Source organism: Chaetodon trifascialis, chromosome 17 (assembly GCF_039877785.1).
Source record: "Chaetodon trifascialis isolate fChaTrf1 chromosome 17, fChaTrf1.hap1, whole genome shotgun sequence".
NCBI classification, from domain to species: domain Eukaryota; kingdom Metazoa; phylum Chordata; class Actinopteri; order Chaetodontiformes; family Chaetodontidae; genus Chaetodon; species Chaetodon trifascialis.
In genome coordinates this window covers 6962641-7223727 of record NC_092072.1, presented here as the reverse complement: position 1 = coordinate 7223727, position 261087 = coordinate 6962641, and the positions used below count along the sequence as shown (strand labels likewise).

At 43.0% G+C, this 261087-nt stretch overlaps 19 protein-coding genes across 27 annotated transcripts in view; 8 read left to right on the top strand and 11 right to left on the bottom strand.

Annotated features, from left to right (window-relative positions):
• Positions 1–27786: 27786 nt before the first annotated feature.
• Positions 27787–40716, bottom strand: LOC139345504 (sperm acrosome membrane-associated protein 4-like). Its single transcript, XM_070984125.1, has 3 exons — positions 40407–40716; positions 30667–30777; positions 27787–29584 (listed from the first exon to the last, which is right to left on the bottom strand). Exons 1-3 carry the CDS (start codon positions 40456–40458, stop codon positions 29355–29357), a joined length of 393 nt encoding a protein of 130 aa, XP_070840226.1. The 5' UTR covers positions 40459–40716; the 3' UTR covers positions 27787–29354.
• Positions 40717–48310: 7594 nt separating this feature from the next.
• csnk2b (casein kinase 2, beta polypeptide) lies at positions 48311–53302 on the bottom strand. Its single transcript, XM_070985163.1, has 7 exons — positions 53186–53302; positions 52504–52585; positions 51710–51812; positions 50863–50978; positions 49971–50046; positions 49132–49321; positions 48311–48678 (listed from the first exon to the last, which is right to left on the bottom strand). Exons 2-7 carry the CDS (start codon positions 52573–52575, stop codon positions 48588–48590), a joined length of 648 nt encoding a protein of 215 aa, XP_070841264.1. The 5' UTR covers positions 52576–52585; positions 53186–53302; the 3' UTR covers positions 48311–48587.
• A 2536-nt stretch (positions 53303–55838) lies between these two features.
• On the bottom strand, positions 55839–74854 carry prrc2a (proline-rich coiled-coil 2A). Of its 4 annotated transcripts, none has more exons than XM_070984122.1 (18): positions 74727–74854; positions 70976–71127; positions 69308–69485; positions 69041–69137; positions 68855–68936; positions 68599–68742; positions 67948–68189; positions 67476–67564; positions 66635–66777; positions 65252–65354; positions 64944–65133; positions 64638–64730; positions 63854–64400; positions 63443–63699; positions 62956–63268; positions 62239–62461; positions 56430–61852; positions 55839–56357 (listed from the first exon to the last, which is right to left on the bottom strand). In XM_070984122.1, the coding sequence occupies exons 2-17, from the start codon at positions 71088–71090 to the stop codon at positions 58783–58785; spliced, it is 5886 nt and encodes a 1961-aa protein (XP_070840223.1). In that variant the 5' UTR covers positions 71091–71127; positions 74727–74854; the 3' UTR covers positions 55839–56357; positions 56430–58782. The 4 variants fall into 4 exon arrangements, with proteins under 4 accessions (XP_070840223.1, XP_070840221.1, XP_070840222.1 ...); XM_070984120.1 differs by having other exon boundaries at positions 56434–61852; XM_070984121.1 differs by lacking the exon at positions 74727–74854 and adding an exon at positions 74529–74697 and having other exon boundaries at positions 56434–61852.
• A 1142-nt stretch (positions 74855–75996) lies between these two features.
• Positions 75997–81237, bottom strand: neu1 (neuraminidase 1). The gene is made up of 7 exons (XM_070985424.1): positions 80961–81237; positions 80502–80691; positions 79467–79729; positions 77859–78041; positions 77433–77652; positions 76736–76972; positions 75997–76627 (listed from the first exon to the last, which is right to left on the bottom strand). Exons 1-6 carry the CDS (start codon positions 81045–81047, stop codon positions 76752–76754), a joined length of 1164 nt encoding a protein of 387 aa, XP_070841525.1. The 5' UTR covers positions 81048–81237; the 3' UTR covers positions 75997–76627; positions 76736–76751.
• Positions 81238–83103: 1866 nt separating this feature from the next.
• tmem268 (transmembrane protein 268) lies at positions 83104–91030 on the top strand. 2 transcript variants are annotated; one of them, XM_070984760.1, is made up of 9 exons: positions 83104–83274; positions 85458–85575; positions 86357–86451; positions 86536–86643; positions 87798–87950; positions 88037–88147; positions 89182–89271; positions 89504–89722; positions 90409–91030. In XM_070984760.1, exons 1-9 carry the CDS (start codon positions 83269–83271, stop codon positions 90571–90573), a joined length of 1065 nt encoding a protein of 354 aa, XP_070840861.1. In that variant the 5' UTR covers positions 83104–83268; the 3' UTR covers positions 90574–91030. The 2 variants fall into 2 exon arrangements, with proteins under 2 accessions (XP_070840861.1, XP_070840862.1); XM_070984761.1 differs by lacking the exon at positions 89182–89271.
• Positions 91031–93169: 2139 nt separating this feature from the next.
• Positions 93170–103478, bottom strand: prrt1 (proline-rich transmembrane protein 1). Its single transcript, XM_070984643.1, has 4 exons — positions 102998–103478; positions 99346–99683; positions 97898–98089; positions 93170–96512 (listed from the first exon to the last, which is right to left on the bottom strand). Exons 1-4 carry the CDS (start codon positions 103014–103016, stop codon positions 96336–96338), a joined length of 726 nt encoding a protein of 241 aa, XP_070840744.1. The 5' UTR covers positions 103017–103478; the 3' UTR covers positions 93170–96335.
• A 160-nt stretch (positions 103479–103638) lies between these two features.
• On the bottom strand, positions 103639–118293 carry skic2 (SKI2 subunit of superkiller complex). The gene is made up of 29 exons (XM_070984017.1): positions 118199–118293; positions 117687–117805; positions 116765–116886; positions 116408–116525; positions 116050–116164; positions 115870–115944; positions 115717–115770; positions 115466–115629; positions 114596–114751; positions 114244–114389; positions 112917–113063; positions 112743–112827; positions 112536–112642; positions 112263–112409; positions 112058–112151; positions 111761–111973; positions 111315–111425; positions 111117–111228; positions 110856–110974; positions 110128–110259; positions 109850–109987; positions 109651–109755; positions 109054–109189; positions 108793–108919; positions 107875–108085; positions 106801–106911; positions 105758–105976; positions 105040–105180; positions 103639–104079 (listed from the first exon to the last, which is right to left on the bottom strand). Exons 1-29 carry the CDS (start codon positions 118209–118211, stop codon positions 103879–103881), a joined length of 3738 nt encoding a protein of 1245 aa, XP_070840118.1. The 5' UTR covers positions 118212–118293; the 3' UTR covers positions 103639–103878.
• A 196-nt stretch (positions 118294–118489) lies between these two features.
• On the top strand, positions 118490–121486 carry nelfe (negative elongation factor complex member E). The gene is made up of 11 exons (XM_070985166.1): positions 118490–118546; positions 118822–118907; positions 119126–119195; positions 119295–119440; positions 119540–119614; positions 119933–119970; positions 120072–120379; positions 120519–120663; positions 120773–120827; positions 120988–121090; positions 121186–121486. Exons 2-11 carry the CDS (start codon positions 118833–118835, stop codon positions 121257–121259), a joined length of 1089 nt encoding a protein of 362 aa, XP_070841267.1. The 5' UTR covers positions 118490–118546; positions 118822–118832; the 3' UTR covers positions 121260–121486.
• LOC139346206 (zinc finger and BTB domain-containing protein 12-like) lies at positions 121487–127718 on the bottom strand. 2 transcript variants are annotated; one of them, XM_070985164.1, is made up of 5 exons: positions 127380–127718; positions 126124–126342; positions 125835–126029; positions 125514–125717; positions 121487–123438 (listed from the first exon to the last, which is right to left on the bottom strand). In XM_070985164.1, the coding sequence occupies exons 2-5, from the start codon at positions 126325–126327 to the stop codon at positions 122341–122343; spliced, it is 1701 nt and encodes a 566-aa protein (XP_070841265.1). In that variant the 5' UTR covers positions 126328–126342; positions 127380–127718; the 3' UTR covers positions 121487–122340. The 2 variants fall into 2 exon arrangements, with proteins under 2 accessions (XP_070841265.1, XP_070841266.1); XM_070985165.1 differs by having other exon boundaries at positions 121920–123438; positions 126124–126332; positions 127380–127494.
• Positions 127719–127755: 37 nt separating this feature from the next.
• Positions 127756–139002, top strand: ehmt2 (euchromatic histone-lysine N-methyltransferase 2). 4 transcript variants are annotated; one of them, XM_070985129.1, is made up of 28 exons: positions 127756–127802; positions 128738–128807; positions 128923–129084; positions 129306–129565; positions 129699–129768; positions 129910–129992; positions 130099–130230; positions 130375–130446; positions 131242–131362; positions 131701–131787; positions 132145–132281; positions 132535–132678; positions 132851–133173; positions 133266–133502; positions 133951–134033; positions 134280–134386; positions 134764–134886; positions 134985–135086; positions 135260–135364; positions 135499–135653; positions 135764–135931; positions 136035–136179; positions 136270–136347; positions 136651–136766; positions 136951–137037; positions 137130–137208; positions 137813–137988; positions 138256–139002. In XM_070985129.1, the coding sequence occupies exons 1-28, from the start codon at positions 127776–127778 to the stop codon at positions 138434–138436; spliced, it is 3630 nt and encodes a 1209-aa protein (XP_070841230.1). In that variant the 5' UTR covers positions 127756–127775; the 3' UTR covers positions 138437–139002. The 4 variants fall into 4 exon arrangements, with proteins under 4 accessions (XP_070841230.1, XP_070841231.1, XP_070841232.1 ...); XM_070985130.1 differs by having other exon boundaries at positions 127774–127802; positions 131704–131787; XM_070985131.1 differs by having other exon boundaries at positions 127774–127802; positions 132148–132281.
• Positions 139003–140110: 1108 nt separating this feature from the next.
• slc44a4 (solute carrier family 44 member 4) lies at positions 140111–155309 on the top strand. Its single transcript, XM_070984659.1, has 22 exons — positions 140111–140304; positions 144897–144945; positions 145168–145241; positions 147087–147165; positions 147273–147372; positions 147485–147613; positions 147725–147785; positions 147899–148019; positions 148525–148608; positions 148973–149085; positions 149731–149853; positions 150552–150651; positions 150890–150982; positions 151150–151252; positions 151610–151869; positions 152288–152382; positions 152779–152882; positions 153201–153274; positions 153403–153473; positions 154335–154429; positions 154515–154599; positions 154835–155309. The coding sequence occupies exons 1-22, from the start codon at positions 140265–140267 to the stop codon at positions 154951–154953; spliced, it is 2172 nt and encodes a 723-aa protein (XP_070840760.1). The 5' UTR covers positions 140111–140264; the 3' UTR covers positions 154954–155309.
• Positions 155310–156497: 1188 nt separating this feature from the next.
• rnf5 (ring finger protein 5) lies at positions 156498–165784 on the bottom strand. The gene is made up of 6 exons (XM_070985405.1): positions 165423–165784; positions 159582–159600; positions 158700–158812; positions 158562–158619; positions 158365–158476; positions 156498–158028 (listed from the first exon to the last, which is right to left on the bottom strand). The coding sequence occupies exons 1-6, from the start codon at positions 165641–165643 to the stop codon at positions 157910–157912; spliced, it is 642 nt and encodes a 213-aa protein (XP_070841506.1). The 5' UTR covers positions 165644–165784; the 3' UTR covers positions 156498–157909.
• Positions 165785–166436: 652 nt separating this feature from the next.
• utp23 (UTP23 small subunit processome component) lies at positions 166437–168318 on the top strand. Its single transcript, XM_070984424.1, has 3 exons — positions 166437–166881; positions 166973–167147; positions 167317–168318. The coding sequence occupies exons 1-3, from the start codon at positions 166694–166696 to the stop codon at positions 167704–167706; spliced, it is 753 nt and encodes a 250-aa protein (XP_070840525.1). The 5' UTR covers positions 166437–166693; the 3' UTR covers positions 167707–168318.
• Positions 167836–175042, bottom strand: rad21b (RAD21 cohesin complex component b). The gene is made up of 14 exons (XM_070984422.1): positions 174828–175042; positions 173554–173750; positions 173193–173322; positions 172884–172983; positions 172417–172523; positions 172102–172311; positions 171891–172013; positions 171658–171786; positions 171124–171347; positions 170853–171009; positions 170554–170699; positions 170219–170422; positions 169973–170056; positions 167836–169657 (listed from the first exon to the last, which is right to left on the bottom strand). The coding sequence occupies exons 2-14, from the start codon at positions 173695–173697 to the stop codon at positions 169466–169468; spliced, it is 1950 nt and encodes a 649-aa protein (XP_070840523.1). The 5' UTR covers positions 173698–173750; positions 174828–175042; the 3' UTR covers positions 167836–169465.
• Positions 175043–179573: 4531 nt separating this feature from the next.
• Positions 179574–180786, top strand: aard (alanine and arginine rich domain containing protein). Its single transcript, XM_070984421.1, has 2 exons — positions 179574–180032; positions 180216–180786. Exons 1-2 carry the CDS (start codon positions 179808–179810, stop codon positions 180336–180338), a joined length of 348 nt encoding a protein of 115 aa, XP_070840522.1. The 5' UTR covers positions 179574–179807; the 3' UTR covers positions 180339–180786.
• Positions 180787–180792: 6 nt separating this feature from the next.
• Positions 180793–185782, bottom strand: LOC139345657 (uncharacterized protein C20orf202). The gene is made up of 2 exons (XM_070984420.1): positions 185446–185782; positions 180793–182490 (listed from the first exon to the last, which is right to left on the bottom strand). Exons 1-2 carry the CDS (start codon positions 185641–185643, stop codon positions 182203–182205), a joined length of 486 nt encoding a protein of 161 aa, XP_070840521.1. The 5' UTR covers positions 185644–185782; the 3' UTR covers positions 180793–182202.
• A 2743-nt stretch (positions 185783–188525) lies between these two features.
• slc30a8 (solute carrier family 30 member 8) lies at positions 188526–194860 on the top strand. The gene is made up of 9 exons (XM_070984882.1): positions 188526–188617; positions 189774–189940; positions 190746–190892; positions 191575–191728; positions 191918–192084; positions 192942–193054; positions 193576–193681; positions 193848–193982; positions 194508–194860. The coding sequence occupies exons 1-9, from the start codon at positions 188544–188546 to the stop codon at positions 194651–194653; spliced, it is 1209 nt and encodes a 402-aa protein (XP_070840983.1). The 5' UTR covers positions 188526–188543; the 3' UTR covers positions 194654–194860.
• Positions 194861–202909: 8049 nt separating this feature from the next.
• Positions 202910–237392, top strand: med30 (mediator complex subunit 30). Its single transcript, XM_070984915.1, has 5 exons — positions 202910–202988; positions 203640–203935; positions 206147–206305; positions 211619–211726; positions 236459–237392. Exons 2-5 carry the CDS (start codon positions 203732–203734, stop codon positions 236552–236554), a joined length of 567 nt encoding a protein of 188 aa, XP_070841016.1. The 5' UTR covers positions 202910–202988; positions 203640–203731; the 3' UTR covers positions 236555–237392.
• Positions 237393–241014: 3622 nt separating this feature from the next.
• Positions 241015–261087, bottom strand: part of ext1b (exostosin glycosyltransferase 1b) — a 111968-nt gene continuing 91895 nt past the window's right edge. Inside the window, exons 6-11 of the mRNA XM_070984914.1 lie at positions 260742–260860; positions 256271–256366; positions 248849–248938; positions 246416–246576; positions 245376–245547; positions 241015–243803 (exon numbers count right to left, since the gene is read on the bottom strand). Coding sequence (XP_070841015.1) covers positions 243618–243803; positions 245376–245547; positions 246416–246576; positions 248849–248938; positions 256271–256366; positions 260742–260860 — 824 coding nt within the window. The 3' untranslated portion in view covers positions 241015–243617. The remainder of the gene's footprint in view (positions 243804–245375; positions 245548–246415; positions 246577–248848; positions 248939–256270; positions 256367–260741; positions 260861–261087) is intronic.

Genomic DNA, 261087 nt, shown 5'->3' with positions numbered 1-261087 from the left:
ATATCAGGTGTCAACGGCTGCTACTCAATGTGTGCTTTTCTGGAATGAGGACTTAGAAAAGGTTTTTTACTCATCTGGAGGTTTGAAAAAGGGTCATTTTAGTTAAAAAGGGTCACACAAAGAAAACATTTTGTCTCACTTTCCTTTGGTGGCAATAGTTACTGAAAGTTGTGTTTTCATCTGCTTCTTTGACTTTTGCTGGCACTCTAATTCAATAGAGGTGAATGGAATTTCAATTGTGGTGCTGAAAGCACCGATTAATGATGAAGTCAACAGCAGTCTGTCTTTCTAGAAATAATCTGGATATTCTGGATCAGGCCTTCACAAAGTGTGGACTCCAGTCTGCATTCAGACAGAATGGCAAATCATCCTGGACCCAGCCCATATCGTCAACTCCCACATCCAGCCTGCTGCATTTCCATCCAGCCAGCGAAATATTCATGAACTGAGAAGATGCACGCAACTAATGTTAGTCACCAGTAAGGAGCGCCAGCTGGGGTCAGGTTGCCAACCCCAGGCAACAAGCCATATTTGACCCTTGGACAAATGTCATGTTGGGATGGCAGCAGACATTTCAATGTCCAATATCGCAAAATCTGAACACACAAAACTAAAACTATTGTGCTGGCTAGATACCTTCAAGGTAAGTAAGAACGTAGTATTTCTATGATTTCAGTAAAGTGACACCTTTAAAAGTCTTTTAAAATTGTAACTTCAGAAGTCTTAACAAATACAGGTGAAGTGGTCGACCTCTGTTAGAGAAGAACATGTGTGGATGAAATTGATCATCTTGCCTAAATATTTGACTTTAATGTCATGTTCTGTCAGTGCAAATGAAATGATTCTGACTTGTGCAGAAAAAGCTGAATTCACCTGTGATATTTGTCGCCTTAGTGTATATATCCATGACATATTCAAGCTTATAACAAAACAGAAGAGCTGAGCAGAGTTTTTCCGCCTTTTTAGTGTGACAATATTGTACTTTATCATTATGTTTCTTCCCAGCAATAAATTCATGATCACAGATTGATAACCCTAATTTTTGTTTCATCTTACCCAGCCCGACAGATGCTGCAGCTACAATGATTCCAAACAGGATCTTTCCCATCTTGGAGTGTCGGCTTGGTTCTTGGTTTTCGGCTCACAGACAAAAAAAATCCTTCCGCTCAGGTAATCGGATGCTTTGTGTCTGATGAGCCCGTTTAGTGATGCCAGAGCTTTATACAGAGAGAGGGATGATGGGAGAGGATCAAATGTGGTTTTTCCAAGCCACCTGTCTTCATTTTTGGTGTTTCCAAGCCCCCTGTCTTCATTTTTGGCTTGGGGAAAGCGTCGCTGGGAGTGATGGAATGTCGAGTATGACTGACATTGAGGAAGACCTAATTGAACATCATGATCTATTGGCCAACTGTTTCAGCTCTAAAATATGTTGTTGTTGTTCTTGCAAGGTGGAAAGTCAGGTAGTGAAGCAGAAAAAAGGCACTTCATGAGCACAAGAGTCTACTGTATTTCATCCCTCTACTGAAAATATAAAGAAAAACACTGATATTGGGAGTCAGGAAATCACCAAAAACATGTGTGTCATTCAGACAAAGACAATGTTTTCTCATGTTGATCTCCTAACCCTTACATCATCAAGCTTCCAGATCACAAAGGCAAGACGACACTTGACACAGGAAATGCTTCATTGGAGAGGCCATTCATAAAAACATCCTATCTGGGTTTTTTAGCAAAAAAGAAACTGAATACCTGAAACCGATTATTTTCTGATTAACCCGCAATTAATTTCCAGTGTCAGAAATACAAAATACTGCAACATATTTATCTCTGATCATAGCTCCTTGACCATGTCCCTTAATCTCTCTTCCCAAACAAGCCTTTTCCTGTTATTTCAACCTTTGCCTACTGACCAACTATAGCTTTACTGAAAAAATAATTACAAAATTGACAGATTTCCACATCTTCCCCTATGAGTCCAGTGCTAAAACAGCGAGAGAGGGTCGTCTGCTGGAGATTAAGAATCTTCATCCCACCCTTGAAGCAGCATATCAAGCCTGGAAGAGCAATTAATACCATTAAATCAAAAGCAGGCACCATGTTGAATAACCCTCAGGAAATATATGATAGGTTTAAAGATTTTATATGGAACTCTGCACTTCTAAATGTAACGCCACTTTTCAACGCTCTTGAAATACCCAAACTAAGTGACGCAGCTCAGGATTATTTAGACTCCAACCTCCGTGTAAAATTGCACAAGACCAGACAGGCCAACACATTTCTTTTTTGGAGAACAATGCTAAACGTGTTGGTTTCAAGAATGTCTGACTCATCTTTAATGATTTGCATTAAATAGAGGTTTGAGATCGTTTGAGATCACGCTTTTAGCTGTGTGTATGCGAATGTGTCCCGGGCCACATCAGTGGACCCCCTCCTCAGCTGACGTCCTCTGCAGAAGTGGGTGTGCTGATTCATTTTTGTATCAACAGTGTCATATTAAAGTGCAAAACAACAAGAAGCCACAACATCAGGCAAAATGGATTCCTGTGGATGGACCACACGCAAAGTACGCTGTCTGATTTCCATTTGGGACAACTGATTGCTCATGTGAAGGTCTTTGCTTTCTTCTTCTACTTGTTCTTTGAATTTCCAGCAGAATAGGCACAGATGCCTTGCTGCCTCCCGTCGGTTTAAAACAACAACGCTTTGGTCTTTGCGAATGGAAATGACGTTCGTGTTTATTTGCATGTAGAGCGTGAAGTGTGGTCCGATCACACGTGGTCACTGGAGACCTACGTCAAGCGTCCACTTGTGTTTGGATCACCCAAGATTGATGCTAATGCCACTTGGTGTCAGGTGATAGAGGTGCAGACCGATGGTTTTGACTGACAATACAAGTTGTTGGTTATGAGTGAAGTTTTGCCTGTTTACACTGTAGTCGTCAGGTTAATATGAGTTTTAGCACTTTATTTCAGTAATTCCATTCAAAAAATGAAACTTGTATATTATATTCATTCATTACACACAGACTGATATATTTCAAATGTTTAGTTCTTTAATTTTGATGATTTTAAACTAACAACTAATGAAAATCCAAATTTCAGTATCTCAGAAAATTAGAATATCACTTAAGACTGATACAAAAAAAGGATTTCTAAAAATGTTGTCCAACTGAAAAGTATAAAGAGGAAAAGTATGAGCATGTACAGCATTCAATACTTAGTTGGGGCTCCTTTTGCCTGAATTACTGCAGCAATGCGGCGTGGCATGGAGTCGATCAGGCTGTGGCACTGCTCAGGTGTTATGAGAGCCCAGGTTGCTTTGATGGTGGCCTTCAGCTCTTCTGCGTTGTTGAGTCAGGCATCTCGCATCTTCCTCTTCACAATACCCCATAGATTTTCTATGGGGTTAAGGTCAGGGGAGTTTGCTGGCCAATCAAGAACAGGGATACCATGGTCCTTAAACCAGGTACTGGTAGTTTTGGCACTGTGAGCAGGTGCCAAGTCCTGTTGAAAAATGAAATCTGCATCTCCATAAAGTTGGTCAGCAACAGGAAGCATGAAGTTCTCCAAAACTTCCTGATTTCCATTCCAGACAGCTGCATTGACCTTGGACCTAAGGAAACACAGTGGACCAACACCAGCAGGTGACATGGCACCCCAAACCATCACTGACTGTGGAAACTTGACACTCGACCTCAGGCAACGTGGATTCTGTGCCTCTCCTCTCTTCCTCCAGACTCTGGGACCTTGATTACCAAAGGACATGCAAAATTTACTTTCATCCGAGAACATGACTTTGGACCACTCAGCAGCAGTCCAGTCCTTTTTGTCTTTAGCCCGGGTGAGACGCTTCTGACGCTGTCTCTTGTTCAAGAGTGGCTTGACACAAGGAATGCGACAGCTGAAACCCATGTCTTGCATACTGTACGTCTGTGAGTGGTGGTTCTTGAAGCACTGACTCCAGCTGCAGTCCACTCTTTGTGAATCTCCCCCGCAGTTTTGAATGGGTTTTGTCTCACTATCCTCTCCAGGGTGCGGTTATCCCTATTGCTTGTACACTTTTTTCTACCACATCTTTTCCTTCCCTTTGCCTTTCTACTAATGTGCTTGGACACAGAGCTCTGTGAACATCCAGCCTCTTTAGCAATGACCTTTTGGGACTTGCCCTCCTTGTGCAAGGTGTCAATGATCGTCTTTTGGACAACTGTCAGGTCAGCAGTCTTCCCCATGATTGTGTAGCTTACAGAACTAGACTGAGAGACCATTTAAAGGCCTTTGCAGGTGTTTTGAGTTAATTAGCTGATTAGAGTGTGGCACCAGATATCTTCAATATTGACCTTTTCCACAATATTCTAATTTTCTGGGATACTCAATTGGGGGTTTTCATTAGTTGTCAGGTATAATCATCAATATTAAAAGAAGTAAATACTTGAAATATGTTGGTCTGTTTCACTTTTTCAATGGAATTACTGAAAAAAAATCAACTTTTCCTTGATATTCTAATTTTATGACCAGCACCTGTATGTCTAAATGAGCACTCATTGATATGTTTAAGCACATGAAATTTGGCTACTCTGCAGGGGGCTATTTCTGATCATTTGGCACTTTAACTTCACATTTCCAACATAATAATACCATGTTTTGTCGCATTTATGACACTAGAAATAGAACTACATTAAAGAAAATAAAGTTTGCGTTTTTGTTATTTTATTGGGGGATGCTATCGCCACCAAAACACAAACCTGAACATTTGTGGAGAAAAAGGTCTACTTTTAAGTAGAGTAGGCTAGTTGTAAAGCACTAGCTTACTTAGAATGAAAAAAAGAGTCAAATAAAAAGTAGCCTACTTTCATAAATTAAACACAAAAACTATAAATGCAGGCTCACTTTGAGTCCCCCTCTTTGTGCAAAAGAATAAAATAAAACAGCCTACTTTGAAAAGAAATTAAACATAAAAACATTAACTGTAGTCCTTCCCGTGTTTGTGCAGAAAATATTAAATAAAATGGCCAAGCAAATGCAGTGTGCTTGTTCTGAAAATGTCTTTCAACATTACTTTTTTGCTTGTTTGCTAAATTCTCACCGCAGATCAAGCATACCGGTAAACCAGCAGTGTTGGTGGTGAACGCAAACGAATCTGTCCACACACTGTTGAACCCTCTGTTTTCCTCTGAGCTTTTTCTTTTTTTGATTTGCCATCCATCCTGGCTAGCTTAACCAGCAAGACTGGAAAAAGGCGCCATAACTCGCCATAAGATGCAGGCTGTGATGCACATTTAAGTTGATGAAATGGTTATTAGAAATGATTTCTTTTACTCGGGTTATTGGCTGAATATTTTTACAGCCGGAGAATGTGAGAAACACTTAAAGACTACAACAATGATGGATAAAAATTCAAATATGGGAAAATAATCATTATTCGTTCCTCTTTTTTTGTAAAAACCACAGGGAGCCACATGAGAAGTGCAAAGGAGCCACATGCAACTCCAGAGCCGCGGGTTGCTGACCCCCGCGTTAGGGGGAGGGGAGCCTCTGCTGCTAGTTGATATTTTGGGAGAAGTCCAGTTCCTGAATTTCAACTTCCTGAAAAACTGCCTTCATGACACTGTGGCAACATGTTTTCTAACCCCCTCTCTGCACCCTCTTCCTGGATTGTTTGGAAATGGGAAACCTGTCGATCCTCCTGGCAAACTGTTTCAACTGTTCATCCATACTGTTAGCTGATTTGATTGTTTTTGCGAACTACTTCATATTCAGCTCATAATTATTTAACTATGTCAGCCTTCCCCCATGTTGGGAGTAGAATATTGCAATAGTTATTAAATAATACTGTGTGCTGTATGATGTTAAAGTAGGTGTGAATATGAGTGTGAACGGCTGTCTGTCTCTATGTGTCAGCCCTGTGACTGACTGATGGACATCAAAGAATAAGCAGGTACAGCTAATGGATGGGTGGCAGCATGATGTCAAAATAAAAGCAAGAAGCAGAGGCAATAGATGCTTTAAATGATTTTATTTGTTTTCACATCAATGTGTTTCACAAAGTAGTTAAAAGGATAAATGAGATTAAATGAAAGAAACTAAAACAAAGTCAGACAACAGCCTGGAAGATTTACGATCTCAATGTTTCCCTGAAACATTCCATTGATCAACTTCCATGATGTGGACACCTGCGTTTTAGGTTTTCTGCAGTTTGGCGTTATAAAACCAAACCCTGACAAGACAAGACCTGAGTTATGGAAAATAAAGAGTGCCACAGCATATGAGTATAAGAATAATCAGAATTCTAAACTCATAAGGTCCCAACTCATAAGTTTACTGAAAATTGCTTTAGACTTTTGATCGTAGTACAAACAGGTTTCAGGAGCAGCTGGCAGCAGCTGGCTGCTGCTGTTGTTTCTGTGCATGAGACATATTACAGCAAGCTTCCACACATGGAGGCCAGAATGGCTGCAGTGATGGTGGCGGTGAGGGTCATCTTGGTGGACGGGGCGCCACTGAGCTGGACAGTGTTGCACTTGTCTCCTGTGCAGCAATCGACTGCTGTTTCAATCTTAATACCCAGCACGGTGGATGAGCCTGTTTTATCACAGCCTGGTTCTCCGGTTGGTGCTGTTTCGGGATAGCACCCCAAAGAGTGGAATCCCAAAGTGCTGGAGATGGATGGAATAGCTGCAGAGAGACTGTTGTGTTAGCAAGTGGAAAGTAACTTGGTACATTTAAACAAATACAGTTTTACAGTACTGGTGTTAATTTGTGTGTTTCTGTATTATTACTGCATTACTTTGTACTCCACTGCATGGAAATACTGCACTTTTTGCTGCAACACATTTACCTAAGCTGCTATACTTGCTTATTTATTTCTATACTTTGTAAATACATTTTCCTTTTCTCACATTTTACATAAAATAAAATCATAAAATCATGAATAACAGTAAAAGTTAAATAACATTTTTGTCTCACAGTGAAACCTAAAAGGAGTACTTTTTGCTGCTTTACTACTTACAGCTACTTTTAAACTAGCATGGGAGCCTCGTAAAGGTATAATGTTCCACTGTGGTATAGCTACTATTAGTTCAAGTGAAGGAAAATGAGGAAAAACTACACTGAACCAGTATATATGTGTTTGCACCGTATGTGGTTTAGCGACTGGGAACACTGGGATTTGTGATCTGTGTGTGTGTGTGTGTGTGTGTGTGTGTGTGTGTGTGTGTGTGTGTGTGTGTGTGTGTGTGTGTGTACACAGCACATTGTGGGGACTGACCTCCCTTATGGGGACAAAATGCAGGTCCCCTTAATGTAAATCATGAAATTTTAGGGTGAAGACTGGGGATAGGGTTGCAGGTTAGGCAAGGTTAGGTTAGGTACAGAGTTAGGAATAGGCAAATAGTGGTTATGGTTAGGGTTAGAAAAGGACGCAGTGCTCTTGGGGGAGCACTCCGAGGGGCACGGGCTCTCGGGGGCTCAAAGGGTCTTTGATCCTTGGGAATACTTAAAAGACTGGCCCAGTGTGATGTTAAATAAAATGTGCTTGGTGGATTGGGCCACGGTGCAGGCCGGCCACGGGAACTTGTATGTTTATCAAATTCCCACGTCTCTTTCCAGGGTCTCTGCTGTAACATTCAAGGCTGTCATTACTTAAAAAAGAGCAAGCTTTGTACAATATGAATATAATAAAAGAATAAATAATAATAAGTGCTAAGATGTAAATGCAAGGAGTCAGACATAAAACAAGAGGGATTAAGAAAACGTTAAGTGCTAAAAAAACATAAAATAAGTGCGTTCAAAGAAGTGCTGTTAAAAATCACAAAATATATACAAGTGCTAAAAAACAACCGTTAAATAAGAGAAAAGCACACACATATATATACAAGGTTAAAAATAAAATCATGCATAATACTATTGTTCTTTGTCTAAAACCTTACATTTGAAAAAAACAAATTCTAAAAGAAGCTTGCTCTTCGCTAAAAGGTGTTTGTAATGATAACAATAATAATGACACCAAATTTCCCAAGGTTTTGTAAAACACATTTTATTAATAGCAGAGATTAATTAGGGCTCAGGCTGCGGCGAGAGGCCTCTTTGTGAGGAAGTGATCCTTTTGTAAATTTTAATAAGAACTAATAAGAATAATATATATATATATAAAAGAGGAAAATTAAAACTATGCTTAAGAATGAGTACCTATGTAAATGAACACGCACACCCACCCACATATACATACATATACACCCAGGGTAAGGCTCCAGGAAATAAATGTAAGTCTATGTAATGTCCCCACAAGTGATATAAACACCACGTGTGTGTGTGCGTGCGTGCGTGCGTGCGTGCGTGTGTGCGTGCGTGCGTGCGTGTGTGCGTGCGTGTGTGCGTGTGTGCGTGTGTGTGTGTGTGTGACTTGGTGTCACAGTATTTAGGAGTCATTCTAAATACTATTATCATATTCTGAATTATACCTGTGCTGTTATGTACTGTTTTAAGGTAAAGAGTGTGAGGTAATTAGGAGGCAACGTACTTGCTTTTTTGGAGAAACACTGTGTTTCCTTATTGCCACAGGTCTTCTCTGTATTCTTGAGGCAGTAGCCCGCCAGGCCATAGTTGCATTCGTTGCAGACCAGCGGCTCCACTGAAACACAAATAAAAGCATAAAAGCTCAAATAAAAAAATATCTTACATTGAGTGTGTAGAATTTACACAGTATTCAGCAAATGTTTGTGTGGCTGAAGCAACAGAAAACAAGCAAAAAATAAAGTTTCATCTCATGTTTTCTTTCCAGATCAGCAAACATTGTTTTGGGGAATTTGTGGACCACCACACCCATGCTCTGTTGTGCAAGTAGATGTCATCAAACCTCACCGAGTTTAAAAAAAAACAATTAAATTCACAGATGGCATATCAGATGACCATCACACTGATTTCAGCCAGACTGTGTGATTTGAATCTTCATTCAAGGAAAATATCAGGTGTCAACGGCTGCTACTCAATGTGTGCTTTTCTGGAATGAGGACTTAGAAAAGGTTTTTTACTCATCTGGAGGGTTGAAAAAGGGTCATTTTAGTTAAAAAGGGTCAGTTCACCCAAATCACACAAAGAAAACATTTTGTCTCACTTTCCTTTACTGAAAGTTGTGGTTTCAATTGTGGTGCTCAAAGCACCGGTTAATGATGAAGTCAACAGCGGTGTGTCTTTCAAGAAAGAATCAGGATATGCTGGACCAGCTGGGGTCAGGTTGCCAACCCCAGGCAACAAGCCATATTTGACCCTTGGACAAATGTCATGTTGGGATGGCAGCAGACATTTCAATGTCCAATATCGCAAAATCTGAACACACAAAACTAAAACTATCGTGCTGGCTAGATACCTTCAAGGTAAGTAAGAACGTAGTATTTCTATGATTTCATTAAAGTGACACCTTTAAAAGTCTTTTAAAATTGTAACTTCAGAAGTCTTAACAAATACAGGTGAAGTGGTCGACCTCTGTTAGAGAAGAACATGTGTGGATGAAATTGATCATCTTGCCTAAATATTTGACTTTAATGTCATGTTCTGTCAGTGCAAATGAAATGATTCTGATTTGTGCAGAAAAAGCTGAATTCACCTGTGATATTTGTCGCCTTAGTGTATATATCCATGACATATTCAAGCTTATAACAAAACAGAAGAGCTGAGCAGAGTTTTTCCGCCTTTTTAGTGTGACAATATTGTACTTTATCATTATGTTTCTTTCCAGTAATAAATTCTTGATCACAGATTGATAACCCTAATTTTTGTTTCATCTTACCCAGCATGACAGATGCTGCAGCTACAATGATTCCAAACAGGATCTTTCCCATCTTGGAGTGTCGGCTTGGTTCTTGGTTTTCAGCTCACAGACAAAAAAATCCTTCCGCTCAGGTAATCGGATGCTTTGTGTCTGATGAGCCCGTTTAGTGATGCCAGAGCTTTATACAGAGAGAGGGATGATGGGAGAGGATCAAATGTGGTTTTTCCAAGCCACCTGTCTTCATTTTTGGTTTTTCCAAGCCCCCTGTCTTCATTTTTGGTTTTTCCAAGCCCCCTGTCTTCATTTTTGGCTTGGGGAAAGCGTCGCTGGGAGTGATGGAATGTCGAGTATGACTGACATTGAGGAAGACCTAATTGAACATCATGATCTATTGGCCAACTGTTTCAGCTCTAAAATATGTTGTTGTTGTTCTTGCAAGGTGGAAAGTCAGGTAGTGAAGCAGAAAAAAAGGCACTTCATGAGCACAAGAGTCTACTGTATTTCATCCCTCTACTGAAAATATAAAGAAAAACACTGATATTGGGAGTCAGGAAATCATCAAAAACATGTGTGTCATTCAGACAAAGACAATGTTTTCTCATGTTTGTCTCCTAACCCTTACATCATCAAGCCTCCAGATCACAAAGGCAAGACGACACTTGACACAGGAAATGCTTCATTGGAGAGGCCATTCATAAAAACATCCTGTGTTTGTTTGTTTTGTTTTGGGGTTTTTTTAGCAAAAAAGAAACTGAATACCTGCAACCGATTATGTTCTGATTAACCCGCAATTAATTTCCAGTGTCAGAAATACAAAATACTGCAACATATTTATCTCTGATCATAGCTCCTTGACCATGTCCCTTAATCTCTCTTCCCAAACAAGCCTTTTCCTGTTATTTCAACCTTTGCCTACTGACCAACTATAGCTTTACTGAAAAAATAATTACAAAATTGACAGATTTCCACATCTTCCCCTATGAGTCCAGTGCTAAAACAGCGAGAGAGGGTCGTCTGCTGGAGATTAAGAATCTTCATCCCACCCTTGAAGCAGCATATCAAGCCTGGAAGAACAATTAATACCATTAAATCAAAAGCAGGCACCATGTTGAATAACCCTCAGGAAATATATGATAGGTTTAAAGATTTCATATGGAACTCTGCACTTCTAAATGTAACGCCACTTTTCAATGCTCTTGAAATACCCAAACTAAGTGACGCAGCTCAGGATTATTTAGACTCCAACCTCCGTGTAAAAGAAATAGCCTCTGCCATTAAGTAACTTCCAACTGATAACTCTACTGGGCCTGATGGATTTGATTGTGAGTTTTAAAAAGCATTTTGTGACATCCTCGCCCCTCTCTTCCTCAGAATGAGCTCTTTCTCTAAGAGCCGTAAAGCTTTGCTGAAAACATTGTGTGAGACCAAAATCTGTCTCGTATCAAAGAAAGCTAAAGAAGAAACAGAGCTCTTTCTCTAAGAGCTATAAAAAAAACCCACTCACAAAAGCCCAAGGCTGACGGAGGACTGTATTTAAATATTATTATTGGGGCTAAAACATGGGCGGCACGGTGGGGCAGCAGGTAGTGCGCGTGCCTCACAGCAAGAAGGTTACCAGTTCGATCCCCGCATCGTGCGCCGTGTATGCGTGGGTTCTCTCTGGGCACTCCAGCTTCCTCCCACAGCTGCTCATTAGCTTAATTGACTCTAAAATTGCCCGTGGTGTGAGAGTGAGCGTGAATGATTGTCTATATATGTTGCCCTGCGATCAACTGGCGACCGGTTCAGGGTGTACCCCGCCTCTCACCCGTTGACAGCTGGGATAGGCTCCAGCCCCCCCACAACCCCGAGAAGGGATAGTCGGGTATAGACAATGGAAGGATGGGCTAAAAAATCAGGATTCTAATATATTGACAGCAGAGTAGGCGAGTGTGGCCTCTGGGGCCCTCCTGTGGATGCGTCTGGAGACTGCCTGTGCTACCAATTTCTCCTTACCAGCCATGCTTTTCCTTGAAGCTGCAAAAGCCTGGGGCTATAAAAAAAATCAAAAACAGAATTTTAAACCAAGTCAGAAGTGTTCGTCATCTATACCAGAGACCCCTGCATATGTGCCAGTTTGTTTCAAACACTCTTTACACCACTGTGGTCAGGTACTTTTCCTGCCTGAAGGGGAAGGGTCTCATATCTCATATTTTTTCTGTTATTTACAAATGAGGCATTATGTCCAATCAAAGTTTTGTAACTTTCACACCTTTCGTGAGCAGCATAAATTTAACTGACAGCAGTCATCATGCCTCCATACTGGTATCTTTGTGTGGACGTTGTCCTGTCGCGTCAATTGTAAAAATCAAAGAAGCGTGGAAGAGGAAGAGTTTGTCTATTGTCCAATCCTGTACACTTAATAGCAGACACCAGCTGATTTAGGTACTCCACCGCCTTCATCACTTTAAATCTCGGCTACATAAGATTTTCACCTCCATTTCATCATTGTGTGATAGATGTCAGGTAACAGAGACCACGGTGTCTCATGCTTTCTGGGGTATGCCCATCACTCACTGAATTCTGGTTAAAAATATTAGATGGTTATTCAGAGGTTTACAAAAGGTTTTTTTAACCAGATAGTGGATTTACCATCTTTGGCTGCTCACGACCAGCTTTATGCTTTCCTGCAGCCATGCAAAAGTCTGACATTTGGTATGATTATTGCCAAAAGGCTCATTTTGAGGTATTGGAAACCACCCAGCCTCCCTTCTTTTCAAAGATGGACGGTTGACATGGTCTCACTCATTCCGATGGAAAGACTTGGGTTCCTGAGAACTGATTCTCTAAAATAAATCTCTGCCATCTGAAAAATTTTTTGCTTATCTAGTTGTGTCCTGGAGAGAGTAGGTGGCTGGTCCACCCGGTCGCTCATCAGCACTTCTAAGAACTCGATACTATCTGGCAGCCTTTGTTGTTGTTATTGTTGTTATGTTTTTATGGTAACTTATTTTCATTGATTTTAATTTCTCGGTGCGTACAGTCAAGCTCATGCTGAATTTGTCTTATTGTTAAAGAAAAGCCTGAAAATAAAATAGTAAAAAAAAAAAAAAAGAAAAGAAAAGAAAAAAAAAGTCTGTTCTGTGCCAAAATTTGAAATGAGGAGAACGCCTTCATACCAGTGGTGGCAATACAGTGTCTCTGTTGTTTGGCACTGAAACCAGAGGAACCAGTTGGTTCTACTGGATGGCAAAGAGCTGTGCAAAAGTTTGAACGATGACGCCAAAACCAACTTGGATATTTATTGCATTCTTCAAATTCTTCATAAAGTGTTGATTTCAAGAATGTCTCACTCATCTTTAATGATTTGTGTTGAACAGAGGTTTAAGATCTGCCCTGACAAATTAAGAACTGCTAAAAACTCAATTATATGTCAATATCGGCAACCAGCACAGTGAATTTGATCATGTTCCCACCATATATACATTCAAAACTAGCAAGATAAACAAAAACGAACATGAGCTGTGGGTGATCCAGTCACAAGTGGACAGCTCTAAGTACAGGTGTGAATGTACCCACAATGCACTGAGGATACCTAAACTCGACTATAACTCATTTGAAAGCCTTGTTCTCACTCTTTGTCATAAGAAATGGAAAACAGTGCAGCCACTTTTATTTGTTGTAGTATACCGCTCTCCTGGTCCTTACTCCGAATTTATAGCTGAGTTCTCGGAGTTTCTATTAAGTTTAGTTCTTGAAGCAGATAAAGTAATTATTGTAGGTGACTTTAATGTACATGTCGACGTTGATAATGACAGCCTTAGCACTGCGTTTATCTCAGTATTAGACTCAGTTGGCTTCCGCCAGAATGTACATGAACCGACTCACTGTTTTAACCACACCCTCGACCTTGTTCTGACATATGGCATTGAAATCGAAGACTTGATAGTCTCCTCACAGAATCCTCTTTTATCAGACCATCATTTAATAACTTTCGAATTCATATTACCAGACTACCAGCCAGTAGGCAAAAATTCTTATACCAGACTCCTGTCTGATAGTGCTGTAGCTAAATTTAAGGATATGATCCCATCAGTATTTAATTCAATGCCATGTCTCAATACAACAGAGGAGTCTTATGCTAACGTTAGTCCCTCCCAGATTGACTTCCTGGTTGATAGTGCTACAGGATCGTTGCGTATGACACTTGACTCTGTTGCTCCCCTAAAAAAGAAGAAAATTAAACATAGGAGGTTAGCTCCATGGTATACTCCTCAAACCCGCAAATTAAAGCTAACTTCACGGAAAATAGAAAGGAAATGGCGTTCTACCAATTTGGAAGAATTTCGGTCCGCCTGGCAAGACAGTCTTAAAATATACAAGAAAGCCCTCCGCAGTGCCAGGGCAGCCTATTACTCTGCACTAATAGAGGAAAATAAGAACAATCCCAGGTTTCTCTTCAGCTTTGTTTTGTCTTCAAACGCAGAAATCGTAGAAACTGTTACTCAGTCTGTCGCAGTTTTAGACTGTTTTACTCCTGTTGACCTTCACCAACTAATTTCAATAATTTCATCATCAAAATCATCTACCTGTATTTTAGATCCTATCCCGACTAAGCTGTTTAAAGAAGTATTACCTCTAATTGACTCTTCAGTTTTAGACATGATCAATCTCTCTTTATCAACAGGCTACGTACCACAGTCCTTTAAAGTAGCTGTGATAAAACCGCTACTGAAAAAGCCTACTCTTGATCCAGGGGTTTTAGCCAACTATAGACCGATATCCAACCTTCCCTTTCTCTCAAAAACTCTTGAGAAAGCAGTTGCCAATCAGCTGTGCGACTTTCTAAACAATAATAGTTTATTCGAGGATTTCCAGTCAGGATTTAGAGTGCATCATAGCACAGAGACAGCACTGGTTAAAGTTACAAATGACCTTCTAATTGCATCTGATAAAGGATTTATCTCTGTACTAGTCTTACTGGATCTTAGTGCTGCATTTGACACCATTGACCATGGCATCCTATTGCAGACACTGGAACATTTCATTGGCATTAAGGGAACTGCGCTAAGCTGGTTTAAATCCTACTTGTCAGATCGCTCTCAGTTTGTACGCGTTAATGACGACTCCTCTGTGCTCACTAAAGTCAGCTATGGAGTTCCGCAGGGTTCTGTGCTTGGACCAATTCTATTCACCTTATATATGCTTCCTTTAGGTAAGATTATCAGGAAGCACTCAATAAATTTTCATTGCTATGCAGATGATACCCAGCTATATTTATCAATGAAACCGGAAGAAACCAGTCAGTTAACTAGACTACAAGCATGTCTTCATGACATAAAGACCTGGATGACCTGCAATTTTCTGATGCTAAACTCGGACAAAACTGAAGTTATAGTAGTAGGCCCTAAACATCTTAGAAAGTCACTTTCTGATGACATAGCAGTTATGGATGGCATTGCGCTGGCCTCCAGCACCACTGTAAAGAATCTGGGAGTTATCTTTGACCAAGACATGTCCTTTCACTCCCATGTAAAACAAATTTCAAGGACTGCCTTTTTTCACCTACGTAATATCGTAAAAATCAGGCATATTTTGTCTCAAAATGATGCAGAAAAACTAGTCCATGCATTCGTAACTTCCAGGCTGGATTATTGCAATTCTTTACTATCAGGCTGCCCAAATTCGTTGCTGAATATTCTCCAGTTGCTCCAGAACGCTGCAGCACGTGTTCTGACAAAAACCAGGAAGCGAGATCATATTTCTCCAATACTCGCCACTTTGCACTGGCTCCCTGTAAAGTTTAGAATAGAGTTTAAAATTCTCCTCCTTACTTACAAAGCCATAAATGGCCAGGCACCTTCTTATCTTAAAGAGCTCATAGTACCTTATTGCCCTACTCGAACACTGCGTTCCCAGAATGCAGGTCTACTTATGGTTCCTAAAGTCTCAAAAAGCAGGAGTCAGAGCATTTAGCTATCAAGCTCCTCTCCTGTGGAACCATCTTCCAGTCTTTGTCCGGGAGGCAGACACTGTCTCTACATTTAAGAGTAGGCTTAAAACTTTCCTTTTTGATAAAGCTTATAGTTAGGGCTGGCTCAGGCTTGCCCTGGACCAGCCCCTAGTTATGCTGCTATAGGATTAGACTGTCGGGGGACATCCAAAGATACACCGAGCTCCTCTGTCCTTCTGTCCCTCTCCATCCGCACGCTCTCATGTCCTACCACGGCGTGTTACTAACTTAGCTCCTTCCCCGGAGTCTCTGTGCTTTGTCGTCTTGCAGGTTCCCATGGACAGTGGCTGAATCTGGATTGTGGATTTCAGCTGCATCTCCTGCCTTGGCCCTGCCTGACATCCACTGCAACTGCTACTGCTGTTATTACATCCACTGTCACTGTTACTGTGACTGCATGTCTGTCTCTCTGTCTCTGTCTCTCTCTCTCTCTGACTGCTTGTCTGTCTGTCTGTCTGTCTGTCTGTCTGTCTGTCTGTCTGTCTGTCTGTCTGTCTGTCTGTCTGTCTGTCTGTCTGTCTGTCTGTCTCACTCTCCCTCTCTTGCTCTTCCTCTCTCACCCAACCGGTCGAGGCAGATGGCCGCCCACCCAGAGTCTGGTTCTGCTCGAGGTTTCTGCCTGTTAAAAGGAAGTTTTTCCTCGCCACTGTCGCCAAGTGCTTGCTCATGGGGGAATTGTTGGTTTCTTTGTAGATAAAAGAGCTTGGTCTGTACCAGCTCTATATGGAAAGTGTCCTGAGACAACTTCTGTTGTGATTTGGCGCTATACAAATAAAATTGAATTGAATTGAATTGAATACCATGAGATCGGATCACTCAGACCACATTCAGAAGTGGTCACGCTCTTTTAGCTGTGTGCATGCAAATGTGTCCTGGGCAACATCGGTGGACATTTCTCATATTTGGTATTTAATACATGCTGTTACTTTTTTATGTTACTTTAAGGGGACGAGAGCTTCTGTGCATTTAACCCTTGCTGCTGCTTGATATTAATATTAATAATTAATAATTAATTAATAATTAGTAATTCATTATTTTTAGCTCGCAGTTGTAACTATTATTCATTATTTTCAAATAGCTGTTTCAGCCATTTATCCAATATTTTTTGCTTGTTGCTTTGCTTTTACTTCGTGCATACTCTGGTTTTATCATTGCTACTAGCTGCTATTTCTCAGTGGACTTCCATTAGCTAGCAAGAGCTGACAGGCTACTACAGACATGGCAAAAAGTTCTGACAAGTGCAGCATAGAAATTCACTTTCAATCAGTATTTTGACTGACTGCCATTAAGTTGCTGAATTTAAATATCCTGAAAAACTGCCTTCATGACACTGTGGCAACATGTTTTCTAACCCCCTCTCTGCACCCTCTTCCTGGATTGTTTGGAAATGGGAAACCTGTCGATCCTCCTGGCAAACTGTTTCAACTGTTCATCCATTCAGTTAGCTGATTCAGTTGTTTTTGCGAACTACTTCATATTCAGATCATAATTATTTAACTATGTCAGCCTTCCCCCATGTTGGGAGTAGAATATTGCAATAGTTATTAAATAATACTGTGTGCTGTATGATGTTAAAGTAGGTGTGAATATGAGTGTGAACGGCTGTCTGTCTCTATGTGTCAGCCCTGTGACTGACTGATGGACATCAAAGAATAAGCAGGTACAGCTAATGGATGGGTGGCAGCATGATGTCAAAATAAAAGCAAGAAGCAGAGGCAATAGATGCTTTAAATGATTTTATTTGTTTTCACATCAATGTGTTTCACAAAGTAGTTAAAAGGATAAATGAGATGAAATGAAAAAACCAAAACAAAGTCAGACAACAGCCTGGAAGATTTACGATCTCAATGTTTCCCTGAAACATTCCATTGATCAACTTCCATGATGTGGACACCTGCGTTTTAGGTTTTCTGCAGTTTGGCGTTATAAAACCAAACCCTGACAAGACAAGACCTGAGTTATGGAAAATAAAGAGTGCCACAGCATATGAGTATAAGAATAATCAGAATTCTAAACTCATAAGGTCCCAACAGCGTTTACTGAAAATTGCTTCAGACTTTTGATCATAGTACAAACAGGTTTCAGGAGCAGCTGGCAGCAGCTGGCTGCTGCTGTTGTTTCTGTGCATTAGACATATTACAGCAAGCTTCCACACATGGAGGCCAGAATGGCTGCAGCGATGGTGGCGGTGAGGGTCATCTTGGTGGACGGGGCACCACTGAGCTGGACAGTGTTGCACTTGTCTCCTGTGCAGCAATCGACTGCTGTTTCAATCTTAATACCCAGCACGGTGGATGAGCCTGTTTTATCACAGGCTGGTTCACCGGCTGGTGCTGTTTTGGGATAGCACCCCAAAGAGTGGAATCCCAAAGTGCTGGAGATGGATGGAATAGCTGCATAGAAACTGTTGTGTTAGCAAGTGGAAAGTAACTTGGTACATTTAAACAAATACAGTTTTACAGTACTGGTGTTAATTTGTGTGTTTCTGTATTATTACTGCATTACTTTGTACTCCACTGCATGGAAATACTGCACTTTTTACTGCAACACATTTACCTAAGCTGTTATACTTGCTTATTTATTTCTATACTTTGTAAATACATTTTCCTTTTCTCACATTTTACATAAAATAAAATCATCAAGGTGTCACAGTATTTAGGAGTCATTCTAAATACTATTATCATATTCTGAATTATACCTGTGCTGTTATGTACTGTTTTAAGGTAAAGAGTGTGAGCTTTTAGGTAATTAGGAGGCAACGTACTTGCTTTCTTGGAGAAACACTGTGTTTCATCGGTGGCACAGGTCTTCTCTGTATTCTTGAGGCAGTAGCCCGCCAGGCCATAGTTGCATTCGTTGCAGACCAGCGGCTCCACTGAAACACAAATAAAAGCATACAAGTTAAAATAAAAAAACATCTTATATTGAGTGTGTAGAATTTACACAGTATTCAGCAAATGTTTGTGTGGTTGAAGCAACAGAAAACAAGCAAAAAATAAAGTTTCATCTCATGTTTTCTTTCCAGATCAGCAAACATTGTTATAGGGAATTTGTGGACCACCACACCCATGCTCTGTTGTGCAAGTAGATGTCATCAAACCTCACCTAGTTTAAAAAAAAAACAATTAAATTCTCTACGGTATATCAGACGACCGTCAAGCTGATTTCAGCCAGACTGTGTGATTTGAATCTTCATTCAAGAAAATATCAGGTGTCAACGGCTGCTACTCAATGTGTGCTTTTCTGGAATGAGGACTTAGAAAAGGTTTTTTACTCATCTGGAGGTTTGAAAAAGGGTCATTTTAGTTAAAAAGGGTCAGTTCACCCAAATCACACAAAGAAAACATTTTGTCTCACTTTCCTTTGGTGGCAATAGTTACCGAAAGTTGTGGCTTCATCTGCTTCTTTGACTTTGAATAGAGGTGAATGGAATTTCAATTGTGGTGCTGAAAGCACCGATTAATGATGAAGTCAACAGCAGTCTGTCTTTCTAGAAATAATCTGGATATTCTGGATCAGGCCTTCACAAAGTGTGGACTCCAGTCTGCATTCAGACAGAATGGCAAATCATCCTGGACCCAGCCCATATCGTCAACTCCCACATCCAGCCTGCTGCATTTCCATCCAGCCAGCGAAATATTCATGAACTGAGAAGATGCACGCAACTAATGTTAGTCACCAGTAAGGAGCGCCAGCTGGGGTCAGGTTGCCAACCCCAGGCAACAAGCCATATTTGACCCTTGGACAAATGTCATGTTGGGATGGCAGCAGACATTTCAATGTCCAATATCGCAAAATCTGAACACACAAAACTAAAACTATTGTGCTGGCTAGATACCTTCAAGGTAAGTAAGAACGTAGTATTTCTATGATTTCAGTAAAGTGACACCTTTAAAAGTCTTTTAAAATTGTAACTTCAGAAGTCTTAACAAATACAGGTGAAGTGGTCGACCTCTGTTAGAGAAGAACATGTGTGGATGAAATTGATCATCTTGCCTAAATATTTGACTTTAATGTCATGTTCTCCAAAAAACAGTGCACTGTCAGTGCAAACTAAATGATTCTGACGTGCAGAAAAAGCTGAATTCAACTGTGATATTCGTCGCTTTAGCGTATATATCCATTACATATTCAAGCTTATAACAAAACAGAAGAGCTGAACAGAGAGTTTTTTTCTAGTGTGAGATTTCTTATTGAAAGAGGAGACTTCATTGGACCATGTGTGAACATTTTTGTCAAAAAAGTCTCTATAAAAGTAAAATTAATATACAATTTCAAAATATCAGGTCAACCACTGCCAGAACCTTTTGCCAAGTCCATAATTTATCATATGTTTCTTCCCAGCAATAAATTCATGATCACAGATTGATAACCCTAATTTTTGTTTCATCTTACCCAGCATGACAGATGCTGCAGCTACAATGATTCCAAACAGGATCTTTCCCATCTTGGAGTGTCGGCTTGGTTCGTGGTTTGGCTCACAGACCAAAAAATCTTCCGCTCAGGTAATCGGATGCTGTGTGTCTGATGAGCCCGTTTGGTGATGCCAGAGCTTTATACAGAGAGAGTAGGATGATGGGAGGGGATCAAATGTGGTTTTTCCAAGCCACCTGTCTTCATTTTTGGCTTGGGGAAAGCGTCGCTGGGAGTGATGGAATGTCGAGTATGACTGACATTGAGGAAGACCTAATTGAACATCATGATCTATTGGCCAGTTGTTTCAGCTCTAAAATATGTTGTTGTTGCAAAGTGGCAAGTCAGGTCGTGAAGCAGAAAAAAGGTGCTTCGTGAGCACAAGAGTCTACTCAGAATATAAAAAAAAAAACCCCACTAATATTGGGAGTCAGGAAATCATCAAAAACATTTGTGTCATTCAGACAAAGACAATGTTTTCTCATGTTTATCTCCCAACCCTTACGTCATCAAGCCTCCAGATCACAAAGGCAAGACAACATGTGACACAGGAAATGCTTCATTGGAGAGGCCATTCATAAAAACATCCTATCTGGGTTTTTTAGCAAAAAAGAAACTGAATACCTGAAACCGATTATTTTCTGATTGACCCGCAATTAATTTCCAGTGTCAGAAATACAAAATACCACAACATATTTATCTCTGATCATAGCTCCTTGACCATGTCCCTTAATCTCTCTCTTCCCAAACAAGCCTTTTCCTGTTATTTCAACCTTTGCCTACTGACCAACAAGAGCTTTATTGAAATAATAATTACAAATTTGACAGATTTCCACATCTTCCCCTATGAGTCCAGTGCTAAAACCTGAGCTACCTTGGCCTACCTTGGCCTGAAAATACCCAATGTGTGGAAACTACTGTTCAAAGTATAGAGAGTTGCAAGTCCTACCCCTATCCATGATTGGCCCTATTAATTCAATTAAAATGGTCTCCCTCCCTTGGTTTCTTTACCTTTCTCAATCTTCCATTTTTCAAATCAGCCTCCTTCAGAGAGTTAAACTCCATTACTTTGTTGTATATCTGGAACTAAAAAACTATCTGGAACTATAAAAACCACAGGATTTCAAAAACCTACTTATAAAAACCCAAGGCTATTGAAGGATTGGGCTTTCCTGTATTTAACTATCACTATTGGGGCTAAAACATCAGGGTTCTGATATACTGACAGCAGAGTGGGGGAGTGTGGCCTCTGGGGCCCTCTTGTAGTTGTGTATGGAGACTGCCTCTGCTACCAATTTCTCCTTACCAGCCATGCCTTTCCTTGAAGCTGGAAAAGCCTGGGGCTATAAAAAAAATCAAAAACAGAATTTTAAACCAAGTCAGAAGTGTTCGTCATCTATACCAGAGACCCCTGCATATGTGCCAGTTTGTTTCAAACACTCTTTACACCACTGTGGTCAGGTACTTTTCCTGCCTGAAGGGGAAGGGTCTCATATCTATTAAGGACTTACACAGAGATGGATGGTTTTCTTCATTCAGTCAATCAAGAGATAAGTTTGAGCTGCCTTACTCACATTTTTTCTGTTATTTACAAATGAGGCATTATGTCCAATCAAAGTTTTGTAACTTTGACACCTTTCGTGAGCAGCATAAATTTAACTGACAGCAGTCATCATGCCTCCATACTGGTATCTTTGTGTGGACATTGTCCTGTCAATTGTAAAAATCAAAGAAGCGTGGAAGAGGAAGAGTTTGTCTATTGTCCAATCCTGTACACTTAATAGCAGACACCAGCTGATTTAGGTACTCCACCGCCTTCATCACTTTAAATCTCGGCTACATAAGATTTTCACCTCCATTTCATCATTGTGTGATAGATGTCTGGTAACAGAGACCACGGTGTCTCATGCTTTCTGGGGTATGCCCATCACTCACTGAATTCTGGTTAAAAATATTAGATGGTTATTCAGAGGTTTACAAAAGGTTTTTTTAACCAGATAGTGGATTTACCATCTTTGGCTGCTCACGACCAGCTTTATGCTTTCCTGCAGCCATGCAAAAGTCTGACATTTGGTATGATTATTGCCAAAAGGCTCATTTTGAGGTATTGGAAACCACCCAGCCTCCCTTCTTTTCAAAGATGGACAGTTGACATGGTCTCACTCATTCCGATGGAAAGACTTGGGTTCCTGAGAACTGATTCTCTAAAATAAATCTCTGCCATCTGAAAAATTTTTTGCTTATCTAGTTGTGTCCTGGAGAGAGTAGGTGGCTGGTCCACCCGGTCGCTCATCAGCACTTCTAAGAACTCGATGCTACCTGGTAGCCTTTGTTGTTATTATTGTTGTTATGTTTTTATGGTAACTTTTATTTTCATTGATTTTAATTTCTCGGTGCGTACGGTCAAGCTCATGCTGAATTTGTCTTATTGTTAAAGAAAAGCCTGAAAATAAAATAGTAAAAAAAAAAAAAAGAAAAGAAAAGAAAAAAAAAGTCTGTTCTGTGCCAAAATTTGAAATGAGGAGAACGCCTTCATACCAGTGGTGGCAATACAGTGTCTCTGTTGTTTGGCACTGAAACCAGAGGAACCAGTTGGTTCTACTGGATGGCAAAGAGCTGTGCAAAAGTTTGAACGATGACGCCAAAACCAACTTGGATATTTATTGCATTCTTCAAATTCTTCATAAAGTGTTGATTTCAAGAATGTCTCACTCATCTTTAATGATTTGTGTTGAACAGAGGTTTAAGATCAGCCCTGACAAATTAAGAACTGCTAAAAACTCAATTATATGTCAATATCGGCAACCAGCACAGTGAATTTGATCACGTTCCCACCATATATACATTCAAAACTAGCAAGATAAACAAAAACGAACATGAGCTGTGGGTGATCCAGTCACAAGTGGACAGCTCTAAGTACAGGTGTGAATGTACCCACAATGCACTGAGGACACCATGAGATTGGATCACTCAGACCACATTCAGAAGTGGTCACGCTCTTTTAGCTGTGTGCATGCAAATGTGTCCTGGGCAACATCAGTGGACATTTCTCATATTTGGTATTTAATACATGCTGTTACTTTTTTATGTTACTTTAAGGGGACGAGAGCTTCTGTGCATTTAACCCTTGCTGCTGCTTTGTTGATTTTGTCAGAAATCAAGTTGCTGGATTTCAGAATCCTGAAAAATAGCCTTCATGACAAACTGTTTCAACTGTTATTCATTACCTTTAGCAAACTCTTTCAACTGTTATTCATTACTTTTAGCTAATTGTAACAACTGTTATTCATTACTTTTAGCTAATTGTAACAACTGTTATTCATTACTTTTAGCTAATTGTAACAAATGTTATTCATTACTTTTAGCTAATTGTAACAAATGTTATTCATTACTTTTAGCAAGCTTTCAATGGTAATTCATTATTTTTAGCTCGTAGTTTTAACTATTATTTATTACTTTCACAGAGCTGTTTCAGCCATTTATCCAGTATTTTTTGCTTGTTGCTTTGCTTTTACTTCGTGCATACTCTTGGTTTTATCATTGCTACTAGCTGCTATTTCTCAGTGGACTTCCATTAGCTAGCAAGAGCTGACAGGCTACTACAGACATGGCAAAAAGTTCTGACAAGTGCAGCATAGAAATTCACTTTCAATCAGTATTTTGACTGACTGCCATTAAGTTGCTGAATTTAAATATCCTGAAAAACTGCCTTCATGACACTGTGGCAACATGTTTTCTAACCCCCTCTCTGCACCCTCTTCCTGGATTGTTTGGAAATGGGAAACCTGTCGATCCTCCTGGCAAACTGTTTCAACTGTTCATCCATTCAGTTAGTTGATTCAGTTGTTTTTGCGAACTACTTCATATTCAGCTCATAATTATTTAACTATGACAGCCTTCCCCCATGTTGGGAGTAGAATATTGCAATAGTTATTAAATAATACTGTGTGCTGTATGATGTTAAAGTAGGTGTGAATATGAGTGTGAACGGTTGTCTGTCTCTATGTGTCAGCCCTGTGACTGACTGATGGACATCAAAGAATAAGCAGGTACAGCTAATGGATGGGTGGCAGCATGATGTCAAAATAAAAGGCAATAGATGCTTTTTAATGATTTTATTTGTTTTCACATCAACGTTTTGTCCAGTAATACACAAAGTAGTTAAAAGGATAAATAAAATTTGATTTAAAAAAAACAACAAATAAACAAAGTCAGACAACAGCCTGGAAGATTTACGATCTCAATGTTTCCCTGAAACATTCCATTGATCAACTTCCATGATGTGGACACCTTCGTTTTAGGTTTTCTGCAGCTTGGCATTGTAAAACTGAACCCTGATATGACAAGACCTGAGTTATGGAAAATAAAGAGTGCTACAGCATATGAGCATAAGAATAATCAGAATTCTAAACTCATAAGGTCCCAACAGTGTTTGATCGTAGTACAAACAGGTTTCAGGAGCAGCTGGCAGCAGCTGGCTGCTGCTGTTGTTTCTGTGCATGAGACATATTACAGCAAGCTTCCACACATGGAGGCCAGAATGGCTGCAGCGATGGTGGCGGTGAGGGTCATCTTGGTGGACGGGGCGCCACTGAGCTGGACAGTGTTGCATTTGTCTGTTTCACAGCAGTCGAGTTTGGTCTCATATGTGATGCCCAACAGGGTGCCGCTGCCAGTAACATTGCATCCGCTGGTCTCACGGCACCCCAAAGTGTTGAAGCCATTAGTGGAGGAGATAGCTGGAAACGCTGCAGAGAAACTGTTGTGTTAGGAAGTGGAAAGTAATTTGGTACATTTAAACAAATACAGTTTTACAGTATTGGCATTAATTTATGTGTTTCTGTATTATTACTACATTACTTTGTACTCCACTGCATGGAAATACTTTCCTTCTTCACTGACCTGAAAACACTAAAATGTCCCAAACTGGCAATAAAACGTTTTTGTCTCACAGTGAAACCTAAAAGGAGTACTTTTTGCCGCTTTACTACTTATAGCTACTTTTAAACCAGCACGGGAGCCTTGTAAAGGTATAATGTTCCACTGTGGTATAGCTGCTATTAGTTCAAGTGAAGGAAAATGAGGAATAACTAACTGTGTGTGTGACTTGGTGTCACAGTATTTAGGAGTCATTCTAACTGAATTATACCTGTGCTGTTATGTACTGTTTTAAGGCAAAGAGTGTGAACTTTTAGGTAATTAGAAGCCAACGTACTTGCTTTTGCAGAGAAACAGACATGACTGGAGTTTGAACAGGTCTCCTCTGTATTGCTGAGGCAGTAGCCCGCCAGGCCATAGTTGCACTGGTTGCAGACCAGCGACTCCACTGAAACACAAATAAAAGCATAAAAGTTCAAATAAAAAAACATCTGACAGTGAGTATGTGGAATTTACACAGTATTCAGCAAATGTTTGTGTGGTTGAAACAACAGAAAATAAGCAAAAAATAAAACATTCAGTCAAGGTAGTTAAGCTTTATCTCGAGCTGACATCGTCTTACTTGGTTTAACTGAGTTTGGTCATATTGTTGATATTAACATGAATATTTTGTAGACCTCTCTAAAACCTAAAAGTACCTACCCATCATGCACTTTACTTTCATGGCGGTGGTTGTATCAAAGTTTTTTTTGGAAACGATTTTGAAATTAAACACTTTTGGGCTGCTGATACTGACATAAATGTACCTTTATTTTGATAGTTCAATGATTTCCCTCATGATAGATAAAGTTTTATCTTATGTTTTCTTTCCAGATCAGCAAACATTGTTTTAGGGGAATTTGTGGACCACCACACCCGTGCTCTGTTGTTCAAGCAAATGTCATCAAACAGTGCCCAGCTTAAATAAACAGTTAAATTCTGATATGGCATATCAGATGACCGGCATGCTGATTTCAATGAGACTGTGTGATTTGAATCTTCATTCAAGGAAAATACCAGGTGTCAACAGCTGCTACTCAACGTGTGCTTTTCTGGAATGAGGACTTAGAAAAGGACTTTGTTCTAACAGGGTCAATTCACCCAAATCACACAAAGAAAACATTTTCTTCTGGTGGTAATAGTTGCTGAAAGTTCTGGTTTCACTCTCTGCTTTCTATGACTTTTGCCAGCACAGACAGGTGAAGTGGTCTATCTTTGTTAGAGAAGAACATGCGATCATCTTACCTAAATATTTGACTTTAATGCCATGTTCTCCAAAAACATTTACTGTCAGTGCAAATGAAATGATTGCGATTTGTGCAGAAAAAGCTGAATTCATCTGCGATATTCGTCGCCTTAGTGTATATATCCATGACATATTCAAGCTTATAACAAAACAGAAGAGCTGAACAGAGAGTTTTTTTCTAGTGTGAGATTTCTTATTGAAAGAGGAGACTTCATTGGACTATGTATGAACATTTTGTCAATAAAGTCTCTATAAAAGTACCATTAATATACAATTTCAAAATATCAGGCCACTGCCAGAAATTTTGCCAAGTCCATAATTTATCATATGTTTCTTCCCAGTAATAAATCTGTGATTACAGATTGATAATCCTAATTATTGTCATCTTACCCAGCAAGACAGATGCTGCAGCTGCAATGATTCCAAACAGGATCTTTCCCATCTTGTGGTGTCGGCTTGGTTTGTGGTTTGGCTCACAGACAAAAAATCCTTCCACCCAGGTAATCGGATGCTGTGTGTCGTAGAAACTGATGAGCCTGTTTGGTTAGGGTACAGATTATATACACAAAGCAGCAGGTGATGGGAGGGGACAACAGGAGTTCTTGTTCAGCCACCTGTCTTAATTTCTGGCTTGGGGGAAAAAATCAGTGGGAGTGAAGGAATTTCAAGAATGACTGATATTGAAGAAGAGCCTGTCATTCATTCAAGTTAAAGAAAAAGTCATTGGTCATATTCTTATCTTAGATTTATACAGTGAAATGTGTTTTGTAATTTCTCTATTATGACCTTCATGTTTTATTTGTTCAATACAGGAAAACTCAGAAATATTATTTGCTTCTTGTTACCTGTTGCTTACCCATGAATGTCTACTTTTTTTATTTGAAAAGGTTGCAGAAATTATTTCTGACACTCAGTCAATTAATCTATTGAGTAGTTGTTTCAGCTCTATAACACGTTGTTGTTGTGTAAAGCGGAAAAAAAGGCACTTCATGAACCCAAGAGTCTACTCTATTTCATCCCTCCACCGATAATCACTAAGATTGGAGTCAGGAAATCATCAAAAACATTTGTGCCATTAAACCACAGACAATGTTATCTCATGTTTGTCTCCTAACCCTTACATCATTAAGCCTCCAGATCACATAGGCCAGACAACACGTGACACAGGAAATGCTTCGTTTGAGAGGCCATTCATAAAAACATCCTATCTGGGTTTTTTACTGGTGATTTTTGTTCATTTGCAAGCAGTTTTTCTCAGAAACTGTATACCTGTACTTTCCTGATATACCAAAAATTTCTGTTTTGCGCCAAAACTTGAAACAAGAACACCAGCAGTATCACTGCAGTATCTCTTCTGTGGGGCACTGAAACCAGAAGAACCAGTTGGTCCTGCCAGATGGCAACGAGCTGAGCAGCACTTAGAGAGACGACACCACATCACACCAAAACCACCACATAAGGGGTTACTTTAGATATTTATTGCATTCTTCAAATTCTACATAACCAATTTCACAAAAACAGGCAGGCCAACACATTTCTTTTTTGGAAAATAATGCCAAAAGTGTTGGTTTAAGGAATGTCTGACCCATTTCTAATGATTTGCATTGAATAGAGGTTTAAGATCGGCCCTGACAAATTTAAAATTCCTGCAAACTCAATTATATTTCAGCATCTGCAAATAACATGGTCAATTTGACCAAGTTCTTGCTATATATACATTCAAAAGTAGCAAGATAAACAAAAGCTTTACCTCATCCACACTGCACATTTGAGCAATGTGCAGTGTGGATTTGACATATATCAAAAATAAACACAATTCAACACAGAATTGACGGAGCCATTTTTTGCCAAAAAAGGAAAAACCCACAAAACAAAAGGAAATATTATTGCAGACAGCACCAGACATAAGCCAAGAGACAATTTACATTATGTTGGGTACACATTAATAAAGCAAACCAAGTATCAAGCAAATGGCAATAAATGAAATGTTCATAGAAGCTTTCTCTATATATTGGCATTATGACTCAGAAATGATAATACAATGGAGCAAAAGCAATAAATTAAAGGAACTGTTCAACACTTTGAGAATAATGATTAGCCTCCTTCTTGCAAGGAGTTAGATATGAAAAATATTGTTTTTTTTTGTGGAGTAAGCTGCATCCAGGAGTGTTAGCTTAGCATAAAGACTGGAGACAGAGAGAAACTGCTAGCCTGGCTCTGTTCAAAGGTAAAAAAAAAAAAAATGTGCTAGTACCTTTAAAGCTCACCACTTATGTGTGAGCAACAACAACATAACTTGTTGTTTTTCAACTTGTATGGATAAATAAACAAGATAAAACATGTTAATTAGTGGGCTTTAGAGGTGCTGGGAGGCAACTTCCTTTTACCTTCAGACAGAGCCAGGCTAGCCGTTTCCCCCGTTTCCAGCCTTCATGCTAAGCTAAGGTAACCATCTGCTGGTTGTAGCTTCATATTTATCATACAGAAATGAGTAATATTGATCTTCTAATCTAACTCTTTGCAAAAAAAACAAAAACAAAAAACATATAAGCCTTATTTCCAAAATGTTGGACGACTCCTTTAAGTTGGAGAGCCACTAATTCACCCATAGAAGCCAATTTAAATAAACAGTAAAATGCCTAATATGATATTCAGCTATCAACACCCATGGCCCTGTACCTAAATTTTGTACTGCTCATTCAAGTGGAGAAAGTTAATTGCAGGGCACTTTTAAACATGTGGTGGAATCATCTTTGATGTCAGTGTTGCACACTTGTTTTAGACTTTAAATTGTCTGTCAATCAACATTTGATATCTCTTACACTATAGTGAAATGAGGACTGGACACATTACTGATGAACAAAAAAATACAAAAAGAAAAGAAGGAATTAAAGTTTAATTGATATAAACACTTGAGTGAAATCAAAAAGTGTAATACACCTCAAGGATAGAAAACACAAGACCCCTGTGTGTGTTTTACATGTGTATGCACTTTATGTCATCTGTCATCCACTGTATTTCCTGTCAAACCAGGGTATTGGCGATAAACAGAGCAGTGATGGTGGCCAGGGCCAGGCTGAGCCCGGAGGTCCCGGGCAGACCAGGGGCAGCATTGCACAGGTCTGTATCGCAGCACATCTTCGTCATGGAGTAGACGGTGGAGGAGTTTGAGGTGGTGGGGAAGTCCACGTTTTTGGTCTGGTTGCACTCAGCCACTGCTAGACAGCCCTTCATCTTGAGATCCAGGAAGCCAACTGCAGAGTGACAGCAAACACATACGATCGCTGTCAGTGTCTATTGGTCATTGTGTTTGACTGAAATGGTTGGTTGAAGTTGCAGAGTGCACTTAAACACTGCATGTTGTTGTTGGGTGAAGACCTTGTTGCTCAAGTTTTGGCAATTTCCAGATTTAACAACAATCAAAAAGACTAAACATTTTTTAATCAATTACAGTTACTGTTCATTCATTACTTTTAGCCATTTTAAATCTTAATTCATTATTTTAAGATGACTTTCTTCGCTGTCTTGAAGCTATCCATTTCAAGTGTTTCATTACATAAAGATGACTTTTTCAACCGTTTTAGCTATGTCAACTGTTAATTCATCATATTAAACTGACTTTCTCGTCTGTGTCTAAGCTAACAATTTAAACCGTTAATTTGTTACTTTAAACTGACCTTCTCGACTGTTTTAGCTATTTCAACTGTTATTTCATTACATTAAGGTGACTTTTTCAACTGTTTCTAAGCTAACTAGTTCAACCATTACTTAATTAGTTTAAGCTAACTTTCTCAACCATTTTTAAGCTATTTCAACCGTTAATTCACTAGTTTAAGATGAACTGTTTTTAGCTAACTATTTCAACTGTTAACTCATTTCAACTGTTAATTCACTAGTTTAAGCTGAACTGTTTTTAGCTAACTATTTCAACTGTTAACTCATTACTTTAAGCTAACTGGCTCAACTGTTTTTTAGGCTAACTATTTCAACTGTAAATTCGTTATATTAAGTTGACTTTCTCAACTGTTTTTAAGCTAACTATTTCAACCGTTAAGCACCCACGTGCACTTGTAAAGGCACCTCAGGGTTGGGAATCATTGGATTTAAATGAGCAAAATATTTTGAATAAACAAGTAATCGTTCCAGTATAATAAAAATCCTCATCTCAACCTTTTGATAAAAATGCATTTCACAAGCAGCAATTGTCTTCCTTTATTGTTGTTTCAGAGCTATGCATTTTGAGAATGCAACAGGTGGGGTGTTATATGAGTGCTGATGACAACCATCCTTCAGGAGAATGTCGTCCAGTGACATTTTCAGCTTCTGAGCTTCTTACCTGCTTTTCCTTCACCACTGAAGCATAGTTCTCCACTATCACACGTGGTTTTAGTGGTTAGGCACAACTCCCCAATGCCAATTGCGCATTTGTAGCACTGCAGAGCTTGACCTAGTAACAGCAGAGAGTTGGTGAGGAAAGAGAGGAGGGACAGAGAGGAATCGGGGGGAAAGAGGAAGTTGAGTAGTAGAATTTCACGTAAACAGGTTAGCAGCAGGCTATAATTATGAGGTTAAAATGTTGGCTGATAAATACATCTGGAATCAAGTAAACATCTTTTTAAGTTTGTCCTTTGCTGAGAACTGAAACCATTTCAGTGTTTATAGTCAACTCAATTGATGTAGTTTCTTATCTAAAAAGGTCTCACATGGTTGACAAGTCACTTATTATGGACGAAGCAAATGGGTGACATTTGACCCGTAGCACAGTGGAAGTTTAGTGGTTGAGATCATACCTTGTTATGGAATGTTGTCTTTTCCCTTCAGTCTTAACACAAACACTTATGCGTTGCTTTAAACTGCTTAACTTACTACCCCTAATATTTACTTATAATTATGATGTGCACTTTTCTTACTTGATATTCTAATTCTACTACTGCCACATCTACTCTTTATATACATGACACATGTATTCAATGTCTACCCATCTGGGAAGAAAGATCCCTCCAAAGTTCCCCTTCCTAAGATTTCTTCCATTTTTTCCCATCCATTACTTTTTTTCTGTTAAATTAATTGATAATTAATTAATTAATTAATTAATCATTCCAGCACGATACAAAAACCTCCTAGGCCTAATCTTGTTCTGAAAATAAATGCTTTCAAATTACACTGATCATTATTTTCCCACCAATTCAAGTTTTTTGTGGTGTTTTGATTTTATCTAAACTGAGGAGGTAGGAAAAGAAAGGACATAAAATAACCAAGTTTCATGTACAGAAAGACGTGAAATCCCTCAGACAAATTCTGGATTTTTAGCAATATAAATAAAACCTGAGCCATTTAACAGCTTGCACATTGGCAACTCTGAGGTCGGTTTATAGTTGAGGTATGTTGACAAAAGCTTGCCTTACATATAACAGTTCTAAAAAGGTGGTCAGCTCAGGCTTTTCCAATCCAGCTCTGAGAGCAAGTTCGCAATGCATGTTGCACTGCATGCCACATGAACAAGTTCAGAGCAGCACGGTTTGGCGTACCAGGAAATAATAAGAAAAAAAGGTGAGCAGGAAATAAATAAAATCAGACCGGTTATCAAACATCCCAATAAAAAAGCCACAATTTAAAATACAATTACATCTTCAAAATGGGGAACTCCATTGATTTTACACCTGAAAGGTCCATTTACCCATAATGGAGACCACCAGAGCCTGTGAAGACAGGTGCATAATGTCTTTTATGGCTCTGGAGGTGCTTCATCAATTCTGAAAAAATAAAAATAAAAATAAAAAATCAGGGTCATCTCTGTTGGGCTACAAATGTTGACCAGAAAGCAAGTCTACATTAAACACTGAGGGGAAAAAGTTAAAGTGTTTGACTGTGTCACAATTCCACATTACATTCTAACTTTATGTAGGTACAATTTTATGTCATTGTTATTTAAGATACAGGTGATGGTAACAGGTGAGATCAGACATGCAGATATGCAGAAAGGTGTCAGCGAAACAGCGATTTTGGAATGACGCCTTCTGTTACGTTAAAGAAAAAGCAAAGATTTTACTCAGATCTTCCTGGAACGTCTTCCACACGTGGTTTTATGCTCTTTGAAGCTGTGTGTAGTGCCTCCATTTCCTTTGTACACTGGATTGTGAAGATCTGGTGTCCATTAACAGAACACTCACAACAATCTGTCTGTACCTCAGACTCAAAACCTGGTAAATTTACTAGTCTGGAATTGGGCCAGCTCTTTGGGTTTTTACCAGGAATGGAGGGTCTAACAAAGACGCATCATTTAGCTGTATAATGGGAAACGTACGATCTGGTGTTTTTGACCTGTACTGATGACAAAACTTCTTGATTTGGCTGCTTCGATTTTGTTTCTTTTATAAACTATGCCATTCACAGTTCCTCAGATGTTAGAGATACAATACAAAATCACGTTTAAAACAAATCACATTAGACAGGCTGATACCAATTAAGGCATTTAAAAATGTAGCAAAGGGTTTGGTGCCAAATATGATTGGAACTTGTTATTGGCGCCTTAGCTCGATCTTCCTCATTCTGTGGGTCTTCTTTGGCATGATGCGGTGATTTAATGTGGTTTAATTTGTTTGTATGCTTTTAATGTTTGCTTGCATGTGGTTTGAAACACTGTAAGTACCTGTTAATGCTTTCTGTTTTATTTTGTCTGTTTTTAATGTTTGCATGCATGTTGCTTGAAGCACTGCAATCTTGGCCAGGGCTCCCTTTAAAAAGAGATTTCTTAACAGGACTTTACTGGTTACATAAAGATTTAATAATAATAATAATAAACATTTTATCATTCATATTTACACAAACAAAGTTTCTACAGTATAAAGGATTGTAAAACTGCATGGCCAACAACACGATTGGAAGAAAACACCACATACATGTGTGTGCTGTGTGCACTGAGAGGGTTACTTAATAGGAAAAAGCTGATACTGGAAGTGCTAATTTAAACAGTCCTCTAGTCACCTGGTGAGGCCTAGGCTCAGAAAACATTTGTGAAATCACACTGAAGTGAGTCAGCTGAGATTATGACACAGCAGCATATACTAAATGAATTTCTCTCTGGAACACCGAAAGAACATAACCACACCTAGCACGCCACATAAACTTTGTTAGTTGAACTAAAAGTGGTCAAGCTACCTGCAACTTATTTACAAGCCATGCATTATTACAAAGTGGACAGAACATTGGCTTGAACCCGCTCCACACAAAAGAAATGTTAATAAGTGATACCACTCTGCTAGTCGCAGCTGCCGGTTTTACAGACGTCACGGCCGCTCGAGTCATTGAAAGGAGAAAACCTTAAAATACAGAAGGAAAAACTGATGTTCGATTATAGATTTAAGACTGATTCACTGCTGTCTGTTGTCATGATTGACGATTGTGAGACTGAAGTAGCAGCGAGCGTGACTCAGAGCTGGCAAGAGAGATTCTCAGCAACTGCACTGAACTCTGGTGAAACCATTGTTAGGAACCTGTTGCTCCAGTTTCAAAGCAGTGCCCCATGACACGAGCTGTTCCGGAAAGTACACATGTCATCATACAAAGAACATTGTGTCTGGAAAGTTCCCTTTTTGTCCTGTTCGAAGATTCATTTGTTTATTTTAGAAAGAGTTTGTAAAGGGATTTTGTGACATCACAGCGGGTTAGGTAAAGTGCGTACATGTCCATAGGGTCCGTCCTTTGTCATGTTTCTAAAGTTAATCCACACTCCAAAATGAAAGTCATACATGCTACTTCTGAGGCAGCATACAGCTCAATTTTATGAATGTGAACAGCTCCTCAGGCTGAACAACAACATAACTGAAAGAGTGACACTAAGACTGTAATGTAGTAATTATAACAACGATGAAGCCCAAATGAAACTAAAACAAAATAAAAGGCAAACAATATTGAACCCCTTAAGCGTATAAATCTTCACAATGAATGCTTTAATCCAGAGTATTTTCTTTTCTTATCCTAAGAAGGTTTCAGGGGAAATAAAGGAGCGATTACCGGGGCAGGAGGTCAAATAATATGAGAGGCCATCTTGGAACATCACACTCTGATTCAATGTTCGTATTCAGCCAAGCGCTTTCCTTTCCTCTCACTCAGCTTCCTCTCTTCTTCCTTTTTAAACTTTTGAATACTTATTTTCTATGAAGACGGCAAGCTGAGACTCTTCAAATCTTCAATCTTCAGTCACTACTACCAAAGGCCATTAAAGCGAAGGCAACTTTTGCTGAGCAGCAGCCACTATGGACACAAATGGAAATTGCACCATAATAGTAAATTCTTAAACGATGTACAAATAGAAGATAGAAAAACTGATTTGTATCTTGTGTAAACATCCCAACAGCAACTTCCATACACTACTGCTCATACCAGAACAAGTATATGAGGGTATATGAGGGTAAGCTCCTGGAGAGTAATGAGCAGAGTAATGGTGGAGTAATTCAGCTTTTTTTTCATCTGGAAGGAGAACAATGTGCCAGTTCTTCTTCATAATGTCACAGCTCAACAGCATTTCCTAAAACTAACATGTAAAGCAATTACTCAAGCACAAAAATGGCAAACTCAATATTTAACTCCAGTATCTGACATGGGAAAAGGAGTGCTGCTTTACTGTTCATACGTTTGCTGAGCTGACTCATCAACCATTCATTCTTTCCAGCTGAGTAGCTCCTCCATTTAGGTGCGCTTTGCATCATGGGACAAAACCGTCCTTTGTGTCGCGTTCAAACGTCACACGCACTGATAATCTTTGGCTATATCATGTCACTTTTTCAGCATGAACGCATCAGCAAATGGTCAAGAATGGGGAAACGCGACCAAAAGTCGCTTAAACTCCAGCACAAAAGATGGACGTGACTTGTAAAATGTTTAAAATGAACAAAATACAGCAGAGATGTGAACTTGTGACAAAATAAAGGTTGTGAGTTGTGAGACCATGATGTCAGTCACAATCAGGTGAGATGATCTGAACACACTCACACATTTGAAGACAAACAGCTCCACACCCTTTCACACTGGTTTCACTTACACCCGAGTTCAAGTAGAGCTGACAATTTAGAAGATTTCTGTCAGTTCTCACGTCCTCTCCTACTGCTCCTAATGTATCACCTCATACATACAATCAGAATATACTAGAGATAAAAAGTTTCCTTCATCTGGGAAACAAAATGTCTGCTTGTGTGACAATAAACCGCCAGAAATACAATACTGTATGTTGTATACAATACAATACAAAAGAGGCTCCTACAAATAACTGACTTGTTTGCTTTCTAACACTGTGTACTAAAGAGCAATATTGTAAAATGGCAGCACACAATTCTAGCAGGTAAATAGTAAGTAAGGTTACGTGTTGAAAATCAAGTTGTCATGTGACTTCTGGGCTGACACACCTAAGAACACTTCATTGCTCTGCAATGCTGACTGACATGTTACGCACGTCACCTCCTCCCTGCTGCGGTCTGGGAAGCATCTCAAATCCAGTCTGACCTGATCCTCGGAGTCATTTGGTTCGTGAAAACAATCATTGCACACATTTAAGGTAACAAACCAGTGTCTCCTTTGACTTTCTGTCTGTGTTACAGCACAAAAGTCCATTGTTGTGTTGAGGAAAATGTGAAACCAGCTGGAGGAAAGAAGTCACAAGGGAACAAAAAAGTTAATGATGAGCAATTACAGCAGATTGTTTCTTCCCTTCAGTGTCTTAATTTATAACTGGCTGGTCAATTATGTAACAGCACATGTCCTTATAAGAAGCTCTGGATACAATCTATCAGTATATCTATTCAGAAGCAGGTGCAGTAAATTCACTTCTGACAACAGGCAGATGAGAGGGGCATGTGAGGTGTAGTTCCCACATCACAGGGTTGCACTGGCTGAGGAGCGCTGAGGTAATTATTGCTGTCGGTGCACTTCAAAATCCTTCCTTTCCCGGACGCTTGTTGCCTGAGTTCAAGTATCAGTTCAGGTGAGTTCTGCCATGACTGGAAATTCATGCACGTCCCTCAAACTGCAGTCAACGCCCAAGTCACAGGTGCATGAGAAAGGCACACGTGTGAGAAAAAGCTGCAGCAGCCTTTCAATGAGGACAACTCGCCAGAAGTCCTGAAAAATGTCTTACACCAACCGTCACAGTAACCAGCAAGATAAGAGATACTCAGGTCCTTCACCTGAGTCAAAACAGCAACTATCTATGTATCTGTCTGTCTATCTGACAGTGTTTTAATTTTTAAGATTATCATTCATTTTGTCTTTAAAATCCTAATCTGCAAAGTACTTACAGCTGTCAGATAAAGTACAAGTAAATACTACAATATTTGTCCTGAGTGAGGTTACCTGTCATGCACAGACAGACGGCAACTGCAGAAAATGAGGCTGAAAAGAAGAGTTTTCATGACATTTTCTGTCCTTTTAGGCCAAATATTTTACTTCAAAAGACAATAAAGAATATCTGAAAATGCAGACGCTTCACTCGGTCCCTGGAGAATCTTTAGGGAAGGTGAGAAATGTACTATCTCTAGTTAGATTGTGTATCTTTTGTTTCTTTTCTTCAAATACATCTTAGAGATTAAAAGCACCTGTTGTGCAACCACATTTTCAGGCTTTGTAGGCCTGTTAGGTGTATCTAAACCGATTCAAAAGGAGTTAGAGGCTTAAATGTGTGTTTGTGTGTAACTGAGAATTTCTAGAAATGTTACAAGAGCACCATTTCTTTAGTAATGTGAGTTTTCAGGAGGATATTTGAATACTACAGTGAGTTATTCTGCTTAAAACCGAGCACAAAAACAAGGCATTTTGACTGTAGTATTTCCAGACTCTGCCTTCCAGCCTGTTTGACAGGGAGGAGCCTGTTAAAGCTCCGAGGTGTGGCACATTACTGATCACCCTCAGTGTGCAGACTCAGCCTTAAACTGCCATCTACTGCTCTGTCACTGCAACTACAGACTGTGGTGCATCAGGCCCACAGATTCTAATACAAGAACACACTGGGGAACCCAAAACACAGAAACAATCACTGGCTGTGTTTAAAAGACCAAACCTCTGGTGAATATCAAATAACAGGTGGAAAACATGCAAGTGAATAGAGAGGAATCACAGCGCTGGTATGCTTGATAGTGTTGCCTTGGGTGTGGTTTCTTCCCTGTAATCACTGCTTTGGGGGGAGACACTACCCAAGATGTCCACCTGGGGGCACCCTTGCCACCAAAGGCCATGAAAATTGTTTATTTCCAATTAAATCAAATGTTTCTGGTGCCAACATTTCAGCTCAACAAGAGCGTATCCATGCACGAGGAACAGCTGAAGATAAAATCACCAACAAAAGCTCAGTTTTTGAGAGCTTTGCATTATTATGGCTGTCTCAGCTCACTGTGGGGAACAACTGGGAAGAAAAACAACAAATTAGGAGCCAAAATTAAACTCACAACGTGAGTCATGCACACTGAACCCAGCGTGCATGGAAAGCTGAAATGAGGCACCATGTCGTGAGGTGAATACACAAACAAGTTTATGTAAAGCATTATGAGAATAAATATGCAAAGATTGCCATCAAAGATTCATCTGATAGAGATAATTATTATTCTCACACAACAGCCTCACAACAGGTGAAGATAAATACACCCGGGCAGGTCTGCTGTGTTGTGTGAAAATCCTCGCTTTGCATTTGGATTTGAAGTGGATTACGGTGCAAAAAGCCCAGATCCTTGACGGATGGGAGGAGCAGCCAGATAAGATGTTTGGCAGACAGATCATTTTTGTCCCCTTCTGAACTCAGTTTTTACAGATTCATAAACACAATTTAAACCTTGTGCTGGAGAAAGAAGAACCTGTCTTCAGAAAAAATTACTTCTGGAGTCAGTTTTAAAGTGCTTCTTCTTCTTCTTCTTCTTCTTCTTCTTCTTCAGTTTCGTACAGTATTTTCATTCTATTGATTCTTTTCTATTAATCTCCTTGTTCTTGCACACTCTTTGTATTATTGGCTTCCTTTGGAACGAACATGGACGCCCAAGGCTTCTACTTCTAAGATCAATACGCTGCTTGCACACATTCACATCACCTCCTTGTCATTATCTGGTTCAGTCAGCAGCCTCTTAGACTTTCTCCTCCCAAATGAAGAAATTTACCGACATCTGGATTACAGAGGTAAGTATTTTGGTCCATTTTTCTGGCAGCTGGTGCTTCAGGAAACCTCTCAGTGGCCTGTAACATGTTGACTTCAGAAACCAACCAGACCGCTATCTGAAATCATCCACTATTCCCCAGAGTACACACACACCCACACACACACACATTCATCCCTCCTGGTCACTGCTACAGGGAGATGTGAAACCTCAGTATGTAATTATCTGTGTTTGTGAACGACTTGTGTGTCACAAACAACTATTTCAAGACTTTGTAGGCTTTAGGTCAAAGGTATCACCTGAAAGTATAAAGAGCAGCCAGGATGGGGATATGGTTCCCGCTAGAAAGGGTGTGGTTTGAAAAAGGAGAACTGAAACAACGGAGCTGAGGTGATCCTGAGTACAATGGCCTAAAGACACAATAGAAGAGGGACAAATAGTCCTTAGTGCACTCAGTCCACAGACCCTCTGTAGAAGTGGAATTTGAGACTTGGGCAAAGCCTCAGCTATTACAGGGTGAGGAATTTCTCATGCAAAGGCTGGCAGGTTGGGACATGATTCAGTCTTTTAATAACATCTGGAAGAAAAAAAAAAAAAGAAGACAGAGAGAACATCTTCGTACCACAGCCAGGCTGCCTCACCCAATCCCATCATAACAGCATTACAGTAAAGCATGCGATGTGCATAGAGGGAGCTTCATCTGTGGGATCAGTGGCTCATTCTTTAACTGGAATCTAAACTGGAGTCCTACATGATGATTTTCATCAGCAATTAATCTATTATTGTCTCAATTAGCTGATTAATCACTTCTTCCATGAGATGGAAACTACTGAAAAATGCCCTTATGCTGACATACGATGAATAAAACCAGCAGATCCTCACAACTGATAAGCTGAGATGAGGCATTTCTGTTCATCTTCGGTCAGTCGACTGGTACATTAATCGACTAGTCATCATGGCTCAGACTAATTTCAGTTTTAGCTATTCCAGCTGTTTTCTCTTTCGTCTGAGCCGTTTTAACTTTTTCTCCATGACTTCTAGTCCAACTGTTTTTCTTTTGGGACCCCTTTGGGTTCTTTATGATAGCAAAAAGTGCTGTGGATGTTACAACCAGGCAGGTAACGCTGTTGCAAGGGCGTCACAGATTTGTTACTTCATCTCAAACAGTCAAGTGAGTCGTCTGAGCTCTATCAATTACCGTTAAACTAAAACAAACAAACAAACAAACAAAAAAAACCCCTGATGAAATCAGGAAAAGACGGTACATCATGATATGACAGTACCCAAAACACATAACTATTGCATCTTAAACAACCAGATTTCATTTTTATTTACTGGTGCATCATGGGTAAGTTGTTGGATCTTGGGCCCCCTGCCCCTAAAAAGATGTGAACACACCACTGGTATTAAGAGTGAACACACCCAGTCAGACAGTCCCAAGCTCTGCACACTGAGCACACCCAGTGAACCTGAAACAACATGTCTCATATCCACACAGAGAAAGCCAAATATTTACATTTTTATTCCGACAAAACGTGTCTGACAGGATCTGATCTGCGCTGCCAGAAAAAAACAAAGAAAACATCTTTTTCTCGTCTAAAAATAAATATCAGATTATGGACTTTAAAAGGCTCCGTGAAGACTGGAAATGTAGAAATGTAGCATAATCTATTCATCTAAAACTTAAAAAACAAATGTCACGGTGAGCACAGCTGTACTGCAGTGTCTCTATCTGCTGACGGGAAAACCGACCTCAAGAAACACAAACACACCAAAGTCCATGTAAAAAAAAAGGCAGATTTAGTCGGGGAAAGTATTTAAAGCTTCTCTCTGATAAATGAAGCTTGAAAAGCTTTCAGATGTTAGTTGACAAGTGAAATTCTTTAAAATGATCTTTCCAAAAAACAAACAAAAAAAGTCTAAGTCGTCATGACTTGGATTTTCTTACCGATTGCAAAGCAGAATCCGATCGCAAAAAGCTGGAGGATAATTCTGTTCATCTTGGGAGGAATAAGGTGGCAAACTCGACTTTCAGGAGAAGCTGCGTGTGAGCACTCAGACCGTTATAATTTTCATCAAACAACGAGCTGCTTTTTCCGCCATGGTCGCATTTATAATCTTCCACTCCCATCCGAACGTCACCGTTATCCAATCAGAGGAGGTCTTGTGGGACAGCGACCCAATTTGAAGCTCTCCCACCTGTGTGATTCACAGGTACGCCCGGCGGGGAGCTCCAGTGTGGGAAAGCTGGGCGACACAGAGCTGAGGCTTAGAGGTGATTTTATGTTCTCATCCCAGTTTGCCTGTATGGGTTTATAATGTTTTGACGATGCTCAAAAAAAAAAAAGAGAAAAAAAAGACTTAAATGTTGTTTTATGGCTTTTAAAGCCACTTTAATCAGCTTTGGAAAGTCTCTACTTTTACTTCTGTTGACTATTTCTGCTTTGTGTTTATGCTTCTACCATGTTTAAGGTTTTGCATATAATAAATGTCTTAAATGCGTCAATTTGTTAAAGATGAAATCAGTGACTTTTGGCCCCTTATGAAAAAAAAAAGGAAATAAAGCAGCATCTAGTTTCTTTGCAAAATGAGTATTTTAACTTTTGATATGTACTTCAAGTATTTTGCTTATAATACTTCTGTACTTTTACTTAAGGGAAGAGTTGAATGCAGAACTTTTACTCCGTAGTAGGGCCTGTACTGCTAAAATAATACACACTTTTGGGGATTTCCTGCCTGCCTGTTTCTGTTTCTGTGGGACTTAAATGCCACTTTTTAAGATCTTACAGTGCTTTACTGCATCTCACATGTGGTAGTAAAGCATATTGTCTTCTGGGACACTTGTGTATTAATCCCATTGCTGTCCAGTGGAGACCACACATTAGGTTACTTTAGATAAACTGGTTCCTAAACTTTCCTGTTTAGATTAAATCATCTAAAAAGACAGATTATTAAACTGAATACAAAGGGGTTTTCTTACGTCATGAGAAGTCTGATTTGGTTTATTCACGACTTGACAAAATACACCAAGCCAAGTACTCAAGAGTACTCAACGAGGCCCCAAGATATTAAATGACAAGACACAAAGTCAAATAAGACTCTTAAACCCAACATCAAACTAAGAACTAACCTTCTGCATGACCTTAACTGGCATTAGAAAAAACTCATTTATCAATCAAATACATATGAATGTCTGACTGAGAAATAAATGTAGATCAGACGTGTCAGCTGACATAACTGACCAAATTAAGATAATAACTATTTGCCCTCCTGATGCAGTTACCCACACTCAGAGTGATTCAGTCAGCTGACCACACGCAGTATCCCGGTCTATCATGGCCTGAAGTTAGAGGATTTAGTGTTTGTCGCTAAACTCTCCAGATAAATCAACACTTTAAGTTATATTTCTCTTGCTGCATGAGCAGACATTCAATTCTTGAGTCAAATATTGAGCCGTTTTCCATTTCTTCTCTCTTTTTTGTGGCCTCTGCACCAGTTTTTTAAAGGGAAGTCTGAAAACTGCAGCAACAACTTGATGTCCAGAGAAAAGAGGTGGAATATATTTGGGAGTTTAATTACGCCTGGCCACTATCTTGGTGGATCTCTTATCTCTCATATTTCCTGTTTGTGCGCACAGTGGACACCAGTTACTGTTTTGAAATAACTGCGACAGAAAACATTAAGAGATCAGAGCTTTAAAAATTGCACAAAGTCGACTCTTGTGCAAATTCTTAACAGTCAGAGTAAGATTTCACTCCACGTGGCAAATGTGTGACTTCTCTGGAAGCAATAACGAGAAGCAATTTTTGATTTTCTCTGGCTTCGTTTCAGCTCTGCCATTATTCAGATCATCTGCAGGCTTTTCTTGAGGCAACCGACAGGCCACAACACATCTACGAAAAAACAACACGCAGCAACACCTCAGCAGTATCGCGCAGCCGGTATTATGTGTCAAGCTAATAACGCGCGATGTTTTGTTGACATTGTGTCAAAGCGTTATTCAGCTTTAAGCCAGTTTCCAGAAGTAATGTCATGATGAAGTGTGTCCCTGAGCTGCTGCTCCCTCTATGTGTGAGTGGAAACGGGTGTGCTGCAGACACCAGCTGCACCTCCTCTCCACAATCAAGACCCAAATCCTCAGCCCTGCCACCTCGGCTCTGCCACATTTCTCTCCATGCGTTAATTTGTCTCGTGTTGCCTGCGTCCTGGTCCCTTTCCTGCCCTGGACCCCCGCTCTTCACCAGCTACCAGCCCAACCCCCCCGGCCTTTACAATAAAGTGCTCTGCGTCATTGTGTGTCTGCCGCTTGTGTTCACCCCCTCCGTCCCACTTAACAAGCAATTTGCCCCAGACTTGTGTCCCACCTGGGCGAGGGGACCTCGACCTGCTTTTAAAAAGACCAGAAGTGTTTTAAAAATATAAACTCCAAACATCAGAGCCAAAGAGTCTGAATGAGGGCTTGGCTTTCAGTGTAACCTGAATAACTTACCTCAGGCTATTAATTATTTACTGTTGCATTGATTTTTTTCTTCTTTTTTCTCATGCTATGTACATTTAAAGTGTTTTTTCCATTTTTAAGACTAAACATTCTGTAACATGAGACTGATATGAAACCTTATATAGTGTCTCTAGATGTGAACGCACTTTTTGTAATGCTGATACATTTACTGTATTTTCACGGCTGAAAAAGCTCTGCGTCACGCTCATTGATGACATTCATTTGTGTGCATGTAGGAAAGTGACGCTGGCATCCTCTGATTGGTGAAAGCTTATAGCCTGCATATGTAAGGAACTCTTCCTGGTGAAGGTCTGAGGACTGAAACGTCGTCAATAAAGTGAGTACAAGTGATGGCCAGTGTGCAGGATTCTTTGATTTCTACCCACATTGTAAGACAATAAAAAACTCCCGCCTTGTATCACACATCTCATACCGCTCACAGCAGAGGAAAAGAACAATCTGGGCTCTGAAGAGGCCTGGTTGGATTTTGAGCTTGTGAAATGATGTTCAGAAATCATGTCAAAGCCTGCGGTTGCGCAGTAGATCACCCTCTGTGGACATGTCAGTGGAAACTCTGCATGACAAATCCAAGTCTGTGAATGTGAAGAAGAGATTTGTTGTTGCAAAACAACAACAACAAAAAAAAAAGCAGAATGTCAAAATAAAAGCTGTGCATCAGAATCAAGTCACATAAAGACAAAAATCACTGCTTCTGCAGAGCTTCCACGCTGTGTGCAGTATTGACGTTGCACACACACCCACATTTAAGTGACATGTATGAATTATTGTTCTGCAAAAGGGGCCAAAACTCTCATACGTGCATGTGTGTGCATGCTTGACTGTTTTGTGTCCATTTCTTTGATTCTTTTTCAGTCAAACCAGGTCTCCTAGTTTCCTTTAGAGCGAGAGGTGAGGCACTGAGAGATCTGAAAGGTAAACGATTAAAAACAAGAACATACCAGTGTGGTTTCGCTTGCAAAGTTCCAAAAAGGGTAAACAGTGACCGTGTTTACCGTTTACTTATCACCACACAGATTTGACCTCTAATGCAAATACTGCATGTCTTCAACAATCACAATGTGTTTGAAAGGCTTGAAGCATGAAACAAATGTTACTGTTTGCTGCCAGATGAATCAGTTGTTTGAAACAGAGGCTCTCGTGTGTAATCAAAACCAAAGTGAGGAAGGGAGGTGTCTGTGGGTCCTTCCTCCCATTCTGAGGCACAGTGATGAAACGCCCGTTCTTGACTTCATTTCAAGGAGAGACTTCAGATGACTGAAATTATTCACACGAGCCAGTCTGGTCTCGCCCGGAGTTCGTCCCCGAGCATTTTCTGTGTCTGATTGTCTCCGAGTGTTTGCAAACACCTCTGGAGAGAGACGACAAAAGCATTGAGTCAATGGCTAACCGGTGGAGTGTCAAGGTTTGTTTGTCCACATCAGTCACGACATGTCAGACGCTCTGTGGTGGCGAGCGTGTTTGTTGTGTCAGCCTGAGCCGTTTAATGATGCATGTGACTTTAAAAAGGGCCATGGTTTGGTTCACTGCTGGAGGGGGGAATGCTTATCAAATGGCATCTTCAGAGGCATCGTTTTGAAATACTTTGCTGAGAGGGAGGCTGTTTGGGCCCGGTGAAATGCCTCTATTGTTTTGCCCACAGATCCTCTGAGTTTCTCAACTCTTGTCTCTTGGAAAGAGGGAGTGTGGGAGAAACCAGCCAAGCTAATCCTTATTCCATCAGTCAGAGCAGTAACTGCAAAGCAATAGGACAATCTAAACTGTGGGGACAGAAGACAAGGAGGAACGAAAGCAGGGGAGATTAAATATTAATATGCAGCACCTTTGATGAACAGAAAACTCAGTTTCTACATATATGCAATGTCATAACCGTTCAACGCTTTGACTTCTACTTTCATGTAGAACTCATACAAGTGGTTATAAGGAGATCAACTGCATGCACTCAAAGGATTTCAGTGCACTGCAGTATGAGTACACCTAAATCTGGAAGATCCAGCGTTTGGTGAGTCAGTGTTGTGGTGAAATCACAGGTGGCGCTAGAGGAGAGCTCGGGGTACTGCGACATCAGTGTCTTCACCAAACTCAGTAGCTGCTGAGGTATTTCAGGCTGGATCAAAGTGTTGGACCCACGGACTGATATTCATACCCCGAGAGATGCTAGCATGGCTAAAAACAAACATGACCTCTGACCTGCAGTTTGGAAGAAGGCAAAAGACTCTAAAGTCAGCTGGAAGACTTTTTTTTTGGCCTGATGAGACCCATATTGAGCTTTTTTTGACCAGACATCGTCATAATATAGCTCCCCCTGCATGAAGCGTGGTGACGCCAGCATCACACTGCGCGTCTGTGCGGGAGGCTTGTGAGGGGAGGGAAACCTGATGTAGATGCAAGAAACTAGCGAGATGGAGGAAGACGCAGGAGCAGCTAAAAAAAACCATCAGGTTAATGTCCTCGAGTGACCCAGGCTGCAGACTGCAGCTCTCAACCCCGTCCAGAATCTGTGGCAACACAACAGACCACGAGCAGAGAAGATGTGCAAAGCTGACTGAGACCTGGACAGACTCCAGCTGCTGCAAAAGATGCATCCACTTGTGCAAAACAACTGTTTTATTTTCATTTAGGACATTTTTTTCTGTTGATCTGTGCCAAAAAAGCCACATTAAGTATGCTTTGCTTCAACGCTGAAAGACAAGAAAACCTCCAAGGGCAAAGTTCTCCGAACGATCTGCTCCGACATGTCAAGTCAGAGCTTTAATGAATCTCCACCAGAATTTGTAAAATTCTTACATACAGCTGCACAGACTGAAGCATCACATGTGGAGGGTAAAGCCTCTTAAAAAAAAAAAGAGGCACATTTTCTATCAACAATACATATTTTTGCGTGTGGTCTCAGCCTCTGTGGCTCGCATAGTTCCTCAACAGTTGTATCCGTTGTGGAAATGCATCCCAAAGGAAATCTCCGAGAGGGAAATGGTGCAATATGGCTTCTGGGTGTGGCAAAACAGAGGCATGAACACTTCACATGACTGCATTATGAGCAGCAGAACTGAGATGATTATGACTCTGCAAACAGTCTCAGAGAGGAGTTTTGTTTCCAGCACACAAACACACAGACACCTTTCATTACTCAGATTGAATCAGCTGCTTTTAAAAAACAGGGGATTCCTCGTCACCAAGTTCAGAGGAGCTGCTGAAAAGAGGGGACGAGGTGGAGGAGAAGAAGGGTAGGTCCCGAGCTGCGGTTTGAGGCTATCCTGAGTCATGAAGGAACCTCCTCCTCTTCTCCCTCTGGAAAAACTGACAGGGTGCAGCCACATGAAGACAACTCAGCCCTGCCGCTCATATTGCCAAAAACAGCTGCCGTGCAGAGGGAAAAACACTTTTTATGAGTCATTTGTAAAGAAGCTATACCATCGTGTTCCCTGCTGTCTGTGTCTCAAGGTGTTTTCTGTGGCTCAGTCTGGACAAAGAGGCGGCATGCGCTCACATTAAAGATGTACTGTTGACTTTTTGCAAAAGGCTGAACGAAAAGCCAATTTAAAAATAATTACAGTCGCCTGACTGAGATGATCTTTCCAGTGCGTTTAAGATCTTGTTTCGTTGTTTTGTGTTTGTGAATGTTTCCCCACTGATGCTGTTACTCAAAGTCATGTGAAATGCCAATGCAACCACACCCAGAAGCCAGACTGCCATCATTCCCTCTGTCACCGCAGGAAGCTTTCCTCTGAGGCTGAAAAACACAAATGAATGCTGGTGCAGCGATGAGCTTCATGGTCCTTCTGCGTTACATTATATTTTCTTATCTAAGCTTTCAACACAGCTGGTGCAAGAAGGGCTGTGCAATTACATAAATGTGGAAAAATAAGGATCGTCAAATGTACTAAGCTCTCTGCTGACACCGTGTGGCAGGAGGGTAGAACTGCAGCCCTAAAGAAAAGTAAGGACAAAAAAAGGTATGAAAAGAAAATAGAAGTTTATTGAGAATTCTGAATCCTGCTCACCCTTCCACAGTCGCAGAAAGACAACAACAACACAGACAAACATCAGTTAAAATCTGGACATAAATACCTCTTCTCTCGTATCATGAAATCCAAACACAATCCGTTCCAGTCACACAGAAGTGGAGAGTGAAGGGGGGGGGGAAGCAGCTGGTGGTCTGACTGTCTCTAAACCTGAACATAAATAATGAGACTGTGCTGTGGAGAGACACCAGTCGGATCAGTGCAGTGGTGGAGTGAGCTGAAGGATTCAGATTGTCTAAATTCCTCTTTCTCTGACTCTCCGTGATCTTTACAGGAAGAGTTTGACATTTTGGGAAATGCCTGCTTTCAGGCCGAGTTAGAGGAAAAGACTGATAACAGTTGTTTTTTTTGTTTTTTTTTAAAACCACAGAGCTGTATTGATCGCCTGCTCTGCTCTCCACCATAAAGCAAGTATTTCCAAAAAATGTCAAACATTTTCTTTAAGGGAGATGAAGCTACGAGGGAAGGGCGGTGACAATACGAACGCAGCTAAGCCCGCTGCAGCGGTGGTGGGCGGGCGCACGGCTCACAAAAATGTAGCACGGGTTATGTTTTCACCAACACAGACGGTTGTTTGACACACGCACAGACAGCCGGAGAAATGACGCAGGCTGATTACAATTGTCTGAACGATTCGGAAATTCACGTTAGTCTCATCTATTTCTACTTCGCCTCCTCTAACAGCAGAATGGAAACAAAAAAAAAAAAACAGAACTAATTTCGCTTGTGCCTCTTGAAAAACAAGCTGGGTGTTTTCTCTGAATCTTAAGGCAAATTCAACAGAACGCGTTTGTGCAACACCACGAAAAAAAAAAAAAAGAAAAAATGGCAGACAAACCAGCGAGCAAGTGTAAGAAACCGAACGAGTGACACAGAAAAACACCCGCCGCCACCATCCCAACTGTCTCTGCGAATGCCAGCCTGAGTGTACATGCACTGGGGGGGGTGGGCTAAAGGGGAGGGGAGGCTTCCAATGACAGAGGGGTTTACCACCACCCGTTACCAAACTGTGCCAAATACAGAACAAACACAGAGCCGAAAACTGACCCAGCCGCTGCACGTTGTTCAGCTTTCCGTGTGACTTAAAACGCTTTGGGTCCCCTGCTGCGGCGCCCACCATGATGCCGCTCTCTCACGCTTGTGCTCGGAATGTGAGCGAGCAGCAGAAGCAGCGTGGAGCCCCCCGTGTTATCCAGCTTCCTCTTACTTCACCTCCTGTTATTGGCACTGATGAGTTTGGTAAGGTACGTGCATGGAATCCCAAGTGTGTGGATGCAGTTATCTTCTTTTTTTTAATGACAGTGTGTGTGTGTGTGTGTGTGTGTGTGTGTGTGTGTGTGTGTGTGTGTGTGTGTGTGTGTGTGATTAAGATCATGGCTGTGCGTTTTTATGTCTCGCTCACGCTCAAAAATCTTTACACTTTTTCATTCGCCCTAATCTAAGTCAAAATAATACAGTCTTCAGGGTGGGGAGGGGGCATCTGAAAAGCCTTGTAAAATGCAGGTGACCCCTCCCCTTCTGGTGATAATTCTTCCTGTCTTCTCTTTCTCTCTTCGAATCCTGCTCCTCCTCCTCCTCCGTCCTGGACGCTCTAGCGGATGGCCTTGACGGGGCTCTTGAAGCTGGAGGCTGCTTGCAGCTGCAGCTGGTAGGCCATGGGGTGGATCTTGAACCCGTACAGCCTGCAGGAGGAACAAAGACACAAACGCATGCTAGCATGTTAGCAGGTCACACATGCTTTCATCTCAACCCAACTTGACTACTGTAATGCACGTTAGGTCGCCGTTAGCCAGGCCTCCCTCTCGTGCTTGCAGCTGGTCCAGAATGTTGTCTTTTAACAGGAAAGTGTCCTCCAGTCACTGTCATTCATCTCTTTCCTACAAATCATTAAATGGGTTAGCTCTGCACCTTTCACAACCACAAGGCCCATCCCGATCACTCTGACCACAGCTGACCAGTTGCTTCTGGTTGCCCCAAGATAAAGATCGAAGCATAGGAGATTCTACCTTACGTCCCCACTCTTTTGGACTTGGGGTTCTCTACACTCTTATTGCAGCCTGCAGTGCACTTAAACGACTGCTGCATTGCAACACAGCACTCGTCTATAGGAGAACACCTCCTTCGGACGTACTAACCTTGGGACAAACTGGTTGGCGGGCCTCTTGGGCCTGTACTCAGGGTGAACCATGAAGAGCATGTGGGGGAAGCCAGTGCCAAAATAGGCTCCATCTGTGTGGTGGTGCCTGGAGGATTTGGGCGTGTAGACATCCATACATTTAGGACAGTACAGTTTCACCATGGCCTCTCCTGGGATGTCTGACAGACCTGAGGAGGAACAAACCGGCTTAGATTTGTACATAATTACATCTCCTATACCCAAGATGGAGACAGCACTGATTTACACTGAACACTGCTGGCACAGTGGAAAAAAAAAAAAAAACCTTGCTAGTTCCTTCCTGGTATTTTCACCATGCATTGATTTTCATCATATGTCTAAATTTAGATTTGTATAGAAAGATTTGGAGTGAACTGTAAGATTTATCAGAGAACAAAAACCTGCTGTGGCCATCACTCTTCATCACATCACAAATCTCGCACAATATCTCAAACTAATTACTGACCAAGTGAATAAATTGCTAAAAAAGGGCCATATATTGGGGGTAAAGAGAGATCCCCAAAACAAAACATGAGTCCACTCTGGGAGAGCGCAGACTGTCGGTGCTGAGCTGCTGCAAAGCAATGACTGAACAGACTGCAGCTAAATTAATAAACAACTCTCCCCTGCAACAACCGATTTTATAAAAAAAAATTACAGACAAAGGGACGCCTGTGGTGACAACAGGTTTGTTACAATCACAAACTAAACCACATTACCTTAATAGTCATTAACCATATTGTGCTGTTTTAACCCATCTTTAACCTGTTTAAAACATGGATGCGTTATTAAGAACGAACATTTTAAATTTTCACTCACCGATAGGAAGCATAGGCTGATTCTCACAATAGACCCGGGGACAATAGCCAAAATCTCCCTGCTGATACTTCTCCAACTGCAAGTTATGAGTCAGGATATGAAGAGTCAATAAAAGTAATTACAGGTGGCAAACAATTCTCATTTAACAGCTGCAAATCAGGGCCTTTTCCATCCCTTTGTCTATTCAGCAACAAGGAAATTCTACCATTACAGAGAGTGACTGGTGCTAAGACAAGACGTAAATACAATATTGGACATAATCATTAGTTGAAGCCCTAAACGCCACAGCTAGCCGCATGTAATGTGCATTTCATCTCCGCTGAAGGGTTACAGCAGCCACAGAGAAACATGTGGGACCGCGAGAACTGTGACTGGTCAGCCTGGGCCGCTTGTGTTTTCTCTTTTTTGATGCCGGTGGAGACTCTCGATGGTGATGACAGCACTGAGCAAGTTAGAGACTCAGTAATCTGCTGCTCTTCAGCAACACATCCACAAAAATCATCTCCCCTCTCTATCACAGGGAATGAAAGAATGGAAATGCTGTGATTACACGTTTGCACTGCAGTGGACGCCTTGTCAGTGATGAGACAAGACAAACTTTGCTTTCATCAGGTGAAACCTTGTCTGCATCAAGTATAAACCAAATGTTACAAGGACTGAACTGTGACTAAAAGTCAACATATATAATTAAATATAATAATATAATAGTCATTTTCCTATTCATGCCACAGAAATCCAGCATCATCAGCCCTTTTACTGAATATGTAAAGTCAGCAGCAGTGTCTAAACTGACAAGGTGTAAACAATTTTCCAGCCCCTCAAGAAAAATGGATCAGGAGCTTCCCTAATGCAGACATGGGTAGTGGATTTTGCTGATGCAGCTGGCGCCTACCATCTGTGCGATGCCTCGGTTAGTGAGGATGTAGCGTGCGTGGATGAGGCCGTACAGCATCTCAGCCGCCTGCTCGATCAGGTCACTCTGGTTGGGATTGTCCTCCAGCTCCTCGTCTGCAGGCAACAGAGGGAACAGCGAACATTGATGGTGTCCACATTTCACAGAGATGCACAGCAGTGCAGAGAACGATTTTTTCATGAGAAGCAGAACAGGGACTCAGTAGTTTTCTAAACGTTTTCTAATCCTTGAAAGAGAACAAAACAAAGACAGCAGAAGATCTGAAGCACTGCTGAAATAATTGACATGGTTTCAAAGATCCTGTGACACCTGTACAATGACTGGGTGGTGGTGGTGGCGGGGGGCTGTACAGTGTGTGCAAACCTCTGAAAAGGTGAGGAGAAGCCTGCAGTTGAGGCTAAACAGCCTTAAAACAAAAGCACGCTGAGATCAAATGTTCACTCTCATCTTTATTATTGGACGACGTGCAACAGTGCTCAACATGACAGACTGGAAGAGCAGCACGTTAGTCAGGATCGCTGATGAAAATCTCCTGAATGAAACGCCGCAGCGCCTTTAATCTTACCTCTTGATCTCTGTTACACATGTTAGCTGGTAAATGACGATGCAGATCAACATTTAGTCTCTCTAGGCTTCTCCTGCTGATGTCTATTCTCTTTCTCCTCTAGACATTTACACACAGCTTCAAACCACACACTCAGTGTAAACGAATGTATTCTGGACGTTACTGACACGCGTACCAGTAGAATTTGTACTCAACATTGACGATGGTAACCAGTGCTTGATTAAATTTGAAAATGTGGAGGTACAAACATAATATACAGACCTGGTTCAAGGTCCAGGATCATGTCTAGGGCCTGGCGATAGTGCGGAACCTGCTCATTGAGTCCTGTCAGGTTGAACTTGTCCTGAATGTAGTCCTCATCCACCTTTAGTTAGAGAAATCAGATGAGAAAACTGTTTAATAATTTAAAACTAAGCATATAACTGAAATGACAACATAAAGTCCATGCTTTAAAAGTACACTGAACGAGCTGTAATTGTTCCTTCTGTATATCCTGGTGGTGGCGACATCCTATCCAAACGTGATACACATGTGAGAGATGGGGTTCAAAATCCACACTCTTAAACTGGAGTAATCTCCTCAGGGCCAGAATGAACAGGACTAATGATTGCAGCAATCAGTAACTCTTCCAATGTACATATAGGTGTGAACTTTAAATGTAGTAAACCTATTTTTTATTGAGTTAAAGCACAGTCTGGCTGAGCCCTGATCTACGATCCTGTTACTGAAAGTATGTTGACAATTCAAACTCTCACTTGTTGGTAAGTTAATTCACATTTTCCCTGTCACAGGTTTTATGAGGGACTGAAATGTGTAAACTGATTCATAGTATACAGTCTGAGATCAGGGCTAGATCTGGCCTGTGTCCCCTGTGTGTAGTGAATCTAACACCGAGTAAAGACACATCAATATGGAGTCTAATATGACCGCCTTCACTAAATACTGTGAACTTGTGCACTTTTGAAGTTTAAAGTCCAGTTATTTTAACTGTGTTCTGATATGTCACTACATGGACAGCAACAACTAATATACACAGAGGAAATAAGGCAACTCACCTCACAGAAAAACTCATTTCCCCTCAGCCCACAGAACCAGGAAATCCATGACACTTCCTCTGAACTACTCATCTTTAAAGACCTGTAGAAAAGGTGAAAATACTTATGATCCACAAAGTAACCAGTTAACCCACATCAACACTGAATTCACTCTCATCAACATGATACTATTAGTTATTTCTAGTGTCAAATTCAGTACCTTCAACTAGTTGAGATTCTTTCTCTGTATCTCCCCAATGTTAGTTTTTGTCCAAAAACAAAACTGTGACATTATAAGACTTTGACATGATGAGAGTAACTTTACGACAGCTGTATGAAGGGATAGCTATAGCCAAACCTGATAAAGGCTAGGCTAACTAGCGTTATCTTCTTAACACTGATAGTGTCATTGACTTGCCGTCGCAACGTTATTTTTAGTCTTGAATCCGTCGAAAACATATGCTTTTGGTGTTAAGCCCAACCTACAATGTATGGTGTAGTCATACGCGACGACAAACGGTTAATGCAGCCAACGTTAGCTCGCTAAGCTAAACCCCGCTAGCAGGTAGGATCCAAAATGAAAATCAATATGGCGCATCGTTACAAACAGGCCTCATGATAAAGATTCGGTCTTTTTGGAGCTCCCCCTGCCTCCGACTTTACACGTCTCAATGCAGTAACGACACTTATTCAATCAACTTACCCGGCTTTCAACTTTTCACTCCAGAAAAAAAAATCCACAGATCAAAAATTTAGCAAGCTCACCGGTGTAAATAAGATGGACACCACCTCCCAGTTTACGCTCTAGGTTACGTTCTTCCTCTTCCTCCCGACACGAACACAGCACACAGCGCCGATGGTACACTGCTGCCCCCTGCCGTTCACGTCTTTCAAGTACTACATATTCTTGAAAGATGTACTTTAAATGTTTAATACTTGCAACTGGGTTTTTTCTGTAGTTCTATCCTTGACCCCTCCTTTTTTAATAGGACATCTGGTAAGAGAGCCTATATTATTCTATTTTATTTCATGTACTATATATTCTACATTGTCTATTGTACTTCCAGATATTAAAACACACATTTCTTTGTTGTTGTTTTTTTTACTAATTTAAAGATGAGAAATGTTCTTATCTTTCTCTAATATGGATAGTAATATGTGGATTTTATATACAAAACTTCAGTTGAAAGTTGGTGGGAGAAAAACATGTTTTAGTCTATCTACATCATACATTACCGCCAGTCATTTTCAAAAACATGCTACAACATTATGATTTTAGACTGATGACTCACCCACTTATTTTAGTTTCTGTCAGTCATAGTCAGTCATTTTATTACACAGTGGATGTAATAATGACAGTGGATGTCATTATTACATCCACTGTCACTGTTACTGTGTGTGACTGCATGTCTGTCTCTCTCTCTCTCTCTCTCTCTCTGTCTGTCTGTCTGTCTGTGTCTGTCTGTGTCTGTCTGTCTGTCTGTCTGTCTGTCTGTCTGTCTGTCTGTCTGTCTGTCTGTCTGTCTGTCTGTCTGTCTGTCTGTCTCACTCTCCCTCTCTTGCTCTTCCTCTCTCACCCAACCGGTCGAGGCAGATGGCCGCCCACCCAGAGTCTGGTTCTGCTCGAGGTTTCTGCCTGTTAAAAGGAAGTTTTTCCTCGCCAAGTGCTTGCTCATGGGGGAATTGTTGGTTTCTTTGTAGATAAAAGAGCTTGGTCTGTACCAGCTCTATATGGAAAGTGTCCTGAGACAACTTCTGTTGTGATTTGGCGCTATACAAATAAAATTGAATTGAATTGAATTGAATTGAATTTGTGTGTCACAGTAAAAACTTGACAGGTATTACTTTTAAAGATAACCCCACCCCACCCCACCACTCTGTCTATGTGGCCACAGGAAGCTCTGACATCAGGGAGTCAGCTGTTGTACAAAAACTTTTGCAAGCGACTGAATTCACATGATTGTTTTCACAATGTCCAGGTTTGCTTATTGGTCGTCTCACAGGTCTGATTTTCTGACAACATAACATGTGAATACATATTCTGCTTAAAAGCCAACTCTGAACTTCCAGATATACCTTCCATGTAAACAGACTGACATTACTATGGAGCAAAAAAATATCCTTGGAAACAAAAAGATGACTACAGATTCACTGTGAACAAATATCCACTTCATGAAAATTCAATGAGAGATGAGGCCCTCTAGAAAACACACTTTCCAGCTCAAAAATGAACAGAATACTCTGGAAAACTGTTGTCAGCAATATAGAATATAAAACTATAGCAAAGAGAAAAGACGCAAACAAAAACATGCCGCCAGTCTTCACATTTCAGCTCAAATACCCTTGAAGGGGGAATTGATCTGATTTCATTGTAAATCACACCAAAGACAAAATAACAGCAGTTCTGCTTCGTCAACATACTATAATGTATATTTTGCTACATGCTACCTTGATTCCACCACTTCTTAAATAAGAAGATAGACTTTTCATTACCACTGCCTGACAGCAGATTGGAAAGCTTTGGTTTGGTAATATTTCTGATGTGCAGTAACATTACATAAAAGTGACTAAAAACAGTGTTCACAGACTTCTTTTTACCTGAAAACCAAATGTTGGAACAAAGTTCAAAACATTCCTTCACAGAGAACATTTTGTCATGCACAGGTTTAACTAGCAGCACTAATTAGGGCTGCATTAGTACCATTCATGTGTGACACGCATAGACCTGAACCATTGCTGGTAAGTCACACCTCTGCTTTTCCTGCTATGACACGTGAAAACATTTGCAGTAAAACAAGTTTTTTTTTCTTTCTACAACTCTGATTGGAGAAAAGGTGGAACGCTGCGTGACACAAAGCTGAATGTGATCATTTTGACAGTCTCAACTGAAAACAGTACAAAGACATCAGATTTAATGCTTTAACTCAACCTGATTTTTGTAAATATCTGCTTATTCTGAATTTGATGCAGCAACACGTTTCAAACACGTTGGGTCAGGAGCAGCTAAAGACTGGGAAAGATGTGGAACGCTCCAAAAACACCTGTTTGGATCATTCCACAGGTAAACAGGTTCATTGGTAACAGGTGATAGTGTCATGATTGGGTATGAAAGGGGCCTCATGGAAAGGCTCAGTCGCTCACAAGCGAGGATGGAGTGAGGTTCACCACATGATTGTATAAAGGATATTACTGCATGGGCTCAGGAACACATAGCAAACCTGTTGTTGGTAAACACAGTTTGCCAATCACTGCATTTTGTTTAATGCTTTACACAAAGTCCCAACTATTTTGGGGCTGTTGCTCAAACTTTTCAGTCTTCCACCCATCTACCAAGAAGAATGAGACATGCAATTACATTTTCCATTAAATCAAAAGTAGTTTATTTGACTTTGCCTTCTCTGTATAACTTTATTATAGTAAGACACTTCTCTGCTTGTACATTGCTCCCTTGAACTAAAAATGGCAACATTTGTCTGTGGGAATGTAAGTTGGGGTAGACAAAACTTAGATACATACCAATATACATACATGTGTGTATATTACGGTTCCATTAATAAAACCATAAATGCTAAAAACAGTTTGAACCACTCCAGGTACCTTGGTAATGCTGGAAACAGTACAATCTTTGAGTATTTTTTTTTCTGGAATACACTACTTTTGTTTTCTTTTAACATGGGTACATAAAATAATGCGCACATCAACATTAAGATTTAAGGAGGGATGAAGGACTCTTTGAGCCAGTGTTAAGTGTACAGCTATCAATGTATAAACCAGTAACAGGCAAGGCAAGCTGCACCCATGGGTGTGTATTCATGCTTAGAAGTCAGTGAAAAAGAAAGTATGTCCAACTTCACTTGCCTGCTGAAGAATGTATGCTTAAATTACACACACACACACACACACACACACACACACACACACACACACACACACACACACACACACACACACACACACACACACACACACACACACACACACACACACACACACACACACACAACTGGTGAAGTTCTCCACTGCATGTTCTTCATTTGGATGACGAACATATACACACAGCTGAATGTATATATGTGGATGTATTTAAGAAACAGCAGAATTGTCTTAATAATATTGGTTAAACCAAGTGTGGGCAAACAAGGCAGAAAGTGCTTGCCATTCACGTTAACCCTCTGGTCCCCACCCCTTCCCGAGTTATTACAGACACCAGAAAACGCACACATGCCACACACATACACACAAGCACGCACGCACATGCACAAATCATCAAATGCCCTACTCACAACATCCCAGAGACGATCTTCAAACTGTTGTCAGTAAACAAACAAACCCCAACTTACAGCAGTGACAGAATAGATGCAGATGTATAAATCGATGTAGTTCACACTGGATGTCGCCTCCGGCCATTTTTCAAGCTGCGTGCCATTTTATGTCTTTTGTGTATGATACAAACTATGTTTACGAGCGTGATCCTACATCAATCCGATATTTCCTCGACGCTCCAGGTCGGCATTATTTGTTGCGAGGGAAATCTCTGAAACCGTGTGAACCGCAGAAGGTGACTCGCGTGACACTTTCAGCATTGTCCTGAATTCAATCAGACTGGGCTACTGGTTGCCACCGTGTACTGAAAACGGCCAATCCGGAGAACACACTCTCTGAAAAATACTTCCTCAGACAAGGAGCTCTTGGTAGTAGTCCTTCTTGGTGTGAGAGTCTCCACGGGAGCATGGGGGTGGGGGTGGGGGGGGGTGTAAGAACAACACACAGCCTAGCTTTGTACTCTGGGCCCAGACAGAGTACCTGTCCTGTTGCATCACATGAAACTCGCCAAAAAACAAACAAAAAAGAAAAGGAAAAGAAAGAAGAAAGAGGGGGAGGGAGGGCGAGAGCGAGAGCGAGAGCGAGAGAGAGAGAGCACTGGATTCTATAACAGGGAGTGCTTATTTGAACATAATCGATTATCTATTGAAGCATAAACAATTTTCTGAAGGTCAAACATTTTTTGCCTTTATTCCATCATGACCTACATTTTCATTGCAAAAAAATGGAAGTCACTGAGGAAATAATGGTTGTTAAATAAAGCCATCAAGCTATCAATACAGTCGTCAAAGGGTAAACAAAACTCGTGGATGAGAGAGAAAACTATTGTCCTTAGGATAACTTTGATTTTATGTGCAGAACGTCTGCAGGTACGGAGGTTACTACGATGAGGCTGGAATAGCCTTTAATTCCTAAAAAGGACCAACCAAAAGCTAACGAAATGTCAGAGCAGGTCAACAACTTGGGGGTTTAAAAAAAGAAAAAAAGAAAAGAAAAATCACACCGTCTATCTGAACAAGCAGCAGAAACATTGATATTAAAGACAAATCAATGCAAGTGTAGGAGAGCACTGAGCAGTAGTACTTCAATGGGTCTTATCACAGTAATCAGACACGATTTGCAAGAGACCAAAAAGTCAGCGGAAAGAGGAATTGGAGAATTTAGTAAAAAGGTATTTTAATGACCTGCTTTTTTGAAGAAAAAAAAAAAAAAAAACACACGGCCCTAACATTTCCCAGAGGCCGAAACCTAACTAACACAAGGCCCAAAAAAAAAAAGAAAGACAAAGAGGAAAAAAAACATGTTACATTGTTCTTGTTAAAAGATGAAGCTGCACTCTTTCCCTTTGTGAGGGACGTAATGCAGAACTGCACTACTGAATACCACCCAAGGCCTAAGTGTGGTAGAAATATACACAGGTACATAAATATAAAAATTAGCCCAATCCAAGCATTTTTGCCAATTTAATCCCACATTTTCACTTTGCACTCACACGACTGCATGTGTTCCATGTGTTTGTAAAGATGTCATATTTGTGCTTGTATATGCGAGTGTGTATGGAGCTCTGTGTGAATGTCTTCTGTCAAAACCACGTGCACCTCCACTGCAGAACCACATGCTTGTCAAATCCAACTGGGGTGAGATTCTTGAGGGAAGGTAAGGGGCGGGGGTGGGGGCGGGGGAGGGGGAGGGGCATAACTGAACGGAGAGCAAGACAGAACAAACGGAGAAATTTACAATAACGGACGGTAGATAGTAGATTGATGCAAAGGGAAAGAGGTGACCGTGGTGGGGGGGTTGGTGGGGGGGTGGGCTTAAAGTGAATGTGAATATCATCTCCATATACTGTACAATACACAAATATGTTTAGGGATGCCAACAGATAAGCCATGAAATAATTAGCAAAAAAAGGATTAAGATGTAAGAGGGTGGTTTTAATGTGGGTGGGTTTCATCTGACATGTTTTGAAATATTCCATCACTTCCTATTTTTTGGGGAGGGCCAGTTGCCACGCTTCTCCCCGCGGTTGCCACCTCCATTACTGGGCCCACTAGAGCCACCACCAGGCGGGCCTCGTGGGCCCCTTCCTCCCCCTCCGCCTCCAGCTCCTCCGGCGTTGACCCTGCGGTTCTGTCGCTCCATGCCAGGACGCTGGCTTGAGAAGCTTCTTTTATTAGCTGAGGGTTCTTTTCCCGTCATCTCACGCTCGACCGCAACTCCGCCTCCGCCGCCCCCTCCTCCCCTTCCCAGGTGGTGGGGATGGTGAGAAGAATATGACTTCACTCCTCCTCCTCCTCCTCCTCCTTCCCTGTCTCTGAACTCTGTGAAGTCGCTGCTCTCAGAGGCGGTCTCCCACTCCTCGTTGGCCTGGTCTGAGTTCTGATTGGTGAAATCAGGGGACTTTGCTCCATGGCTGTGGTGGTGCTGGCCGTGGGTCGGCCCAGCATTGCCCTGGTTGTAGTGGTGATGGTGGTGGCTGTTTGAATTGCTCAGGTGACCGCCACCACTGTTATTGTTGGTTGTTACTGTGGCGTTGTGGTTAGCATTTTGGGCATTGCTTGGCATGGGAGTGGAGATGGGGGCTCCATTACTGTCCTGAACTAAATTTAGGGAAGGAGAGGAGGGCCTTCCTCCCCCAATGACGCCCACTCCTCCATTTATACGTGCGGCATTCTCTCGCTCCTTCAATCTGCGAAAGCGAGGCGGCTTGTCCTGCTGATGCTGGGAACGCCCATGGCGGCGACGTCTAGGTGGTCGCTCAAACCCACTGGGAGGGAACCCGCGGCTAGTGGGGAGAGGAAGTGCATTTGGCCCTCCAGAATTTGATGTAGGATTGGTTGAAGCTTGCTGGGTCACAACACCTCCATTTTCAGTGGAACCTAGAGCGGCAGGAGTTGCAGTGGACAAAGACGGCTGAGGGGGATTGGACCCTTGACTTTGAGCTTGGCTTACATCAGCTATCTTGTCTTTCTTCTCTCCTCCATTGCCTCCTCTGCCCATGTCTTTGGGTCCAGAGGTTTGTGGTGGGCCTTGTTGCTTTCTGCCTGTGGCTGATGACTTTGAGGGTCCATGAGAAGCTGAGCTGGGTCCAACTCTGTGTCCTCCAGGTGTTCCTCCAACATTGCCGCTACCCCTGTAGATGTTTCCTCCTCCACTTCCTCCACCCCTTCCCCTCCTAGAGGGCACACCTCTGGGAGTGAAGACCCGGGCCTGGGAACCTCTGGGTGGAGCAGATGACATGCTTCCACTGCCAGTGGCGTTAGCATGATCAGAGCCATTCTTGGTATTGGGTTTCTGATTTTCATCCTTGTCTGAATGACCAAGGTCACTTGCACCACTCTCACTGCCAGTCTCTGAACCCCTCTCCCTCCTTCTCTTGGGGATTTCCTCATACTCTGAACCCTCACTGCGGGTTTCACTTCGGTTCCTGGCCCTGGCTGGGTTATGCTGGGACCGATCTTGACCATGCCTGCCACCGGCCCCCTCAGCCTTGGACTCATGGTGATGGCCACCGGCAACAGATGAGCGGTAGTCTTTGCTGCTCCTACCACCCATTCTGCCCCGACTGCCACCACTGGGCCCAGCAGTGGCCGTGTAGGTGCCACGGTAACCTCGGCCACGCCCAAAGAACTCTCCCCCTCGTCCACGACTGGCTCTGCTGCCTTTGGCAGGCACTCCATGGTGGTGGGGGGTACTGCCTCCTCTCTCAAAGGAGCGGTCCCTGTCCCGCCTAGAGGAGGATCCTGAAAATCCTGAAGAGGTGGTGTCTACATCTTTGGGCCCTCTACCTGACCCTCCCCCACCTCCTCCTGAGGATCTTTCTTTTCCTCCATTCCTGGGTTTGGCTGCCTGGGCTGACTCATCTTTAGACAGAGCTGATGTGTTCTGGGAGATGGAGGAGGATTCCTGTTTCATGGAGGTGGTTTGGCCACTATCTTGCTCTTTATCTTTCCCAAAGCCTACACTTATTTTTTCTCCTCCATCAACTTCACCCCCCTCTCTCTTCATCTCCTTCAGCACTGGCTTCTTAATGGGGCCAGCCCTCTTGTTGGCATTGCTGCCTCCTGTCTGGTTGGAGGGTTTGTGGTCCAGTGCAGTGTTGGAGGATTCCTCCCCTCCACGGGAGTTGTTCCCACCTCCTGCATTGTTGGCCCTTCTACCATGAGAGGACCCTCCACCCGTGTTGCTGCTGCCAGGCCGTGGGCCCCACTGGGTCTCTGTCTTGTGCTCCCGTCCCCCTCTTTGGTTTGATTTAGGATGGGGATGCTGCTGCTGCTGCTGCTGAGTATGACTGCTATGTTGAGTGGGCGGTGGGCTGGAGGTCACGGAGGCATGGGGAGCATATGCTGGGCCTGTTTTCTCCTGCTTCACATGGCCGCTACTGCCAGTGCTGCCACTGTTGGCTCTTTCACCAAGATTGTGCCCGATACCAACTTCACTCTCTCTCTGGGGTGGGTGATGATGCAGGGCAACTTTGATGTTCCCATCTTCTCTGGTAGAAGAGGAAGAGGAGGAAGAGCACGAAGATGAGAGGGAAGGTTGGTTGATTGGGGGAGAGGAGTCTGTCTTCTTAGCAGGAGCATCAACAACTCTGTCACGACTGTTCTCTGGCTTATGGGAGTGGAGAGGGAAGTGGGGCTGCTGTGGGTGGTGGCTGTGATGGTGGTGGAGATGAGAGTTGCTCTCAACAGGGGGGAGATCAGCTCTACCGTTGCGATCGTAGTGAGGGTGTGGGGCTCCCCATATCTGCCCCTGCTGAGATCCTCGGGGAGGCCCTTCATCCTGGTGGGCGAAGCTATGCGGCTGGTTTCCCCTCTCACCCGCCCTCTGTTGCTGTTGGTGGGGTAGTATCCTCGCACCCTGGTCAGGGAAGTTGCTGTAGTTGCCCCGTCCACTCATGTAGTGATGAGGGTGGTGGCTGCCACCCTGAGCCCCAACTTGAGTGCCAACTGGAGGTGGAGTCTGATTGGATGTCCCAGCATTGGAGCTGGGCTGCTGGATGGGTCCCAATCCACCCTCTCGCATGCGGTGTGGAGGAGTGTCGCTCCTAAGATAAAGAAGATGGAAAGAAAAAAAAATGAAATAGAATCCATTCAGTTAAAGTGTAATTTCACCTGTATCACAAAGAAAAAAACCTTTTTCCCTCACACTTGGAGTATTCTGAGCGTATAAAGTATATGCAGGTTGAACACAATATCAAAAACACCTGTACAATTGAAAGCAATCAAACTGAACAAATACTACTTTAAAAAAAAAAGTATAATGCTGTTCTCAGTACATACAATAGATGATTTAGCATCAAATCAAGAGAAAGTAAATCTTTGACTTTGCAATACAATGACACAGTTAAGAGTCATGCATCCAAAAATGTTTTTTATTCACCTTGAATATATTAAACTTAAATCTCCCCCAGACTGACTTTTGTATCCATACCTGGGTCCTTTGGCTCCATCATCATCCTCCAATGCCTGCTTCTGCCTGAGGGGGGACGCTAGCCCACGGCCCTCCCCTCCACCAGGGAATACCTCTGGCCCCCAGGCCAGCTTGGGATCCATAGGGGGGGTCCCACGGTGAGGATGCCCTGGATGCTGCTGCTGCCTGTCAAAGGGGTCTGAACCAGATCCTCCCGAATCAGACCGCTCACGCCCAATAAGCCCTGTGGGAGTGAAGAATTTTTAAAAAAAAGAAAACATCCAAACAGATGTTGTCAACAAAACAAGACATATTGTTGACATAAGTCATTAATGTGACTACACAGTAAACACTTCAGTCTGCATGCCACTGCACTGGCACACCATATACACGTACTATGCCCCGTAATACAGTAGTACTGTTTTTTTTGTTTGTTTTTTTAAATTTGACGATTCGTAACAGTGACTAGGACTCCCTAAAAACTTGGTATTTCACCCAGATAAAAGTTGTTCTGCAGGAGAGAGTAGTGTACACTGCAAGCTGCCTGCACATTGTTTTCCTGTAATCTGCCTATTTGGTCTCACACCTATTTACATTAAAATTGATAGTCTGCCTTTTAAACCCATTTCAACACTTATGGAAGAAGTTTGCCTTCAGGGCTCGAAGGTGAAGTGAAATACCAAGTTTTAGGGAGTCTCGATATTGAATGATCTCGCTGTATATGCCACATCCACTCACCTGATGGGTGCATGCCAGCTGCATAGTAGTCCATTGGTGGAGGGCGGCCCTGGATCATGCGAGGGTCCATGTAGGGCATCATCATCCAGCGAGGGTCGAAATTCATTGGCAGGGGTGGGGGTCGAACCATATTGCTGGGCTGATATAGGGGTCCGCCCTGCTTGGGTCCAGGACCCGACTGGGGTGTGGACCCTGGTGAAGGACCCTGTGGACCCTGAGGCTGAGGAGACAGCTGGCTTTGTGATGCCTGGCTGTGCTGCTGCTGCTGTTGTTGCTGCTGCTGCCATTGCTGCTGCTGCTTCAGGAGCTGCTCCTGAAGATAAATAAACGTGAAAAAGAAAACACAGAACCCAGCAAGTTTAATTTCTAATTTCTAAAAAGGCATGCCACCATTGGTAGCCAAATATGTTGGAAAATGTGGCAAATATTTGTGTCTGCAACAACCATTCAAGTAATACTTCTAGTGAAACAAATGTCAAGTCCTAACCTGCTGCTGCCTCTGAAATCTTGGTGGAAGAGATTTCTGGTACTTTGAGTAGCCCTGGCCAGGAGGACCACCAGCTTGACGACCTGCTCCCCCTCCAATATTCTCAATCTTCACTGGGTCGACTCCTCTTTCACTTCCACTTCCTCCACGTACGTGAGGACTGCCCATGGTCTCTTCCTTAATTTCTCCTGCTGAAGGTACATCCAGTGTGGGCTGCTGTGGCTGTGACACAGCTGGCTGGGGACACTGTTGGGCATCTGAACCAAGAAAGTAGGTTGTACGGCCATAACCATGAGGTGGAAGCTTTATTTGAATTGCCATATTAAAAACATATAGAAAACCGAATCACATGTCAGTGATCCAAATGATTCAGACCAGTCATCACTGATCATGTGTACCCGAGAAACTCACCTGCACTGGAGTCATAGCTGCTGTTGCTGCTGGCTCGCTGTCGGTCACTGACTCCGGGACTGGGCCCCGGCTGGACAGCCAGCATGGGAAGTTCCTCAGGGTCCACACAGGGGGATGGTGGCTGGCTGATGTTGGGGGAAGAGGCTGAAATAGATGGACTAGGACTGCCTGCTGTGGCAGCCGTAGAGTTTCCATCAAGGCTGGGAGTTTTACTGCTGCTACCACCACCCCCTACGCTGCTGCCCTGCTGCTGTTGCTGCTTCTCATCCAGCCTCTTAAGCTTTTCTGCACAGGCTGCACGCCTCTCTTCCTCCATCCTACGTTCTTCCTCCTCACGGCGGCGACGGGCTCGCTCCACTGCAGCAGAGATCTCAGTGGAGGACTGCTTCCTGCGTTGACGCCACGTCTCATCTTCATCTTCCCCCTGGGCCCCATGGACTAGCAGGCCCGGTTGGGGAGGAGGAGTAGGGCCTCCTGGTGCTGGCTGAAGCTGGGTGGGGCCAGGTTTCCCTGGGACAAGAGATGCACCCTGGTTGTGGGGCCGGTCCTGAACAGTTAGAAAATATATTATGCTTTATTGTTATTATACTGTTTTGAACTGCAGATGACATTACCGCAATCTTGTCAAGAGAAATGTTTTACAAATGATTAAACCAACTGTAGAAGAACTCAAGAGGCAAAAAGCAAACTTAAAACTAAAGATGACTTAACCATAAAACCTGTGGGCGGTGGATGAGACAATGACAGAAATGGTTTGTCTATGAGGCCCTATACGGATGTCTACCTGTCGGTAAAAGGAGTAAGGCCCTTGTCCGAGGAGCGGCCCAGGTGGGGGGGAGGGCTGCTCCCGGGGACCACCCAAGCCAGGCCTGCGCCCCTGTATACAGGCAGACACAGTTAGCCATGCTGCACCACAATAATCTACACTGACAAAAATGCACACACGCCAACACATCTCTGCCCACAAATCAGTCTTTGATTAACAGTATGGACAAATTGTCCTGTGTGTAAATCTGGACTTGTCGTCTTCTCACAGCCTGAGCATGGCCTGTCTGAGCAACACCTTGTTGCTGCCGTTCATCACTTCTACCTGGTAGTTGGATGGTGCTCCCTGGCCTCCCCAGCTACCGCCTCCCTCCTCGGCCCATCCTGGCTTGCTGGAGGGGGGTTGAGAGCCATTGTCAGTATGAGAGGGAGGGGTGTGGCGGGAGTCTCCGCCACTGTCCGAGGCTCGTGAGCGAGAGGTTGCAGGGGGGGCCTCTTGGGACCTCTGCTGCTCACTGGGTACAAGAAAAAAACAAGTTCCTTCAAACAAATTATTAGTATACCTTTTTTAAGACAAAAGCTATGCTGTCATAATTTGAGGTTATCACACACTGAATGCACTTGGTAAAATACCGCGAGTCACTGCTGCTTTCGGTTCTTTCCTCGTCCCCCTCTTCATCTCCTTCATCATCACTGAACTTCAACTTGGCAGAGTAATCAATTTCCTCATGAGCCCCTGTTAAAGAAGAAGAAAAGAAAAAAAGACAAGAAAACATCAGAGCCATGTTTGCACTCAGACTACATTACAGGGGCGGGCGACAGGGCCAGACAATCTTTTATTGCAGTATATGTAATTCTTTTATGATGATATACAAGTCATTGTTAAGTAAATTCAATTAAGAAATGGCTTTAAAGAGCAACATCGTACCACACATCATGATTATTTTCATGTTCTATTTGGAACTTCCACACAAACAAATCAACTGCCTCACAAGCAAAATGTAAGCTTTCAGGTTCCAAATGAGAACAACACAAAACTATTGTTTGGTTTAAATGAGGTTTGCCGCCAGGGCAGAAGACAGGACTCATCCACAATGATGACTGTTTTTGAGTTGATATCAATACTAAGTGTATTTGGATGTATCCGCAATGTCAGTGTCAACAAAAGAGTGGAAAGCAATATACAGGCAAACGGAAAAGAGTATGAAGCAGCTACACTCCGTGCAATGTCATCAACACTCCCACTCGTTTGCTGTGTAGCAGGGTAGCAGTGCCTACACTGTGAATGACAGTGTGTAAATACGGCTTAAGGGATAGCTCCCACAGTGGAAACAGTATTGCTAAATCTCGGTATATACTGTCATACCACCCAACCCTACCATATTATACATTATTCATCATCTTTCACTTTGATAAACCTGATCCTCCACCCACCCCCCTCCCCCTCTGAGCTGATTGTAGTGACTGGAACACCCCTGCTTGGATCAGCAGGAAATATGATATGCAGAAACATCTGCAACATTAGAAAGCATCAATCTCACCCAGTACCACAATGTCATCACCTCCTTAAACATTTAGCAGCGTAAGCACTAAATCAACATGCCTTACACAACAATACTTTAATGTCAAAACTAAATGGGACTCGACACTCCCGTGTACAACAACAACAACAAAAAATGACATTCTCTGCAGCTGTGCTCTAAATTAATTGAAAACATTTCAGTCCTAAACACAAGTTCTGTATTTGTTTTATCTAAATGCCATGCATATAAAAACATAACCCGTCCTAAAACAAAGATTTCTGTATGTGACTGGTGTTGTTTGAATTAAATGTGATTGAAGATTTATTACATGTACATAACCTAGCACTCAAAAAAGAGGGTGTTACGATTTTGATCATTTCTGTATGCTTCTAAAAGACACTCAAATTGTTTTTGAGTGCTTTTATCAAGACATATTTGTCATTTTTCCGTCTTAGTTTTTCTAAATTAGTTGAAGATTTTTTTTTTTTTTTACCTGCCCAGCCCTCGTCTCCATCATGGTCCAGCTCGTCTAGCTCCTTCAGGTCATCCTGCTTTAGGATAGAGGGTCGCTTCACCACCTCTCCGCCTGCATCACGTGGGCCACCCTGAGGTCTACTGTCAGGCCCACGAGAGAACCTGAAAAAGGGGAGGAGGTCCTCTGTAAGCAGTATGTTGAAGTGTGGTCCCCAAAGGTAGGAACACTGATTCAATTTAAAATTTAGACCTAGTCCACACATACACGTCTTTTTCTTTGTTTCTTTGAGACAGAGCCTTTTCTATGCGTTTTGGCCTTCTGTTCACACACAAATGCAGTTTTAGGTCACTGAAAATAAACCTTTTGGAAAACTCATTCCAGGGTGAAGATATTCAGAAACTCTGTTCACAGTGTTGATGTGTTTTTAGATTTTGACAGCAGAGTATGTGATATTATCTCCTTTGCTAACATGAAGCAATCTAGTGCAATGGCGTAAGTGGACAAAACAGTGCTGATGCTAACCTTCCCACAGAACTACTTATATGCTTATATATTAATGTGGTTTAATGTGGTAAAGTGGTTTAAGTTATACCACTGCCCATTGGTTTGACATGCTCTTGGCAGCACTTCAATAGTGTTTTCTTTTCCATATGGACAGAAATTTTTAAAACTGTGCTTGTTTGAACAGGATGAAGGAGGAAAGTCCCCATTTTAAAAAATACCTGTGTACGTGTGAATCAAGTCTAAATTGTGAGCCATCAAGAGAGAGTTTTTTACCCACTGAAAAAAAGACCAGGTGAATAAACTGCCAAAAAGTAAGACAATACTGCTTTATAACTGATTTTGGCAAGGAACATACCTTGGAGCAGCCCCTTCCCCAGGTGCAGGGTACCTGTATGGCCCCTGTGGGCCATAGGGGGCCGGGAAGGGCAGGTAGGGAGGATACATCTTAAAAATAAAATAAAATAAAATAAAATAAATAGAAATAATAATAATAACAGAGAGATCAGCTTCAGATACAAATTCTTTATAATCAGGACAGCGGTCTTAAGAATAGCTGTTGCAGTCTATAGCCTCTAATTTATACAGAAAGCACAGAAAAATAAAAAAAATGTAATGAAAAGAAAGAGTAGCACTGGACAATTCTGCACAAAAATATGGAAATATTAAAATTATAACATGTTGCAATCATTAGACCCTGGAAATACTGAAAGCAGCTGTGTAGCTATAAAAAACACATTTAAAAATCATTAATCGAAAACATAGTAATTGAAAACAAATACTACAATCTTTGCCTGAAGTAAAAGAGGAAAAGTAAAAGGAAAACTTACGAAGGGAGGCATGATCCCTCGGTATTGTGAGAACCCAGGCCCCACAGGGGGCTGGGGCAGGGGCAAGGCAGGGCTGCCTGCGGGAGGGTTCCTAGGTGGCCCGTGGGACTGGGAGTTTGGAGGGGGGACCCCAGCTGCCCCATCCATCACCAGCGCCCCACCAGTGCCACCCTCCACTGCCCCCTCCCCAGACAGGGTGGGCGCCAGGGCTCGGCCCCCACCGTCCCGCCAACTTGTAACGTCTGGAGACAGTGAACACAAGAGAGGACGGAGTGGTTAGCATGGTTTATGAGCGCTAATGGAACAAGACCAGAGATGCAAATCCATTACTCTGAAAAGATGACACATCCTTTCAACTGAGACTCGTGTCCGGACTTAATATGAATGGATTAAAGCTTTGTCATAATTTCAAGTTAATAAATGGGAAACTTTTCTATTTTGCCAAATTAAATTCCCTAACTGAATTTGTCTTTGGCAAGCACATATCAACACCAACCAAGGCAAAAAGAAAAAAGAATACACACACATTATGTGCAGTCTCTAACTAAAAGCTATTGAAGTACTCGCTCAGCTGCCCAACGTTATTAACTGAACCAGTAGCCAAGATCTGAAGTCTGTAACGTAATTTGAGATTAAGTGGTCAACACTCACTCTGGGGGCGGAGGCTTGGTCCGGGCCCATACCACTGATCTGCAGTGCCCTGTTCTTTGCCAGCTTTGTCCTGGTCGCCAGCCGCCTGCAGGGTGGGAAATTCCTCGCGAGAGAATGGCGACGGTTGGTTTGATCCCTTTCCACCTGTACGACGGGAAGACAAGGGGAGAACAATTTTTTAGAGAGCAACTACAACTAACTAAAAGCTTATTCCAGAGAAACGATGAGAGATGAAAAAAAAAAAAGGAAGACTCACCATCCCCTTGTGCTCCATGTGTAACACTGGCCTGTGCCCAGGACCTTGCCCCTACGGCCTGGGTTGAAGCTGGGGCCAGAGCCTGGAAAAGAGACAAGTATGATATGTCAACTATAGCTGCTACAATTCTCCACGGACATGACTAAGAGCGTGACTGTGCATTCATTTAACTGTGGCTGCCCGTACCTCTGAAGCTGGCGGGGTTCTCGGGCGGGTCGGTGCAGGTGTCGTTGAACCCACAGGCTGCTGCGATTCCAGCTGCGGTGCTGACAATGCATCGGTACTGAGAGAAAGAAACAAAATCACAACCGGGGCAGACATTAGACAAGATCAGACAGCCTCACCAAAGGAAACCCTTTAAAGTGTGTTTTTTCTACCCAACTGTAGTAACTTTAAAGAAGTGAAAGTCTTAAATGGGTGTGATGAATTGGTTGCTGAAGGGGGGTTACTTACCTCTTTTGGTCTGCTTGTTCCTGTTTGCTTGCCCATCCTGTGCCGTCTTTGGGAACGAGCGAGACGTTGGGATCGTTGCCTTTGTTCTCCGCCTTCAGACTGGGCAGGTTGGCAGGGGGTGGCATACGCCGTGCGGAGGCAACTTTACCAAGAGACTGGAGGCCATGGCGGGGGGGAACTGATATGTCGGAAGAGAAAGGATGTCATTAGTACAGATGGACCACTGAAACCTAACACCAATTAAATCTACTGGGTACAAGGAGGAGCCTGATGACAGGGATGGCGCTTACGGCTTACTTTGCTGGACACACAATTAGAATGCTGAACAACAGACAAAGCTAGAAGGTTGGCAGTTTCAGTTTGATTATTCAGATGGATATGGATTAGAAAGAAAAGAACATCTAAATGTTATTAAAAACCTTCAATTCGCCCACTTCAACTACAGTTCATGGAAAAGTATTATGATATAGATGTTCACAGAAGCATACAAAAGCCTTCCGATTCTGAAAAGTGAAGCTATGCTCAATATCAATCCCTCATTTGTTTCGTTAAGGCTCAGAGAAACCACAGCAGTGCCTGGATTCTGGGGGGGGGGGGGGGGGGGGGGAGAGTCTGTAGTTTGGAAACAGGGACAGCTGCTTAGATCTAGTGGGGAGCTTCTGAATAAAACATAGACTGGGGACTCAGCACAGAAGTCAAACAGCGTCCACAAGTAAGCCTCTGTCTCAGGTCAGGCTCAGTGGCTCCGAGGCTCAGCTGACAAGCCAAGGCTCGAGAGCTATTCACCCTCCAGATCATGCATAATGTCTTCCTATATGGCTACAGTTATGACACACCCTATAAGAAAATGTTTTTTTTCTCTGCGAGACAGGTGCAAGAGCCCATAAATAAGGCAAGTAAATAGTCTTGATCCCTGAACAATATTAACAGCATCAGCAAAACCCAGTTGGCAGGCAGTTAAGAGATGCAGCATATCATCCATTTCCTGTATTGGAAATCAGCACCACAGCAATTAGGGAGACAGTAGAGTAATGCATCAAAGTTGCAGTAGTTGGTGTCGGGAGGAAACGCAGCACAGCCAGGCACTTTTAATCACAACGCCAATGAGCAAATCCAATCGCGATAGCAGATCTGTTACTTTAGGCTCCATCTGATCAATTACAAAACAACATAACATAACCTTAGTGACAAAACAAAACCATCTGGCAGAATCTAAAAAGGAATACCCTCGGTAGAAAGTCGAGAAAGACAAATCTATGATCCCAATTTCCATCAGGCGCTTAATGTTCATATTCTGCCCACAACACATATGACAGAGTTAATCGGTGTCATTCTAGTCAATAGGTGCATTTCTACCAGGTACATAGCAGCCCCGTATCAGAAGCGCATCCATGCTCTGCTCTGCGGAGAGTCCGCCCAGCCTATTTTCACTTTTGTGAATCTGCACAGAGCAGATCAAGCCAGACAGGAAGTCAGACCCAGGACCGGTGAAGAGAATGGTGGGGACTGGAGAGGCACGGAGGACAGAGCAAATATGCGTTGCATACGTGATATCGTGCATATGTGACATCACGAACATGCACTGTATAGCAAAGTGGAAATCCTTTGTTACACTGGATGTGTGATCTGAAAATGACTGCACGGACATGCCAGACCCATGATACTCACCAACAGGCTTTTGTGTTTCAAGGCTCTTTCCTTTGTATGTATCAAACAGGTTGAGAGACGCATACTTGGTTTTGCCTTCCTTCCCCTTTGCAGTTTGCCCAGAGCGCTCTGACATTGCGCTGTCCGCTCATTGAGTATGGTGAGCCCTGAGACTGGGGGAGAGTGAGAGAGCGAGAGAGAGAGAGAGAGAGAGAGAGAGAGAGAGAGAGAGATTTGACACCAGATATACACACAAAGTGAGAGTTAAAGTGTTGATCTAACAAGCATGCATTCAAAACAACTAGCAAAACAGAAACTGACTCGCAAATCAAAACATCCTGAACATATGTGCTGTGGAACAACAGAGTAATTTACAGAAGAACAGGGTAGAAAATATGTTACCCATAGAAACAACAGTATCACAACACACACAGCTCTGTGAAACATGATATATTAAAAGACAGTCATGACACATCACAGTGTCATGTGTTGGGGGCACATTCTCATAAAGGGAAAAAACATTTTTAAAAGCAAGGGCTAAGCAGGTTTTCTGCTTCTGCTCAGGTGTGGTAGTCTCTCTTTTCATGGACGCACAGCCATGTGCAGTAAGACTAACTGGTGGTCCAAACAACAACATTTTCTGAATCCTTATAGAAAATTGTTGTCCTCTGTCTCACAAAGTAAAAATTCCTCCATTTCAACAAATTTGCTATCCTTAACCCAACGGGAGACAATGTGGGTACACACAACACTGTTTTTAACCCAGTAAATCACACAGGTAGTCATTAAACCCACACAAATGTCCTGTTTCTACACACTGTGCACTTCAATAATGTACATTTAAGACACAAAATCTATCTTTTAATGACAGCATTAGTTAAACTTTTACCTCCAATACACTTCCTTAAAAAAACTAATTTTAAGACAGACTAGCTTTAGCATTCAATATTTCTGGCATATTTTGGAGCCCACTGACTTTAACAAACAATATGTGAGTTTCCGTTGGGCTATCTGCCCAATCTTTACAAAATCTCAGCAGTTTATGGTTATATGAGGAACTGCATGTGTTAAAGAGTGTAATTGAGACAGTCCTTTGGCTTTGTCACATGGGGCAGCATCACAGAGATGAGAGTGTCAACACAATAATGATGGTGCATTTTGAACTGAAATAACATTAACAATTATGTATATGAAAGAGAATAGTTCTGTTAAGCCCTGTCAATGACTACTTAAAGTTACCATTTTGATATGTGGGGTGACCTGTTGTTGACACACAAACACACACACCCTGTTGCTTGCACTGTTTACTTAATGCTGTACCATCCTCATAGCAGAATTCTGACTGACACACGACAAACACTGAGCATAGTGTGTAAGGGTTATCGTGGCAGCGTCAACATTTGTGCAGCATTTCACTCAATGAATTCTTGTTCTGGCCCAGCTTCTTGGCGGATGAACAGCTGGTTTACTACTGGGATAATTTAGGCATCCTTTCAAAAGGGTGTGTTATCTTCACACAGATTTCATCGAGGGCAGATTGAGCATAAACACAGCTTGACGTGTGAGCAGACTTAGTACAGTGAATGACTAAACACCTCATCACGGGAAACACTGTACAAAAGAAAGGGAAAGAAAAGCTCAACCATGGTTTCTATGGCAACACATCATAAATGATGTTCTTCGATGCCTTGCCTTGAGACAGGGCTGGCTCCATGGCAACTGCCAGGCCTTTAGCTTGAACTCATTTTTACTGCACATCAATAAAACACACTGCGCTGACATCTGTCCAATTCAGAACAACTTGGCTGCATCCAGCAGGTTTAACTGCTGCCCGCGGCCCAGACTCTGCCCAGCTCCCATTAGGCACAAACACTGAGAGCAAACGATTCACCTGGATTATTATGATGGAATCACATTAGTCATTCCATTCAGTGTCCTTAAATGAAGTTGTGAAATGGTGTAAGCCAATCCAAATGGTCCATGAAGAAAAGAAAAAAATGTATGAACTAAACAAATACCTCAAGCAACAGCTCAGTGTATTGTTATGTTGTTATAATACTGACCAGTGTGTATTTCAATAACTGAAAAGTGGAAAAAAAACCGACTGGAATTCCAAGTCACAAGAGCTCCATCAGTCTTCAGTAACCTTACACCTGAATAACTAGTCTACCTGAAGACAACAAGGCTCATACCAGCAATGTGTAAACAGCAGTGGTGTGCAGTAACTACGTTAGCCAAACATAAATATTCAAACAGGGATGAATATAAAACCACAACCAAAACAACGACAAAAGACTAAAAAACAAAGCCAACTGCCTCTACTGTGCACTGATGAAAAAGCAGATTGACTACAGAGCAGCAGCACGGCACCGTGCCTCAGCAGCCAGATGAGATTAGAAAATTAGGTCGTGGGATGGCTGGTCAACTACATGTTGTATGGGGATTAACGGGGGCCAGCGGCTACACTACCAAACCATAACTGCAGCAACGTATACTACAAAGGGGCCTTGTGCTGCTAAAGCTAACCATCAGCACTGACCACATACAGCGAGCTGATTCTCTTTGGGCAAAATCAACTGGTAGCTACGACAGTAGCAATCATAATCGGAATCAAATATATAAACAACAAACTGCTGAAGCTGCCGACGCATGAGACATCTTTATTGTAGTGCTAACTAACGTTAGCTGGCTAACACGGGGCCTCAGTGTTCGCGTTGGGAGGGGGACTGCGTTGACGTTTCATAATACATTTTCAACACCTTGCGGTAACATTAGCTTAACGCTCTTCAACTCTGTGGGGGGCTACGTTTCGGATCACACACTGACATCGCGACTGGGTGTTTTCAGCCGACGATGTTACTTAACTATCATTTGTAGTATGCACAGGGCAACGCAGAAAAAAAGATTTTATTAGGAGAACAAAACAAAATGGCGGTGAAGACAGGCCCGGTGCATATTAACATTAACATAGACCGGTTATGTAGCATAACAGTTAGCTCTAACACAGCCAACCTGCCACTATATGGTGATCATATAAACTCACTGGCAATATAGGCAACGTAGTGTGAACTGTTTTGTATATCAATCGAAACAAATACCCGTTTTGACTAACGTCAGTGTATCTTTAACTGACACTGTAATAGCTAAAGCTAATCGACAAGCTCCACAGTGTAACGTTATTCCAAGCGAACAACCTGCTCTAACGTTTACCTTATAACATTAGCTTAGTCTTAAATCGTTAGCAACCAAACGTTATCTCATATTTCAACAAGCAACCACCACAACCAGAAGTTTTCACAAAAGACTATAAAACGTAATCATTTGATATGACAGAGGTTGGCTAACACTTGGCCAAACTAAGCTAACGAGCTAGACAACCACCTAACATTAGCTAGCTAGCAACAACAACCAAGCACCACTGTGCCTTTCCAAAAAAAATCAATACTGCCCCTACACAAAACATCCTCACTGGTAGCCAATTCTGTGCCCAGTAGTAATGGTGACAATTTCTACTACAATATAAAGTTACTAATCGGTGTTTGCATAAAACATGCAAAATTTTCCGGCCACTGACCTGGTCTTGTCCCGACTTGTCTCGAGGTTGTAACGCAGAATGAGGTTAGCTAAGCTATCGCGTAGCTTTCTAGCAAGTGACCCAGCTAGCTAAGCAACGTTATCCTCCTGCATACTCAAACACACAAGGTCTTTGCAGTAGATCGCGCTATCTTAGAAATGATTTGTATTATAAAGGTAGAGAAGGTATTCGGCTTACTTGCACTCCTTTTCTTTTTTCCCAAAAATAAATGAAAAAGGGAAAAGAAAATTGTAATACTGAGCTCGATCCGTCACCTAAAGAGCCGTCAACGGCTACTGGGGAAGCTTGTGTGATGGAAGCCGTTTGGGACCTCAACGGTAAGGCAAAAAAATAAAAAATATAAAATGCGACTCTTTATTTTTGAAAAACACTGATCAGGAAACATTCCAAGTAAACGTTGATAACATAATTTCCATTCCATGATGGATTGAGAAGTTTAAATTTAGACTGTTTTCACTTATAATGTAATTTATCCACCGTCTTTGACATGCGAGTCAGAGGTGTCATAAATCGGGATTAGTGCGATGAGGAATGAAGATGGAAGATGTTTTGTTGACATCAACTTTCTAGCTGGACAAGCAAATGAAAAAATACCCAAAAGCTGGTGAGAAATGCATCTAGAAAAGATAGAGCAGAGAGGGTATCTCAGGTCACACATATGGTACAATTCTTTATTACTGTCATAAAAAGCTGTAAGGTTAATTGTAAAATCCAAAACCTTTCCTTACTTTTATCCAGATTTCACATGAGCACAACCAAAATTCTAATAACAGTTTCCTTAGGAATAATCAGCACATATATACTTTTTTAAATTTTGTAATTAGTCCAAAAAAACATCTCTCGACTGAAACTGTGAGCACATTTCTTCACAGGAGAAGCTTCAGTACGCATTTATAAAGTTATCCCCGAGAGAGATGGAGGGAAAAGATAACCGTAGAGTGAAATGAACATCATGAGTTGCTGCTCAGGAACAAAAAGAAAAAGATTTCTTCACCTAATCATGAATAACAAATCAGCTCCATTGTGCCCACATCAAATAAAAGGGTCTATAATTGTTAGAAATCATGTATTTATTCTTTAGATAGTACAGATCAGATAACGTCCTTCAGGAAAACAATGCAATCTTTTGTACAATGCTAGTAATACGGATCATTAATGTGCACTTGATTTCAAAGTAAATATCCAAATCTGAGTTGCGTGGAGTTCAGACTTATTTCAAAATATCAACACTTTTGCCACAATGCACTCACCTCCTCACTCCCAAACACACACACACACACACACACACACACACACACACACACACACACACACACACACACACACACACACCTCACCTTTTAATTAGAACTGTCCTAAAACAAGTAAATTGGAAACAGCATTCAAGTTCATAAGAAAAGACTAACAACATTACATTTACATTTTACATAATTTCTGATTTTTACAAACAATTTCCGTCACCACGGATTTATGGAACCCTTGCAACTTAAAGGCAACATGAACAAAAGTGCAGATGAGATTTGAAAGTAGGCAATTTCAGTGTGAAATTCGGAAAAGTATGTGAGCAAACAGGCATCATTTCACACCATCGCTAAGTATACAGTGAATCTGCTGGTGTGAGAGGCGAATCATTGATAGATGCTCTATGACTGAGGTGCTAAAATCTATATTGCGCTGACATAATATTCATTTGATAAAGCCTTCAGTGTGGTATCATCATCACCATTTCCTTTAAAATTTAGCCATCAACTTCAAAACTGAAGATATTTACATGACAGTACTACTGAAGCTGCTTAGAAACGAGTGTATTTGGTAATAATCGGCAACATTTATCATCTCCAAACCTGTCCCTTGCTTGATCTTATTGTGGCTGTGCAAACTTTTAGCAAAACTTGAGAAGTGGTGGGAATTTTAGAGAGGAGGAAGATACAGTAAGAGGAAAACTGTATTTTTTAGATGTATGTATGTATACATTTAACACCATAAAGTGAGTTTGAAGAGTCTCTTATTTTTGTCCTGAAGACGTCTTGGGAGTAATCAGCATCTTCCTGTTTCCCTTTTCCCGCCACCACTTGAACCTGGGAGACAAACAAAAAATGAAATTAAAACAATCTGATCAGTGTTTTTCACACGAACAGCATGCAAAGCAACCATCATACCTGAAGCTGAACACTTCTTCTGCTCACCTGCCTCTCACGTGCTCTACTTGCCACCGTACAGGTGGATCTTGACGAACGAGATGGTCTCGACATAGTCCTTCTTGCCCTTCTCAAAGATGACAAAGATGTACTTCCGATCCTCTGGAGAACTGCCGTTCAGCGACGTCATGCAGGAGTAGCCGCTCGGCCCTGCCCATATCTGCATGGCTTTATCCTCCCAAGATTTACCGTCTGTCATCGACCATCGCAGGGTCAGGTTAACTCCTGAGGGGGGCGACGCAGGAAGTCAGCATTCTCACTCTCTGGTCTTTTTTTAATGTGGACGTGTGAAGTAAACTGATTGTTTTGGCATGAAGGAAAGAAAGTAACTCGTAACATTTTGAGGTACTTGTACTTTACTTACATATTCCATTTTAAGCTACTGTGTACTTCTACTCCACTATATTTTAGAGGCCAAGTTTGTACTTTTAAATCCACTACATTTATTTTACATATATAGTTACTAGTTACTTTGTATATTCAGATTTCACACAAAAATGGTGCATTGTTACATAAAATAACAAAACTCACCCCAATATAGTAATATATTAATATTAAATTAAGCACATCTAACATCTAATATTTAGTTCTTCTACTTGAGTAAAGTTTTGAATGCATTTGTAAGAGTGTTATTACAGTCAGGAAGGAAGAGGAGACTGTGACTCTTGGCATTAGCGGCTCTTACTGTGTATCTCATGGGCTGGGTTGGTGAAGAAGAGCACTCCGTCCTTCTGCAGAGCTCCAGCAGCGACGACAGGATCCACCAGCGTGTAGTCGAAGTACAGATCATCTATGGGCAGGGACTCTCCCCCGTCACGGCTGCGTACCACTATACGACACCGACAGTGGTAGCTGTTCTGGTTCCGCACGTTGATGATGATGCTGCCGTCTGGCATCTCAACCGGCTGCGGAGTGGCAAAGAGGCGGGAAAAGGTTTGGCTTGACATAACACAACACCTACCTGGGCATCAGCAAAGAGAAGAATCTGTGGTGTTTTTCTCACAGCTGATGAACAGATGACTGGATAACGGAGACTCTAAGTGTGAAGAACTTTCTAATTTTAAAGACAGTTTGATCGTCTGATCGACAGTTTGAACAGCAGTAAACCTACCTGGCACTCGTCAGGGTTGAAGTCCTGCGGCCTCTTCTGCTGGTTGAAAGGGATGCTTTTCAGCGCGGCGCCGTTGGTCCAGTTACGCCCGTGGGTATCGCTCAGGATGCAGAAAACTCCGTCTCCCTCCAGCGTGCCATGACCACACACCACCAACCTCCCCTTAGCTGGTTCGTAGCGCTTCTGCAGTGCAAAGTGGGGGAAAAAGACGTGGACTCAAGTGTGGTAAACAGAAACTACATCTAATTCTGAAAATGTCTGTATGAGAGAGGATCTAAAGACAAAAACAAAAGAACAGATTTGCTCAGAAAAAAGATGCAGTTCTTAAAATGAGTTAGAAGTAATGTGTCAGCTACAAGGGCACCGGTATCTCATGAAACAAACCCTCATAATTATCCAGAGTGCCTGATCTGCTGCAATCCCACAGATGGTTTAGTGTCCTAAAACCTGGCACAGAGTCCACAATCATAAAAGCTCATAATAACTGTACAGATGCTCAACTCCGACTGTGGATGAGGGATAATCAACTAATTTGCACAATTATAAGCACCCCCCCTCCAATTATAGAATTATTGTGTTGCTGCAAACATTTCAAATGCTCTTCTGTCAGTTTCCAATGCATTCGACGTGCTTGTTTAAAAGGCCAGAAATGAAGCTCCACGTTCAATTCATCCCATTAATATGACGCAGTTTAACAAGGTGCATATCAGGGAGCTGGATATGCACTGGACGGGCATTTACATTTTGCAGGCTTGACAAGTTTAATACAAGCAAAGGAGAGCTCATTATTATCCAAACACGGCCCCTGTGCTTATTCTGTTGCAACTCTACAGAATTGATTTTTATGGATAAACACTAACTGGGAAACGGGTGTGTGATGTTAGTGTTACATAACAGTGTACATTAATAACAAAGTATGTGTGATGAGTCAATATCAGACAACAGTACAGACTCTACAAGATCAGCAGCTGCTCAAATAAAGCCTATTACAAGAGCAGAGGTAACGATGTTATTAAGGCCATCTGGGGACCACATTCTGCAGCTTATCTTCTGATGCACTGATCAATAGTGGGAACTCCTTGATCGGACATTTTCACTCAGTTGCTACAGCTGTCAGGACGCCGTCTGTGCGTGCTGGCATGGCACTAAATAAAAAATGAAAGGCCCTTTTGCCTTCCAGCGATAACGGGTTGATGATGTTGTTGAAATGAAATGATTCACTTGCGGTATCCAGATATTTGCATTAAAGGAAAGAATTGCGAGTGCGGTCGTTCTCGGTTTCCAGGAGGATCAAATTCAAACAAAGCTAAGCTTCCTGATCGGTTGTGACAAAGAAGTACGAGTCAAAGAGACATCAAAGAGTTAGGATCTTCATGACCCCGTAACAAAAGATAACATCAACATCACCGCTGAGAGTAGATGTGTGTTTTTAAGGCCACAGAGATTTCTGCCTCTAATCTCACTGTAATACCTGTAATCACCACCAAGACGTGATGCAAACGACTAACCTGTCAGTGTCTCGTAACACAGCAATACCAATGTGACCTGAACGCAGCATAAAATCTTTACAACAGCTCAGCCACAGTTTCTCACACCGCATTCTCTCACCTGGATGCCGAAGCCCGGCCCAGGAGCGAAGTTTTGGACTCCGAGCTGGATCGAGAGGTTTCTGGGCGGGCTCCAGCTGAGGCCGTCGTCCTTGCTCTCCACCATCATGGTGCTGGACGGGCTGCAGCCCTCGAGGTGGAAGCACACGGAGTAGATCAAAATCACTAAGCCCTCTTCCTCGTCCACCACCACCGAGCCCAAGTTCAGGCCATCCGGCATGTCTCCGTCATCCACAATAAAGCTGGGGGCGGACCAGGTGGATCCTGGAGGGACGGAGGGGGAACAGGAGAGGATTCAGACACAAATCCTGATAATACGTATACAGAAATTTGGACAACAGCGTTAAATAAAATGTAAATATTTGATGTCTTTGTCTCGATGCTTTCATGTTTCTGTCTAGGGTTTTAAACTCTGGTCATATTCTTCTTTACTTACTCTTTGATCTGACTTCAGGCGACTGTGTTTAAGTACATTTAACATTTAAGAACTTGTTACATGAGGAAAAACTGTTTTGCAGATTTGTATGTTTCTACTCCTCAAAGTAAGGTTTTGAATAAAATACCTGCTTTGCACTCAGTGCTGAAAGTAAGGTATCAAATGATAACAAGCCCTCATGCTAATAATGCTGAAAGTTTGCAGTCGGTGCAGCTGATCTGTATTTTTAGGGAAGCTCGACGTCCCACATTTTAGCTCGTTTAATTTGGTACACAACTCAACAAAATATATAACATCGGTCCAGTCAATTCTAGACATTTCAATGCAGAAATGTTGTCTTATGCCTTTAGGTTGAGTGAGTGAAAGTTTGTGAATGACTGATGCTGACATTCCTGTCCTGTTGTCACAAAGGAAACCAGCAAACTGTAGTGAAGTTAAGCGATTTTTGAATAATTATTATTATTATTATTTACTATCATTATATATTGTGTTGATTTTCCCCACGTTTGTGAATATTTCCCTGTAAATTCATCACCCACTCTGTCAGTGTGTGACAGCGTGCAGGCGGTGGGATTTGTGCGTGTCTGGTGGTAGTCCTGCCTTTGTCTGTGGACCTCCGCATTGCGATGAACTTTGACCCCGAGTCTCTGGCCAACAACTTCCTGCCCTCTGCGAAGGCCAGCAGGCTTCCTTTGTGGGTGTAGGTGATCAGCGGGATCCTATAGGTGTTCACGTACCCCTCGACTCCGCTCACCCACAGCAGCTGCTCCTCATACAGCAGAGGGTCAATCTGGGACAGCAAGGACAGACGTGACAGAGAAATGAAGAAGGAAGTGGAGGAGAGGACACATGCTGACTGGTGGAAAAGGGGAACTCTGCAAGCACGAACCAGTTTTCACAAGAATAATATCGGTCAGGCAAAGCGTCAAAGAGGTCAAGCTGAAATAAAGCTGAATCATCATTTCCACTTTTCAACATTATCAGCTTCAACATGTAGCTCCGGATCTCTGCCGTAATGTGTTTGACGTCAATGTTTGCAGCGACAGCCGCTAACTGTACCTGCTTAGGGTCGATGGCGTAAACACAGGGAGACAACACAGCAGAGAGAAGTAACGACAGCACAGCGAGCCGGCTTCCTGTTTCCATGTTGGATCCACGTCCTGAAGCCTTCGTCTTTATTCCGACAGAAAGTTCAGCATCGAGTCCGGAGATCCGCTTCTAAATAAACCGAAACAAACACACAGACAGGCGGAGAAATGAAGGCGCAAACGCAGCGTTCCAAACTTCACGGACTGAGCCAGAAGGTCACATGACCAAAAAGAGCGGTCACATGACTAACGTCACCCACCAAAATAAAAGACACGTTTGTTAAAGGTACATGATCTTGTATATTTCTTTAAAAGAGTTTACCCACAATCCTATTTTATTTCATTTTATTTATTTTATCTTATTGTAGTTTTACTGTGTTCGTGTTTGTTTTTGTGTATTATGTTATTGTGTTGATTTTTCCTCTTTGCAGTTCTTGTTCTGAGTATTATTTCCTTTTATAAGATTGACTTTAACTATATGCAGTTATTATACAGATTTGTTCCGACAAATTGAATTGAATTATTTGATTTTTAAAGTTTTGACAAAACAATTCTCCGTCTTTGTAATTTATTTTTTATTTACTTTTTACTCATTTTTATTCGCTATTTTATATCATGTGGAATTATATTTAGTTGTAACATTTATAGTTTGTTTTTACTGTTTGATAAGAAAAAAAACTATCAATGTACATAAATTCACATGGACTGAACGACATACCTTGTGGTAAATATTTGACATCTAATATTGTTGCTCATATTTAATGTCTATGAGCCGATGAATCACCTGTGGAAAAATATGTTTCCACTGGGTTTACTTTTGATTGTAGGCATGGATGAATGCAGACTAATGAAATGAGTATGTGTTATTAATTTCAGCCAATTAATGTATTTAATTTTCTGGTTGTGTGCCTTCATTTATGAGTATTGTGCTGAGTACACTTACTACTTGTGTCCACACGGGGGCAAACGTTCCCTAAAACAACTTTCAGTATGTTAAGTTTTTTGTTTTTGTTTTTGTTTTTTTTGGTGCAGTTTTCAGGACTGACTGAGTTTGACCATGCTGTGAGTCACTTCACTAGGAGAATAACACCACTGTTAAAATCATATTTAATATTATTTTTTTTCTGACTTTAAATTTCAAATCAATTCAAATGTGTCTTTATTGAGAATTTAATCCAGGTGGTCTAAAATACATTCCACTGAACAGCAATTCAGTTCCACCCAAGGACCTTTGTTGCTTTCTGTTTCCCTCAGTGTCTCCTGTCTACATCTCGACTGTCACTGAAATAAATAAAAATGCCAACAAATCATCTAAAACAAAACAATTTAAACAAAAATGTCTTGACCTTATTCTTAAATGAAGACAGTGACGCTGCAAATCTCAAATTAAGTTACAGAATCACTGAAAGCACTATCACCTCATTTTGAATGAACTGCATATTTTTAGTTTTAAGGGACTTGTTGTCAAGTTTGAGATTAAATTATGAACATTACCCACTGATCTGCACGACTACTGCACAGTATATTGTGAGGCACATTTTAACTGTATATGCAGCACATACACAGGTTAAATTTTATTGTCCAGCTCTTACCTTTATTCTACTTGGTATTTGTTATTTGGTTTTTACTGTAGTTAGTTCTTACCTTTCTCATTGTTTTATGTGGTTTAGCTTTTGGATTACAACAGTATCATCTATATTTATCTGTGTTCAATATGAATTGGCTGGAGATTTAATGTTCAATCCAGTGGCTAAGAGAAATGCATGCATGAGTTCATATCTGTATGACCTCCACTGATCCACAATTACTCCTGGGCTTGTTAATGTTAATGTGTGACAGCTCCAGTAAAGCTGCAGCACAGTGCCAATGAAAACAAACCGACTCCTTCTCCATCATGACATCAAAACTTCCACCTCAAAATAAGGTTTTAACAGACTTTCTTCATAATAAAATGGGTGAACAAGCATTATGTACACTCTCTAACGCTGTCAGAGCTGAGAACCACAAACCACATTCCTGCAGTCATGAGGCCAAGCTGATCTGAGTCACACGCTAACAGAGAGAGAGAGAGAGAGAGAGAGAAACTGAGAGAGAAGTAGGAAAGAAACTCTGCTGAGACACAGTTGAGTGTGAAAGCAACAATCGCCACAGTCTGCACGCACAGTGAGACATATCTTGTTGCTTTCAAGGGATCTACTATGCATGTTCTCTGGAGACAAATGGAAGAGAAGGGAACACGATCGTCACAGCTTTGTTGACATGATGGACTTTCTTCTAACATGAAGGTAAGGTGTGTGTGTGATCATGTGAAATATGGACTTGCTCCGTCATTTATGAGTTTTATTTTCAAGGCTTCAATGGCTAAAACACGTAGGGTAAGTACACAAAAAAACATTTTTACACATGAGGACATTTGACATGACTTCTTTTCTCTATACTTGTGTCCAAAGACAGTTTTCAATGGCAAAAAAATTCTTAATTCTAATTAATCAGGACAGACACGATGCCGTTTTCAAGATTATGATCTGAGTCTTGAGCTCAGGACGACTGTGCTGTTCCCACTCTGAAACCCGGCGACGCTGTCTGTACATGAACGCGGCCTTCTGCTTGCGCATGAGCGAACAATATTGTGTTACCTCTTGAGCAGGTGCAGCGTGAGCAGGAAATGATAAATTGGCCCGGAGTCTGTTTGTCTTTATTTACAGTCAAGGAAGTGAAAATGGGAGCGTAGATAAAGGCTGAGAGGAGGCCTGTGTGTAAAGAGAGGGCTGGAAAAGATGTTTAACAGGCACCACGACTGCGTTTTCACACCTCAGTGCTAAAATGTGCCAGTGACGGAGGTGAGAGTGAGGTGCAAAGTGACTAATTTTGTCTACAAGTAGCTTCTTTTATTTCATCTTTTCTTTCTTTTTGCGCCGCAGAGGGTCCCTGTTGGGATGCAGTGTCATGACTAAAAATACTTCTTATCCGCTATTAGCAGACTGAGCTACACTGCCATAATAAAACATGGCACTGAACATCTTACTGTAAAGGCAGTGCAGATACTGGGCAACTCTTAAGGCTCCTAAAAATGGAAATTCAATTAAATCTACTCTTAAACTGAATCTATCTAATAAAAAACACATTGCCCTTAAAGCCAGTGGTGGAAAGTAATTACTGCAAGTGCATTTACTCAAGTACTGTATAATTTTGTACTTGACTATTTTCGTTTAATGATGCTTTATACTTCTACTCCACAACATTTCAGAGAGAATTGTTAGACTTTTTATTCTTTTATTTGACAAGTGTCTTCATGCAAAACACGAAGCAGTGCTCTACTATTAGACTAACTTGTCGTGTAAAGCACCTAATATTTAGATTGTTCACAGTAAAAATGTGAAAAGAATGAGTGTTTCTGCATAATGAATGATTTGAAAAGGCCTACATTCAGCTGATAATACTCTTCTTTGACCGCTCCTGAAAGCAGAAGTGATGTGTTTCCTGCAGGTTTTCAGACTTTTTGCCTTAAAATTAACTGCGAACATGTTCCTCAGAGATAAAGACTGTGGCTTATCTCAAGGCATTTCTGTGAAGAGATTACACTCGTCCGGTTTGAATGTTCTTCTTCTTTAAGTGTGACGTGTTTAACTGCTGTTTATCTGCTTCTGTCTGATGTTCCCCTACATCAGTTCAGCTCAAGTACTCCCCATCTGCACCATTTGTCATGGTCATATGAACAGATTCTAAACTTGTTTAACACTTTCATTCATAGAAAAACGCGCACAATTACAAAAATATAATTCTGTAATTTACTCATCAGTGTTTCGGCTGCTCTGTGTTCGGTCTTTGCTTCAACCTCTCTGCTCACTTCCTAATAACCAGTTTCATGCGCTTTAAATTGCAGCACGTGATTTCCGCCTGCTATTCCTGCTTGCTTTTGTAAATTTACTGATTAATTAGTTGAGTTTTCAACCGCCTGGTAGCTGCAGAAGTACCCTTGAGGGTTAAGGCCTGCAATCATTGTGTTAGGAAACACCTTCACATAAATAAACATATACTTCTACTTCGTTTTAAGTGTCAGCTTCCTGTATCAGTCAAAGTCACAAGAATGCTGATTTTTAGATTTATTGCACCCGTAGGCTTTAGGTCTTGGCATGCTTCGCAGTCCTTTTTTTTTTTTTTTTTTTATTACTTGCGCAACTGCTGAAGTGATGCATGAGTGCTGTCACATGAAACCACTGGATCCTCTTTTGTTCTGACTTGAAATGAGAGTTACAGGATTATTTAAGCGGCATGTTTCGGGACCTTAGGGCTCAGAGGAACCTTTGAAATTTCCGTTTTTCATGAATTTTTAATTAGAAATGGTAAATTGTGCCACTTAGGCCCACTTTAAAATGTCCTGTTCTTATAAGACAGCAGCTGTCTGCCTCTTGTCAGCGTTTTAAGTCACTCCCAGATGCTGTTATCTCATGCTCCGTTTCTTCTTTAGGACACGGTTACCTCTGAGATGATGGAGGACGAGAGCGGCCACGTGATGGAGGAGAGTGGGGTGGATGTTCAAATAAAAGCTCAGCCACAGACCAACAACAGACCTAACTGGTTAAATGGTAAGCGCTGAATCTCTGTGTGTTTTTCTTTAGTGATTTGTATGACAAGAAACTCTTCATTTACTCCCAGCGTCGTGTTTATGAGTAGATCAGGAGGACTCACCAAGGCTAGTTTGCTTGAGCACCAGTGTTCATACTGCACATCACATGATCTCCTTTTGTCCATAAAGCTCTGCCCTGCAATGCTTGTCTCTGAAATCTTATCAAGTTTGTGTCACTAAAGTGCAACAGATCAGTGCTCTTACTTCAGATTTCCACAACTGTGCTGTATACAGAACGAGTACTTCTACAGCATTAGAGTAGTACTGTTGGTATGAGCGGTATTTATCTGCACAGGATGTGTTTGAGTCAGATTTGATTCTGTGCTCTTTCCATTCAAGTTTGATTTGATACTCTCCGCTGCTGCCACACACTGCAGTGTTGCTCTCATTGTATGCCTCAGCTTCTTACTCATTTCCTTAAATTCTTGAGCTGTGCCATGGTTGGATGGATTTTAGATCAGCTGGTGGACAGACCGCAGTGTGTCAGGGTAAATAACACCGTCTGATGTGTTGTGCTCTTCCTCTGGATCGCCACAGGCCTGACCGGGACTAACCGGGTGAATAATTATGTTATCTCGGAGGCAAGCGAACTGTTAAATACTCACGATGATTCAGCTGATGATTAGTTTCATGTGTAGCCACTGGGGACTGATGATGTTTGATGTTTTTGCGTGTGTTTTTGTTAATGGATTATATCAGCACGGCTGAACGTGGCTTCTTGTTGTCTCTCTCCATCTCAGGTCAGTGTGTTGTGTCAGTGCCGAGCTGTTCAGCACTAAACCCCAGTTTTGATCTGTCTCTGTGTCGAGCTAAACTGGAAAGCGATGGCTTCCAGGTCCGCGCACACACACGCACACACACATTCAAATGACTGTGGCACTGCAAACTTCTAATATCTTGACCCTTCTTACCCTGTTAGATTCCAGTCAGAGACATGGAGGCTCCACTGAAGGCAGCTCTGGATGTTCCCTCGGTCAGGAGATACATGGTTTTCAACTCAGCTCTCTTCCATTTCATACTGGCACCGGTATGATCTCGGCCATTTATCCTCTCTCTCCAGTCCTCTGCAGTTTTAGCTCTCTCACCACTTCTCCTCTATTTCTCCGCATGCTTTTATACTCTTTTTCTCCTTTTGGTTTGCCTCAAATGAACACTGTAGTACTATAATTTGGAGAGACAGATGGTCAAACTCACAGGAGGCCTGAGAGATCCAGTCTTTTATTCCCAAGTCTGAGTCATTCCCCTCATAAGCACTCGTGTGTTTCAAACCATATTCCCCCTGTTTGTAAAACAAACTTTCTGTTTAGTCTTACCTAACAAAAGATAGTCCTAAAGAAATCATCTGGGGTTATTTTCTCAGCCCTTAGTGAATATTATTTGTTTTCATGGGCTGGTTGTTATCCACACAATCAGTAAAGTGATCTTGATCTGTATCTCATGCGCCTCTTTAAGACGGCTCGTATGATCTGCTGCAGGCACAGTGCTCACATAAACGCTCAGATTCCAGGATTCAAAGATGACGTAAATAATCATGTTACATCACAGACAGAACAATGCTGTTACTGTGCACTGCTGCTAACTGCTAGCTGCTTCTACCTGTAATATCTAGAAGCTACATGTATTTTTAAAAAATTCTTGCACCATTTTCACCAGCTTTGAGATAACAGCTGCAGCTGGGAGGCAATTAGCTTATCTTAGAATTAACACTGGAAGCAGGGGGAAACAACTAGTGTGGCTCTGTTCAAAGGTTTAAAAAAATCTGCCTACCTGCACATCCGAAGCTCATTAAATCTTGTTAAATTACAAGTTGTATGGAGAGTTGGGTGCTTAAACTATTTCCTGATGAGCACAGACTCGTTGCAGTGATGACACCGAGTCTCTGCAGGTTGTTTGTAATCTTACAGATTCAACAAAGGGGATATAACATGTTAATTAGTGCACTTTAGAGATGCCGGTATGCATATTTGTGAGCCTAGACAGAGCCAGGCGAGCTGTTTCCTTCAGTCTTTACCCTAAGATGAGCTAGCTGGATGCTGGAGGTAGTGTCATACTCACCACACAAACATGGGAGTGATATCTAACCTCTCAACTTACTCTGAGAAGAGAGAGAAAATGTAGAACTATTTCTTTAATGCTACATGACAGCTGAGTATTTTACAATCTCTCCTCTCCCTCCACCAGGTGCTGTATGTGGTGTTGTGGTGCGCCGTGTTCTCCACCCTCCACCTCTACATCACTGTCAGCGACTACTGGGTCCTCTGCCTCTCTGTCAGCCTGGTCTCCATCTTCCTCACCACTGCCATCATCTTCATCCTCCACCACAGTAACAAGGAGGTAAAAGGTGCTGCTGATAGAAGAAGCGCAATTAGAACAAACCTGAAATGTGAAATAATTCTCAAAGTTGTCTGTTTCTGTTTCAGCTCAACATGAACTTAGACGTTCGGCTAATCCAGGTGAATGAGAGGATGGTGAAGCACAAGCTGCTGGTGGCCGTGGCCGACTGGGTGCAGAACTGCGCAGGACACATGCAGGTAGTTCTCATAAAATCAACTGAAACTGGGAGAATATGAAGTTTAATATGTGCCAGGAGTGTACTGACATCTGCGCACAGTACATTTGTCCCCGTGCGCTGTTGTTGGATATTGGACTTCGATGGATACACAGCTGCTAGTGTGCGATTTTACTGCAGGTGTCCCGTTTCTTAGCTTCACGTAAAGATAAAACTACAAGATAATGGGAGAAGCACATGACACTGAGAGTAATAAAACAAGAAGAATGATACAACAAAACCATGTGGTTAATGACGCAGCAAGATGACAATTAAAACCACATCAGCAGGCTTAACAGCACAACAATGACAAAGCAACAACAGCAATAAAAAAAACAGCAGAAAGTAATAAAATATTCACATCCAATATGCCTTTATGGCTGCACCAAACATCAGAATCCACTTTGTAGACATTTCTCCAAAATGTGTCCTAACATGTTTGGTATCCTCTGAAAGTTTGTGATCTCCAGATGAATGTAAAATTAAGTTGTGTGTGTTTGGTAAATGCCCACCTGCACAACATGACTTGTGAAGATGAACAGATCAGTGGATTTTTTTATTTATGATCACTGACAGTGATCTGGTTTGCTCGCAAAGGCCACAACAAACACAAAGCAGTTCAACAATTCAGGGAATGGCTATATTTTACCTTCACTACAACGTAAAAGCCATACAGCTACAGAACATGAGATAAAAACAGACGTTTAGGAAAAAGGAAGATTTGATTCATAAGAGAAGTTGGAGGGCAAGAAAACAGAGTAAAGAGAGTCATTTGAACTTTGCAAAGAAATGCTCCCCTGTGTTGAAAATACCATATTTGTCTGATACTGGAGTGCATCTCCACTGATCATGTGGAGTAAAGAGCTTTAAGTGATCAATACAAATGCTCTTATAATAAAACTGGTGATTTGGTTGTCTGGGACAAAACTAGTATACCAGTAATGAATAACAAATTGGATAATTTAGCTTTGGCAGCGACTGACGCTCCTGTGTTTGTCTCTCTGTGTGTGTTTGCAGCTGTACTTTGTGTATTGGGACATGTCCCTCTGTCTGAGGGCACTGACTGAAACTTTAGAGGAGCGCAGCTTTGTGGCAAACGAAACCCAGGTGAGAGAGTCGAGTACATCTGTCGCCTTGTTTGTTCTCCTGCTGCTTTATCGATTTTCCTTGTGCATCCATGTTAGTCCTGCCTCAGAATCAATAGAAACATAATTCTAGATGCTGCTCGGAGGATATTTAATTCTGGACGTTTAGCCTTTGAAGGATAGCATCACACTTCTTTCATTCTTTCAGCGTGGAGGAAGTGAAAATGATCCAGTCAATGTCACACTTTCACCAGAACACGCTGAGGAAGAAAATGTCTCATCTCGTCCTCATGACCGAGGTAACGGCTGTTGACCCCGAGGTCGGTGAGCCAGATGGGGAGCAGGACTCAGATGAACAGAGGCCTCTGCTAAGTAACGAGGAGGAAAGCTGCAGTACCTCATCCAGCAAGCGGGGGGGCGCCAAAGTCACCAACAACTACAGCCTCGTCCCTGATGCATCCTTACCTGCTCAGGTAAAGAAATGTGATGCTGAAAGACAAGCGCTGGTGCACTTGAAAAAAGTTTAGGAATAAAAGAAAATGCAATTTACATTTGATGATTTGTGGACTTTGACTTATTTTTCAACTGCACAACGTCCAAACCTCGATATATTTTTACTCTTCAGCAGACATTTGAGGCATCGTTGCCAAGTTAATATGTTTAAGTAGATAAATGTACATAAAGAGACGCTAATGTTTTCATTGTCTTTTTTCTCTAAAATCTATGTTGGTAAAAACAGAATAGCAAGTAAACGTTTTGCATGAGTTAGCAGCTTTATCAGGAAAACCTTTTTTATAAGAGACTCCAGCTGTCACATTGGCAACTGTAAGTCTCTTAATAAAAAAAAAACAATTTGATTTCTAAGATAAAATGTGCAAATAAAGCAAAATTTACAGATTGTTGTTACAGGTTACAGATAAAAATTTTCTACTTGTAATGCAAAGACATCTTCAGTAGTTTCTGAGAGCAATTATAAGTAAGTAAGTGACAAAACGTAGTGATCCTGGGATGCAAATAAACGCTGGTGTTCTTGAGGGGAAAGTAACGGGTGCAAAAGAGCAAACTTCAGTGCCCTGCATTTGAGAAGTTTCAGTGCCACGATAGATCTTACCTTTGCTGTATCATTCTAACTAATGAGTGTTAATGCACTTGTCTGCAGGATAAAGCCTACCAGCTTCTGATGACTTACAGTGCAGTGTATGTGAAGCTGCTGGTGTCGGAGAGGCTGTCAGGACCATCACACTACCGCCTACGTTCCCGGAGGAATCACTGCACCACCGCCCCTTTCTGCCTCTGCCTGTACATCAAGAAGAAGATCCTTTGATAACAGGGCTGTCAAACCAGGAAGCTGGGACAGGGACCTGGTGGACTACACTTAATACCTTTACTTTGCATGCATCCTCTTGAACAGACAAAGTGACACGTTGGAGCAAGCATGGATTAGGTTACATGTTCAAAGACATGTTGATCAAGTGAAGGACCTGTTTGGAGCCTCACACTCTTGATTTCTCCGTTTTTAAGGCTGTTTCTTCAGCCTGCAGGCTACTTTATGTCTGCTGCTGTTTTCACGCCAGATCTGTGTTTGCACCACCTGGATCCTTGTCCATTTGGTCCCAACAATGTCTGCACCCTGCCAAATGCTGTGACACTGAGAACACACTGAGGTCTATTCCTGCTGCTGTAAAACAACATTTGTACTCTTGTACACATGAGACTCGTGGCCTTAGTTACTGCTGTTTCAATGATTTCCACAAATAATAATTGATTTTCAGTTGATTCTACAGTATTTGTCTCTGTGGTTTAACTGAAGGCAGTGGGGGAAAGTCATGGCAAACAAACAAAGAGCCGCACAACACAATCCCAGCCAATCAGCAACTGGGGGCATTTGACAGGGGGAAGGGGAGGGAGAGGGGGGCTGGGGCGATAAATCTGGCTCATGCTAATGTGCTGAATCCCCCAACACAAACAACATCAACAGTCTTTCTCCACAATCGCTGACTCCACCTTTAACACGAGTCATTGGCTTTAGTTTCCTGGATATATTGTCTGAATTGTCAGCAGCACAAAACCGTGTGTGTGTTTGTTTTTCTGGTCTCACACCTCTGGTTTTATGTGTGTGGGTGGATTAGATATCTATGCGTTCGTGCTTGCAGGATGCCGGGTTTATTTCCCAGCATTATTACATATTACCAGCCATTACCCATCAGTCCTGATGCCGCGGCTGAGATGACAGCCCAGCGAGAGAGCTGCAGGATGACACAAACACACACAGCGAGACAGCCAGCGTGGCCGACCCAGGGGAAGCGGGGACTGTGTGATGGAGGAGAGAGGCGTGCAGCGTGAGGCCAAGTTAAATGATCTCAGAGATGCTGGGTCTCCTCAGGAGGTTAAATGGCCATCTGTGATCCTGTACACACAGGCTGGCTCAGCTCCCACCTTTGGTTTGTCCCTCTCTTTCCATCGGCCTGTTTGGGTCCACACTTCACCTTTTTACTTCTATCCTTCAAAGCAGTTATAATAAAATATTTTTACAATAATTTGTTAAATAGCAATGTGAAACAGTGTGACAGTGTGAAAGGGGTTCACTCACAGTGATGAAACTCCTGAATCTGCAGCTCACCTCAGCTTTAAGGAGCTTTACAGTGAATTTTAGCTCATCATTTAGCTGTTTTGGCCCAATACTCTACTGTTTTGGTTCACTCTCACTGCTCTCATAGTGTTGTTTTCAGGCGCAGTCACTGTACAATACCTGTGCAGCACCAAATGTCAGATACAGTTAGTACTAGCTGGTGAACATAATGGAGCATTTAGCCGCCAATGACGAAGATATTTCCCTCAGGAGCTGGTGGAGACCAAAAGGAGAGCTAAAATAGAGTGAATATTGGACTTGAATCCATCAGGTGGGCAGATATATGACTCAAAATGGATGATAATGTTGTGCCATGACTGCAGCTGTTCGACAAGATCAGCTTGAAAGGTGCTGATATGTCAGTGCAGTGCTCACACCTTGTTTCTGCTGCCCACAAGTGGCCAAAACAACAAAACACATAAAACAAAAAATAGTTATTGCAGGTTTGATGGATTTTAGTTAAAGGGAAACCATAATGATGGCATGAAACCACAGCAAAAATAGGAGAGAGAAATAAGGGATATGATTAGACAACAAAACAAGCTACAATTATGGCCGTGCTAGCAGCTCTGTGCTTGGCTACAGTGCTGCCTTGGGCTAAATGCTAACATCAGCAAGCTAACATGCTCACGGTGACAATGCTAACATGCTCATGTTTAGCAGGTATGAGGTTTACCCTTGGATGCATTAAGGGACTTCTTTTCATACTAATTACAGCGGCTGAGGGAATGTTTTGCTGGTATTCAGTCAGAAGTATAGGACAAATTTGGACCTGATGGTGGCGCGAGATGAAAAGCTAGTGGATCACCAAAGATATTGTTATTAATCCTTTAGGGAACTTTAATTTTTGTGCAAAATTTCACAGCAATCCAGTCAAGCCATTAACGGCCAGCTTCATGGTGAAATCTAATTATTTTATCTATACAATATGTTGTAGTGTGCTTAAATTTGGTTTTGCCTGCATGGGAAGGCGTGCTTATTTTTATGTGGCAGGCATGCAGATGATGCAGGGAAACAATTGCCACCATAATGCAGAAAAATGAGCAGCTGTAAAACCCAAACCTGCAAGACCTCATGTGATTAAACACAAGACAGTGATAGCGAGAGATACTGTAGTTCATGTTCTGACAGAGGGAGGAAAAAGAGAGACAGAGAGGGAGAAAACCAGGGCAACTATAAATAGCACCTTAGTGATGAGGGGAGAGAGGAAAGGCCACAGAGAGACTGAGAGGATGGAGAGACAGAGAGGTGAAAAACAGACCTGAAGAACGAGACGCTGCCTCAGCCGACGTACCGTTCACAACCCAAAATTATTCTTTTATTCATTACTCAAACAGCGGAAGTCAGAAAACAACCAGTGCAAGTGCAACACAGCCATGAACATAATTATAGTAATAAACCCCAAGAGAACCACATGTACACAGGTAATTTTTGGCTCCTTGAACAAGCAACCCATCGCATTTACAAGCTCAAAAACAAAAGAATGAAAAGAAAGTGAGGAACGCATCTCCCAGCTATGTGGTAAACAGCTACGATTCACGTTGCTGAGAGCAAAAGAGTCCTATCAGAAAGCACAGAGGGAGATATAGCCTATAAACTCTGTATAAACTAGATATGCTGGGAGTGACTCTATTCAGTAGACACACACTCACTGCAAGAGCCTTCTGTACAATAATAATACTAAACAGCACTGAGCTTCATCAACTCTGTATACACTGAAATATCACTGTCAATCATATAAGGGCAGGGCCTGGATTTATCAAATCTCTGTTCTTTAAAAGTAAAAACCTTCACTTTTACTCACTGACTTAGAGGAATGATTTGACATTTTGAAAAGTACACTTATTTATGCTGCTTATTTATGCTTTCTTGCCGAGAGTTAGTTTGATATCGCACTCATATCGCGTAGTAAATATGAAATAACAAGAAGCTAGTTAGCATAGCTTAGCAACAGGGGGAAACAGCTAGCCTGGCTTTGTCCAAATGTAATAAAATCAACCTACTAGCACCCACAAAGCTTACAAATTAACATATTATTTCTCGTTATTAAATACATACAAAAATCAAACGACATTTAAGAGCTGCTGAGAGGAAGATTTTATCATCTTTGGACAGAACAATGCTAGCTGTTGCCCTGTGTCCAGTCTTTGTGCTAAGCTAAGCTAACATCCTCTGGCTGTAGCTTAATATTTAGTGCACAGACATAAGAGCGGTATCAATCTTTTCATCTAACTCTTCAAAAAGTATTGCTTTAAGCCTGATCTTGTTGTTTTAGATAACTCTAATTTTAGTAAATAATATGTTATCTGAGGCACACACTAGTTTTATCCTTTTATTTATCGCTCCTGCATTATGTTTTTTTAAATAATTAAACAATAAGGCATTTGCTGAGTAAGACCCTGTATCTGATTGGCTGTTCCTGCTCTGAACATGAATGTAATTAATCCCCTGATCACTGGAGAGATTTTCTGAAAAGTGGCTCTCTGTAAATGGGAATAAGTCACTGGTAAATGTGTCTTACTGTTTAGACTCAGCACAGAACTTCTTTTTATCGCCAATTCAGCTTTTTAATTTTGGTAAAGTTTGATAAATACAGGCCCAGATGCGTTAAATGTAGTTAATATTATACATTAGTGATAATCAAATGTAATAATAATATTAATAATAATATATAAACTACAGAGCTGTATTTATAGTCTCTTTTCGTGTTCATTGTCAACAAACACAAGTTTCATAATTTTTAATATCTCTGTATAATTCTTTTAAAAATATCATCATCACAGGGACCAACACAGGAAAGGAGGAAGAAGAAGGGAAATATCAATAGGTCCAATAACTCATGTGGGGAAAGATAAAAAGAGAGAGGAAGGGGACCGGAGGAAAGATTTCATAGAGCGGAAAGTGCTACAATACAGGCAGTAATATTGTCCCTCTCTCTCCTATTGAAAACATTCATTTTCAGTTCTCCCATAACGTCACATGATAGTTCATATTGTAATGTTACAGCTCTTACAAACAACAGCACGCCTGCTGCTCAGAGCTACGCTACATTATGGAAACCATGTCGGGTTGACCCTGACTCATTGTGAAACAGCGTTACAGGAGCTCACAGCTGCACGTCTAGCCGCAATATTTAAGACAAATGGAAACAAACTGAGGATGACATGCAGGGTTATGTTGCCTTATAAGTCTAACGTTGCACTAAAGTTTCATATACAAAGTCTGATTGATTAAATAGCTAAGAGATGTGCAACACAAATAGGCCAGAACACTTCTAAAATACCTGCAAAAACAATATTTGCAAACCTATGATTCAAATCATCTAAACTGTCTCCGTTTCTTGTTTAGACGATAGCTTGTTTGACATTTTGAAAAATACTGTACCACACACTTTTACATTTTAGGAAATGTTCCCACCAACAGCTGGGAGACAAGCTATTTTTGCATGTTAGCTTAAATTTATATTCATCATGCACTATAAGAACAATGAATGTAAGCAGCTGCGTCATCCTCCCACTAAAAAGTGCAAAATCATCGTCGTCGGATATCAAATTTAAGCCAATTTCAAAGTGTCACATAGCTGCATTAAACTTGTGATATACTGTAAATTATAGCAGACACAGTCAATGCATGGGTAGATATTGAATAAATTAATAAATAAGAGATTCCAAATAAATTAACAAACATATAATCCATAAGTTATGTATCATCTCATCCGACTAAAATGTCCACGTAACATACGCACAACCAATCTGAAATAAATACTCTGTTTGGTTACATTAGACACTGTCAGTCCAGTCTCCATTTGGTGTGTTAAATGTCTATTGATCACCCCCTCTAACACTGAATCAGTCTGTCCGAGCGTATCAGCAATAATACTAGTCTGTAAATGAACACGCTTTCAACATGGCACTTTTTTTTGTTGTTTTTAAAGAAGAAAACACGTGTATACTTGTACGTAAGATTAAAATGTGCGTTTAACTATCCTAAAAATAACTCTGCGTGGACCCATTTAGAAGGTTTTGTTGGAATATGTAAAACTGAGACACAGTGACCTATCCTCTCATCTAACTGCAGCATCCGTATGAATTAATCAGTGTCAAATGAATTGTTAATGCAAGGAGCTTTGTTTCCCTCTTGCAGCTCATATCTGAGTGTAAATATTAAGCGGTCGCTGTGCTAACAGCAATACTGGACCTCATTTGACAGCTGCTTGTATTTGGCATTTGAACATCGGCTGTGATTGGTTGTTTTTGGTCATCGGTGTGTGTTTGTTGGCAGCGGGTTAGATCAGAGCTGTGTGTGTGTGTGTGTGTGTGTGTAGCTGTACACAGAGGGCCAGCAATGCGGTAGCAGTTTGTGTGCATGTTCAGTGCTCCTATTTCCTCCAAACGATTGAGAGTAGTTAGCTAGCTAATATATGCCATGATTTCCCATCTGTCTGACGCTGCGTGGAGTTATGGCTCCCAGTCGTCATCGTGGTGCTGCGAGGCGATGATGACTACCACGGTGAGGATGGTGCACAGCACAATGGAGGCGATGCCAACAGCCAGGCTGATGAAGGAGAAGTTGCGCGCCTCGCGGGATGCTATTTCCGCCGTCACCATGTCCCCTCTGGCTATCGCCGTGCGCACCTAAGTGATGCAGGAGGGAGGGGATGGGTGTGTGGGAGAGAGGAGAAATTAGAATAAATGTTATATAACAAGAAGATGCATGAGTGGGAGCAGGAGAGAGTCTAAAACACCATGAATGGATCGATTTCACTGCAGCACAGCCTGAATGTGCAGAAAGAGGCCACTCCGCACAACATTAACACACCATAACAACATATACAGCTCAGACCGGTGGGTCCATGCCTTGTCAGCTCAGCTCAACTCAAAGCCAGCTGAGCAGGCCCAGAGGAAAAAATCCATTCTATCCCGTTGCACCGACAATGGTGCAGTTACGTAATGTGGTCTGTCATGTGCATGTTGGTCAGCATGGCCTGCCGTTATAGAGGCAAACAACAGGCATCATGAGGTCTGAGAGCCACCAGACTGAGCCTTTACATTTGCAGCATCACACTCAATTTAACTTGTATGTTAGAAGGCATCTTGAAAGGTAAAAGAGCAAACTGCGACTTTTAATGCAGAGGTCATATGCAGTAGACGACATTGCTCCAATTTTCAAGCTAATTTTGAGCAGGAAAAGCATTTTGTTACCCACAATATGAATTTTGTTGGAAAAAGCGTTGCATTAACACCATATGCCAGCAAGATCTATGTGATAATGCGTCATCTATATCCATGCTAGCAGCTCTGTGAGGCTTCACTGGTGCTTTGAGCTAATTGCCAATGTCACCATGACAATATGCTCACAATGACGACGCTCTTCATCATGTCCTACATCTTAGTTTAACATGTTAGCATGCTTAGCAAAGCAAGACAAAGCAGACCTGCAACTGAGGCTGATGGGAAGGTGCTTTGTCTCGCAGATGTTTGGACAAAAGCCACGGTTTGAAAAATGAATTTTTGCAGGCACTTAATGAAAAGTGGACGATTATTACAATTCATCCCGAGGGAGACATGAATGTGTGGACCAAATTTTATGGCAATTCATCCAAACGTTGTCGAGACTTTTCACTCAAAAATACAAATTCCACCTCCTGCTGACACAAGAGGAAAAGTCAGGGGAGTCATCATCTGGAGATCCTGAACGTCACCATCTAATCTCAGCAGCTGTTGAGCTATTTCAGTCTGGACTGAACAACTTGCCTTCCTTGCAGCCATGCAACTAGCATGACTAAAAACCATCATCCCCACTTGTAACTACAAGGTCTTAATGTGACTGAAATAAGTGCAATTCATAGTATCTCACTTGTCTGCATACTCTTTATCACAGTGTCTTTCTAAAAGGCAAGTACATTTCTGAAGATAAAGTGATGGGGAAAATGACTTTAGGATGCAATTACATTGCCAAGTCCCCAGTGAAGGCGTCATTATGTTAATACAACTCAAGGATCAAAAGATGTGCCATCAACCTGCACTGCTTTGATGATCGCAATGATGCCTGTCGGCCAGAAGCAGCAGACGGTGGTGAGCACGGCGATGGGCAGGTAGTCGTGTGGCGGTCGACGGTCCATTAGGGTAATGCTGGGTGGCATTTGCATGGGATGAATCTGGCCCGGTGGGATCCCTGGGTGGCCTCCCCCGGCTGGCATATAGGGCTGACCCTGAGCGGAGGAAGAGAAGAAAACAGAGGTTAAGTGCAAGCTTTCTAAAACATTCGAGCTGATGTAGAGCAGCTTACAAAGCACTCTCCACTCAAAAGACACCGGAACAAGGTGACAGTCAAAGAGGACACTTTTACATTTTCATGCATTAAAGAGTCTTGCATGGCTCAGCTTTAGCAGCAGCGAGGCAGGAGATGTCTTAACAAAACGATGATTTATTTGTGAGATTGCAGCTAGCCTGCAAGAGTAGCGCGATGCAGCGCCGATGTGGCTCTTCATAATGTTTTCCTTGCATTAAATTCTCGCCCCTGTATTCTTGCATGCAAGAACGCAGCGACACGAACATAAATTAGACACTGCACTAATTCTAAATATTTATTTTATTAAAAGTCAGCAATGAAGTTCCTAATAATGATCTTGAGCATTGATTCACAATCTGCTTAATCACTGATCAACTCTGTTACCAGCCAGAAAACTGCACACCCAAAGAAACAATGCAGACACAAGTTATTTAATGCAATATAAATGTAGTTTTTATAAAAGCAAATGATATGAGTGATCAGTCAATTCACTGAATATTGTGCTGCATGCTTTTGTATCTGTCTGCACTGACAAAAATAACCAAATAAATGAATAAAATCAACAGAAACCAAGTTAGCTGTGTCAAACATTGCTGCAAACATTTTTATTTTGAACTCTCATCTAACTCTCATCATGAATAATGAGCTGAAAGATGTCTGAAATCGTAAGAGAAGCTCTGGCTGCTGTCAACTTTCATGCCTGTGAGATAAAAGCTTGATCTCTAACAACATGCTAACTTGAACAAATGTATAATTTAGAAGACACAAAATCGAGGGAACACTTCATTTTACAGCTCGGTAATTTTTCTCAGAACTTTCAAATAATTCATGAGATGATTTCCTGGAGAGAATGACTAATGATTAATGGTATATTAATTGTCACAATGCAGATAAAATTATTAAGGCGGTTTCTCCAGAAATCAATCCTTATTACAAACTGAGGAAACAAAACACTGTCTTTATTGTTCCTTTAATTCATCCACAATCACAAGAAACTTCCTAGTAAAATATGAGTAAACTATGTTTCCGGACGGAAAGCATAAGAACTATTATCCGTGTTATGAGGTGGAGAGAATAAATGTGCTGAATTTTGAACAGAGTCTGGTGTAATTCTGCAGCAGCCTGATGCCAGACCTGTGAAATCTTTAAAAAGCACTTTACTTGTCTGTGACTCACCGATGCCATGGGGTAGACAGGAACGTAAGCTGTGCAGGGCTGCAGCTGAAGCGGGTAGCCCGGATGGAGGTATCCTACAGGGGGGTGAGGCAAGGTGCCTCCGGGGGCCTGGGTCTGGACTGTGTAACCCTGCGGGGCCCCCTGGGGTCCCAGCGGGCCGCAGTGGAACTGGGTTTCTTGGAGATATCCCTCTGAGCCTGGGGGAGGAGGCGGAGGAGGGTAGTTGGGTTGGGTGCCCGGTGCAGGCTGCATGTTGGGGTGTTGGGGCACGTTGGGGTCTTGCGGGCCGGGGAGGTACGGAGGAGGCTGCATGGTCTGACGGCCAGAGTCATCGAGACCTGAGAGATGAAGAAGAAGAAGAAGAAGAAGAAGAAGAAGGAGGAGGAGGAGGAGGAAAGATAAGAAAAAAGCAGGTAGGAGAGGAGTCACAAATAGAAAAGCAGAGGAAGAACGATAAAAGAAATGGATGTCAGACTGAGGGCCTGTTATCTAACTCGAGCACCGTTACAGCACATTTGTCGGCGTGTTGAATGTCTTATCTCACTGTTGAGGAGGGAGAAACAATTACAGAGAACACAGCTCCAAAAGCAGCCACAAAGACAGAAAACCTGCTTGGTCTTTGTGCTAATGATGACAGTGATTGACACTTTGACCTCCAAAGAAGAAAGACATTTTTCTCTCCTTCTAATTTCAAAACCAGTGTTTACTGGCTGTCAGAAACGTGCCATTTCTGAGATGAAGAGCCTCCTCTGATGTTCTGTCTGCCTGAAGCGTCCGTCTGCTTTTGGACGTCTGAACATTTCATGCTCACACCTCTGCTCCCTTTGCGTTCGCTTAACGTTGAAAAAGACTTGACGGGGTGTCGTGTTTTCACGGTGGGGAAGCGTCCGAGGGTGCGGTAATCCATTTTGACAGGGACATGAGGGAGAGAGATGGATATAGATGGAGGTGAGGACGGAGGAGTGAGCGTTTGATAGGACAGAGGAGCGAGAGCGGAGCTGCGCGAGCGATGAGGGATGACGACTCCTGCTCGGGGACCGGCTTTACGTAACAGACCCCAAACCCTGTCACAAGCAGGAAGTGGACCAGAAACAGACAGAGGGGAGAGGAGCGAGTGCGAGCGCGAGGGAAGGGACACCTTTAAAAGGTCATGACGAGACGTGACGAGCAGCCTGGCAGAGGGAGAAACATGTCTGTGTTTGTCCATTTAAAAATCTGTCAAGACAGAACTGAGAGAAGAAAAGCTAGAGAGGCGGAGGGTGAAAGCCGGGCTGTAGGTCTGCGGTTCTTTATGTAACTGCCAGAGTTAAATGGAAGGAGGTCTCATTAATAAGTAGCAAAATTAATTCAATAATTAATTTCTCCTCTATTTAATGCTTTTAAGACTAGAACAGCTGGTTTATGCTCAGCTGCACATTTCAGAAGCTTTCACTCACTGTTTTAACATGTGAAGGGGAGTTTTTTCATGGTCAATTCTGAGAATTTGGGCTGTTTCGCCTCCAAAACTTGACTTCTGTCAGACAACAGTGGAAAGAAAACATCCAAAATACACATTTAGGTTTTATCTTCGTTCAGATTTTTGTTCTGGAAATGTAAATCAGAAGATAATTAATTAAAAATGAAAAATTTAAACCTAAATTTCAGAAAACTTGTAATACAAAAAAAAAAAAAATATTGTCACCATGTGAGAAATCAGCTGGGGAAGTTTCCACATTAACTGTTAACTGCTTTCAATGAATTACTAATCAAAGTTGTTGATGATTTCTATCAAATTTCAACACTTTTTAATTTAGTTTATTTCCCAATAAAGACATCAACATTCATCATGTAACTGAATATTCACAAAGCAAATTTAAAATACTGACATTTACCAAAACAAATGAAAACTACTGTGTTTGTTCGCACAGAAACGTAATGCTATACTGTAGCTCTCACCTGAAAGTGACGTAGCCCACATGTTACTACACACACGTGTACTGTGGTGTGATGTAACTAAGTACATTTTTAGGGTACCTGTACTTAACTTCCATCTTATTCAACTTTATACTCCACTCCATTTGTCTGACAGCTTTAGTCACTGTTCAGATTACACCTTTTCATACCCTTCCTTCCAAAATGTGGTCATTTTGAATGTTCAGTGTAAACTGAAGGATTCTCCTTCTTCTTCAACTGAGACTAAAAACTCTGTTGGTTTAGTTGTAAACTGTAGAGATACGCGGTTCTCACTGGACTGCGACGCTGATGTTATAGAATATGATGCATTGCCGCAGATAAAACAAACCAAAAGCATATAAAGCAGCTAAAAAGAGCTCAACCTTAAACAGTGACAGCAGTAAAATACAACATACACGTTAACACAGCAGTGATATTAATCCACAAACACCATGTGTGACACTAAAACACTGACTTTACTGCACAATGACTACTTTACTTTTGATTCTTTAAGAGAATTATGCTGATAACACTTATCTAATTAAGTAAGGCTTGGACTGCAAAAACAGCTCCCTGATTATGGATAATTACATAACAAAGAGCAGTATAAAATATTTAAGTCAAGACACTAGTGCCTGTTTTTAGCGATACGAGGGCCCTTTGTGGGATAGTTAGAATTAATCCTGCTGGTGTCATGACTTTGAAATAATATCTAAAGTTTATTATCATATATTTTTAAGACTGAGCACTGCTGAATTTACATGGACCAATGTCCCTCTCAGTGTGTTTGCAAGGTGTGATTTCCCTGTAGAGCCTCACCTGCTGCACCCTCACTGATAACATCGCAGGTCTCTGGATCATGGGCCACACAGCGAACGAACAAGTGTCACATTTACAGCCCAGACTGCAGCCTCCCTTTACAGCATCAGAGGCAACTTCATGCGTTTCATGGTGACCTTTATTCCTTGATGTGCTCACTGTACAGCTGCGGCTCTCCGGGGCTTTGAGCTCCAGCAGTATTTCAGCAGTATTAGTATTAGTACTGTATTAGTATCAGTATTTAACATCCCAAAAGAATGGAGGAAAAAGCCGGAAAGACGAGACAAAAGGTCTTTTTTTTTGTGCACCAGACGTTGAGGATTATTAATTAAGGCTGTTAACACGCGCGCAAGTGCAGCCGTGCACGCGCAAAGGACACCCACACTGATGTCTATAGTCAGGAGAGATGCACGTAGGCCTGTGCGTAATGATGATAATGAGGCACACAGAGGAGAGGAAAAATAACTGTGACTCCAGCAGAGAATAAAGCACATTCATGTACGAGTAACACAGGAAGTCTTCGTTTTTAAGCACATGCTAATTAGAATCCTGACAAAAGATAAAATAAAAATAGAATCACATAAAGTCTGATAGCGTCGCTTTAAACTCTCTATTGAGCACCATGGCTATAACGTGAGGCCCTGTGGTGCCCCCCCCCCCCCCCCAGGCTGCACCCACACAGCGGTGCATCATCCTATAGAAGCAGCGCCGTGCAGCTCAGCAGCGGATGGAGATGCAGATGACAGAAAAAAAAAAGATCTCATCAGCCTGATATGTACCCGCGGATCAAGCAGACCTTCAAAAATAACCAAACTGTCACACCTCTGCGGGGGGGGGGGGCTGACAAGTGGCTCAGTGAGGCTGCCAGTTAACACATTTAACACAATTAAAAACAGCTCACCGTGTTTTTCCGACGACATGTTTCCCGATCTTCCGTCCTCCTTTGATCGGATGTATTTGAACTGGTGGTGCTGGGGGTGGGGGGGTGGGGGGAATCGCTCCTTTCGTGCGCGATGATGCGGACTTTTACTCCAAACGTGTGCAACCCATCCTCAAGATGTCTTCATCTTTCAATACACCCACTGACAATAACTTCAGCTGTTTTATTATTAAAAAGTGGAGGCAGCTCACCGCCAGCGCGCAGCTCTGTGCAGCAGTCCTCCCCTCCTCTGCCTCTCTGTGTGGCTGGATGTCTAATAAGGTTTCTCCACTAACGCGTCACTGTACATTGAATTAATCAGACACAAAGCTATCGTTGTCTTAAAGCGACAGCCCGGACTGGGGGACCGCTCACGCACCGCGCTGGAACATCCCATCACAGCCCAACAAAGAGCCACGCATGTCTTTCCTTGCGTGACGTTTCACCACCTCAGCTTTCCCTCTCACGCACGCTGTCCTCACATGATATTTCCTTTTTTTTCTATTCCCATGAGGAGTTTGTTACCAGGATGTGAGAAAGCCTGGAGAATCGACTGTTTATGATACACACAGAAAATGATTTGAATTCCTGCAAACATCAGAAAAAAAGGACACTGCATCATGTTTCTGGGATACAGATTTTATTACTGTACAATAAATTACAGATCTCATGCTCACTCCTGCTCAGTTTGGTCTGTTGGTTAAAATAATTCCCGTCTTCCTGATCAGGAATTTTCGTGTAAACAGCAACATGTTTTGTAGGCACATACAGCGTCTCTTCACCTCCCCCATACATCTCCGTCTCTCTCACACCTTTCACACAAAGAAAACACTTGGCTGCAGGCATCGTTCGCCCTCCACCTCTCAGTGGGTGTAGAGGGAGGCGGTGAAGACAATGTCCCTGCGGATGGCCAGCGAGGCCTTCTCCATTTTGCTCCCCAGCACGGAGTCTCCCACGATGCGGGCGGCCTGCCGCACCTCCTTCAGCACCTCGTCCAGGCGCTGGATGCAGCGCACCACCGTGCCCTCCTGGACGTCCGTCAGCTGGGCGATCTCTGCGAACGGCTGCGATGGGACGGCAGGAGCGAGACAGAGGAGGGATGGGGCGAGATGTGACATGGTGAGGAGGTGGATGAAGCAACCCAAGCGGGTACAGTAAGCACAGTAGCACACGTTCAGAGAGAAACACACAGTAATGAAACCATTTAAGATAACAATAAATTCATAATTAGATTCTGCACAAGCTGTGAGATCCATACGGGACGATAAATGACGACTGTGTGACAGCGAAGAGATACACAGACGTCCTGTGGCTCCAGATAAACCTGACAGGACTCGAGAGGATTCACAGAAAGGGAAAAAGACAAATGATGCACCCGCTACTCAAAACAATGGGCTTCATGCTGAATTCATCCTTTAGTGGCAACTACGAGTGATTTAAGGGAATCTCCATCCATCCATACCCAACTATCCCTTTCAGGGTTGCGGGGGGACTGGAGCCTATCCCAGCTGTCATTGGGCGAAAGGTGGGGTACACCCTGAACCGGTCGCCAGCCCATCGCAGGGCAACATATTCAGACAACCATTCACGCTCACACTCACACCTAAGGACAATTTAGAGTCACCAATTAACCTAATGAGCATGTTTTTGGTCTGTGGGAGGAAGCCGGAGTGCCCGGAGAGAACCCACGCATGCACGGGAAGAACATGCAAACTTCACACAGAAAGGCCCCGCCTGACCCGGGGATCAACCCGGCGACCTTCTTGCTGTGAGGCACGTGCACTACCTGCTGCGTCACCGTGCCGCTGATTTAAGGGAATCTGTGGCATTCAAAAATTTTGTCTTCAGTACAATGTGGTTTGCCTTTTCTTCACAAGGGAAAAACTTGCTAAATGTAAGGATCTCAAGGTTAAACATAGTACAGATAATACAGAGTTCCCCTTTAACATGATTTTTTCTCATTTGGATACAGACTGCATGTTAATCCCGGGCTCAGAATCAACAGTATGAGAGTTAAAGCTCACCATGCCTCGGGCCCAGCAGTACACCACTTCCGTCAGGCCAAACTTGAACTGGCTAACAAACTCCTCAGCTGTCTGTGGTATCCCACAATCCCTCTGCAGCTCTCCGATACGCTGGGCCACTGACAGCACCCGATTGATGCCCTGAAAGAAAAAGAGAGAGATGTGCATGAGCAGAGGGGAAAGAGTAAGTTAAGCGTGAAAAGCAGAGATTTTAGTTTTACAAGCAGCCCTTAAATGCATCGCTCTTTGCCCTCTTGGTGTTAACATTGAGGCCTTGTCATTTACGTCCAAGAAATCTGTTTCACGGACCGTAGCCTGGCTTGTCTGCTCTCCTGTCGCAGGTCTACAGAGCTCAGGTCATCACTAATTCAGGCGCTCATAAAGCACTTTGGTGTATCGGGGGCAGATCAGAGCACACACGGACATAAAGAGGAGTATTTGACAGAGACAGCCATGAGAGTGAATTAATGAGTGAGTGAGAGACTGGGGGGAGTCAGGTGATGTGCCCTTGTCGTCCTTTCTGCAGGGCGAGGATGTTACGCATCAGATCTGCACAAGAACAATGTAATATAATGTGAGTGAGTGAGTCACCCACGGAGGAGGCAAAGTCTGTACAGGATGTCAGCGCACGCACGCCCACTGTCGCTTTAATATCGGAGCTTTTCATGAGATGTAAGCCAGAATAAACCTCCTCGAAAAAAAGAAACTTCCTCCTTACCTCCTGCAGCGTGTTGGTAATGTGCGGCTCCACCTGCGTGTTCTGTGTGAAGACCAAGCAGGACAGCAGGGCGGCGCTCTCCTCAGGCGCCAGCGGGCTCAGGACGTTCTCGAACAGCAGCTCGGTCAGCAGCAGCTCGTGGCTGCTGATCTGACAAGCCACGCGGCCTTTCAGCTGCACCGCGCCGCCAGCATCAACGTACTGGAGGGACTGGAGCACCTGAGACAGACCAGCAGTGACTCAGTTTAAATCCCTAACATTCTTATAATCCTAGAAATCCTAGAAGTTAGCTCTTAGCCATGCTGGCAGGCTCTGGTGATGGTTGGCCCACCACCTCTAGACTGAAATATCATATAATCCAAATAATATTCAGCAAATGTTTTTTAAACACATTCATGTCCCTTTTAGAGTGAACTGTAATAATTTCAGGGAAGCCTTCACTCTTCATGTAGCGCCATCATCAGGTCAAATTAGCCCAATACGTTGATCAAATACCTGCAAAACTAATGACATCCCCATCATACTCAACTGTACTGTGCTATTAAATATGCTAACATTCTAGATTATGATGGCAAACATTATACCTGCTAAATGTTAGCATAGCTGCTAGCATAGCTTTACACTCTTAGTTTTGTTTGCAAACATATTAACTGAACATGCAAACTTCTTTAATCTCCAGCAGCTCCTACTGAAAAATTTAATCGATAATTGGCTGTTTGATCCATCGATCAACGAAAAATTCATTGACGACAATTTTGAAAATCGACTGTTAATTTAAGTCATTTGTCAAGCAAAAATGCAAAATATTCACAAGTTCCAGCTTGTCAAATGTGAGGATTTGCTACGGGCCGAAATGTAAATGTGAATCCTCTAAAACAGAACTAAAATGAGTATTAGCCGTCTCAGAGATAATGACTCAGGTCAGAGATTTCACTTCAAATAAATGAATCTGACTCTGCAGGACTGAAGTGACCTTATTCTGAAAAATAAACTCGCCCTGACAGACACGGGTCAGGACAGCGAGTCAAACGTCGGATCCAAACCTTGATCCTCTGGTGGTACTCAGGCAGCAGAGACAGGGACTGGTCCGACACCAGGAACAGCAGCCTGTCCAGCTCCTCCTGCACACTCATCCTCTCCTTAACCCGAGCAAACTGAAACACACGCACACATGCACACACACATGCACACCCAGTGGTTACTTGAGTATACAACAGCAGAACTGCAGTACTTGACCTGATTTCAGCATAACAAAAAAACAAAAACACACAACATTGTGACAGAGAGGAAAACGCTGCCTGTCGTACTCTCACTGACAGCACAGAGGACTGTCTCTCTGAATCTGTTACGTAAACCCACCGAGGCCAATTACTGTACATTAACAGCTTGCATTGCAGAGCAAACACTGCTTTATAACACCCACAATGCCGCATAAAGACACAAGGAAGCGTGAATCTACATTGATAATGCAAGTAAGAGCTTGTTATCTTGCAAAGCAGTGACAGCGCTTGCGTGCGTGCATGAGACGGCTTGAATGACACGCTGCGCCCGTGAGACAGCGATGAGCTGCAGCTATGAGCCTATACGGGTAATTATAGAAACAGCCGGCTCCGATTTGCGCATCTTATCTCCTCCAAGGCTGCCAGGAAGACAGGATACACAACACAAAAGCAGAAATCTTGATGCTATTATCGTGAAACTCGAGGAGGAATGATGGAGGGATAAAAGGAAGCTGATGCTGGAATGAAAAGAAAGAAATGAGAGGAGGCATCAAAGGGGGCCAATTGCAAAGTAAGTGTCTTATGTAAGGGTACGATGCTAATTAGCTGCATAAATATGCAATTGCTGCACAAAAGAATTTGATGTCTTTATTAACAAACAGTCAAATAAAACACTTGCCTCATCATCCATCTGCATCAACTCAGAAATATAAATAACTCCCACAAAGAACTTAAGGAGAGCGCTCTCTTCAAGGACTGCCTCAGTGATTAAACACATCAACCAACAACACACACACAGACACACAGACACACAGACACACAGACACACAGACACACAGACACACACACACACACAAATACACAAATACACACACACACACACACACACACACACACCTGCTCTGCGAACGTGGGCGAGTGGATGCAGTTGAACTCTCTCAGGCTGTCTTGCAGCACGCGCAGCCTCATGGAGTCCTCCACCACGTCCACGCTCTTCAGCTGGAGGTCGTTCACGGGGTCCAGGTTCGGTATGCCGCCGGGGCTGGCCTCAGCCAACCGCAGGAGCTCCTGGGTCGCTGTGGAGATGGCTTGGCCGGGAGGGTCGTGCCTGAAGGGCCAGAGGGGGGAAGGAGACAAAGGGAAAGAGGAGAGCAAGGGAGATTTTTGTGTAATGATCAGAGAGGCTGCTTTCAGTAATCCAAAGTTTCCACGCACATGGTAATGTCACTGCAGCAACTATCGGAGGACATTTAAGCAGCCAAACTAAAATCTGTGGTTCTACTTTTGACAGGACAGAGGACACTCTCCAGAGGACACAGATTTAAACTTTCAGCTTCTGACATAAATGTTGTTAGACAGCTCTGATGGAGCTCAGGATTTATCTGGATGATGGCTGCTTTACTCCAGCAATTTAAATAATCAATGAAGATTCGCTGCTGTGCCTCGTGTGTGAATGAGCACGGGGTCTCTCTTCATGGGGAGATGAAAAACGAGGCTAAAACCATGCACAAACAAAGAAAATTTATTTATGTTTTCCTCCTTGATGTATTACTTCACCCACCTCCAACCCATCCAGTATTAACATATAGGTTCCATAGCGCCACCAGTGGTCAAAAACCCCACAGGGCACCTTTAAATTTAGCTTCTCAAATATGCAGCAGAGCAACAGAACTGCAAATGTTAAATTTGTTTTTTGGGACAAAATTATGGGGTCCTGAGAACACATAACACAGTGCGAGGTCCAGCCTTTACAGGTTAGAGAGGCAACAATTAGGACCCGCTCCATAACCATCATCCAAGCTGACTCACACACACCTGAATCGCGGCTGTTGCCTCTTGTTGTAGTTGTCGATGATCCTGTCTGGAATCACTTTGAGGGTTTTCAGTGTGATGGCTGAGATGTCCTGAAGCTTCAACTTCTGCACCGTGTGGCTGCAAGGGCCTGACGAAAACACAGAAATCGGTGAAATGTAAATGTTTGTGGGTGGTTTTAGTGAATGTGTACAAATAATGAGAAAAAGTATGTGAGTGTTTGTGTCAGCATCAGTCTGTTTGTCCGCTTTTCCATCAACAAACCTTCCGGTATGAAGAGAGCTGTGTTGTAGAGGTGAGGGAAAGCGTCACTGCTGTTGCCTTTTCCCTCCCCTTCCTCGTTGCCCTTCTCACAGATGATGAGAGATGTGAAGGTGCGGTTCACCGAGTCATTGGACACCTGCCGTGGAGAGAAGACAGGGGTAGGAACAAGCGCTGTCGCCTCAAAGCCCCTGGGCTCGAACCCAACCTGGCCTTTCTGCGTGGAGTTTGCATGTTTGCTCCATGTGTTTGTCCGGTTTCGCTCTCTGAGGCTGCGTTGGATCCTGATCTGGCTATGTTGTGCAAGGCTAGCTGCCTGCTAGCTGAGCTAACGGCGGCTAGTAGCTACAGCCAAAGATGGCAACAGAAAGGAGTACAATGAGCAGCAGTTAGAGGTTACTCTGGTACTCTGGCCCTTATTTGTTTGGTCTGACCTTCAACAGGTTGCCAGTTAGTACATATTGCACCCTTAAGTATTGTTTTATTGGTATTCATGCAGCCACTGTGAGCCCAGTTTCCCCGCTGAGTCTTTATGTCTTCATCTGCTGCTACTGTTCCAACACACACACACACAAACACACTCCTCGTCAAACACACTACCTGTAGGATGACTCCCAGGGCGTTGAGATGCTGTTTGTTGTTCACCACCACCACTCGGCCCACAGACAGAGCTTTCAGCCCGTTGACAGACTCCAGGATAGCACGCTGAAACCGGAGACAGCAGGGAGGAAATGCTGCAGGATCAAAGCGGGATGAGTTTGATCTTCGCTGTGTGTGTGTGTGTGTGTGCGTTTTATACCTGGAGGGCCTCGGTGGTGGTTCGCAGCTCCGTCATGGTGTGGTAGTAAGGCAACAGGTCGGACAGCTGGCCCTCTGTGTCCAGAGGAGGCAGAGAGGACAGCGTCTGCCTCAGCTGGCCGATCCTCTTCTCGTGGGCCTACAGCAGGAGGAAGAGGAGGAGAGGAAATGGGGAGATTTTATGACACATCTGACTGAGGGAGGATGTGAGAGAGAAGACTGAGGACATTTCAGAGGAACAAATGTGAAAAAAGCTGTATGTATGTATGTATACCTTACCTGAGTGTCCCTGTGGTTCTCAGAAAAGCTCCTCCTCATCATGTCGGTCACACGGAGGGCTTCGACTCGCAGCAGGTTGAGGATCATAGTGTAGGTGAGTCTGAACTGGGACTGGAGGATGGTCGGTTTACCCTGAGCCAGACCGAGAGGAGGATCATTGAGAGGAAAGTCAGGGCAAAACTAAGACTTGGCTATATTATATCATTTTTCTGGGATTTACCCACAAAAAGAAAACTATATTGAACATCAACCAGACTTCATTTATTTTTCAGGTACTTTTCTTGCTGGTGTGTAATGTGTGCATAATCAAAGGCTAAACAAAATTCCCTTTATATTCAATGCAATGTAAACATTCCTCTAAAATGAAAGCGCAGCAGAAAACCCAACCTACACATCTGCACAGTTTGTACGTTTAGTCGGGAGGATAAAGATCCTGCCAGAGATAAAGTTGAAGAGAACATTGAAATCCAAACAGTCCTCTCCAAACTGGCACAGAGGGAAAGCAAATTAAAATAACCCACTCAACTGTGTAATTAAATGTTAAATGAATAACCCAGCAACACCTTCCTTGAAGCACGGCCAAAACAAACAGGAGGCTGAGCTCTGCTTTCAGAGATTATACAGATTTTGCAACGTTGACCAGAAACCTGCAGAAGCAGATTTAGCGCCACGCTAACTGAAATATATGTACACCCATGTGGCAAGCATTGAAACATGGAGGGCCTCACCAGCATCATGACATGCAGGTCTGCCATCTCGTGCACTCCGGCTTTACACAGAATGATGACGGTGCCGGTGGCGTCCAGGCCTCTCCTGCCTGCTCTGCCCGCCATCTGAATGTACTCACCTGAGGGTACCGTTCAAAACATAAAAGAGATCTGAAAATACTGCTGTTTTCTTCAACTGCAGTTCACCGTCGGAGATGAAAGAGCATAATAAAAGCCGCCTCAGATGAAAGAGACGCGGAGAAGAGACGGAGAGCGCCGAACCTGGCAGCAGATTTCTGAAGCCGGTCCCGTCGTGTTTCCTGATGCTGTCGAACACCACGGTCCTGGCAGGCATGTTCACTCCCATGGCAAACGTCTCAGTGGCGAACAGCACCTGGGAGATGAAGGGAAGATGCAGGAGTTTTGTTTAAACCATCTTAAAAACTGCTGGTATTTGACATCTTCTCTCCTCTGACTCACCTTCACGAGACCTCGAGAGAAGAGCATCTCGGTGACCTCCTTCAGGATTGGCAGGATCCCGCTATGATGGACTGCTATTCCCCTCTTCAGCAGGTCCCTCATGAGCAAGATCTAAACACGGCATTTTTAAGATGATTAAAAAGATGATAAAAAATGTGAGAGTGAACCAAAACAGTTAAAGGTGCATGTCAGAAAACCAAAACAATGAGCTGAAGGAGACTGAAATGCCACATGAGCAACACCTTTCACATTACACGCAGTAATTTAATCCATTTATACTACAAATTATTGATTAGTGCAGCTTTAAACCACAGTTTGCACTCTGGCGGCACACGCAGGTCCAGGTTGGTAAAGACTTTGTGATCAATACATAGTACCTCAGGCTGTCTTTCTCTAATAAAACCCTGAGGGGAGAAACCTGACAGGCTGAGCTGACCGTTCTGTACCTGAGGAAGCTGTCGGTCTCCTCCTCGGAGGCGGCTCAGGCTCTTCTGGAAGAATGAGTGGATCTCGGCCTTCTCTACGGAGGTGGTCATGTCCATGGAGTCCAGCGAGCGGGCGTTCTCGTCGCAGCGCGTCCGAGAGAAGGTGAACGCAACCACCGGCGTCTGCTGCCGCTGGGACAGGTAGTGCAGCAGAGTGAGCCACACCGCTCGGTCCTGGGGGAACACGGAGCATGAGGATGCTGTTAGAGCAAAGCCAAAAAGGCGGTGAGGTGACAGAGGGGGAAGGGAGGGAATCACCTGACTAGCTGTGGTGTTGTGAGTATGTTTCGTGCCAAATGACTGGGCGTGCTTGCTGGTGCGCTCCTTCTTGGCATCAACAGCTGCATAGTACCTGAACAACAAACTTCCTTTATGAGCAACCACTTCAATATCTTTCTTTGTGACTAAAATAACAACCATGTGCAGAAGCACCGCGCTGCTGCACAGGAGACAAAAGCTGTACCCTTTAGTGAGGAAGTTTCCCGCTGCATCCACCAGCAGGAACATCTCTTTCTGAGTCTTGGTGCTGTTTCCTGTGTACAGATGATGCTCCAAAGGCACAGGTCTCTTCATTGTGCTGATCACGTAAATGTGCCTCTTCTTTATACGACTAGGAATAAAAAATTGATGGGGGAGAGTGGGAAAAGATACTAAAAATGCAATAAATATTAAATGCTATTTTGTCAAACGCTACCACAAGAGGCTCTCTAATATTCAGCCGATGTGGCGCACCTACCCGATCCACTCGCTGAACTCCAGAGCGTTTGGCACCGTGGCGCTAAGCAGAATGATACTGACGTGATCGGGAAGCATAATCAAAACCTCCTCCCACACAACCCCTCTCTGAGGAAAAACAAAGGGATGGCAGAGGAGAGGGAAGCCGTTAATCTCGACTTCCAGCAGTCAATTAGCCAAATGAAAGACACAGAAAGCAGCTCCGGACCTCGGCGTCGTTGATGTAGTGGACCTCGTCAAAGATCACCCACTCCAAGTCTCTGATGACCTCTGACCCGTTGTAAAGCATGGACCTGAAAGAGCGCAAGAGCGAGACATCTGAGAGCTCTTTCTTTTTCATCAAAAACATGAATTTAGCATTCACTACATACAGCTCAAGTACCTGAGGATCTCAGTGGTCATGATGAGACATGAGGATTCAGGACTGATCTGGACGTCGCCCGTCAGGAGTCCAACGTCTCCAAAGGTGTTCTTAAAGTCTCTGAACTTCTGATTGGACAAGGCTTTGATAGGAGAGGTGTAGATGGTCCTGTCCAAACACCAGATTAGAGAGAGAGAGAAAGAGAGAGTCAGAACATGATATGCACATGCAGAAAATAAACACAGAAGACGAAGAAAACAACAGGCTACATTCCTCATGTGTATCTATGTAGAAAATGGCTTGAAGAGACATCTGAGGCACTTCAGGGTGATGGACATGCAGCACAGACATGATTTTAATGAGCTGAGGTTGTTCACGCCTTCATCAGACCTTGAAAGAAAACAAGCTGTTGCAAAAGTTGAAGATGTCTCGAGCGTTGAAGCGCACTTCCCCTGCAGGTGTGGGCACACGGGCCTCACATCATATCTCTAATTAGTCCATTTTCATGGTTTTTGACATGTCGGATGATTGCCTGCTCCTCTGTGACTTCAGAAAATCCCCAAAGATCTTTAAATCCCTTTCAAAACAAACTGGATTATGCTAAAAAATGCTTTGCCCTCACCCCTAAATGACTCAACCACAATACCCTGAGATATCCAAAAATCCTCATGAGCTACGTGGACACACATTCACTTCAGTCCTTTAAATAAACCACGCTGATCTTAAAGAGCAGTGCAACACCCCCTGAAAATCAACAAACTTCTCACTGCGCTGCCGTGATGCAGACGTGTACTCAAGGGTGTGTCAGTACACTGTGACATCACTATGGGGCGTGGTTACAGGTGCCACAGCACCCCCCAACACTGCAGCAGATACATACAAATATAAAAAAGCTCATTTTAACCAGGATTGCCTGATGCTAAACCCACGCAAAAAGTCTACACAGACTTTAATTTTATTGACTGACACTCAGTTAAACATCGTGTTGCGATAGTAACCCTGCTGGCAGAGTGCCGCGGACATTTCTCTGACATCTGTGAGCAAGCAAATACTGGCAGACATCTTTTATCTCTAACTGTCCTTGTTGTAGTTTTACCTGTGGGCTTTTATCATAAGTGCTGATGTCAGACTCTGATTCCAAAAAACTGTATTGTTCTGTATTAATTGATTTTTGCAACATCTCCCTTGACTGTGTCCTCTCATCTTAGGTTCTCACTGAATTAGTTGTGTTTTATCACAGTTGCCTCCAGTTAAAACCTCAAAAGTCAGCCTGGAAGTGCGTTTAGCCTGCTGCACCTGGACACATAGCGAGGGCCAAGGAAATTGATTTGTACCAACAATTACGCACCTTGTCATGTGCTTCTGGGAGAGGGCGATGGCGTATTCGGCCACCACTGTTTTGCCAGCTGATGTGTGTGCGGCTACAAACACGGAGTCGTGAGCCTCCAGTCGCAGCACAGCCTGTTTCTGGAAAACATCCAGATCAAACGGCCACTGGAGCAGAGGAGGGCAGACACACAGATCAGTTATCACAGGATGCTCAGCCAATGAGCAACGTGATTTTCATAAGATGATTCATCATACAGAGAAACACAGAGGCAGCAAATAAACAGGGAGGGAAGTGTGACATTTTGAAGACTGCATATATACAAAGGCACAGACACTATATCATATTTTTGGATGATTGCTAGATTACCCACCTTGAAAGCTGGGTTGGGGATGCGTTTATAGAAGTCATCACAGGGCGAAGTTACGTTGACAGGGATGGCCCATTTCTTATTTTCTTCTGGGTTCTCGTTTGTCTTTGTTTTCCCGTCTTTTCCTTTCCCTGGGGGAGACGAGGATGACACAGCATCCTGAGGAAAGAGGAGGAGAACCAGATTTCAGCGCAGTTAACGTTTAGCCAGAGGCACAGTTGGAGTTTGGGTTGTGTCTATTAAAGTATTACTGCAGTTTGAAAAAGGAAGGACTGCGTTACATTGTGAATGATGCCTGCAGTGAATCTCATCACGCAAACATCCAAGAATCAACATCAAGCGGACACATCCTGATAAATTAGATTTTCTTAAGGCAACTACAAGGAACTTTTACGTTGTGTTGATATTGGCGACCCCTGTGGACAAAAGTGGTAGTGTTTCCAACGCCACATGTAAACATCCTGATCTTGCTAAAGTCGTCAGTATTATATTAAGCCTGTTTTATAAGCAGTTAAAAACTCCTTGTTGTCTCTGCCCTCAGTCTGTACGCTCAAGCTAAAATTTGTCAATCTGTAAACTGCAAATATCTTTACGTTGAGATTTATCCACACAGTTTCCAGCCTATAATCTGTTTTATCTTCAGTGTTTTTATGGAAAATATTTTCATCTTTCTTTGGTGCATTTATGACTAATATGTCACCTTTACAGTCTCAACAGTCTGCGATGACATGCAGTTAATCACAGCTATTAATCCTCCATGTATCCACATCTCATTTCAAAACTGTTCAATTTAAGTAATATAACACATAACTGAACTGTAATTTCCCTCCACTTCTACAGTGACAACAAAACCAAGCAAACAAACTGCAGTACCTTGATGCCCAGGTCTTCAAGGCTGTTTGTTCTGGGGAGCTTGGGAGCTTCTTCCCTTCCTTTGCCTTCCTCTTTCTCCTCTTCCTCAGGTTGCCACTCAGTGATGTCATCCAGCGTGGACAGGAGGGACATGAGGTTGACCTCTGCCTTTGCCACTTTGGCATCTTCAGGATACAAAAGGAGAAAATTATTTAAAAACATATCATTCAACTCCTGCAGGATGTCTTGAATTGGAAAGGATGATATCTAACCGTTGTCAGTGAAGTCCATCCCGGCTTTGAGTCCAGGTGGGACTCTAAGTAACTCTATGAGGAAAAAAATGAGAAATTAAACCACGAAGAGTTGAAATAACAGCAGAAGTCTAACCATTTTTTTTACACTGCAGGTCAAAATTTAAAAATCACCTTTCTCAAAGTCTACATCCTCCTCCAGCTCTGACTTCTTCTTGATTTGGTCCAGACTGAGCTCCTCCATTCCTCCTGTGAACAAATATTTCAGATACATTTATCATTTGCAAACATCTCAACTAAAGGAAGACTTTGTAAGTTATGGAGGAAAAAATCTTTGACTCAAACGGAGCTCACCTGGGAGGAAGGGGTAGTTGGTGTTGCTTCCTCTAAGGCTCTCTGAAGGAGGTCCGGGCTGGCGCTGAAAGGAAAGCGAGTTCTTTGCAGACAGGCCAGTGTTCTCCAGTAACACCTGAAGGTCGATTTAAGACAAAAACAGACCAAGAAGTATCTGAATTAATCTTCAGTTTGTTTAATGTGACACCACAGGTGCTTCAGTATTCTGATTGAAAAAGTAAGTTCACATATTGGAATTCATTTTTAAGAAAAGCAAACACATTTGAGAAGCTGGAACGAGAAAGCTTCTGTAATTTTTACTTCATAAATGACTAAAATGATTAATCAATTATCAGAAGTGTTGCTGTTTGTGGGCTACCTCTGTGAAGTCCAGCAGCATCCCTGTGGTTGGATCTCTGACCACAGAGAGACCAGAGTGAAGCGCAGACGGAGTGCAGTTGAGGAGAGAGTTGACATTAACTTCTCTCTGCGTCACTCTGGTGAAGACGACAAAACAACGGTTTCAACTTCTTCTGATATAAAAGAAATCCTATGTAACATGTTAAAAAGTCAGGCACAATGTCTGATTTAACGTAATTCTCATAATGTGATGAAAATCTTAACTTTATCTGCTCAGGATTGGTCACTGTTACTGTTGTTTGAACATGGCGCATATTCTCAAACTACTGTTTATTTTTCAACTAGCAATAATAAGATTGTTTACAGGAACACGTACTTGAGAAACTTCTGGAAGGCAAAGTCTGTGTCGTGTATAGGAAGCCAGGAAGGGTCCTGTAAAAACTGTTTCTCCACTTCTGTCTCCAGGCTCAGGCTGGTGGGTGGAAGCCCATGGGGGAGCTGAGGAGGGAAACATAAGATCAGATCAGATCATCTGAGCCAGCAGAGGCGTACCATGCAACTATTAAATCCCACATCACACATTAATTCCCCTTGATTGTCAACTATCTGCTATCTATTTACCTACAAATGTCACAAAAATAATACAACTCAAACTGAAATAAGACATTTGTGAACAACAAATGCATATCTGGAGAGATGTTACAGTCATTTTATAACATGCAAACACATTTATTTATAATCACAAGTGTAGTCACATATTGGTTATTTAATAACAGCAATAATCATATAAGTAATGTACAGTTTTGACCCACAGACTGTAGGTGGAAGAAGTATTCAGATGCTTTACTTAAGTAAAACAATGCAACAAGGTGAAAAATACTTCATTACAAGTAAAAGTCCAGCACTGAAAAAACTTATGTAAGTAAACATACAGAAGCATTATCAAAGTAGTTGCTAAGCTGAAAAAAAGTCCTCTGTGAATGCTGTTATATTGTTGGATCATTAATGCAGATGTTTTAATGTGTAATCAGCATTTTAACATTGTTGGTCACAACACTGCAATGTTGGCTACGTTGCATAATGTTGGATAGTTGAATATATATAAAAATGATTTTATGAGCTTATCATATGTTTTGGAAGAGTAAGTACAGCTTTCAGATAAATGTAGTAAAAAGCACCATATTTCCACCTGACATGTAGTTGAGTAAAAGTATACAGCAGCATAAGTATGTGCATCTAAGGTATGCTTAAGTGCAGTACAGGGGTAAATGTACACAGTCATCCTGCGCTATACTGACCGTGCTCTGTGGGGGTAAAGGCTGGCCAGGGAGGGGATGTGTGATGAGCTCAAACCTGCCAGAGCATCCCATCTCCAGCAGGGACAGCGGCAGGTCCATGGGGCCCGCGGGGGGCACATCTGCAGAGATGAAGGAGAGACAACAATAGACACAAAGAGAATGCATGGACTAAAGAAACACATTAAGTCCAACTGCTAGTCCACATGCATGCAGGGCGCAGCCAGGAAGATGCGCCCTATATGAACGCTACTGCGAACATAACACTTGAACTGTCTGTATGTGTTCAAGAAAGAGTATATAGACATTTTACAGCCACTGGTTAATTAGATAAATATTAAAGCTGTAACGCCCGAGGCTGCAGAGTGGAGCACTGATTGACAGCAAGGTGGCTAACTTACACTGTTAGCCACATCATCACACAAGCTAAAAAACGCGAGGCATGTTAGCAGGACGAAACGCGTTTAAATTACACATGTCTAACATGATCTGACATTTAATAAGTCACAACTTACTTATTCTGTCCATGTCCCCACCAGCAAGAGGAAGCTAAAAGTTGCCACTAACTAGTAGTTACTGATGTCGCCTCGGAAGTTGCCAAAGCGGAAGTGGCTACTAATCGAGTCTACAAATAAATAAATAACTAAAAACGAAAGTGCAAACGTGTTATCAATTTTCACAAAGCTGTCTGCAATATACAGCCAGCTGTTATATTCCGGACGGATATCGTTTTGTGTGCTTTGCTGTTTTTTGATAACAGTTTTATTACAAGAAAAAAAAAAGAGAAAACGTCACCAAAAGCCTACGTCATATTTACGCGTCGGTGTGGCTGTTGAATTAGGTGAACGCCACCGTTTGAATTGGTAAGTGAAATGATGTTCTATAAAAGCTAGTAACTGCTATATTAAGTCGTTTTAAAGGTATCATATATGTTTAATTACTCGGGCAGGCGTGTAGTTTACTTTTTAGCGTGGTCTGAAATTATCTACATTTGTATTATCTGGGAAAAGAAGTCTTGTTTTGGTTAGCTAGCCACATCATTAGCTTACCTAGGCTAGCCGCGGTGAACGGGTTGAATATACTTGTGTTACTACAGCTGTATTTTTACCATCTGTTAATGTAGCTGTGTGTCTTGTAGCTGTTGCAGTCATGGTGGTGTTTCCAAGTTCACTGACGGAGGAAGAGGAGGCTCTGCAAAAGAAATATGCTAAACTCAAGAAAAAGGTAAGTAGCTGGACACTTGTGTGATGTAAGATTGTGAAAAGTAAGATTCTAGCATTTTAAATAAACACGTGAGTGTTTGACAATATCACACTTGTTTCAGTGGCAAATAATGAATTTATTCCCTGGTTATGGATAGTGTAACTGAGGAGGGCCACATTGAAATTTGTCTTGTTTTTATTATTATTTTAGCATTAAACTTTTGTTCACTGCCTTTTCAGAAAAAGGCGCTGCTTGCCTTGAAGAAGCAGAGTTCAACCAATCAGACAAACCAGAGTGGCTTGAAGCGGAGTAAGTGCATTTGACTGCATGTGAAGTGATGTACTTGTGCCTTAATCTTCTTAAACACTGGCTATACTGATAATTGCTTTCCACTTTGCTTCATAACAGCGTTGTCAGACCAGCCTGTCATTGACACCGCAACAGCGACAGAGCAAGCCAAGATGCTGATCAAGTCGGGTGCCATCAGTGCCATCAAATCAGAGAACAAGAACTCGGGCTTTAAACGCTCTCGAATGCTGGAAATAAAACTCAAGGTGAGCGGTCATTTCTTAGACAGTTTTGTTTATGCTCAGCTGTTTTCTGGCTTTGTTTTGTTTATTCATTTATTTAATTGTTGTCTCTGCCTGCCACAGGACCCAGAGAAAGGCCCAATTCCTGCTTTCTTACCATTCCAGAGGAGTGTCTCTACAGATGAAGAACAACCTGAGGTATAGTCGGTGTTAAGTATAATAAAACATGGCTGCAAACATCCCTTGGTAATAATCAGCTCTTGTAACTTTGAGTATTAATGGAAAAAACACTAATGCAATGTTTGTGTGTGTCTGTCAATGGCTGTTCCTAGTGGTAGCATTCAAAAGACAAACGTCTTATATTAGCACAGTTACATATCAAGAGACCATTTCACAAATTTGAAGATCTGCAAAAATGACTATAGAGGTTGAGTAAAAAACCTTGAGCGCTCTGTGTTGCACTTGAGCAGAAACCAAAAGCTTATCCTGATGTTATCATATTTGTGCTTCTCCTAGTCTGGGAAGAGAGCCCACAGGAAATCTCTGTATGAGAGGTAATGACCAAAAACCATGATGATTAAGTAAAATAACACATTTAATACACTGACAGTAAGTATCTGGGGTGTAACATCATTTCCCCCATGTGGCCCTGCAGCTTTGTCAGCTCAAGCGACCGCTACCGGGATGAAGACGACGGCGGCAGCGTGTCATCCAGCCGTGAAATGGACAGAGACAGAGATAGAGAGCGAGACCGAGAGCTGGATAGAGAGCGGGACAGAGACAGAGAGAGAGACCGAGATCGGGACCGAGACCGAGACCGAGACCGAGACCGGGACCGGGACAGGGATAGGGATAGAGAAAGAGGCAGGGACAGAGACAGAGAGCGAGACAGAGACCGAAGCAGAGAGAGGGATCGAGACCGCGACAGGGAGCGGGACAGAGACCGAGATGGACCGTTCAGACGTGAGTAACCAAAGTCTGTTGTCATAGAGGAAGGCTGAGATGCAGATATCTCTTAATGTGGATGTGGTTTGGTGGCGTCGGTTGTCAAATGGCGTCCAAGGGGACGTTATCGATTTTTCTCCCATGTTGTCATTCTCAGGGTCAGATTCATACCCAGAGCGGAGAGGGGTGCGAAAAGGGAATACGGTGTATGTTTACGGCTCTGGACTCGCTGAGGACAGCCTGCGCTCGGCGTTCTCTCAACATGGAAACATCATCGACCTCTCCATGGACAACCCACGCAAGTATGGAACCTTGCGTTGTGTTAAACACCAGTACGCTCAACTGTCTTGTCCTGCTTCTGTTTTATTCTGTCTTTAACTTCTGATTTGCGTTTCCTGTTTCACTTTCAAGTTGTGCATTTATCACATTTGAGAAGATGGAGTCTGCAGACCAGGCTGTAGCTGAGGTTGGTGTAATCCAATACACAAAGTATTTAGGATGTTTTCAACCAAATATTAATGAAATCTGGTCATTTTTTAGTTTACTATAAGGCGCCCTGAAGTGGAGGGGATGTCCTGCTCATATTAGAGCAGACTAGCACTCACCTCACTGTTTTTGTCTGGCAGTTGAATGGAAGCACGGTGGGAGACGTTCACATCAAAGTCAGCATCGCCAGGAAGCAGCCCATGCTGGACGCTGCCACCGGCAAATCTGTGTGGGCTTCACTGGGTAAATACAGCACCCTTACTGTTAGTTTCAGACATTCAGAGCCTCTTTGTCTGCACAGCCTGGATTAACCTCCGCACGTCTCTGCTCTTTCACAGCTGTGCAGAACAGCACTAAAGGCTCCTACAGGGACAAGAGGAACCAAGTCGTGTACAGTGAAGATTTCTTGTGATTGAAAACAAAAAGAAGTTTTTATTTTTGCATTAGCTTTTCATGTCTTTGCTTTAATGATGACCTGTTAGTCAGCTGCTTTAAGTGTCCGTGTTGCAGGATGGATACTAAATTTGTTTTTTGGATTAGATCACTGTAGTTCACATGGCCGCTGTGTGTGGCAGCTTTTCTCATGAAACTAGAGATACTGTTTTGTGGAGCGCAATAAATGGAATCCATACATTGTTACCCTGAGTTTCCATGAGTGTATCCAGTATCCTGTTTTGTCCACAACCCAAAATATTCAGTCTGGCAGATTCGACCTTTAGTTAGGTTGAAGCTGGGTGGAGCTATGGAGTGAATTTTCTGATTTCACAAAACTATATAATATGTACTGTAATCCATTTACTAATAATGGCAAAAGCCCTGAACATATGCAACAAACTAACAGAAGAGTGAGACACATGTCACTTCAGGAGCTTCTTGATTGACCTTTGTTGCACATCACACCCACCTCTCCCTCACCATGTTTCCAATCTGCCTCTTAACTCTTAAAACTGTCCAATAAAGGCAAAAAAAATTCCCCCTTAAAAAAATCATTAAATGTAAAAACACTTGTGTTGGTAGACTATTATAAAACTGAGATATGTGTAAGAAAGAGACATTCCAGATAATTTCATTTACACATCATCTTGTCTTTGAACAGTGACCAGTCATCGTACTACATTTATTACATATATTCAAGTTTAAGTCGAACTTATCAAACTATTCTAAAACACATTAAAATCACAGGCTTTGTCACTGCGGACGCTTTAACAAGTCACAGCAGGAGAAGCACAGGTGTAAATAATAAAATTAACCACGGCTGGATTCCATTTAGCTGCTTCAGTTTCAGGGTCCTGGCATTGCTCATGCTGGGACACTTGAATGGAGCAGAGCCACAGTTAAGGTTATTAAATAAGCCTTTTGTTTTTCTGCCATGACAAGTCCAAATGTATGCTGTGAAAAGACGCCTCTGTTCTGTATAAGAGACATTTTTACCCACGTCCCCCCCCGACAGCAGTAAGCTGATGATCTTTAGATGACACTGAACTGTCTTTGGCTTATGACACTTGTTCTGTAACCAGACATTCTTGCTCCTCCTCTCGTATTTCTCCAGCAGCTCCCCTCGCTCGCTCCCTCTCCTCCTGCTCATGCAGGGAGTTCTGCCCCGTGGTTTTTCCGTGCTGTTCCTTCAGGTGGCGCCGTAAGGCGGGCTTGTGGGCAAAGCGGGCGTGGCAGTATGCGCAGCGGTGCGGCCGCTCGCCACTGTGGAGGTTCATGTGGTCTATCAGTGTGGATTTTTGGGTGAAAGTCTTATAGCACAGGGGGCACTGGTGGGTTTTGCCGGCGCCTCGGTGCACGGCCATGTGTCGGGTGAGGTTGGCAGAGTGGTGGAAGTGTTTGCCACAGCAGGGGCAGGCGTACAGCAGGTGAGTGGAACGGGAGTGGATGGCTAGGGAGTGGGCCGAGGGGAACGTCATGCCGCAGTGCTCGCAGATCACGGGCCCGGCTACACTTGAAGTGGATCCCACCACTGCGACGGACTCGTCCCCTCCCTCGTTTGTTCCAACAGTTGTCAACCCTGAACTCCCCTCGCCAGCACCGCAGCTGGATTCCTCCAGGGTGTATTGGGTCAAACTGCTGGCAGCCACGGGTGAGACCTTTTCTCCCTGAGCGTTGCCCATGCTGAAGTCTAACCGCGGGAGTTCAACTGAGACGTAACCTCCTGACTTAAACCCGTCTTGGCTGTAGTCCAGCCCGAAACTCCCTCCCATCCCTGCGGTTGCCAGATACCACAAATCCTGGTGGTGATCTACGCCTTGAGGTCTTTTGTCCTGTGATGACACCCACCTCCTCCTCTTAAAACCCCGACCCCTGCCTTTCCCTCTGGCTTGGCCAATTTTAGGTTCAGGCAGCCTGCGCCTGAAAACATGTGCCCCAGTACTGAGATCATCTGTCGGGTTCAAGTCACCTTCAATGCCATCTCCTCCAATCACAACACCGTCTGTCTCTGGGTAACAGGCATCTTGAGGTCCATCAGAGGGAGCTCCTCTCCCCTCCTCCCTGTCTCTGGTCATCTGTTCGTCTTCGGAGATGTACACTCTGAACACATTGTAGTCCTCCTGTCTGGCTTCTTCGTCCTCATCTGATGCATTAACCTGTAATAGAAACGAAGACAGTGAAAAGTTCAAAACTGTGAAAAATGTAGGGACAAACGAAGCAGGAAACAGCGTTCACGTCAGGAAAACTGACTTGCTACAAAGCAGAATAGAAAGGAGAGACAGAAAACAGAACAAGCAGAGCAAACAGACAATAAAAGATAGTAAATAAAAATCAACTATAAAAGACTATGTACAGTATATAGCAAAGAAATACTGACAAAAATACAGTGTCCTTGGGTTAGCGGACAGTAATAAACAAATAAATTATATATATAATGATGTGAAACAACATTAACACAGTGCTGCATTAAATGATGCTGGAATTAAAGAATCTGGCAGCTGCTGGAATAAAGGACCTGTAACTGTTTTTATCTTTTGGTTCTTTTGGTTTTATTTTTTGTATGTTCCTAATTCTTTTACTGTTTTAGTCCGTGTTAAACCAAATTCTTTTTGTAATCTATTTTGGGTCAAAGACGAATAAGGATTAAAAAAAAAAAATAAAATAAATAAATCTAATTGGCTAAAAATACCCAACAGGAATTTGTTGTAAGAATGCAATTAACATTTTTCAGTGAATCATGATTTCTCCCATGAAAAATGTCCTTCCTGGGTAATGTAATTGGATTTGAAAATAAATTAAAATGCCTATCATTGCTGGCATTTAAAAGTTTATAGAAAACAACAGTTAGAGCCCAACAAATAACTACTGCTCAGAAAATAACATTTTCATCAGAATTAATGTAAAGCATTTGTGAAATTGCTTCATTCGTTCCTGTTTGTCACACTATAGTTAATGCCAAATAGAGAAAAATGACAGAAAATGTCTTAATTTTTTTTTACATTATAAGTAAAAGGGTTGTTATTGTATCCTCAACTCAAAAGACACAATTTTTAACAAACATATTGCAAAGAAACTGACAACTGTTAAAGATTTGAAGAGTTGATTTATTTTTAAAATTCTTTAATCTTTTCATGCAAGTGTAACTTGTGCAACACAGCAATGTAACTGGAAGGAAACAGGTTCAGTGGATTGGGGTGTGTGTGTTGTCTGTTCGCTTGGCTCACTGGATTGAGGCGCAAATTGAGGATCTTCAAGAGCAGATTCGTTGATAGATTCTAGTGTGTCTTCCATTAATTGATTAATCTGCCTCAGTCTTTCCCTCTGTCTCTTCTTATTAATCCTCCACTGTTTTCTTTTTTGCAGCAGAAGGAGTCATCAGCTGTATAGGTGTCTTGGGCTTAGCTTTGAAATTATATTTGTAGTAGCTAGAAACAAATCAAATGGTTTGATCAATTACCTCGATGCCAACTGCTCCAGAAGAAATGTATCCTAGCAAGTTATCATATTGCTTAACTTACATATCTAATCCTTTTGCAAACATGTGTAAACCTATTTTTTAATCCTTTTTAACTGATCTGCATAATCACTTTATTACTAAATCACAATACCTTGCTCTCTTTTTCTCGAGATACTCAGTCCTAGCTTGTGGGTCAGTCTTTGCCTTTCTTTATTAGACAGTGGCATCTGCAGGAACAAAACTGACCCTTAAACATCAAAAGCTATACTCATTTTTGGGCAATAACTTCACAATATCTATGATAATGTCCTGTGTTGCTATCATTGCAAAAGATACCAAAAAATACCACAAAAGTTCAAAAATACATACTACTGATTATTTTATTTAGCATATTTTTGTGCTTAGATTTTTAGCCCGGACATTATCCAGGTAGGACAGTTTTGTACTTTTGAGCTAAATAGCTCCTTAAATTTTCATTTCTTATACTAAATACTCATGAGTAAGTAAAGTGGCGAGAGCTGAGTAACAAAATGTAGTGTTTTAAATGTTTTATATATTTTTAACATTGTAAACATGCCTCGGACACCAGAATTGACATGCCACGTCTTTGACCCTTGAGCATTTTTAGTGTGTAACAACCTGTAACTCTTTAACTCTTTCTAGAAAAGTGCTATAGAAATACTATTATTATTCTTTCCTGAATACTGTAGATTTGTAAATTCAATGTGCATTACAAAAAAACCCTGGTCTCAGGTTTTTCTTTCACACACAAACCTTAATAGATCGCTCATCCAGCATGGGACTGTCGTCCTGGTGCTGACCGCTGCCCTGAGCAGACATATCGCCGTTTCTCTCCTCCCCTGAGCGTAACACAGGACTGTGTGGGTGCACAGGGGAGGGTTGGCCCACAGGAGGAGACCCAGATCCAACAGAATGAATGCTTCCACTGACAATCACTGGCCGAGCCGGGCTCTCCTCCTTTTGAAGGACAAAATGGGAAAAACAGATTATTGGATTGCTAATAAACAATGAAAAATCCATCACTGCAAGCTATGAAAGTGCTGAGAGAGAAAATCGCCGTTTTGGATCACTAACCTTCGGTGGACTGGGGTTCTTTAGCTGCATATACTTCTTCAGCGCTCCTCTGCAGCGCTCCACAATATGCTCCATCTGTAGATAGCTGGCAGCGGTCAGGTAGTTGACAATCTCCTCAGGGTTAAACTGCAGGATGCCAGTGTAACACGACTGAAGCAGATCACACACCACTGTGGAGCTGTACAGCATCGACACCTGGACAAAAAATGTCAAACAAATAAGGAAGTGCTGTTTTTACTCAGCCGAGACGCGATGACAGCTTCCACTGTGTGTGCTGACATCTGCATACCTGAAGCTTGGGGGAGGGGTTGAGGAGGAACTGGTCCCGTAAGAAGGGCGAGCAGGCAGCCAGCACCACCTTATGCCCCCTGAATGTCTGGTTGTTGCTGGCCACAATGGTGATGTCACAGAAGTGCTGGCGGGACCTCAGTGAATTCATGTGCTTCAGGGTCGTGTCCCCGTGGCCCGGTAACCGGAAACAGAGCATCTCCATCTTGTCTGAAGAGAACTGGGGAAGTATTCACGACAAATAACTCCATAAGGTGCTTTTTAAATAGAAGTGGGCACAAACGGCAAATAAAAGCCTCTCAGACAGCATGTTTAATACCGGATACATCACGCTCTGAAACACAGGTATCTGAGATCTGCCAGCTCCTGTATTGTGCCACAAAACTCCAGATTGCTCTGGAGCAGAACCTGGAATGCAGCCACATGCTTGAGGCACATCGCATGATTACAAACTAGGTTGTTTTTTTTGTTTTTTTCCTATCGCTGGGTTTAGAGCTTTTTTATCAGATATTTGAAGAAACCACGATGGGCTCTTTGATATCATAATAGACATTTTTCACCATTTTCTGAACTCTTGCTGGAGCACCCAAAGCATTAATAAATCATCTAGCTGGCTCACAGACATAGCCCAATGTGTGGATTCAGATTGAGGTGGGCAAAACTGGCAAAAGACAGATATCACAGACTAAGTGAGTCAATATCAAAGTATTAATAATGACAACACGCTAAATATACACCGATTATTTACCAATATATCGTTGTCAATATAACCCACAGTGGTTAGTAAGAGATAGGCCCCATGAGAAAAGGCATCAGTAATATTGATGATGGTCAAACAAAAAGAGCCAATTATTATCCATTTAATTCAGGTTGAACAGTAAAGTATCCCAAAGTAGCTTCACAGGATTGTATCACTTGTCATGCAGATTGTCAGGCCCATTTTATCTGTATCACGAATCTATTACTACATGTCAAAGTAATGTACTTGAATATTTCAGATAATATCACCTGTTTCAACAGTAGCGAAAACTCATAAAATCAGGTTGTTATTCGACTGGTGTGGCTGCATTAAGAGACTGACGTCGATCATAACATCACTGTTTTCCTCCTTTCCCCTCTGGCCTAATGTTACGTTAAACCACTTGTCTGGACGTTAGCTAACGTTAGCTACTAGTTAGCTTGCTGGCAGCAGCTAGTGACCAACCACAGGCACAAACAAAAGCTTCCTGGTGATCGTCAAACTTTGGTGTCACTCACCTTCCCCTTCGATTGTGTTGAACGTCTTCTTCGCTTTCCAAAATAACAAACCTCGGTTTGTTACGACGGCACAACCGTTAACTAAAGCGACGTTATTTGGCCGGCAGTACTTCGTTCCTCATACCCACTGCCACTAGCTAATACCTCGATTCCTATTTACTTTTTGGCCTCTTTTCGGAGGAAGCGCATCTCGTGACAACAAATACAAACCACTGGTCTTTCGCCACCAAACTGACTTTGAATCGGTTTCCGTGGGAGGGTACTCCTCGAAGTTAGCCGTAAAATCAGAGTACGCTCGCTGACTTCTGATCAGCGCTTCACAAATAGATGGACACGGGGGGCGTGGTTATGACGGTGACGCAGCACGTTCACATACGTTGGTGGTCATCGGGAAACATGTCGGCATCTGAGGCAACGACAAAGGTAGCAAACCCACTGCACTACAAAAATGCATGTTAACGAAATTTACGTGCGTTTCATCACTTTTAGCTCATTAGCCTGCTTAGCGAAACCGTGTCACTAAAGCTGAAGTCTGCCACAATGCAAAATAGCGTTATTTGTCGGCTGAAGAGCTCTTTGTTGTAAGCTTTTCTGCACTGCTAGCCACGTTAGCCTGTATAACAGTTTGTGTGAACAAAATAGCTCCAATGTTAATGTTTTGATTATTTTCTCGATTTGTTGTTTGTTTTCAACACTGTATACCTATTGACTTGCGTTGCACGTATGATGCACCTATGAGATTTTTGTATTATTTTCTGAGTTTAGACCGGTTTTCAAAGCAAAAACAGAAACTGTCCGTTTTGCAGACCGTGATAATAATAAGCTAATCTTAATGACAAGGGAAGACTTAAGGCAGTCAGTGTGTCAAATCTACACCGCTTTTAATTTACGGACAATTGTTGGCTGATGGGTCTTGCTTTGGTTTGTGTGAAAGGCTTGAATGGGTTGATTGACTGATGGCGGCGCTTGACGTAGCATCAGAGAAGATCAGCCATTGGTTGGACGGTTTATTATGAGTGCAGAACGCGGAAATTATTCACGTAAACACACTAAACAGAATTTCGGCAGTTAAAACCACATGCTTTTTAAACCTACCTTTACAGACACAAAAGTATTTAGTGCCATGTTTCTGGTGACTGGATATAATATCATTCAAGGTTAGATGATTTGAGTTAGCTCATTTCATGTGATGAAACCCTGCGTAGTAAATTATATCTTCAATATGTTGTCAGTCATGTTGATTTACACTGGAAAAACAAATGACAAATTTGTTCAGTGGTATGTGGCATACACCTGTAATGACACCCAAAACTAAAACCTGATCCGCTAAATGTTGTTGTGTGTTGTTTCTCTGCCAGGAGCCGCCTGAAAGAAATGACTCAGAAACACCAGCAGAGTCATCAGCTGGACCAAGTCAAGTAAAGGAAGGTATGCTCACGCAGATGATGCATTAGGGTATTTTTTAGGTTACAAATAAACAGAATTCCTCTGTAATTTTGTCAGCACTACTTGTACAAACTCATGGAGAACTCTAAACCTCCAGATAATGCAGCCTCCACATCAGCTGCTGTTGCCAAGAAGACAGAGCCCATCGGTGGTATGCCACTGATGTTGTCGTCTCAGCAGCCAGGGAAGGACACTTCCAGAGCTGGAGAAGAGGAAGACAAACGGTCGCCTGCCTCTTCCCCAAACAAGCTTCCTGCAGGTACGACTGATGCAGGCAGCTTTCATCAGTGTTCCTTGTTTGAGTCACTTCATTTCAATCTTGAATAATTTTGTAATCTCCAGCAGACTTTGCTTTGCTGAGGAAGATAAACATGTTGAAATTGTTTTCCTGCAGGGCTTTATGTTCCTTGATCGCTCTCAAATGCTTTTAGATCATTTTCCAAGCAATTCACAGTAACTGCTCATACCTCCCTCTTACAGGACACGCAGCAAAGTCCCTTCCATCTATGTCCTCCTCTTCGTTGTCCTGCTCTCCTTCTACGTCTTCAACGTTGTCGCCTGGTCGAGCAAAGATGAGTGTTTCTGGGCCTGGTAGCAGTAAATCAGTCCTGGCTCCTGCTCCTTTGTCCTCCTCCTCTTCTTCCTCCTCTGCCGCAGCTTCCTCGTCTCCTTCTGTGTCTCCTGCCCCACCCAAGATCCACCGGGCCCGCAAAACCATGAACAGGCCTCCACCAGCGCAGGTGAGCCTATATCATCTTTAGCAAGTAGTCAGTGTTTCCATTTGGCACGATTAAAATCAAATGTGTAACAATTCAGTTCTTTGTTTCAACCTTATCCTGACAGTTAGAGTGACTGACTGTTTTTGTTTCACAGGTGAGCCACGTTGAGGCACCTGTGACACCTTCAGGATCCTCTGCCTGCCTTTCATCAGACTCTGAAACTGGTTAGTGGCTGTATAATACTCACACTAGCTAATGTTTGCGTGAAATAATCAGATTGCTATGAATGAAAATAAGTTAGAGTGTCTTGTTTAAGTTAAAACTAAGTGTGTTGTGGCTTATGTTGCATGTCATGTTTCCAACAGTTGCAAAAAGGAGAAAACTGGGTCATTTATCAAACAGCACATCTGCGAAGTCTGCCAACGCTACAGACAGTGCTCAAACTGTGGTAAGATGATGTTTTTGCAAGTAAATATTTGACACTTTATTAACCTAACTATCCCATTTGTTAATGTCCGTTGCCACCGTCTTTTCTGATTTCTTTCAAAACAAAGGAAGAAACGTTATTCCATAAAAAGGTGGAGTCTGTTACCAAGACCGCGCCAGAGAAAAACAACAACAGCGTGGGGAAGTCAGAGGGGGAAAAAATTCAGAGTTCCAGTCCGTCCATGCGAGATTCAGAAAAGGTGCGAGGCAGGGACTTACTCAGTGTCCATTAAGTGACCACTCACTGTCAACAATATGCACATATTATTCAGCATAATACGATAACATGTTCTGCATGCCATTTTTGTGTTGTGAAACTTGTTTTCCTTTTGTCTCTGTTCTAGTTTGAAGATGGTGGGGCAGAAGCAAGGCAGCACACTAAAGACATAGAGGGGTCAGTGAACATGTCAGAGCATGTGAGTGATTCTATCTATCTTACTATCTTGATAATTACTTTATCTTGATAATAGCTACACTAATCTCTGACTTCATCTTCTAAAAGACTTACCAGCCTGTTAGCCTGTTAATGCTGGTCCCTAACTGTTGTATCATCCTGTATTTGCTTCAAAATACAGGTTGTGTAATAGATGATTGACAGTTCTTCCAATTTCCCAAATTGTTCTTAAAAATTGGTACATTTCTTAGTAACTCCCCACCAAAACCATTTTCTGAATGAACATGAGACAAAATGAGCTACACAGTGGCAGAATCATGCTTCAGTTTTCATCTGGAATGCCAAAACTAGTTCAGGTAATTGGCAAGTCACCATCAGTCTGCATAGTTTTTTAATTTGTGCATCATGGATCTGCTGAGAAACAGCAAGCCCAATAATATCACACAAGTTGACACACACAGGTTTAAATGGCTATCTAGGGTAAGCTTCCTGGTTGAACTTTATCTAAAAAGATATGCAGAGATTTCAAAATGCCAATCTTTAGTGTCCAAATTCTGATGAAGAAGTGGAATATTAGGGATTCTATAAATACAAAGCCACGTAGACCAGCAAAGATTTTAGCCACAACCACCTGGAAAATAGGTTGATTCAACAAATAACCCACAAGCTGGCGGTTTCAAGATGCACAATAAGGAGGTTTTTGAACCAAAATGGGCTGCACAGTCGAGTTGCCATAAAAAAAACATTAGTGCCAACATCACAACACTGCCTGCACAGATGTCATGTTTTTATATTCAGAGAGCATTTCTTCTTGCAGAGTTCAGAGTCTGAAACACAGAGAGCCGCCCAGAGTAGAAATGGGAGCGAGGATTCTTCATGGCCACAGTCAGACCAGGACAAAGAGAGAAACGCAGCTGATGTGGTGGAGACAGGCGGAGGTGAGTGAGATCACCTGGTGGGTTTTCTAAAACGAGTCTCAACAACACCGAATCATGTCAGATGTAGTTAGACTGTTTTGATCAATGGAAATGTTAATGAAAATCACCTGTGTCTCATCAAGTGACTTCAGCTTAAATCCTCCTCCTGTCTGTTTGATTTGAGGGAATTGGAATTATTTTATTAAAGAGATTTTAATTTCAACATTAAAGTTATTTCTTTGCAACAGTTCAGTGACAGACGTGCTTTGTATCTGAGCATTTATGCCTCCACTGAACTGCATGATTTTCTGGCATGTGTGTCTCTTGGCCGGTGTTTATAGTGTGTCATTTGTCCTCAGCAGGAAGACCCGCTGATTACACAGAGGTTCCCTTGGGTGCTCTAGACATTGCTGCTGCTGATAGTCTGACACTTTCTCCACATCATGGTAGGTTGACTGTATGTCACTGTCATCTGAATTGATTGTAAATTTTAAACAGAGAAAAGCAGCAAAATTAGAGAATGTTTGGCATTTTTGCAAAACATAGATAAATCACGTTTAATCCATTAACATTTCGGCTGTGAAGTCAATTTTGTTTATATCACAAATTTGCCTCAACAGGTTTTATAATATGTACACAACACCCTGTATAATTAGACCCTGGATTCAAATAAAGATACCCCCCCCCAAAAAAAGCCCTTTCACTAGGAAAAAACACACATTCAGGGTTGCTGACCATCAATAGAAAAGCCTTTAGTTTATCTCCTCAAACCAAGCTCATAAACAATCGAATTTCTCCTACAGAAGGAAGCGATGCAGGAGACACAGAGCGGCTGGAGGAGCTCCCTCTGTGCAGCTGCAGGATGGAGGCTCCCCGAGTCGACAGCACCAGCCACCGCGTCAGCAGACAGTGTATGGCCACTGAGAGCATCAATGGAGAGGTTTGTGTCGACTCAACTGTACACGTGGCCTTTTGAAATAACGACCATCATGTGCAGTACTGACAAAAGGAATATCAAAAATAATGTTGCTCATGTTGCATGTGGTCAGGTGTGGATAATTAAGTACAGTGTTTTATACAGTTGCACAGTAGGTCTAGTGTTTATGTGTGTGTCTGTGGTGGTGCGTAAAGCTCACAGATAACCTTCCTTTAAGCCACATCTCTCCCTCCTGTCTCTCCTGCTCTGTCTTCAGCTGAGGGCTTGTACCAATCGGACTGTGAAAGGGGAGACCATGCGGCCGTCCAGTCGAGTGCCCCTCATGGTGCTCTGTGACGTCCATCGCTCACACATGGTCAAACACCACTGCTGTCCCGGGTGTGGATACTTCTGCATAGCGGTGAGCGTTTATATTACTTTCTTCTCCTCCTAGATATCCTACTTTCATCCTCTTTCTTCTCCTCAATAAATTACCCCCTCTTCCTGCTTTAAATCCTACTTCCTCTCCTCATCGATATCCCACCTTTTTCTCCTCCTTCTCCTCATTGATACCCTACCATCTCCTCTTTCAGGGCACGTTTCTTGAGTGCTGCCCAGACCAGCGCATCGCTCACCGTTTCCACCGGGGCTGCGTGACGGTGCTGGGCGGCGGGCGCAGCAGAGCAAACGACGGCGGCATGCTTTTCTGTCCCCACTGCGGTGAAGATGCTTCCGAGGCCCAGGAGGTCACCATCCCCTCCTTCAGCTCGGCCACAGCCTCCGCGACCACCGTCGTCACCATGTCGGCCTCCTCCACCACCACCCCGTCTCTGCCGCCATCTGTCCCCACGGCGCCCTCCCTCACGGCCTCAACAGGGGGGATGAAGGACGGGAAGATGCCTGAAAGACCTGTCAGGTAAGATTAGATGGCATGCGGGAGAATTATCGGTTCCATTGAAGTGATATGAAATTTTGTCTTACCTTTGCTCTTCTTCATTCTTCTTCCAGCGCACGTATACGGAGTCACGGCTTGGTGACAGTCGCGGTGGAGCAGCAGCAGCAGCCCCAGCAGCCTGTAGCCTCTGCAGCAACTGTGGCCACCGTCCCCCCAGCAGAGGAGGGAGTGGACAGCGTGGGACCCTCCCTCTGTATGCCAAATGGGAAACCCATTAGCCCCAGTGCACTACCACCTGGGCCCAGCAGGGCGGCGCTGCAGAAGGCCATTCTCACACAGGACACTGAGAGGTTCAGATTTAGATTTTTCTATTTTCATTCACAGTAGGTTAAACGAGTAAACGGTGGACATAAAAATAAAAACATGAGAGTCTTCCCTAAATTGCGTAATTCTAGATCTGCCATGCAATATTTAAAAACTGTTCAAAATCTCATTTGTTTCCTTAAAGTATATGCAAAGATTAAGCGGTGGCGGACAATAACTTATTAATAAAATCCTGGTGATATGCCAATTCGAGTGTCTCCGCTATATCTGTAGAAATCTGCAGTTGGAGCAGTCTGTTGCAAACTATCAGTTCATCTGCAGCCACAGCAGAATTGCATGTTGCACTGCACTTCTCAGAGAGAGACAAATTAGTTCCAGTTATGTTTGCTTTAGCTCTCCAAACGGCAGTTGCATAGCTTTCAGCAGACAAGAGGACATCAGATATGTTTAGATCAAATTGTTTTTGTTTTCCAGGAAGAAGAAACTGAGGTTCCACCCTCGGCAGCTTTATCCTGCCGCCAAGCAAGGAGAGGTGCAGAGAGTTCTGCTCATGTTGAGTGAGTGGCAGAAATGCTATAAACTTTCATTTATGACAGAGTCTCTGTTTACAACTGGCATTAACATGCATCCTGAGTGATCGCTCACATGTGGACAGCGCTAAATACAAGCACAAACAACTTCGATCATGATAACTTTTAATGTGTATGTATTGTGTTGTCCATTGGTGCACACCTCTAATCCAATGAGTTCATTGTAAATGTGCCCAGATTTTTGTATTTAAACTCTGTGTGTCTGTATCTCAGTGGAGGGCATAGATCCAACGTACCAGCCTGACTCTCAGAACAGGCGCTCTGCTCTACATGCTGCAGCTCAGAGAGGTCTGCTGGAAGTCTGTTACATGCTCGTACAGGTGAGAAACTCAGGCATTGACCACACATTTAAACGGATGATTTACACATAGACACGGATACACAGAAACCAGAGTTTTAGAGAATCTGCCCAGAAACAGCTAAAATCTAGTGAATATTGACAGATCATGACCCTTAATACGACTCCAAATGAGTGCTCTGTAACTGCTGGATGTGTAAATAAGCAACTTTTTGCTAACAAAATCAAGGTGACATGTCAGGGTTGTGTTCACAGCTGGTCTCCACTGCCCCAAGTGGCCCAAAAAAAGCTGTTGTTGCAGGTTCATTTTTAAAATGATGTGAGCAAACATGGGTAAAAAGTGCACAGCAGAACAAACAAGTGTAGCTTAAAACATCATTTTGCATTTACTTTTAACAGGCTGGTGCTCAAGTTGATGCCAAGGACAAAGACCTGAGGACCCCTCTGTTGGAAGCGATCATCAACAACCACATCGAGGTGGCTCGCTACCTGATCCAGAACGGCGCCTGTGTCTATCACACTGTGAGTGTTTGCTGCTGCCTGAAATAACAACAGAGCGTGAACCTCCAGCAGTTTGGATAATATGGATTTCAGTCTTTGTTTATGTTCTTGTTGTTCAGGAGGAGGACGGATATACTGGCCTCCATCACGCAGCCAAGCTGGGAAACCAGGAAATTGTGAGCATGCTTCTGGAAACGGGCCAGGTTGATGTAAACGCACAGGTAAAGGACGAGCCAGAAGTCAGTACTACAAATGCCCTTTTTTCTTTTTATGTCAGTTTATTTCCATTAATTCCTTAATCTCCTTTTTGCATTGTCCTGACAAGAGAGGGTTTTGTTGTTAAGGTGAAGGTCATGGTAGCCTAACTCTGATTCTTCCTGTTGTTTCGTTTCAGGACAGCGGCGGCTGGACGCCGGTCATCTGGGCTGCAGAGCACAAACATGTAGACGTGATAAAAGCGCTGCTGAACAGAGGAGCAGATGTCACCATTAACGACAAAGTAAGTTTCTACCGGCCAGCACTGGAGTTTGTAGAACATGTTGCATGAAAAATGTGTTGTGTGAAAAATGTGTAGACGTGTTTGCAGAGAAATATTTCAGGTCATTACTTTTAACAGTCCCTCTGTCCCTTCAGGAGCTGAATGTGTGTCTCCACTGGGCGGCGTATGCTGGGAATGTGGACATAGCAGAGCTGGTGTTGAACTCTGGCTGCTCCCTCGCCTCAGTTAACATGCACGGAGACACGCCGCTCCACATCGCCGCCAGAGAGGGCTACCTGGAATGTGTTACGTGAGTCAACCACAAGCTGCAGCCTCATCTAATGCATGAGTCACATGTGGCCTTTTTGACTTGAAGCCGTAGCACCCATCCTCTAAAAAATGTGGATTTTTCTTCTGCAGGCTGTTCCTGTCCAGAGGTGCAGACATTGACATTATGAACAGGGAAGGAGACACGCCTCTCACCCTCGCTCGGGCCGACACTCCGGTGTGGGTGGCTCTCCAGATCAACAGGAAGCTGAGAAGAGGAATAACCAATCGCATGCTTCGGACAGAGAGAATCATCTGCAGGTAGGTGTTGTGTGATCTTAAAAGGAGCCTTGTTTTCGAATAAGCCAGATGTTTTTTTTCTGATGTTTAACTCACTCAACATGTTTTCTGCTCTCTGCTCCAGTGACATTGCACAGGGCTACGAGAACGTGCCGATCCCGTGTGTGAATGCAGTGGATGACGAGGGCTGCCCCTCAGACTACAAATATGTTTCAGAAAACTGTGAAACTTCAGCAATGAACATAGACCGCAATATTACGCACTTACAGGTAAAATATCGATCAGGCTTTTGTTTTTCTGTTTATACAGTTATCTGCAATGAACAATACATATCATGCCTTTAACTATCTTTGCTTCAGCACTGTAGCTGTACTGACGACTGCTCTTCTAGTAACTGCCTCTGTGGACAGCTCAGTATCCGCTGCTGGTATGACAAGGTAAATAGAAGCGTTTTACAGCCACATCATCAGGGTAATCTGCTCAGAAAAGCTGCAAGAAAGTATGTCTTTGGAATAATTTCACTACATTACAGAGGCTTGGATTCTTAAATTCATCTGAGAGTATATTTAGTACCCATGGGATCAATAAATATCATATAATCAGCAATTATTAGGAGTCGTTTTAATGAGGTTTGGCTTGAAAGCCAGTGAAATCCATAATGTCTTTGATTCAATGATTCATTTAGTTGCAAGAGAAATTAAAGGAGTGAAACTAATCAACTTGTTTTGTAATTTTTCCAGGACCAGCGGCTGCTCCAGGAGTTCAACAAAATTGAACCTCCACTTATATTTGAATGCAACATGGCCTGTTCTTGTTATCGAACATGCAAGAACAGGGTGGTACAGGCAGGCATCAAGTAAGACCTTAAAGTATAACTCGTCTAACTTAATAATGGTCAACCACATGAACAACATATTTCACTGATGAGCAAATCTCTGAATTAATTTATTGCTGGCTGGATGAAATCTGGCTGAAGGCGGCATTAGCAAAACATTAATGACTAAATCAAACCCTTATAATTTCCTCTTTTTTCTGCTCAGAGTCCGTCTTCAGCTTTACAGGACAGAGAAGATGGGCTGGGGAGTTCGAGCTCTGCAGGATATTCCTCAGGGAAGCTTCATCTGCGAGTAAGAGCAGCCTGTCCGCCGGGTGCACAGCAGGTTGTTTTCATATGAAAGTCAGAAGTCAAAAATGAAGCCTCTCTCCTCTGTCCACACAGATATGTCGGGGAGCTGATCTCTGACGCAGAGGCAGATGTTCGAGAAGACGATTCTTACCTATTTGACCTGGACAACAAGGTGAGCCTCTTCAAAATGTGTCTTCTCTTTTCAAAAACAGGTGACTTTCAGGTAACATCTCCGATGCAGAATGCAGTGTTGACACTCAATCAGGTGACATTAAATACTTTCCCATTGTGACAGATGATATGAAGTTAACTTACCTTAATTGTCGAGTTTCTTGATGGAGTTCTTGTAAATATGCATATTAACACATTGTCTTTCTTTAAGATAGCAAACTTTGAACATCGCAAAACTAAAGTGAGGTGGTATGCATGAGTTATTTTTTTTAGAAAGGAAAAAAAGCCATGCTAGTACATCTCTGTGAGGCCGCACTTGGCTCCCTCAGCATGCTAAGATGCTGATGCAAAGCAGGTGTAATGTGTGTTAGCATGCTAGCATTTGCATAGCACAAAATACAGCTGAGACTGATGGCAATGTCATTAGCTTTGCGGGTAATTTGTCTTAACCCCAGTATTGGACAAACGAACATTTTGACCTGAAGATGGCGCTAGAGGAAAAGTTGAGAACAGAAAACTTGTCAAAATAAATGAGTGATTACTAAAGAGTTATACGAATATATTGTGATCTTGTTTGCGTTTTTACTCTTGTGTTTCCCCTAAAGGATGGTGAGGTGTACTGTATCGACGCCCGCTACTATGGCAACATCAGCCGCTTCATCAACCACCTGTGTGACCCAAACCTCATCCCAGTACGTGTGTTCATGCTGCATCAGGACCTGAGATTCCCTCGCATCGCCTTCTTCAGCTCCAGAGACATCCTCAGCGGACAAGAGCTGGGGTGAGGCGTTTACAACCACCTGCTTAGAGCGTATTTCTTTTCCTTCTTTACGTCTTCCCACCTGCCTTTCTGTCATTTCTTACTCATTTCCATGTTCTCCCTCTTTTCTTTTCCCTAATTAGTATAATAATTAGCACTGAATCACTTTTATGGGGGGAGTTTTCTCAGTTCTCACTGAGCATGTAAGGGTTTTATTTACATATCTGCCTGAAGCTCCATCCATGAAGAACTACACAAATACTTGACTGGCCTTGTCTGTGTCATTAGGTTCGACTATGGAGACCGCTTTTGGGACATTAAAAGCAAGTACTTCACCTGTCAGTGTGGATCAGAGAAATGCAAGCACTCGGCCGAGGCCATCGCCTTGGAGCAGAGCAGACTGGCTCGACTGGAGGCTTGTCCAGAATCGGGAGCTGACTGCGGGATGACCATGCTGGGAAACTCTTAAAACACTTCACCCATGGGGCCTTTGGATTAACCTCATCCATTTCACAGAAGCACATTGGCAATGGAAATACATCATGAGGGGTTGACCGTGTTAAACATTCTGTTGGATGCATGTTTTTTTTTTTCTACTTGAAATGTCATTTTTCTTTCAAAACTTGCCACCTTAAAGTTTATCATTTCCCCTATGATAGAGGACATGGGCCTTAACATATTTCTTAACTGTGTGGGTATTATTTTATGAAAACAGGAGGTTTTTTCATTCTACACATACAGTGTTTACTGTATATCACAATGTCCTTTTGCCTTGACATATGAAGTTTGTGCATTAGGGGTTTGCTGTCATGTATCTATCATACATAATGTATTTTCTGTTGTGCCAACAAATGCAATGCATTTTTACACAGTACAGTAATGGGTCAACCATTATCCCATACTGGACCCAAAAAGGACCTGAGGGATAGCGCAGTTTTTGGATGATTGTGTTAGCTTTATTTTCTTTATTTTTGTACGTATTGTTTTCTTTATCACATTTAGTGTAATAAATTAGATTATGTGTTATTCTTTGGGCTTTTGTGTTAAGTGTGTCATTCTTCTCTTTTTAAATCCGTTGACTGGTCTACAAAATGATGTGATAGATGTTCAGCACACATGAACACCATCACCCAGTGGCAAAGACATATGACTTATTGCCCTATGGAGTGACCTCTTCCTGTGTGTGTGTGTGTGTACAGTATCTAGATAAGCAAGTTTTTAGACGACTTGTGGATTCAAGGCAGCTCTCATCCAGGCTGTGGCCTCTTGGTGTCATTGTTTCATCAGCATTTAAAGGTCACAATGCAAAGCAAGAGAGATGGAGCAGGTCGCTAAGCTGGGCACAATCCGATGAAATGAAAGGAAGATGTCCCACTCTGTCAACAATTCCCTGTCCATGATTCATACAGTTTACAGGGGGATAAAAGTTTGTTTTCACGAACAGTTGAACTATAAAGGGTTGTAATGATTAACCCAACCAGAAGTCTAGGTCATTAAACAACTTTTTATAATTTATCCACATGCTCCAAACAATAATCATCAAAGAAGGAGCTACTGTCAGGAAGTAGGAAGTAGCAACACTGAAATAATGAAAAACTTTGCACATTATGTATGTAATGGATAGCTATTTGTGGTAACTTTAAGCTCATCTAACTAAAAATATGCATGCAAGGGCAAGATAAACCAACATACAAAAGTGTTAAACTACATTTTAACAGATCTTTTACTAAAGTAAAAGCAGTAATATACTACAGTGTTAAACTAGTCTGTTATAAGTAAAAGCCCTGCATTCAAAATCTTACTCAAGTATTAGCATCAAAATGTACTTACAGCACCAAAAGTAAAAGTATGAATGCAGAATAGCCCATTTCAAAATCAAAAATATTATATCACTGAATTACACTCGTTGATGCATTGACGTGTAATTAATTATTGGGCATATATTGGATATACTCAAGCAAAGTACAAATACCTCAAACTTGTAGCAGTACAATACTTGAGTTAAAATAAAAGTTTCTGTAATCACGGTAAGAGTGATTCCTCTTTCACATAAACAATCTTTGATGAACCGCGCAGGTGCGCATCCCTCAGCAGGTGCGCTCGTGTCGTCACTGCCTAGTAACAACCGCCAGGAAGAAAAAAGATTTCTGAACTTAGTTATCGAGGTCGCTCAGGCACGGCAGAGCTCGTTTTAAACGCGATTTTAGCCCTTTGTTTGTACAGTTTTAAGGTCACTACACGTAAAAGAAGTTGTGTTTTGGAAGTTAAGGACGAAAAAGTGGAGGTAAAGGCGGAAAATGGGGAGAAAACAAGAGACAAACCCGGACTCCGAGTATGGTGAGTTGACATCGCCCGTTACCTGAAAGGGTCCCCTGCTGAAATCTAGTTAGCTTAACAGCTAATTAACTGTAAGCTAGCTAACTAATGCTAACCAGGCAGCTAGGTTTTCGAACTTTTGTCAGTTCTTAACGTTTTATTTAATTGTTCTGTCTCGTACTGAGTCACCCCCAACTGTTGCAGGGAAAGTTTGTAATATTGAATTTAGCAAATTGTTTTCAGGATTAATTTATTCTTTTGATAAGGATAGCTCAGCGTTAGTTGATGCATTAGATTTAACGGTAGGTCATATTAAATTTCATAAGTAGTCATCCTGTTTACATCGATGGTGTTGACATCAGATTTATTTGTTTTTCTTCCATATTTAAATGCAGTAATAGTGGGTACCACAGAGACAGACTGAAATCTTTGTCTCAGTCCAAATGATGGCTCGTTTACTGATGTGTTTGTAAGTTAACAGCTACCTGTGTGCCCACACTGACATCAATAGGAAAACAAGGGACTTTGATTTTGGTACAAATGAATCTCAGAATATAAGAATAAGCATTTAAAATTATATTTTATCACCCTAACATGGGGATTGGGAAACTCAAGATCAGTCTGAGTCGGTTTCCACATGATTTTATTTGGCAATTTTGATATATTTGTACTTTACTTGAGTATTTTTATTCTCATCTGTGGTACACTTCAGAGTGTATATTGTGTTTTTTAGTCCACATTTGTCTTCCCGCATGCCGTTGACAGCAACAGAAGATGTAAAGGTTGAGTTGTTGCTTAGGGCTAACGATTATTTTTGATTACCTGTTCATCAGTGAATTATCTTCTTGATTAATAGCTTTTAATATTTAGTCCATAAAATATCAGAAAATAGTGGGAAATGCCCATCAGCGTTTCCCAGAGTCAAAGGTGATGTCTTGTTCTGTCCGATCCAAAGTCACTCAGTTTACTTTCACCAAAGATAAGAAAGAAAATGGAAATTATAGACTATTGTGAAGCTGGAATCTGAAAATTGTTGTTATATTTGCTCCATGTTTTGTAAACAAGACACAGAAGAGAAAGTTTAGAGAAATTTGGCCAAGATTGCCGCAGTCAATGCCGAATCATTTCAGACCTGCTGGCGACTGTTTGGTTTTTAGCCTCGTGTCAAGTGCTCAGCAGATGTCCGTCTCCTGCATCCCTGTTTACTCTTTGTGGGATTTGATATATCGACAAGTGTATTGACAGTCTGGGAGGTTTTGCAAGACTACGATAAACAAACCCTCCCTGGAGGTAAATATCCAGACGGATTTCACGTCTCCTCAAATAACTTATGAAAACATGAGAGAATAAGATGAAGATAAATGAGGCGACCATAAGTGACCAAGCTGACAGTTTACTAACTTTGGCAATACTGTAACAACTGAACCTCTGTGCTATAAAAAGCCTTTGCATGATCTTAAACTCATCACCATGTTTTCTAATTGGGATTCTTCTTCCTAATAGTCACAATAGTTTGTATCAGCCTTCATGAGGAAGTAGAAATCCTTTTCAGTGTTGTATGTTACAAGGCTTCCTAGTTCACACTGCCTGTTGTTGCACAAAGAAGTTTGCTCATTTTGAGCAAACATGTTTGGGTTTCTTCTTGTTTGGAGCAGTTGCATATTTCAAAAGCGACATTTCTTCCTGTTCAGAATGTGCAGACACTCAGTGTTGGGAAATATGTGAGTTTGTCGAGGTTGTTGCTGCAAATCATTGACCAGGTAATTTGTTAAAAGCTGCTTGAGGCAAAGTGTCGGTTTAATTTGAAATCACGTGCTAGTTAATATGGCTCATGTACACAGCGAGGGAACCGCTGAATGGACTCATTTTGAATAGCTGTTTATCTATTTTTGAAAGAAAACATGTTTAAAATGATCAGCTGATGGAAAGTGGATTCACGTTGTTTAAACTGGTGGATATTTTGGAGTGATTATGAACATATAATGAAAATAGTTGTTAGTTGTACACCTGCTCTCCATTTTCTTATTTATTTACAAGGAATCCTATCTGCTGCTGTCACGACATTTGTAAGCATAAGCGTATTCAGAAGTCACGCCATAGTTTCTAGTCAGTCACACTTTTAAATACAGCCGTCCCTTCACCTCATAATTCACACTTCTCTGTAAGCACATCTTGTCCTCTGGGATGATCCTATGTATACTGCAGGTTACCAATTAACCTCTTTTTACAGTAAAATATAGAGATGGGTGAGGTTTGTACAATAAAGCACGCAATCACAGTCTGAGTTCTTGTGGCATCCTGTCAGTCAAGCCATTTCCTTGATGAACATCCTCATTTGTGGCCCATGTTCATGTTTTAATTCACTCTTTTGCAACACTCCTCTTCAGCCAAGGTCAAGTGATGAACCCGCACACCCGTCGTCTTTCTGGATTTTGCAAATCCAAGCTATAAAGCCCCTGTCTGGGGCTCAAGGTTTAAAGGTTTAAAGCTTTCCTCCAGCTTTTTACAAGAGCATAAAAACAGAAAAGTCCCTTTATATGTACCACACAAAGCCACAGCGAGCCATTTTCCATGTTGCCATTTACTCTAAACACACAGCAGTATCGTAGCGGAGCTGAAATCTGACACTCACACCATCACAAGAGGCCGATGAACAGGTTCCTTTGTTGGGGAAATTTGATATCGCTGCTCGAGTCATTTTTCTCAGTATACCACAAAATGAGGGTTTATGAAACAGCTGATGAGTACAAAGGCACTGACGTGGATACTGATGTGTGGTCGGTTAAATCCATGTTCCTTTGTGTGGCTGTCCATTGATATTCACACACTTGTTGTTTACATCTATGTCAGATATTACCGTATCTTCAGAATTTGTTTTGAGATCCCTTCTCAGCCAAGAGGAGATTCAGATTTTATCTGTGTTGCTGCGTCTAGTAGTTGATTTGAAGGATAGTTATATAGCACTGCACTAGATTTTCTCTCTCTGAATGTGTGTGTCAGTTCTTTTTGGTATTTTGTTTACTAGACTCAATCTTGCAGCAGAATGAGTAGCTACTAACGATGTGCTCACAGTGTTGACGCCGTCTATGCTCTTATTCAAAGTTGTCAGCGGAGATAATTTTGCCCTGGCTTCTTTGACTGTGGTGAGCTGCCTGGTTAAATGACCATTCCTGGGGACCAAACAAATCAACACAGCATGTTAGAATAAGCACAGATGACCACAGGAACACCTGCACCTTTTTCATCTTGTCAGCCTGAAGATCCATTAGGCCGTTCAGGCTCTTCATCACAGCCTTTTGCCACTGCTGGTTTTCAAATGAATAAATGTTGGAGCACAAAAAAGCAGATTTGTTGTTATTTGTGTTATTTTCAACCTGACACCTACCAGCAGGTGTCTGCATGTCCTTCTTATGATCAAATACTCTGAGCGGTCTGGTGTGTTTTTCCTGCCCGACAGGATAATGCAGTGGAGGCTCATAGATCTGACTCTCATAGGAATGTTTTCAGTTGGGATCTCCTCAGACAAGTTTTATTTCAACCTTTGAAATGATGAAACATGTGTGACTCCATCCCCGAGTCACGTGGCTCTGAATTCAAATTGCATTCAAATAATCCTGAGCCGTTTGTGTCAATGCTGTGCCTCAACTTTATCTTTGCTCTGTTATTGCACATGAAGTAACTAACATGTAATTAAAATAAACTAATATGAAGTATGTTTGATCAGTATGGAGAGCCGCTTGTGTTGTGAGATCGACAACGCCCACTGGATTTCATTGTTTGTTCATGCTGACATTTTTTCTCTCTGCTCCAGGAAACAATGAGACATTTCTTTCCTGTAACAGTTATACAGTCACCTCTGTTATAGTGTTACAGCACCTGTGGACAACTAACCCATAAAAATATAAGCTTCCTTCTCTTGTCTCTGGACATTTTTCCTCATTCACTTGCACCATCATTCATTAACTTTTCGAAATGGGCACATTCATTTCTCAGAAACAACACCGTCCTGCTTTAACAGGCACACAAATATAAATCTTAAAATAGATAAATGAAGCTTTGTCCTTTTTCTAATCCTGAAACTCATGTTGAAAGTGATCCCTGGTCAAAATGAATAAAATTAGCCGTTCCCCTAAGTCAGGGGTGGACAAATTCATTCCACAAAGGGCCATGTGGCAGCAGGTTTTTTTCCAACCAAGCAGCAGCACACCAGACTTGACTCATTTAATCAACTGATCTCAGTCTTCAGACAGCTCATTGGTCAAACTGTGTGTTTTTGGTTGGTTGGAACAAAAACCTGCAGCCACACGGCCCTTTGTGGAATGAATTTCCCCCCCCTGCCCTAAGTAGTCTTTGTTTTTTATGTACATATTTCTGCATGTGCAGCGCACACAGATTTAATCAGCGGCGCATTTCCTTGAGGTAGAATTGAGGGTGCCATTACACAAGTGAGTGATAAGCTAATGTGTCCTTGATAACATGTCAAGGAAAAGAAAAGAGGAAGTGTGCTGTTTAATGTTCCATGGCGATGTGCGTGCCAGTCAATAAAGGGTACTGTATGGATGGGATCAATTTCCATTGAAATGAACTGACTTGCCATTTTACTGTATTCTCAGGAGAACCTGCTCAGTTTGATCCAACATTCAACGGGCCCATAAAGAAAAGGTGAATCTGTCTATTGTCTGCTGGCTTTTTTCCCACCAATAATCTCCAAATCCTCAGTCTAGCTGGAGGGTTTCTAATGTGTACCGTGTGGGTGTTTTTAAAGCTGACATTTTGTTTGCTGAGTTTCTGTGGACTGTTGGAATCACATTTGTCTCCCCTAAGGCGAATGCAAAGCTAAGCATGCTCACTTTAAACTGTTGCTATCTCTCTTTTCTTCATCAGAGGGTGCACTGATATCATCTGCTGTGTCCTGTTTATGCTCGTCATCCTCGGCTACTTAGCGGTTGGGATTTTAGGTGAGAATAACCAAACACCAACACAGGCCTTTGTCTGTTCTGCTTGTTCCACTAAATACCTGTGTAATTCATTTTTACTTTAATTTTTTTCACTCTCGCTGTCTGCTTCCAATCTTAAATACAGAGAAATACAGTTGGTAGCTTGTTTGCTGAGAGTTTAATGAGAAGATAAACACCACTCATATCTTTCCATTAAATGCGAGGGTAGTAGTTGGTTAGCTTATCTTAGCACACAGAAACTAGGAACAGGGGAAAACAGCTAGCCGGCTTCTGTCCAATGGTAACAACATCCATTGAGTGACACCTCTAAAGCTCACTTATTAACCCATTCTGTCTTTTTTGTCAATATGTACAAAAATTGGAATGTAAAAATCGCAATTTGTGGGTTTTCAGAGGTTTATTTGTGGATTATTTCTTGGCTCCAGAGCATTGACTTCCTGCAGTCTCTGTGTGTTGCCAAGCAACTTCGCACAAAGAAAAAACACTTTGCGTGTGTGTGTGTGTGTGTGTGTGTGTGTGTGTCTTTTTTAATTTTTTTTACGGATTAAACAAATGACATATGACATGTTAATCAGTGAGCTTTAGAGGTGCTGGTAGGTGGACTTTGTTACCTTTGGACAGAGCCAGGCTAGCTGTTTCCCCTTATTCTGGTCTTTTTTTGCTGGGATAAGCTAATCAGCTGCTGGAGTGGTTAATCTCATCTCATTGTCAGCAAAAAAAAGCCAGTGTGCTCCCCAAAATGTCAAACTGTTCCTTTAAAGGGATAGTTGAGGTATATTGAAGTGGGGTTGAGCGAGGTACTTATCCATAGTCAGTGATTACAGACAGTAAATGACTGTCAGCATGCCCCCAATTTATGGCCCCAAGGCAGATTACATCCTCTGTGTCCTCATAAGGACTATAAATCTGGCATTAACCAAAGTTTAGACATAAAGGCTTGGCAGATCATCAAAACAACACCACGGTAGCAGAAGGGTTTTCATTGCCTTGTTATGATCCTGAAGTGACTCAGTGACAAAGATTTCAGTTTCAAAATGAGGCTGTTGCATTAAAACCGCAGAAAATGGCTGTTTGTGGGTTTCTTTTACCTCACACAACAGCTTCCTTTGGATGCTCATTAGAGTCACGACCCCAAATCCTTCTATTTGATTCAATTTGTACCGTGCTCACTCCTTTTGTAGTAAGTCTCTGCTATTCCCTTATACCCTGCAATCATACAATACGCTTAATGGAGGAGCAAAGAGTTATTATTTCTTAAAGTTTACATTTGTCTTTAGGTTTTTTCTTTCCTCCCTTTCCTAAAGTTCATATATTGGAATTCTTAATCCCTATACTTTGATTCATCAAGAAAAGTTACATTTTATATGTTGGATATTATTATTATTATTATATTTACGACATGAACAGCTGGTTTCCATGTGAGCGTCCTGCCAGATTGCCCTGTCATCAAACTCATTCCAACACTGGGTCAGTTCTCTTATCTAGAGTCAACAGAGAGTCCTGATAGGCACTGCATTCAACTCATGTGTGTCATCGACTGAGTGCGTCCCAAATAATCAGCTGCTTACCTCATTGAAGGCAGTCTGGCTGGCTGAGGTGGATAACTGGAGAAATATAATATAAAATATTCCAAATATTCTACTTCGAAATACATTGCATATGAGAAACAGTGGTAGTAGTCAGAGTAGTTCAGGAATTGAACACCTCTAGCTTGTCTGTATGATCTATTAGTAGTACAATTCATAACATTTGACTCATATGACTCACTTTCCATTATGTTTTACATCACTGGCTTTTCTTCTTACCTTTGTTTTGTTGTGTGTTTGTTTGTTTTTTTCTTACCAGCTTGGCTCTATGGAGACCCCAGACATGTTCTTTATCCAAAAAACTCAACTGGATGGTTCTGTGGCATTGGACCAAATGAGTAAATCTCTCTATCAGTCTCTCCCGCTCAGTTGCCTTCTTGTATTATGTATTAGACGCTCTAAATGTGCATTTGACTGATAACTTTCTGTCTCTTCCCGCTCTCAGAGGCCGACCCAACGTGCTTTACTATGACATTCTCAAATGTGCCACATCTGTTAATGTTATGGCATCTGCTCTTAATGGCTTACAGTGTCCAACCACTCAGGTAGACAATTTTACCTGACCCTTACCTTGCCTGTTTATGTTGTTTCTAATGATACTGGTCCATTTACTCACCCAGTGTCCAAGAAATAATCATCTTTTTCCACTACCTGTAGGTCTGCGTGGAAAGCTGTCCCCATGATTTCTGGGCTGTGAACATAAATGATTTTATAAATGGAAAGCCAGCAGATGCTTTCAATCAAAGCCTCTGTGTGCCATCCATAGACCTGAAAACAACTAACCTGGTAAGTCTCATTTTGTCAGCATGTTTAAACTCTCTGCACGTTCCCAACCTGACACTTTGACCCCTTCCCATGAAACTTATTATTTAACCACACGATAATTTGGTTTTTCAGACTGTTCAAGAAATTGTGGACAAGGAGCTGTGTCCTTTCTTCTACGTACCCACAACCTCCGGTGAGTGGAGAAAGCTGCACACCACTCAAATGGTCTGACAATACATTTGAGAGATCTATTAAATTCTAATTCAATCCATTTCAAGCTGATTTGATTATTTTCTCTTCTGTTAGTGCTGGGGAGGTGTTTGCCTGATGTCACAGCACTGGACAGAATCCCTGCTGATTTTTCCAGTATTCCAGGATTACCCTCGTCAGCCAGCGAAACAGCCAACATAATCAAGAACGGCACTGAGTAAGATCCAGAGGATTCCTGACCTCTTAAATCACAGATAACTGCACTTACTAAGACACACTTGCAGTTTAATAACCCTGTTTCTGTCTCCTCCTCATCACCAGCTCAGGGTCGGTGGTTTCGTGAGTTTTTGTGTTGGCGCTTTAGTGTAGCAGCTGTTTGTAGTCGCTCTCGTTGTTACACACAGCGGCCTTAGATGTCATGTGAAACGCTCTCTTGGGACGTGCAGAGTTAGAGCATTCATGTGCAGTAGTTTTCTTACTAAATGCAGAATCCCTCCCTCTCTCTCTGTGCTGAGTGCCTTGGGTTAACTCTGCCTTTTTAGTCTGTCTTGCTTTATTTGCATCTCATCAGAGGTGTAGTAGTATGATCGTCTAGTGAGAGTGGGATCTCACTCAACTTTTCCTTGCTTTTAGTAACTTCCAGCCATCTTTACATAGACGTATTGAGGGTTTTGCCTTTGTTTGTTTGTTCTATAAACAGTTTTTCTTTGTTTCTTCATCAGGGACCTTGTGAATGGCTTCAATGCTAGGGAGATCGGCGTCCGAATCTTTGAGGATTTTGCGTCGGCGTGGCCATGGATCCTCATGTGAGTTGGCCTTGCAGGACCACAGCGCACGTTCACACACTGCCACCTGTTGGCAGACATGCAGTACAGCTAAAAATTACTCTGGAGAGAAAGTTGTGAATCAAGTCACACCTCTGGTTTTTTTGAATATGCAAAGGAGCTACAGAACATCCTGGCTGTGTCTAAAGAACACAGAATAGTTATGCAGGAGTTTAAGGTCATCTGTATGACAACGTATTTCTATATAACAGGTTACTTTGCTCAATTATTTTATTTGTCTCATATGTCTCACATTGAAATATTAATATGGAATTTTTATCTTCTCCTTGTTTGTTTTCTTGATAACTGTTTCACCCCCCTCCTGCTCACCTCCCTCCCCTCTCAGTGGTCTGTTAATAGCCATGGTGGTCAGTATGCTGTTCCTGCTGCTGTTGAGATTCACTGCTCCAGTCATGGTGTGGGTGCTCATCATCGGAGTCCTCGGTGCTGGGGCATACGGTAAGCACTCCTCCCCATTCCCAACCCTGCACAACATGGACACAAGAGGGGTCGACCTGCATAGAGAGTGGCTTGTGTATAAAGCTACTGCCAAAGAGATAAATACGTTTTAAAGAAAATTACATCAAAATCAAACTCATCTTTTCACTGATGCTTTTATATAGAGGAAATATATATGCTTACTTGGAGAGATTTTTTTTCTGTCATGTAGGATTTTTCTGAATCCTATACGACATTCTTCATGCAGCAAATTTTTCTCTAAAATAGATTTTTTGAAATATTAATCTGTGTATTTCTTCTTCATTCCTCTCTAACTTGGACATTCAGTTGAACAGAATGTCTGCAAGTGTAACCATATAGACTGGATAAACAACTTTCTATTAGAAGTTAGGTCATAAATGCTGTTTCGCAGCCGATTCTCACACCACCATCAGTTATTTGTGTCCCTGTGCTGTGGGGAAACAGGAACAGAATTAAGCAGATTCATCAGTGACAAAGTGTTGCTGGTCTTGTGTTTAACTGCACTTATGAGCAGGTGGAGCTCAAAAGTTCTAGTTTTATATATTGACTCTGAACCAGTCAAAGTCAATGAGGGCGGTTAATTTGTCATGGCGAGATTATATGTAGTTGTTGTTTCTTTTGCAGGAATATGGCACTGCTACTGGGAGTATGATAACCACAAGCAAGCCTCTGCTACCATATCTGACATTGGTTTCACCACCAACTTCAATGTTTACCTGCAAGTCCAAGAGACCTGGCTGGCCTTCTGTGAGTCTGATTTAAGTTCTCTTCACCTTATTTGACTTACACCATTTCACCCTTGTCAAGTATTTCTCACAGCCTGAAGACATGTTTTTATCTTTAAACCTTGCTGGGTGGCTGATTAGCAGTTTGCAGATAGTATACAAGCAGAAGCTAATTAGGTCAGATGAGGTCAGACTGTCTCAGACAGCTTTTACTCAGGCAAATGCCAGCACAGAGGAGATGAGGGGTGTAAAATGGAAACCGCAGCCAGAAATAAATGCCATAAAACCTTTGTTGCTATACTCAGTGGTCACGTGTCACGCTTAACACCAGTTGATCCGTGATGTTGTAAAATGATTCTGATAATAAATGACCCAGATTTAAGGGTGATGGCTCGCTGCAGCTGTTTGTTTATTTCTCTTTCATTTTAAAGTTATGCTTAGGTAGCTTTTGTTTTCTCTCTCTTTTTAAAAAATACTTTTACAAGTTGTATCACAAACACGGAGGAGAAAGAGACAGAATAGATCATTTCCACAGAATTAACTAAAAACTTTATTAGTATAGTCACGGGTGTACGGAGGAGTGTGTTTTTTTTGTTTATGGAAGAGTCCATGTGAGGTGTTTAGTGATCCGGGTGTGTGTGGTGAGGGGTGTGTGTGTGGGTATGATGTGTAATAGTTGCATAAAAGCCTTTTTTTTCCACACCTCTCCTCTCTCCTCAGTAATAATCATATCTGTGGCGGAGGCCATCATCCTCCTGACCATCATCTTCCTGCGGAAAAGAATCCTCATAGCCGTCGCCATCATCCAGGAGTCCAGCAAGTGAGTCGTCATGTAAAACATTGTTCACAGAGTCTCTTACTTATATTAAACTTAGACAATGTCAAGATGTTCTGAATCTTAAGCAGAATTTATTTAAAAGTTTGTTTGATTTTTAGGGCATTTTTCTGAAATCAGATTTGAGTGTAATCAGTGAACCTTCAGTCTGGTGTGTATCTCACTGTGAAGAGGCCATCTGGCCCTGGCTCAGCCTCACGCTGTGTGTGTTCATATTCCACAGGGCCATCAGTCACATGATGTCCTCTCTGCTGTACCCTCTGGTCACCTTCGTTCTCCTGGTGGTGTGTGTTGCTTACTGGGGTACCACTGCTTTGTATCCTTTCATTTTATGTATAGCTGTGTGTAATGTATATGTCTGCATGCAGGCCGTTAATAACACCGTGCATCATATGCAGGTGATGTTAAAATGTTTCTGAGGTGACTGTGCAATCACTTCTGCAGTCCAGAGTGTCGGTTCTTCTCTTAAACTGGTGCGTGTAGATATTTGGCCACTTCAGGAAACCCAATCTACAGAGTGGTGGCTCTCAACTCCACGCAGAGCGACTGTAAGAGCATCAATGGCTCTGTGGACTGTGACCCTCAGGTAAAAACTGTCTTTAAACCCTGCTTTGAAAAAAGTTGCTTATTTTGAATTTGAAGCTGCAACACGTTTCAAACAAGTTGAGATGAGGTTCACCCCTTTGTGAACACGTGATTGCATAAAGGATATTACTACACGGGCTGAGGAACACTTGATAAAAGTGCTCTCGGTAAACAGTTCATTTACAGATGATTGCATTCTGTCTGTATTCCCCTTGTAAAAGTCAATGATCCATTCAGAGAAGGTAAATACAACATTTCCAATCATAACCACAATGTCTGACATGTTGAGTCGGATAAAAAGTCATTGTTCATACTGTTCATCCACTCACTCATTCGTCCTTCCGTCTCCTCCTCTCAGAACTTCAACTCATCAGCTTACCAAAACTGCCCCTCAGCCAGCTGCATCTTCATCAAATACAACGACGAGGGTCTCTTCCAGAGGAACCTCTTCAACCTGCAGATCTACAACGTTGTGGCTTTTCTCTGGTGCGTCAACTTCGTCATCGCCTTGGGTCAGTGTACGCTGGCGGGTGCCTTTGCCTCCTACTACTGGGCCTTCACCAAACCAGGCGACATCCCCATGTTCCCCCTGTCTGCCAGCTTCATACGCTCACTCAGGTTGGTTAATGAGCTGCTGTCACATCGGTTAAACTTCTGCAACAAAAGTGTCCAAAATACTCCCTCAGGATGCATTTCTGGATTTCTGTTCTGTAATTCGAGTGAGAATTTACATTATCTTCCACTTTTTTACCTAAAAGTTAAGATTAGTTTGGATAATTTGAACATCACAGGACAGACTGACCAGCTGCAGTCCCCCCCTGGCCCCTAGAGGGTGCAGTAGACCTACAAAAAACAGTTTTGGGAATCAGACCTGAGCTGTTAAATAATGAAAACTTGCAGCTAAAGTTGCTTCACCTGCCGTATTGAGAATGATTAACATCTTTCATTTGACTTGTAAAATGATGCAAGTTTTTAATTCAAATGATGTTAAATAGTTTCACATACACAAATCAACAGTGAGACGTGATCATTTCAGGTACCATGTGGGCTCCTTGGCCTTTGGTGCTTTGATCCTGACCCTGGTACAGCTCGTGAGGATCATTCTGGAGTACATCGATCACAAAACAAGAGGTAAAGCTGATGTATCTTCAATTCACCGTCTGCGTTACCCTAAAATGATTTATTTTAAATCAGCTGGCTTTATTTTTTGTGCTTGAGTGTAAATGGAACACCTGAAGCCTTAATTTGTAATGATATTGGGCCAAAGTGCACTTTATTGAGTGCTGACTCAGTCTGGAGTTACGTGTTTTTTGTTTGTTTGTTTTTGGAGGTGTGCCACTCAGCAGGCTTCAGATTGAATCCAGTTACAACTTTTCTGTCTCTTTACCTCCACTTCTCTTTTGCACGTTTCACTGGGTCATTGAATACTAACGATGTGCAGGCTGCGTCCGTGTGGAAACACGTCTTTAGAGGTTAGAGGTGAATGGCATCACATAATTGGCAAACTGAATGGCTTCTCATCCCCAGCGGCGCAGAATCCATGTGCTCGTTTCTTATTGTGCTGCTTGAAGTGCTGCTTCTGGTGTCTGGAGAAATTCATCAAGTTCCTCAACAGGAACGCTTACATCATGGTGAGCACAACATATTGTTGTACAGTTATTGGTCCCTCCTATCTTAATTATTGCTCTTATTGTTGTAGTAATGATTAACATTAGTGTAGATCTCATGTTAAATCATACAAAGTACCAACAAAAGGGGAAAAAACATATTTTACTCTAAATTAAAGAAGACTTTTAAATCCTCCAGAGCATCACACTTCAATTTTACCATCAGTTTACACACAGTCACCTTCACTAAACTGAGGTTTAATATACTGTATTGGGTATTATTTGGATTATGACCATTTTATTTTCCTAAAACAAGTTTTTTGTTTTTTGTTTTCTTGACAGATTGCAATTTACGGGAAAAACTTCTGCGTCTCAGCCAAAAATGCTTTCTTGCTGCTCATGAGAAACGTAGTAAGGTTTGTGCTGAAGTCAGTTTCCGTCCTTGCAGTGCCTGCTGGCGACATGCTGTCTGAGCGGTGCATAATGTTGAATATATTTACATGTGTTTGAGAGACTCAGTGAATGGTGTCATGTTTCTCTGAAGAGTGGTGGTGCTCGATAAAGTGACAGACCTGCTGCTGTTCTTTGGGAAGCTCCTGGTGGTCGGAGGAGTAGGTAAGTTGAAGGTTTCAGGAGTGGCTGACCATACATTTACTGTAAATATATGTGATGGGTTTAAGTGATAGAAAATAGAGATACAGAGCAACATTAGCATTCATTTGGAGTTATTTTCCTTGCCACCTGGTGATTATAGGTCTGATATTCAGTCTCTTTTTAGCTCTGTTTCTGGGGAAGTGCACGGCTCTTTAGCTGCTAAGTGCTCCACTGTGTTCACCAGCTTGTCATTAACCCTTTGGTGCCAGGCAGGTTGTGTACAGTGGGATTTTTTTGGCTGAAAACACGATTGATGAGAGCAATGAAGAGACAGAACAAAGACACTAAAATGCTCTGTGGAGCTGCAGTCAGGTGATAACTCCATGTAGCAGGGATTTACACAATTATGAACACTGGAACTCAGCAACAGACCTCTGAAAACCCCTGAAAAAAGTACTGTAGCCAATATTAATTCAGACAGTTCTCACAGATTTCTGTATTTTAACGAGTTAATAATGTCATTACAGCTGAGAGAGCATCCGTAATTAGGAAGCTTTTCTTGGATTAGGTAAAAAAAATCAAACTTTATTTCAGCTTATTTTTATCCGACACTGAATTCTCTCTTTTTTAAAATATACTATATTGACATTAAACTCATTAATGATGTCCATACTGGGCTCTTATTCCCAACTCATCATGCTTTAACTGGTCTTTGTGCAACAGTGGGAACTCTAATCACTGAAAATATTCAGAATTGTCATAAAGTAGAACAAGAGTCACTAAAGAAGACAACAAATAAGGATGTAATCTTACCCTGCAGCCTGATAAACATTGACATTAATGCATCAGAAAGGAGACGCTGACGTCTGAATCTTTTTCCAGGCATACTGTCCTTCTTCTTCTTCTCTGGTCGAATACTGCTGCCGGGCACCACCTTCCGTTCTGAAACCCTCAACTACTACTGGATGCCAATCATTGTAAGTCACAAATCATCCTTCTCTGCGTTGACGGTCGTCATTCAGGTACGTCAGACTGACCGAAGGTTATTCTGAATCTCTGCAGACGGTGGTGTTTGGCAGCTACCTCATCGCTCATGGATTCTTCAGTGTGTACAACATGTGCGTCGACACGCTCTTCCTCTGCTTCTGTGAGTACTTGTTTACACTGAGTAAAATAACAGTCACTGTGTGGACTGATAACTTCACCTTTCACCTTTCCCCATATGATCAAAACGCACCTGTTTGCGTGGAGACAACATGCATATAGTCTACACTATATTTAACTTGCCAGTTTCGAGCTAAAACCCGGATCGTTTTGCATTGAATAATACCACAGTACACACAGAAACATCACTTTGAACAGTGTGTCTTTCACCGTCACAGTGGAGGACTTGGAGCGTAATGATGGATCTCAACAGAAGCCGTACTATATGTCCAAAAACCTCATGAAGATCCTCAACAAATCCAACAAAGCACCAAAAAGAGGTAAAGGGAAGGACTGAAGATCATTTTGCCTCTGAGTTCATGAACCCACACAAACACCGAGTCACAGATTTTCAGGAAATCTTTAATAGCATCTTTTTCTAAAGGAAAAAGTTTACCAAAACAAATTTGCTGATTTTGCACTTTTAAATATTTTTTTTTTATTTTGTGTATGTGAATATGTAGTATTAATGACGGTACACATGGAAGGACTGAGCATGTGAGTGCAGGTAATGTGAAATTTGCATCCTACATTTCTGTTTTGGGAGTTTTAGACTAATTTAGCGTTTAAATGTCTTTTAGTGGCAGTGAAGGTTTGTTTTTTCCATTTTTACTGAGAGTCTTTTGTAGAGGACTGATTTTTTTCAAATGGAAGAAAAAAACTGCAGCAATTGCAAAAAGAATTTAAAAACATATTTTTAGATATTATTTGTATAGAAAAGGTTGTTTTATAACAAAACATTTTATGAGATTGTTGATTATATTGAAAAGAATGTAATAAAGTTATAAATGTAAGTTTACATGACACAGCGTTACTGTTTGGATGCCATCATCCCTTTTCAGCTTCTCATCTTTGTGTATTGTCTCCACTACCTGTGAGCAGCCATGTTGGTTTATATGATGGTTTTCTATTGGTCGCACTGCACACCTGAGCAGGAGCCCAGTCAAATGTAGATAATGACGACACAAAACGAGCCACTGTTTTAATCAAGCTTTAATCTCCTCCACTATCTGGTTTTGCACAAAGTCTCCAGGTTTAGTTTGAAGTCAGAAGACTCACATCAGGACCTCCATCACTTGATTTAGTGTCACATAAGCTTTGAAATACAAAGTGTAGCTTGAACAGACAGGTATGCAAGAAATGACGAGCCCCGGCAGCCATCCTGTCCATCTAACAGAGGACGCTGAGTTTCATCTCCCACCCTGGTGTCAACGTTTAGCTAACAAAGTGCCAACCAAACACCCGATTCGTTAGATCTGCAGGTTCAGCTGAACACGGGTTAAAAGGGGGGAAACAGGCTTTACACGCTGAAGTCTGATTGGATGTCGGGGAGTGACGTTAGCGCTGTACATGTGAGAAAACTGCCTCATCTGTTGGTGCTGGACTATACTTCTGAAGGTGAGAAAAGACCTCTGAGGAACGCTTTGAGGCTACATTAGCAGCTAGTACCTGTAAGCTAGCATTCAACAGCCTCTTCTCCAACCCAAGGGTCAGCAGTTGAGTTGCACTGCGGGTAATGTAGGCGCCCAGGTTTGATAAGGTATAAAATGATGGTATCTCTGGTCCCACAGCATCGATTTGGATATGTTAATACCCTTTTGAGCCACAGCTAACCTTTTCCAATTGAGATGAGGCCAAATCTCAGTGTTTTTAGCACTTTTTGCTACACAGCTGTTGGATAATAAGATGACCATGTTGCTGTCTGTCAGTCAGAAAATAAGCCAAACCACACATACCATCATATATCAATTCACATAAGCAGGGAAGGACAGACTTTTTGCACTCATTCTATTTATTTAAATTTATTTAAATTAATGAGAGGTTGGCAGAAGAGTTATGAACTTGGGCTGCAGGCGTTTTTTTTTTTTTTCTCAAGTTAGTAAAAGGGAAGGAGTTTATGAAAACCAGGAACCAGATCTCTCGCCGCTTTACAAAAGCATGCTGAGGCCATCCCGTCCTCTCTCGCTCTACATGGCTGGTCGTCCACTCAGAAAACACGTAAAAACAGCATTTACAATAGTCATATATACAAATATATAATGTATAACACGCTCACTCACTCAGAGAGACAGACACATACAGTCAGGGGAAAAAAATTTTAAAAAATCAACTGACATAATGGAGCTGCTCTCCTTCACGTGCAGAGCTCTCCACCTGCACCGCTAACCGAAAGGCTGATTGGTTGCGCTGCATCGACTCTACTTCCTGTCGTGACGCACTGTGCGGCATCTCAATTTGCTCTGTAATTAACGCCCAGCGTGCGTCAGGTTGGATTTTTCACTCTCTCAAGTTGCTCCTGTGGATGCGAAAATCTCCCAAACTGGCCCTTTAAGCGGCGCACACGTCCACGTTTGTAAAGCTTTGTGGGGCAAGATGCGACAAGTGGTTCAACACCAGCACGCGCACACACACACACACACACACACACACAATAATCTTTAGGACAGCGCCGTCTACAAATGACTTCACAGTGCAATGGCAGTTTTTTGTTAAGACAAATGTATATAAAAAATGCATCCATCTGTGCTATCCGTCCATCTGCTTTCAAGAGGAAGTCGCAACTTCTAGAGTACTAAGAGGAGGAAACTGCAAACAGGAACATGACGCCGTTGGAGTAAGAAAGAATAGCTCCAGCAAACGCTACCTTACCTCACGCCCTTCCCTCGCTTCCCTGTTTTAACCCCACATCAACTTCCCGCAGCGTGCCTCCATCTCTCTGTTTACAGAACACACCGGTGACTCCTTCAGGAGGAATGTGACAACAAAAATAAAAATAAAGATCCTTTACAAAGTTCACCCTGATCACTTAATACTGTCTCTGACCCCCAACAGTGAGCCCCTTATTCTCTGAGTGTCCCCCCTTATATACCTACAGGTGCATGGAGGGGGGGAGGGGGGGGGGGGGGGGGCTATGCTAACGTGACTGATTTTGGGATTACACTACCTTCCAGTGAGTGTTCCTTGCATAAACAAAATGGACGAAGCAGGTGGTTGGGGCTGAGTATCATAAAGTGAATCTGCCTTTGCCAGGAGGAGAAAAAACAAATTCCTGTTTTTCCTGTTTTGGAATCAAACACACACGCACAAAAAATGCTTCGCTTTCTCTCCCAAGTTAGTACCTGCTCGGGGACTTAAAATGAGTGTGTGTCTGTGGCTCGAGTTACGTGTGTGAGGGTTTGTTTTTTTTTATGTGCTCCTCCCTCCCTCCCTCCCTCCCGGTCGTCCGTCCTTCCGTCCGTCGCGTCCGGTTTCCGTCACACGCTCAGCAGCCAGAAGAAGAAGAAGATGGCCACAAACAGGAAGAGGGAGTCTTGCCAGTTGTTATTGCCGTTGTTGAGGTTACCATTGCCTTGGTGATCACCTGCATACTGGTCTGATGGGGGGGTGGAAGGGGGGAAGGGGTTATTACATCAGCATCTCAGGGGAGAGTGTGTTTGCATCTGTGCTCTAATGATGTCAACAGCTGCGCTCAGATGGAGCTTTTTACTCACTAATAATCAGAATAATCCGACCACAGTCAGGCTGAGAATCACACCACTGTGTTGACATTTAAACTACGGCCACAGAAAACTCTGGATTCTGATTGGCTGGAGGATTTTTAACCTGTGTACAGGTTTGTTTGGAGTTCTGAATAAACATGCCAGTATTGATCTGCAGCAGCAGTGAAAGAGGACAGAAAACAGAAAACGTTCGCAGGTTTGTCATTTACCTGTTCTGTGAAAGGGGTCGTTAGCGTTGAAGACTGTGGTGAAGAAGCCGAACGGGAATGCGCCGATGCCGAAAGACATGTGAAAGCCGGTGTCCCCGAAACCCTGGAACATCTGCGCACAGACGGGAGAACAGTTTAAGCATCGGACGAACACAGAGCAGCATAATGAGCAGTGAGAAGAGGCCTGATTGGCTCACCCCGCCTCGACTCTCCGGCTCTGTTCTCTGTCCCTGAGGCCGAGGGGGAGTTTTCAACCTGAACGGCAACAGAAAGTCAGTCAGGAGGCGACCGCAAGGCACAACATTCACACACAGCCGCAAACGCTCATGGGATACCTGGGGTCCTCCTGGCTGGAGCTCCCTCTGCCGTACAGCGGGATGACTTTCTCTCTGCTGATGCCCGCTTTGCAGACGGGACACTGCTGCCTGCTGGGCCGGGTCTCCAGCCACTGAGAGGACGAAGGAAGACGGAAAATGTTCATGATGCACATCAGAGTCTGTCGCGTCCCTGAAGCAAACCAAGCCAAATGACCGCTAATGCTTTCTAATAAAAGTTTGTGCTGCAACAGTGTAAAACTAAAGATTTAACCCAGCAAATGTTTTGATTGTCTGTCCTGCAGTGCATTCACAGGGAGTTTTCCACATAAGGCAGCAAAACTCTGTAACCTCTACTAATCTACGCAGTGCTTATGCTGAGAGCAACGCACGGCTCCTCACATTAAAGAGCTGCAGTAAACAGAGGCATTAAGTGCATTAGCGTCTTTAAGCTGCACTAAGTCAACTGACAGGTGAAGTTTCCATGCTGAAGTTACGTCACGCCGATTAGACGACCTCGCCGAGCGCCGCAGGCATCGTTAAAGGCCCGCTCACACAGGTGTTTCCACAGACATCGTCTGACAGACCTATTTTAATCTACTGATGTTTTCTCCATTCAAGTTAAAAGTTAAAAATTAAAGTATATTTCTAGAGCTGAAAGTGACATGTTCAAGTTTTGTCTGAACAACAAAACCACACAGATGATTTTCCTGCTGTCGACTGTCCAACAGTCCAAAATCCAGATGTTTAAAGTTGACATAACAATAAATCCGCCATTAAAACTGCTGCTGGTTCATCTTCTGTCCACCAACTTCTCATTTCATCCACCAGTTATTAATACGTGGAGTTTTATGTCCTCAAGCATCACAAAGCAAAGGAAGGCGTGACAGAGGAAACGCTCACCTGATGAAGACAGGGCCAGCTGTGGAGACAGAAAAAACAAAAGGTTAATCTCCATTCTCACAGAAGCTCCTTCCTCTTCTGAGCCAGCTGCAGTTAAGTGTGTTTCTGGTAACTCTTAGCGTTGTCAAACTGGTCAGATTTTTCTTTGCCAACTGTGAACACCCCGCCTAAGGAAGCCCACCCGGCTAGAACAACCTGCTCCTAATGAGGTGGCTGATTAAAGTCATCCCTGCTCCCCATCGTCACTATTAATTGGCTCCATCTGTTGTCAGCAGTTAGCAGAGTCTTGGCTCGGTGGCCGCTGGCCAGGCCGACCTGCTGCTGTGTTGTGGGAGCAGAGGATGCAGGTTTTGGGGGGGGGGGCACCACATCAGTTTTCAGGAAACGGACAATGACACAGTGGTGAAAATGCTTTTTCCTCTTCCACCTTGCACAGAAATCAATGTGCAATGAAATGTTTTCCCCTGTGTCAACACGGCCTTTTACGAGCCCCCTCCCCACCCTGATAACAACCATAAGCATCGTCGACTCCTCAGCAACTTCAGCCAGAGAAAAATGGTTCATCAGCAGCGACGGCTGTTCTCACAAAGATTAAACCACCTGCAGTATAAATCCAGCACAGGTAAACAGTGATAAACTGAACTACAGCTGGTGACTGCGTGAGATTATTCCTCCAGCTGAAGCACAGAAAGGTGATTTTACACATTTCATCAGTTCAAAAGTACCGACAGGAAAGTTAGATTTCTGACTTTTCTTTGCTTGGTTTACCCTTTACAGGATTTCCACGGTGTCTGCCTTGTGGTTTTTAATTTTACCAAACTAATCTGCACGTATGAAAGTGCTCAATACCATAATCCTGCGCCATAGTCCACGGTGCATTCGAAATGTAAAATGTTTTCAGGGCTTAGTTTTGCTCTAAGACCTCAGTTAATTAAAGCACGCTGCACATACAGCAGTTCATCCACTACAGGAAATTTCCAAATTTCTGTTTCCGTGAGGTAAGCGGAGCTCTTTTCATTAGCTGAGATGACATCCTGAGGCGAATGTGGATGCAGCAAATACACACACGTAGCAACACGTGCTGCTGAAAACTCCTCTTTTTCAGTTTCTTTGAAGCGTCTCTTTTGCATCATTTCTGACTTCACTGTGCTCTTAATCTCTCCACATGCGTCTGTCAGACATTCCTTCACAGATAAACAGACCGTGCTGACGAACAGGCACGACTTGTTTCGACACTTACAGTACTTAACAAAACACGAGAAACCTCGCTGCCTCAGGTGGGCCCGACCGAACGCCTCGACATGAGCGTGACCAAACTCACCAGCTGAGCCAAACAAACCATACAGCGTCAATCTGCAGGCTTTTACACGCACACACAGTTGAGGGTTCGCGGCACGGCTCAGTGTGCTCAGTATTAGTGTAACGGCAGCTATCAGATGGCTGCTGAGAACGAAATTCCTGTGGATCCAAACAGCTGAACAAAGCAAAAGGCCCAAGTTAACATAACAAGCTACTCAACTCCGATTAAACATGTGGCCACACGTATAACCGAGCGTTTGTGACCTGAAAATAACTGCTTAATTTCCAGTGAGAGGCTAAACAGCCTGACTGCGGAGTGTTTGCACAGACTCCACTATGTGGAGCCGTTAAAGGAGCAACAAGTAGAGGTGTTTACTTAAATTAGCATGCTAACCAGCTCGTGATACCACTGTGTACCTCCAGAGCTGGCGGTGAGTCACTGTGGCGTCCAGAAGGAGCACAAACACCTGAAGGATACACCTAAAGCTTGTGGATGCCCTCAGGCTGGTTCAGACGCTAAAATCTTGGCATCTGAACCAGAGCTTAGACAGAAATGGTCCACCTGAAAGACTGTGCATCCAAACACAAAAAAACAATGAAGTGAACCACTGAACAGATGCATGGCTCAGTGCAGGCGAGGGGCTATTTACAAGAAACCACCTCTCTACAACACTGCCCTTTCATCCACTCACAGTTGGCCTCATGTGACTCCAACGACTGCAGGTACGCAGGAGCAGCACTAACAACCCAGGTGGTATCAATGACCACGATAACGACCCCACAGAGGGGAACAACCCAGGACTCAGCACCAGTCAGGCACAACTGAGGAAGAGTCACTCACTACGTTTACATGCAGTCAATATTTGGGTTATGGTCAATATTCCGGTATCTGAAACATTCGGAATAACCTGTTTACATGCGTGAGCAAACAGGGGTAATCAATTGGGATATCCCGATCAAAACAGCGATGCACAGACGTGTCGACGCACGGAGAACGTCATGACGCAATGCCCGTCATTTCAGCTTCTTCTTCCGGCATCCAAAAACAACAACAGCAGCACGGTGGATAATACCGTACGTGGTACCATATCCATGCTACCTGCACTCAAAAGACCAAGATTCCTTGCGAATAGAACATGCGCAGAACACAAATTAATGTTCTGTGCAATTGGGATATTCCAATAGGCGTATACAGGACCAAAAATTTGGGTTAGAAAAGGAGCAACCCAGGGGTTATATTCCGGTTTTTAAAAACCAAGGTTTTTAAAAAGGGTTATTGGTGTTTACATGGCTGTGCACAACCAGGTTATTGCTGATATTCCGGTTATGAAAGGGTTACTTGACTGCATGTAAACGTAGTGACTCATGTGAGTCCAACGACTGCAGGTACGCAGGAGGAGCACTAATCTACATCTACTGTCCTCAATGTTGGGCTGCAGCTAACCTGTATTTTCATTACAGATTCATCTGATAATCACTTTCTGGATTGATAGATCAATCTTCAGGACATCTTGTTTGTCTTGCTAACAGTCTAAACTCCAAAAACATTCAGTTTAGTCCCATAAAGCAGCAAATCCTCACGCCAGAGAAGCCGACAGCACAGAATGTTTGAGAGTTTTGCTCAAAAAAAAAAAAAAAGCAAACAAAGACTTTAGTTTCAGCCTCTCAGCTGTGAGGATAGTTAGTCCTCAAAAAATGATTTCAGGAGAATAATTTAAGAAAACAAAATAACTCTGCGGGACTTAAATCTGCTGCCGCACGTTAAACCACTTCATACGTCTGACCGGCTCAGATCACTGTGCATCTTGCAGGTTTTGCTTATGCAAACGCACTTGTCCTAAACCTTGCAGTCAGACTCGCTGACCGTCGCCTCTCTCTCTTCCCGTTAATATCACTTTTCTGCATTTCTGATTCGATCACACCAAGCTCTCATTCAGCCTCGGTGGAGAAAATTCACTGCAGCAAGTCGCTCGAGTGGACTGTAAAGATGTCACACGCTAATTAACCTCGAAGTATTTAAGCGGCGTTAACGTCTCTTCCACACAAATCCTCCCTCTGGACTCGGCGGCGGCAGCGCTGCTCTCGGTTTCCTTTCAGAGCTTCAGATCTGAGATGGTTCAGCTCCGCCCGCTCATGAGGAGCGTGCTACAGTCTCCTGAAAAGTTTGTCGCATTTCAACACAATCGAGGGGAAAATGCAGTTTATTGCGAAAGCTTCTCACGCTGGAACAGCGGCACGGATACTGGACTAACTTGACCTTATTTGAGAGGATTCGGTTGTTTTGCTGCAGCTGAACTGATGCAGCATCGCCAGGAAGTTGTCCGAAAGCAAGTTAAATGTCCATTTGTTTGACGTACAGCCAGACAGATGCAGAGTTAGAGTGTAACTCACACTGAGGGCATCGGAAACACAACATGTGCCTGACAGGCTGATCTGAAGCTGCATCCATTCAAGAACTTCTAACGGAAACAAGACAGTTTGTAATTAAGCTGTAATTTTGATCTGAAGTTGCAGCAGGCGATCTGGCGTCAGCACCTTTCATCCTTGCTCACGGTTTCATCATCAGTTTCATCACGTAACACAGAAGGTAAAAGAGACGAGGTTGGGGTGGGGGTGGGGGGGGTAACATAGCAACTGAGTTACATCAGGACCACAACACAGGAGCGGCAACTGCGTGGCAACTGCAGGTGTCACTGGATGGGGTGGAAATTTTACATTCAAGTGTTCACACTTAAAAAAAAGTTAGTTTTTTTCTTTAACACTTCATTTAAATAAAAGACTTTGGGGTCTTAAACTTAGCGTGAACATCACAGTGCTCTTAAGTTCGATTCAGTGTTGGCAGTTTAAGGAGTCTTGAAGAGTGATCTATAAATCTCAAATCAAGTAAAAGTGACAGCACCCGTTGTGAGACCTCCCCTCACATAATGCAAACACTGATGAGGATTAATTAAGGACGAGCCGTGGATGCAAAGGCGACGGAAGAGGAGACTGAACCAGGCGACACGAGTCATTCGGTCGATTAAAGCAAACAAAAACACACAAAGTCAAAAGGGAAGGGGTCTAACTCCTCACACCTTTAACTGATCGTTCCTACCAGAAAACTGCGACAACCAGCAGGAAGCTCACTCCCGACAAGTCTGGACTTTTTTTAGATTTCAGATCATTTCCACACCAAAGTGACGTTTCATAACGTCTGCTTTTACGTGTTTTTTTTTTTACTTCTGATCAAAACTGTTCTCTAAATGAGCTGCTGTAAATCAGAGCACTGCTGGTCAGAGCTCAGTTCTTCAGTTAAACTATACAAATAACATGTTTCTGCTTTAATTTTGCTGAATCATTTTCAAATAAAGCACAAAATAAGGAATTAGTTTGCAGGCTGGGTGCAACAATAAAAGTTAAAAGCCTGTTTTAGGTGAAGTATGCGACATTGGGTACACGATGCTCTTACGCAGCTCATTTTGTCGTCTAAACCTCACTGTCGACGAGGAGATCCCGACTGTAATCACTGCTTGCGAGCTTCACCTGTGGGCATTCCCCGCTTCCTTAAACTCCACCTCACTTCCTGTCACCAAAACACGTGCACACCCACACAGATCATTATCATCTGGAAGAACGAACTGCGACTGCAACTCCACGCTCTTGGCTCTAATGTCACTCCGGCCTTGACCGGCGAGCGAGCGCGGCCGGCAGTCAACACACAGCTGAACGAGCCTCAAGCGTGACGTCACTGTGCGAAAGTACAGGTTTTCAACACAAAGTCGTCTGAAGGTTGAGCCTCGAGCGATTGTCCCAGAGCCCAACTTCACATCTTCAGATGACTCGTGTTGTCCAACCAGCTGCCAGAAAACCAAAGCCATGTATGTCAGAGTGGTTCGAAATCAGAGAAAATCCTCACATTTGAGAAACTGGAACCAGGGAACTTTTGGTATTTACAGTTTGATTTTCCGTTTATCAGCTAATTAGTTAATGAGCTAATTGATTTAGCTCTGCTGGGAGCCTGACAGCAGCGTGTCTGCACACACTGTCACCCTGTCCCAGATCTCAAAGCTGCAAATGATCCCCAGACTGAAGCAGTTAGTTAATGTGTCACAGTGTGTGCGTGCAGGGCGTGTGATCCACTGGCTGCTGCTGCTGTGACCTCCGACCTCCACCAAACTGTGTGAAATGATCAGCCTGAGCCACGGGATCACATCACCTGTGTAATTAGTGATCGGCCTTGATCCGAGCCACTTCAGATAGCAAAGACGCTGGTGGTAATGTGGGCTGAAGTTCAGCCACGCTTCATTTACAGCTACAGCACTGACAGCAAACCAACACCCTCTTCACTAACATCGAGCAAGCCATCTTGGCCGCTGTCATCTTCAGCATAATGCGGAGACAGCCGACTGGGACCGAACCGCCGGGCGTGACAGAACTCAAAATGACAGTAAAGAGGCCGCACAGACGGACAAACTACACTCCGGTTCGGTGGGCTGGACCGAAACAAAAACAACCGTCTCCACACACCAAAACTACCCCCCTTCCTCCCGCCTCGTTTCGTACCAGAACAAGTGGCCGCACATACTGATGACAGCGTCCCTGGCAGTGTCCAAACAAATGTTGCACTCGAAGGTGGCTCGCTCCCGCTCCCGTTCGCCCTCCCCGCTGCCGCCGCTGCTGCTGCCGCCCGGCCCGTCGCGGTCGTTGCTGCTCTCTCCGGCCGGGAATCCTCCTCTGCTGGCCGGCCCGCCGTCACTCGAGGACCGGGGATCCGCGGCCGCCATAATGTTTTCTGTACAAGAAAGGAAGGTAGCGCACCAACCCAACCCACACGGGCCCGAGCCGAGCTAACGTTAGCCGTGAGTCAGAGGCGACGACAAGTGTCACCGGACCGGAGCTTCTGCTGTGGCTCTACCTGAGGGAGGACTTCCGTTTCCGGGAAAAACAGAGGCGAGGGGCGGGAAGAATAGAAACACCACCCCCCTCATAATAATAATAATAATAATAATAATAATAATAATAATAATAATAATAATAATGTTTTTTATTATGTTAATAAAACAGAACGCAACATTTTATAATAATGCTATTAAAACAAGCATAATTAACTAATTTAATTAAACAAAATTAAATCAGAATTAGAGTTTACTAACTTTTTAATTCATGGCCATACTGTCATATCCCCTGCGGGACAAAAATAAAAAATGTGACAGGTAGTGTACAGTTGTGTACAATTAATCCAAACATTAAAGTCAAAAATCTGATATAGTAAATCAGAGTTATGAGATGATAAATCTAAGTTGTTAGATATAAAGTCAAATTATGAGATATACTGTGTGTACTTGACATGCAAATTGCACTTAGTAAGTTAAAATAATGAGTTACTATCTTATAATTGTGACTTGGCTCACAGTTCTAATGTGCCAGAAAATTAAATTAAAAAGACATTTAAAAAAACGAACCTACAAATAGTATTCAGTATTTTAAAGCAGTTTTTTCTGGGCTACAGGTTTCTTTGTCGAAAAAAACGGTCGGAATTTTTTTTTTATTAACAGCCGGAACCTTCCTTCATATATTGTTTTCGCCCGGAGTCATAAGAAGTAGGTACCGCAAGCATGTTGGTGTATACTAGAAACGTCCATGCTTAAGTATGTGAGGATAGTAATTTGGAAATTTGTTAGAAAAACGTCCTTCAAACGAGTCAAAGATCAAACCGGAAGAATCGCCTTCAACGGACATTTTAACGTGCGTCACAAACTGTTGTTCGTGCTTTCTGAGGAGGACAAAAAGAAGGAAAAAGGCAGCCATTCCTCTGACTTTACCTACCAGCCACCATGAAGATCAAGCGACAGAAACAAGCCAAGAAAACCATAAGTTTCTACAAATACAACTTCGGCTTCAGGGAGCCTTTCCAGATCCTCATCGATGGCACTTTCTGTCAGGCGGCTTTGATAAACAAGATTCAGATCAAAGAGCAAATGCCCAAATACCTGATGGGGGAGGTGCAGCTGTGCACGACAAAGTGAGGAGATTTAGTTCACTGTGCATGCAGGTTACATGCAAACACCCTGTCTTATCTAACATCCCATGATTTTACCTGTGTTCATCCTCAGCTGCGCACTGAAGGAACTGGAGACTCTGGGAAAAGAGCTGTACGGAGCCAAAATCATCCTGCAGAGGTACCAGGTGAGGAGATGTCCGCACTTCAAGAGCCCTGTCCCGGCCTCCGAGTGTCTGCTGTCCATGCTGGAGGAGACCAACCCACACCACTACTTTGTGGCCACACAGGTAAACACGAGGACAGCACCCAGAGGAAGGAGAAATGAGAAAAATCAAGTTTCTAAAAAGGGATCTTGGGACTGTCGTGTGTAGCATATCTGTAAATCTACAGCTTGTGGATGTATGTATTGTGCTTCAGTAGTACATCTAACTAACTTGTCTCCTGCGTGTTTTCCAGGACCGCACAGTAACAACCGGCCTGAAGAAGATCCCAGGCGTTCCTCTTCTCTACATCATCTCCAACACCATCGTGCTGGACAAGCCCTGCCAGACGTCCCTCGACCACGTCCAGGCCGTCCAGCTGGGAAAGCTGGTCAGCCCGGCGCAGCAGCAGAGCATCCGCAGCCTGAAGGAGGAGCAGGGCATTGCCCTCAAAGACGGAGAGAGGCGGGGGAGGAAGAGGAAGAGGAAGCAGAGCAATCCCAACCCTCTGAGCTGCCTGAAGAAAAAGAAGAAGAAAGGCGTTCCGACGCCGCCGAAGAAGACTGAGCAGGGGGAGAAGAGGAAAAGGAGTCGACACAGGAAGCGAGGAGGCAACACGCCCGCTCCTGCCGTCACTGATACGTAACAGAGCAGGAAGACAGAGACTTCAGCCAGTTTGTTTCCTTCACAAAATAATTACTCTGCACATTCACTTCTTGTCTGTTTTCCTGCTTAGAATAAATCAATGTTTATTACACAAAAATCCATTTGAAAATACTGGTTATGGTATTTGTTTTATTTTGAAAAATTCTGCAACAGTTTCGGGCACTCAGGACTTACAGGCATGGGACTGAAACCGTTCACAAACATGCCAACATGTTTGAGATCGAGAAGACTTGCCTCAGCCGTTATACAAAATAAAAAAAGCAGGTTTACAGGCACATAGTTTAAAATTCAAGATGCACTCAGACGTGACATACAGTATATGTGGACATGGATATTAAAAAACGACGCATTCAGGTGTCTTTGCAGAAGCACAGGGAGGAAGTCACAGCAGCTTGGTGGTTTGCTTTTTTTGTGATTTTTGATCAGTTTAGAGTCCAAACCACAGTGTTCGTATCAAATACGTCCATTCAGACTTCACTTGATGATCTCATCAACTCATTCTGGTGATTAAAAATCCATTATAAATAAAAAAAAAAAACCAACTCATTCTATTGTTATATATCCCATCAATAAATAATTATTGAACAGAGTCTACTGGATTGACACTGTTGAAGTTACTGAGGTCATTTTAAGAATAAAAGAGCAACACGGGAATAGAAATGGATTCTGGAGCAAGTTCACCCATATAAAGTACTTCAGGACAGAACATGCAAGTGTGGCTGAACACTGATGTTTACATGAGCTATAGGTTCAAGCTCTGAAGCTCTTTTTTTATAAGATGTGTCCCAATTCCACAGTACAGACAAATTAAGTACAGTATGTACTAATCTTACATAGCTTTTGCAGGTCGAATACAAGAAGTCACTGTACAAATGATGTGTTTGACTTTCTCATCATTACTCTTAAATATAACCCCATTCCAAAAAAGTTAGCATGCTGTATGCATATTCATTGATTTGTACTACTCAAACCCTGCTTAGAATGAATATGTCTCATGGATTTGGGACACAACTATAGTTTTGCTGACTGTGAGGTGGAAACAGTCGATGATGCAAGCCAGGCATTTGCAAACACACCAAGTTTGAAGTCTGTAATGATTAAAGTGCGACACTACAGTTGTATAATGGTTAATTGCTGGTTGAGTCTGCACATCACTACTGTAGTAACTGTTTAAATATCCTCTTGCAGAGACTGGATATACTGCATGCTCCTTTTGGCTAAAGTCAGTGTACACGAGAGCCGTCAGGTGAGAACGTTTTCGTGCAGTTGTGGGACAGACGAGCCTCAGAGTAACATGGCTGACTGGGTTCTCACTCCCACAGCAAACATCTAAAAATAGATCCCGTTTAACTTCCAACAACGTCTTATAGTGTTTTTCAAAGTTACTGATATCTACATGGAAAAAGGCCAAAAATGTGAAAACAGTAACTCCAAACTCACTTTCTTTAAGGTACTTAATAAGGCAGGTCTTCATTATAACAGATCCAATAAATAAATGAATAATAAATAATAACAAAAGTGTCGATTGTTTGTTTTGGGGGTTTTTCATGAAAGAGACTTCTTAATAATTCAACCACGTTATTCAGACTTCTTTCCTCCCACGACTGCTTGGCATTCAGATATTACGGACAGAAGATAAAACTCCACATTATTCACAAAATTAAGTCAACAACAGAAGAAGAGTTTACCAGACAGCCGGCGCTGTGATGAAGAGACGACAGAGTTTTTTATTTTGTTTTCTAGATGATGTGGAAGCGAGGTCCGGGCGTAGCTATGATGTCGCTGTACGGCTCCTCCTGGACGAGCTCCACCGCCTGCTGCTTCTTCAGGACCAGGAAACTGTAGAACTTAGCAGCTGCCTGCTTCTTGTTGTTGTTCCTGCACAGATCCAGCAGGCTGACCGACTGAGCCCCTGTTTTGGCCATCACCCTCTGTGGCAGCACGAGAGAGAGAGTCAGGACGAGGAGGTGCTTCACATTCAAAAACATGTTTTAAAGTCATTCAAGCAGCTATTGCAGATATGTCCAAATACATGTAGTATCAACAAAAGCAGCCATCATTACTCATTATTATAGTGTGATGGGACCTTGTGGCCTTGTCCAAGGTGTTGCTGTTTGTTAGTGGCTTTAACTTGAGATATAAAAATGATTTTGGATGTGATCAAAACATAAATTCCTCTGAGTTGTAGCAACAAGATATCATCCTACTCTTCTGGTTCTCCTTATAGGATGAGAGCAGATGCATACCTGGAGGCCATGGAGCATCTGCTGGGTTCTTTTGTTCCACCTCCTCTCCTCCTGGTCCTGATCTCCTCCCTGTGCCTCCTCCTCCTGACACAGAAAAGCACAGTTTCAAGCACTAATAAAAGCTACCTACTATGAACATAAAATGAGTCTGTGCTCCCTAACTCTGAATAAATAAATGAAAAGGGATGTGAAAACTCCAAAATCCCACAAGTAGAAGTGTACTGTACAAGAGGATCTTTATATCACCTCTTCATCAGAGTCGTCATCGTTCTTCTTCTTGTCCTTGTCGCCAAGCAGATCCAACTCTATCAGCTGACTGATGTTGGTGTTTTCCTCTGGGGGAAGATCCACATTGGATGGCTCCAGCTGCTGGGACACATTAGAGGCTCTGGACCCCTGCTGCTGTTGTGGCTGCTGCTGCTGCTGCTGCTGCTGGTCCAAAGCTCCCATCTAGAGAAGAGAGTGGACAGAGTATACCGCAAATACAGAAAGAGTAGCGATTGGAGTCCTTACATCAAAATATGGGCTGATACCAGATATAGAAAAGGGGGGGGGGGTGGTGAGCATGTGTCTGTACTCACAGGCAGGGCTGGTTCTGTGTCCTGGGCTTTGCGTTTGAGGCCGCGTTGGGAGGACGGAGGAAGCATGACCGACTCGTCCAGCGTGGTCCTGCTGCCTTCCACGGCTGAAGTCTGCAGAGCATTGGCCTCCTCCATGATGGTCTGGTCTGGAGGGGAAATGAATGTGAACAAACTGGGGTACACCTTTCCATTTAATAATAGCTAACAAGAAAGCTAATAACAGCTAATAAGATTAGCACACCAATATAATGGAAACACTGGAAACACAAAGGACTCATGCATAAACACCCATTTCTTACCCATGATGTCTCTCTGCTGGTGCGCTGCTGGTTCCTCTCTGGGCACCTCCGGGTTCTCCAGGTCCTTGAGGAATTCAACCAGACTGTCAGCCTCTCCACCTTTCCTCCTCTTCCTCAGCTCGTCTGGTACCAGTGGTGTCAGACACCTTGTAAACATCTACAGAGAGCAAAGAGACAGACAGAGAGGACATGCAGGAGGATACAGTGGTTGAAGTTACCTCTGTGCTACTCTGTACAGTTATCCCTGAATAACTGCCCATCTTCACGTTACCTTCAGCAGCCTGGCATTCCACAGAGGCTGAGCAGGGAGGGAGAAAAGCTTCTCGACTCCGCCGGTCTCCTTCCACATCATCAGCTTCTTGGTGGGGGGTGCCAGGTCAAGTGTGGTGACGATGTCAGAGTAATCAGACAGCTGTGCGCGGATGGTTTTACTGTCCAGCTCCTTCACGCTGTCCACAATCAGCTTCCTCTTGCGCTTTGCCTTGGTCTCCTTGACTGCACAGGCCACAGGGAGACGGAGATGAATCGGCTCAGTAAACCAAAACAGCTCTGATATTTGGAGCAAAATGGCATTTTTATATAAAGACATTGCTCCCGCGTAGTTCTGTGACTGCGCAGTTGAACTATTCGCCACATTCATCATTTTCCACATGTTCATGGTAGCTTTATTTTATCTGCTGCTTCTCTCTAATCTCTGTAACCCTCTGCCACCAACGCGATCTGCTATGGTACTTTTACTACAGATCTACGTTCAAGACATGATCTTGTCCATGCTGAAGTTGTCCAATGAAACCAGCTGCATTACCTGTGATGTCGATCGGCTCCAAGGCGAAGGTCTCTTCCTCATTGTGAACCAGGGTGGTCTGCTCTGCCTGGTCTGCCATGGCCGGTAGGGGCTCTGTTGGGCCTGAGTCTGGACTATCTGGGGCACCCGCTAGCAACACACAATAACAAGGCTGGGTAAAACCAAAGCTACTGCAACACAACATAAAACACATCATTTCAGGCTGCGCTGCTGAGGTTCTTTGTGGAACTGACCTGACAGAGCGTCAAAGTCGTCCTCATCGTCTCCATGGTCCTGAGGCATCATCACACTCTCTGTGATGGCAGGAGGGTCGTCAAAGATGCCGCCTCCATCCTCATTACTCAGCAGCTTGTCCACTACGTGCAGAGATTCGGCCGTTCAATTACTGCAATCAAGATAACTGTCACGACTCACGTCACGTCTACATCACTGACAGGATCCTACCCAGCATGCCTCCCTCGTTGCTCTCCATTGGGTTGTCTCCGAAGTCGTCCTTGTACTGGTCATCGTACTCCAGGTGGTTAGCCTTGTCAGCCATTGTGTTAGTTGCACCCTCGGCCTCAAGCAGCAGGTTGGAAGCGGACGCTCCCATGATGTCCACCTCGAACGCGCCCTCCTCCCGCATCATCTCCCGGTCGTCCATGCCGAAGTCAGCTGCGCAACAGAAGCGTGTCTTTACAGTACGTCGCGTACATCAAGTGACTGTGAAGCATGATACTACTGAACAAAGGCTCGAAAGCTCAGAAGACAGATGCCCACCAAAGTCATTGTCCTGCAGCAGGTTGAGGTTGCCCACCTCCTCTCTCATGGTGATCTCCTCCACTCTACTCTGGTTCAAGTTGAACTGCTGAGCAACGTCAATATCACTGCACGAAACACACCACACGGTCACATCATACAACGCGTCAACCTCAAATGTCAAATCCTGGTTTCTGTTTGTAGTCCGAGTAGTACTGACCAATCACATTTGAGCTGACTTTACAGGTAAACAGTTGGGTGGAGAGCAAAAAGAGGTGGAACGCATTGGCTGAAATTCAATCTCAGAACGTGTTAGATTTAGCTTTTTATGAGCTTTTTTAGTTCGGAGAGCAAAAGTGAAAGAAAACAAGAAAGAAAGAAAACATTCATGGTTCGACAATATCTATGAATGATCAACTTTACTGGGAAAATAATAACAAAAAAAAATATTGCATTGGTTTTGATTTCTGGACGCACAGAGGACTCACTCGAGGTCTGGAAGTGGCTGATCAAAGTCATGGAACTCCTCAGGCAGCGTGATAGCGTTGTAGGCTGCTTCTCTGTTCTCCTCTGGAAGATCCACCACACCTGAAACACCACAATTTAGGAAAAGAGTTGAAAATATTAGATAATGTTGGCGTGTGTGCCTGTGTTTGTCTGCTCAGTGTGCACTGACATGGATAAAGCTACAACATTAACAAAACTGCAAACTGTCTCTCTCAAGAAGCATGAGAGAGGCTTCAGTCTCTGACAGGAAAGCAGAGACTTTGATGCATCTGTTACATTTTGTCCCCGACCTGGTCTGAACGCCATCTTGATCTTGATGAAGGCCTCGTTACAGTCTGCCAGCAGGTACTTGGCCTTCCTGTGGTAGATCCTCACCACCCCCAGCAGCAGATGCCCTGATGTCCGTAAAGCCATTTTCACCTGTAAAAACGACGGTTAAAAAAGGGCATGTGCTGACATCAATAATGAGGAATAAACCTGCAGCTTTTTATGTAAACTTTGTGTCAGTACTCTAAAACCAGTGCCGAATGGCCATCACGTGCCCTAAAGTGTGTGTAAGAACTGCCCACTTACGTCTAACCAGGTCACAAATATACATTTAGACAATTAAAACATGACTCTCCAGTGAAGGTGAAGACCCTGAGGCATTACCTTGGGTGAGATGATGCTCTCCACGCTGCTCTCCAGATTGCACTCAAACACATGTGCTTTGGTCAGTTTCTTGTCCCAGTGGGCCGCCAGCCAGATTTTGGCCAGCGGCCCACGTTTGCTGAGGACAAAGTGGGCATAAAACATCGTCTCAGCGCCTTCTCATCACAGGGGAAAGGGGAAAGGGGGAGTCGTCGGTCCTGGAGGGGGGGGACACAACACAACACAACATTCTTCATATGGCTGAAATCACAGCTTGAAAGGACACATTCAGCGTGTGGTCCGAGCTTCGGCAGACACGGCGGTCTAGCTGTCATAGCAGGGCACAAGGTGACTGATTAAGACTTTTCTAAACCATCGTCTGGTATGGCAACAAACCCCATCAGGACCACACAGCCCTGCACACTGTGGTGAGGGTCCCTTCATCTCAGCACTGTGCTGTACACTATCTGCACACTGCAAGAGCAAAGCAACTTAGTAAGTAAATAAAGTAAATTGAGTAATGAGCTTGAGGTGCGAGTGATTTGCCTACTACTGTTGTCATGGTAACAAGTGTCAAACTGAACTTTAATACTTATAATTAGCTCCATCTTTAGCAGCTACAGTATCAAAGTAATGTACATGTTATAATTAAAAGTCAATAATAGGATACACATGATTCTGAAACTGACTATTCTGCATAATGAGTACTTTCACTATCTGTACTTTAAGTACATTTTGATACTAATACTGTGGTACTGTTACTTTTACTTAAGTGAAGGATCTGAGTACTTCTTCCACCTTTGGATGCTTGTCAATTAACATTTTACTGTGAAAACACTTCAGTAAATGCTAGTAATTTTTTTTGTACTACAGTGCAGTAACGGAGAGCTTAACGTCATCCCACCACTGTGAATAAACGAATGATTGACAGCCTGTGTGTAACTGTTAGCTTTACCTGCAGCTCTGAGGCTAACGTTAGCATACCTGCTGGTATTACTGCATAATTATCGTCACTACAACGCAGAATGGTGCAGTAACGTCACCCACAGGTGAGTCTGTCATTTCCCCGCAGGCTGGGTTTTCTGAAGGTTAATGTCGTTCACAGCAGGTGACCTTTACCCGTTACAGTTACAGTAACGGTTAGATGCTCCGCGCTGCCTCACAACAGGTGATGATGCAGTTAAGCTAACGTTAGCCGCTGTCACTCAAAACCAACACGGACGCTTTTCAGTCCGCGCCGACATGTTTAACTCACAGTTTCACGTCCACGTCACGCAAACACCTGTCGGACTCACCGGTGAGACGCTTGGCGCTTCTCTCGCTTTTTTTCCCGTGGTGTCGCTGCTGGCGGTGGCCGTTTCGCCTCCACCCCTCCTCACACTAAAACAAACAAGATGGCGCCCTGCCTCTGCCCCCCCACCGCAGGATGCGGAGTGGTGCTGATGAGGGGGAGAGGGAGGGATGCTGAGCTCTGCACCTGTGCACGCTCATCTGCTCACCTGTGTGCACTGCTGGAAAAAAACTGAGTACATTTATCTAAGCACAGTAAATACAGATTTGAAGTACTTGTGCTTTACTTCAGTATTTCCATGTATGCGTCTTTAGAAGTGCTCTCCACTACATCTAAAAGGCAAGTATTGTACTTTTTACTCCACTACATTTGTCTGACAGCTTCAGTTACTAGTCACTTTTCAGATTTCACTTTTTCACACCCTTTCTGTCCACCGTGAAAACCACGTATCTCCAAATTCGGTGATTCTGAATTAGACGTTTTCTGATAAGCTGAAGGATTACGTTTTCCTTTGTGGGCTGAGAAAATTCTCCCAGCTCCGAAGCTAAACAAACCATTCAAAAACTTTGCATTATCTGGAAAATGCATTGTCACAAAGCTGAAAACAGGCTGTTTTTCCTGAGCTCATTAATCCTTTTAGAGATACGTGGTTCTCACAGGACAGCGACACTAAAACATATGATGATGATAATAATAATAAGCTTTATTTGTATAGCACCACCTAGACATGCAGCAGTGATCCAAAAACTTAACATGTAATAGTAACACACTGACAGGGACCATTTTACTGCACAATGAGTACTTTTACTTGTCATACTTTAAGTACATTTTGCTGATAATACTTCTGCGTAAGTAGTAGGTTTTAGATGCAGGTCTTTTACTTTTTACTCCACTGCTCAATGTAGTGTTATATTTTCTTCAGACAGACACATTTTCCTCAAACTCTCCAGTTTCCTCTGCGCTCCCTCTGCCTCACTGCTCTGCAGCCGTCTTATTAATGGTGGATTGATTGGATTGACTGCCCATTAAAGGAGGGAATAACAGTTTTAAGTCAGCTTGGAGTCTCCTAACAGTAAACCAGCTTATGCTACTACATAAAAAAAAGTCTCCATTTAGATGAATGTCATTAACACACATTAACACGCAATCATACCTCATTAGCAGTTTGTACATCACATGTTAAAAATCAAGCTGCAGGAGCTGCTCGTGACATTCTGCAAACAGCTGGAAGTACCACCAGGGGGCAGCAAAGCCAGCTGAAAGCTTACACGCAGTCATATCACACATGATCCCATCAGCCCTGGACTCAGATGAAAGTCACTTTTAATTGTCTGAAATTGTTAAAAGAAATGAAAAAGGCACTTTTTTATTTACTGGAAGAATTCATTTTTAAGACAATTATGGTTATGTTTAAAAGCTTGACTTACCACACTGCATCATTTTCCAGTTATGTAATTACTGTAATTTCAGTGGAGATGAAGCTCTCCAGTCCCTTACTTACTTTATTTATTTTTCATCAAACATCCCTTGAATCTAACATTATGCTTCCCCAAATGGAAATAAAGACGAGTTTTGTGCTTGAAGAGATAGAAAGTTATGCTTCAGGCTTATAAGGACCATGCATTTCAAAGAATATATAACATAAAATAAGGAAAATGTTTGTCTAAACATTGACATAGAGAGGGCACGAGCATGTGTAAGGGAAGGCTGAAGGGTAGATTATCATTGGAAAAAATATGATCACAGTCTACTTTGATTTATTTGTTGTGATTGGATTTACTTCTTCATCACTGCATAAAAGTGAGTTAAAGACGAGGTGTGGACTTCAGTCACATGACTTGAACTTTAGGCAGACTTGATAAATAAATGTGATTAACCTGATGACTTTCGGCTCCACAGGACAAAATAAAGACTAGCAGTTTAACACCAGTGACTTTTGACCTCACTTCGACTTAAATCTTTGGACCTGATTTCCTCCACAAACCCAAAGAGCATGTTACAAATACAAGGCATGGGATTACAATCATCCTTACTCAGTATTCTTTAGCAAATACACTATTTTATCTTAACCCATCAAAGATTAATAAAGTTGAATCTACTTTTTTTAATATAAGTACACAAATCATATTTCCTTCCAGTCTCATTATTCAGACTAATCTTTAAAAACGGTGCATTCAAATCACCTCCCTGATTTAACATTTATGAATAATCCTAAATAATTTAATTCCATCTGCTCTTGAATTTAATTTATCACCTTTTTCTATAATAATCCTGCAGTTTGAGAACAAATATAGTCCAGTGGACTCAACAGAATTGGTTTCAAGTCTATTTGTCTCATCCAAACCTTGAGCTGAATTCCTCCCTGTTCAGAACCAATTTCTCCAAATCCCCCCGCTTTGACAAAACACACTCATTTCCCACATGTAAGAGGACGGACTGGATGATTCCATTAAAAAGTGCTGCATCTAATGGTACGTTCCACTGTTCCATTAGTTTTCCCGATGTTTTCCCCACATATGTGCGGGCGAGTGGTGAAATGTAACTCAATACATTTACTCAAGTACTGTACTTAAATGCAATTTTGGCAAATTGTGCTTTACGTGATTACTTTATACTTCTCCTCCACAACATTTCAAAGGAAACGTCATGCCTTTTAGTCCACTACATTTTAAAGTACTATATTCAGTAACATAATACTGTGAAAGGAGCCATTCTGCATAAATAATACTTTGCTTTTTGATATTTTTAGTGCGTTTTGCTGATAAAACTTGTTATAATGGAGTGTTTTTAGACTACAGTATTATTGCTTTTACTTAAGTAAAAGATCTGAGTACTTCTTCACCATTGGTGTAGGCAGTGGCGGCGCATGGTTAAAGATCACAGTCTGGGTTAAAACAGAAAATGTCCACATTGACTAGAATCACAACATGTTTATTAACTTTTAATCGAAATCCCAGTTTCCAAAACCGAACCACAGCCTCGTCTCGAGTTCCTGACCACCTCCCTGCAGCTTCTGTGTGGTTGAATCACTCAAAGAAGAAAAACCACTGATCATAATCCAGACACTGATTATGTTTGTCATCCGAACATAACTGGGGAAACAATTTAGTAAATGCAAGCATAGTTTCTGGGAAACATAAGGCCGTGCCACCACCTGAGGCTCACTGTGAGTATTTGGCGGCTTGTTTGTCCCCGTCAGCGCTGTCACGCGTCGCTCTGCTTCCTTGACCTTCAAGACTGACGGCCCAGTCCCTCCAACCTCTTCTCACGCTCCACAGACCTCTGCACAGATGGAGCCATAGCTCACATCTTATGAGCTCTGACAAGTGCTCTCTCTCTCTCTCTCTCTCTCCGGCTCAGCCCATCCATCCGTCTTCACGCACTGCTGTATGACAGAATTGCAAATCAAAGCCATTTATTTAACGGCCGGATGTGTGGAGCAGAACTTGGCTGAGAGTTTTTTAATATGCTGTTGGACATCACTAGGTTTCACACACACACACACACGCACGCACGCACACACGCACACACACACGGCTTGTCTTTGTTTCCCGATGACATAGCGCTGAAAACAAGCAAAACATTTCCTCAAAGTGAAGAACTACCTTGGGAAAACGCTTTAAAGCATTGACTGAGTGTGATGTCCCCTCCAAATGTGCCCTCTCACTTCTCACAGCCAGGCCCATAAGTCAGGCAGGGCAAAACACTGGACCCCTGTCTCATCTCTGTGCAGAAGTCGGGGAAAAAAACTGCTCACAGCCGCCAAAAACCATCCCACAAACCCCACGGGGAAGGGACTTAACTTGGGCACAAAGGGCCTGGTTATATTTCACCGTAGGTTGGCCTTTGTGCCTCTGAATCGGCTAACACTGAGGCTGTGTCTCCCTCCTCGCCCAACCTGTCTGTCTCCTAAGCTGACAAGCAGGTCTTATTTAGGGAGACGCACTGAAGAAGTCCACTGGGGCTTTGATGGATCTTGTGTGCGCTGTATGTGCGGACACACACACTCGTACTTCTCTCCTTGTGAGGACACTCAGTGAGATCATGCCTTCCCTTGCTTCTTACCCCAACCTTTACCCTAACCCTGACTCTAATCCAGCCATTAAAGCCAGGTCTGGATCATCAAACAGGCAGTCTGGAAGTGAAGACTGGCTGAAATGTTTCCGTCACTTTTGGGGATATGACATAGATTTACATTCATTTAATGGAGACTTAACCCTAACCTTAACTCCTACTTGCCTAACCCTAACCAAAGCCAAGTCTTTAACATAAGATTTAATGATTTACATTATGGGGATTTAAGTTTTGTCCCCACAATGCGACTGTGCAGCAGATTTATGTCCCCACAACATGAGTAATACAAGTACACACACACTCAGACACACATACAGAGGTTTACACTTTGGCACTTTGTCCAAATGAGAGCTCACTCGCACGTTTCTCACAGTGGAATTGTATGGAGGCGGGACTGACTGAGAAAAAGAAAGAGAGAAAGGGGGAAGAAAACGGGGGAGGGTGTGGTGGCGGTGGTTGGGGGGGTCTTTTCAGTTCTTTTTTGGAGGCAACAATAGTCTTTGTCCAAGATCTTCCACCATTCTTATTAAGGTTACCGACAGGAGGAGGAGGAGGAGGAGGAGGAGGAGGAGGAGGAGGAGGAGGAGGAGGAGGAGGAGGAGATGGGGCATGCAGGCGGAGGGCAGTTTCTCCATAGTAACAATGACAAAACAAGGCAGTTCAACACCGGGCAGGCAAAAGGGATGAGTGCAGCTGCTGAGCAGAGGCACACAGACTTGTGCTGCAGAGCTCTGCACTCACAGGGGGACGGAGGAAGACCGGTTCAGAGGATCCGTAAAGTGCAGATCTAAAGGTGTGAAAAGAAGACGCAAAAAAGGTTCCCAAAGTTTCAGGAAAGAGCGCACAAAGTCTGTCAAAGAAAGTGCTGGGAGGCAACACGTGAGGGGGCGCGCATTCATACCCTCCCAGCATGGACCGAGACAGCCACAGCGAGGACACTCTGTCCACTATGGTTCTGGAGAACATTAAAAACAAACTGATTCATGCCTTCAGGACCACAGGGGAGTCCAGAGAAGATCCTCAAGAGTCTGGCTCCACTGTCAGACCCGTCAGCATCGGCAGGAGTTACCAAGCCAATGAAGAGCTGCGGAGGGCGCAGATAGATGGAGCGATAACCTGGCTGAGGTCTGAGCTGGTAAGTTCACGGACAGATTTGACATTTAGTGCTTTTTCTCTGTAGTTTACAACAGCTTATAGCAGTTGACATATCCAGAAATGGCTCTGATTTATCTGTTTATCATGGAGTAATGTACCTTGTGTAGTGTATTCATTCCAGCTTCCAACATGCTGATTCAGTTCTTTCATTGTTGTCATGCAGCTGGAGATGCGCTCACAGGACCTCCAGCTGGCTCAGACGCTACTGGGGCTCAACACAGAGATCCAAAGACTGAGGAGGGAAAGTTTCGGAGGCGTGGAGGTAGAGGCGGATGATCAGCAGTAAATGGCCCCAGCTGAGATGCCTGTCTCTGGGGAAGCAGGTGGAAAATGCTCTTACGGGAAGCCATGGTGTAAAAGGAAATGGCTCTGATGCAACTGAAAACTCAAAAGTTTGAATAGAAAAGATTGAATGCGTTTGCTCATGATAATGGCTCATTGTGATAAAATGTGTCATGGCATAAAAATAGACAACAGTTGCATGTAAAGTAAACCGAGAAGAGGAAAAAGAAGGACAAAATGTGCCTGGCTTCATGTGATTCCGGCATTGTTTTTTAGATATTTTGCACTTAAGCAGAGTTGTGCTAAAGAAACCTGTTTGTACATGTTTTGTTTCTTTGCTAGGTCAGGAAACAAGGCAATATGAATGTAAAAACGAAACAGAAAATCACCTTTGTCACGATTTTATGCTGACTTTTTTTTTGTGATTTGACAAAAATAAAATGTGCACCATGAGTGATTTCATGTCTTTATTGTGCTGGCATACTGTACCCCCGCAGTACAGCACCTGTTTGAAACACAGCTAGAAGTTTCAGGTATGGTTAATAGATACATCCACATCTCTACTCTCTATGCAAAGACCACAGTTATCTTTTGAAACATGTATTGGTATACTGTACTAACTAATAATACCTTCTCAAAGAGATATTTGCATGGTCTCAGTAGCAACCAAGATGAGGAACAATGTCATACTGTCACCAGAATGCTTTATTGCTGCTTGTGCACAATAAGGATGCAATGAACTCCTGCTGCTGCATTGAATCCGTTCTGTACGCAGTTACAGTCATTAAAGGTCAGTGAGCTTCAAGCATGCAGCTCACTGAGGAGCTGCGGTGCACTGATGACTGACAGGTTCACACATTTTATATAAATCAGGAATTTCACAGCTCAACATTTGCACAATGTTTGAAAAATCAACTCCGCAGACCATCTGAACGGTGTCACGAGCTGCCGTTAGCGTCGCTATTTGTCTACAAGGAGAAGAAAAGTTTCTCTCACTTTTTGCGCAGGACTTATATTATCCTCTGTCAAACAATTTACACTCTAACTTAAATGAATACACATATTCTTGCTGCGAGTAAGATGAGAAGATTGATACCACTCTCATATCCATCTGTAATATAGCCCATGAAGCTACATCCATGAGTCAGTTAGCTAGCTTAACACTAAGACTAAAAACAGGGTGAAACAGCTAGCCTGGCTCTGTCCAAAGGCAAAGAAATTTAGCTCAAAGCACCTCTAAAGTGCACTATTTAATTTCTTTTTTAACCTTTGGAAAGAGTCAAGCTAGCTGCTCCCTCTGTTTCTAGTCTTTATGCTTAGCAAAGCTAGCTGAAGGTTGGATGTAGCTAACTCTTAGCAAGAGAGCGGTTGATTTGCTGCTTGTGAGTTTGTGGTTTCAACAAGGGAAGATGTGCTCGAACCATTTTTGAACACGCCAGCGAACATGTCACAGCAAGAGGGGTGGTGCTCATATGGACTCTTGTCATAAACGCAATAAACAAAAATGGTTGTGTTTTAATTTGCAACATCATATTTTGGCATGAAAATAAAATTAACAAAGGATAAATTGTAATTTTAAGAAACCACTAGAGTGACATAATGTATTTTGTACATGGATTTGAATAACTTCTGCATCAATATAGTAAGGCCATTACAAGCTGACATGACTCCACTGTTTACATGTTTTCCTTTTTTCTTTCCTTACTTTTTCCTCTTGTTTGGCTTCTCTTGGGAAAATACAGGACAATAAATTCATGGTGGGAAATTGCAAATGAATTGATCATGCTCCACCTTGTCTTTGTCAACTGTCTTAGAGGACATGGGGAAGGTGAGGAGGGACTTCAAAAGTTGAATTTCTTCAAGTAGTTTCAAGGTACAGAGCTTCTCCTGCTGAACGCCCTCCTCGATAAAACCCTCGAGGAAAGGGGCCGCGGCATCTTCAGGACGGACATGGAAAAGCCCACCTCCCCTGAGCCGCAGTAGATGCTGCCGCTTCCCCGTTCGCTCTCAGAGTCCCAGTAGCTGCCCTCTTCTTCCTCCTCGTCTGTCCCTTCCTCTTGCTCCTCCTCAGATAACTCCTGCTTGAGCTCCTGGATGCCGGAGTGGAGCTCCATCAGCTGCCGGATCAGAGCTTGGTCCTGGGATCGCATCTCCATCTGCACACGGTCAAAACACAAACTTCTGTTTAGTTTTTATTTTTAGACATTTTAGATATTGATTGATTCCAATTAAGAACCCCTGAAACTTCAACCAAAAACCCAAACGACTCCTTCCTGATGAGGCTGAGCGGGTTCATGCTCAGCGGGAAACCACAGCCATTTCATTTGCCCTCTTTCAAATGCAAATGCATCTTTCTGCTGTTCCCTTTTTTTTATGAGAGGCTGTCTAATTGCCCGCATTGTAAAATAAGATATTCAGAATTCCACCAACTTCAGAGTCCAAGTTTGTCCTAAGGATTGAGGAATGTCCCCAACAAAAAAACCTTCTGAGGCCGATCTGCATTTCTTTTCTCTGTTAATTACGGCACCAGGCTGAGACTGGGCTCCGGCTGAAAGATGCAGGTTCGACCGCCTTTGTCGACACTTGGAGGAACGAGAGAAGAAACGTGACCTTTTCATTCTGTGAGGGAGTTGGAGATGTGGGCATGCTGGGCTCCACCTCCTCATGCCAAACACCAGCTCTATTCAAATAATAGAGAGAATAAAGTGTGTGTGTGTGTGTGTGTGTGTGTGTGTGTGTGTGTGTGTGTGTGTGTGTGTGTGTGTGTGTGTGCATCTGTCTGTGCCCCCTTTCTTTACTGTTCCACTGCAAACTATCCTCACACGCAGTCTTTAATTTATTTCTCCATAGGAAAACATGAACACGGCACCCTGGGATTTGATGCGATGTGACGGTGGCTGTGCTGAATTGAATCCTAGTTTAATTATATCGTGAACACTGGTCTGTTTGTTCAACTTTGTTTTCTACTGCTCCTTTTTTATTCTGCTATTTATTCTGCTAATCTGTTGTAACAAGAGAAGTTCAAGAAAGTCTTATCTTATCTTATTTAGATGACACCATGAAATGAAACAATGATTCAAGCTCTCAAAAAACAGGATAAGTCTACTTTCTGAAGAAAAGAAAGCAACTGAATGTGTAACGTTTGTAGTTCCAGCATGAATGTGCAATAGAGCTTGAGAAAAAAATCTTTTTTTTTATTTGTTGGTCTGAATTTACACAAGCTTCTGCCTTATTTGTCCTGGATTTGATCGAATAAATACATATTTATTTAAGATTTAGTCTTTAGTTTGGTCTTTAGTGCTCCTGTGATGATTGGGTAAACCCCGTCTGCTGATGGAGATCATGTGATATGATTTAGGAAAAGTGCAAAACAGCTTCTGTGTGAACCTTGAGGTGAGATTGTTTTGTTGACTACAGCCTCCAGAGCCAAGAATGAACCTTGAACTCAACTTGTAAGCCGGCATGGACAAGAAAGTCCCTCGAGTGCTGAGTTAAACAACAAAAGACACAAACAAAATACAAAATATTAGTTTGAACACCTACATTTCTATTACAGCTGGGCAGCCTCCATCAGCTGATGAAGATCATGATTCAAAAGCTGGAGAAAAGCTTCTAAATGGGCCCTGAGTTTTCTTCTGGATTTTAAGGGTTTAATTCTGAACACTGAATCAGTCATTCATCTGACTGGAAACACTATTTTAATAAGATCTGTGCTGGAATACAGTGAATTCAACTCGTCCTTTCAGATGAGTGGAGTTCAGGTTTTGCCATTCATTGCTGTTACTCAAAGAGCTGTTATCAAAGCACCCAGGAGGCCTCTGGTTTTACTGGCTGCATAGTCCAGCTCCGGCTCAGACACGTGGTTTCTCCTCCTCTGTGTGCTCAGGACTCTCGGTTACCATGACAAGCTGTCTGGGTGGCTGCACTAAAGGGCGAGTGATATATCAGGCTGTGACAATGAGCCTTACACAGAGGTGCAAACAGACACACACATGCACACACAATTGGACACATGAACACACACACTGCCGGCCTCTTTAACTGGTGAGGATGGTTTAAAGGGGCTGACTTTATAATGACATGACCTACATGCGTCTTAGGAACAAAAAGGCAATAACTTTGGCTGTCCACACAAAAACATTCACAGTGGCCCCCCGAGGTCATTTTGTTGGGGTGACAAACGAGTTGACCTTCAGCATAATGCACAATGAAATGCTTTTATATTACTGTTATTATTTCACTTTGGCTGAAAGATTCAGTCCAGCGCTGAAACTTTCAAGTCTGTGCTCAACTCTGGAGTTCACAACCTATAAAAAAAATTTACATAAAAGTACATAGAAGTAGAAATATACCATCAAAATGTACTTAAAGTGACACAATGCAACTGTGGCAACTATGGGAAAATGCTAAATGCTAAAACATAATGTTACAACTGTAGCACAAGCAGGGGAAAGTGTCTAATGTTTGTTACATAGCAATGTTGAGCTAAAGTTTGCTAACATTAGCCACCATAAGCTACTGGTCATACCAGACCAAGTAAGGCTGTAACAGCAAACTTCCTAAATGTATTGAATTGAGTAAGGGTGCATTTAATTGTTCATGAACTCAACGGTTCATTTTTAAAATAAATGATTAGTTATTTTTCTTTCAAAAGTTACATAAGCTCACTTTAGTGAAAGTAGTCACTATGCAAAATGCCCCCAGAGTGTCAGAGCGTTAAATTATGGACCCCCAAAGTGGATAGTTTGTGCACAAGATAATTATTCTACCACATAATTTATCATTTTGTTTCACAAGACTTGATCTCTTAGTTCTTATTAGCACATGGTGACCTCTTTAATCTATGATAATCTATCATATTTGATCATTTAATCATATGTTTTGTATGTCAAATCAAAGTAACTATTGTTTATAGTGGTTAAAATTATAGAGAAGTAAAAGGTAGAATATTCAGCTCTGAAATGTAGCATAAATTCTCCTCAAATACACTCAAATTGTCCCTAAGTACAGTACTTCAGAAAATGTGCTAGATGCTGAAAACCACAATGATGTGAACTCTATTAAAACACTATTTAAAATGTAGTGAGACTCCATCAGAGCGCGGGTCTTACCAGTTCTCTTCGCAGCCAGGCCAGAGCGCTCTCTATGTCCAGTTTCCTGCCTTCCTCTCCAGCTGCGCAGCCTTCACCGAGGCAGCCAGTCCTGCTCCGAGGATCCCTGCAAACCCTCTGTCCTGCTGGTTTGCAGTCATCGAAGGTGGAGGTCTTGCAGGAGAAGTCCCGCAGTCTGGTTAGGACCACTTCCATCATGCTCTCCTTCTGCAGACCCTCTGCTGTGTCTTGCGTCGCGCTCGGCTGTAGTGCAGATTCAGCCTCGTCTGATCTCTCTGTCTCTTCTGTTATGAGATGATCCCTTGCAGTTCTGACGACTTATGAAGAACTCACTCTCTCTTTCTCTCTTTCATTCACACTCCTGCCCCCCCCCCTTCTCTTTTCTTGCTGTCTGTCTCTCAAACATTACACCCCAGCTCCCTGGTGAACTGGCATCACTGGAGTGTGAATGGGGAGCAGGTTTGACGTCAGCGCATTGTGCGGATGCCTGACCTGGAGTTGTTTACCACTTTTGGGGCCTTTTTATCAGACGCGCACACACACGCACAGTGATCGTTAGGATGGAGAGGTGGGGAAGAGGCGGGTGGTTGCCAGAGCGACAGCAGTTATATCTTGAAAAGACCCCGGGCTTGCAGTGGTTCAGGCCTGTTGTTTTCTCAGCTAAAAGAAGATGCACTTGCAGATGCACAAACATGCACACACAGCCCTGTAGCGTAAGCACAGCTCTCATGATCTGGTGGTTTGGCCCGTTGCAGGGTCAGGGTCTTAAGAACAGTGTGAACGGCCATGTGTAACTAACCCTTCTCGTGCCATTTTCCCCCCACTCTGCAGCCCCTGGCAACCCCGCTGCACCGTCTATTCACTCACACAACGCCTTGGCAAACCAAACACTGGCCCACGCTCTGCGCAGAGCACAGATGGGATCGACCAAAATAGCCACCAACACATTGAAACTATTTTTAGAGTCAAACTGAGTCCACTTTTAGACCACTCCAAGAAAACAAACTTCAGAGGGAATAAAGAAAGCTGCCTTTAAGTCTCATTGTGCAATTGTGTCATGTTCTTAATGCTGCTTTCAAAGACACTGAAGAGCACTGATGTAAGCTGCACGAGCTGTAACGTCACCAGCTGCTGACGACTGCTTGTGCAAGTGATTATTATATAATAGATGTTTATGGTACAAAACAGACATTTTGACCGTATGTCTTTGTCAAAGGTTGCACAGTTTGAGTGTGCACACGTCTTTACTGCTGTGGGATGAGCAAAGGTGCACCAGTCACTGAGCTGCACCACATGCACAGGGGAGGTGACGCATGTGTTAAATCCAAGACACACAATGCAATGTCTCACAAGCCCTGCAGGTATGATGATCAGGAGTTCAAATCAACAACATAAAGAAAGAGGTGGCATCCAAACAACCAGACAAATACATGAATTAGAAATAATAATGATAATATATCCTTTAGGATCAGTGGCAGCCTGGATTTTAAAGACCTTCTTGGTGAAAAACACAAAAATACTGTTTCCTTCTTGGCGTCACAGGTGTCTGTAGATGGCTCATTGTCGACACCTTGTGGTACATTTTGGAACTACACGTTAACAGACGCCTCTCTCACTGAGCCACAGAGATTTTCCATCTGTAAAGACTATCAGCACCATTTCTTCTTTTAGGAGATTTTCCTAAAGCCTAAGCTTGTGAAAACTGTACTTGCTCAACATGAATTTAATTGTTGATAATTCACAAGTCCAAGTAATCAAATCTCCAGATTTGGTGATTATGAATTGGAATTTCTGTAACCTGGAGGATGAAGTGTTCCTTCACAGATTGAGTAAATTCTCCTCCCTCTTAAGGAAAATAAACTATTTCTCACTCTTGGATTAGCTGAAAATGCATCATTACAAAGCTGAAAACTCACAAGACAGCAACTCTGCAAACATCTTATAGATGATCTTATAGAATATGATGTGCTGCTGTAGATTAAACTAAACAATGAAATCAGTTCAACCTTAAACATCTTCAACAGTAAGATGCAATGCACACATGAACACAGCAGTAATATTAATCCAGAAACATCAAATATAACAGTAAAAAAAAGCTGCCAGGGAGCATTTTACCACACAGTGAGTTCACACCTCATACTTTTAGTACAATTTACTAATAATACTTGTGCTTTTGCTTCGTGCGTTTTTAAACGCGTGACTTTTACTGATAGTGGAGTATTTTCACAAAGTGGTACTAGTACTTTTACTCCAGTAAAGGATCTAAATACTTAGTCCAGCACTGAAATGAGAATACAATGTATAACATAATGGAAAGTTATACCTAATGCATAATAATAACAAAATTAAGGGAAAATGAAGTACATAAAACGCATAAGATCGAGTAAAATTTTAAAAGAAGAAAGCGCAGAGAGTTTGAGGCAGACAGATGAGGAAGCCTGCACTCAGAAATGTGTGCCATGTGACGCAGCCGGAGCGCACGGCACTTTGTTAGATTGTATAATCTGTGAGTGCCGGCTGGTAAAAGGAGGTGGGCGGATCCCCAAATGAGATTTTGACAGCCCGATCCTGACAGGCGGTGAGCGCCCAACCAATTAATCACACACAGGTGAATTTCCCTTCAACTTTCCTGACTGCATTCAGACGGCTTGTTTAAGCGCCTGATAGATGCATCCTCCAGCTGAGACATTTGGTGCCTTTCAAAGTTTGCCATCTCCTCTTTGCATCCCCGTCGGTCACCTTCCCTCCTTCCCTCTCATCACCCGGCCTCAGAGGCGTTGCAGGCGGCCACGCATTTGCACACGGTGCAAACGGTGCTGGTCACAAGGCTGCATCACATTTTCGGCTGTTTTACACCGGCTGGTTTCATAGGATGTTCAGCTGGTTTTCCCAGAGGAGACAACAAGGCCTGAAGGAGACCACCACGAGAACCAGGATTTAGTTTGGATTAACAGGGCTACAGTCTGAGAAGCACTGTGGAGTGGGATTAGATTTGGGTTTGAGGCGTATTTTTGTCTTAATTTGTGCTCTGAGGACTTTTTTTTTTTTTTTTTTTTTTTTTTTTTTTTTTTAGTCTGATATTCTCCAAGACATCAGTCATGTTCAAAAAGAGGGATCCAGAGAGACATCCCCTGGTGTCCGGAGGGAGGGACACATACAGCACTGTGGAAAGGTAAACTGGTTATATATCTGTTAATCGTGTGTTTTGAATAAATTTACTGTGTGTGTGTTAATCTGAAATGATCCGGGGCGTTTTGGTGACACAGAGTGGAGTGGGGGGGGGGGGGGGGGGGGGGGGGGTGTGTCCTCTGTGGCTGTGTCGTGTGGGCAGGGTCTTTGCTCACGCTCCCTTGTGTCTCCAGTCGGGGCTGGTCTGGGGTCTGCTGGGATTAGCGGTGCGCAAACGTGCGGCTCATTTGGACTGCCTCTGCTTATCCGGTCATATTCCAAACGCAGGGAGGTGCGCACAGAGCGACCTCATTATTCAACTGTCAGTCTGGCCCCCGGTGATATTTGCCAAACCTCCCCGGCGGACACGTGTCTGCGCAGACGTAACGCTTGCGGGAAAAGCAATGCTTACGCAAATATTTGCGTCCTGTTGAGAATTGAGAATATCTGTCGGACTTTCGAGCTCTGACCATCTTCTGCTGGGTTTTCTGCTCATTTTCATAACTTTACCTGGACAAATATAAAATGAAGCAAAATCAATAAGGGCCACAAATTTGACAGAGGATGAACTCATTAATCAAGTAAAACTTTGTCTTTTGTCCTGATGTTCACACAACAGTTATCTAACCTATTTAAAACAGTTAATCAGTTAAATTAAACATTGACAGGTTAATCAATGATGAAAATAACTTGTCTATTTTAACCTGTATTTATCATTTTATGCTGTGATTTGATGCTTTATCCTTATTTTTATTTCCAGCCTTATTCTAATTTTAGCTAGATTTTAATATTTTATTGTGTGGTTTTAAGTATTGTTTTTATTTTCATTATCATTGTGAGGTGGATGTTATTCTCCATCTTATTTTACATTCATCTATCTGTTTTTATGTCCATTCTGTCTTTTAAAGCACTCATTTGGTGGATCTGATTTCTTTTTTGTAAAGCACTTTGAGCTGCATTTCCTGTATGAGAGGTGCTGTATAAATAAAGTTTATTATTATGAATAAACAGAAGAATCAGCTGAAGGAGAAAACAGAGTGTCCTATAGTGAACAGACCGCAGATTTGTGATAAATGGAAATGACTTGAATGATCACGAAGCTACATGCTGTTATCTGCTCGCTCTCACTGTGTTTAATGCTGATGTTGACGTGCGTCCAGCGTGGCCGACCAGGAGGCGTTACAGATTGACGGCACAGGTGGCATCAAGCATTGCCACGACAACAGCCGCGCACGGGAGGATCGCGAACGAGAGAAGAAAGTTGCCAGGAAGAGGCTGTACATGGTCTCCATCATCTGCCTGATCTTCATGATCGGCGAAATCCTCGGTGAGACGTTCAGTTTGTCTGACGCTCTTAAATCTCTGATCCCTGGTTCTTCTCTCTCTCTGCCTCCCCTCTCTTTCTGATACTTGTAGAGTCTTTGTCCTCTCACCTCCTCTTTTCCTCCTCTCTCCCATATACCTCCTGTTTTATCCTAAATGTAGTGCAGATGTTCATGTTTCCTGGTTGAATCTTCATGACTTTGGTGAACTGTCACATGCAGAAATTACAGCGAAGCAGTCGTGAATGAACTTCTGCTCATTGGAGAAACTCCAGACTCAGCAGCTGTCTGTGGCACCATCCTCTGTCTGGGAAATGTAATTACTCCTCGACATATTGTAAAATAGTAAACAAATATTACACATGAATTTACATAAATGTAAAAATATATGTAAGCACATTGCTCTGTTATTGTAACATAAATCCCTTTAATTTAAGAAACCCACATTAATTGTATTCCTTCATCACAGCCAAACATGTTTTCACTTTCTCATCTTTCATTAAAATCGCCTTCCCTCTGCATCAATTTTTCTCTTCTTGGACACTCTAGAACATTATTTCTAGATCTTTTTCAACTCCATCACTTTAGTTAAACGCTGATATGGAAACACTCGGCTCTATGTCGTCATTTCGCCGGTCACAAAATCGGCATGCGTTGCGGGAGATGTGGAGTTTATGATCACTGAACGCTGTAAAGCAGCTTAGGCTTTTATTTTAAGACAATCATATTCTTTTTAAGCTCTCGTGGGCCTCACAAAACGCGGCTTTGACACCTAATCCATCCATCCATCCGTCCCCCGCCTTTCTTCAGGTGGGTATGTTGCAGGCAGTCTTGCGGTGATGACAGACGCTGCCCACCTGCTGGTCGACTTCACCAGCTTCATCATCAGCCTGTTATCCCTCTGGCTCTCCTCCAGACCTGCCACACACAAGCTCAGTTATGGCTGGCATCGCGCAGGTACAGTTTACAGCCATTGTTTCCTGGAAGGTTTAGTCAGAAAAACCTTTATTTTCATTGACATTTTCAGAGGCAAAGAACATGAAAAGAAACAGGGTATTTTCCACTGAATGGCTGTAATGGTTTATGTCTTATAAGCACATATGTTGTCTTTTTTCCAGTATATTTCATATTGAGCATATCACAGTCTTAAGGTAAAGGTCAATTTCAATATGGTGTTTATTAATTTAATTGGCTTTGATAGTTAATTAGCCTTAAATGCTAATGGATCTTGCATTAGAGAGCCGCCTTAAAGAGACTTATTGCTTATCTATATTCAAACAAATAGGAGGATGGTTGTTGTACTTCATGAAGATGTTTTTTTTATAAAGACTTCAGACCTCCAGTGCTAATTTTGTACTAAATATGTTGATGCTTAATTGGCCAAGATTTTACAGGAACATCTGTAAAGTGTTAGTTTAGTCAGATGATTAGAGGTGAGTCAGTAATTGGTCTACACTCTCTGCACTTTAAGTCTTGTTTCTCAACTGTGTGCTTCATTTCGAGCCATTTTCAGGTTGTTTTTGTGCACTTTGGAGTTGGAAAACCTGTGATCAAGAGCAGCTTCCAGCCAGTATTTGACCACAGCTCTTGTTATTTTCCTCCTGCTTTATTTTTCTTCTCATCTCTTCACCCCATGCAGAGATCCTGGGTGCGCTGCTGTCTGTTTTCACCATCTGGCTGGTAACAGGAGTGTTGGTTTATCTGGCTGTGGAGCGCCTCATCAGCGATGACTACACCATCGAGGGCACTGTCATGCTCATTACCTCTGCTTGTGCTGTGTTGGCTAATATTATGTGAGTGCAAATACACACTTAGTCTCATTTATGCAGCTTTTATCAGCTCACAGTGCGCCTTTGAATATTTATGCCAAGAAGGAGAGGAGGGCAACACCAAATCCAGTTTCACGGACTCTCGAAGAAGTTTGTGATGTTATCTGAGCTGATTCGTTTCACACTTTGAAACTTGTTCCCACTCTCAAAAAGCATGGCCCTCACCCTTCACCAGTCCGGCCACGGCCACAGTCACGGGGGTCTCAGCTCGCACGGGCATGGCCACAGTCACAAGAAAGGGAAGGGACACAGTCAGATCTCCAATCACGCCCACTCGAATGGTGACCACATGGATGTGGAGCACAATGGGCTCAGTAATGGTACGTTTCTTGCATACAAGCCATTTTGTCACTTTCCTCTCAAATATGATTAGCGTTGCACAGCAGTCTGTAGTATGACTGAATGTGCACTGTGGGGGGCATTGCAATCAGTACATATAATGGCATATTTAATGAATTATAATTAGTGCTGTCAAAAATATTGCGTTATTAACACGTTAACGCAAATCAATTTTAACGGCGTCATTTTTTTTATCGCAAGATTAACGCTCTTTGTGACCTAGTGAACTTGTAGTTTTTTTATAAGCTGTGGCCACTGCTAGTAATGTAAGAAAAATTACAGGATCTGGTTGTAAACCGGAAACAAAACAATAGGCACGCCCCACGCACGTGTTTGGTCTCGCCTGCTCGCTAGCTGTAAAGGAGTAGGCTACCAGTTTGTGTGGATGTCAAGTGTGAAATGGCGAAATGATGTGCACTTTGTAACTTTATTTTGTATCACCCTGTTTTGATCCCTTAGAAAGGTTTGTTGAAGGGGCTTTTTTCTAACGAAGTATTTATTTTTTTTGTCATCTGTTTATTGACAGTGTTAAATTGTGTGAGACTTGATTCATTCAAATGTGAATGTTAGTGTGAAATATAACACTACACGTTGTTGTTTTCAATTAAAAAATATTTGCACAAAGCGAGCCTGTCCATGTTGATAAGAGCATTAAAATGATAATTCAAGGGACATTTAGAATAGATAAAAATGTGCGATTAATTTGCGATTAAGCACGAGTTAACTATGACATTCATGAGAGTAATCGCGATTAAATATTTTAAGCGATTGACAGCACTAATTATAATCCAATGTATAATCCTATTTACATGGATCTTTTTGAACTATGTTGTTTCAGGACGGAGGGCTCAGCAGGCCAATGCCAGTGTGCGAGCGGCCTTTGTCCACGTGGTGGGAGATCTTCTCCAGAGCATCAGTGTGCTCGTCAGCGCCATCATTATCTTCTTCAAGGTACGGCGTCTCCGTGGTTGTGCACAAAGTGTGGGAGGCTCCACAAGAGCCCCTCAGTTAGCTGATGTTATTGTGAGTGTTTTGGCTTGAATTCGGCTGCTGTGGGTGTGACTCAGTACTGTAGCGCTCATTCATTAATTCCTGCATTATTTTTAGCTTCCAGCCTTGTGCTGCTCTGTATTCTCGGTGCTAAAAACACACTCACCCTTGAGGAATGCTGAACGAGACAAGGCCGAGGCTGTTTGCAGCAGGAAAGATGGTGCCGTATTTTCTGTCCACGTGCTGTTTTGTTGCTTGGTGTCCATCTGCAGATGCTCTCTTACACAAGAATTACAAAATTATTTGTGACTGTGTACCTTAGTATTGTGCAGTTAGTTCCTTTCTACTGGGTAACCATCGCTGAAAAACTACTTGTTCATATTACTATTTGGTACAGCTCCAAAGAATTATCGAATCATACAGATAATCAACATGTCTGATAATCTTAATGTTCTTTTTCTGTATTTTTTTGTTTCTTTCAGCCAGAGTATAAGATGGCTGACCCCATCTGCACCTTCCTGTTCTCCATATTTGTCCTGTGCACCACCTTGACCATCATGAGGGATATTGTTATTGTCCTAATGGAAGGTAAGGGTCTCATTTCCTGACCCTAAACACCATGACTACACACTATTGTACTATACTAGACAGTCTTTGTACACAGTGTTTGCAGCTCTCGGTCTTGATCGTCTCACTCCTTATCATTTCTTACATGTGCAATCCACCTTTTTCCTCTTTTTGATCTGTGATTCAGGAACTCCAGCAGGGGTGAGATACAGTGAAGTGCGGGATGGCCTGCTGGCAGTGAAGGGGGTGACAGCGGTGCACAACCTTCACATCTGGGCCCTCACCGTGAACCAGGCTGTACTGACAGCACACGTAGCCATCGGTGAGGAGAAACCGTCTGCTCAAATGCAACATATTCTCTTGTAAAACTACGAGCTGTCAGCATGATTCAACCTACTTTTGCCACTTGTCACCACACATAATGAATGAATCAAAACACTGTCACAGGACGTAGTTTTTGCTTTGACAGTAACTTCAGGTTTTACAGCCGAAGATGAAGTTTAGATTTATGAAATGTATGCCAAATCTAACACTGTAAAGCTGAGCCTAACAACCCAAAATGAAACCTCAGGCAGTTTTGTTGTTGTTTTAGACTCTAAGAACAGCAGTTATCTCTCATTATTTCATCCATCCAGCGGTTTTGCTTTCTAGTGTATAATGAGCACGCAGACTCTTTCTATACAGTCGATGAATGGCCGCTGCAGTCTCAAGGGGCTGCTGCCGTGCCTCGGGATGAAACCTTGAGTGCATAAACAGGTTTTCAAGCACATGAATATTCAGTATAAACACACGAGGTGACTAACAGTTGTTTACTGCCATTTCCTTTGTCTTCTTATCTCCTCCACAGATGAGTCAGTGGATGCTCAGACTGTCCTGAGAGAAATGACACAAGCTTGTTTCTCCTCCTACAACTTCCACTCAGTTACCATTCAAATGGAGAGACAGGCCGACCTGAAGCCTGGATGTACCCTGTGTGAGGACCCCAAGATGTAGGAGCCTGCCTTAACTCTTTATATGATGTCAGCAGGATAAGGCCAAGCTGTGCACTGTAACCTCTGGTGAAAATGATGTCTAGTTACTCATTGGGCCCTCAGGTTTTATGTTTCACTGTGACATTAATGCTGTAGTCAAATGACAATGAAATGCCTTTGTGCTGAGATTCCCAAAGAAATGTGGAAATCACAATGAGCATGTGCCTGAATGAGAGACGAGAAAAGCTTTTGCCATCACGTGTGAAGATTTACGTTGTCTAAAACTTAAATATGAGATGTTCATGCTTTTAAGAGTTGAAACAGAAATCACAATTCACTGTAGAAAGTAAATCTTTTCTGTATCTAGCTACCATCTAACTCTTCTATTCGATATCCAAAATACACATTTAAGTACTGTGTTCGTTTACCTTCTTGTCCCATGTGAAGCATAACGTAGTCCTTGATGGAGCATTAACATACTGTATCAACTTAAGACATAGGACACAGCCACAGGCATTTGCACACACCCCGGTATGTAAATATGGACCAATAAATATTCCTATGCATGGACTCCTACACCAGCGACCTCAGAAGTACTGTATGTGGAGAGCATCAAGTGTACTTAATGCACGACGGAAATGACTTTGCACTGCCTTTGTACAATTATAAGGTACAAGCTGAAATGAATTATTCAATAAAAGTCCTTTTTCAAATATTCTGTTTTATGAGTCTTGCTCTCAAAGTCTGATTTACATTGTCATAAAGTCCTTCATGATGAAGCAGCGTGTCCGTTTAACCCCCTCCTGCCGGCAGCAGCTCCCTTGTTGCTGGGCAACAAGCTCCAAAATGGATCCATGATCTTCATGTTGATCCCTGTTAAATCCCTCACCCCCACCTAACCTTAGGTCATGTCTGTCATTTTTTTTTTTAAACCTGACATAATCAAGAAAGACACGATTTATGTGGATTAGTTAAAGTTAAGTTCAATTTGACCGTCATGGTTGCCTGTAACAGCTTGTGGACTAATTTACAAGTAACAGACAAGGATGTGATGTTTATGTGCACTCCTTGTCTGGCTAGCCTCTCTTCCACTTCCCAACAGCAGTACTAGCTAACATTAGCTTAGAAATGGAGTCCACTAACATCAGCAACCATCACACACCCCAACATGAGACACACACAGAGCCTGAAGTCAAAGCTAACAAAACTGCGAAGTGAAATTTATTTTGATATTGTGGTTTTAGCTAATTCCTTGCTTGTGAATGTGTTTGAGTTGCTAGCTAGCTTAAAAAAGCCAGCTGTTGTGAGTGGATAATGTCAGCTAACTTATCCGGACTCCCCGGGCTGATCTAGCTGGTAAATTAGCTATCTTGCCTAAATTTCCGAAGCAACCAATGCTAGGTCTATGCAGTGTAGCTAAGTTCCAGCTAGCTGCCCGACCTTAGCTTTTTTGCTCGCTCATGTTATTGCTAACAAATCTGAGTGGAGATGTTAGCTTGCTAGCTTGCCAGAAAGCTTCACCAACTGCTGTAATCCATGATATTATCTTAGTCAACAATTATGTGACGCATGCAGTTTACTTAATGGCCAGTGGTGTCATTAATAAAAATGAGTAGCTTTAAAGTTATTTAAAGCATCTTATTCCACCTTTCATGGATCTCACTGGCTGCACCAGTCCATCAAACTGAAATTAAGATGTCTTGTGCAGGCATTTTAAGCAAATCTTCCTCAAATTTAGCCTGGCATACTTGGGGAATTTGGGACCCCGCGTAGAATTTTAAATAGTTCTGTGGGTTTTTGAACAATGTTTGGCTGCACAGCAGTGATTTGTGATCCACCAGTGGGCCCTTAATTGCTTCTAAAGGACTTTTAAACATGCTGTAGTGGCAACATGTAGAATGAACACATAAATTAGAGTGGTTGACTTTATAAAGTGGGATTTATCAGCCGCCAAGCAACCAAATCTTCTGACATGTGATTCATCAGCTTTTAACCAATGAGGTGTTTGTGTCATTTCATTTTGATACTATCTGCCCATTCATTTGGAAAGACAGATTGATAATTTCTGTTTATTTCTTGTTGTTTTTACTCTTCTCCTCCAGTCTGTGGCTGTATTTTCTTCTACTCTACAGCGCTTTGTGACATTCTGCTCTTAAAAGGTGCTATATAACACAACATTACTTATTAAAAGAACCCTGCAAAACGAGCATCAGCAGTCCTATACATCATGACGCCACAGCTGTTAGGTGTTAGGTGCTGTGGTTAGTGTCCTTTCAGCAATGTTGAATGAGCAGCAGACTTCACCTGTTCCCTCGTGGATGGACTTTATCATTAAGCTTGTTTAGACTTCACATTTGAGTGCAGCCAGGAGAAAAGACACTTCTACATGCATTAGCAGGCTTGTGATATTTACATGACTGAAATATACCTATTTGCACCTGTGCATGATGGGTCTTTGAAAAAATAGTTGAGACAGCATCCCTGCATCCTAAACTTACAAAAACATCAGTAAAAAAAAAAAGGAGTAACCGGAATAAAGTGTTTTCTGCGTGATGATGTGAGCTGGTTGAAAATGTAGAATACACTGGTGCCCGATTAGCTGCCATTGTCTGCTGACTTAATTGATTTCAGCTAATTTCTAATTCAATTCTATCCCAAACTAAAACAAACCCACTTTATATCACTTTAATGCTGGAAGCAGCCTGATCGACGCTGCAAATGAAACAGAAAGAGCTGTAGCATAAGATGACACCTCAGGCTCTGGCGACTTGTGCCGGAGGGCATTTTTAAACAGCTGATTGACCTTTAAAGGTTAAACAGTTAATCAATTGAATGAAAAAAAAACTGTCGGGTTAATCGATAATGAAAATAATTGGTTGCACCCTGACGAAATGTTAAAGAGTTTCAGGAGATAATAAGGAAGCTATTGCTCCACTGCTTTGTTGTTATCTGCTTTCACTTCACTGCATTTGTTCTGATGTTAATGTACATCCAGCATGCCTCACCAGGAGGTATTACAGAGCACTGGGGGCATCAAGCACACAAGCTCAGCGATGGCTGGCATGGTGCACGTATAGTATTGATGGTTGCCTGGAAGGTTTAGCAATAAGAACGGATGGATGCATGATTTGCAGTTTTATTTTTATTGGCATTTTCAGGCAAAAAGAGTTGAAATGGCCAATATAACACTTAAAAAGGCGTAGGGTCTTTCAGTGATGTAAGGGTTTACATGCCATAGGCACAAACATGTGGTCAGTTTGTTCCAGTATTTGTCATATTGATCATATTGCAGTCTTAAAGGTCAATATTGTGCTTATTTAAAGGTGGAATGAGTAGGATTATCCTACAAGAATAATCCCTCCCAGTCCGTCCCTCTGTCTCTGTGTAGTTGCAGAAAAAATTGCTTTTAGTTTTGTGCATCTGATGACTTATCTTACTCCTAATTGATGGCATTGTACTGTGACATTAACACTCTAGCAAGCTAATGTTAACAGGCTACGCAAGGTAATGCTGATGTTCACCTCAAAGCATGACTGAGTTTCACAGCCGAGGCTTACAAAGTGCACCTGAAGATGGGTTCAGTCAGTTCACATTTATGCACTTTATGCCAAGTCTCACACTGTAAAGCTGACCCTGACGTCCTCAAATGGTCACTTACAGACTCTTTCCTCAGGCAGTTCTGATAGATTCTTATCTCTCCATTTTTCCTCCATCCAACAGTTTTGCTTTTCTAGTGTATAATGAGCACACGGACTATTTCTATACAGTCGTTGAATGGGCACTGCAGTCTGCTGGGGGGCTGCTGGCGTGCCTCTGGACATTCGTCTCTTTTCTTCTTTGCTGAAACCTTGAGTGCATAAACAGGTTTTCAGGCACAATGAATATTCAGTGTAAATGCACGAGGTGACTAACAGTTGTTTACTGCCATTTCCTTTGTCTTCTTCTTTCCTCCACAGATGAGTCAGTGGATGCTCAGACAGGCCGATGTGAAGCCTGGATTTAGCCTGTGTGAGGACCCCAACATGTAAGAGCCTGCCTAAATACTTTACTTCATGCTTTCACTGCTGTGACCTCTGGTAAAAATAATATCTGGTTGTTCCGCTCTGCGTACTTGGGCCCTCAGGTCTTCTGTTTTACTGTGACATTAATGCCAAAATCAAATGACAAAGAAATGCCTTTGCGCTGGAATTGCCAAAGAAAAGCTGATAATGAAATCACAACGAGCATGTGCCTGAATGAGGGACGAGCTTCCTCATGACTGAGACGATTTTGGCAGAAAATACAAAAGAGTATTCATGGCGGGTCTCACCTCCTCCAGATCCTCCGGTGTGAAGCTGATGTCTGCTGGGTCCATTTCCGGTCAGCTCGTACCATCGTGCACAAGAAATACAGAATTGGATGGAAGGCAGCAGGGTGATTTCAGTGAATTATTGAAGCAATAGCTTACTGGTCAGTACAGGTGGGCAGACAGGCAGGTATCGGTCCAGGTACACATGCAAATAACAGACACACAAAAACCAAAGCACACAGCAAGAACTGACAGAGGAGCAAAGCATGTGGGCTGGTGCAATATCTGCAGGGCTCATGAGGGAGGGTAAAAACAACTGAGCAGATACAGCCAGGAGAAAATGTCTGAGGTCATCTGGTGGTCAGGACGAGAACGGCAGTGAGGAACTGGGAATATGGTGAGTAGCTGCTAATTTATACTAAACTAATTTACTACTAAAGTGTAAAATACTGTTTCTCTGAGCATTAACATCAACCTGAGACACAGGCACAGGCATTCTGTCAGATATGTAAATATAGATCAATAAATATTTCTATGCATGGACGCCAGTAATCTCAGAAGTCCTGCATGCAGAGAGCATCAAGTGTATTTTAATGCATGATCAAAATGTCTTTCTGCTGCCTCTGTACAGTTGTAAGGTACAAGTTGAAATGAATTATTCAGTAAAATATTCCTTTTTCAAATCCTCTGTCTTACTTTCAAAGTCTGATTTGCAATGTCATAAAATCCCTCCGGATGAAGCGCTGCATCCATTTAACCCCTTCCTGCCAGCAGCAGCCCCTCTGTTGCTGGGCAATAAGCTCACAAATGGATCCGTTGTCTTGAGGGGCATTTTGATCCCCGTTAACAGTCCATCACCTCCTTGACCTTGAGCCAGTTTGTGTGATTTTTAATGCAGCTAGGCGGCCATTTTGGGGCACCAGGGGGCTCTGACATATTACTGACACTTCATTGTTTACTGCTCGTTTGAGTTTGACCTTCTCCTACCCTGCTGTGTCCTGCAGTAAGAGCTATGGGTGTCCTGGGCTGCAGCAGCACGGTCGAGGGCATCATTAATAATAGCTGACACACAGCTGGTCGGTGCTCTCTTGCTTCAAGTCTTTTATTTTGAAAATATTGACATTTAAGGCTCATATTTTAATCTCAAACATGAACGTTTCTGCAATCACCACCATTAAACCTAAAAGTATTTAGTTCACGTCAGGTTTTCTTCTAATTTAACAGATGTTAGTGCGTGTTTAACTTCATAACACACGTTCCACACATTTTTTTATGGCTGTGCCAGTCCACCAAGTTGAAATTAAGATGTCTCGTGCATAATTTTATGCAAATTTTCCTCAAATTCTGCCTAGGAAATTTGGTATCTTTGGGAACTTTTGGGACGTCCAGTAGAATTTAAAATAGTTCAGTGGGTTTGAACAATGTTTCGCAGCACAGCGGTGATTTGTAATCCACCAGTGGGCTCTTAATTGCTTCTAGATACTTATTTACCAGAAAAGAAAAAAAAAAAAAAATAACCAAAACATAAAGGTAATAAATCAAAACCTTAACTATAATCTGAACCAACAAAAAGGGCTACACTCTAACTCTTGATATAAACATGGTGTCTGATAATAAGATGTACATTTTTTAGTACAAGCAATCTACATACTGAATATAGATGTCTTGTATTGGTATGACAAGGTGCTTCATTCAAATTCCACAGATCAGCATTGAGAATAACTCTAGAATTAAGTCAGTATTCATAGATTCTTGCTCACATGCACATACACAGCACACATGCACATCTACCCATATGCTCGCCCTCCCTCGGCTCCATCCCTGTTTCCCACAGTACCCTCAGATGCATTAATCTCATTCTTGTGTCCAGACATTATCGCAGGTAAAGTTTGCTGTGAGCAGCTGAATGGACTTTACATGCAGCTGCCTTCAGAGCAGATCATTGTACTCCCTTCTCTCTCCATCTGGACTTAGCCCTGCAGGGACCAGATCAGTGCGTATTTAATTAAAGCATGAGTAATGCACTAGGTGGCTAGATAATCCGTTTTAGTCCTGATACCCCCTCAGCTCATAATTATTACACGGTTTGAGTTCAGTCTGTCTCGCTTGCAGTTTTTTTTTCTTACCTTTTGCTCCCTCTTCAACTCCTCCTCCTGGTTTCCCTCTCTGCTCCGGTCACGCCTCTTCCCTCTCTCTTTCTGTCTCACCCTCCCACATTCAAGGTTCAAGCCCCCGCAGCATTGATGAGATGGTGCAGTACTATGCGCCTGCCGCCAGTTTCAAGGTAATCTGTGTTGCCCGATGATTCTTCATGCAAGAGGCCTCAATTACATGCACACGTTGTACAGTACGCTGCACGTGACACACAGTAATGAGATACTGCACTGCCTGTTTGTTCAATATTTTATTTGAATCTTCTTCTCGCTGCTCGTCGGTAAGGTTTGTGACCACATGAAGACGGGCGAACTGAAAATGATTGGAAAATTGACTTGAGATTTGTGATTGGCTGGCATTGTGATGAATGAAGGTCTTTGATTTTGAAAGTCTGAATGTAAAGGAATGTTTTGTCCCAACGAGGTTTGATCACACACTTTCCATCAGCTCGCCTTGACGTGATCAATGCGTTCTGTTGTGTTTCCTCTCAGTTTGATCAGTGATGATAGATGATCTCTCAAGTCCCTATCGCTCAGCCCTGCCCCTATGATAAACACACACAGGCACAAAACGAGCTCGCGCATTCACTCACACACCCAGCTTCCAACCTAATCCATGGATGTGATGTGTAAATGAACTTATTTTTTAAATTCTCTCTTCTAATGTCAAATGCATAATTCAGCAACAGAGCAGGGAAAGCATATCTGTGTCACTACCTGCCTCCACCCACTCACCATCACTACTCTCTCGTCCCAGTTAAAGACACCAAGAAGACAGTCTGCATGATTATGGAGAAACTCATTTCCAAATGGCATGCCTCAGTCGGTCTGGCAGTGTGGCAGATGGGGATTGTAAGAGTAATGCTCATTCATCCTGGCAGGCTAACCAGCACTCCGTCTGCAATTAAGAAGTTGTGGGCAGTCAAGTGAACTTGACACTGTGTTTTTCATATCAGTGTCGCATGTTGCAGATAGGGTGTTTTTTAGAAATGGAGAAAGAGTGAAAAGAAATGACTCCAGGTTATTATTACACAAAATGTGTTCCAGATAAAAGGAAATTGAAATCCAGCCTGTAACCCCAAATTTGAATGAATAATGTAAATTAAGTAATAGGCATCCTAATCTACTTTTTCAGCCCCACTCAAGCCTGAAGGCAAAGCCTTTCTTTCTTTCTTTTTTTCCAATAAAGCTCTTATTTCCAGTCTCTGTAAGTCAGAGCGGTGATTCTGCATGGCAGAGCACATGCTGAAGAAGCAGCTTTGCGCAGCCTCCTGTCTTTTTCTGACACCTCTTGTATTTCAAATTAATTTAAATTCTGATGGCTCACAAAATAATCCAAGCACAGCTGTACAGTATAAGTAATGGATGGATGAATGCGTTGAATGATTTGATTTAACACAGAGCAGATGTACATAACATAGCCATTTATGGGATGAATTTGAATTATGCTGACTAAAAAAGTTATAATGACCCATGAGAAGCAATCATGTGGTGTAAACTGGCCTGGGGGCTGATGAGGCCAGATGTGTGACTTGGCTGTTATATAAGATCAGACCACCAAATGGCGCTGTTACCCCAAGTAGCATGGGCAAGTGCCCCCTGTTTTACCGTAATGTCGCCATTAATTTCGAAACATTTAGAGGGACTGTGTCAAGTTAAAAGATAAATATGGGTTCATGTTAATATTAATTGATAAGACATTTCTGTTTATGTAAGTTACAATATGTTACACCTGTAAAAAAAAGTCACATTAAATCATTAAAAAATACATTTTCACGTGGCACTTCTACTCTATCATTTACTGCCTCCACTCGCGTTGTCAAGCCGACTTCTCGCGATAGCTGCGGTGGCTGGAGCAGAGGAGCAGAGCAGGAAACTTGACATGTCAACAAAACAGATAAATAATCACCGCACAGGTAACATTACGTTGTCTAATGCGCTATGACATAAATATGACCACTCACAGCGATGTTAATTGTCACGTAGTGTCGGTATAATGAAACGGCACACACACAGAGACACACAAAAAGAAAGCTGAGGTGTCGGGTGGAGTGACTGTCCACTTAGCTTTTGATGACAGCCTCTCAGCATGTTAGCTAATTAACCGGCTATCACACTGAATGCGTTTGGATGTGCTATTTAAAGTCCAGGATAGCCTCTAACACACTTGTGCTGGTGTAAAGGCACGTTTATCCGTCTGTGAAACCCCGGAATACAACTTATATACTAAATGCTAAAGCGTTAGCTCAGACACTTTATCAGTGTTGAGTGTTTTTGGCTCGACAGCGTTTCGTTTTAGTCGATTTATGACAGCTGGGAAGCTTTCAGAGAGCTGTGCTGCGTTTCCTGGCTCTTTAAACGGGATTGTACTTCATTAACTGCACTTCAGTGGCTGACAAGCTAAATGTTATGCCAATATACTTGTGCATTGATGTGGCTGTCATTTTGTTTTTAGACTCACATCAAAAGAAACGCAGTGACTTCCACTAACTGTCCTACTTTCTTCCTCCTCGTCTTCCTTTTTCTCTCCATTTTCCTCTCCTGCCTCTGTACAACACTCCATTAAGGCATGTAAGGCGCGTGCTGCTGTGGAATAGCCTGACAGGTAACCTCACCTGGACCTCGACCTCCTCCACCAGCATCTTCACCTGCTGTCTCGATGACAACCCCTCCGCTCGTGTCGCCCTTTGGCGGGCAGCCCCCGGCACCACAGCAGCAGCAGCAGCAGCAGCAGCAGCAGCAGCAGCAGGCCCAGGCAGCGCGGGATGTCAACACGGCCTCGCTGTGTCGCATTGGCCAGGAGACGGTCCAAGACATTGTCCTCAGGACCATGGAGATCTTCCAGCTCCTCAGGAACATGCAGGTCTGCCTCTCTGCTCTCACGCCTGTCAAATATGGTTACACACCCCCTTCAGTTTTCTGCTCCCCTCTCCTCCTATCTGTCATCTTCTTGGCATATTTTTCACCCTCACACCCTTACAAGATGCTTAACACCATCAGAACAATGGTATGGGAGGAGTAACATGCACCAGTATTGGACAGCAACATAAAACAGCAGAATATAATCATAAAAAGCCAAAAGCTGAAAAAAAAATATAAAAGAATATACTAAAATAGTAATAATAGGTCTTATGATAACATGACAGAGCACTATTATGCAAATAACAAAACAGCTGTCATTGAGGACAGCAATTCTTTAAAAGCGTGTTTTGATGCATTAAAAAACAGACAATGCACGCAGACTGAAAGCGAAGTGGAAGGCTGCACCAAAGCGGAGGCATCGGCGCAGCCAGCCAAAAGGTTGATTGATTTTTGACTTCAACTCAGGATCAGCTCGAAAGTTTTCACCAGAGGCGTTCATGGGTGGTGGTGAGTTTAAAGATCACGTAATCTGGTGACCATGTGAGGCCTTCTATGGATCCTAAAGCAGATTTTCTACGAGTGCAAAGAAGTTGAAATCGTTGGTGATGTACAGTAGAAGCAGTTTGTTCTCGGTAGCATGGCTGCAGAACTCTGCACGCAGGGTGCTTTAGCATTAATGGATATCAGTGTAAAGACACAAAAACAGAGAAAATTAAAAACCTCACATCTTTAATATTCCTGGTTTGGTAAAAACGCAGCTTGAATATTTTTTTCATCGTAACACCAGCGATCTCACAAAGACGCTGGGAATAAGGCGTTCAAACGGTGTTAGTGAGCAGAGGCTGACGAGCAGGGCCTTGTTGAACAGCAGCGTCCAGTCTGTCACGTTTGCTCAGGACCTTTTTAAGTGTGGTCAGACTGTTGAATTCAAAGTTTTTGGCAGAATAGCATGATTGTGTTTCATCCGCCTACCAATGAAAACAAAACGCTACGGTGATGAATAATGCACGTTGTATGTCAAGTGTTGTCGAGTCATGATAAGAAATCCAACACATGCTAAGAAAGGCTTTCGCTCCTTTGGCTTTTCAGTGATTTTCCTGTGTTGAAGGTTCACCACTTTCTCTCTTTGCTGTTAGAATTTATGAGAAGCTGTTCGAGGAGACGAGCCTAATTTCTGGTTTTAGATTTCTTATTGGTGAAACTAATCTTTTCCCTCAGAAACCGCATCACACACAGTCTGTTGGTATGTAAAGTCCTTACGCTGATACCTCAAATGTGCCTTTAATTTTTGCACTTCGCATTAGGGCAATCTACGGCAGTTACTTTCAAAGTTAATCTCGCGGATTCCTTAAGCATTTTATTCAGGATATCAGGAGTCTCTGGATCAGTTTGCTCTGCAGTTCACATGTAGTTCAGTCCTGACGGCGTCCTGGAGACGAGGTCAGCATGAGTTTATCATGGATGTCTGCCTGCTCCTCTGAGACGCTCCTCCTGCACCTTGTTAAAATCGCAGCCACAGACAGGCCAAACAAGCACACCTCAGCCACAGAATGCACAAACAGCATTGTTGTGACTTGTTTTTTAGATCACAGACTGTCTTTATGCTCATAAAAATTCTTCATTTATCTTCTGTTCCTCCCCTCCCTCCCTCCCTCTCCACCTCTGTCTGTCTGTCTGTCTCCCCTCTGTTTCTCCGTGTCTCTCTCTTCCCTTTGCCTGCCCTGAAGGCAGGCTTGTTTCATGTTATGTAGGATGTTCATAATCAGACAGTGCTGCCCCAGAGGCTTGTCGATCCTCTCAATAAAAACAGCATCTTGTTACTCTTAAACACCCATTGTAGTTAAAAGCCAGTGATGCTGCCTCAGTATGAGTGAAAACATTCAGTGCAGCAGCGGAAGCAGTTCACCTTTGAAGCAGCAGAGTTTGTGTTTGGCAGTTTAAACTGTGATTTCATTATATTATCAAGACCGGTTACCATGTTGTTGCACCAACACAATCGTGTTAAACACATTTTTAAGGTTTCTCTATAGCCCGGCTTCTCTTATTCTTAAGTAGACAGGAATCTCTCACTTTGTTATGGGTGTGCATCAGTAGGAACAGCTGAGGGTTTGCACTGCATTAAGCATCAATGGCTGCTCCTTTTTATTAGCACGAGCGAAACTGTTGGCTTGCGCTTTGCTTAACACAGTGTTTCCTCTGTGGTGTTTCTCAGCTGCCTAATGGAGTCACTTACCACCCCAACACCCACCAGGACAGGCTGGGAAAACTCCAGGAGCACCTACGCATGCTCTCTGTGCTGTTTCGCAAGCTGCGCCTCGTCTACGACAAATGCAACGAAAACTGCGCCGGGATGGACCCCATACCCCCGGAGGTGAGGCGTGGAGACATTGACGAGATTTGCCATTCTCTCATATGAATGTGAATGGAAGCGTATGTGTTGTTTTGACCAGTTTGAATACAAATTTACACCATAATCAGGTAAAACGTGTTCAGTCACATGATACTGGCACCAAACTTATGTATTTATATGTATAATCCAAAATATATATAAACCTCACCCAGGAAGAGATTATCAATCTGAGGATAGTAGCAGCACCTTCCAGCATTAGCACAAATGAAATCAGTGAGTTTGAGTGAGGCGGCACGGTGGAGCAGCAGGTAGAGCGTGTGCCTTACAGCAAGAAGGTTGCTGGTTCGATCCCTGGGTCGGGCCTTTCTGTGTGAAGTTTGCATGTTCTTCCCGTGCATATGTGGGTACTCGTCCTCCCACAGACCAAAAACATGCTCATTAGGTTAATTGGTGACTCTAAATTGTCCTTAGGTGTGCATGTGAGCGTGAATGGTTGTTTGTCTGTATATGTTGCCCTGCAATCGGCTGGCGACCGGCTCAGGGTGTACCCCGCCTCTCGCCCGTTGACAGCTGGGATAGGCTCCAGCCCCCCGCAACCCCGGAAAGGGATAGTTGGGTGTAGACGACGGATGGATGGATGGAGTTTGAGTGACTGTCATGTCGACCCTGATGTGGACACTTCACCTGTGATTCCAACAGAATGTGATAATTTGCTAATCCTCTTTGACTTATACTTCACTGAAAACAGTCCAAAGACAGATCTCATCAGCTTCATTGATTTTTGTAAATATCTGCTGATTCTGAATTTGATGCAGCAACAACACGTTGGGACAGGAGCCACAAAATACACCTGCTCCAAAAACACCTGTTTGGATCATTCCACAGGTAAACAGGTTGATTGGTAACAGGTGATAGTATCATGATTGGGTATGAAAGGGACATCCTGGAAAGGCTCAAGCGAGGTTCACCACTTTGTGAACACATGATTGGATAAAGAGTATTACTACATGAGCTCAGGGACACTTTGTAAAACTGTTGTCAGTAAACACAGTTTGTTTGCAGGTGATTGAATTCTGTTTTTATTTGTGTTTTATGCAGCGGCCCAACTTTTTCAGAATCAGGGTTGTAATCCGTTTCTTTCTTTAGATTTTACTCCATCATCACTTTACCAACACTTAAAATTATTTCACCCATCCATGTGGAGTCATACATGGCCGAGCACACACGCTCTCTTACAGCACTGTCCCATCAACAGTTTAGCAGAATGATAGAAACAAAATAACAAGAACAGACAGCATCAATAAATAAAGGATTAACCTGACAGTAAACAAGACGCAGGCTCTGCGAAAACAATCACAGGCTTGCAGGGAACATTGTTATCTGGAGGTTATATTACATTAACAAGATTTACTTCACTTTAAACCCATTTACAGGAGGAGGACATATTCTCTGGTTTTCGTACTGTTCTCATATTATTATTGATGGTTACAGTCTCTGGTGCTACTGAGATGGTATCCTGACTCACCCGAACTCAAATCAAGTTATGCTTTAAATGCACGCGCTGTACAGAAATCGCTGCAATTAGATCTTGCATGATGTGGTGGAACGACTGTTTTAATCCGACTTTGACTGATCGAATCATCCAGATGCTGTAAATGCTGTGATTTTATTTTTAATGCTTTCAGCCACTGCCTCATATAGGTCAGCTTTCACACAACCCGCCTGCTAAATTAGGAAGCTGTTAGTTTAAAGGAAGTAGGCCATTGTTGCTGCCGCACCTCCTTGCTCACGCACACACACACACACACACACACACACACACACACACACACACACACACACACAGCACTTTACCCCGGGGGACTCTTATCTCACTTACTCCCTCTAGGTCTGTCTTTTCTCCGCTCGCAGCAGATTCATTGGTCGCTTCAGGTGAGTCTCCAGAGTCTCTTTACCGCTGGTTACGGTCACCATCCACCTTCAGGAACAACAGCACTTGAGCTCAGCCGCACTCCATCCCCGCCTGCCTGCACAGACACACACAGAAATACACGTGCATGCGTACACTCGTGTCCCGCGCACTTTATATACACAACATAGACGTGCGTGTGGCGCACTGTAGCATGTCACAAAGGCGTTTTTTTCAACATCGCCGTGCACTTACACACGCGCGCGCGCACACTGGCTCAGTGGGCATGCACTGTTCGAGGCTCCATGCTGGGCTACAGCTAGGCTATCCACCACTGTTTGATTGGATTTATGACTGCGGCAGTCCCTTCCCAATTTCTACAGATTGGCTCGGAGCTAATCTCTCTCACCAGACTCCTACTGAGGATAAAGGAGGATGTGGGAGGAGACCAGTCTTAAATTGGAACAAATTTGTGATGGCTGCCACCGTGTACATTTTCCGCATTGAATAATGCTGTCGCTCTGAAGCATTGCGAATGATCTCTCCACTAGTTGTTCAGAATGACTCTCGGCTGCAGTTCCACCCCTGAATCAAAGGTTCTCTTTGACATTTTCCTTTGCTGTAATGGTTTAAACCCTCATTGAGTCATCACGCCAGCTAGCTATTTTTCTCCCTCTTATTCCCACCTTATTTAAATGTTTATTCATTTCCCCTTGAGGCTGAGCCCCAGTCCGGTGCTGACCAGCCAATAGCTCAGCTCACCGTGTTTGTCTGGGGCGGAGGGTTGTTGATTTTGGCCCCGGCGTGCATGCCATTTATCATCTCGGAGAATTCAGGTGCCTGCCTGACAGCCGCTCACTATTGGCTGCCCGAAACAGGAAGTGGAATCAATGACTCGGGCAGTGTGACCTCATCGCAGCCTAATTAGCAACAGACCCGTTTAATGAACAGCTGGACCAAGTGCAAGCGTCAGCGCTTTGCTCTTTTTCTTTCCAGCTGTCATGCCTTGCTGCCCCGTTGCAGCTTTTTCCTCCCGCTCTCTCACACTCTCTCCTTCTTTCTGCGTTTCTTCCCTCTTCCTCTTTTTCCACCTTTAGTCTTCTTTCTCTCTCTGACGGCTGCTCAATATTGTCTGTCAATTTCCTTCTTTCCTCCTCTCTTCCTTTAAATCTGTGTTCACGTCGGCTTTGTTTCCCTCTCTTCTGCTTTTCCTCTGTTCCTCCCTCTCTGTTTTTCAAGTCCTCCTCTCCTCTGTCATTTCCTGCACTGAACAGCTATTTCATTTCCCTCTCGCCTTACCCGTTCACCCTGCTATTTTCTTATTATTTTGTTATTTTTTTCAGTTTGTCTTTTCTACCCCTTTTTCCTTTTGTCTCACCGAGGCAACCTGGAGAACTTCATTAGCCCATTCCTCTCTGTCAGCCAGGAAACCACATCCATCTTTCTGTGGAAGAGGCAGGGGTTATGACTCACACAGGCTCACTCGCACACAAGCTGCATGGCTACACGTGCGCACACACACATAATACACTCTCCATCCATCTTTCCCACCCTACTCAGCACATTTCATTTTCCCCCCCAGAAGCTGCCAAAATCTGCCCACTACCTTTAAAATTCGATATGTCGCTGGCTTCAGTCTGAAATTATCTAATGAAAAAACTTTCCTCTTTTCCTACTTAAAGTTTTCCCGAGCCAGAGACAAGCTCATAGTTTGTCTGATATAATATCCTGCACATGTCCTCGCTGTCTTTTCCCCCTCCAGCACTCCAGAGTTTACAGTTTGGCATGGAGCTCGGCCTGGAAACTGACAGGAGCGCAGAAAGTTATCCAGATTTTTATATCTTTATATCTCCCTCGCAGCCTCTGTTTCTTTTTGTGTTTCTCTTACTCTGTCTTCTCTTCTTCCTGAATTTGTTTTCTGTTGTCTCTCTCTCTCTCTCTCGCTCTTTTTCCCAGCCCTCACTGCCCTCTTCAACCCTCGCTTTTTTCTCTCCGACTATCTGACATTTCGCCCATCATCTCGCCGTCTCCTCTCTCCATCTGTTTGTCCACATTTCTCTCCGTCTGCCTTGATTTTTTTTTTTTTTTTCATGCTCGTCTCGATGTTGGCCGTCTCCAGCTGTACTCGAACACCAGTCAGTCATTGCTTCCAGACGAGGCAGCTTACTCCAATCATTGTGTAGCGTCCGCGGGGCCTTCGCTCCAGCTGCACAACCCCAGGTCAATCAGTGTAGCCAAGCAGAATAATGTAAAGACCTTTGCATGATTTAGATTAGCATTGTGCCGTGTTGTTATTGGACCAAGGTGTGTTTTCCCACACAGGCGGTTTTTATTGGCTCCTCGTCATTTGGACAGTCTCCCACCTAATCTGTGTTTATGATCTTGTCTGGTATGACAGTTTTTGTTTTGGAACGGCTCGCAGACTTTGTTTTTTCTCGTAACAGGAACTCCTTGCTTCCAGTGTGATAACGCACTGCAGATTATCTTTGCAGCTTTTAATTGAAACCCATTTAAAGGGGCATCGTGTGTCTGAAGATGGTGGATTTTTGAGAGTGAAGCTACTGTGTCAACATAACTGATACTTCCTGGGACTTCTGTCCCGTGGCACAGGCATTAACACTGTTTGTGCATTGTGGTCACTCTGCACTCTTCAGTCGCTCTAAAGAGCAAATCAATCACACATTGTCAAACCCTTTATGTCCTTGCTGTGCATCGTACCAGAACACTGAGTTCTCAAGACACTCACACACGACTCAGTGTGACTGCAGTCAGCCTCCTGCTCCCCTCCTCCCCGAGGTGACCACTAGGGGGCAGTGTGATGTAAAGCAGCATGCAGCGACCCTGTGGGCTCTCAGGAACGCCGCCTCGCCTGAAGACTCTTGCACATCAGCCTCGCTGTAGTGTCAAGCAGACAAGGTCAAGCACACAGAGCGTTGAAAAATGAATTAATCTCCCACTCGCTTTCTGTCTCTCTCTCGCTGGCCTGTCTCTCTCCATACGTTGAAGAGCGGCGGGTGAGCCTGTGCTCGAGAGCTTACACTGAATCCCCATTTTCACCACTTCATGGGAACAAGATTAAGAGACAGCACGAGGATATCTTGAGTATGTGATGACACTCATAGGGTGAGGTTTCCCATGAGCACATAAGTCTGACCAATAACTGCACTCAGCAGGTATTAAGGGAAAAATCTGAATATGTTTTAATGTATTTGAATTCATGGGCCGAGTAAGAGGAGGAAGAGGAAGGTGCATCAGAGAGCAAGTTTTGCTCCATTATGACAAAAGTAAAGTTGTTAAAATACTGTCACAGTGTAAAATCTGTATGTACAGTGCCAAATAAGTTGACTATGTTAGCCTTTTGGTAGTGATCGTCTTGCTTATACTGAATAATAAAGCCAGATTTATTTCTTTGCTGTCCCTTCCAGCAACTGATACCCTTTGTGGAGGATGACAGCTCAAAACACGAGGATCGCTCAGCTGCTCAGAGCCGCCCTGCCACCGAGGAGAGGAGAGAAATCCTGGAGGTCAATAAGGTATTGTGTTCTGTGTCCCAACAGCGCAGCACTGTTAGGGTTACAGGTTTGATTCCCAGCTGGCGGTCATGAAACGAGAAAGGAGGGCTAATAAAAGAAAAATGAAAAATAGGTTCCTAAACTGATATCTTGAAATTTTATCACAGCTTGACATGATGTTATTTCAGACCAGGAAAGGCTTGGATCCATGTGCTTCCAGACCTTTTAATGAATCAGACCTGCTGCATCTGAGCTGGAGGGAAAACAGTATCATCTTAAAGATAGGAAATAATAATAAGGTGTGAAATTTCATTACAGATCAGTAATTTTACTCACATCATTAACCTGAAGCTTTCATAGCCCACTTTCATTATTTGGATAGCGAGCATCCAGGTTGTAAAGACGAGGTTTGCACAAAACAGAATTAAGAGGCTACACCTGATAAACTTTATTGTCTGCTGATAGAGTTTGTGTGTTTAAAGGGGCCAGTGTGCTGCTGGGAAATGCTATTAACAAGTATTGCTTTTCAAAGGCTGCGTTCATTTAGTTTGTCATTCTGAGCTGCGTGTGAACTTTTTCTGCTATTCCTTGGACTTTGTGTGCATTCAGATGTGCACGCATGTGACGCTGAAGGTTCTGGGCTTTGTTGGCCTGTTTTGCTCCAAGGACACCTGCAGTGTCACGTGGAGATTGTGCACAGTGCCTACGGACTGGCTGAAAAGGGTGGAGGTTCCCAGTAATGTGGTCTTGTTATCAACGTATCGCTCTGCTCAGCCTTCTTAAAGCTGTGTGTGCTGGACAGGAAGCTCCTGTTGACTGCTGAAGCTCAGATTCACACCTGGTAATTGGACAGTGAGTCGCAGCCTTTGCTGGAGTGTTTTATCGTGGAGGTGTGCCGCCTTTCCTGAAATAAAGCTTAGAACTAAAAGTTATTACATTTTCATTAAATATAGCATTAAGCTAATTAAGCTTCGGGGAAACAAACTGTGGTGCTACCTCACGCAGGAAAGGCCGTACATTTAATGAATGAGGTGATTGTTTAAGCTGTCGTCCTGTATCTAAACTGTCATTTCATACACAAACTACTTTCACTCGCCAATTTCCTGGGGACAGTGGAGGGCTGATGGGAATTTAAGAGCGTGCTCAGGGCTATGGCAGGTATGGTTGACCTATGGAGCAATGAGGCTGTGACTTAAAGCCACCCGATAGGACCACTTGTATGAGGAAAGTCATTGTGCTTAACGATAAGTCAAGCTTTCTGACTTGCCTCATCAGTGATTCAGTTTTCATGGACTGAATCTCGAGGATTGTGGCATGTTTGACGTGATATCACCATTTCTTCTCTGCTTTTTGCTCTAGATGTTGCTCTCCAGGCTGCATTGGAGCAAAGTGCTGGGAATTCATTCAACCTTTATTTAAAATTAAAAATAAAAACTCATTGATCATGGCCTCAGGTCAGTGCAGTTAAAACAGAATAGCTCTACACAATAATAACGAACGAGAAAACAAACAAAAGCAATAACAGGACACAGCTAAAAGCAGCGCAATCGAAGTGTGAGTAGTTCTAAATCAGGTTTTAAATTGACTTATAGGTACAAATGTGTTAAGTTCTTCATGCGTGCAGCACAAAAACTAAAAGCAGCTTTCTCAAACTCAGTGTTTGCGCGTCGGGCTTCGAGCATGAACCAGTCACTAGAACGGGTCGATTAATGACTGTGAGACCAGGTTAATAAGGAAGTGATGCATGATGGCCGTTAAGAGCCTTATGAATAATTAGAAAGCAACGCCTGCCACATCGTCCTGTTAGAGACACCCGCCCAACCTTTTCATCCAAGATGCAATGATGAGTGGAAAAACTGTCCCCAGTAATGAGTCTCTGGGTGGAGTGATTAGCTGAATGAGAGCCGTCACCTGAAAATCTGACTGCTGCCCCCAGTGAGGGAATTCAAGCATCTCAGTGTCTTGTTCGCGAGTGAGGGTAAGATGAAGGTGAAGGTCTCACTTTACCAGTTCATACCCCGTCTCAGCCTTCTCGTGTGGGGCTCTGGGAAGTCATAGCTTAGGTAATATATCTGGTTTACACCGCTGACCACAGATCAGAAAACGGTAACAAAGAACAGCTTTGTGTTGCCAGTATGCATGAAAGGATTAAAATACACGTGTAAGTGAGATATTAAGTTACTTTTATAGTTATAAATGTAATGCAAATATCAGTGAGAACGAACTGACCGTTAGCTACAGAGAGCTAACATTAGCAAGGTAGCAGCTGATGGTGCTTTGAGTTTTAGCAGAAGGAAAGAGGAGATGACTTTTCTTCCCATCTTGTGAATGAGGTGTTCACTTCTGGAGTGGTTTCAAGCGTCGGACTTCAAACACTCCTAAGAGCTTTTTCAAATTTATTCACTGTCAGATATGTTTTTGCCCAGCGCTGATAGAGGGGCTGTTTTACGACACTCTGAAGTGCAGAGCAGAGAGCTTTTCTTCACCCTGACGTGCCATGTTGTCAGTCAAAGTCTGAAAGTTTGTTGCCGACAGATTTAATCCTGAGTCATGGCTTAGTTACATGCTGCAGACGAGGGTCTAAGGATAGAGGCTGTCGTAAGCTGCACAGAATATTAAAGCCCCTTAAGGCAAACTTGTGACTGTGATGCTGGGCTGTGTAAATAGCATTGACTTGACTTGCAGACAAACAAGGTAAATTTTGAGCACGGAGATGCGTATAAAGATGGTGTCTCGCCCATTAATTAAACATAATCCAATACTAGAAAATAAATACATTTCTTATTGTGGATAAGACAGTGAAACTAATGCCCATGTTGCAATAAGTTACAAGTATTTTAAGGTAATAAGATTAAGACTTTCTTCTTTTTTCTACTGCATTTTACCCATCTTGGAGTCCTTCCTCCGCGGACCAGGAGCGGTGGGGTGCTAGCCGACAGCGGCGCCCGGGGACCCAGTTCCTTCTTCGTCCCCATTGGTCAGGTGGTGATCTTCTTGCATGTTTTTAGTGGTTTTTTTTTATGGAGGATCCCCCAGGTGAACACGGGGAGAACATGCAAACTCCATGCAGAAAGGCCCCTTTCCTCGAGCAGGCACCGAAGGCGTGGTGGAGGACACGCCTCCAGTGCCCACAGCGCCCCAGGCAGAAATCGAACCCGGGACCTTCTAGCTGTGAGGCGACAGCGTTACCACTGTGCCATTGTTCAAGTTAAGTCTTCACTGATTTGGTGACTTCTGTGGAAAAAAATCCCCAAAATATCAGGAGTTGTTTTGTAGATTGATCGATGGTTAATAGATGGTTTGATGAGCTAACCTCGGGGACAAACATGTTGCATTTCCCATGGGCGCTTTGCGATAAACGCCGCCCCGTGTCTCAAATGCTTTTAATGTGAAGCAGCAACAGCAGGAAATGTTGGGTTTGCTTTTGTAGCAGCCTCGCAGCTCCAATACAGCTGTTTTAAATTAGATACAATTACAAACAGTAACGCTGGATTACATGCATGCATCATTTCTCGTGGATCCCTTGTGCGTAGGTAGGCAATTTGAATCCAGCGTGGTAATGGCGGACCCACCACTAACAACGCAAACTACAATACTGAGCAGTAATTACTGAATGTAAACACATCGAGTGTTTACTGCAGAAAATTGCAGACAATAGATTCCATCGAAAAAGGTTCAAATATTTCTGCAAATTGGATGAGATGATTCACCTCTGCTGTTACAGTGGGGGTACCAGTGTTGAAATGTTAAAGACTGGATAAATGTTGATTTACATGTTAACTAAAATAAATGTCTAAAGTGTTTTTTTGTCGCAGTGCTGCACGGCATTGTTGAGCTGACCACAGGTTCTCTTTAACGCTGACAAACCCTGACCCTTGATATTTTTGCCATTTGTCATCATGGATTATTTCAGGCCAGGATTAGGTTTAATCTCTGCCTGGGAAACAGGCACATCCAGATGACTTTAAAGCGCCGCGTGCAAATATCAGCCCTGGGTCGATGAGACCTAGATCCTGCATAGATGCAGGTAAACAGCCAGCAGTCACACGCAGTGCCTCCGAGCACTTCCCATATCTCACCTGAGTGCAGTAGTTAGGGACAATGGAGCATGGCAAAGGTTCAGGTAAAACACACCGTGCATTATTTAGGAGGCCTTTTTAACCGGCCTCGTCCGTCATGGATTTGTTTTGCTTGTATGTATGTGTGTGTGTATTGAGCGCGAGAGAGCTTTTGTTCTTTCTTCAGAGAGACAAGATTGTGTTTGCATTCGCTTTCACGCACGCTTTCAATGGCGGCTGAAGCGCCTCTCTGTTTCTTCCCTTTGTACGTGCATTGTTCTGGCTCCGTACAGATTGTGCATGCCAAGCCGTCTGAGTGCGCTGCAGTGATAATGGTCCAAGGTCAGGAGTGTCAGCAATAGAGATGAGACTTGGTTATTTTTAAGAGCTCAGCACGGCTCCCCTGGCTGCTTTTAAATGTTAACACTACAGTGAAACATTGCAGCGAACCCTGCGCTCAACTGCACTCAGCCCCGTTCCAAACAAACAGCATCTCCTCCTCGCACAAAGCCTCCACACCCGCAAAGTGCGGCGAATGCCTGCTGAGATTGTTTCAGATAAATAACCGAGCGCTTAGTGCAAATCTTTGAATGCGAAAAAAAAAGAAGAAGCGGCCCTTTGCTCATTTTCAGTGACAGCACATTAAATACTGGACTTGAAAGCGAGAGTGATTTTGTCCTATTAGAGACCTGATAAATAACCTTGTTTATGATACGACCTTCCCCCTATGCAAAGCATTAGCATCCAAATTGAGTTCCATCAAATGAGCCGAGCATATAGAGATTGAGAAGACAGGCTGCCGTAGTTCAGGGCAAGCTTTCCACACAGTCTGCAATCCTTAACACACAGCACCCCATCCCGGCACCTTATTATGCAATATATATATGTAAATAGCTCATTATACTGTACAGTGTGTGCAGCAGATGGACATATTTCACTTATTTTTAAGTGTAATACACCATACACTTAATAAAGGAAGCACACAGGATGGGTTGATATTGATTTTTAGCCACGTCTCAGTTGTCTCGCATTAGGAGACAGTTTCTATTTATGTCCGCTGTTCCCTTTAAGGCTCGCTGCGGAGGTTTCTTGTAAACAAATGAAAGTAACACCAAAACACGTTGCGCGTATCCTCGAGGCCTAACAAAAGGGTTGAAAGCTGCTAATACATGTGCAAAGCGGATTTTTCTTAAAAGTTCATTATTTATCTACACATTTAGCAGCTTGCAGTCTTCTTCTTTCCTGCGTTTCTTGGTGCATGACTGGCTGCTGTGTAACAGTGGAGTAATGTGAAGCTGAATATGCGTCATGTCACCTGCGTGCACTGCAGGTCAGAAACTGCTTTAAGTTTATGATTTCTTAGGAGAGATTTAAAACCTTGAAATGCAAAGAGTCTGATGAAACAGATTCTGCTTGAATAATAAAAAGCCGTGCCAAATAATAAATCAAACAGTAAACGCTCATCAGTGTAAAACCTCCAGTGACAACCGGTGCAACGTTTCAGTCGCCGTTGGATGTTTCTCTCCCCTCGCTGCTCATTCAGTCTAATTGCTGGTATTTGAGACTGTATGCTCGCTTGGTTTGTGGTATTTCCTGGGCTTTTGTCGGCAGAGGATTTGTGGCTTAGTTAACAGTGTACATCATCTGTGTGTTTTGTGTCGGACTTTCAGAAATGTATACCCGTTTGAAATCGTCTCATTCATGTTGTGGCCAAGTGGGACTTAAAGCAGCCAAATTACTGGCACTCCACCAGCGTCTTATTATCCGCGACAGCTCTTTACGTTCGGAGCTCTCTCCAGCCGCAGCTATCTGACTTCTGTAACCAAAACATTGCCCAACCAACCCCCTCTGTGCCTTTTTCGGGAAGTCGACTGTGTGTATTGACAGTGTATTTTCTTATTTTGGACATTTTCTATCACGATCAGTGTTTATTTTATTCGCACCACACAAGCCTACCCAGAGGCTAAAACTTGAACTTATTAGGAGCACAGCCTTTCAGTCTGTCTCTCGGATATCCAGCGTATGCCTCATGTGTTTGCAGCGTATTTAGCTGTGATTTTTGCCCGGGCTGCCCAGCTGCACATTAAGGCAGCAGTAAGGACAGCAAGCTTTGGGGAGTTAAAGCGGTTAGTCTGATCAGCAGAGTAGAAATGCAGCAGGACAGGGGAAGCAGATGTTCGTGGCCTGGCTACATCTGCTGCAGTCGCTCCAGCCAGATAGGGTAGTCCGGGATGAGAGAGGAATGATTGGAAGGAGGGCGAGGCGGCAGGAAAGACGACTGGAGATAAGAAAAACAAGGCGGAGGAAAGGGTAGGAAGAGAGCTAAATGGCAGCGAGATGTTAGCATGAAAAGGTTGATGGATGCAGATGAAAGATTTGTGATGGAGGGGAAAAAAGGAAACAGAAACACGGAAAGAAAGCTTCTGCTGAGTAAAAGGAGAGCGGGAAATGGGCTGCTCAGGTGGGAAAGGTTTTTGAAGATGGATGGGTGACCAGACAGATAGCTGCGTTGTCAGAGAGAGTAGACGTGTGAAGTGGAGGGTGAAGGGCGAAGGGACACTGGGAGAAACAAACAGGTAGCAAAATGCTTGCGAAAAACCATTTTGTGTGGTGTTTCTGAAACGAATGAAAGCGCGCGTAGCGGTGGCAGAGAGTCGGGGGGCCTCTTGATGTACAGACAGGTAAAAGATTGATGAAAGAACGGATTGATAGATGTGTGGACAGCCGTGGATTGTCAGAGTTAAGCCGCTCCCATTCAGATAGGCTCTTCAAAAGGAATAACAGAAGACTGATGAAATTCAGCTGCAGCAGGGAAAATAGGATGCCTTCTGTAACAGGATGCCGAGAGAGAGAAGATTGATGCATAAGTGAAAAGATAAGTCCAAGCATGCTTCAAACGCTCCAGCTGATATGTCACACTGGTTTAGGATTGCTGGCCTCATATTTCCCCCTAGAAAAGCTGAAAGTAGATTTTTTTTTTTAAAGATGACTTCTATCAAAATTTAAATTCACTCACTGCTGTAAATAATGAACAGCGATATAATGCATCTTCATGGGAAGGGGTGATAGGCAGAGTGATAGGCTGGCAGGGTAATAGGATTCTGAATCCATCAATGGGGATTTTAGCACACTCTGCTCTCAGTGAAATAACCTTGGAACAGACACCACCCTTGTTTCCATTTGACAAAAGAGAGAGATCTGAAGAGAGCCACTGAAGTGTGTGTTCTGTGTTCACAAGAGGGAATAATGTAAAGTAGAAGAGTTGGCTCAGCCCTAAATGTCCGCGCTGTCCAATCCCTACTTAATCCTTCCCGCAGCTCTGTCCCAAGCCCCGCTGCCGCTATAGACTGCAGAATAAGTATTGATGTAGCATCTGTGATGTCGCCCAGCCAAATCTGGCGAGGAGGATGGAGCGAGTGGCCTCGACCACCGCCGCTGTGTGAGACACCCTTTGAGACATGTCAGTTAAAGCTCTTTTAGCGTTCGTGTCCTCGTAATAACACAATAATCTTGCTCAGACTCTCATTAGAACTGGTGAAGTTAGCAATGAAACACTATTATTTATATATCTACAGTATATCTATCTATATAGATATATAGATAGATATAGATATAGATATAGATATAGATATAGATATAGATATAGATATTATATTATTTGGTGGCACGGTGGAATGGTGGCAACACTGTCGCCTCACAGCTAGACGGTCCCAGGTTCGATTCCCGTCTGCATGTTTTCCCCGTGTTCACCTGGGGTATCCTCTATAAAAATACCCCCACTAAAAACACGCAAGAAGATCACCACCTGACCAATGGTGACGAAGGAGAGTTGGGTCCCCGGGCGCCGCTGTCGGCTGGCAGCCCACCACTCCTGCCGCGGAGGAAGGACGACCAGGATGGGTCAAATGTGGAGAAATAATTTCACAAAGAAGCATAGCGTGTGCATGTAGTGTGTACATGTGATGTAGTGACAAATTAAAGTACGTCTCTTCTTCTTCTTCTTCTTCTTCTTCTTCTTCTTCTTCTTCTTCTTCTTCTTCTTCTTCTTCTCTATTGATTGCTGGTGACTAATTGGTGATCTTTCTATTACCATTAGGGCTCACATTCCCAAATATGATGGGGAAACTACCTGTAAGGGAAACAGTAAAATCAACAACCGAAAACGTGAATGAATGCGTGTTTCCATCCACTGCGGATATGTGAGTGTGAAGAGTCGGGCATGTTGAGATAAACAGCTGATTAACTCTCCGGTCAGGTGCCAGCAGGAGAAGAAGAGGCTGCAACGAGATGATGTAACGAAAAGAGCGGCAGTGAAACCTCAAACGAATGGAAACAATATGGAAAAGCATGATGTAAATGCTGCGTTTGTGTGTGTTTCATGTATCGATTTGAGGAGCGTTGCCGTCTCATCTCCCCTCACATACCTCATGTTTTCATCTCCTCAGTGGACGTTAGGTCTGTTTCATCGCACTGTGTTGCATTTAGCTTTTATTGATACCCCGTCTTTTCTGCCTCCGCCAAGCGTTGAATCTTCCTTGGGAGTTTTCAGCGTTTGCACATAAAAACAGGTGGATGGAAACATCTCACTGACAGCCTGTTCTACAGTTAGGTTGGATTGACTGCGTCTTAAACCAGAGAGGCAGTGACCCTGACCCTCGTGGTAGATGTCACCTCAGTTTCATCCCGTTCCTCATGACCTTCCTCTCTCCAGCTGAAGCCACCACCCAAGCTGACGGTGTTAAACAGGTAGTAGAAGTACAGATCTGAGTAGGGCGGAGTGGTGGTGGAAGGGGGATGGCTCGAGCAGATAAATGACTTCTCCATGGTAATGTCTGGCTGCTTTATGGGGTGTCCTGGCTGTGAGTGATAGCCTTGCTCTTGTTATCTGTCGATTGGGGTAATTGCTGTTTGTCGGAGTCTGGCTGATGGATGGTGATGCAATCTGCCCAGCGTCGGAGGGGGAGGAGCGGGGAGGCATCACTCGCATCACTCTCCACAAGTGTCTTATGAGGAAGCATGTCGTTAGTGACAATATGTATGTGAATATAAGTGTGTTTTAATGCGTGTTTTCGTGTGGCTGGATGAAAATGGGCCTTTTTGTCCTTGCCGGTGCTCTCGCGCCGTACGTCATGTGTCTCAGCGCTCCTTCTCGTGCATGTAGCACTCGGTGAGTTGCAGGTTATGCAAATGCGAGTGTGTGTGTGTGAAGAGTTTATTTGAGCCTGTGTGAAAGTCAACAGTGTTTGCATAAATGTTTAAGATGCATTAGCCATAATTCATTGGTGCCTAATGGGTTGCGATTGCTCAATCTCTGGGCTGCAGACCTCTGGTGCCGTAGAATGTGATTGTGCATATCAATTCAGGTCCCCCAGTCATCCACACTGTTTCTGCTCCAATAAAATAGACCGAATTCTGCGGCACCCAAGTGACCACGAATTACGGCCCTAATGAATATCCTACATTACTGGTCACACGCCAATTAATGAAGGAAAACAAAGAATATGACAAATAAATTCGCGGGCGGAGTTTTTCACTGAGCGCTAATTTGGACGGAGCTTTGTGTTTTGAGCGTCTTCCATTTTCGCCAGCTGTCTGCAGCGAGCGCCGTCCAAGTCTGCGGGAGTCAGCCTCCTCTCTGCGTGCCTGACTGACTGATTGACTGGCTGGCTGTCTGGCTGAGTGACGGTGCATTTTGCCGAATGGAGGAAGCATGATTCACAGTGGCTCTCTGGACTACTTGATAATCATTCCATCTGGGGTGTGGGACAGGCTGTCTTGTCACTGGCACATCACTCATCGTTTGTTCTCTTCATACGTCCCTCGCTCGCTCCATCTCGCCATCCTTCGATCTCTCCCAAGGGCCTTGGAGATGACCCTCCGCCCTGGAGGAGGGGGTTGTAACGCTGGACCCGAGCGACATGGCAGAGCCCCGCTGTTTTCTCTGCTGCACCTGCCCCCCGCCCCCTCCTTACCTCACCCCTCTGCTGCAGCCTGCCACTGCCACTCGCCTCGCGTTTGATTTAATACCAGCCTAAGTGTGAATAAATTCCTGTCACAGCCCATTAAGGAGGCCTTGGAGAGATCTGGCCTATTATTAATTCTCCACAGCTCCTCTCTTTCTCTCCCCTCTTTTAGTTACTATCTCTCCCACTCTGCTGCTGCTGCCGCTCTCTCCCGTGCCCCCCTCACCCCCCTCACCCTCCTCCTCCTCCTGCTCTCACACTGCACACTGCCTTGCTTTTTTAATACCCGTTAATTACCGCGTCTGTCCTCTTTATTCAAATGAGAAAGGGAGAAATTAAAAGCAGGGGGATGTTTGTAATTTCAAACAGGAAAGCTATCCACTGCCTGCCTTCGCTCCTCTCTCCTCTCTCAGACCTGTGCGCCAGCTAGCTGCCGGTTCGCCGTGTATAATGAATTCCAGTGGCACTGGCGGTTAGTTTTATCTGAAGAGCAGGCGGGGAGTCTGCAGAGGCCTGATGATAAACAAACGCACCCTCCTAACTGTAATAAGAGCGGGAGAGAGGGATGCAGCTCGGCTGGCAGATGCTCTCTCTCTGAGTGTCTTTCCATCTCTCTCTCTCTCGCTCTGCTCTCTGATTCCCCGTCTCCCTCCTCCTCCTCCTCTCTGCCTCTCTTCTCTCAGTTTGTTGTTACCCCCCCTGCTGCGCTCCACTCCCTCTCCCTTTTCTGTCTCCTTTCCTCCTCATAGCTTTCTCCCTCTCCTCCATCCCTCCATCGCTCCCTTCCCATCCTTCTACGTTCAGGCTCCAGAATTAGTAGGCTGTGCACAGCAGGTGCCTGTACCTCTGTCTTATTAGCAGCCTCATATGTGGCCCATTAGAGGCTCTCTGTATGCCAAGGGCTTTTTAATTGTTTTGCTCGGGTCAGAAGGGCAGTGTAGCCACAAAGCTCTTGCGGAGGAGGAATCAGAGTTGTTTTTTTTTTTCAAGAATACGTGTTTTCCTTGTATTTTGTTGCCTTTAGTGCCAAGCGCAACCCCAATTATTTCTGCTTTATGTTACAGTGTTTAAGGGCTATGTAAGCAATTACAGTCGCAGAGTTCCTTTTTTTTAAGTGTTGTCCGACCGTGCAGCCTGTTTAGGGCTATTGTTTGCATGAAAGGAAGGCGTGATGGAAGCTGGTGAGCTTGTTTATTTTTGCATTGTGCACATCATTTGCCAGGTGTGGCGTAGGTAGGTCACTTGTGTAGCATAAGTAAAAGGCGTACATCAAGGCAAGCGTCATATTTGTCTGATTCCTGTGAGACCGCTTTAAAGAGGGAAAGAAACGTAGAACGCTGACTTGTGTACATATCACACAGAGGGTAAGTTCACATAAAAGACCAATGGTTGATGTTTTTAATTTAGTTTTAAAGGCGCCGAGACCTCGAGCGCTCTCAGGTCACCAGGCATCCACCGGGAGCATAAACGACAAGAAAGAGAAAAAGTAAGCCACCTTTCTGTTGAATTCTTCACTCCTTTTGTACGTTTCTGAAACGATTCAAAGACACACTTAAATGATACTTGTAGTGATAATGTTTGTAGCTATCAGCACGTGGTCGGCAGCTTTGTATTTTGAGAATTGCTTCATCGTTTAAGTTTGAGCAAAAATGCGAAACATCCGCTTTTTCCAGCTCCTCAGATGTGAGGATCTCCTGCTTTTCTTTCTGTCGTATGACAGTAAGTTTGATTCAATTACACCGGCTCAGGCCTTGATGCTGATACTACGCACTGTGTGTATCCCGTGGTTCCCGCGTGGCAGATCGTGGCGGGATCGTGGAGTGTCAAACATACCCGTCTTCCTCCTCACTTCCTAACGCAATCTGGAGCCCAAGTCTGTGCGGAGGAGGTCGGATTCTCTGGCTTCTGTCCACGTCTCATCCGGAGATGCACCTCCTCCACTGGTGCGGTTACATGCTCGCCGCCATATGCGTCCGCAGTGGCGCTCAGCCAAGGAATTGTTTTCAGTTCGAATGTGTCTGGTGGAGTTTTCACTGGAAGCAAACACAGTTTTGTTAAAATTCAGTGATTCTCACCAAAGCACATGGTGGTTTTAACAAGTATGTTGCAAAGCCTCATGACTTGCTAGTCCAGTGAAAACAATGCCACCTCGGAGTTGGTGCAAAATCAGCTCTCTGTCGTCTTCTTTGGCCACGAAGGAAAACCCTCAGCATTATTTGCTGTGCGTGTTTTTTCTCTGCATCTTTTGCCAGTGCTCAGTTTCTAAGATTTTAATTTTATGGGCTTGTGATGCGACAAAAGACAGTGACTTTAAGTCAAATGGACCCGAGACTTGTCAGGTATGACCCTGTGAGCCCCCTCTGCACACATGTCTATTCAGGCCGCCGCGTATGGTGATAAAATGCATTCAGACCATCGAGACCCTGCACAGTAAAACATCGCTCAACGCCCCTGTTAGTGGTCAAAACTCTCAGTAGCTCTTCAATTTGAAGTGTTGCATCAGAAAATGGTGATTGAAACAGTAAAATCATAACTTCCTCAACACATACATTCATTTGCATTTTCTTTTGCAGATTTTCTCAAAATTGTGCCCCTAAAATGCATGATGTTACCCTGTCAGTAAACTGGATTATAATTTCTGCTCGTGGAAAAAAAGAAACTGTGAGGTGAGCAGATAATTATAACATCAAGCCATCTGAGAAATATTTGGTACCATAGATGGAAGGTAAAGCTGTTTGCTGACATTTTAAAATGTCTTTGAGTCACGTTAGCTTGTCGCCCAAAGAGGCAGTGAAGGCAACAGGAGCCACGATGAATAGAACAATGTTAACACCTGTTAGGATGAGGCCACATGGGTTAGCGACAGCATTGCCATGCCATAGGATGGGCTGGGTAGCTAACAGGTGTGCTAACGGTGTTTTGAGTCTCCGTGGTGGCTTATAGGCACCTGTGCAGGTTTAGGATCCAGTACAATATGGTGACCAACATCAGAGCTCTGATCAGAGTAAAGAATAAACAGCTTTCTTTTGTGCTGTGTAAGGGATGTGAACGGTCTGAAAGGGAGCATTTGTTTCCAGATTTAGCTGCGGTCAGAGTTTGTTGTCAGGAGCTGATTGAGTATCCGCGCTGTGACTGCCAAAGGGCGTCTTACGTCACCTGAAAGCCCGCCATGTTTCTTTTTTCTTTTTTTTTTTTTTCTTTAAACCCTGTCATCACTTTTCATTCTACTTTCTTGTGTGGTAAAGGGAAAGCTGCTCAGCTGCTTGCTCAGGTGCAGGCAGAAATGTGTACATTTGAACTTGAGAAACTGCTTTGTGCGAACGTGAAGAGTCTATCAGAGTTTTGACGAAGGCGATGCACAGCTAACCTGCCTGTTCTCTCTGCGCTCTGCAAACAACGTCTCCAGAGGATTGGAGGCTTTGAATTGGAATTACCTCTCTTTAATCTTTCCCAAAATCTGCCCGTCTGTCCTCCTCTCCCCCTTCTGCCTTCACTCTTAAAACCATGGAGGTAATTAGATCCAATATTGCTTCATTGGAGAGGTGCCATAGGGGAGCTGATTTTCAGTGTGTGTGAGTGATTGTACCAATTTAACACATCGCTGAGTCACAAGATGCTTTTGACATCTGAAGAACTGTTGTTGGCACCTGAAGAACATTTAAATCAAAGGTTTTTTTCAACCTCATAGGAACCCTCCACTGCCCATTAGAAACCCTTGAAGTATCATGTTTACTTGGAGTGTGAGAGGAGGTGTTCAGCCTGGCCTCAGATGATTTAAGCTCCTGACAGACATCTGAGGGAGATGAAAGAAAGGCGTCCTGTCTGCTCTGAGATTGAGACGGCGGGATATCACTCTGCAATCGCCGGCTTCAAGCCCTCAGCGCTCACGTGCGCACGTGTACGCACGAGCTCGCGCCAACAAGTGCACGAAACATGGGAGATCATACCTGCAGCACACACAAAACAAACACATGCACGCACCCGCGTCGCCTGCAAATCAGCCATCCAGCTGCGTCAGCCGCAGCTTTGCTTTCCTCTTCAGTCCCTGCCGTAAGCTAGCTAGTTAGCAGCACAGATGTCAAGAAGGAAAGACCTCTAATTAAACAGAGTGAGCGGGAAGCCTCAGCCGCTTGACACTGTTTAATGCCGACTGATGAACCTGTAACTAGAGCCTTGGCTGATTTATCCGTAGGCTGATTTTATTGGCTGGTACCAACTTAATGAGAGTGATGCTGGTGTTTTTGTACATGCTGGGAGACATGAGCTAGAATAAGCTGCATTTTTAGGCACCGTATCCTTCTTTTTCTTATACATACATTCAGCTGAAGTCAGTGCAAAGACACTAGATTTGATGCTTTACCTCATCAGCTTCACTGATTTTTAAATACATGCTTCCTCTGACTTTTATGCCAACAACACCTTTGCAAATGGTGCAGTGAGAATCATCCATTTATCCCATTACCTACTGTTAGTTTCCCCCTCAGACCTCAGAGGAAGTCACTTTTTCAACTGTTTGTTTTTCATAATTCAGGTTTTAATGATATTTGTTGTGTTTTATCAAACATAAACTGACTATAATGATTTTGTTAGTGGGGAAGTTTAGTGTCCCCTTTCTGTTTCTGTCATCTTTGTTTCTAAAAGTTTATTTTTCAACTTTATTTACTGTGCTCTGTTTATTTGTCAGAACTCTTTAATAAGGAAAGGAAACAGATGTCGTGAGAGTTGTTTATATAAAAACTTAATATTCGCTGGTACATTGTCAGAATTTTATTTTTTTTTCTCACATACTGACTCGGTTTCGCTCCCAGAAATCGCATATTTGTCAGGCTCCACCTGTAACTGATGCATATGCAGTCAAAACATTTCCAAACCCACGAGGCTGTGGTTTGAATTTCATTCTCCTTATCAGCTCTCGAGCTGCTGTAGCTAATCTGCTGCTGTGTACAAATTAACCCTTGTGCTCTCCTGAACCACATTTGAACTTCTGGCACCAGAGTTTGCTGCGTGTTCTCGGCTCTCCGGTTACTGTAATATGTGGCTCCTGCAGTGAAATGAAGTTTTCTTGGTTTAACATGTCATGTCGCCCCCCCACCCAGTAAACATAGCTGCAGTCCTTGGTTTTTGCTCTGATGTGCAATTCTGCTGATGCTTAAGTCTCTTGCATGGCTGCCCATCATTGGTTTTAAAGCAACAGCACTCCAACCTTCTTACCCCTCATTTATTATCACTGGGAACCAAATCACAAAGGAAAGAGCAATCGATGGGGCTACCTGGCAGAGACTCAAGTGCTTAGGAGAGAGCGAGGGGGTGCCTAGCCTCAGATACCTCTAAAGGGCTAAATCGATTGCAACCGTTCTGCAACAGTCGGCTGACACAGCAGGCTTTCCACCTCAACGCTGAGGACGTATTGAAAGAACCCCGTCGGTAGGTGTATGCAAGGATGACAACATGGCTATTGTATTTCTGCCACCCCTGGAAGAGCAGGCTTTTATCTGCTTTCAAAATCCCGTTAAAGGGCTTCATTCCCCCGGGAAAGCCCGCGCCGAACACAGGACACACTGGCACTTAAAGCTTCCCGTTGAGAAAAAGCCATAAAGTTTAGAAAGTCAATTAAGGCTTTTTTAACTGATGTCAGGCAAATTAAAGCTGCTTGGCCCGGCTCCCTGTGGGTATACTGTCAGATGGTAAACCAGGGCCCACTTAGCGTCACGGGGTTCCCCAGGCAGGGCACAGAGCAGTAAGCAGCTTACTTACCCCCAACTCACTTGTGCTACAAGTTTCCTCAGAGTGGGCAGCGCGTTTTCCTTCAAGTGACATTTCACTTTGGTGGAGCCCGTTCCAGCGGCGCGAGCCGGGGGCACGAACTCGGCCGCGTTCGAAATCGTATTTATTCACCTAAACTGAGCTGTGAATTAGCCGCGGCAGACACTCCGCAGTGTGACCAGATAAACGCGACGTGGACAGCTGAAAGCGGCGGATTTGCTCCCCGTGTTTGCCGCCAGTATTTAAGCATGTTTGACTAAGATCAGTCGGGCGGTGCCGGAGCAGATGTAATCACCACTTGGAGCCTGAGTGTTTTTCTCAGATTGCTTTTGCACAGCATAAGGTGAAAGTGGCACTGAGTGGAGATAATAAGATTACAATAGCTTGCACCTGACCTCACCCATTTTGTAATATGTATAAGCTTTTGGGCCTATTTTACGGGTTCCTGTTAGTGCTGGCACACGCTGCTGAGCTGGGCTTGTTGATCCTGGGTTGTGTTGCAGACAGGCTGTGGGTTGTATGCAGGACGGGCTCTCTTACAGTAGACACGCTCATTACTGAAAATGTCGGCCTCTGGAGTTTGCTTTGTCCTAATTCTTCTGCCTAACAGGCGGCTGCGTTTCCTTGAGGAGTTTTTTGTTCTTGCATAATTTAGGGGATCGCTGCTTTCTGGAGGAGCACCTTTCCACACAGCCGAGGCGCCTCTCCAAGTTTTTGTCACACTTTGTATAAAACCACAGAGTTTAATTAAAATTTGACTTGCCTCTCTGCCAGGACCCTCTGTCTCCCTGTCTGAGGACAGTAAGAGCTTTTGCTTCAGCCCCCGTGAAGCGTGTGAAGAGACAGAAGCTGTTTTTGTTCATGGTGTAGTTTAAGGCTCTCATCCTTCTCCAGACAGCAGAGAAAGTTTGTATTTATCTGTGTATCTGCCAGTTGTGACGTTTCAGTGCAGGCAGTCCTCCATGTTCGTGCCTGTGTTTGTGTTTCTCTGCAGTTTCCTGCTGTGTGTGAAGCATGTGGAGACACTGAATGAAGGATTTCCTCCTTTCTCTCCATTGCTCTTCCTCCTCTTCTCCTGGGCTCTTTTCCTCTCCTCTGTGTCCTCCTCTTCTCCTCCCCTCTCCTCCATCTCTTGCTCCCCCCTCCACCTCCTCTCCTACCCTGTCCTTTCCTCCTCCTCTTCTCTCCTTTTCCTCCCTCCACCTCCTCCCCTCCCCTGTCCTCTTGCCCTCCTGTCCTCCTGTCCCTCCACCTCCTCTCCTCCACTTTCCTTTTTTTCTTCTTCTCAACTCCTCTCCTCTTCCTCCTTCCAACTCCTCTCCTCCCCTATCCTCTCCTCTCCTCATCATCTCCTCCCCTATCTATCCTCTCCTCTTCCTCTTCTCCGCTCCTCTTCTCTTCCTCCTCTCCTCCCCTCTCCCCCATCCTCTCCTCATGCTCTCCTCTTCTCCTCTCCCCTTCTTTCCTTCTCCTCTCCTCTCCTCTCCTCTCCTCTCCTCTCCTCTCCTCTCCTCTCCTCTCCTCCCCTATCTATCCTCTCCTCTTCCTCTCCTCTTCCCCTTCTCCGCTCCTCTTCTCTTCCTCCTCTCCTCCCCTCTCCCCCATCCTCTCCTCATGCTCTCCTCTTCCTCTTCTCCTCTCCTCTCCCCTTCTTTCCTTGTCTTCTCCTCTCCTCTCCTCTCCTCTCCTCTCCTCTCCTCTCCTCTCCTCTCCTCTCCTCTCCTCTCCTCTCCCTCCTTGTCCTCTCCTCTCCTCTCCTCTCCTCTCCTCTCCTCTCCTCTCCTCTCCTCTCCTCTCCTCTCCTCTCCCTCCTCGTCCTCTCCTCTCCTCTCCTCTCCTCTCCTCTCCTCTCCTCTCCTCTCCTCTCCTCTCCTCTCCCTAATCCCTTCTCCTCACTCACAGACACTTACACTTGTAATTCCCAGCCAGATCCGTCGGAGTCAAAGCTGCGATTTGAGTCGGCAGCGACAGGGCGGATTAGCAGGAGGAATCCTGAGTGAAGGCACGTTTTCGCTCCACTTCCTATATTCGCCGTCTCTCCTCCTGCTTCTGTGTGTGTGCGTGTGTGTACGTGTGTATTAATCCAAGTTGTTTCTTCCTCGCCTTTATCTCAAAGCCCCTCATCAAAAAGCAACGCTCAGGTTCTTAATGTGCTCGGCGGTCATGTTTTTAATCGTAGATGAAAACGGGTTAAATGGCTAAAAAGCAGATGAATACCTCATCTTACTCACATAATAATATAATTACAAGATTAGCTTGATTTTTCTATAATGTTCAATGGACAAAAAAAAGAAAAAAAAACCCCAATTGGCTTTAATGTGGAGATAATGCAACGGAATTAATTAATGTGGAGATGCCAATTATCGAGCTTGATAACCCCGGAGACGCCCCGTTGTTTGATGGCCTACATTTGACAAATCCCATGTGTTTACAGATTACGATGTTGTGCTGAGTTGTTGCATCCGACGTGCCGCTGAACGACTGTCGAGCTGTTGAAGCTGCAAAAATCTATTCGCGCTTTAATTGAAAGCAACCTCCGGCGGGTCTGTGATGTTAATGCGTGAATGTGCTTTGCGACCAATGGGTTTCAGGTTAAGGTCTGTGTGTTGGTGGCAGGGTCCGCCACGACACCACACACACATGCTGCACTTAGAGCTTCTCTTGTGGCGAAGTTTGAGCAGAACAGAATTTTAATGAAGCGATCCCGATGAAAAATTCAGCCCTTTTTCTCCTCCTTTCACTTCTGTCTTTCACCCTTCTGCCGAGGACAGCGTCTTTGATCTGATTTGGACGGGAGGGAGAACGGGAGCGTGTTGAAGGGAATGTGAGGGAAGCAGACGGGGAAGGAGGGAAGAGACGCCTTCATCCGTGTCACTTAAACAAACCGTCATCTGTCCTGATAGCTTAGAGCCGTCCGTCCCTTTTCCCTGTTGTTTTGCTATAAGAGGCATCAGCTAATGATGGAGCCGCTGTCTTCCACTTACATCTAATCATTTCTCAGATTCGCCTGCCCCATCTCTGTGTAATCTGTGGTTATTTTATCACCAAAGACATCCAAACTGAAAGGATATCGCCAGGATGAAAGCTGCAGATACTAATGAGTTATACTCCTCAGCCTGCGACTCAGAGGACGTGGAAGAAATTAGACTTTTAGTCCCCACAGGACAGCGAATAATCCTGATTTTAAAGTTATTAATAAACAAAACTTGTGAGATCTGAAACGTACAAGCGAATCCCAGAAATGTATTTTATGTTTCTGACTGTGTGGAAGCCAAAGTCAAGCTGTGAGGAGAAATTTCAAATAGGAGTAAGTAATTAGAGTCTGAAAAATAGCTGTAACAGAGCAATTAAAGCAATTTTATAGGTGCTGCAGTGAACGACTCCTTTTTCTGCTTTTATATGCAGCTGGCTGCAAATATCAGTTGTTTTCATCATTGATTAATCACAACTTTCCATTAATTCAGTTAATTCAGTTTGTACAATGTCAAAAAAATAGCGAAAAAGAGCCACAGGTCATGTCTTTTTTTTTTTCCCCGAACAACCGACTAAAACTCAAAGATCTTCAATTTAAAAAAACACAAAGCGGCGAGAAGCAGCAAATCTTTACTTTTGAGACGCCAGAAATAACAAATATTTGCCATTTTTGCTTCATTCGCATCATTAATCTCTTAGCACTTGGCTGATAACTTATCAGTTAATCTTATTTTACTCAGTGTTCGTCAGTGTCGTGCCAGCGTCGTTTTCTCGTGATAAATTATCTCGTTATCATTAGAAATTCTTTAGATGAAGACATGAATAAATCTGTATTAAAGGAAAAACGAGCCTTGTTATCTCAATATAAAGAAATAATTAACGTAGGATCTTGAGATAACGCCATTAAAAATATAATTAAATCATTTGTGTTATCCATTGATCTTTGTCCGGCCGTCAGTCCGAGACCCAAAAAAATATTCACCTACTGTAACGCGTGATAAAGGACAGCAGGACGTCCTCGTAGTTAAGAAGAGCGACTGAAATGATTCGTCCGTTATCAGAATAGCTGCTGATTGATCTTCCGCCGATGGCCTCTGATCGCCCACAGTGCCACAAGCTTGAAAAAAACGACTGAAGGCATTTAGGTCAAACTGCAGCTACGCCAAGTTCATAAGCAACTTTTTCAGAAATCTGTTCCCGCTGGATATGAATCAAATGTAAATTACAGCGACTCTGACACGTCCATCAGGCTTAGCTGAAGTTACAGGGACCGGAATCGGATTTGTTTCTAACCCCCTCCACCCCCCACTGCCAAAATGTTTAATCTCTTGAGATGACAGGTTGCCAAAACTCTGTCCAATAAACAAACTACTTATGAGTCCATGTGACTTTGGCTTACAAGACCTGCTTTGCTTGCGACGACGCTGTGTTTGAAAAACAGATGTCACCCTGGCTTGTCCTCTGCCCAGATGTGCTGTAAGTGCACCTGAGAGCTTCCTGCAGTTGGACACTGATAATTTACGCGACCTTCACCGATTACACACACACACCTGCCACAAGCGCTCTGTGCGGGACTGATTAAGATCAGTCTGTGTTGGATAACATGAGGTTATATAATGTCAAGCACGCAGCAGTCCTCAACTAGAGGTGGAAACCTTCATGCATCTTTTTTTTTGGCTCGTGCAAAGTTTAATCATATTTAGTAGAAGGTTTAAATGCCTCAACCTACTGCTCCTCCACTCTGTTTTCTTCTGGCAAATCAAAACTGACGTGCCAAACATTTCAAAAACTGGCTATGATGACACGCAAACTTCCATCCAATCAAAACTCTTAAACAATTTCTGCCCCCAAAGAGTCAAAAAAGTGTCTAAATCTAGTCGTAGAGAAACAAGATGGAGTAACTGTTAGCTTAAATGTCACCGTCAAATCGTCCAGTTTCACAATAAAAGCCTGCTGCCGCCTTCACATTAACATGCTTTTATTGTGAACCACATACAGGAAGTGGCGCAGCATCCGCAGAATTGATTGGTCGACAAGTCGAGTTGAGGGATTTTCTTCGCTTGGACTCCAGGAGGTCAAAGGTCACTGTGACCACATGCAGCACATTTCTGGGTATAACTCAGGAATTCGTACAGTACACTAATGATGACAGACGTTCACCCAGTTGGTGAAGTGATGAGAGTTTATATCCAAAAGGTCAAAGGTCAGCTTCACTGTGTCATCATAGTGCCCCACAGAAACACTCTTCTGGTGAGTATTCAGGAGAGATTGAGACCATTTTTCACTGGTCGTCCACCTTGAAGCTGCTTTGCTGCTGCCTGAAGACGTGTGTGGAGCGTCCACGTTTTATAATTTGTTTCTTTGCAGCAGCAACCATATTTGAAGCGTCGTAGTCGACCACAAGCTCATTGGTTCTGCTGATATTGAGCCTCAGGTGACTGTCGTTGGACTACGTGATGAAGCTCTTCATCAGCCCTCTGTACACCTCTAAGTGAAGACAGCATGTTTCTCACTGGAAAAATACATGTAATTCTTCACTTCATATATCCATCCATTTTCTATACTGCGTATCCCTTTCGGGGTTGCGGGGGTGCTGGAGCCTATCTCAGCCATCAACGGGCGAGAGGCGGGGTACACCCAGGACCGGCCAGTTGACCGCAGGGCACAAACAAACAACCATTCTCCCACCTGTGGGAGGAATCGAACCGGCAACCTTGTTGCTGTGCGGCACGTGCACTACCTGCTGCGCCACCGTGCAGCCTCACTTCATATATAACATCATAACATCCAGTATTAATGTAAATGTTTTAGGTTGAATCCAGTTGAAGACATTACTTGTAGCCAATTACAATGTGAATTTTTCACAATTTTCCAATATTTTACATACTAACTTTTAAAATCTTGCTTTACCAGATTGATCAATGATGAAGAGCACATCCTGACATTTTCATGTGCAGCCTCATGCTCACACTTCACTCGTTTAAACACGGCCGTGCACGTCAGACCATAAACACTCGCCCGGCCGCACGCTCGCTCTCAGACACGCTCACGTCAGTCTCCATTCCCACCCCATTTCGGGTCACCGTGCCTTTCCGCTCTCTCTCCCGCGCCAGTCGGCCGACGTCTGGCGGCGCTTCCAGGTTGCACGAGGCGGGTAGGCAACCTGCCAGTCTGCGGGAGGCCTTTGGAGACGGGAGCTCAGACAGCGCCTCCTTGTTTACTTTCATGAGTTGTTGACTGGCCACCCTGCCACGGCTGATGCGGTGTCAGAGCGTGTCAGAGGAGGCCTGCTGCGGATTGAAAAGGCATCAAAACATTATTGTGGGCCCCGTCGGTTGAGTGGCAGGCCGAGAAATGAGGGAGCGCATCCGCCGGATTCTTGTAGAGGTGTTTGTGTGTGTGTGTGTGTGTGTGTGTGTGTGTGTGTGTGTAAAAGCTTTGCACCTCACACACAAAAGAGATGGTTCAAGGCTCCTTTCCTCTGGTTTGTTCTCTGTAGTACACCCTTTTTCCAAACATGGTGTTATAGGTGTGAAGGATTAGAGCTGTGCTAATTATGAGGTTATGAATGGAATTATGTCTCCCTGAGGTTGCAGAATCATTTCTGTGATAATAGCAGCCTTGTTATTCATATATCAAGATATGCCAGCGAGCCTTTTATAATGAATGCGCCGAGAAGGCTTCGCTGCCTCCGTGGTCTTTATTTCCGCTGTGAAAAATGTGGGATTTCATGTCTGGTTTCAAAGAAAGCCGAGTAGATTTTTTGAGGGGAGGAATCTGGATTCAAAAGTTGTGATTTTTTTTCGTCTCTGAAGGCAAATTTTCCCCGTTTCCGCCTGAGCGCGGACATGGAGAGCGCACCTGCGATTTCAGCTCGTTTCGAAATAAGGACAGGTGTTGCGTTCTTTAAGAAAGTGACATTACAAAGGCCCGAGGTGTCGTCTCATTAATACGGAGTAGATGACCGAGTTATTTCAAGACTTGCTCATCAGATTAATGAGGCACATCCCATGTAACACACACACACACGCACGCACGCACACAGAATCAAAGTGAAAGTCGAACAGCGAGAGAGACAGAAAGTGGGAGAAAGGAGAGAGAAAAGAGCGAGCGAGCTTGAGAAGCAATGCGAGCCCCCCAGAGAGAGAGAGAGAGACTGGAAGGCTTCCAAATGTTCCACTCTGGAATATCTTCAAGGACAATCAGCTAAACAGTTGATATTAAGAGAGCTGTGTGAAATCGATTGCTCAAGGTGTTATCTGCGCTGCAAAAATGGCTGGTAATTAGTCATGGCTAAAGGAGTGTTACCGAGAGAGCGAGATGGATTTAATCTTAATAGATTTCACTGCAGTGCAGATACAGTAGCTCCTGACTGAAGGAGCTCTCCTCTCTGGTTTTCTACCAGAAGAAAAGCAGCTGAGTAAGGAGCTGTGATGTACTGCTGTTGCTAAATTTGCCCGAACCTTCAAAATGTAGATGTTTTGCCCGTGTTACTTGTTCAAAGGCAGCTCACATTTGGCGGCTGTACCTGTTTTTCTGTCTTCGGCAGCAGCAGCAGCAGCAGCAGCTCGGGAGCCATTATTTGTGAATGCATAACGCTCGTGCGATGAGCGACTTCAGTCCACTGTTGACTTAGAGATCTTGGTAGAGCATTCAGAGGTGATCAGCGGACAAAGCCCTGTGACTGACGGGGGGAACGGCTTGTTTGCCTCTCTGTTATGTACCTGTAGGCCCCTGAAGCAGGCCAGATGTGTTAGTTTAGCGATTAGCAGCGGCTGCGATTGATGAAGTTCACTGAAGCCAAACGGCAGAGGAAGAAATACCCGACGTTGAACTTGGCTTTTTAAACTTTTATTAATCTCTGAGCATACCGTCAAAGGATCGGGCAGGTGCTCATTTCTGTTTTTCGTATTGTCAGCAAAAGCCACGAAAAGAACAAAGCCAACAACACGTCTCTGCACTTTGACTCACGTACCCAGTCTGAGGATGAAGATCTTTGCAAATGCAGCTCATTTTTTTGGCCGTGCTAGCTGCTAGCAGTCCTCCACTGTTAGATGGACTGTCATAAAACCCTGAACAGACATTCACTTTATGACCAAATACCTGCTTCCTATTTTAATGCTAATTAGCAAACATTAGCATGCTAACACGTCAAACTAAGATTGTGAAAGACAATATTTTACCTGCTAAACATCAGCACGTTAGCATTGTGTTTGTGTGCATGCTGATGTTGGCGCCTCTTCGTCTGAGGCTGCAGACAGTGTAGAAGAGTCAGTAATTTCCTAACACACCTGGGTAATGTAGTTTTTAGCCAATGAACAGGAGCAAATCATCAATCTTTTGCAGCTATTTCAGCACATCCATTCATTCTGTGTTAATGAAAACACAATGATTGTTGTTTTCAGCTGATTAGACACTCATGAAAACATACTTCTGAATATTATATTCCACCTTCTGCCCATAGATCCCAGTAGATCTGACACACTGGTCCTTTTGGTCTCTTTGGTTTAGACTGTTTTCAGGAAAACTTTTCAGGAAACAGACTCTTGTTTCTCGCAGGACTTCCTGCCGGGCATGTTCATTTTCTCATGCCAGCAGCAGATCACATCTGGAGCTACTTCTTCTCAGTAAACACACTGAAGGAAATTATATTTTACACATGTTTACGGCAGCGTGGGATGTGTGAAGTCTATGCTGCGATGATAGCGGGATGCTTAAGAACAACTTGTTTGGTGGTGCAGCTTTCGGCTCCGGTGCAGCTCTGATATCCTGCAAACTCTGAATGATTTGTTTTCAGTGCAGAGTGTAATTGCTGTGTTTTGTCAGTCGTGTGCCCTTTTAATCTCCTGTAAAGCTGTAGCTTAATTGTTTCAGCAGACAAAATCTTTTTCTGGAGGAAGCTGGCGCGCTCTGACATTCACGTTTGTTGTTTTTTGTTTTTTTTTGGCATCTAAAAATATAATATTTTGCCTTTTTTTTTGTTGTTTTTCCTGCAGAAGCTCAAGCAGAAGAACCAGCAGCTGAAGCAGATTATGGACCAACTCCGCAACCTCATCTGGGAGATCAACTCCATGCTGGCTGTCAGGAGCTGAGCCGCACACACTCGAACTCACACACATATATGAATCTCACACACACACACACACACACACGCTACAAGTGATGGACAAGAAGATCCGGTCGTTAACTGGATGTGCGACAGGGTACCACAGACCGGCTGAGGCTGCACTTTACGGAAGAAATGGGACTGGAGCAATATCAACCCTGAGGAGGAGGTGAAAGAGAAGGAGTAAAACTGAGAGGAGACGAATGAAGACGCCGCAGAGAGAGAGGTGAGGAGGCGCAGGGAGAGACGACAGGGCGGGCGGGCGGCGGCAGAAAATATTCTGTCTACCTCGATATTCTACATTTCAATCAGCATTAAGACTGAGTTAATCTGAAGAGCTGATATATGACGTTTTATCTATTTGTAGGTCCGAGCTGAATAGTGATATATTCTATTTAATCCTCAAATTCTATTCGTCTGTTACTTCGTAGTGTTAGAAAGAGTTTTTCCACGGCCCCTGAAAACTTAAATAATGAAGGCAAACACTGTGGCGAAGTCTTACTATTGATCAGCTGTTTTTTAATTTGATGTGATATCAATACCGCTCATCAATGCTCCGCTCTGATTGGACGCGACATGTCGTTGCGATGCCTTGTTAAGGATTCTGCTGAACTATAAAACTGGCTGTGATTTTTAACAGAAGTCCACGCTGTTTTCTTCTGTGGTTTTTGTGTTTCGGTGTGTCTGAATTCATCAAACGCCTCAGAATCAGGAGGAGGAGAATTAAGGACTGAAAACTGTGAAATGCAGAACAAAGCACCAGTTTTAGGTTTTTCAACAGAAACAGTCAACCTGACTGACAAATAAGCAAATAAATGAACATTAAATAAATAAAGCAGGGCTGCACTGAATGACAGTTTTTTCAAATTTGAAGCTTGTCTTGATATTCAATGACGCTTTCACCAAAATAGCCCCAAACGTGCTTTTTATTCACTCCAAACAGCCAGAACGCTGTACATTAGCCGTAAGCTAACGGGCCACAGCAGGCACGAGGGTGTGTGTTTGTTTTTACTCCAGCCTGAACTCACCACGCTCCTCTCAGTTATTTCCTTCTATTCTTTTTTTTTTTATTCCATGAAGTAAAGTGCATTTCCCCTCCAGCAAACAGTCAACAAACAGAGACTAATTACAGTACAGGTCGCCACCTCTGTGGCTCACTGCTGCAGAAAGGTTGAAGTGACGGTAAATCCACTTTTCAATCCCAGAAGTATTAGAAAATAAACTCTCAGATCAGAGCAGAATCTGTTGTGACTCCACAGTTTCCGGTTTGTCCCCTGGCTCTTTCCTCCAGAGCTCCCCTTTTCCCAGCAGCCATCTGTCCCTCCGCTCTGCCCGTCCTCCCCCGCACAACAACAGGCAAAGCCCCACGATACACACTCAGATGTCGATTTACAATTCAAAAGTCAGTGCTCTGAATGAGCATGATGGATGATGCTTCGAACTGTGTGTTACAGCCCTAAAACAAACCCTCAGTCTGCTTGTCTTTCTGGAGGCAGAAGCTGTTTTTCGTGACGCAGATGCAAACGGTCGCTGCTGCAAAGCTGCATCCTCCCCGCTGTCGCTGCTAGGATCTCAGTTTATGCAGAGAGCGAACGTGCGCTTGCATCCCGCACAAGGACCATCAAACACATATTTTAATAAGCTTCTAGTCATTAATGAGCATCCCTCTTCAGTCAGGGTGTGCTTTTCTGTGCCTGAACGCCACCTCCTGGCAACTCCTGACAGCCTGGGAAAGTTGATAAAATGCTTTTAGTGTGACAATTTATGGCCTTTTAGCGGTGATTTCCTCCTGAGAGATGCGATAAATATGGACCCTCTTTCAGCTCATTCAGCTCGGGGGAGCTTTTGGTCTACGTTTTGTATTTTTACCATTTTAAAGAAGACAAAGTAAGACAGAGAGAGGAGAACTCACAGAGGACCTCATTCAATCCAAACGTGAAACATGAGCTAAAATCTGAGCACACGCTCCTGTGGCACCGCTGTCAGGTCACCGATATGCATGAGAATGAGCGTCTAATATGGGCGCATTTAATAATTCAGAGCAAAGCCGGGGTCATATCTACGATGTGTTATGAGGGTACTGTCCTCAGGGAGACGCAGAAGGACGGGCTTTCAGCAGAGTAAAAAAAATCAATGCTGAGTAGTGACTAATAAACCCCTCCTCAGTGGTCCAATACCGGGGTGGTTATTATATCTCTGAGGGCAGCAGCATTGAGGGACTATTATTACTCTACAAATGGAGTGTGTTCTCATCCGGCGGAGGCAGAGGTCAGGGGCTGAGTACTTGTCCATGCACACCCTGTCGCAAATGATGAAGGGGATAAAAACCCGCAGGGTTACGGTTTACAATGCAAAAACAAGCACACACAAACCATCGGTCCTCGTGCCGGCGTGTCCTTTAACACGCTGCTGCAGTCAGGACAGAATGAACGCGGTTACATGTATTTAGTAGTGTGCTTAGGTTTCCTCAGTCTGTGTCGTATACTTTAACTGCACGGTGCATGTAGGCGAACAGGCCGGTGGTGACGTTAGCGTCAGCGATGACATTTAGGAGAAGCTGGTGTGACGATTTTCTGTTTAAAATCTGGTGCTTTGATTCTGATGAACTGAGGCCCAAACTTCTCGTTTAGCGCAAACTAAAGACACTGTTTCTGAGTAAAGAGACTTGTTTCTCAGACGCTGCAGATTTTGACTTAAAAAGCTAAAAACAAGACGCCCCGGCTGTGCCATGAAACCTAACTTTACTTAATTTGGCCCAAAATTTGATTGAGATCAGGACTGTCAGCTCATGTATTGAGTAAGGAGTGCAGGAAGTGATGCCAAAAATATGTTTGCATTAATCCACGTTCACTTCTTGTTGATGATTCTTAAATAATCCCTCTAATTTATTGATTGGTATCAGCCTCACAAATCCAGGATCACTTGGATGTGATTTAGCCCTGATTAACAAGATTATGTGACCAGACATTCGATGCCAGTGTTCAGGTTTTGATGGGAGGACTGGTGGACTGAGTACAGAGGGGTTCATGTTACACCAGGAGACAAAAAAAGCTTCATGAGAGGCAAATCATCAGATCAAACATTTAGCCTGTGAGGGGAAAAAAAGGCGTGAGGAGACGCACTTATCATCAAATATGAGTTTATTTTTTTTATAAATCATTCTTACAAAATTGGCATTTAGTTATTTCATTTGTGACCTCTATAAAAGTCTTCTGTTAATTACAAGGTAGGAGGGAGGAGAAGGCATCGGGACAGCTGGGCTCGACCGAGTCCTTACAGATCAACAGGCAGCGCTGCCGATCGCTCGTGTGATGCAGCCAGTCACTGATAAATAATCCCAAACAGGAAGTGGTCATACGTTGTCGCCTTAGCAACAGTGTCCAAACACAAAGATGAAAACGGGGTGTTCTGGTAAAAGAATGGAAGGTGTGACTCATCCAGTGTATGAAGGCAGGGCTGTCGGCGCCCTGCGTGCGCCGCCCGTCCACTGGAAACAACAAGTCTCGGACAGACGGTGCTCGGCATGTCAAGAACTCGCATGTTGATTTTAAAAAGAAAAAGGCACAAATCAAGAACAGACTAGTTTCCAGCACAGATGCCGCCGCCACTATAAACACCGACTGCCTGGCACGTTTCGGGTAAACCTTCCTCCATCTGTTTTGAAGCACAAAATGATAACTTGCATAATGTTCCCCCTGATCAAACGGTGGACGTGACAGGAGACGTTTCAGCGGGCGCAGAGGTTTTCGCGGTGCCCTAAAAATCACATCCATCACACTCTTGACCGAGCTCTGGACTCGATGACACGCCGCGCGGCACGCCGGCTCATAGACGGAGCGGTGTCTGTTGCCAAGTTGACTGACCTGAATTCAAGCTTTGAAATAGTCAATTTAAAGTCGACTGTGTCGCGGCCTCAGACCCATTATTGCGGCGCATGGGGGGAAGATGTTAGAGCACAATCTGAAAATGTTTCCATCTGGTACAGGGGACCCAGCTGCTTATTATTTTCCATGTTTCAGTTGGTGTAGTCTTTATTGGGACTTTGCAATTTGACTCCCGCAGAGAGCCGAGATGGCGCAGCCCAATCCAATTCTAGATCACTGGCGTATGCAATCTTTTAGAGTTTAAAACTCCACCGCTACGACTCTGAAAATGTTATATCTCTCTCGGGGAGATCTGTATGAGACAGAGCGTGATGTATGTTTCCCTGGAAAACCAATGCAGGGTGAAAAATAATGCGAGCTGTGTATTGGCATCTTTGTGGATTAATGTACACAGCGTGAAGAAAATAAACTGAATAAATATCATTAACTCCCCTCAGCGATGCAGGATCAGTCTTATGTTCTTGCCACGTCATCTCAAATTGTACAGTCTTTTTTTTCTTTTTTCCAAAAATAAATATATGCCTATGTACAGTGCTGAGAGTGCAGGGATTTGAAATGGGTGGTGTGGGTTTTTTTTTTTTGTTTTTTTGTGAAGTATCTGCAAAGCCGGGGGATGCGGTTCTCTCGAGACGATCGACAACAATGATTCGAATGATCAGACATGAAAGGCTTGATATGGATTCAAACAATATGGTTCTCTGAAGATGAAATGGGAACCAGATGCAGACCGAGCGAGGAGCACGTTTTTCCCAGAACGGCGTACTGTAGATGAGCAAACATTAAACGGATCATAAATCTCTCCTGGCAAACAAACGACACTCCAAACTTTAAGTCCCAGAATGTAAATACAAACATGATATTGAAAACAGCGACGTGAGGAGAGAAACGACAGTCCTGCTGGGTGTGATATGATACGATATGATGAAACAGGGTTTATGAGCATGGCGTGAACGCACAGGAACCTGTGTTGACACTGTAAAGGCTTTACAATACATTTTACACAAAGAAGAAAGTGAAACAAAAAACAACCACAAAGTAAAACAGCAACTGAACGTGTGATTGATACTGACGATGCTGATGACAGCTACTGATTAACACGCACTGAGCAGCTTTGGCAGGAGACATTACGCTGAATGCCTGCCTGACGGAAAGGCCACTAAAAGCACGCTGCTTTCATTCAAGTGTTTGGGAACTAAGTGTGAGAGTGGACTGCCGGCGCGCTCGGCCGCATGCTGCTCGCAGGCTTAATGACAGCGTGTAGCAGCTCCGCTACGAGGCAGACATTTCCTCTTTGAAATGATTGATCAAGGGTGAGATAGATAGTTATTTTGGCATTTTGATCTGGTTGTCCAATAGCAGTTAAAAGTGCATGATGTCAGGAGGTTTGATGTGGCTTCAGCTGCTGTAAGTAAGCGACACACGGGGGAGGAGGGCGTGTTTAGGCTCTCCTCCCGAGGCTAGCATTAGCCAGCAGGTCGTGTGCGTGGGTCACTGCTTTCACAACACAATGGTCCATAATTGTTCGAGTGTTTCATCAGCAGCTTGTCCCCAGGGAATAAAACAGCACTCTACATGAAATAGGTTTACCTAATTGAAGCCTGAACATACAGTATCTGCGCCTGACAAATGGAGGAGAAAATCTTTTGTCAATTTAATGGCTTCCAGGTCCGCTGATATGTCACGGAGGGATAGAAACGGTGGCAGGAGAGCTGATGACTAGAATATTTCAACGCGAGAGCATCTAGGCATTTCAAAACTGATGTAGGCAACGTGATGTGCAATAAACGATTATAAAGGCAGACCCTGATGTCAGAATGGCACCGATGCGCTCAGCGTTAAAAAATCTCTACGAGCACTCCTGTGAAATGACGCCGGTCACTAAAGACCTGCTATGGTCTGAAATCTTATTCCATTCCTCCCTGTAAGGCTACTGCTCCGAGGCCATGCAGGGAGAAATAAATGGGCGAAACGAGTTTGGGTTAGAATGCAACGTTCTGCTCCATTTCATCCAGAAATGTTCATTTCGCCCATTCCAACGGAGGGAAAATCTACTCCGCTTGAGCTTATGGTTGGATGAGCCAACTTTTCAAGGCTCTGTACACACACACACATACACACACACACAGAAGAGTGAAAGTACAGAGAGTTTGAACGGGGAAATAAAAGATGATGAAAGTAAGTGGGGAAAAAAAGATGAGGAAAGTACAACTGCCTTGGTGTGTATGAGAGGAAAATGGGGGATGAAACACGATGTTTCTCTAACTTCTCTTCGCGGTAACAGGGAAGCAGATAGACGCTATAAAAGCCATATCAGCACATCAAGGATAGGACAGACAGGATGCCTCAGACTGCAGGCTCAAGGATGGGTATAAACAGCAGAGAATTTGAGGAAATAACGGCTGCTTGGCTGTAAAAACCTCGTCAGGCTGCTGTAATAACAGGTCGGACTCCGCCGTTTACCTTTTCTGCCTCCAGAACAGAAATATTAAACCGACGAGGCTCCGGCTTCAAACCTCTCAGAGAGGAGAACGAGCCAACAGTGATACCAGAGCGCTGATTTGTACAGAAATCAAATCAACTAAAGAACAGGGTTTCCTGGGCTGTAAAGCAGGGGTTTGGTAGTGAGTCCAGTATAACGTCCTGATGCAGACTGGGGAGGGTTGCTAGGGGCGACCGGTAGGATTTATGGTGGGCGGGGTTGCTAGGTTTGCGATCGCGGACACCTTCCCTCTTCTACCGTCCTGCACATGTGCCGAGAGCGCAGGAAAGTCAATGTCGTCCTTGTTCACGTTGTACAAAAAAATATTCTATCCAAGAGTTCTCGTCGTCAGTAGTGTGCGCTGCGTGTTTGCACATTTGCAAAGCATACAGTACTGTTTGGCATGTCCATCAGTTTGTGTACTCCTCTTTGTCTGTCTGTGTTTGCGGTTTTTGTTTGTGTTTTTCATATCCAAATGCCATCTGCTTGTTTCCTATTCATCCCTTCCCTCGTCAAGTCCTGGCAGCAGCGGCGCTGTGGTCATTGGCAATGTGCTGAGTGGAAGACAGAGCTGTGTCGCTCCCCGTCCATCCTGCTGTAGTCCTACTACTCCTTCTACTCTCCACAGAGTCTCTCTCTCGCGTCTCCCCCTGCGTGGGGTCTCCCCCGAGGGGGCGCCGGTCCTGTCAGAGCCTCTCTATGTCCCTGTATTTCTTGCGGAGAATGGAGACCTGGTCCTTGAACAAGACGGGGTCCAGTCTCATCTGGGAGTGGACCAGCGGCATGGCGCCAAACCAGCTGGCGAACTTGTTCATGCAGGTTTGCCGCTGGGCAAAGTGGTCCGGATCGGCCCAGCGAGAAGCCCTCGAAGACTAATGGGAAAGAGGAAGATGAATAAACAATGTTAGACTCATATTATCTGTTTTATTAATCACTTTGGTTCAATGTTATGAATGATTATTGCTTTAGATCACTGATACCCAACCATGAGGTAATTGTACCACAGCTAATACTGTGCTAGTGCTTGGGGTCATAGGAAAGATTGTGGAGTTGACAAAAAAAATTAAAAACTCTGATTTTATATATCCACAGTTTTTTATGTGGTACACATTTGAAATAATTTGCTGTAAGTGATGAAAATTATCCAACACTAACAGTTTAAATTAATAGTTAAAAATTATGGATAAACAGTTCAACAGCAGAGAAGTTGAAACAGCTCATTGATTGATCAAGTCATTGATAAATAACTGATCAAGTTTTTAAAATGGTTAAAACAGATTGCTGAACACAGCAATAAATGTGACATTACATAAAGTAATGGGTAAACAGTTGAAATAGTTGGATAAAAGTAACTGAAAAAAGGTTGAAATAGCTAAAAGTAACAAGTGAACGGTTGAAATAGTTAGCCAAAGTAACGGATGACCGGTTGAAATAGTTAGCTAAAAGTAACGACTAAACAGTTGAAATAGTTAGCTAAAAGTAACGGATAAACGGTTGAAATAGTTAGCTAAAAATTATGAGTAAACGGTTGAAATAGCTGAAAGTTACGAGTAAATGGTTGAAATAGCTAAAAGTAATGGATAACCGGTTGCAATAGTTAGCTAAAAGTAACGGATAAACCGTTGAAATAGCGAAAACTGATGGCACAACAGTTGATGTAATTGGCCTAAAGTGGTTAATAAAGAGTTGGGATAATGAGCTAAAAGTAACTGGCAAACAGTTAAAATAGCTAAAAATCAACATAAACACTGAAGATTCAGGAACACTGTCACAGTACCCAATATGCTGTACTGCGTACTATGTTGTAGAGCTGTGGGGGGACGCTGGTTAAAACCCTCTGCTTTAGATTACTGGAGGACGAGAGACGTTCTCAATACACGACAAAGACTGACAATAAGAGTCAGCAGCAGTCTGTCATTCAGTCATAGTAACGACTGCAGACACTGACAAGAGAAAACCATTACTGAATGACGGCTGACATTAATGTTTCTCCATAAATCATCAGCTGGATGGTATTCTGCGTCTGGGAGACTGGAACCTGACTGGAAGCTCTGACGCAAGGCGACTCCTGTCTGTGCTTTTGTCTCGGCGCTGTACGTGACTTGTCCTGTTTACCCCTGGGTCGTACCAAAGAATTTTTAGAGAATAATTCATGCTGCTCATAAAGCAGCAAGAGTTCACTCCAGCTGAAAGGCCGTGACACACACGATGGGAAGAAAACAACACTGGCTTCAGCATGAATCAGGGTTTATGAAAAGGAGGACGGAATCAAAGTGCATTATATAACAAGTCTGTTTCAAGGTTGGAAGATTGTTATTAGTTCAGTCACATCCTGTAATTCATTTTTCTTTAATGCAAACTGATCCTCTCGACTGGCAGCTGGCCTGTTTTGGTGTATCAGAGCAAACAAACAAAAAAAAAAAAACAGTCATGAGAGCTCTCACCTGTCCCATCATGGTCTCCTTGTACTGTTTCTTCTGTGTGACCTTGATGGGCGGCAGCTTGGTGACAGCAGAGACCAGGAAGTTCATCAGGATGTCCTCGCAGTTGGCCAGCTGGTCCACCATGCTCTTCAGACTCGTGGGTAAGTAGTTGGTGTACAGGTGATGGTAATACCTGCGAGAGACGAGAGGAAGCAGGTAGAATTGAGAACTGTCTTTCTTCCCAACAGCAGCCGCTCACAGGCCAGTTTTCAGCTCCATAAAATCATGTGGTCCCATTAAATTTCAGTGTTTTCTTCTTCATTTCCTCCACACTTTTCCCATTTGCACATATTGAAGAAAACTGTTGTTGGATTAAGGCCTGAAAAGGCCGCTGTGAAGGTCCCACAGACTTTTAAAGATGGCTGAAGAGAGCGTCTGTCACAAAGAACTGTGGGGACAACTTCATTTAAATGCATCACAAATTTTGGGCACCTTTACGTTCCAGGTTGAAGCCTTTGGATAGATCTCTGAATTCATCACCAAACCGATCGCTCGAGTTCATGGATGGATTAAACGACTGACTTATTGAAAGTGATTAAGCGTTTGGCTGCAGTGATTGGCTGACTTCCGCTTAATGGACTGCTCCCATCACAGCTGAGTGAAGCCATATTGAAGCTGACAGGGCTGTAGTATGACTAAACGCAGGAACTATGGAGCACTGTGAAGCAGACAAATTGACATTTTTTGGATAAAACATACTTTGTGTCAAAACACTGGTTTCCTGAGGCTGTGCTACGCTGAACATCGCACCTACTTTCATAATCTACAGATCACTGCATCAAAGTGTTGTATCAAAAGAAAGACAACTGAACACTGGAGAGCAGAGCAGAGCAAAGCTGTGATCCCTGCATAACAGAAGGGGAACAGAACAGAGGTAAGAAGCATGAAAGAAAACAGCAGAGCAGAGCGAAACAGCGAGAACCGCCTCACATGGAGGTAAACAGTGTGCTGGAACCACGTTTTGGAGATCAGACGACGCATACGTGAAGCGCGTGCTGTACCTGTGGTAGATGGCGGCCCCAGTCAGCACCATCGAATAATCGTTGGTCCATTTGGATGTGTAGCCCCAGCGCTCCTTGTTGCTGTCCCAGAAGTGGCTGCGAGCGGGGTAACCTACGATTCGCTCTGGGAAGCTCTGCCAGACGGTGAAGGCAAAGTCCACCTGGACAGACAAAAAAACTGATTTTAACACGTGGGTACCACCTCTTAATAACTCACCCTTCCTCAGTTGTGTTTTAATGCTATCAGATAATAACTTTTGGGTTGCAAGGCTGTGAAAAATCCCTTTAGATGGAGTTTATCTTTATAGATGGTTCTTAAATGTAATTAATCAGGAGACAACATAGTGCAGAGGTTACCAACATATTATGTCCCCCACAGTCCAGTGAGATGAACTCAAGTAGTCCTTCATCGAGACTGTCATTCATTTCAACTTCTTTCACATTTCTTCATTAGCCTACTTGTAGCTAACTATTTCAACCGTTTACCCACCACTAAGCTATGTCACATTTATCGATTAGCCTGTGTTCAACAATCTGTTTTAACCATTTTACTAACTTTTTAAACCAAATCCTTTATTATCTGCTTTTTAAAATTAGCTTAACTGCTCCACAGTCTCTCCACATATTCACTGGCAAAGGCAGTTGTTCGCAATACTGCTCTAATTATTTGAGTCTGTAGACCTTCGTAAGTGCTACATTCTGGAGAAAACTGCAGATTATCTGGGAAAAAAATCCTTTTATAAACAACTTATTAACAGTTACAACTCTAAGCTTGGTGGCTTATTAGAAAGTGTTAAGCATTTATTAATGACATGCCAACATTTATAAATGTATTATTACCAAAATAGGAAGTCTGAATATCAGCCAAAGGGACACTAACCTGGCAACCCGAAAAACACTCATTAATGGATTATAACTGATATATAAAGCATTAGTAAATTATTCATCACCCATTTCTAAAGATATTATTACAAGACAGTTTGAAAAGTACATTTAAAGCCTAAAACATTTTCTTTGAAATAATCATTCAAGTTGAAAAACTGTGTACAGTATATATTTGTACGAAAAACAACAGAAGGAAAGACTACAGGGAGAATTAACAAAGGAAGTGCACACTCAAACACGCCACAGTGAAAATACAACAGAGGCAAAACCTCATCAAACACAAAGCAGTCTTTCCTAAGCAGCTGCCGGCAGCCAACTTCTGTGGCGGCGATCAAAGCGTTCAATCAAATAATTAGATGGAAACATCAAAAAGGCCTCAGCGGCTCCACAAACAGCTCGCTGCTTCACATTACAACACATATTACTAAAGTACACGACGCTGAGAGAGCGCCTACATTAATGAACTCCTGTGTCAAAATCCACAATGAAACACACGTCATTTTTATCTTCCTGCCAGAATTTGTGCATAAAAACAAGTCCTTAAGGTGAAAAGAGGAGCTCGGAAAATGTTTTGCTCTTGCTTTCAATGCGAGAGAAAGAAAGATTAATGACAATGAAGACGCAATGGGAAAAAAAGGAAATATTGCAGGAAAAGTCTGCATGTTGGACAGAGAAAAACTGGGAAAATCCACAAAGAACTGCTGAAGTAAAACTAACTAGAAACTTTTTTTTTTTTTTGTGCCTGTTTAGAGGCCAAAGAGTTCAAAAATGCCACTCATGTCCCTTTAATGCTGCAAAGGTTGATGGGAAGGGCGGATACATGTTCAGAAATCTGTGATGGTATTTTTGCCTGAATTTCTTTTTTTAACTTGCGCAGGCATTAATGTTCCCTGGGCTCTAAAACTTCGGGAAATGTTTATGTTCGTGATCCAACTGTCTTCATGGGAGAAACACGGGTCGATTGGGTTTTTGGGGGCTGGATTCTCCCTTCAATGCCAGCTCTGCCTTGCCATCTTGATCCTCCGCACAAACAGCCTTTATGAGATCTAATTCTACACTGTTCAAAGCAGCATCTGGCTTCCCATGGTGCCGCGCCAAAACGCGTCCCCGGGAAAAATGGGAACAGTCCCGGCAGCGCAAGGAACAAAAAAAATAAAAAATGCCCATAACAGCGCTGCGCTCAAACTGGGGACTGGGGAGGTGCAGTGCGATTACAAGCGCCAGAGAAGATGGAAAGAAAAGGAAAGAGAGGAGGAGAGAGAAAGGCAGAACAGAAGAGGGAGGAAGTAACAGCACTGGGAGTAAAAGTTAGAGTAGTTTAAGCGATTTAAAAATCGAGCTGCTTAACTTTAGAACACCAGGGACAAACAGACAGAGAGATAAAAAATTGAGAGAAAAAACACAATCAGAGTTGCATTTGGGACACGGGGGGAGTTTGCGGCTTTGTTTTGTCTCAAGAGGACCAGACAATGGAGACAGAGACGAGGGAGAAAGAACGAGAGAAAGAGAGTTTTCTGTTCTATTGTATATTATTATATCACACGATACCTCTGTGGTGGACAGCACTGTGTCTTCATCCAGGCTGAGGACAGCGTCGGTCACGATGGTCTCGTAGGGCAAGAAGCGACTGCTCATCACCTGCGGAGGGAAACAGAAGGGTTAAATCTGCATCGTTAGAGTGAGAACAGTTGGATTCCCCTCTTCAAACAGCATTAATGTGTGATCATTAGAAAGGTTGCGGCGCGAACGCAGATCTGAAGGCTGGAAGAGGAAAGAATGAAACCCTCAAATCTCGTACGCGTTGTCCCCGTTTTTCATTAAACTGCATATTTTTGCAAACCAGCAGTGCGGAGGTGTTTGTTCACACAGATGACAGCTTCCATTGAATGTTTCCTTGGAAACATTAATAGCTCCGTGTCATCCGAAATTACTGCAGGTTGTTTTGTTGGGTTTTGCTCCCAATTATGGGCTGTTTTATCAAACATCTGGGAATGTTTAACAATAAAGACATTTGTTTTTTTTTGGGTTTGTTTTTAGCAATGCTGAGCGTCATTGTGAAATAAATCTAGCCTACATGAAATTCTCCTTGAACCACATCCTTCAGCTGCTGGAGGTTCCCAAGACGTTCCCAGGCATGATGGGATACCGGATGTACAACACTGACATCACCTTTAATGTTGATGTAGCCAACTTGTTAACTAACAGCCTCAAGCCGACATGGAGCAACATGACATTAGCATTACTGACAAATCCAGTATTTACTGTTTTAGCTTCATTTTTGGTCTCCACCAACTCTCCACCACTCTGGTCATCAGCTAATTATCAGCTAACAGCTGCACCAAAAAAACAATGAACTGAGAGATGTTAAAACGGTGTGCAGAGCTGAGATGAACCACAGAGTCTGGTGACAGGTCATCAATACTCGTAACCTCTTCCACATACAACCAGTCATGCGATCCATCCAATACGACAGTATTGATTAGAACTGCTTCACGGATGAGCTCAGCCACCCGGACATCTTAATTCCTTCAGTCACTATCCAGAGCTCATGACTTTGAAATGAGATCCACTGTTCAACCTGGAGACACTTCTGGATCCCGTCAGCGTCCGAGGATGATTAATCCTCAGGAGACAACAGCCAGTGTTTCAGGGCTTCTGGTGCAGCAAGCGGATATTTGGATCACAGACATCCAGGCGAAGACTTCCTCTTCTTCAGACATTGTTTACAGTCTGATTAGCAACTAGCGACTAATCTCAATCCACAGATATCTATTTATGACTGCAGATGGTTAAAAATAAAACTGATAAAAAGCTAAGTTATCATCAGACGATGGCCAATGCATCCCGCCTCCTTTGCCCTCCACGCGGACTGTTTACCTGCACACGACCAAAGCCTGCTCAAACATGATTGGTCAACAGCACTCGGACTACAAGCGGAAACCAGAATGCTTCCAGTAGCAATATTTCCTACAGATTCTGCATTTATATGCAGATTTCTGTTTCTTGAGATTAATTAATGTGGAGCTTCGCCTTGAGATAAATTTTACAGTAAAAACTCTTTTCTACTGAAGAGATTTTTAATGATTTCCTACAAATTCATGGGATTCAGGGGAGACAAGAAGCCATGACATGAACAAACAGCAGCGCTCAGAGAAGAGGAGAAAAGCCAATAACCTACGCTTTACTGCATGCTGCTCCCCATTGTTTCCAACAGTGATAGAGTGCTGATACAAGTTTCCATTACTGCCGCAGGGCCGTCTTTCTATTTTAAATCAATAACACATAAATGCAGCCACATGCAGCGTGACTCATGAGCCCCACATATGGCACAAATTTACCTTTCCTCTCCGCCACCGTCGAAAACTGAATATGTATATTTAACGGCAAATGAAAGCAAACTGTATAATACATGACGGTCCTTGAATATTTACTGGAAGCAGCGAGAGTGACGGTGGCCGGGGCCTGGTGGGTGGATGGAAAGATCAACATCTTGAGGATATTTAGACAGGAAGTCTTTGGTGTGTTGGCTGTGATGAAAAGCGCTGGGATGAGAAAACAGCAGCTTCTCATTGAGGATGAGTGTGCGTGTTGTAAACTGGATGTGTGCTCGAACTCAAGCAACCTCCCACACAAACAAGAAACGGCTCACAGTTGCGCAGCTTTAATGGCAGACACACAAACACATCCAGATACGGGGTATCTAAATGTACACGCACCAACAGCCCGGAGAGCCTCTTGTTCATTTATTCTGCACAGCTCTGAAGGTCAGGCCTCGGTGAGAACACTTTTAAAACACCACCTGCACTGAAAGCCATTACATTTACATTTAAGAATAGTCAGTGTTGACCTCTTTTCTCTGTAAACACCTGGCATTGTCCGCCTGCTGCGCTCCAGCAGAGTGACCTAACTCTCAACAGGTCTTCATCACTCCTACAGTCGAGAGCAGCGACTCACCCCGCGGAAAATGCACGAATAAATGGCTTTAATGTCAAGCTGTGTTATCCACTCCACCGCAGACAACTAATGATTACTTTCAACCATAAAATGTCATAAAATATGGAAAAATGCCCATCAAAATTCCCCAGTGACCATGGGGAACTAACAGTCCAAAACTCTCATTTTACGATTACGTGAAGTATGAAATCACAGGAAGAAGAATCACAAACACCTGAGCAAGAACATCCTTAAATTCACCGAACTCTCTTTAGTGTTTGTGATTGGTTGTTACAGCTTGTGGCTACTGAATAAAGATGTTGCTGTTTCAAATTATGCATTTGATGACTTGTGATTGTCCATAACTGAAACTCTGCATCTCTAATAAACTAAAAGTGAGCAGGACTTCAAAGCTTTCTCTTCATCTTCCTCCGCACCTGCCGACCAGGTGTTCAATTAGACTACACTGAGCATGAAGTTTGCAATGATGTGAACTGGAGGAAAGCAACAAATCCTTCTTTTGGAATGGGTTTTTTTTTTTCTGTTGCAATGTTCTGCAGGTTGTTTCAGCACTAATCTGCAAATCTTTGCTTGTTGAAGTATGTTATAGACTGATATTATTTACAAATCTACATTTAAAAAAGCAGATTTAACTTGCATAGTAGTTGAATAAATGTCTAAAAACTACCAATCAGCAACATAATAAGCAAACAAAGCTGTATTTAAGCCATGTAAATTCAGTTTTAAGGGCTCAATCTGAGAATTTATTCTTTTTTCAGACCTGATGGTACAAGAGGATGATGGATTATGTTGGTTGGTTTTCTTTCTCATCTCATACTGGTACACCTGCATACCACTGCATACTTAAATGTGCTCATGATTGAACTGCTGTGGGAGAAACATGGGTCATTTTGGATGTTAAAATGACAACTATAAACAGGCAACAAAGCAAGATTTTAATACTGTTATGCCTTTATAGCCTGCTATAGCCTTTTTCTTATCTGCCAGTGCGCTGTTTATGCAGCACAAAATAAAGTCAAAACATAGATTTCCAGAGCTTAATTTTACATGTGCGTCTCTGCATTTCCAGCTCCGACCTCCCCACGCAGCTGAGCCTTGACAGAGCTGAGAACTGTCAGCGAGGTCAAGTGCCATCTACTTCTCCTCTCTCCGAAAACCCTCCAGCGGCGACAACGGCAGCTGAAAGTTTTGACTGCAGCTCATAATGTTCCAGGGCGGAGGAGCCGAGGTGTGTGAGTGGCAGCTGTATTTACAGACGAAGAAAGGGAGAGGGAAAATGAGAGTCGAGAGGGAAGAGGAGAAGCGGCACCCTCCCTCTCATTTCAAGTATCATCGTTACTGCTGTAATTTCCTGCGGGCATAAGGAGAGAAACAAAACAATCCCGTCTCTCCGCTCCTTGTTTTCCACTTGTTTTTCAGCATAACGTGTCAGAGACAACACCAGCAAAGAAGAACTGGAGAGAGAGAGAGAGCACGAGAGGAGACGGGAGGGGTGGAAGTGTGACAATGAGACAAACAGCAAAAAGAGGAAGAGATAGAAAAAAGACAAAGACAGGATGAGAGGCTGGTGTTTCCAACCCCCAGATGGTTTGTAATGTTAGAAGTGTGACATATTAGCCTGGGGCTGCCTGCTGCTCTCCAGGAATGTGAGCTCTTGCAGCAGGAATCCGCCTCCAGCGCTTCACCTCCTCTCGACAGGACAGCAGCAGAGGAGGAGGACGTGAAAGGAGAGAGGAGGACCACCAGTGTTTGCAAACCATATTAAGCGCTGCTGGGATTATCACAAGGCTTAAATCAAGCGTCATAAACCATCTTCTTGGCCACCGTGCCGGAGAGACGGAGAGGACGACTGTTAGAGGATGAGACCGGTGACTGTCAACAAATCCCTGTGAAAAGATCCAAACTAACAATGCTATCGTGTTTGTGCCTCTCGGCTGCAACCTCATTCGTTCCTCCTGAAGACGTAAACCTTTAAAAACAGCTCACAAACGTGTCATTTCATTTTTAAAAAAAGCCTCAGTCAGTTCCTGAAAGCGCTGGGCACTGAGGTGATCAAACTAATGTGGGACTACTTTCAGATGCGGATTAATACACATTTGTTTTTGTGTGTGAGTGAGGAAAACTATGTATTATGTAAAACTGGAAAGCTTTTAGGAGGCTTGTGCTGCTTCCTCTAATGTCTTTACTGGAGTCCATGTGTCCCACAAAGTTAGCATGACACGTAGTTAGAACTGATGAAAATATCAGAATCAGATCCAGAAATAGGGAATAAAAACAGATCAAAGTGGTGAACCTCGCTCCATCCTCTGACTGAGCCTCTCCAGGATGCCCCGTTCATACCCAATCATGATCTATCACCTGTTACCAATCAACCTGCTTACCTGTGGAATGATCAAACAGGTGTTTTTGGAGCCTTCCACATCAAGTTGATGAGGCAAAACATTAAATATATTGTCTGTGTCTGTGCTGTTTTCAATTGAGTATATATGAAAAAGGATTAGCAAGTTATCCCAACTTTTTTGGAATAAGGATTGTATTTCTGCTGCAGGACGGCAGGAGGAATAAGTGAGGACATGAAGGACAGTCAGGAGTGTTGCGACCATTTCTTTTCTGGGACTCTGCGGTTTTTAGAAACCTGCAGGGACATTTTAATTATACAATTTAAAGCGCACCCATACTGGGAGCTTGTAGTCTGGTATTTTTAGACGAGGCGTATTAAAATTTGATTTCTTTTTGGTCAACAATAAATAAATAAGTGCATAAGGGACTTTGGGTATTTTGTTATTCCTGGCATTTTGAATTTGTTTCATTTTGGAAATGTTGATGGAAGAAATAAAATATAAGACACCTAAATCATTGTATAAATTAGGAGGAAGGGGCTGCATGGGGGAAACTTAGGACTCATGACCTCAGTATTTCTAAAATGGTCCTGTGCAATAAAAAGAGCTGAGGCGAAAGGAGAGAAGCGGGGAGAACACGAAATGATGAAGAGGGAAAGAAACAGAGGATCTGTGAGTGAGAGAGGGGATGAAAGAGAGAGGGGATACGAGAGAAAGTGGCAGCGATAAAGGCGAAAGGGATGAAAAACCCTCTCTCTCTCGCTCTGTGGGGTGGAGGAACACAGCTTGGCTCGCCACAGTAAACAGAACCTGCCACAACCACAACAAACCACAGGCTGCCTGGCGCACACACACACATGCACACACACACACCAACACACAGTCGTTTCCATCACTTTTGGGGACATTACATAGACTTCCATTCATTTCCTGGACGCTTCCCTTAACCATAACCCTAACCTTAACCCCAGTCTTCACCCTAAAATCTAATGATTTACATTATGAGAAGGGAGCAGAGTCCCCACAATGTGACTGTGTAAACAGATTTATGCCCCCACAACGAAAGTAACACGTCCACACACACACACACACACACACACACAACGTCTGTACACTAAGCCTGTTCTGCTCGCTCTTCACGGTCACACAGCTACCCTCGCAGCCCTCCCGCTGTGATTGACAGCTTGCGAGAAACCACTCAGAGCCACGGGGAGAGGTAAACCATAAACCCAGCCTACCGCCGGGTGACTGACACTGATGTGAAAAGCACTTTGTCTGATTGGCAGGTGAAGTTTAGTCCTCGCGAGCTGCAGGGGGAGCGAGGATGAGTCCGGTGTCTGGGAATACAGATGAGCGGCCGGATCCTGTTTCCTTTTCCTCAAAAACGACCTTAAACGGGGGCTCGTTTAATGTGAAACTGAGCCCGGATCAGTCTCCAGAGGCAAACATCGGCCCGTGCGTCCGCATCTGACCTTTGACGTTGACAAGGGGAGGTCACAGGGAGGTCAACGTGTACACAGCAACCCCCTTCGACAGGGCAGAGTCTTCAGCGTGAAAGCTTAATAAGGTTGTCATAATAAATGCCACTGAGGCGCGCTCGTGGCTCGGGGCTGCGGGTTAGATCTGACCGGAGGGTTAACTGCTCAGAGAAGAGACAGCGTCTCTTACGACAGTGTCAGTCATAAGAACAGAGGCAAAAACAAAGGATCTCTGAACCGACACGCTGAGAAAATTGACGCCCACGCGTAAAAAAACCCATTACGTCTATGCACATTTCATTTAGTTTTCAAAGCCCTGAGTCATGTTTAAGCCTTTTTTTCTTCTGCGTACTTGAAAAGATTTTGTGAAAAGGTTTCCGAGGGAAGAAACAATAACACGAAAGCCGAAAGATGGAGCCGATTAACCAACGAGTCAACGAGCACAAAGTTAATTGTCGCTATTTTGACATTTGTTTCATTCGCTCATCAAGAAAAAAATGCTCAAAATTCTCCCGTTTCAGCTTCTCAACTGTGAGGATTTGCCATTTCTCTCTGTTTCATTTGACATTTAACATTCTGACTTCTCTATTTCATCATTCACTAAACAGGTAACAATCAGCACGTCTTTATAATAATCCTCAGCCGCGTCTCTGAAAACACAGATTTTGTCATTACGAGTTTTGAACGGCTGCTTGGACGTGAGGATGGTGAGTTATTAGACACATTTAAAAAAAAAAAAATCAAACCTGAAACATAATTAAATCAGTGCAGGAGGCTGTTTTCTGTGCATGAGTTTAGTGCGTGAACTGTAACTTATTCCTCCAGAGAGATTTTGTCACCTTCTTCAGTTAATTAGATACTTCATTGCGATTAAAGTAAAGAACAAACAGCAATAAACGCATTAAAAACAAAAGCCACTGTGCATATGTGCTTTATTGCCTCCTTATCTTTCCTAACAATATGCATTAGCCTCTCGATGTATATTATTCCCATTACTGAGCTTTAATTAAAACCACACAAACTGTCCTTTAATGGAATCAGTGCGGCACAAATCGAAACTCATTAACTCCCAGAAACTCTCAGACTGAATAAAATGCGCTGAGATACAGTAGCTTTACATTTGGAGAATCTGCATGAGATGAGCTGCGTAATTAGTGAAGATAGCGATCGCGCCTTCGAGTGTGCGCGTTGAGGCTCACCTTATTCTCTCCCTCGATGACGATGACGGGCACTGAGGTGGCAGGCCAGCGGTGCTTGGCAGGTAGAGGCTTGTCACAGTTCCACAGGACGATGATCTGAAGGAGAGACGGAAGATCTTATGAGCTGTGCGAAATATCTGCACTGTGATCCAAATTACTATGACGTATCAGCAGGATTTCAGTTCACCTCGCTTTCAGTTTTTGCCTGTCTTGCAAAAGGCATGAAAACACTTGATATTTCAAGAAAAACCTGAGAGAAATCCTTGAACCATTTAAAGATTTGTGTGTGATTCAGAGCACAGATGACTTCGGTCAAATAAAGGCTGAAGGAAAGTTTCTGTTGGTCAAACTAATAGTGTTAAAAGGGGCAGCTATAAAACAGGCATTTGAATCTGATGGTGTCTCTGGAGGCCCAAGAGCCTCTTGATGCAGACGCTTGCAGGTGTGTGTAAAGCTGCATTCAGCTCCTCCTGCCCAGTGAGAAACGTCTGCGGTGGGCTCAGAATGAAGATCTGTAAGGGTGGGCTGCAGGAGAAGCAACACTGGCATCCTCAAAGGAAATAGAGGCAGAAGCTGTGCCTGGACTAACAAGCTCAGTGGATCAGAGGATGCACATTCATATTTAGCTTCATGTTTCTTTTATTTAAACTGAATTTAACTTGAAAAATAGCCTTTTCATGCAACAAATGCAGGCAGATTTCTCTTCCAAAAGAACGAATTCTTGGCAAAATGTTGTCATCATCAATAGTTTTGCTTGTATTAACATCCATGTTATAATATAATTGTTGAGGATAAAAAACATCCTTAATTTTATTGACTGTTTAGGAAAAAACAGACTTGGGAAACAGAAACGGATTGTGCATAATAATTCGGAACGCGGTGTAATTTGATTTCCTCTAACCAAAAACAACTCGCGGCAGCGTGTTCCTCAATCAGCGAAGGAACATGTGACATTTATGTGACCTGCGGCACCGCAAATGTCACCTTATTACAGGCTGATTGAATGTTAAAGAGCCAGAAGGGCAACTGAAGTGATAAAACGTTTCCAATTACGGCTCCACAATGGTTTGTTTCAGTCCATAATCAATCTGTCGCTTTGTCGGGCTTCGTTTCCAACTACGACGTGTTGCTCAACACAGAATCCAGCACATGTGAGGTCACGCTCGACCAATCAGACGGTGTTTTACATGAAGCGCTCGTGTTCTCCAGCCACAGTCACAACGTGCTTTATCTGACTTGGACTGCAGTCAGCGATATGCACATCAGCCCACATGGGAATGACACCCCCCCGCCAAGTCACTGTACTACCACGGTGGACCTCATTAACGTTTGATGAGGAACACACACACAAACACACCCTGACATGACTCCTGTCTGCCCTCACACACACGTTTACAGTGATACATCCAAGCCTGTTCTTCTCATGCATCTGAAATTGCAACGCACAGAATGGCTGTTCTCTAAAGCCCCTCCCCAAATGGCAACTGTCCAATCACAGCTTAGCAATGTAAACTAGGCACTGCAGGCCTGTTGAGATGCGGCAGCAGTAATGTCAAGAGTATTTAAAGAGTTTGGAGGGTGGTGTGTTTTTTTTTTTCTAAACCAAAAATAATATAATTACTGGACAGAACATCATCTTCATCTGCTCTAACAGTCTGTAGATTGTTAGCATGTGTGGCTAACTAGCTTACTATCTACAGTTAGCTGAGCATTTCCAGGATCAGGAGTTAGCATCTCATTGGAGGAAGTTCACCAGTATGGCAGTTTGTTTTAAGTAAAACTTATTTAAGTTACTGAAAATTAGTAATTAGTTACAGATGCGTTGAGTGATTGTCTGGTAAAAGGAACTGTGTTGTTGTGGCACAGTGAGGACAAAAGTCAACAAATTTTATGTATTTTAGCATGAACGCTGGAAACGAAACGAAAAAGAGAACATTTTAATAGTATGTTACTGTAGTTTATGTACTATAAAGGTACAGTTTAGTGAGATTCCTCATAAATCTGAGCTTGACAAATTATTATATAAACTGAGACCTAAAGACAAAGCAAAGCAGAGAACAAAAACAACCAATATTAACATATTTTTATCCCGAGAGATGAAGCGTCAGCTGACATCTGCCCTGCTGAAACGTCCTTGAACAACTCGGTAAATTAATCCATCCCAGTTCCACAGTGCAGAGCTGCGGCTGACTCTGCTCTCAGACGCCCCCGATGGAGCCCAACCGCAAAAATTCCCCTGCAGGGATCAATAAAGTTTCACATTATTCTGACATTAACTACGTCACACGCAGCAGCGGTTCCCCTCGGGGGCTCTGCGCCCTGACTGGACCTGCCAAATTATGAGCTGGGAGTCGTTTGGATGTCTGTGTTGAGGTGTTGCCTACGGCGGCTGTATGTTAGAGGAGAGGAAGACGAAGACGAGGACATCCAGCTGTTTGACGAACGGCAAAATTATCTCATTATTATCAGCAAATATAGATAAAGAACAAAACAAGCTTCACTCCTGAGGCCCAATACAGCGAGGAAGTGTTTGTCATCATAAGATAACAACAGGTACACACACACACGCATGCACGCACACACACACACACACACAGAGCTGAGATGGGTGTTAATCCACTCTTACAGGCCTGTATTCCTGCTTGACTCGAGAGACAGATGGTGCCACTGTGAGCTCACCAGTCCTCTCAGGGTGTTGATGGTGTGCATGTATGCCTGCGCGTGTGCGTGTGCCTGCGCGTGTGCGTGTGTGTGACTGGAAGAAAATGGTGAAGAAACTGTTGGTGTGTCTGCAGCACTAGTGCACACATTCACACACACGCAGCAGGAGGCCACTGCTGTGTCAGAATGCAAGAAGCTTTCTTGTGTCTAATTCAGCTTCCTCCACCCTCTGTGTTCTTTCTTTCCCCCCCTACCATTCATTTATTTATATCCCTTTCCTCATCCGCTCGCAGCTCAGCACCCCCCCCCCCACACTCCTCCAGGTTTCTGTATGCAGAGACTGCAGGAAAAAGGCCCGGCTGTGTACCTGGCATGCACAGCCCGACGAACGCAAACACACAAGCGGCTCCGTAAAAGTCAAGAAGAAGGCAGAGTTTCCTCCTTCAGCCTGCTGTCAGGAGAGAACGTGTCTCACACCGGTTGGCTTTTCTTTTTCTAAGAGCGATAGCTGACAGCATGTGCTTAAATGGAAAATTCTTTAAAAAAACAGCCTCCACTCAATGGCCACTTAGTCGCTTGTTCTGGAGCTTTTGACCACATCACCATATGGAGTCAGCGCATGAAAAGCTGAGATTGTTTTGTCAAGAATTAACTGTCAAAATCAAACACTTTACTCCATTTTATACTCCACTTTATTCAGACAACACTTGTGCAAGGCTGCATGTTAATGGTGAACATTTAAAGTCAGTTTAATGGTCATGAGAAGTGCTGCTCAGTCAGTGAAAACTGTTTTATAACAACTCTGGAGGACATCTGGGAAATATGTCATCTTCTAAATATGTTATCTTAGCTCAGGTGCAGAGAAAGCAAATTTAAGAGAAATTTTTAACACAAACTAGAAGCATTGAGTTTTAAAGGGGTGCACATTTGACAGGCTGAGAAGCTAGAACAAAGAGATGTTGAATTATGGGAAATGTACGATCCAGTATCCCTTTAACTTTTGAGAAAATGAAAAAAAAAACAAAAACAAAAACAAACGATGTTTATGTTCCTCAAAATAAGGTATTGAACAAAGGCTTGTTCTGGAATCAGCACTGAACAAAGGCATCGTGCCCCGGTGTCAGAACATTTCAGCACACACACAGTCCTACACACACATATGTGCGCAAATAGACACAGGTAGGGAATACACACATGTAGTGTACAAGCACCCCGCCTACGCAAACATGCATTCACATCATATATTCCACTGCCCAAACAATTACACTCACACACCACACACACAGGGCCGCATGTTCATGCACGGTGCTCCCACGGAAACACATCCCTCCTACACAAAATACAAACTCGCTTACTCATACGCTCTGCCGGCCAAACAAGCAAACAGACACACACACGCACACACATACACACACACAAAAACCAGCCATCGGGGAGCAAATTCCATTTCATTTCCCGTGCTGGTAAGGAGCAAGCAGGGGAATCAATACATGCCGTCTCCAGCTGTGCTGAAGGGGGTTTCGCTGCCATGGAGACAGATGTAGCAGTGCTACGAACTGCTGCTCTAATTCAATCCAGCGGAGTCAATGCACACGCACGCAAGCACACGCACGCACGCACACAGATAGGGATGGAGGATGAGCGCTGTTGTTGCTCCGGTTGGAAAATGCGATCGCAAAGCAGCCACATGAGCCACATAATGCAGCACAATTTGGGGAGTCATAAGGTGGAGATCAGTGGGGGATTCTGGGGGATGCTGCAGTGAAGACACACACATACACACACACATATACACACACAAATCCGTTACCTGTGCGCAGTACTGGGACTTGGCCACAGCTACCAGGAGCTTGAGTATGGGCTGCGACTGAGACACCAGTGGGGACACGGCGTGGATGACCGCTGTGAACTTTGGGTACGGTTTAATACCTGAAACAAAACAGAAAGACGGTCACTCATTAATGCCTTTTAACAAATGGAGAAAGCAGCGCTGGCTGGAACACGGCAATCTGCCTGTCAGCCATCAGCGCAATTTCAGGCTCTTTGAAGAGAATAAAGCCGGAGGAGAACTGAAGGCTCTCATTCCCAAACACTCATAACTATTTTCAGTGAAAGATGTGACTTGAAACGAGTCTGTTCAGAAAATATAGATGATT

Coding starts and splice junctions, on each gene's coding strand:
- LOC139345504 (XM_070984125.1), bottom strand. CDS start 40,458: ATGAACAGAATTATCCTCCAGCTTTTTGCGATCGGATTCTGCTTTGCA. Junction 30,778..40,406: donor CGGATTCTGCTTTGCAATCG/GTAAGAAAATCC, acceptor TGCTGTTACTAG/GTCAAGCTCTGCAGTGCTAC. Junction 29,585..30,666: donor CAGTGGTGAAGGAAAAGCAG/GTAAGAAGCTCA, acceptor GTCACTCTGCAG/TTGGCTTCCTGGATCTCAAG.
- csnk2b (XM_070985163.1), bottom strand. CDS start 52,575: ATGAGTAGTTCAGAGGAAGTGTCATGGATTTCCTGGTTCTGTGGGCTG. Junction 50,047..50,862: donor ACCGAGGCATCGCACAGATG/GTAGGCGCCAGC, acceptor CATAACTTGCAG/TTGGAGAAGTATCAGCAGGG. Junction 48,679..49,131: donor GCCAACCAGTTTGTCCCAAG/GTTAGTACGTCC, acceptor TTCCTCCTGCAG/GCTGTACGGGTTCAAGATCC.
- prrc2a (XM_070984122.1), bottom strand. CDS start 71,090: ATGTCAGAGCGCTCTGGGCAAACTGCAAAGGGGAAGGAAGGCAAAACC. Junction 69,486..70,975: donor TGAAACACAAAAGCCTGTTG/GTGAGTATCATG, acceptor CCGACATATCAG/TTCCCCCCCGCCATGGCCTC. Junction 61,853..62,238: donor GATGGAGCCAAAGGACCCAG/GTATGGATACAA, acceptor TCTTTATCTTAG/GAGCGACACTCCTCCACACC.
- neu1 (XM_070985424.1), bottom strand. CDS start 81,047: ATGGAAACAGGAAGCCGGCTCGCTGTGCTGTCGTTACTTCTCTCTGCT. Junction 80,692..80,960: donor ACGCCATCGACCCTAAGCAG/GTACAGTTAGCG, acceptor TTGCTGTCCCAG/ATTGACCCTCTGCTGTATGA. Junction 76,973..77,432: donor CCCAGCCCATGAGATACACA/GTAAGAGCCGCT, acceptor CGCCCCCCTCAG/GAGTTAACCTGACCCTGCGA.
- tmem268 (XM_070984760.1), top strand. Junction 86,452..86,535: donor TGGAAAGCGATGGCTTCCAG/GTCCGCGCACAC, acceptor TTACCCTGTTAG/ATTCCAGTCAGAGACATGGA. Junction 88,148..89,181: donor ACTGCGCAGGACACATGCAG/GTAGTTCTCATA, acceptor GTGTGTTTGCAG/CTGTACTTTGTGTATTGGGA.
- prrt1 (XM_070984643.1), bottom strand. Junction 98,090..99,345: donor CTGTCTACCCCATGGCATCG/GTGAGTCACAGA, acceptor TCCTCCGCTCAG/GGTCAGCCCTATATGCCAGC. Junction 96,513..97,897: donor CGATCATCAAAGCAGTGCAG/GTTGATGGCACA, acceptor TGCATCACTTAG/GTGCGCACGGCGATAGCCAG.
- skic2 (XM_070984017.1), bottom strand. Junction 116,887..117,686: donor CTTTACCCCCACAGAGCACG/GTCAGTATAGCG, acceptor TTCCCTCCTCAG/CTCCCCCATGGGCTTCCACC. Junction 108,086..108,792: donor AGGCAACAGCCGCGATTCAG/GTGTGTGTGAGT, acceptor CTGGCCCTTCAG/GCACGACCCTCCCGGCCAAG.
- nelfe (XM_070985166.1), top strand. CDS start 118,833: ATGGTGGTGTTTCCAAGTTCACTGACGGAGGAAGAGGAGGCTCTGCAA. Junction 119,615..119,932: donor CAGATGAAGAACAACCTGAG/GTATAGTCGGTG, acceptor TGCTTCTCCTAG/TCTGGGAAGAGAGCCCACAG. Junction 121,091..121,185: donor ATCTGTGTGGGCTTCACTGG/GTAAATACAGCA, acceptor GCTCTTTCACAG/CTGTGCAGAACAGCACTAAA.
- LOC139346206 (XM_070985164.1), bottom strand. CDS start 126,327: ATGGAGATGCTCTGTTTCCGGTTACCGGGCCACGGGGACACGACCCTG. Junction 126,030..126,123: donor ACCCCTCCCCCAAGCTTCAG/GTATGCAGATGT, acceptor TTTTTTGTCCAG/GTGTCGATGCTGTACAGCTC. Junction 125,718..125,834: donor AGAACCCCAGTCCACCGAAG/GTTAGTGATCCA, acceptor GTCCTTCAAAAG/GAGGAGAGCCCGGCTCGGCC.
- ehmt2 (XM_070985129.1), top strand. CDS start 127,776: ATGTCGGCATCTGAGGCAACGACAAAG. Junction 129,566..129,698: donor ACAGGCCTCCACCAGCGCAG/GTGAGCCTATAT, acceptor TTTGTTTCACAG/GTGAGCCACGTTGAGGCACC. Junction 137,989..138,255: donor CTCAGCGGACAAGAGCTGGG/GTGAGGCGTTTA, acceptor CTGTGTCATTAG/GTTCGACTATGGAGACCGCT.
- slc44a4 (XM_070984659.1), top strand. CDS start 140,265: ATGGGGAGAAAACAAGAGACAAACCCGGACTCCGAGTATG. Junction 147,786..147,898: donor CTACGTACCCACAACCTCCG/GTGAGTGGAGAA, acceptor CTCTTCTGTTAG/TGCTGGGGAGGTGTTTGCCT. Junction 153,275..153,402: donor CTCATGAGAAACGTAGTAAG/GTTTGTGCTGAA, acceptor GTTTCTCTGAAG/AGTGGTGGTGCTCGATAAAG.
- rnf5 (XM_070985405.1), bottom strand. CDS start 165,643: ATGGCGGCCGCGGATCCCCGGTCCTCGAGTGACGGCGGGCCGGCCAGC. Junction 158,620..158,699: donor TCCAGCCAGGAGGACCCCAG/GTATCCCATGAG, acceptor GTTGCCGTTCAG/GTTGAAAACTCCCCCTCGGC. Junction 158,477..158,561: donor AGCCGGAGAGTCGAGGCGGG/GTGAGCCAATCA, acceptor GTCTGTGCGCAG/ATGTTCCAGGGTTTCGGGGA.
- utp23 (XM_070984424.1), top strand. CDS start 166,694: ATGAAGATCAAGCGACAGAAACAAGCCAAGAAAACCATAAGTTTCTAC. Junction 166,882..166,972: donor GTGCAGCTGTGCACGACAAA/GTGAGGAGATTT, acceptor GTTCATCCTCAG/CTGCGCACTGAAGGAACTGG. Junction 167,148..167,316: donor ACTACTTTGTGGCCACACAG/GTAAACACGAGG, acceptor CGTGTTTTCCAG/GACCGCACAGTAACAACCGG.
- rad21b (XM_070984422.1), bottom strand. CDS start 173,697: ATGTTTTATGCCCACTTTGTCCTCAGCAAACGTGGGCCGCTGGCCAAA. Junction 172,984..173,192: donor CAAGATGGCGTTCAGACCAG/GTCGGGGACAAA, acceptor GTGGTGTTTCAG/GTGTGGTGGATCTTCCAGAG. Junction 170,700..170,852: donor CCAGCAGAGAGACATCATGG/GTAAGAAATGGG, acceptor TTTCCCCTCCAG/ACCAGACCATCATGGAGGAG.
- aard (XM_070984421.1), top strand. CDS start 179,808: ATGGACCGAGACAGCCACAGCGAGGACACTCTGTCCACTATGGTTCTG. Junction 180,033..180,215: donor CCTGGCTGAGGTCTGAGCTG/GTAAGTTCACGG, acceptor GTTGTCATGCAG/CTGGAGATGCGCTCACAGGA.
- LOC139345657 (XM_070984420.1), bottom strand. CDS start 185,643: ATGATGGAAGTGGTCCTAACCAGACTGCGGGACTTCTCCTGCAAGACC. Junction 182,491..185,445: donor CCTGGCTGCGAAGAGAACTG/GTAAGACCCGCG, acceptor GACCGTGTGCAG/ATGGAGATGCGATCCCAGGA.
- slc30a8 (XM_070984882.1), top strand. CDS start 188,544: ATGTTCAAAAAGAGGGATCCAGAGAGACATCCCCTGGTGTCCGGAGGG. Junction 191,729..191,917: donor GCTGTGTTGGCTAATATTAT/GTGAGTGCAAAT, acceptor ACTCTCAAAAAG/CATGGCCCTCACCCTTCACC. Junction 192,085..192,941: donor GCACAATGGGCTCAGTAATG/GTACGTTTCTTG, acceptor ATGTTGTTTCAG/GACGGAGGGCTCAGCAGGCC.
- med30 (XM_070984915.1), top strand. CDS start 203,732: ATGACAACCCCTCCGCTCGTGTCGCCCTTTGGCGGGCAGCCCCCGGCA. Junction 203,936..206,146: donor AGCTCCTCAGGAACATGCAG/GTCTGCCTCTCT, acceptor GGTGTTTCTCAG/CTGCCTAATGGAGTCACTTA. Junction 206,306..211,618: donor TGGACCCCATACCCCCGGAG/GTGAGGCGTGGA, acceptor TGTCCCTTCCAG/CAACTGATACCCTTTGTGGA.